Raw genomic sequence first — 228,593 nt, 5'->3', positions numbered from 1 at the left:
ACTTCATTTATTGTCATTTTTGGAAACGGGGGACAGTTGTCTTCAGTATCTTCTGAGGATTCAACACTTTCTGCAATGATTTCCTTCCCCCATTGTTTTAGTTGCTCGATAAGATTCTTCCCACAAGAGTAGGGTGTTAAATAATAGAAATGTAAAGCTGCAGGAAAAAAGAAAAAGAGAGAGCAATTCTTCTGTATGAGGAAGTGGAGTATTCCTCTGTCTGGCTATTTGAAAAAGAAAATCCACAGATAACAGTGGCTTAACTAACACAGATATATCTTTCCCAGCTACAATGTGTCTGGGGGAAGGCAGTCCATGTGTGGTCTATATAACTGCTCTATTATCCTCAAAATCACCTCACGGTTCAGAATGGCCTCAGGAGCTCCAGCCATCACATCCATACTCCAGGAAGGAAGATAGGGTGACCAGGGAGGACTTTTAAGGAAAATTTCCATAAAATCCCTCAGAACACTTTCACTTATATATATATCATAAATATATTATGGGCCAGAACTTAGTCATGTCACCACACCTACCTGTAATAGAGACTTGGAAATACAGTAAAGGCATTTAGCCCAGCAACAGTTTTGTTAGAAACTGATATTCTGTTGCTTGGGAGAGAAAGGAGAATGGATGTTGGGAAGAGTTTCTAGCAATTTCTGCCACAATCGCCAACCTCATTTTCTTTTTAAGTTTATGAAGGCTGTAAATCTCAGGAAAATAAATCAATACCTAATACCTTAGGGCCTCGAGATGCTGCATTTTCAAGTGTTCTCTAGTTTTTTTAAATTCAGATCAGAAACTACAATGGGGAATTAATTTAGATTTTGTCATCTTTGTTATTTTTGTGTATGTTACTTCAACAGTCCACCTGCTTTGGAACCAGTGGTAAGCAGCCAAATGAAAGAGATTTCTCTGTACTTGAACAGAACTTCGTGCTTTGTAGGACAAAATAATTTTTTTAACATGCATTTGAGAACTAAAGAGTTGATTGCAATGGTGTTAGTTTAAGTTCTAGGCTGTAAAGAAAGCATTTCCAAATGGACATTTTTTTTTCTGTTGAAAATAATCCTCCACAAAGCAAGCTTCTTTCTCTTGTTGACCCAAGCCAGAACATGATGTCTGCTCAGGAGGGGGTTTCTGATGAAAGAAGAAAAAAGGAGTGTATTTTCTTAGCTCTTGAGCAAGAGCATGCCTTCCTCTTGAAGATTCATTTCCTTTCTTTCTAACGATGAATGATTTTGTCTGCCAGCATAGCAGCACAAGAGAAACCTCATACTTCAGTTGGTGACTGTGGGCCAGCATGATGCCAGTTATCCTTTGTGCACGGCCACTGGACGATCAAACTGCTAATATGTTATTTGAGGGGTGTTTTATGATTAGAGAAACTTTCAGAAATGTGTTAACGCAAGGCTACATGTCATCTGTGAATTTCTCTGCTTTATTACAATTTATTTATCTCTGAGTTAGGGCTGACTTCTTAACATATTTCTTTCCTACTTTGTAATATAAAAGATTTCTTGTGTCTAATCCTGATTTCAGTGATGGAAATCCTTCAGACAGACTCAAAATACCATAAGACAAAACCATAAAAGGAAAGACTGTTGTATATCCCTGCTGTGGAAAAGTTTAATTGTTTAACATGAGCATGACTGGCATTCAATTCAGTCTAGGCGCCAACACATCTTACCTTTGGTGATAAATCAATTCATTCTAAAGAGATACTGCTAGAGCGATAGCCTATCAGTTTATGGACTTAAACTGTTTTCCTATCGCTTTTGGAAGCCTTTTCTTGATGACTCTGCATTATCTCTCTGGAATATTTCTATACCATCTCTGACATCCATCTTTTCTGAGTTTCAGCTATAGAATGGATAGTATGATCTTTTTTATGGCATGAATCCATGCTATAGTAGTAAAAGACAAATTCAGATACCCTCAAAAAACATTGCCTTTGGGTGGAATAGCTTTTGCGTGGATGATGGGATTCAAAATGGTAATACTTATTGCCTCGGAGTAAAGTTCTGGAAATAGCCTTTCTTTGACATTTGCTCTGCTATAGCGTCTGTTGGCTGGAGAGCCTCCATTTGTCCCTCTAGATCAGATTCACTCTCCCCTTGCTCTGTGCCCCCAGGACAGACTGACCTGCAAGGACTGCTGTCAATGGCTCCCTAGCCTTATGCTCACCAGTTTGGTTTGGCCATTGGGAGGCCCTGGCAGAGATTGGCAGGAGCAGAGAGGAATCATTTTGTTTATTCTGGCTAGTTCCCTGCTGGGCCTCACAATGGCTGTTGCTCTAGGAAGGCCACTCCTCCTGTCAAGTGGCCCTCCCTCCTACAACAACTGTTCTCTCTAGGATTTGGTCATGGCTCCCTATTATTGCCAGCTCAGGGCTGTTTCATCATCCTTGTTGGTTTTCTTCAAACCTGCCCACACCTTCGTAAAGAATTTCAACTTTCCTGGGACACTGAGGAATGTGGTTATTTTGCCTATGACTTGCTTTTAGAAAATATTGTTGTTATGAATAGGATTTAAAGCAACGCTCTGGACAATTCAAGTTTCCCTGCTCTTTGAAATTGTTTACATTGTCACAAGAGTATAAAAGGGGAAGGATGTCGTTCTGCAAGGTGTTTGTACAATTCAGCCAGTTCTCAGGGCAGGCTGCTGAGGTTGCTGCAGCTCCCAGATGTTGTAAAGTGGTGGTCTTAACCACGGTGCTTGCCCTAGGGTCAGAAGGACGTAGTAGTACTGAGTGGGCCATGGTTTATCAGCATCTTTCCCAGACCCACCTAGCCTGCAGGGGGCATGGATGCCAGCTAACTCCCTTACCAGCTTGCTTCCTTACCCCATTACCATCCTGCCTGCTGACCATAACATTTCAAGAGTACCCAGGCAGGGCTCCTGGAACAGTGTCCCAAAGCTGACACTCATCACCTGTCTGAAAAGAATGGGGGAGAAATTCACTCAGTTTGAGCACATTCTTTTTTCAAGTTTATCACTGACTGAGTTGGGCTTCAAGTTAGGTATTTATGCTATTTCTCAATTTCTCCACAGCTCGCGATGAGGCCAGTAAATTCTATTTGCAAACAAAATTCTATTTGCTTCTTGAAAAAACTGATCTTAAAAACACTGACATTTAGTGTTAATGCATACATTTTTTATAAAAGCATCTGTAAGGTACGCGTCTTCTGGGTCCCAGCGAAGTAAATGGAAAAGCTTGGGGGAAGGGTCACTGGGTTACAACTTTGAGGGCCTGTGTTCCAATTCCTAAAAAGAAAGTGCTTTAACTTCTCTGTCCCTTGGTTTTCCCTTCAGTTATTAGAGACAACACCTACCTGACAACCTGATAAAGCTACAATGAGATCATGGATGCTAAAGTGCTTTGAAAATTCAAATATCCTAAAAATACAAATTATTGTTGTTGCCTTGAAAATACAAAATATAGTTTACACCAGAGGTTTTTTAACCTTTTTTGGGTCATGAATGCCTTTAGGGAATTGGTGAAAGCTACAGACCCTCTCTCCAGAAAAGTGTAAGCCATCTAGAGGATTTTTGTATACAGTTTCAAGGCACTTGTGATTCTTTTGAAGCCCCCCAAGCTCTGGACAAATTTCATAACATACACCTTGTTTTCTTTTTAAAGATTGCTAAATGCAAAAGTTAATGTGTTACATATAATTTTTCCCCTCTTCTTCCGCTTCCCTCTCCCCCCCATTCCCACTCTGGTTCAAGCCTTTGTTTCTCAGTCTAGTTGTGTAGGACACAGCTCCCTGGTCCATGCTGGTGTTATGAGCCTTACGCTCCCCCCCCCCCCCCCCCGCTGAGGCAGTCGGTTGCCAGTCATCCAGCCTCTCAGGGCAGCACATGGTGGCCCAGGGTAGTCCATAGCCCAGGGTAGTCCACTTCAGCCAGCGCCGACCTCCGGCCATTCATGGCAGCCCAGCTCCAGGGAGAGCCATTGTTCACAATCTTAGCTGTAGAGGGCGCAGCTCACTGGCCCATGTGGGAATCCAACCAGCGACCTCGGTTTTAGGAGCGAAGTGCTCCAACCACCTGAGCCACCAGGCAGGCCGTAGATACAATTTTCGTATGCGTTCAAAATTCTACACATGGTATGTAAATTACAAACTGAAAGAGAATCAAGAAGAAATATCCAACTACTCTAAGTTCTTGAATGAAATTTCAATGTATCAGGTTATTGAACTAAAATAATAATGGTTGAAAATATCGAAGTATAAAATCAAAAAATGAAACTTAATGAATTCATTCAATAAACATTTCTTGAGCACCTGTATGTGCCAAGGACCATTCTAAGTGCTCGGGATACATCAGTGAATCAAACAGTCAAAGAATCTAAAATACAGGGATGGTGCTTTCTAGTCATTGCTAAAACTGTTAAAGCTTCAAGTAATGTATGAATACCAGCAGCCAATGAGTTCATTAGTTGTAATTCATACTTTATTCATTATGAGGAAAGATTGAATAATTTTGTATTGGCCATAAAACAATGTTTCTGTGAGGTCAGCCCCTTTTTAGCATTTAGCTTGTGTTTTTATTTATTTATTTATTTATTTATTTATTTATTTATTTATTTATTTAATTGGGGGATATTGGGGGACAGTGTGTTTCTCCAGGGCCCATCAGCTCCAAGTCATTGTCCTTCAATCTAGTTGTGGAGGGCTCAGCTCAGCTCCAAGTCCAGTTGCCGTTTTCAATCTTTGGTTGCAGGGGGTGCAGTCCACCATCCCATGTGGGAATCAAAGCAGCAACCTTGTTAAGAGCTCGTGTTCTAACCAACTGAGCCATCCGGCTGCCCCTCTGGAAGCTCAGTGGCAGCTTGTTGTCTTCAATCTAGTTGTGGAGAGTGCAGCTCACTGGCCCATGTGGGAATCGAACCGACAACCCTGTTGTTCAGAGCTCACGCTCTAACCAACTGAGCCATCTGGCTGCCCCCTTAGCTTGTGTTTTTAAATTTATAGCTGCTATAAATGAAAATGAAATCATTTGCAAGTCCCACTTATTAATTTAAGAAATACTTGAATGACATCATGAATACTTTCCAATGTTTTGAAATACTTTTTGACCATGTAGTCTCCAAAATGATTGGAAGGAATGAAAAAATATGTGGCATTCCTAACTATTTAGATAATTTATCATTTTAGTGTTTGGCAAAATGGCAGAATATTTTCAATTCCATGAGCATTGTATAATGAGACACATGTAATAATGCATTAGATTCCATCTAGATCAGTATGTTTTTTCTTGCATGTCAGAGAGTTTGTATGTGTATGTGTGTGTGTATGGTGTGTGTTGGGGTGGTGGCAGAAGTGTCACCTTGTCAGCACAGAAATGAGAAGAGGTTTGTTTATAAAAACAATAAACTGGGAAAATATCCTCTTTGCGGCTATTCACATGGGGTCAGACCTAAAGTGTATTTGAGTTTGCTGGTTATCAGCCCTGCTTTTCACCTTTTCAGGGCTTCCTAATTGAGACACATCTTATCCTTCACTGCATCACTCATCTTTCCCACTACTTCATGCCTCTGTTTCTTTTCTCTCCTTGCACAGCTAATCATATTTACTGGCAAAATACAGCTTTTGCTTCCCATTTCTACTTTCCACGGGCTTGCCTACTCTATGCCCTGTATTGGAACATTAGTGATCTGATGACTTTATATGAAGTTTGCCTTTCTGCCCTGAGAAATGAGTAAAATTCAACTTTTCGCTAACTAGACTAGGGTCTCTTAGCCTTTTTTTTTTTTTTCCCACTTGGAATCTTTTTTTTTTTTTTTAAGATTTTATTGGGGAAGGGGAACAGGACTTTATTGGGGAACAGTGTGTACTTCCAGAACTTTTTCCAAGTTGTTGTCCTTTCAATCTTAGTTGTGGAGGGTTCTGTTCAGCTTCAAGTTGTTGTTCTTTCAGTCTTAGTTGTGGAGGGCGCAGCTCAGCTCCAGGTCCAGTTGCTGTTGCTAGTTGCAGGGGGCACAGCCCACCATCCCTTGCGGAGGTCGAATTGGCAACCTTGTGGTTGAGAGGACGCGCTCCAACCAACTGAGCCATCCGGGAACTCAGCGGCAGCTCAGCTCAAGGTGCCGTGTTCAATCCTAGTTGCAGGGGGCGCTGCCCACCATCCCTTGTGGGACTCGAGGAATTGAACTGGCAACCTTGTGGTTGAGAGCCCACTGGCCCATGTGGGAATTGAATGGGCAGCCCTCAGCGCTAGGAGCACAGAGCTCCAACCACCTGAGCCACTGGCCTGGCCCCTGGAATTATTTTTTTTAAGTGCATAAAATTAAGATTACAAGGAAACTAATTAACTTGAAATGTGATTACCAAAATGTTAACAAATCTGTAATATTTTTTAAGTATACTTAAAAAATAACACATTAAATAGCAAGCCAGTGGCAGTTCTAACGACCACCATAATTTCGCAGTCCTGATGAGCATAAACCATATTTTGAGCTATCTACAACCGTATGTTCTAAGAAAGGAGAAAGGATCTGATGTCTACTCCATCACCTGTCTTTCCCATCAGAATCTGTCTGAGCTTTATTTTCCATGTCTTCCTTTGCTCTTATTTTTAATTTTTTATAAATTTTATTGGGGAACATTGGGGGACAGTGTGTTTCTCCAGGGCCCATCAGCTCCAAGTCATTGTCCTTCAATCTAATTGTGGAGGGTGCAGCTCAGCTCCAAGTCCAGTTGCCGTTTTCAATCTTTAGTTGCAGGGGGCGCAGCCCACCATCCCACGTAGGAATTGAACTGGCAACCTTGTTGTTGCGAGCGCTGCGCTCTAACCAACTGAGCCATCCGACTGCCCCTCTGGAAGCTCAGTGGCAGCTTGTTGTCTTCAATCTAGCTGTGGAGGGCACAGCTCACTGGCCCCTGTGGGAATCGAACCGGCAACCGTGTTGTTCAGAGCTTGTACTCTAACCAACTGAGCCATCCGGCCGCCCCTCTTCACTCTTATTTTGAGGAAGAAAGGGCCCTCATGCTTGCCAAGACAAATTCACTGTGTGCTGGGTGACCTCCCTTTTGGATTTCAATCTTTTTTCCCCCCTCTCCACTTTCTCTTCTGTTTACAAAAGTGTTCAGATATGCCCATTCTTAAAAAACAAACAAACAAAAAAACCATAAAAAATACCTTTCCCTCATTCTTGTCACCCCCTGTGTCTATTCTTGTATCTCCTGCCTCCTTTCCTTGCCGGATGTCTTGGACGGGTAGTCTGTAATCACTGCTTCCTTGCCCACACAGGCCTTCAGCTTTTGAAATCTGGCTTTTCTCCCCACCATCCTACTGAGAACTGTTCTCTAGAAGGTCACTAAGTCTCTTGTTTGTCAAACCCAGTGACCTTTTTTCTGTTCTAGTTTCTGAGGCTGTAGAATCTGACATTGTCTATTACCATGTTCTTTAGGCTCACCACTCCCTGGGCTTCCAGAACACCTTTTCATCTCCTCTCTTTTTGACAACTGTTTTCTCCTCCTTAGGCTAGCTTTTCTTTTTCTTTCCGGCTCCTGTGGCTTCAATGGTAAGTAACCTCTATGTAAAACTCCCTGAAGTTTAGCTCCAGTTCCAGACTATCAAATTTCAGACCAGCATTTCCCTTGCTTGCTGCACATTTCCTCCTGAACCCAGGATAGCCACATACCTGATCCAATCAATAGTCAGTATCTTCTCTTATCTAGTTCCTCGTTTGGTTTTCCCAGTGTTAATCACACCCACTATCATTCAGGGTTCTCTGACTTTTGAGTCTTTCTTCTGCCCCAGATTCAGACACTGACAAACTCCGAACATTCTACTGTCACCTTATTTCACTACTGTCCTCTCCTTTCCTTTCCCACAGCTAGTTTGGTTTTAGGTTTTGTCTCTTTTAATGGGTTTCTCTGTCCCTGTTTCTAATTCTATGCTAGTTTGTCTCACAGACATTCTAGGTTAAGGTATATCTCTTGCACTTTCCTGCTCAAAACCTAGTAATGTTTTTTTAGCTCTATTTGTAATGAATTAAGTACAGATCCACAATTTGGCATTCAAGACCTATGCAATAAGGCAGAAAAAAAAAATAAAATGGAATTATATCTTGTACAAGTAGCTTGGGAAACACTTGAAATAAAAGCCAAAACAAATTAATTGTCAACAAAATTATACTGTCCCTACAATTTAGTACAAGGGTTCTAAGAAAAAGAAATAAAAAAAACAAACAAACTTTTTTCCCAAGTGAAATATTTCTCAGAACTCAAATATTTCTCAGAAACATGTGTAAGGAGAATGACAATTTAATCTCTGTGCTAAATAGCACAAATCAGTTCCTTAACTGACAATGCTGTCTGCTGTACTTGTTGACATATTTTTAACTCAAATATGGTGCAATGGAAAAAAGATTTGGGAAATCCAGAGCTTTGTTTTCTAATTCCAAACCTAGATGATCTGGCTTTTGATAAGTCATTTAAAATCTCTAGGCATTAGTTTCCACATTTGTAAACTCGGGGGTGGGACTGTGTCAGTTCTTGGCTGCATATTAGTCACCTGGGGAATGTGTTTCAAACATCGCCAGCCCAGGATCCCTTGGGGATTGTTTCAGCTGGGCTGGGGTGGGGCCCAGATATGGGTATTTTGAAAAAGCTCCTCTGGTAATTCTAATGTGTGGCCATGGCCGAGAACCTCTGGACTGTATCAAGTGTCTTCAACTTTAACAGAGTCATTTTGGGGTTTGCCCTTCCTTTCAATTACAAGATAGTTTTCATTTGAATTAACTTAGCACATTCTACCTCATATTATAATTATGGTTATTTTTGTCTTGCCCTCCTTCCTAGGCTGCAGGTTCCTCAAACACAGAACATCTTACTCATCTGTGTGTGTTTCTTGTTCCTTGGCACATGGTACTTTAGGTTTGTTAAACTGAGTGAAGAGTTAATAAGCCTTATTCAAATAATATCCCTTCCCTTAACAAGATAAACTGCAACTCAAACTAAACAAAACCACCTAATTCTACAGTTCTTGTTAATTTGTAGGTGAGGTGCTTTGTAGCTGAGGTTTAGGCAGGGGAAGCTGAGGTACTCAGAAGCTCTGAAAATATTTTCAAAGTGAAATGTTGGTTGAACCATTGTTCTTACGTAATAACCGTGGTGTTTCATTTTATCTACAATTGTGTTAATTATATGTCTGAGAATGTGTATGAAGTTTTGTAGGCAAATGACTGTTGCAGTTTAAACTGTTGCAGTTTAAAATAAACAATTTATTGAGAAGCCCTTGAGCAAATAATAACATTGCTCTGGGAAGATGGGGATTATCGAAAATCTATCACAGGAATGGCTGCGAGGATGAAATATACTGGTGATTACGGAAGAGGTTGCTGGTAAGGGAAAGCAGTATAAGGTATTATTCTTCAGTGCCCATAGTGAAGCTCTACACTCTTGTGCCATATTTATGCAAAGAGACTCAGAATAGTACCATGAATAGTTTTACTTCAAGTCTCCATCCACGTTTTAAAAGTCCAGTTAAAGTGAGTAACACCCTCTTTCTATTTAAGTTGAGGTGTGCAGTACAACTAAATGCCCTCTGAGAGTACAATTCTTCAATAGATAACTTGTAAAGCGGATTAGAAGTTTTAAAGAGTTGCTGTTGTATGGTCTTTCAAATTCTTGAAATAAAATTTGAAGTATGGAAAATGCAAGGCAAAGCTCTCCGGCTGGAAAAATTGACACACTTCTGGGGTTTCAACAAATGGCTAAATGACTTAAGACTCTTTGACTGTATTTACAGAAATAAAGGAAATGCACAAAATACATCACCATATAACAGATTCTCTTTATAACTTGGGCTCTGGGAACTCGGCAGTATTTTTTCCATGGCTGTAATTTATTCTCTGCCTTAAATTTACATAAAAGGTAACCATCTCCCTTTACAGAAAAGACACCCATGAGAAAGTTGAGTTTACCGAAAATTAGAGCTAGGAAGTAGAAAAGAAAGAGCTTTTCTTTTTTAAAAAAATTATTTTGAGAGAATTGGCATATAATCCATGGCTTTTCATCATGCATATACGTACATATACATGTAATACATATTATAAATACACACACACACCGCCTCGAAGGTGAAAACCGGACATAAAAAACTATCACAATCAACTTAAACATTTATCTTCCCTGGTGCCTGATAAAGAGATTGAAACTGTAAGAAAAGCTGAAGCAGAATCTGTTACTACGTGGCCCCCTGGGAGACGCGACTCGGGGGTTGACCTATCAGTCGGGCGCGTCTGCTGCAGAGGAGGCAACGCGAGTGGGACCCGCGCGAGGACGCCCTCCGGGCCGCGGACGCAGAGCCGCCCTGTCGCCTCCCAGCGTCCCCCGCAGGCGGCCAAGGGTCCAGAGCCCAGGACCGCCCCCGCCTCACAATCAGGGCTGGGCGCCGGCGTGACGTCACCTTTCCGCGGCCCGCCCACTGCTCCGGGAAAGAAGCGGCCGCCCATTGGCTGCGCCCCTGGCGGCCTCCGGGCCAATGATAGGGCGGCGAGCGGTGAGGTCCGGCCTTGACGTTGTGCTGCTCGCTGTGGAGTTTATTTGGCTCCAGAGCCCCTCACCGCCGCCATTAGGATCCCGCAGCGCCCGAGGACGCCCCCTTCCTCTGCTCCCCCTCCCCCTCGGGGCCCCCTCGCCTCCGCGCCTGCTCTCTGCCCCTCGGCCCCGGTCTCCGGCAGTCGGGAGCCGTCCGCGGCCCACGGAGACCATGTCCTGACTGAGGGGGGAGGGCGGAGGCGGCACGGAGGGAGGCGGAGAGGGGCCCGGCTCGGCTCGTCGCCGCGGGCTGCTCGGGGAGTCGCCGCTGCCGCCGGACGCCGAGCATCGGACTGGGAGGAGGAGCAGGAGCTGGAGGAGGAGCCGCCGCCGCCGCCAGGTAATCAGGCCCGGGTGGGCGCCTCGCCGTAGGCCCCTGGCGGCCCCCATGGCGGCCTGCCGGGCCCCTAGCTCCCTGGTGGCGCCCGGGTGTCCTGGGCCGCCCGCCCGCGACCCCCGGGGCGCTGTCGTAGGCTAGAGGAGGCCAGGGACGGGAAGGGGCAGGATCTGCTACCGCCGTGCGTTCATCTTGGGCTTTCCCGGTGCGGGTGCGGGAACAGGCCCCGGGCTGTGGGAGGGTGGGTCCGCCCGGCTTGTTTACCGACCATCGATCTCCCGCGGCTGGACTCCCTGCCTGCCCTGCCACCTCTCTTCCGCCAGAGTCTCCCCCTCCCCCATCCTTTCCTGCCACCTACGGGGGAGGGGGTGTGAGTGGGCTTTCGCTCCCTCTCTGTAGCAGGCCCTAAAATACTTGGGTCCGTCGCCACAAGTTGGTGCTGGTCCCCAAACTTGTATTTCGGTCTCTTGGCCGAGTCCTCTCCTCCCCTCCCGTGGTAGCCCCAGTTGCTGCCATTTCTGTCTGAAGAAAATAAAGGTGTGTGGGGTGGGGGACGGGTGGGCTGGAGGGGCTGCAGCTAGTGCAGAGATTGACGGCCCGTCTCGCTCCCAGTCATGATTGTTCCGTTCAAGAACCTGTTATTTTCTCTTCTCTGCTGTGGCTTGGTGTGTGGGTCATTTCACAGACAAAAGGACTGTAATGAATACTTGCATTAAGCACAAGGGACAGGCAGTTGAGGCTCAGCCTGGAAGTTTGAACCGGCCCATGAGCTGCGAGATACACTGGTGTTTTGAAACTCTCTTGTTGAGAATTTTGAAATTTCAGTCAGTTGATTTCCCTTTTCCATAACTTGGTAGACTATCAGGTCAAACGCCGTCCCCTCTACCCAGTATTTTGCTCTGTCTGCTCAAAGTAAAATCGATGGTATCAGTAAGTTTAATGAACAAAACTATCGTTTTAGGAACACAATCAAAGAGAAATCTTTTGCTCTTGGATATGTTTATAATGAGTGGTTCTTCTGTGAGTGATCTCTCATTAGCTGACTTCTTTATCACTTGGGCGACCTTAAGGGTACCCCTGTTTGGCTCAAACATGGATGACTCAGTGTGCAAACTATAAGCCAGGGGGAACCATAAGGAATTTTATCTTGGCTTATGCCAAGGGCCTTGGGAAAGTCACCTGAACTGTGAAAAATAAAGCTGGATCTCTTCCTGATTATTATTATTGTTATTAATTATATGAGGTAATTGTAAAGAAATGTAGACCCCTGCTCCCCACTGATTTTTGGATCTTATGACAATATATGCAGTCACCTTGTACTAAAATTTCATAACATTGTTTTTATTGGGCTATTATGGAGACTAAGAGGATAGTAATGACACACTTTAATCTTTGGGGAGGATATTATTTGACTGTCAGGGATTTCTGTTTCTGTTGATGTTTCAACACCTTTTATCACTGGGAGCATTGGGACACCCATTTATTTACTCTCAAAATGGGCTTGGATTAGTATGACGTCATTCCTGGCGGTAGATTTTAAGCTTATGGCCTTGATCCAGCTCTGTACACTGATAAGGGTTATGGCGTACACATTTAAAAGTCTGAGGATTAATATAGGTTTGGAACTCACAATCTAGTTGTACAATATTTGAGGTAAACTGCCCCCCATGATTGATATAGTGAGAGCTGTTCAACATGCTTTACACTTACATTGCTTTTATAATAAATGGAAACTTTAAATAAATGGGAGTTGCAAAAGTAGACCACTGAAACTTTTTGTTTAACTTGGTTCACTGTTACTTTTTGAGGACGGCTGCTCATGTCCCTCGTCCCCCAATAATAAGTTCTTGTACCTGGGCTTTGAACATGTTTTCTCTCACTGATGTGGCGTTTCATTTGGAATATCTGTGCTCTGTTTGGGCTTCGGTAAATAAGATCTTGCACATTCAAACACTCTCACGTCCTCACATCACAACATAAAAACGTGCAGAACACTGCTTATTACATGCAAAGTTGAAGCTCCTTGGTGTGGTGTTCAAGTTTCTCTATAATGTGGCCCTGATGCAGTCTTCAGACTTAACTCTGACTTCTTCCCTTGGTGAATCCTTAGCTTTAGCCAAACTAACTTGTTTGTTGTTCCTGTGAAGTGCCTCTTTTTGGCCTTTTTTTACGCCATTCTTTCTGTTTGAAACCTCTTCCGCTTGTTTTCATGGATATTCTTTACTCTGGGCCCAGTTGATTCCTGTCTCTTCAGAAGCCTTTTTGACTTGAACCAACCCCAGTGGATCCATTCACTGCTCGCTCGTGTGGGACTATTTTGTCTTTTGTTGTTTTTGGTTTTTCCTTAGCATATGCTAGCCTGGATTTCAGTTTATCTCTTTATATCTTTATTCTGCTTCCCAATTCAGGTTTTGAGACCTCTGAGAAATGCTATGAACCCTAAATCCTGTATCTATGGAGTCTGACAAAGTATTTCTGGTTATAGAGGTTTTATAGGATGTGCAGTTTGTACTGTTCTAAGTAGTGGAGTTTCTGGGATTTTGTTTTATGAGAAAATATTTGAAATTAATGGCTCTCTAAAATTTTTTTTATTATCAGCACAGCTCTTCCTATAGAGGATGCGCAACATTTTGATAATGATCAAGTCTTATTATTCAAATAAAAACAAGTCTTATTATTCAAATAAAAACAAGTACTGCAGTTCCATAGTTTACTTCAGATTTGAGTCTGGGGCAGTTAACTTCCATTTGAGTTTGGCACTGGTGACACTGTGGGTGGTCATTCCATATTTGTAGTGTATAGGTCATGCTTAGCATTACAGGAAGGAGAAATATCTGTGGTCTCAGTTTGCATCCTTAACCTTAGATGTTGGCAGCATGTGTCATTGATCACGAGGCAGATGAAACTCAGGAGAATGTGTGATTCACTGCTACCTGTCAACGCTGTTGGAGGAGAACACACAGCAGCTGGGTCCATAGTGTGTTTGTGTACCATGGGTGACACATGTAATTATGCAGTCCGCGGGTGGATGCTGGTGTCGTTGGAAAACAGGTGTGTATGTTTGTGTTGTGTGTATGTCTGAGTAAAAGGCCTGGCATTTTATGGACACAAGTCTCTTAGCAGTAAACCGTCTCGAATGCATCTATGTGGAAACTTGTTCTCTTCAGTTCATCACAATATTTTTCCTTTGAAGTAGACTGATTTTTAGAAAGTAGTTTACATAAAACATTTTTTAAAGCTTCAGAAACCTTTGTAGCACAATTGAAGCTAAAATTAGCCTGTTAATAAGCTTTCCAGAAATACTAGGCATTTTTACAGAAGCCAGTTACATTTGTAAAAGGTACTTTCATAGAATTATACCAGTAATCTCAGCACTAGAGAAATCTGGATCCGTTAGCATTCTTTGCTTTCTGGGAGGGTGTTGGGTTAAGATGAAATTTTTGACAAGAGCCGTCGGTTTGAATTTTAAAATGGAGGTTGGTCTGGTAAATTGAATATAAAGTTGATAATTTTTCAGGTGCCTAGTGAAATTGAACTTTTTCAATTTCAATTAGAAAAGTAATTTTCTTTATTTTTATAGTTCAGATAGAGGGCAACTACCCTACTCCCTCCTCACCCAACACAGCACAATTGTGGTTTTCACCCTTTGACAAGTCAGATTTTTATGAGGATTGAATTCACATAAATAAAAAATGTTTGAATGGATAAGGCATTATTGGAAATCAGTTGTACATTGTGGAGAAGGGGAAAAATTCCTTTTTACCCCTCCCGGTTCTTTTGGCTGGCCGGATATAGGCAAATTGACAAGAGCAAATCAAATTTACTCTCCTACATATGGGAATCTCACATAAGTGAGAGTCAGAGCCCCCCAACTGCGCAAGAGGTTCAGAGATAGAAAAGGAATTAAAGCATATAAGACATCCTGAGCTAGGGATGAGGTAAGTGACTTGGCTTCAAAAGGTCATTGCAGGGTGATAAGAAGAGCAGACGTTTAGTAAATAGAAGTTTGCCCTGCCCTATCGATAGGTCAAAAGACGTTATCTCTGATAATCCCTTACGGGCAAGGCCTCTAATTCAGATTCTTCTAGGTAGTTAATAAGGCCAGGGGGTGTTGCTCTGGGGCCTGAAGCTAAAATTGCCTTTGGCTCAGAGTAAGCTGCGTACCACTGAGGCACATCTTGGGGTGGTGTGTTCTGGGCCCCCATAGTGTCTTTCTGTGTTTTTCTTAATTGTTTTATAACAACTTTATTGAGGTTTATTTCATATACCATAAAATTCACCCTTTTAAAGTCTACACTTCATTGGTTTTTAGCCTATTCACAGAGTTGTGTGACCAGCACCACGATCCCGAACATTTTCATCACCCCAGAAAGAGACCTTCTACCCATTAGCAGTCATTTCTTCCTTTGCCCCAGTTCTTGGCAACCACGAATCTACTTTCTGTCTCCATAGATTTGCCTATTCTGTACGTTTCATGCAAATCAAATCATACCATGTATGACCTCTTATGTCGGGCTTCAGTCATTTAACATGTTTTCCTGGATTATCCCTGTTGTAGCATGTATCAATACTGTATTCCTTTTTATGGCTGAATAATTAATATTCCATTTGTGTCTGTTAATTGATGGACATTTGGGTTGTTTCTACTTTTTGTCTTACTAAATATGTTGCTATGAACATTTGTGTACAAGTTTTTGGTGGACATAAGTTTTCATTTCTCTTGGGTATATACCTAGGAGTGGAATTACTGGGTCATATGGTAACTCTGTGTTTAACCTTTGAGGAACTTCAGACTGTTTTCCAAAGTGGTTGCACCATTTCACATTTCTACTAGCAGTGTATGAGGGGGTTCCAGTTCTCTATACCCCGCAACACTTGTTATTGTCTCTCTTTTTTGTTATAACCATTCTAGTGAAGTGGCATCTCCTAGTTTTTATTTGCATTTTCCTAATGACTAATGGTATTGAGCATCTTTTCATATTATTAGCCATGTGTATATCTTTTTTACAGAAATGTCTATCAGTTTGGTTGTCTTTTTACTGTTGAGTTGTTTAAGAGTTCTTTATATATTCTGAATAGCAGTCAGATAAATGATTTGCAAATAGTTTCTCCTGTTTTGTGGGTTTTCTTTTCACTTTCTTCATGGTGGCCTTTGAAGCGCAAAAGGTTTTAATTTTGATGTAGTTCAACTTATCTATGTTTCCTTTTGCCACTTATGCTTTTGGTGTCATGTTTAAGAAGCCATTATCTAATCCAGGGTCAAGAAGATGCATATCTGTGTTTTCTTCTAAGAATTTTATAGTTTTAGCTCTTATATTTAGGTCAATAATAATCTTAAGTTTTATATGTAGTATGATGTAGGGTCCAACGTAACTCTTTTGCAGGTGGCTGTCTGGTTGTCCTGGCACCATTTGCTGAAATTTACTTAGCTTTAATGGTATAATTCTCAGTGTAAATTGATTATTGCAAGATAGTATTTCCTGGATATATGAAGAAATTCTCCTTATTTTACAGATGGAGAAAAGGGTCTCTCAGTGTTGCACAGTAAGTTGCAGCAATAAACTCACACTTTGATTGGAATTCAGAAGGCGGGACATTTTTAAACAAGCCACTTCTAAATTCCTTTTTGCTTTTGTTGTTGGGATAGGTACTTTATTTTTTGATATTTAATGAAGCTAACGTTTGTTTTTAAACAAGAGAACTATAGCAGTTTGCAGAACTATTTTTGACTAATCTTGTTTTGGAATACTATCCTTTGATACCAGTAGAACATTGAGTTACTTTTTACTGACTAAGTGATTAGTGAGCAACTGTCACAAAGCAGACGCTGTTTATACAGACATAAAAATGAATTTCTCACAGCTGATTGTTAGAAATAAACCATAATCCACTAAACTAAGTACCATGAAGTGGTAAAGAAGTGACTAAATTAATTTAGCACAAGATTAGGGTATCAGGAAGGGTGTTACAGAGGCGGGGACATGTCCCTGAGCAGCTGGTCCCTGAAGGAGGGTGAGCGTGGCAGAGAGAGCATCCTGTGCAAACGCAGTCTTACCAGTGAAGGCATGGAGACCGTGCAAGTGCCGTGCGGTGTTTAAGGACCAGGAGAGGCCTCAGACAGCTGAAGTGCGCCGGTGAGGGTGGGAAGGGACTCCTAGCAGCTGGGTCTGGGCGCCTGATTCCCTCTCCAGGCCCTGATCCTCGTTTTCCCCCAGAGCTACTATTGTCAAGAAGCTGGAAATTAGAACCAAGGAGTGATCCTCTTCATTGAGGACCATCTTTACAGATGGGAAGAGGGAAGAGCTCTGTGTGTGTGTGTGTGTGGGGGGGGAGGGGCGGGTATGTTGGGGATACTTGTCGTATTACTGAAATCATTCAGCAAATTAAATTAATAATTATAGGGAACCTACTATGTGATCTGAGGTTGTTTAGGATTTTCAAAAAGTAGACTACAAAAATGCTGTTGCAAAGGCTACTATAGTTAAAACATTTAGTAACGACCTATTCAGTGTTAATCATTTGAAAAAGCAACTATACTAGATGTGGAGATATTCCTGTGAACAGGACAGAGTCTGTTACTTGTATTTACATTCTAGTGTGGAGAGACAGTCAAGTTGCAAATAAGAAAAAAAGTACCAGGTAGTGATAAGTGCTGTACAGATACTGAAAGTAGGGTCACGTGGTGGAGAATGACTTGAGTGGTCAGAGAAAATCTTCCTGAGGAGGTGACATTTAAACCTAGATCTCAGTGACAACAGCTGGCTGTGTGAAAATCTTGGGGAAAGAGCACTCTAGGCGGGGAGATTTCTAATACAAAACTCAGTAAGGTGAAATGAGCTTGCTGTATAAGGAAATCCTCTTTTATGTAAGATTTGCTCGTAAAGACTGAGGAATTTAAATTTTATTCCGAGTGAATTGGGAACCCATTACAGGATTTCAAATCCTTATGTTGTGACTTGGTTTACATTTCTAAAGGATCCATCTGGCTTCTATATAAGGATGTGGAAGTAATTTGTAAATTTTAAGGTTTGTTGTGTGATGTGTGTGTGTGTGTGTGTGTGTGTGTGTGTGTGTGTAAGTATAAATATATTTTTCTTCGGAACTGTTTGAAAGTAAGTTGAAGATTTGATACCACTTGATCCCTAAATATTTAGTGTGTATTTCTTAAAAACAAGGGCTTTCTCTTATATAACCACAGTACAATTACCAAAATCAGGAAATTAACATCATACAGTACTATTATGTAAGTCTTAAGAGTAAGATTCTGCAAATCTTATTCAGAAGTTGTCCATTAATGTTTTTTATAATGACAACAGAAAATCTCAGATCATGTGTTGCAGTCTGGTGTTATGTTTTTAATAAGCTCCTTTATTGTAACAGTAAAGTCTTTCTTTTTCATGATATTGCTGTTATTGAACAATATAGGACTAGTTGTTTTGTACCAGGTCTCTTAATATGATATGTCTGATGTTTTCTCGTGATTAGAGTTAGATTATGCACTTTGGGGCAAGAAGACCACAGCAGTGACGTTGTGCTCTGAGCACAAATGATGCGATTCCTGGAGTGGTTCATTTGGATTGCTTGGTTAAGGTGCTGTCCACCGGGCTGTGGAACATGCCAGTTACTGTTGAGGGAACATACTTGGAGACCATTTAAATATCCTGTCCTCTAGCTTTTGCCCATTAGTTTTAATATCCATTGATGACTGTTTTCTGAATCTGTTGTGAAGATCGCCAAATGGTGATTTTTCTAATTCAGTTATTCTTTTTGCATTTATTAGTTGGATTTCTATAGTAAAGAAGAGTTTTCTCTTTATGTGTGTTTATCTACACATTTGTAGACATAGGTTTTTATGGATTTTTGTTTTACTCCATGCTTTAAAATCCTTATTATTTTTGTGGATGCCTAGTCAATCCAGGTTTGGCCAGTGGGAGCAGCTTAGGTTCACAGCAAAATTGAGCAGAAGGTACAGAGTTCTCATATCTCCCTGCCCCCACATGCATACCCTCTCCCCGGTCAACATCCCGCAACAGAGTGGCACATTTGTTACAGTTGGTGAATCTGCCATGGCACGTCCTACCAACCAGAGTCCACAGTGATGTTAACTTTTACCCTTGGTGCTGTACATTGTATGGGTTTTGACAAATCTATGACAGGTACTCACCATTGTAATGTCATACAGAATAGTTCACTGCCCTAAAAATCCTCCATGCTCTACCTGTTCATTTTTCCCTCCCGTCAACCCTGGCACCCACCCATCTTTTTATTGTGTCTGTTGTTTTGCCTTTTCCAGAATGTCTATAGTTGGGATCATACAGTATGTAGCCTTTTCAGATTGGCTTCTTTCACTTAATCATGCGCATTTAAGGTTCCTCCTTGTCGTCATAGTTTATTTATTTAGCTATTGTTTTAGTTTATTTCTTTCTTAATGCCGAATAGTATTTCATTGTGTGAATGGACCACAAGTGATCCATTCACCTACTGAAGGACGTCTTGGTTGGTTGCTTTCAGTTTTGGCGATCGATCATGAATAAAGCTGCTGTAGACATCCGTGTGCAGGCTTGTGTTTGTACATAAGTTTTCAACTCCTTTGGGTAAATACTACGGTGCACAATTGCTGGATCTCATAGTAAGAACATGTTTAGTTGTGTAAGAAACGGCCAAGCTCTCGCTGTACCATTTGCATGCCCGCCAGAGTGAGTCAGAGTACCTGTTCCACATTCTCATCGGCATTGGTGGTATCAATGTTTTGGATTTTGGCCATTCTAGTAGGTGTGTACTGGTGTCTCATTGCCGTTTTAATTTGCAATTGCCTGCTTATATTGGATGTTGAGCATTTTTCTTATGCCTGTTTGCCATCTGTATAACTTCCTTGCTGAGGTGTCTATTCAGGTCTTTCGCCCATGATTTAATTGGGTTGTTTGTTTTCTTATTGTTGAGTTTTAAGAGTTCTTTGCATGTTTTGGATAACAGTCCTTTATCAAGATATGTCTTTTGCAAATATTTTCTCCTGTTTTTTTGGCTTATCTTGACATTTCCTAGACAGTGTCTTTTACAGAGCAGAAGTTTTTAATTTTAACAAATCCAGCTTATCAATTATTTTTTTGTGGATTGTGCCTTTGGTGTTTTATTTAACAAGACATTGCCATAGCCAAGATCATCTAGATTTCCTTTTATGTTATTTTCTAGGAATTTTATAGTTCTGCATTTTACATTTAGGCCTGAGATCAATTTTCAGTTTTTGTGAAGAGTGTAAGGTCTGTGTCTAGAGTCATTTTTTTGCATGTGACTGTCCAGTTCCAGCACCATTTTTTGAAAGACTGTCTTTTCTCGATTGTATTGCTTTTGCTCATTTCAAAGATCAAGTGATTCTATATCTGTAGGTTTATTGCTGCCCTCCCTGTTCTATGCTATTGACCTACTTGTCTGTTCTTTCACCAGTATCACACTGTCTTGATTACTGTAGCTTTATAGGAAGTCTTCAAGTCAGGGTAGCCATTCTTAGGTTTTTTCCTTCAGTACTGTGTTGGCTATTCTGAGTCTTATGCTTCTCCATATAAACTTTAGAATCAGTTTGTTAATATCCACAAAATAGCTTGCAGGGGTTTTGATTGCAGTTGCATTGAATCTCTTGATCAAGTTGGCAAGAACTGAGATTTTGACAATATTGTCTTCCTATCCATGAACATGGATGATATCTCTTCATTTATTTAGTTCTTTGATTTTTTTGTTTTAACTACTTTTGTCATTTTCCTTATAGCTCTTTTACATATTTAGTTAGGTTTATACCTAAGTATTTCAGTGTTGGAGGTGCTAATGTAAATGGTAATTGTTTTAAATTTCAAATTCCATTTGTTCATTGCTGGTATATGGAAATCAACTTTAAAACATTTTTTATTTTTTTCATTAGTTTCAGGGGGGAAGGTAATTAACTTTTGCATATTAACTTTGTATCCTGTAACCTTGTTGTAATCTCTTTTTAGCTCTAGGAGTGGTGTTGATTCTTACAGATTTTCAGATAGGCAATCATATCATCTGTCAATAAAGACAATTTTCTTTCTTCCCAATAGGTATACCTTTATTTCCTTTTTTGTTTTTTTAGCATTAGCTAAAATTTCCAGTTTGATGTTGAAAAGGAGTGGTGAGAGGGGCCCTTAGAAGGAAAGTTTCTACTTTCTCACCATTCAGTATGTTGTTAGGTGTAAGTGTTTTTGTATATGCTCTTTATCAAGTTGAGCAAGTGCCTTGGTACTCCTAGTTTCCTGAGAGTTGTTTTTTAAAATCATGAGTGGATTTTGCCTTTTCTGCATGTGTTCATGTGGTCGTTTTTTCTGTGGCCTGCTGATATGATGGATTACGTCAACTGATGTTTGAACATTGAACGAGCCTTATATATCTGGGATATAAACCCCACTTGGTTGTGGTGTATAATTTTTTTCTTACATCGTTGAATTTTATTTGCTGATGTTTCAATGAGGATTTTTGCATCTTTGTTCATGAGAGACATTGAAAAAACATCACTTTATGTCTTAGTTTTCATAAGTGTGATATTTGTCCGTGCAAGTTTAGGATAAAAGACACTTTGGTTCGTGTTTTGATATATTTCCTCTCTCTTATGAGCTGTACCTGTGAGTTATAGGAAGAAGCAAATTCCAGACATAACATTTCAGTATGTGTCTCTTAAGAGAAAAGGACTTTTATAAATATGGGTACAATACTGTTAATCACATCTTAAATTCCTAGTAACTTTTAAATATCAAAACAGTGTTCAAGTTAATGTTTAAAATGTACATGAGTTTAATATACACACACACACAGGAATTTGCTGATTGCATCTCCACGGGGTTAGATTGTGCCTCTATCCCCTGGAACCCTCTAAACTGGTAGTTAGAACTAGAAACTTTTTCCAATTCAGGCTTGATCACTTATTGTTATGTGGCACAAATAATTCGTAGGTGGTGTGGTATACAGATGTATGAGATGACAGCTTTACTTCAAAAACAGGTTGTTGTTACTGCTTACATCTATTAATGTTAGTATATGTTTTAGAATTTGGGCTTGACTATCAGAACTTGTCACAAATGGAAGTTAATTTTAACTAAAAATTGTTTTCATTATGTTCAGAAGTAGAGTATCTGCAAAATATTAATAAATTCAAACAAGATTTTAAAGTGAGTCTTTACATAGAAGAATGTGTGATTGCTAGTTAGAGTTTAGTATATGGGGTGGAGATTCTCAGGTCATCTTGTTTAACTCATTCGTTTCTTTTACGAATGAGAAAATTGAGGCTCTGAGAGATAAAGATGATTTGCTTACTATTTCAGTCATTCTTTGCTTTCCTTTAAAACAGGGCTGCATGTGGGTACTGTAATTCATACATATCTGTCATTTGGTGAGACTTTCCCTTTTTTTCAAGTCTCTGAATGAAAGTGGAAGGTGTTTCTTATTTTAATTGACATGCTGTAGTTTCTTTAGTAATCTGCACTGTGTTTGTTGAAGTCAGGCTGACTTTTATTAATACTGTTTTCTTCCTCAGTAGTTGCCTCCAAAATGAAAAATACTTAAGGTATTGTGTAGTCTAAAACCGTGGTGAATATTCCAAGTTGTCTTTTCATTCAAGTTTAGATTCTAGATTTAGTATATTTTGCTTTATAAATAACTTGAAGTTTTTAGACATTTTGCAGTAGTTCTTAATCTAGATATGTTTGGGGAAGATTCTGTGTAATCTTAAAAAGCTAAATTTTGAGCAAAATGTGTGTTAACAGTTTATTTTTATTTTTTAAGTTTTCCTCTTTAGATATTGTCTGTCAGAAGTCATCTAGGAAGGACTGCTTAGTGAAAAACTCAGTGCAGTTTAGTAATAGTCCAAATTCTGGATAATGGGTACAGGTGACTATGGGCTGCGGTATATTTATTACATAACATATATATTGCAGACTTTGGAGCCAGAATGCCTGGGTTCAAACCTTGCCTCTGCCACTTACTGTGTTTCCCCGAAAATAAGACCTAGCCAGATGATCAGCTCTACTGCGTCTGCTGGAGCAAAAATTAATATAAGACCTATTCTATTATATTATACCCGGTCTTAGACTAATTTTTGCTCCAAAGGGCGTATTAGAGCTGATAGTCCACTAGATCGCATTTTCAGGGAGACATGGTAGTAAGCTTTGTGACTTTAGGCAAGTCATTCAGCTTCTCTGTCTGTGTTTTCAGTCATTAAAATTGGAGATAATAGTACCTGTTTCATAGGATTCTGAAGATGAAATTAGTTAATGTATGTGTGTGTACACACAGACACACATGCACACACACAGTGCTTAGAACAATGGCTGACATACAGTAAATGCTTAAGTTTTAGCTGTTTTCTTAGTCAGATAAGGCTGGCTCTGGCAGAATTGTGCAGTAGACACTCATCCATCTCTAATGACTGGCTAGGCTGTGCCTTCAGCCTGCTGTTGTCTTTGGCGCTCCTTCCCAGGTTGCCTTTGCTAAACTTCTGCCTGCCTATTCTCCCTGTACTTGCAATGAAACCCCAAATCACAAAATCCCCATCCTATTTTCCTATCCACTATACTGAGAATCAAGAGAAAAGCTGATCTGATTGAATTACATTATTAATAAATGACATTTGTAAATAACTTATATTTATAAGATGAGTTTTTTGAAAATTCAAGTTATAGTGGATTGGAAATCAGGCAAAATAACAAAGAAAGTTGAACAAAGTTGAGGTATTATGAAAAAGATGTTTTTGGAGAAGATGGTAACTCAGTTGATTTTGCTTGAAATATTTCATCGGTTTGGTTCTGCCTGCTTTTCACATTTTTGTTTTGTCAAAACTCAATAATTATCTAAAAGTTCTAAGGTTTTACTACTTCTTCCTCTATCACACAGATAACATCCATAGTGTTTGGCAAAGAGATGACCTTGGGTAGGTATAGTAATGACTCTTGGCTCCTGTGGATACATTAGTTGGGATTAATCTGTTCAGTGTGAACACAATGGATGGGATAATGAAAGAAGTCAGATTCTCAAGGAGGTGGCATGTTCATAGTTCCTGGAAAAGTTGTTTTATTACTTTTTAAATGCTGGGTTGATATGCACTCTTGGAGATAATCACCCCACTTCCACATAAATTTAAGAAAACTGTAGTCATCTTTCATCTAATTAGATGACAGGTACTCTGAGCACAAAACAATGTTTTATCTAGTTACATCTCAACATCTCTGAGTGCACAGTAGACCTTCGGTAATAGGCTGTTAACATAAAATTAGTTTTGTTTGGGGTTATAATTTGGGGCATGTGACTGCCCTATGCTGTGTCCGAAACTGTGGACAGAAACCATGCTAAGATGGGTTTGGTAGTAGCTCAAGATACCTCTCTTTATATGTACAGTATTACTCCTCCTTCCTGTATTGTGACTGTCTAGGAACAGAAGATGTTGAAATGGAGGAAGTTGGGAAAATTACAGCTAAAGCCCTAGTATGTAAAGATAGAGGATTCGTCTTGAAATAACTAGAAGATAAATTAAAAGAAAGAGCATTACTGTTGTTTCCTGTGAGATTTGACACAGTTAAATTATTTCGTGTCTCTAAGTCTTCTGTTCTAATCAATGGATTGTTAATTGTCTAGTGATTTAAAACAAAAAGCATTAGAATTATAACTTTTATTGCAGTTTTTTAAAAATCACCATGTTGACATTAAAATGTAAACTTTGTATTCTTTGTTATATTTCAGTGATTTGGGATTGGGTGGCATGAAGCTAAATGCCCTAGTTGTGTGGGTAATTGCCTCAGTTAACTAAGGCATAGTGCCAGTAAGGCCAAGGTCACCGTGACAGCTGTTATTTAACTTGGTTGTTTTAACTACAATTACTTTGTCCCACTTGTCCACAAATTCCTGGGAAGGGTCCTTAGCCAGTATGTTTAGTTCAAATCTACTCATTAGCTAAGATGACATAGACAACAGTGACCTCTGTATAGGAGGAAAGTCAACACATTTTTGAGATCTGCTAATTCTTGATTATACATCATTTCACATAGGGTTCGTACCTTCAGAGAATGTTTAATGACCGCAGAAGTTTTTTTACTTGTTCCTTTATATCACAGGACTTGGAATAGTTCACCACATGATGAGCGCCTGTGGCTTGGCATCTGGTTGTTAGTGGCAGACACTTTGTACTGAGGTCTTGTCACAGGAGTGGATCCCATCCTCTAAAAATGCGCTTATTTGCCTGAGATTGCTCAAAAGCCCTACTGTCCTTTCTTTCTTTGGGTCACTCAATGTGGTATCATCAGTGGGTTTTGCTAAACTCGGGGCTGGGTCACATTTCATGCCACTAGAATCCCTGAGCCAAAGATTGTGAAAGCCTGCCTACCTGACAGAAAACTGAGGGGAGAGAATGATGTAGGGAAAACACACACAAATCAGTGTTCTAGAACCTCGCTAGCCCGAAGGAAATACGGTTTAAGTGCCAAATGTCAGTAGAAATGTGGTTGCTTGGTGTGAACTTGAAGTGATTTGACAAAATTTCATGAGATTTTAACTGAGCCTTAAAGGACGGGTAGGATTCCCCAGAGTGTGTCTGTTGTACTTGTGTTTCTCAGGCACAGCCTTCGTGTGTGCAGTGTTGATGGGTGGTGGTACTGCATGAGTCTGGGGGGTGTGCGACGGGACGGAGCTGAGCGTTTGTGCTGTTGGCTGAGAGCTTCAGAAAGAGCGCCTTGTTTGATACTCAGAGAATTATTCTGATAACCATGAGCTGGCTGGATTTAGAAAGGGAAGGCGCTTAGGAGGCTATTACAGGAGCTCTGACCCGAGAAGGGCTGATGGCAGTTGGAATGGGAAGACAGGAAGTGGTTGATAGAGACCACTAGAGAGAATTATGGGGAGAAGGCAGAATTCAAGATGATTTTGAGTTTCTGCTGGGTGCAGGGGTGTCCTTCATGGGAACTGCAGAAGTCAGGAGAGGAGTTTGTTGTGAGAGGAAGGTAAGAGGTTTAGTGCAGGATGTGATCATTGGTTGGAGCCCTGAAATGAGGTCAGATTTGTAGACAGAGGGTTCACCTATTGTCAAGCGTCAGGACCTTGCTCAAGACCAGTTAGTTATTTTTTTCTGTTGACTGTGTGAAGAAGACAGTGATGTAGAAAGGTGCTGAGGAGAAAAGAGGAAATGATTGTGCAGGATTTTTGGCTTAAGAGTTAATTAATTCAGAATTAATTACCTTGTAATATTTTAAAAGAACCTGCAAATTCAGTACGCTTGGAATATCCTTTGTTTTAGCTTGATCTGTATTCTCTGAAGATGCTTTTTGAGTATTTGTAAATCACAGATTTATGGTAATTAAAACTTATATCAATAATTATATTTATATTAAAAATAAATATTGCATTACTGTAGACTTATTAATAAAGCTCATACAAAACCTTAAGACTGCTGTTCATCCTTTCTTTGGATAACTTTTCATCATTTGAAACTGACAGCTGAGCTTCTCTCAGTTTATTCTTAAGGAGTTTGTACTTACGGATTATTTCACTCCTCCAGTTCTCTTTCATAGGGTTTTAGTAGGTGGTTGGGGGAATTCGTGGTGTAACTACATTTTTGAGGAATTGACTTCAATATATGTGTATGTCTTCTACAGTGTGTAGTAATGCTGTCCAAATACGATCTCGTTAATTCACTAGTAAGCATGACAATATAAAAAATATTCAGTTGCTAGCCTCTCCCTTAACCCCAGCCATTAATCTATGTACCCATAATACTTTGCTTTTATTATTGCTTGAACCGGGAAGTATGTAATCACAAGCAGTTAGGAATTTAGTACTGGAAAATGGTTGATATACCTGGGGACATTATTCAGTCTGTCTGCAGATAGAACTTGATGTACAAACGGCTCCATGGACTGGTCCACAGCATGGAACGGCTGGTATTGCATTTGAACCAAGGAATATTTGTTGTAAGAGTAGCACTTCCAGATTATGCAGATCTTGTTGTTGTACCAGTTAATTGAAGTGTGATTCATTGGATAGAATTGGAAATTTGTGCTACATGCAAAATTAGACTTGTAAATTAAATTTTCTTGGGCATATGAATATATGTTAAAAGATATTTAGTAACTTTTTCAGTGAGCAATACTAACAGCTGGTTACTATTAAAAATAATTTCATGCACTTTTATGACATTTGGAAGAAAAATTACAAAGTGTTAACTTCATCTCATAATGCAAAACCACGTAGTTGAGCTGTCGTCTTTTACTTCCTATTTGCTGATTACCACAGGGGTAAAAGGCTCTCTCAGATGGTCCTCGCCAATGAATTTTACCTCTCAGTCACCAGAAAACTGTTCCTACAGTCTCAATTCCCCACAGAATGGATACTGAATACATCATTATCTAATATAATGCACTTACTTTAAAACTTTTGAGCTTGGTTTTGGTATTGTTTGCTACCTGAATTTATGGAAGGGGTAGGCCATTCATTCAGCAGGCAAATATGACAGTGATTCTTTATTTTCTATGGCAAACTTTTTTGTTTTTTGCCACACATAGACGTTTAAATATGTTATGTTGGCACATTAGTTCCGTGAAGATTAGCTAAGATAATTAAGGTCACAAGGTGTTTAGTTAGCCTGCAAATTAAAAGTAAGACTTATCAAAGCATGCATGTATTTTTGAATGTAAATATTTTAAATGCAATACTGAAATTACTTATGGTAGCCCTGGGTATGTTCATTATGTCACTTGTTCTTGTCAGGATAAGTTTTCACTTGATCATTTTAATTTCCAATAGAATGGGCAAGTAACTCACTTTATGCCTGAGAAACTAAAGGAAGAAACTGCCTAATGAACATGAAAACTGCCATTAAATCTTGATTGTTCATTTTAGGGAAGCTTATATGATTATATTTCCCTGATCTTGTCACATTGTGAGTAATTAGTGTGCACAAACTAAATTCAAAAATCTAACAAGATAAATTAGCTGGGTTAGGAAAAAATACAGTTGTTGAAAGAGAAAATGACTTCAAAGCTAAATATAAGCACCATATATATATATACACACACACAAATATATATATAACTTTTTTTTAACTTACTTGGTTTATACCATCTTTTTCCCTTCAGTAATAACAAGCTATGCAGGTGGGAATTGACTTAGCACTACCAAGTTAATATTAATGTCCTTATTAGTGCACATACACACATTTAAGTTTTTATACAAAAATGTCTTTCCCATGTCTAATGTCACTGACCAGCCCAATCAGCTAATTTTATTGCCTTCTTCAGTTAAAATTCTAAATAAAGCAGTTCATTATTGAAAGAAATGAGTAGGATAAAATAGAGAATGGATTAAAATAAAGCCTTTTAAAAAAACTTTTGGATAAAGTAGCAGGCTTCAAGTGAAATTCAGTGTTGGTCTCCTTTACAGGAATAGCTATTCACAGTCAGACAGAACCACTTATCACGTTTTTTAATATCTTCTGAGGAAGTCAGAATCTGAGCCAGCATGAAGACTGAATCTTGTCTTTAGTTTGATTTATAAACCCTACTTTTTATTCTAGCCGTGTGCAAGGTCAAGGTTATAGCATGGGAACTAAAATCTTAGCAAGTGTGATTTTTATTTTAGCTGTTAAATAGTAGCCTTTCTTATAGTGAATTTGTCCTCGTAACAGTTCACACTACAAATGGGGTGAGGACTTGGCAAACCAGGGACATAATAATACAGCCATAAAGTGAAGGATTGAGCTTTCAGGTTGAGGAACAAATCCCTGAGAAATAGAGAGAAGAGCTTCAGTTACTCGACGTAGAATTTGTTTCCTTTTTCTGCTTAAAAATAAGTGGCAGGATGATATTAATTTAGTTGTCTAAATTCAAACCATTAAAGAGTATTAACTTTGCCTTGTAAGTTGCTTCATTTATAAGTTGTCATTAAATAATAAAGTCTTCATTATAGTGTAGTGTTCATAAGCCCAGTGTAGAATCCTAGGAAACTTTTAAATAGTGAATATATTTTTAATATTAATTGAATTTTGAGTATATTTTAAATATTGAATATTTTGAGTATGAATATTGACAATTGGAGTGATATGCTAGTAGTTAACTCGTTGAGACGATTTTATTGTCTCAAGTATAGGTGATTTGTAATTTTTATTTTATGTGTTTCAGAAAGAACTAGATTTTGAGGATATAGGCTATCAAGGACTTTTATCTGTTTCAGTGTTACTATCTTTTTTTTCTACCTGTGGTTGTTAAGAGCAGAGGGTAATTAGCATGTTGAAGCTGCCTTTCTCCTGTAGCCAGAATGATAGAATTGAATTTGATTTTTTGAATTCTTTAGTAAATGAAACATGGTACTATACCTAGACTGCGTACTAATCTATGTTCATAATGTGAGAATGGTTATGTGCTTAAGATATTTGGTTTGCATTCTTTTCCTTCCCTTTGAGTCTTTTAACTGTTGGTTCCTTTTCTATAAATTGATGGTAATGACCTGGCTGAAATGAAACATTGCTATTAGTGGCTTCCGGTTTTAACCTCCTTCCCTCTCACAGCAAACCTCCCTCTGTCTTCTGCCTATCCCTTCATTCAGAAAATACAATTCCATTAAATCCCGAGATCTAAGGTTTTCATTGGGAATTTATCACCCATGTTTATGGAAATCAAAAAAGAAGATAAGGATAGTTCTATATGAAACCTGATATGCATCTTTTGAAAAATTTATATTTAATAAGTTGAAGGGTACTTTTATTTGGGGGGCATATTTTCAGAGGTAGGATTATGTAGTTATTGTTTTAATAACCATGTCCTAATTATTTATAGCCTCCTGCCTGACATAACTCACTTCAAGAAGTGCACAATGTCAGAACGTGGAATTAAGTGGGCATGTGAATACTGTACGTATGAAAACTGGCCGTCTGCAATCAAGTGTACTATGTGTCGCGCCCAAAGGCCCAGTGGAACGATTATTACAGAAGACCCGTTTAAAAGCGGGTCTAGTGACGTTGGTAGAGACTGGGACCCTTCCAGCACCGAAGGAGGAAGTAGTCCTTTGATATGTCCCGACTCGAGCGCAAGACCCAGGGTCAAGTCTTCGTACAGCATGGAAAATGCAAACAAGTGGTCGTGCCACATGTGCACGTACTTGAACTGGCCAAGAGCAATCAGATGTACCCAGTGCTTATCCCAGCGTAGGACCAGGAGTCCCACCGAATCTCCCCAGTCCTCAGGGTCGGGCTCAAGACCAGTGGCTTTTTCTGTTGATCCTTGCGAGGAGTACAATGATAGAAATAAACTGAACATGAGGACCCAGCATTGGACTTGCTCTGTTTGCACGTATGAGAACTGGGCCAAGGCTAAAAAATGTGTGGTTTGCGATCATCCCAGACCTAATAATATTGAAGCAATAGAGTTGGCAGAAACTGAAGAGGCTTCTTCAATAATAAATGAGCAAGACAGAGCTCGATGGAGGGGAGGCTGCAGCAGTGGTAACAGCCAAAGAAGATCGCCTCCTACTACGAAACGAGACTCGGAAGTGAAAATGGATTTTCAGAGGATTGAATTGGCTGGTGCCGTTGGCAGCAAGGAGGAACTTGAAGTGGACTTTAAAAAAGTAAAGCAGATAAAAAACAGGATGAAGAAGACCGATTGGCTCTTCCTCAATGCTTGTGTGGGTAAGTGTCTGCACTTTTTGAATGGGATGGTGAAAGATATTAAAAATGACTGAAAGATACAAGCAGGGTCAGTATTACTCAGCATTTAGTTCATTCAGCTATACTCTCTCTCATTACGCCTGCGTAAAATCTGTGTTTGTGATCTTGTTACAACTTCGTCCATTTCATTGTGTACGTGTCTCTCCATCATTAGAGAGAAAATGTTTAAGTTAAAGCATAGCTTTTCAGTGGTAAAATATGTACCTGGAGTTGAAAACTGCTACTCTATTTACTGTAACAAGATGTGACTGAGGAACAGCAGCTGCTGCTTCAGGGTGTTTGTAAACAGTGGAAGCGTCTTGTGATGATAGAAGCTTTAGTCAGATGTTAAAAATATCACAAAAATGTGTGACTCCCAAGAAGTCGAACAAACATAGTATTGACCTTGAAAATACTGATGTTAATTTAACATGAACGTCACGTAGTAAATACTTGGAAACTTTATGAAACCGATTTCACAAGGCCAACTGATTTCTTAGGTCCAATTACAATTTGTGTGTTTTGCGGTTTTAGTGCCCTGAGGAAGTTCTGGGTATTGGTCCCAGTTACTGGCTCAGAGCTGTTAAAGGACAGAGAGAGGTTGTGAGAGCAGGGCTTCTTCAGTCATTGACCTTATGAGTTAGTTATTTGTGGTGTAAGTCACAGACGCAGTATTCTGACTCGTCCGTATTTTCTTCTTCCTTTGCTTTTTGAATAGGTTAGCTATTTGAATTTGGTGATTTAAATTATTTGGATGGGGTGCTGCTTACGTGGACATTTAGTTTTGTAAAGGAAATTTTGAGGGACTACTAAAGTTAAATGTCATGTGGAACAATAGCTAAGCCTTAAACATGGCTTAGCTGTAGCTATATTTTTCCCCATTTCTTTTGTTTATCCCCCTGAATACAGCCCCAAGAATATGGAAGACATAACTATATGAACTATATGAGCATCAAGTCTTAAGAAGAGATTTCAGGAAATCTGAGTTTTTTATTTTCGTTTTTGTCTTGGCAAAAAGACGGTCTCAGCACGTGAGCCCTCTGAGCAGCAAACTTGGTCGGCACTTGGTGTCTGTCCTGAGGCCGAGGGCTGAAAACACGCTGGGCCGTCTTCTGCCGTCTGGGTTGTCCCATTTCATCTCATTTGTTTTTCCTCCCCAAATTGGGGTGACACTTATGGTGTTGTTTGCCTTTTTTTCTTTTTATAAGGAGATAGAAAAGGGTTTTATTATTTTTTTAATTGAGGTCACATTCATGTAACAGAATTCACCATCTTGAAAGTGAACGATTCAGTGGCATTTACTGCATTCACAGTGTTGTGACCACCTCTATCTAGTTCTGAAATATTTTCATCACCCCAAAGGGAACCCTGTCCGCCTTAATCAGTTACCCCCCATCCCCTTCTCCTCCTCCTCGCTGGTAACCGACAGTCTGCTTTCTGCTTCTGTGGATTTACCTATTCTGGATATTCCATATAAATGGAATCTTACATTATGTGACCTTTTGTATTTAGGCGTGATTGTCTTTCAGTTAGCTATATGCCTTTTGGAACACTCTTAAAATCATTTCTGCAGGCAGCAGTGTACTATGCATACGTTTACTTCAGGGTGGTGGTATAGTACACGGAAGTTTCTAAATGGAAACGAACTACACTACACTGATTCTTAACCTCTTTTGGGGGGTCATAGCATCCTTTAGGAATCAGAGGTTCGTTGTTTCTTCAAGTTAGTGGATCTCAGGACAAGAACTCCTCTCCTCGGAACACAGGAGTTAGACCAGTCAATGTACTTTGTCTTGGTGGCGGCTCTTTCTTGCCTTTGACTGCTCTCTGCTCCGTGCTTGCCAACTTTCCTTTCTTCCCACCTATCCCTACTTCTTTTGAACAGCCGTCCTTGTACCTCTTCAAATTCTAATAGCTGTGGGTTCATTTTAAAAGTGGAACAAAAACTCCTACCAGCAGGACCAATGTTGGATTTGGTCATTTCACTTACAAAATAATTTCTTTGTCATTAAGTCCCGATTCCCACCCACTCCAGAGTTTCTAGGTTCTTAGGGCCAAAGGTGGATTGCATTTGGTCCTTGGTTTTGTGGATTCTGTCCTTCCCATCAACAAATATTTTTTACTGTTCACTACACAATATGGTTCTGAACAGTTGTGTGAGAGGTTATGGCCCTGTCTTTATTAAGTAGTAATCAGGTCTTCCTGTCTGAAATTTGTTAAAAACTTTTTTTTAACTTCTTTACATTGTGTTGGGTTAATTAACAGAAGCCCTCATGTACTGAAAATTAATCTTTCCTTTTCTTCCTGTCTTATGTTCTCCAGATTTCATTAGCTATGTTATGGCTTGCTGATTGATGTTAGGCGTTTAAAAAAATCATCCCAGCACTCTTTGGCAGCACATAAAAATCTCCAAAATATGTACACTAAGTATAAAATCTATACTGAGTGTAAAACGTAGGTACTAAGTATCAAATGTGAGACTTTCCCATTTGAAATTGGAAGGCAGCTCACCCTGAGGCCCGCCTTGTAGCTGGTACAGTAGGAGTGAGGGAGACTCTGGGGGAGAAGGCAGAAGTGAGCGGAGTCCCCAGTATTGAGCAGGGGTCTTGAACGTGACTCCTGGGTGTCAGTTTTCCCTGTCATATTATCTTAGGCGGCGAGAGGACGCTGGGGACAGCAGAGCCAAAACCTGCCTTCAGCAAAAGTGGGATCAGGGGGTGGGAGCCGGGACGGGAAGGGCAGAGGTGGAATGTAAATGTACAGTTGTCTCCGGAATGTCTGCAGTTTGCTGCCAGGTATTTTCTGGGCGGTCATGGCACTGCGGATGCCACCCGGATAGATAATAACATCCCGAGAGAGGAGGATAGCACTGCCTAGCTCACCATTTTCCTTCTGCTATTGTAGTGAGTCAGTTGCCCTTTAAGAGAATATATTTAAATTTGTGACCCAGGTTGATCCCTTGAAAAGACACAGGGTCAGATGAGAATCCCAGATTAAATCTGTGTGAAAACTGCTTGTATTTCTGAAGCTTCAACTCCTGTACCCAGCTGCCTACGCAGCATCAGCCCTTGAATATCTAATACAGATGCTCCTCAGCTTAATAATGGGGGTTCTGCCCCAACGAAACCCCAGTAAGTCGAAAGGCATTGAATACTCCTGACCTGCAGAAGCTCGCTGCCTAGCCTGCCTTCAGCAGGCTCAGAACACTTACCTGGGCCTGTGGCTGGGCAGGTGTCTTGTTCATCTCAGCAGTAATTGCCTTCCTCCTCTTCTCATTAGAAGCAGGAGACACAGGTGGGCATTTTTGTAGACATGCTGGGATGTGAAAAAACACAAAATCCCCCAAATGCTGGCGACCCAGTGCACAGACTGCTGTATGCACCGTGATCGCTCAGCTGACTGCACGTGCAGCTCCCTGCGCTGGCCAGCGTCATGCGAGAGCATCATCCCACATGTCGCCAGCTGGGAAAGCTCCAAGTTCAGAATCCCATGGAAGGTTTCTGCTGATGCGTATCACGTTCACACCATCGAACGTCAAAAAAGCGCCAGTCGACCCATCACGAGTCAGGGACTGTCTGTAACACACACTCACCTCAAACTCAGTGAGGCTACAACTGAACTGGTTTCTCCCCCAGATCTATTGATTCTCTCAATCTCCCCATCTCAGTTGACGGCAGGTTTGGTCCATTCGCTGTGCAAAGCCTAGGTTGTCCTTGCTTTTCCTCTTTTCTCTTATACCGCGTTCCTTTTTGTCAGAAAATATCATTGGCTCTGCCTTCCAGATAGATCCAGAATCTGACTGCTTTTCATCACTCTCTCTGGTGCAAACCATGACCTTCTCTTTGTCTTTGACTCCGCCTTGCTTTACAGTCTGTTCTCTCCATGGGGGCTGCTCTTTGCAAACTCTGCTCGGAAGCTTCCAGTGATTCCCTGTGTCCCTCAGAGTAAAAGGCTGGGGCCCTGTGTGCTCTCTGTCCTGCACCCCTTTCCTCATATACAATGTTTTCTTCTGACCTCGTCTATTGCTCAACCTACTCTCACTCCAGCCACTCTGGCCGCCTTTCTGTTGGGTGACTGTGCTTCAGGCCTTTGTACTTGTCGCTTCCTCTGCCTGGATAGCTCTTTGTCCAGGTGGGAGGGTTACGGAGCTAATTGAGTTCCTTTAGCTCTTTCCTCAAACGTTGCCTTCTTGGTGAGACCTCCCTGACTGCTGTTTCTAGAATTTCAGCATTGTCCCTTACCTCCTTCCCCCAGCTTTAATTTTCTTCACAGTACTTGTCACCTTCTAATAATACTTAGTCACATTGTTAAGCACATGAGGGCCAGGAATTTTTGTCTGTTTTGTTCACAGCTGTATCCTATTACATACAATAGTGCCTGATGAATGTCTATTCAAATATTTGTTAAATCAATCAGCAAATAAATCTTTGTGGAAATTGGGATCTGGTCATATAGACCTTTATTCTGCTCCTCTCCTGAATTTCTGGATGCCTGACTGTCTTCCTAGCTTTCCGTTGTCGTCTTCACCTTGCAGACTACCTGAGGCTCAACCCAGTGGGAGCCATCTCACCTTCTCCTTGTCAGGGGAAGACAGAGCAAATAGGTAAGACAGGGTCTTATGGGAAAGAGTAGAGAGGCCTCAGTTTTTCACCAGGCTGTCTACAAACATGACAAGTCTAAAGTCAGGTTTGTTTACCTTTAATTTCTCCATCTTCCTACCTTCACTGGTGAATCTTTGATAATTTGATGAATATTTAATAATATGATGTAAAGAAAAAAGTCATTCTGTGTGTTTACTATACCTAACGTCCTAGATCAAATAAAATTTTTACTTGAAAAGTTTTTATTCAGTTGTCATTGGACCTATTGCTTCCTATTTGGCCTTGTGTCTCATGTCTTAAACAACAGCTGCATGTTTCTTGCATTGGCTTGTCCAGTGACCCTGCTGAGGAAGACCGGAGGGGTTTGAGGGCAGGTGTGGGTGTAGAGGCTGTCGGGGAGGAAGAATCAGGCTTGTGTAACATGTGCACGTTGAACTGGAATTTAAAAACTTAGTTAGTTCATTTTGTGAATTTATTTTTCAGTTACAGCTGACAAGCAATATTATGTTAGTTTCAAGTATACAACACAGTGATGAGACATTTGTCTACCTTACGAAGTGATCACCCCGTGAAACCAGAATTTTTATGCTGAACTGTCAGTTGCCCCGTGACTGGGAACTTCAGAAAAATGTAACTGTCACCAGTTTCTAGAGGGCGTTAGAGTTGTCATTCTGTTATGAGAGAAATTGAGGCACAGAGAGGCTGAGTGACTCGCTTGATGTCACGTGGCCACGTTGTTGTCTTTTCCTGGACAAAGATGGTGGACGTGTGCGTAAGGATAGCCCCACTTCTGTGTGTCTCTTGTAGTCTTAGACTACACTCCCAGTGCTGCTGGACTCCAGATGTATGTGTGGGGGGTGGGGGGGGGGCTGGAAGGGGCAGTTTCCTAAACCAAGCAGTTCTCATTCTCCAGGCACCAGCTGGGTACCCTACAGTTGAACTCAATCGTGACACTCCCTGGAGAGCATCGGCTCCCACAGGTTAAGGGCTCGGTTCCATAGCACCGCCCTTGCCCCCACTTCAGGTGCCAATCGAAAGTCCGTGCTTCTCTGATCTACTAGCTGTAAATCGTAGGTTCCCATAACCCCCTCCTTGAGTTCAATTAATTTGCTAGAATGACTCACAGAACTCAGGAAAGCATTTTACCTACTAGATTACTGGTTTATTATGAAAGCGTCTAACTCAAGAACAGCCACAGGGCAAGGGAAGGGGCATGGATTTTTCTATGCCCTGTCTTGGCTGCCACTCTCCCAGCCCCTCCACATGTTCACCAGCCCGGAAGCTCTTGGAAGTTCTCCAAATCTTGTAGCTTACACATTTTTATGGAGGTTCAGTTACTCAGGTGTGATTAAGGCATTGGCCATTGGTGACTGATGTGATCTCTAGCCCCTCTCCCCTCCCAGGAGTTAGGGATGGAACTGAAAGTTTCCGCCCTCTAATCACAGGGTGGGTTCCCCTGGCAACCAGCCCCCATCTTTAGGGGCTTTCCACCTGTCACCTCGTTGACATAAATTCAGAAGTGGTTGAAAGGGCCCTGTTATATGAATAGCAAAAGACACCCATTTCACCTTTATTTGGAGCCATCTTAGGAACTGGGAACAAAAAACTGAATATTATAACAAAAGATGTCCTTATGGCTCTTGTAGGAAATTTAAGGAGATAACGTTTTAGGAGATACGTGCCAGAAACAGTGCATGAAGACCAAATATATATATTTATCATAAATCACACTATGCTCGATATGGTTGAAAGGAGTACTGTTACCAGAACTTTTATTAATGTTTATATTGTGAATATTAATATTTTCAATCCTGCCTTTTTTCCAAGTCAGCTAGGTAAATGTGCCTATATGAAGTTGATTGTTGTGTCCCAAAGTAATCTGTCACTTATAACTATGTCGCAGCATTCCATGGTTAGGCCACATTATTTGAACTTGATTTTTAATCTGGCATTTCTGTAGTATTTGGTCTGTAGTAATTGTCTAAGACCCAAGACCTTTCTCTCTGGGCTCTGTCTTCATTCATATGTAAAGCAACATATGAATTTGGTCTGTTTGCTCCTGTTGGTCTATTTTCAAGTTGGTACCACAGCTGTTGGACAATCAGTTTTCCATGTTTAGATTTTTTCCTGCCCTATGGAATTGCTTTGCAGTAATCGTCACTTCTGAGTTGGTGGTGCAGTAGCAGATGTGTTCTAATATTTAAATTTTGGACGTAATCTTTGGGTTTTAGGGAGGAAGCTAAAGAAATTGTTCACTGTCCTGACAGATTTAAGTTGTGGTTAATGTTTAAGCGCTGCATTTATTCCAGGAGGCTAACGGGCCATCTTGTTTGATTAAGAACTTGATTTTATATTGACACCAGACTGAGTGTTCTGATACGCTTCTGATTTCGTGCCCTTTTTTCCTTCATATGTTGCTTTACATATGGATGAAGGCAGAGCCCAGAGAAAAAGGAAATGGGTCTTAGACAATTAAAACCATGAGGTTTTTAAATAACATTTTAAAAACAAAAATGGTTGGAGTTAAAATATTCTATTAAAAGCTTTTAATAGAATCCAAAATCTTTGCAGACTCACGCACTAAGTCTTTGGCGCATTGCATCCTTAAAAGGAAAGCAGAGTGCTAGAATGCCGGCAATGCCTTTTGAATGTCCCGGGTAACTGTGGTCCTGTTTTGTGCGATGTGTGTGTGTGTGCAGCTACAAAAACGCTGGTGTCTTCGCACTCCATACACCTTCTTGCTTGTGGCTCTCCTTCCTGTCCAAGGTAGTTGATATTACAGGTAATAGAATTATTTTTAGCACCGTGAATGGACTATCCAGATAGTTTTTGGTTTCTAAGGATTTCTTCTTGTGATTTTGGAACTCGATATAAAGTAACGTTTTATGGGATGATTTTTAAATGAATTGTGATAATTCTCAGCAATATCAAAGACTCTAATGTAGGGAATGTACACACATTTTCTTTCCCCTAGTCAGTTCAGTCTGGCTTTTGAAAGTGCTTACTGACACCTGGGATAAAATAGAAGCTTCTAGGAAGGAATGTGTTGGCAAATGGATGGCAATGGCAGAAATGGAATCCTAGCAGTGTTCTTGTGGTTGCCTTTCGTCTGTCGGAGACGTCATGCCTGGCTTTTAGAAACAAGTGATAGGTCACACAGGCCTGCCAACTAATAATGTACCTCCTGATGCTGAGAAAGGGAATCTGCCTGGTGGTTCTGATGATACGATACTAACAGTTGAGTATGTATCATTGATTTAGTAAAGGCTTTCATTTTTTAAAAGCACTATATTAAATGAACACATTGAATTATGAAATCCAAATGTATGGTTTAAACATAAAAAGATGTTTAGATTCCAGAGAACTTTACTGTTTACCAGAAAATAATTGATTTTAAACATTTATTAAACTATGCACATGTCTCAAAAATCAAGCAGTGTAGATAGAAGAGTTCATAAAGAAAAGCAATATTTTTTTTCCTTTTCTCTACCTCCAGTTCTATGCAGAGACAACCACTTTTTTCTCCATCCTTTTATTCTGAGAAATTTCAAAGCCTGTAGAAAAGTTACAAGTACATTACGTCAAACACTACATGCCTTTGACCTGGATTTTACATTAATTGTTAGTACTTTGTCACGTGCTCGCTCCCTCTCTCCGGCTGTTTGTCTCTGTCTTTCTGTGTAAGTTTTTCCTGAACCATTTGAGAGTTAGCTGCAGATGTCATGACATTTTGCCTCGAAGTACTTCAGCAATGTATGTCCTAAAGGCAGACATTTTCTCTATGTAAGCATACAATATGATTATCCAGAAAAATTTAATATTTGAAGTCCATATTCATTTTCACCAATAGTTTCGCTAATACCGTGTTTCCCCCAAAACAAGACCTAGCCGGACTGTCCGCTCTAATGCATCTTTTGGAGCAAAAATTAATATAAGACACGGTCTTATTTTACTATAAGACTGAGTATAATCTAATATAATAAATAAAATATACCAGGTCTTCTATTAATTTTTGCTCCGAAAGGTGCATTAGAGCTGACAGTCTGGCTGGGTCTTGTTTTCGGGGAAACAGGGCAGCTATTGCCCAACCCCGTTCAGTCAGGATTATACGGTACCTGTTATGTAGCTGTTTTATCTCTTTAGTCTCCTCTGATCTAAACAGTGCCTCAGGTGGGTTTTTTGTTTTAAATTTACTCTTTGGTGACATTAACATTTTCAGAGTTCATGCCATCTGTTTTACAGAATGGTCCTTAATTTGGATACGATTACATAAAATGGAAACATTTATCTTTTTATGGGGAGAGGAATACTACATAGGTGATATTTGAACAGCATTTCTAATATTTCTGACTAATGTCCTTGTACCTTTTTTAAAAAATTTAATTGTGGTAAAGTATATGTAACAGAATTTGCCATCTTAACCATTTTTAAGTGCATAGAGCAGTGGTATTAAGTATATTCACATATTCACAGTGTCGTGCTACTGTCACCACCACTCATCTCCAGAACTTTTTCATCTGGCAAAACTGAAACTCTGTATCCATTGACACTAACTCCCCATTCCCCCTTCCCTAGCCTCTGGCAACCCCCGTTCTGTATGACTAGAGGTATCTCGTGTAAGTGGCATCATACAGTATTTGTCCTTTTGTGACATTTAGTGTCATGTCTTCCAGGTTCATCCCTATTGTAGTGTGTGTCAGAATTCCCTTTTGAAGACTGAATAACATTCCATTGTATGTGAGAGGGAGCAGAGTTTCCCATCTCAGAATATGCCTTTTTTAGGATATTGATTATTTTAAGCTGGTTATTTTTAATAAATAAAAGACTCAGGAAGAACCTTTGATCTTCCCCTAACTGCCTAAAAGAATCTAGATAGAGCCTCGCTCTAGGAAGGTTGCTGTCCTCATGTGACTCTAGTTTACTATGCACTAGGCTGGGGTAGAGAGGCAGGAGCCCAGCAAGGCCCTTTCATGAAGTCCTCTGTGCTGAATTTTAAAAGGTGTCCCAGCAAACATTTGGTTTTCCATCTCCATGTAAATTGCCCCCCTGCCCCCCCCCCCCCCCCCGCAGTCCCAAACCACAACCCCCTTTCTCCTTAGCTTCAGATGGCTGTGCTGCCTGCGTTGTCCTCCCCTCCCACATCCTTACGGAGCTGCTCCTGCACGTACACACGGAATTACGTTCCCTTATTTTCCCCTGTTAGTCTGCACCAGCCAGAAGAACGAAGAGGGAAGACAGGAAAATTTCCCCTCCCCTACATGTGTGTGTACCACATTTTGTTTATCCATTCATCTGTTGATGGACATAGCATTATTTCTTATTTAGTCAAATTTAAACATTATGTAACGACTTCCTGTAAGAATGTGAAAGTTTAGTTCATTTTTAAATAATAAAAGCGGAGCATACTCATTGTAAAATATTTCAGAGATAAGAAAAGCTAAGAAAAAATAAAACTAATTTATAGTATCATTGTCTAGAGGAAATGCCATCTTGGTGTATTTTCAGTTTTTTCATATTTATTTTTATGTAACTGAAATTGTACATTTTTTGTTGAACTTTACATTTTGAATTAAAATGTTTTCATCTTTTGAAAATGAATGTGTAGTATGACTTGAGTTGCTGTACGTTAACCTATCCCTTGTTAGCCTTTTGGATTACTTGAAAATGTTTCATTGTGATAGTGTATTGATGACCAAAATTGTCAGCATTTCTAACGATTTTCTTAGGTTTCCAGAAATGGGATTAAAAGGTTAAAGGATGTAAATGTGTTAAAGGTCCCTTATGCATATTGGTAAATTGTTGTCTGAAGGGTTGTACCAGCATCACTGTAAGAGAGCACTTGTGGCTGTGTCTCGCTGGTGTTTGTTTTCAAGGGAGGTGTCCTGCCTCATTTAATTAGTCATTTGTGTTTGTTTCTGTGAACTGTTGATTCATCTCCATTTCTGTGCGTGATTTTTATCAAGTTATGTGAAGTCTGTATAAACATAACTAATACCTGTATTAAAAATACGTACTAGTTATGCTTGTTGGGCATTTTCTTTCCCTTTTTGAAGAGAGCCGTACTAATATTTTATTTTTATTGTCTTACAGTTTTTTGGATTGTGCTAAGGATTAAATTATTTTTCTAAAAAATTTAATATGATTTATTAAACAAATTCTTTCCCCATTGATTTGGGTGGTTCTATTATATACAAAATGATTTTTCATCATTTGTTTTGAGGCTCTTTATTTTATTTATTTTTTTTAACATCAGTATCACACATTTAAAATATATCACTCAGCTTATTTGGATACTTGTGGGGTCAGGAGTTTACTGAAGCTGTGGGACCTTCTCTTACAGCAGCGAGTTACAGGGACTTTCTTGTTTTGTGCTTTAACAATTTACTTTATTAGATATTTGAAAAGCAAGGCATATGTCCCTTCTGCTCCACCCTCCCATTGCTTTCCAAAATTCTTAGCTTGTGCCTTTTCCTTGTTTGTTCGTTTGTCCATCCATTTATACTGTATTCAGCTATTCATTGATGGTGCTCCCAAGCACTGTGAAGAGGGGTTTCAGGAAAAAGTAACATCTAAGCCAAACCCTTAGAGAGGAGGGAAAAGTGTTTGTGTCTGAGGGAATTCTTGTGTTAAGATCCCAGACTGCAGAGAACACAGCCTGTCCAATGCACTGAAAGGAGTCAGCAGCGTTGGAGTGTAGAACGGGAGCTGACAGACAGCTGCAGGGGACCGCTAGACCTTCGCTGGCCTGTCACTATGGGTAGGGAGCCTGCCTTTCACCATGAGGGCGGTGGAAACCTTTGGAAGGAGACGGCCTCAGTCAGATTTGTGGTTTAGGACGATCACTCTGGAGACTGGTTTGGGAGGGGGCAGCAGTGAAAGCAAGCCGACCATCTGGGAGGAAAGTACAGCAATCCAGGTGAGATAGTCCAGTCTTGACCTGGGGAGGCGATGGAGATGGAGTGAGGGGGGTGGATATGAGGAGACTTCACAGGTAGGACCGACACAACTTGGAAGAATTGATGTTGGGGCTGGGGGGGGAGGCATTAAGGAGGAGAGCCAGGTTTGGGGGGCACTTGGGTTGGATAGCAGTATCGTTTTCCCATCATAGGTGCTGAAGGTCAGTTGTTAGACGTATGGGCCTGAAACTTTTTCGGGGAAAAGCTACCACTCAGCTTATTTGGATACTTGTGGGGCCCTGAGTTTACTGAAGCTGTGGGACTTCCTCTTACAATGGAAATTATAGGGACTTTCTTGTTTTGTGCTTATACCTGGGACCTCAAATCAAGATGGACTAAGTAACTTTAAAACATCTCTTTGGATTTGATGATTCTCCATCTTAATTCTGTCAGAGTATTTTGAGAGGTTTTCCTTTTATCCCCCAACTGCCCCCCACCACCCAGTTTTAAAAATGTTCATTTACCCTCTAGTTTTCTTACTTGGAAAAGAGACTGGGCTAGACTATTATTCCTCCAGGACTACTTCAAAATTATAATTCTAAACATCTAGTTTGGTTTCAAATTGAGCCAGGATAACTTGGAATTGCAGCAGAAGAAATTTTGATGAGGTCAGAAAAACTTTCGGGACTTGGTTTCAGGGGTGAATGTGGTTTTGGCATATGTGTGTATATATGTACATATATATTATACAACCAGAACCCCAGGTTTTTAAGAACCATAATATCCCCCTCAGTTGACTCTTGGTGATATTTTCAGTGACCTTTGTAACTTTGAACTCCATTTATCTCCTTTAACCCGTTATTAACACTGGTCCTCATCTCTGATCACCTTTCCAAAGACAACTTGTGACGTGCGCCTGTAAATCCTCGCATCTGCTTTCCCAGCAATTCTTCCTGCATGGGAAGATCTTTCTTATGAAGGTACCTGTCAACTCAGACATTCTTTTCATGACTTTGGAATTTGTATTTCCACAGCAGTTGGGTTGTTAAAAGTCTGATCAAAGATGAAAGGAGGTAAGATTTCCAAAGTATAAGCTCGATTTGGCAGTTTGTCATGAGCAATACTAGAAGGACTTAGAGACCATTTTGACTTCCCTGTCATTGGATCTTATTTTTCTGTAGAGGATGTTGTTCATAATGGAGTGAGTTTATTGAATGAATTGCATAGGGGCTCATCTTGGTACAGTATATATTAGATTACATTTAAGGATTTATTTCCAATTGGGATTTCCATCTTTCTTGGCTTTTTGAAAGGTTATTGCTCTATAGTACTCGTCTAGGAATAGAAATGGTAGATTTTTAACTTGTTGCCATTGGTTATTATGTGAAAAGTCCATCCAACAGTGATTTGTTTGGTCTGCCTGCTCAAACTATTTTTGAGATTGCCATGGAGCTTATGCCTACTTGAAGATACACTTAAAAATACTGAGTCATTTTATTTAAAAAGCAGCTCATGTTGAGTATTGAAAGAGATTGCTGTGACTATCTGAAGCAAGTTTGTGATTAAACTGTAGCCGGATGGCTAAGGAGTGTAAAGAAAAGGGATTCTTGGGTGGTAGAGTTGCCTTTTAATATGTAAGACCAGTTAAATGAATTAAACTCTGGGTAGAGGGAGAAACTGCCCAGATGTTGTAGCCAGCCACAGCTGCATCTTTCTGCTGACCACGGTAAACGGCATTCTGAACATTACCACTTAAAACTAACTTTTCTCTTTAAGGGCTCCTGAAATTGTGCCAGCTGCCTCCAAGTCCACCCTCACCCCACAGCATAAAGCATGCTGTGATGTCACAGCTACCATAGAACTCCAGGGTAGTGTTGAGCTGGCCCAGGTGGGCTCAGGTAAGTCCTGGCTTTTTTTTTACCATTTGGCATTCTTTTCAAAGTTAGTTACCATTATGATTTTATGTCATAAAAGAAAAATAAGGCAAAACTTTGAAAACTGTGCCATATATGGGGGAAAAAATAAGTCTGTTTTCTAAACATCTTTAAGCCAGCTCCATATTCTAACCAACGGAGTTCCATAGTAGCTGTGAAGGCCCCCGTGTGATGTGACCTGTGGCTTCCAAATATGTTAAATTCTACTTCTGGCCCAGCTTACGAAACAGTAGATATGTACTTTTCTTTTTTTTAATACGAGTTTGTAATTTGTAATATATAATACAGTAGCTTTCACTTATTCTTAGGTGTTCATGTTTTTAAAAGTATATTATTAACGCTTTTCTTTATCTGTAATGAATGCAGCACTACTTCGCTAGTTGTGTATTTCAGTCAGTCAGTTTTGAATGTGTGATGACACTTCAGGTTAGTTTTATAAAGTTCAACCATCGCAGTGCCTTCTGGTGTCCTCTCACTCGCCTCCATAGCATGAATGAGGGAGGAATGGATCGTGTAATAGACACTTGTTAAGAGAAAGATGCTTCTGGTACTCAGGCATTGGGAGAAGCCAGTAACCTGGAAAGCACGTGTACATCACCTCTTTCTTTTCTGCTGGAACTTTGCTGTTTTTTTCTGGTCTGTCATATTGAGATTTTGCCACTTGTATTTGTTGCCCACCAACTTTTCTACCTTCTTGTTACTTTCCTTTTATTGCCTAATCTTAAAAGGTGGTAAAAGTGCAATGTTATGTGAAGAACTCAAAGGTATTTTTTCAGTTGGTTTGCATATAATCTGATGCTTTTTCCCCCCCTAAGTAGAAAACGTGGTCACTAAAACTTGAAATTATCTGAGTATGGGCCAAATCCTTTTACACACCGTGTGTGCAACAGAAATCCTTCTATCAAGAAACTGTCTAAATGTTAATCAGTAGCTCTCCTTGAACAGTATGTAATAAGGATATGCCAAAAATGTGGACAGTTCAGTGATAATTCTCATAAAATTTGATTTGTAATAAATTCACTCATCTTTGTAGCTGAAAACGCACCAGTAACTGAAACTGTGAGCTCTTAATTATGGTTAATGAAAATAATGGAATGATATATTCCCCAAACATTAGATAGTAAAATACTTTTCTTTTAAATATTACTTTGTGCCTGTACTTAAATTTGTGTCTTTCATGTTCTGGAGAGTGTGGAGAATTTCATGCTGTAAAGACTAGAGAACAGTCTCTATACTGTTCACCTTCATTAGCTGCCCTCCTGTCTTTACTCCGTACTTGGAAGTGGGCAGCAGACCCTGACTGCAGTTCAGTGCAGGGCATGGGGTGGGGGTGTGTGTGGGGTCAATTCAGTGTCTTTGGTATTTAGGATCAGGCCAAACAGAAGTGGTGTGTGTCTGCGCATGTGTGGATCAGCTTTACTGAGTTATAATTCACTGTAATTCATGCAGTTCACCGTTTGAAGTTCTGTTTAAATTGTTTAAAAAGTCACTTTATTTGAAGGCAGACCAGGTGACATTGTACATCTTAATTCCAGAGCACAGGCTTGCTATATTGGTTGTGCTGTTTGATCTGTACCCCTCATTGTGCTAATTAGTTTCTGGTTACAGAAATCCCTAGAAACATTAGAGAGGAAATGAATTCTTACACAAGAATTTGTAAGATGAGGTTCTTTCAGACGTCAGCTACATGGAGAGTTAGCTAAAAATAATGAAGATGGTGATTTAGAAGATGTCCCCTTCCTCCATCCAGGAGAATGAAGTCAGTTAGTGTTTAGCTTCAGATGACCTCATCTTTGCTTTGGAAATAAAAATATCTCGTATGTGTGTGTAAATTGATCAGATCTTTTTGGTCCTTGGGTTGCTTTTGGAAGGGCTTAGAACATTTCTTATGACATACAAGGAAATTATATATACATATATATTTAGGTTAAAGCTAAAAACTGTAAAAAGGTGCAGTGATACTGCACACACTGGAAATAGAGCTTTGGTAGGACTGAAGGGAACAGTAGTTGCCTTGATGAGGAAACACTACATATTCAAAAGGAAGCAGAGCGGGGCATGTTCAGTTCTTAAAACAAAACAAAAACAACCTGCATTAAGTTATTCACAAAGTTAGGAGGCCTACCGGATTCTCATCTGTTCATTAAAACGGGTTAAGAAGGTATTTTAGAGTTCTTTTGTACTTGGCTCTTTAACCATAGATTTGTTTTGATTTCGACTAGTACTTTCTGGGTCTGTTCTTAAGGCTTGTCCTTTTGAGAAGATGCACCGGAGCCAAGTTATGGTTTAGCCATGATGACTTCTCCAGGAGACTCTGCCCCCTAAGGGTGTTTTGAGCCCTTCGTGTATTGGGGGTGGGGGTTCCAGCTGGACTTAGGCGTTTATATTGAGTGTATGAATCTACGTACACTGCTGTGAAAATAAAAATGCCTTTAAGAAGGCATTCTCATTTGATATCATGGATTCTTAACCTGAAAAATGTATGTGGTTGGGGCAGGGGTCACTGTTTGGGGAGAGAATCTAGATTTCTAGAAAGGATCTCTGATACCAGAGTTTGAAAACGTTTGAAGCTGGCCTTTTATGGTTCACAAATGTGCTGAAAACCTGTTTGAGTTTAGTCATCTCTTTACTGTCCTGTGTTTCTCCCATTGCCCGTTGTAGTGCTCTGCGGTCACGGGCGTTCCTTAACGTGGCAATTTGAATGATCATTTTAAAGCTGGTATTTTTAATAACTGGGGGAAATGTGGCTTTGTAGCCATCTCTTATACTCTAAGGAATAGCTCTGATTTATTTAATTCCTAATTCAAGATAACAATTAAAAATGCTTTTTAAAAAATAAGAATATTTTTAGTTAGTGTTAGCATTTTACCCAACACACTTTTCTTGATGTTAACATAGGAAACAATTATTTGGTCCTACTGTCTTGGTGTTTTTTGGTGTTTTTTTTAAACACTATTTGTACATTTGAAGTTAACACCTTCATTTTTTGCCAAGGCTAGTTATTATCCATAGAAGTAGTATACTGCTTAGTAAGTAGGATTATTGTCTTAATGTTAATTTGTGTTCAGATTTATAACATGGTTCAGTGGGAATGGAAACTTCTTTATGGATTTGGGAAAGGTGATACTTGTTTTATTATCTCTCTGCTGTCAACGGTTTGTACTGTTTTTGTAGCACATTTTTGTTCAGAAATCATCTGGTTCAAGTTTTACTGTATTAATCTTTTTTTTTTATTTTTTTTATTTGTTTTTTAATTAGTTTCAGGTGCACAAGACAGAGCAAAACTTAGACGTTTATCATTTACATCCCTCACACTGTGTGAACCCCCTTCCCCCCATTCACCATCCCCCCGTACGTTCCCAAAACCTCTCACTGTATTAATAATTCTTAATGGGTAAAGGAAGACTTGACTATGAGAAATTGTGAAGTTGAAACATTGCTTTTACTTACGATGAAAATGGTTTTAATTGCTCTAAATTGTTTCAAAGCTCTACGCAGTCTGGAAGGCTCAGAATTTGTTTTGATTCAGCTTCAGACACGGGTGTAAAGGGTTAAGGCGGCCCAGCGCTGACGGGAAACACCCCTGTCCCCTTGGTTTCTGCACAGTCAGGACCAGAGCAGGAGCTCAGTGTGTTCTGTGAAGTCTGGTTTGTCAGACTAGACGGCTGACGTCTGGTCTCATTAACATATTCCCATGGTTCCTCTGAACCCCCCAGAGTGTGGAGCCAGCACTGATGTGAAGGTAAGTAACCTAACTAGGCAGTTCTAGGTCTGGAAAGAAGTTCAAGGGAGGGGAATCCATACATTTTCCTTATATTCTTTAGGACATTTAAATGGTGTCCCAGGATCCAGGAAGCCCAGAGAAACACTTAAGAGTTTAGAATGAATGCTATAGGTTTATGCTTTTTGAAGAAAAACAGAATTAAACTCTTTCCTGTTCTGATGCTTGTTTTAGGGGTTGTAGAAGGTGATTTAGCTGCTATAGAAGCATACAAGTCATCAGGAGGGGATATTGCACGTCAGCTGACTGCAGATGAGGTGCGCTTGCTGAACCGTCCTTCTGCTTTTGATGTCGGCTATACTCTCGTCCACCTGGCCATACGCTTTCAGAGGCAGGACATGCTAGCAATACTGCTTACGGAGGTGAGTGCGGCCGGTGGTGAAACTTCTTTTACAAGAAGGAGAAATGTGTTCTGTACTTTTCGTTTTTGGTGGTGTAATGTTTCTCCAAACACTTCTTGAATGTTTTAGATTCTTTCCCCTTTTGAAAAGTATGTTCAACTAAGAGACATCAACAGTATATAATTCTTAAGGGTATATGCTTTTAAAACAGGACATTTTGCCACAGTATTTGAATCACGTTTGACTTAAAAAAACTGGCACGTATCATTCATTCATTCATTCATTCATTCCACTAATAAATATTTATTGAAAACCTACTGTGTGCCAGGCCTGTTCTAAAAAGGGGATATGATTGTGAAGACGTTGGCTCCTCCTTCAGTGATTCTCCAGAAAAGTAGAGAAATAAAGAGGCATTTCTGCACAGCCAGTGCTTTCTTAGATGGAAGTGGCAGGTGCTGGTGGGGGTACTTGGGAAAGTGTTTTGAGGTATCTACCTTCTGACCTAGAGCCGCTAACATTTCCGCTCAGATCTGAAGGAGGAGGGGGAGTTAGCCTCATGGACTGGGGGGGGGGGGGGAGAGGAAGCAGGTGCGGAACTTGTTCGTCCAGACGCCAGCCTGGTGGTATTTGTGCTGAGGGAGGGGGAGCATGAGAGAAGCAGGGGTGGGTATAAAGGATCTTCTGGACCAGGGATTTCGAAGGTTCTTCTGAGGGCAGTGAAAGGTTTTGAAGAGTGTCAGGTAGAGAACAGGAATGACAAGTCAGGTTGTGTTCTGGCTGCTGCGGGTTGGTTAGGAGGGTTACTGCGTGACGATGGCAGGCACTCGGGCGAACGGTAGTGGCAGTGGGAATGGAGAGAAGTGGCTGGCTGAGTCTGCAGGTCATGGAGTCAGGGTTAAGTGGGTAGGCTGGGTGGGGGAGTGATGCCGTAGGGATCCAGCCCCTCCTGAGGTTTCTGGCTTAGATAAGGACAGTGGCTGCACAGGAATGCTGCAGGGTGCAACTGTGTTATCCAGGTTATTTTTTTAATGACAAGAGAAATAGGGTAATACAGAGTCTCAGCTCATTTCTGGATTCAAATGTTGTCAGTATACATTTTCTGTGTGCTTCTGCATATTTGTTTATTCAAATGTGCCAATATTTGGGAACCATTATGTACAGAGTGTGTGGGGATTAAGAAATGTGAAGGTGAGAGGAAAGCGTGACGAAGGTGGCTAGTCATTGTGTTCAGCTTGTAAGATGCCAGTGAAGCCAGGGTACCTGGTAGAGGAAGGGGGGGCTTGAGTGACAGCCATGATGAAAACAGGGCAGGCGTGCTGAGTGAGTGTAAGGCAGAAGGGGACTGTCTGAGAAGCACCGGTGTGTCTCGCGGGACCTGACTTCTGGAACGGGATGGAACAGGTAGAGGTACTTTCTGTAGTGTCTGAGGTCTGGCTCCACATGTGCTGTGATGCCCAGTTGTGTTGATTGTTGGAAGGGCTGGCGTGTGGAGTTACAGTTGCTGGTAGTGGCAGGACACAGGATAGAGAAGGCCGCTGTGAGCGAAGGCTCCAATCTGTAGGGGACTCACAGGTTCCCCGGGGGCTGCCAGGGGACTGGAAAGGTCTTGGAAGGGCTGGCCTGCATCACCAGCCTAAGAGCAGTCTGGGGAGTGTGTATTATTTATTGCTGTGTAACAAAGCACCTCAAAACCCGGCCGCTTAAGACAACAAATACTTGTTAACCTCACACGGTTTCTGAGGGCAAGGAATCCGAGAGCACCCAGCTGAGTGGTTTTGGCTTAAGGTGTCAGGAGGTTGCAGTGGTCAGAAGACTGGACTGGGGCCGGAGGTCTGGTTCCGAGTGCACTCACGTGACTGCTGGCAGGAGGCTTCAAAGCCTTATCATGTGGGCCCTGCATAGGGCTGCTCGTGAAGTGGCAGCGGGTTTCACCTAGAGCAAGTGACCCCAGAGGAGGGTGCAAGTGAGTGACCCAAATGGAAGCGGCAGGTGTACGTAACCTAATTTAGGAAGTGACATGCCATCACTTGCCATATGCTGTGGGCTGCATAGGCCAACCCAGGTACAACATGGGAGAGGTGAAAGGGGGTGTCGTCCCAGGTAAAGAACAGGTGATGGAGTTTAGTCTCAACGAAGCTAGGGACTACTAAAGGACAGAATGAAGACGCCTCGGAGAGACTGGGAGGGGAGAGTGAGCCTGGACTAAGGGACGTGTCTGCAGAGAGAGACAGCCGAGTACTTTGGGGATGAGAACAACAGATTTGGGGGACGTGTATCTAGAGCAGGGGTTTTAATTGGGGTTTAGGTCATACACCCGGTTGGTAGTCTGATGGAACCTATGGACTCGACTGCTTTTCAAAATATTGTTTTTAAATGCGTAAAATGAAAATAAATAGGGTTGTAAAGGATGTCAGTTATAGTTCATCCTTGAGCACCATGGGGGTTAGGGGCACTGACACCCCCCAAACAGCTTTGACTCCCCCAAAACTTAACTACTAATAGCCTTTGCCGATAACAGTCGATTAACACATATTTTGTATGCTGTATGTATTGTGTACTGTATTTTTAAAGTAAGCTGGCGAAAATACAATGCTAAGAAAATAATAGGGAAGAGAGAATACATTTATAGTATTTATTGAAAAAATCCTCATATAAGTGGACCCACCCATGAGTTCAAACCCATGTTCAAGGGTCAACTGCGTATTGCGATATCGTTATCCAAATGCTAAATTTGTGATCTATAAGAGAATGGATTTTAAATATAGACAAGAGGCGAGTGAAAATGAAGGATACATTTAAATAAAATTGCTATTCAGGTTCATGGTCCCTTCCCAAGGTCCTGGGCCCTAAGTTAAGAACTACTAGCCTAAGGAGGTGGTTGAGAATCATAAGGTCGAATTGGCTGGATGGTGAGAGGCAGGCGCCAGGGACGTCTCGTGCTTAAGGTGGTGGCAGAAGGGGTTGTGCTGGGAGGCCACTCACCAGCTGGAAGGTCTCTGTTTGCAATATTCAGGCTTCAGTCCAAGTTGTTTTTGGAAAAAAGAGGGGTTGAGGGTTCACAGGTTGGAATGAGCTAATTTTGAATTTACTTTTGGGATCCATTTTAACACTGGTGAGAAATAGTTATATTCTGAAGAGATTTAATACTTGGTTTGCTATAATTTGAGTGTCGCTTGAAGATTGGCTACGTGGAGTTAACATGTAGTGAGAATTTCCCTGTTACTGGTAATCCTGTGCTTTCATGTGGGGGTTTTCAGCATAGCATGTCTGATGGTTGTGTTGGGTATGCACAGTTTTGGCAACTTACCATCATAGCCATTACAAATAAGTTGTCCACATATATTATGTAGGTGACATTATCCGTAAAACTTATTCTTTGAATGGCTTATTGGAAGATCTGCTGCTCCAAACCCCACTTAAGACTGTAAGCCTCTATTTGGGAAGGTTGCCTAGGATAATGGCTGCAACCCAGACTGAGCTCCCTGACTCCCTCAGGGTTCACACCAGATCCCTTTCCTTTCCTCTCCAGGAGATAATCATCTTTGATTTCAGAATTCCCTGAACGCACATTTCTTGAGCTCCCTGTAAATGTAAAATACTATCTTTGTATCAGTTGTTGCTATTTATCATTTAAAAAGGAGAGGAAACTTGTAGCCATCTCTTTACCTGGAGGTTCTCTGTGGTAGTCACCCTACGGCAGCACACCTGTTTCATTCCTAAGGGGCAGTGCTTTGAAGGTTTGTTGTCTGTTTACACTTGGAGAAGCCCAATGCTTTTTAAAAATTCAGAGTTATAAGAAATGGGGAGGGATTTGAGGTCAGTGGGAACTGACCCTCTAAAATGATCTTGTTTTCTTTATTCCAAGTCAAGGTACTTGAAATATTCTTAACAGAGCAAGAGAATAGTCTTTGTACTTTGGTCTTTCTCCATGAGCTGGAATTCCCTGTTTTTTAAGAATTTGTTTTTCTTGGGGGCGTGATGGTTGTTAGTCTTATTTAGGTTGTTTTCTTTCCTCCCTCCCCCTCCTGTGATGAACCTTTGTGAACAACACCATTTTATATAAATTTTTACCTGTATCTTTGTATATTTCCTTGGGATAAAGTCCTAAGAAGTAGAATTACCGAGTCAGAGGATAAAGCATTTTTATGGCTGTTTTCCTGGAAAGTTGTGCTGATACGTACTTCCACCGGTGAGGAAATACCCAATACCCCATATGTTTAAAGAAAAAAAAAATACCAGCTTGAGTACTGGGAGATTTGGGTAGTGTCTTTTCAATACTGCTGTTTCGTGCTTCCATTGATGATAAATGAGATGCAGAGGAGTTTCTTTTGTATTTAAGGTGTCTCAGCAAGCAGCAAAGTGTATTCCAGCCATGGTGTGTCCTGAGCTGACAGAGCAGATCCGGCGAGAGGTGGCGGCCTCTCTTCATCAGAGAAAGGGGGACTTTGCTTGCTATTTCCTAACTGACCTTGTGACATTCACATTGCCAGCAGGTAACTCCGAATTTCCACTTTGTCCTCGTTATTTTTTTATGTCTGAGTAAACGTGTCTGTTAGAAAGCAGATAACTTAGCTATTGCATAGTTAGTATTATCTTAAATTACTTGACTACCCCGTTTATACTGGAAGTGACCAGTGTAAGAGCTACTCGTAGACTCATGTTAGGTCTGGGAGGAGGACAGCAGCTGATAAAAACTAACTTCTTTATGGGCCTCAGGTATTTTAAAAAGTCTCTTTTACCCACTTATGTTTCTCCTTGGTTTTATTTAAAAATAGTATCAGTCTACTTTTTTTCCCCCTTTTTATGCCTATTATTTTGAAATTAGGTAGCTGTTGGTTACCTGGTATTAGGAGGTAGCATTAGAACATGGGTTTTTGACGGGTAGAATCAAGTTATTTGAATCAAAGATACTGGCATTCTTTTGAAAGTATCATTACTTTCTTTACTCATTACATTAATTTCTGTATTTGTGAAGTGATTTTTCACTTTTCAATCCAGTGATAATCGGAAGTGTGTCTTCCAGGATGGTTTTTGTCAGTTGGCATTGAATAAATGCTCCAAACACCGAAAGTTTCTAAAGTAAATCTTCCGTCTTGGTTCTGTGTGTTTTGAGCTTCCATATTCAGATGTAAACAGGAGCATTTACAAATAGTAGGAGACAATAACTAAGCCTTTTGAAATCATACAAATTTCATTTGAATTGCATTCTTCACATATTTAAACTTTATCGTAAGTGATGATTAGATTTTTATTTTGAATTGAAAATAGCTTAAAAACATTCAAAAAATAATTTTTTTAAAGAGTAATGGGTTTTACTCTGCTTAATTAGTAAACTGAATAGAGCATAGAGAATTTGAGGAAAATGACAGAGATCTGTGTGCCAAAATTAATGGTTCATTAACTTTTATAAGAAGATTCTAAAGTCTGAAAATAACAGACCTGAACAGAGGTTGAGAGTGTGGGGAGAAGAGAACAGACAAAAGTTTGCATGTAATTAGTATTATCATTTTAACTTGACTATCAGATAGCCTTGTTGGTTTTTTCCTTTTATCTTTATTGAAGTGACATAAAGTCATATATTTAAAGTGTACATCATGGTGAGTTGATATGAGATGTAAGAAGAGCTTTTAAGTCTCTTTCTTTGTAGATATTGAAGACTTGCCTCCAACAGTCCAAGAAAAATTATTTGATGAGGTGCTTGACAGAGATGTTCAAAAAGGTAAGCATGCAATTGAGTGTAAGTTACCTTTCATCGATCTCATGGTAGTTTGGCCCTTAAATTTTCTGCTTTGTTTTGTAAGGTTTGGAGTCCTTTAGTTTATGGTCAACTTGTTTTATTTTTATTCTAAATAAAAATGTAAAGTCCTTATGGAGAGTGTTGTATTGTGCTATTAGAAATGCTCATTCACAGCTCTTAACTGTGATAGAGTGCACGAATAAAGGTATAAAAGTTTTTAAACTGGTTTTCTACTTCCTATTCTAGATGGAGTATATTTTCACATTAAACATTTTTACAAAATAAGTTGTAAACGATTTAAAACTTGATTAGATTATTCTAGAGCCACAAGTTGTTTTCGATTATTCCAAAGATTTACATTTTGATTGACAAGTTTATTTAGGTGTTTATTAGTAAATTACACACGGACCTATTAATGTCTAGAGAACAGGTTCTCTCCTGCACTGGATGGTGCTTGATTGCATGGGTGTGACATGAACGTGCTGTTTAAATTCCTCATGTAGAGTTAGAAGAGGAATCTCCAATTATAAACTGGTCCTTGGAATTGGCTACACGCTTGGACAGTCGGCTGTATGCACTTTGGAACCGGACTGCCGGGGACTGCCTACTTGACTCCGTGCTGCAGGCTACCTGGGGCCTCTATGACAAGGACTCGGTGCTTCGGAAAGCCCTGCACGACAGCCTGCACGACTGCTCGCACTGGTGAGCTGGCCCTGCCCTGCACGCCAGGCGCACTGCGGAGTCCGCTCCTCAGAGCGGCGGACACTTCGTCGGGAGGGTTTCTGTGGAAGCGAGGGAAGAAAAAGCTTGGCTTTTGGACACTGAGATGCTTTGAGTATCTCAGTGGTTTCTGTACCTTTTAAAGCTAAGCTTTAGAGTAGAAACATTTGAAGTTGTAGGAGTGGCCTTAACTATTAATGAGGTCTTGGCTCATTTGTAAGTAGTTAACGATTCCATATTTTTATTCAACTTTAAAAAGATTATGTTAACATTGTATTACCAGTTTTTGTCTCCCTGAGGCAGGTGGTTTTAAGAGCATATGTTTTCATTTTGCAAATTTTCAAACCCACAGAAAAGTTAAACTGCAACAGACGCCCAGTATCTCCTTCATTTGATTGATCAATTGTTAACGTTTTGCCACACGCGCTCCATCTCTGCAGAAACACCCCCCTTGCCAATTGCTTTTAGACATCATGAGGCTTCATTCACCCTTCACTATTTCAGCATGTATCTTTCAAGAGCAAGGATATTTGTCTGCCCATCCACAGCCTCATCACCACATCTAAGAAAATCGACATTGACTCAGTTTTGCAACATACAGTCCATATTATATTTTCCAGTTGTTTCAAAAATGCATATATATACATACATATATACACACACATGTATGTATATGTATATATTCCAGCACCCAATCAAGTGTATGACTAGTCTTGAACTGTAAATGCACCACTGAAGTATCAGTCACTGGAAGCGATGACTGTGATTGCGAATCAGTACCGGTTCCCCGAAAATAAGACCTAGCCGGATCATGAGCTCTAATGCGTCTTTTGGAGCAAAAATTAATAAGACCCGGTCTTATATTATAGTAAAATATGACCCGGTCTTATGTTAATTTTTGCTCCAAAAGATGCATTAGAGCTGATGGTCCAGCTAGGTATTATTTTCGGGGAAACATGGTAGTTTGGCCCTTAAATTTGTTTGACTTAAGGTAGTATTTTCTTGGTGTCCCACATACATTGTCATTTCGTTATACTATAAATGAGACAGTTGAGGCTGAAAGAGGCTAAATTAAATTTCACCTTGTCAACGATAGTAAGTGGCAGAAGTCATTTAAACAGTCCCCGAATGTTTTGATCGCACCTCGTAAGTCTTTCAACTTTGTACTGCTTTTTCAGGGTTCTTTTTGACATTCTGAATCCTTTGCATTTCCATATAGATTTTAGGATCCAGCTTCTCGTACTGCAAAAAAGTGCCCTGAGATTGAATCTGTAGATTAATTTGAGGAGTATTACCCGGGTGACGATATTGAGCCTTATAATCCATGGACGTGGGATTGATCTTTTTTTTAAAGATTTTATTGGGGAAGGGGAACAGGACTTTATTGGGGAACAGTTTGTACTTCCAGGACTTTTCCAAGTCAAGTTGTTGTCCTTTCAGTCTTAGTTGTGGAGGGCACAGCTCAGCACCAGGTCCAGTTGCCGTTGCTAGTTGCAGGGGGCACAGCCCACCATCCCTTGTGGGAGTCAAGGAATTGAACTGGCAACGTTGTGGTTGAGAGGACGCGCTCCAACCGACTGAGCCATCCAGGAGCTCAGTGGCAGCTCAGTTCAGGGTGCCATGTTCAATCTTAGTTGCAGGAGGCGCTGCCCACCATCCTGTGCAGGACTCGAGGAATTGAACTGGCAACCTTGTGGCTAGAGCCCACTGGCCCATGTGGGAATCGAACCGGCAGCCTTTGGAGTTAGGAGCATGGAGCTCTAACCACCTGAGCCACCAGGCTGGTCAATGGAATTGATTTTTGATTGTTATACCAAACTTGTGTTGCTGTCCCACTTGGTCATGTGTTCCTGGATTTGGTTTGCTTGTCTGTTCTTAATGGACCAGGTAGCTTCACAATTTAGGTTTTTGTGGTGGGCGTGATTATTCATGCTTATTTTTAAAGTTCCCTGTATTGCAATCTTCTTGAGGAGTTTTTAGTGCAATCATTATTTAATTTCTGGCAAACTTAGCTGTCTCATCAGTAAAATGATTCTGGGCACTAACCAAGAAATGTCTTTTTACTGTGCACAGCTTTCAGTTTGTAACAACACTGTTGTGCGGTGTTTCTTCTTGAACTTTTCAAAACAATGCATTTCCTCATTGGTGCATTCAAACTTTTTTTTTGTTTCCTAGGTATTTTTAAAGAGAGGTACCAGCATTTTATTTTTAAAACACTTGGCATTAAAACTTACACTCCTGATAAAAAAAACAAAAAACATTATCTGGAATAAAAATCTTTTTTTCTAATCAGCCAAGAGTTAAACCTCTGTAATATTCTCCTTTAGTCCTTTTAGAAAGTTTAAAATGTATTAATTTACTTTTTATGGAGCCCTCTATTAAGTTACTGTAAAGAAGCTTGTAACACTACCACATTTATGCTGGAACTTTTCAACAATACCAACAGAATGTTTTCTTATCTTTTGCTTCTTTACCTAGAATTCAAATACATAAAAGTACCTGGGGTTTCTAGTTCTTTGTAAATGAGAGAAATAGAATGTTACAAATAGGTTAAATGTATGTCTTTACTTCAGAGGTCTTTGCAGGCTTGTTTTGTAAGAGTGAACCAAAATTCTGAGATAATTATATTTGGTTTTATTTAATTGTATACTTTTGTTTTTAGTAATTCAGTTTACCAGTTGCCAAGTTCAATTTTCAATCTTCATAATTAGGCTGAAGTATTTAGGAGGGGTATTAAATATAAAGAAAAATTGTTTTTATAGTTGCAGTGATTTTTTTTTTTTTGATTATGTGATAATCATGGAGAAATAATTATATTTAATGAAAAAATCTGAAGGAAGTGCCTTTGATATTCTCATGAACATAAGGGCTATTTCCGGTCTATTGTTTATACAGTGACCAAGTAGTGAATACTGTACGTTACTGGAGAAATATGTAGTGTCTTTTGTATCCAGCATGTCGGATGATTTTGAGTGAGTGGTTTTTTTTTCTAATTTTTTAACTAATATTAGACAATTGCAATGAACTGTCCCCATCCCTAGTGTTTGAAGTTTTGATAAAAATTTGGTGGATGGTGAATCAAATTATGTTGGAAGACACGTTAAAAGGTGTCTGCTTGCAGAACGGAGGCATTTTTATAGTTTGAAAAATATATTGCAAGCTAAGTACAGTTAATAAAGTTATTCATTTTTTCATGTGAATTGCCTAAAGAAAGATTATTTTAAATAACTGACAGGAACATTAAATGTTGTTTATGTAATGCTTACTTTTTACTGTCTTTTTTCTTAAGGTTTTATACCCGTTGGAAAGATTGGGAGTCATGGTATTCTCAGAGCTTTGGTTTACACTTTTCCTTGCGAGAAGAACAGTGGCAAGAAGACTGGGCGTTTATACTCTCTCTGGCTAGTCAGGTAAGAATGCTTCAAGGCATGTTGCTTCTGTGGCAAAAGTAAGCCACTCGGTCTGAGTCCCTTGATTTACACAAATAAAACATTTTGGGAGGCGGTGTGGTACAAAGGAGGCAGTGCTTGACTGGCCTCAGGAGACGTGGGTTCAAGTTGTGACTGCTGTGTATCAGCTCCGCGAGCATAGGCGTCTGCAGTGCAGACGGAGAGTGACTGTTTCTTAGATTAGGTGATAAAAACTGTCAGTAGTTAAGTTGCGATGGTTGTAAGCACTTATGTATTTCTTCAGATTGCTTTTCATTTATACGGTTGTCTCAGGAAGGTGGCTTTATGTCGTTTTACCTACCTGTATGTAGATAAGCTCCCCATTCTGTGTCGGAGGGGAGCTGACCAAGGTCACGAGCTAGTGGGGGCACTGCTGTGCTCAGCTGTCAGGCCCTGAGGATCGAGCTGTGATCTTCAGGCTCCCCAGGGCTGAGGCTCTGTCCATGTGAGACAGGCCCCGGAGAAGGTGCCATAGATAGGAGTGATTTCTAATTAACTTGGGAATGAATTGTTAGAAATGAATTGTGTAGGAGTGGCTGCTTTACATCTGCGAGTTGAACCTCCTAAAAGTGTGTTGTCAGCAGCATTGTAGGGGCCGGCAGACCTGTTTTGTATTCTTGAATTAGGTGATGCTGCCATTTCGTTTGTATGAAATGACAAAGCTCATCTTTTTACTTTGGGAGGACTGTGTCGGTAGTACTTCCACAGGTGACTTAACCAGAAAGCAATCCCATAAATCAGGCACCCGCCCCCACACCCCCCCTGTCTGAGCTCTGGTTCCTGAGACCAGTACTTGAGCAGACCTGTTTGGTTCTTGAATTTGGGTAGTAAAGGCGCTTGTCCATACGAGTAGACTTTGCAGCTTCCTTCTCGTTTTATGGGACTTTGACATTTGAGGCTTCAGATGCTTTTTCAGCTTGGCAATATTATTAAAAAGAAAAAAAAATCAATTGAGATAGTGTACTGAAGGAAGGTGGTGGTGGTGTTTTATACATTTTCCAGGGTGTGATAATGTTTTAAAGAGAAACTGCTTTCTTTTGTTTTGTTGTGTACAGCCTGGAGCAAGTTTGGAACAGACACACATTTTTGTACTTGCACATATACTTAGACGACCAATTATAGTTTATGGAGTAAAATATTATAAAAGTTTCCGAGGAGAAACTTTAGGATACACTCGGTTTCAAGGTAAGCCGTATTCCAGCGTGTGAGCCGTCTCCTGTTCACTCTGACAGCACAGCCCCCAGAATCACATTGAGTTTCTTCCCTTTCCAGGTGTGTATTTGCCTTTGTTGTGGGAACAGAGCTTTTGTTGGAAAAGTCCGATTGCTCTGGGCTATACGAGGGGCCACTTCTCTGCTTTGGTTGCCATGGAAAACGATGGCTATGGCAACCGAGGTGCTGGTGCTAACCTGAACACCGACGACGACGTCACCGTCACTTTTCTGCCTCTGGTCGACAGCGAGAGGAAGCTCCTCCACGTGCACTTTCTGTCCGCTCAGGAGGTGAGAAGTGTGTTTCTCCTGTTAACCACCAAAAGGAGCAGCACATTCCCAGAACCAGCTAGAGTGCCTTTCACTGTGATCTCGCTGTCTGCACTGCCACTTACAAATGCGAATTTGGTCATAGTAATTGTCACTTTCTGTAAGTGCTGGTCAGACAGACTTTGAAATGTGCCTTTTCAGAGCTGCCGTGTAGGATGTGTTGTGTGGGGATACAGCAGTACAGTGAAGACGAAAATCCCTGCCCTCAGGTAGTGGTGAGTGCTGAGGAGAAAAAGGAAAACGATGGGGTGGAGAGGAAAGGGGAGGCCTGGGGGATGGGGTTTGGGACTTCCATAAGGTGGCAAGGGAAGGCAGGCGTCACCGAGGAAGTGACTCGCGAGCTGAAAGAGAAGCGAGTCCTATAGAATCTGGAGGGAGAGTTCTTGGTGGAGGGAACTGCAAGGCCAGTGTGGTTTGTGGGCATTGGGCAAGGGGAAAAGGGGGGCAGGGGGGACTAAAGGGTGGGGCTCACTACCAGCCTTGTAAAGCTTTGGCTTTTACTGAGTAAGCTGGGGAGCCAGCGGCCAGTGCACCCAAAAGAGCAGCACTGGCTGCTCCTGAGAAGCCAGGTCAGTGGCTGTGTCTCCCACCTGCTGTTCCTGCTCCTGCCACTGACCTGGCGGGAGACACACATTGTAAGTCCAGGGGTTCTAGAAGGTGGTAGAAAGTGCAAAAGAACTCTCAGAAAACTTGTATTCTTGTAAAACTACTGGTCTTTTATTTAATACGCAAGTAATTACTATAAAACTTTTATGACATGAAGAATTCAGACCATAATTTTTGTAACTTCAGCCTGTACATAATTTACTGAGCAAACTTACCTTGTCATGTGTTTGAAGATGGGACTTTCTTTTTCTGGCCTTTTCTTTCCCAGGATCAGTCTATTAGACATTTGCTTTTCGCTGTTACATCAAACCAATGATTTCTAGGTTGTTCTTCCCTCTAGGTTTTTGTGCGAATTTCCCCATTGATGTCTTTTGGTATTTAACCATAGGAAGCTGGGTTTTAATCATAAAATTGGTGAGAGGTTGGAACCATGTTAAGTTTATTGCTTTGGCCTTTTCATTAGTAATAATACCAGCTATAGGTTTCTGTTAAATTTCTCTTGTTAAGTCTCTGATTTGTTGAAATTTTTTCCCCTTTTCTTCACATTCCTCTAAAAGCTAGGTAATGAGGAACAGCAAGAAAAACTGCTCAGGGAGTGGCTGGACTGCTGTGTGACCGAGGGGGGCGTCCTTGTGGCCATGCAGAAAAGCTCTCGGCGGCGAAATCACCCCCTGGTCACACAGATGGTAGAAAAATGGCTTGATCGCTACCGACAGATCCGGCCTTGTACATCCCTGTCTGATGGAGAGGAAGATGAAGATGATGAAGATGAATGAAAAGAAATCAAAGAGCAGAAGACCAAGGTACCGGCTGTGTGGTGACCCCAAAGTTAGTGTGGTGTTCCAGGCACTGTGCTTGGCGTGGAACGAACCAAAGCTGGCAGGACCTGCTCAGAAGGGTTTTTCTGATCCACACCCAATGGAGATGATGCATCTGCCAAGTGAGGACACAGAGAACGTTGTTTGGACTACAGTTTGTAAAAAAAAAACAAAAAACAAAAAAAACCTTAATTTTATTAAGACAGAACTTTTTTCCTTTCAAATCGTAAATCTGTCTATAAATGTAACGCATGTGGTTGTGTAAGAAGTTGTGTAATAGGAAAAGCTGTATGTACCAGCATCTTCATGTTTTTGAGGAGTTTTTTTTCAGCATGGGCCCCTCCAAAAGCACATGGCAGATGACTCTTTGTTCCTTTGAGATTTTTTTAAAGTAGAACCTGGCATTCTACTTCCATCTTAAAAGATCCATTTTACATTGTCTCATTAGAGCTTAGAGATTGGGAAACTTTTTGTACAAATTGTCCACAGCAAAACATAAAAATAAAAACCAGGCTTTTATTTTATTAATTATTTAGTTCTTGTTATGCCCAATAAAATCAAATCTTTAAGGAACAAACTGCAAGGAAAGTTAGAATTTTTTATTGAGTGAACTTCATATAGACATTGTTCTGTTCCCTTGTTTTGGTTTCTATTATTTCATCTTTTTAAAAAGTTTCTGATATGCCCCCTTTCAGTATTTAGGTATTTATTCGTTTGGAAGAGTGCCCTTCTAATGAGGGTTCTTGCCAGACTAGGCAGCAGTCTCTTCATGAGCAGTTCTTCTTCCCTGGATATCAATTTGGGAAGTGCTTAGGCAGCAGGCCCAGTCCCGACTGAATGAACTGTGGCATCTGCTCACTTGACTCCATTGACAGTGTTGTACTCCCAAATTGCCATGCAAAGGTCTTGGGAATCTTACTGTCTTTTATCAACTCTGCTTTAAGCAAATCGTACTACAGAGGCATGCCTTTGCTTGGGCTAATTGGGAATATCCGTTCAGTACAGAGTAAAGATTTCATAATGCAGTAAGGTGGTAAATGCATTGTATTCATGACTTTCTCAGTGAGCAGTCTGAGAAGTTTTGCATGTTGGTTAATTGTGGCCATCCTTATTTAAAGTTAAAACTATAATCTTAGGTAGAAAAACTTTTTATAAGAAGTATTATTTGACCACTTCAGGTATACATTCAATATGGGTAAAAATTTCAGACCTATCTCAGGAACACAAAGACTTAGTGTCCTGATAAGCACTTTGTAGACTATGGATGTGGCAAGGAAATTTGGGAAGACACACACATACACACACTCTTACTTTCCCTTTGATCACAAGGCTGTGAAAACCTTTCAATATTTGCTTCTTGTTTTCTTCTAAGTTCTGTTTAGATGGTATTGAAATGTGCATAACCTTAAATTTGATGCTGCAATACTAAAAATAGAAAAATACCCAGGAGATGTCATGTCTTAAGTTCTTTCTCTCCTCTCCAAACACTCATTGAAAGGTGTTCCCAGGATAAAAGGGTAACTTGCTGCATGCTAAGACTTGCAGGAAAAATGTTTGAAATTTGATTCCATGTAAACAAATTTTGATACATTATAATAATGGTAAATGTTACTGTTCCTAGTGGTTAATATTTTCTTACAAATTGACTTTGTGGTTTGCATTTTGGTCAGTAATGAATCACGTTTTTCAGCCGGCTGCCATTCTGACTACTTAGCATAGCATGTCTCTAAACTTCCCTCCACATACAGGCACAACCCTCTAGGGGGCAGAGACCCTGTTGTACGTAGTTGCTATTAAGCAAAAACTGCCCTCCCGATTGAAGAAGCCAAAGATGTTTGAGGGAAAAGTGTCTCGTCACTGTGGCCTGCACTGCAGTCCGCACTGGCCAGAGAATCACAGGCTCAGTCCTTAACCTCTGTGTTGTGGTGCCTCTATTTATTTATTTATGATCAGTGACTCTGACCATATCTAGTTGAACAGGTACAGCATTCTTCCCTGTGGGAAAGAATTCTAGGTGATGACACTTCCCAGGCTCCAGACACAGAAGGGGCTTTAAACGGTTTTCACAGCAGATTGGCTGGTAAAGGCCAAATTTTTTGGTGAATCAATGCTATGTTAAGCTCTTGAACAATTAAACAGCCATATTTGTCGTCTCAAGATAGAGTACGCAGTCCTTTCTCAAAGGTTCTATGTGGCTGGGTGACAGATGTGTATGTCTTTTGGTTGACAGGACAGTAAATACCGTAACTGTATGGATTTAACTCTATGGTTCTTTTTCTAGGGAGAATACAGTGTGGTGTTTTCTGTTCTAATTAAAACCCAGGTGCACCACGGATTTGGACCTGCCTTTTTGTTTTTTGACTCGTAGGCTCACGTGCCCAGACTTAGTCTGTTAAGGGAATAGTGCTGTTTCTAGGTAGCCGGGGTCTCCTTGCTGTGCACGTGGCGTCCTCATTCATGGCCTCTGGCAAATGGCTGTGAAGGTGTCGAACTGCCATTCTATTCTGCTCCTGGAACGATAGGTCAGTAACCATGTGTTCCATCTCTGTCCACGGGAGGTGGCGTGACTGTGCTGTTTTCATGGGAGAATCGGGATGGGAGCACGACCTTAACATGAGTGAGGAGGGTGATGATCATAACCTTTTTTTTTTTACTGGGAAAGGAAGGGCAAGGAAGGGGTCAAAAAGACTGTGGAACCTGGAATTGTTGGACTTAACTGACACTTGCAGATGCCACTAGGACAAAGTTCTTAATATCTGGAAATGGCTGATGTTATTTTGCAACATTTCTTTGTAAATATCATTTAAAAAAATACTTTCAAGATTCACCTCCCTTCCTGCACTAATGCTTGAGCCAAGTCATTTTGCGTTTGGGTAAATTAAAATCAAAACTCTAAAACTTGGCCAATTTTGTTTCTTGCATTTACTTAGTTCTCACCCACTGTTTCATCTTTAATGATGGACTTACGTGAGGTTTTGACTTTCCAATTAAACTCTTATCACATGAGGTAATTGTCAGCATTCTTGTGTCTGGTTATGGAATAGGCAGAAAAGTATTATTAATCTTTGAGCCCTGGAATAACAAGAGTTGAAAACTAACTAATTTAAAATGCAGTTGTCTTTACACATCTCAAGTAGAGAACTTTTACATTGGTGAGATGTACTTGAATTTCAGAACTTAACAGAAATTTTTATTACTTTTTATTGAAAACTGCACTGAACGCTAAATGTCCACCTTTACAATAAACAAATACAGTAACGGTAACTCACACTAAAACAAAACATATTTCTGATAGCCATTATTTTTCTGTTTGGGACAGTTTTAAAGATTTTTTTTTTTTTTTTGTCACAAAAACAGGAATGTACCTATACAAAGGCTCAAAATAGGCCATCTTTTAAACAAAAAGGCAATGATTCACAAAAGACTATGAATATAACATGTAACTAGTTGATACAAATCTAATAGGATTTGTTAAAATCAGTCACATCTAATAACACACCTGAAGTGTTCTTGTATAAAATATCACGTGAAGAAAAGAAGACTTTATCAATGTCTAAAAAAGTGGGTTTGTTCATAGACAATCTGACAAGTTACCATAAAAAGTGTTTCCTGAGACATAAGGAAATGCAACATTATTCTTCTTGAACCCTTTCAGTTCAAGACTTTCCACTCAATAAAATAGCTGAGGATCTGAACTGAGAAAATATATTTGAGTACAAACAGCTTGTGAAACTTAATACTTTTTTTTTTGCATCGTCAGAGGGTATCACTGAACTTACAACCAACTTGCCTGCTCAGTATGCAGTTCAGATGGGAGACTTCTCTGTACTGTCTTCAATCCTATGCTTGGAGTTGTCTAACAGGCAAACAGTTTTCTCCCCGTTTTGGAGTAATTTAATCTTCCTATTAGCCAAAGAGGTAACCAGCCCCCGTGGACTGAAGGGACTCGAGTCGCAGGAGGGGGATTTCCTCGTAATACTTTTTATTGGGATGTTTGGAACTCTTGATGCAACATTGTAGAGCAAGGTGTTGAGGACCTGTGTGCCCAAAGGACTGATAAAGGAAAAATCTATTTATTCTTTGTGATTTGATGCACAGATGAAAAACTTAACACACAATAACAGAAGTTGGTCGTTACTAAACCACGTCCTAGTCTTTCAGCGCTTCCGTAAGTAGACGGCGTCTTCAGTTTCCCCACGTCTCGGCGTCTAGCTCTTCTGTCATTTTACCACTGAAACGTCAGTGATGGATGTGTCCAGAACCAGTTTCAAAGACTGTCCAATTCCTCTCCTCTTAGTTCATCTATTTGTCACTGTCTCTTGGTCCCAGGTTTATCTGATGATGACCTGTCGTCACTCTCTGCTATTGCTCGTTGGGGTGCTCTCGATTGTCCCCGTGTTTTGTGGGCTGGTTGGGAGAGGGTGCCTGGGAAGGGTGCGCCACTGTGGGGAGGTTGTGAGTCACAGGGATGCCTCCGGGCATGATGCCCTCCATGGCTGCAGGAAGTCCTCCCGGGGCCACGCCCACGAGGCCGGGCGGGTATCTACAGAGCACAGAGAGAGGGGGGCCGGTAAGTCCGGGTAGGGGAGCGGCCATGCTCCTGGCTCTGCCTACTTCTGCTCTTTATTGTGTGGGATGCTTTGTCCTCCTACCCCCAAAGCAAGGAGAAATCTGTGTAAAAAAAATCTAAAATGCTGACCTCTAATCCATGAACAACAAAACCTATTTAGGCCAAAGTTGGACTAGCCCATACTAAGTGTGCATTTGGAAAACATTTTGTACAAAAGAGACTGCAAGTTTTCTGGTTGCTTTGTAAAGTATTCATTAGTTACACTGACGGATTTAAAGATTTCCCAGCATGAAGTAATAAGTACTCGTTGATACTAAATGTTGCTTCTTCCCAGGCTGGTTGGTTATATGCCCCTGTGGCCTGAGATGTGAACTGGTGATGGGCTGAGCACCCACCCTGCTGAGGAGAGCTGGAGGGCACCAGAATGTGGACGAACCTTTTACGGAGGCACACAAGTTGCTGTGCATGTGAAGAGCTAGCATCTATCTACCCTACAGCGAACCAGAGTATTTAAACATTCTTCTAAGGACAAACATACTTCTGAGGCAGGTGCTTTGGAATTCTTATTCTCAGCTATCAAACCCTTTACACTTAGGGTAATGGGGGCGGCATCTCTCCTTGTGGGAGGCTCCCCCATCCCACAGCTTGTCAGTGTTACACTGGGCAGAAATCTCAAGGGGCTCTCAGGAGACCTGATGGATAGGATTCCCTGTGAACCTTGGTCTGTCTAAAGGAGTAAGACATGGCCCTTAAAAGGCCTGCCACCAACAGTAATGAACAGGGACTCACTCGGGTGCTGTGATGGGCTTAGTAGTGACACCTGGAAAGGCTTAGCAGGGTCAAGAAACAGTAGGCCTGATAGAACACACAGAACCGAAATGGAAAGCCAGTCATGGGAGCTGGGGAGCAGTGAGGGGCAGCAGAGCTTCCTCAGGAGCCTTCAAACCCCATTTAACACCCACCCCACATTGTCTCAATGGTTTAGTTAGAGCAGTGGTTTGCAAGAGGGTATTAGGCAATGTCTGCAGACATTTTCCGTTGTCACAGCTGGGAGTGGGAGGGACTATGCACCCAGTGGGTGGAGGCCAGGGCTGCTTACTACACATCCTACACCCACAGGACAGGCCCCATGAGAAATCCAGTTGGAAGGTCAGAGCAAGCAGCAAACGCCCTCCGGAGATTCCAGGCTGCAGCACCTATCCTTTATTTGGGGTGAGCGGGGTGAGTCTATTGCCCAGGAGCCCAGCAGTGTTGGGGGTAGAGAACCATGGCAGAAGGCCACAGATGAAAACCCTGCTTCCTTCCAAGGGGGCCTGGCTAGTGTCCCTTCCATGGCCTCAGTCACTGTTTACCTGCACTCTGTCACCCCCCTGCCCCCAAACTCTTCACTTCACTGAGGAACCGTTCATGGGTCATCTCCCTGTGGAACGTTCTGGATTTTGGCCAGAATGCTTTCCTTGGACAGAAGATCCAAATTAGAAAAAACAAAAGCACTGACAGGCCCTTTCCTCTGCCCATCTGCTCCCCTGCAAACTGGCTTTGTGAAGTGGCTGCAGAATGAAGGGCTCAGACCATTGGGCAGTGCACTCCCCCTACCCCCTTTAAAACAGGAGCTCCAATTCCAGGCCGTGTCCCAAAAGTTAGGTTTGTTCATGGAAATGAGGCACTGGAAGGCCGGCCAGGATAGTCAGTACAGAATTCCCGCTGAGATGGAGTTTTCTTCAGTGCCCAGGTGGCTCAGCCGCCCAGGTCCAAGCCTGTCTCCTCACCTGTAGGTGGCACCATTGAGCTCCGGATGGATAGCCTGCTGCTCTATTACTGACCAGGGAGCTGTGGTGACAAAGAATTCCTTGTTCACACAGTTTCTTAAGCTTTCTGGGATGCGACCTGGAATAAGATGATTAAAATTAATCATGTGTTTTTTTTAAGGTGACAGTGAATTAAATAATACACTTAGTAGCTAGCTGCTACTTGGGGAAGCAACCTACGTTTGTACTGACAGAAATGTAATAATAAAGTCTCTTACTCTGTAATAAAAGGAGCTGGCCCTTTGATTTTCAGACTGGATTGTTCCAGGGCCCAAGCACTGAACTTCAGTCAAAACAGAAAGGCGCTCCCACCTGCTCCCTTTGGGGGGGTGGGGAGAGAAGGGGTGCCCTCCCAGGTCTGCTGTACTTACCCTGGCTGATACAAAAGGGAATTGGTTTCCTCTGAAATTTAATTTGGGCTGTGCATAGACAAGGCCCAACTCATTCAAAATCCAATCAACCTGAAAAATGATTTCTGCCCATAGCAAGCCCGGGTAATCCCTCTCGTCGTGCGTCTGTCACCAGGATTAGAGGTGGCTGTGCTGCCGGGCTGGGGGGCTCACCTGTGATTGCCCGGCGGATCTCCGTGGCAGCGGCCTCCCGCATCTCCAGTGACGCTTGTTCACTATACCAGGCTGTGTGGGGCGTACAAATGAGATTCGGTGCGTCTTTCAAGGGACCCTGAGCAAAGCTAGAGAAATGTACAAAACCCAGTGAATGCGAAGCTGAACGCATGCCACCCGCCAGCCTCCTCACCCAAGGGGTTCTGGCTCCACAGATGGGAAAGGGGCATTTGTGGAGTACTTCCTAAGGGTTGGGAATTGAAGACCATTCTCATTACAACTGTTCTGTAATTAGTGTCAGGAGTAATCAGGACAGAGAAAGAAGAACGATCCTGTGCAGGGCTGGCTTGCCTCCAGGCAGAGCACCACAGCTCAGGGCAGATGAAGCCTGCCCGGCTGCAGACCCAGCCCACCACACCATCACTTCCCTGCCTCTCCCTTTTCTGATTACCTGTGGGGCCTTCTGGCCCGTTTACAGATAGAAAGCACAGCCCTGAGAAGAACGGAGGCTGGATCTAGCTCCCTACCCAGGTGGCGTCAGGTGCAAAAGCGGTGCTGAATCGGCAGCCTGGGCTACGCGCAAACACCCAGCTGTCGGCTGGGACCCACCTGAAAGGCTCCGACTCGTGCACGTCGAGGGCCGCCCCTCGTATCCTGCCTTCCTTGAGCGCCTGGGCTAAGGCTTTCTCGTCCACCAGTCCTCCGCGGGCCGCGTTCACCAGAAACGCACCTTGCCTCATCTGTGGGAGGGAAAAGCCGGTTAGACGGATGCTGGCTGGCTGCCAGAGCGGAAGAGGCGGCGCGGGCGCCGAGACTTGGAGAAGAAAGCTGCAGGCCAGTTTTGTGGGTTTGGCTGTTGAATTGTGTGCAGCAGTTTGGGGGAAATGAGTGTGGGGTCTCGGTGACAGCTGGAGGCCAGGGGTCAGTTCTGCTGATCAGGAGTTGCAGCTGTGACCTGGGTGTCACTTCTTGGACCACACGCCCACGCTTGGTCCTGGACCAGCTCCTGTCCCCGTTTAAAAGGGCCCATCCCATGGAAGGGGCCTCACCTGGCTCCTCACTGATGTGTCTCAAGGGACTTGGTTCCCTGTTCACTGCTGCGTCCACGGACCATTTCCCATCCCCTCTTTTGATAGCAGTTTCCAGGGTCTGAGGGTGTGTATTTCAAATTACCTGCTTTATAGTAAAGTCATTGATGAGATGGTGGTTATGCTCGTTGAGATTACAGTGCAAGGAGACGCAGTCGCTCTGATACAGTAAGTCCTGCAGGGTGTACACCCTCTGCACGCCCAGGGACCGCTCGATCCCGTCCTGCAAGTAGGGGTCATAGAAGACGACGCTGAATCCAAAGGCCTTGGCTCGAACAGCGACGGCCTGCCCCGTGCGACCTGTGCAAAAGAGAGCATCCAGGTGAGCGGGCTCTGGCCGAGCTTCGGCTCCCGATGCCGGGCACTGTCACGTCCCCTAGGAGCCCCAGCCCGTCGTGCCAGCTCCATTATTGCTGGGACCTGGGGCTGGGCTTGCAGTCCCTACTGCAATGGGACCAGTCAGTCTGCTGGCGGAGGAGGGCCTGTGCGCCCAAAGCTCGGCGATGCCGAGACCAGCCCTTCTCAAGCTTCCTGGGTGAGGATACAGTTAGTGTCACCTGTTGGCCACCAGGTGTTTTTTTTTTTTTTTTTAAGTTCCTGTTATGTACATTTTCAAACATAAACTACAATTAGCGTGAATATGTCAGTGAATTCCATATGCCCCTCCCCACCTCCAATCTTCACCAATAGTCTTCCATTCACATTTCTCTCTCCCCATTTTGTTTACACAGCAGGCTTCTTAACCTGACCTTCATTCCTTTATTGCTCTCTAATGGCACATTCTCTGGCCTAATTGCCACTGGGTTTGTGCACAGAGGGAATAAAATGATCCAACTGACTCTGCAGCCTGGCCTGAGCACAAATCGGCATGGGAAATAGCCTGCGTTGAAGGGTGGGGACATGTAATTCTCTGACCCACTGGTGGAGCCACACTCCCCTCCTCAGCCTCCAGCCTGGGCCCCAGCAAGTTCGACACCAATGTCACCTAACAAGACACGAAAGTCTCCCTGATTCCCAAGTAGCCATGGTTTGCACAAACCCCCTGATCCCAAGAGCCGCGCCTCTTGCTTCCCAGAGCAGTTTTCAGCTCGAAAATAAAACGGTTTGAGTGAATGGGCTGACTGGGGAAGAGCACAGAATAAACTTGATCTAAAACCACTGCTCAAACATTCATGGATGGAGAAAAGCACAAGGGAAGATGCCTCCCCAACAAGAAGCCCATGGGAGAGTGGCGTGGTGGTGGGCGGTCCCACTCCTCACCCGCCATCTCATTTGGCACGACTGAGCCAAAGCCATGGTGGAGGCAATGGTCTCACAAGGTCATTCTCATCAAGAGGGACAGCTGCAGGGTCATCACATTTCCCTCCTGTCACCCCCTTTCAATGTCACCACTTGGAGGCAGCAAACCAGGAGCCGCAGCCACCCCCCCGCAGAGGAGCAGGTGTGTGAATGGTGGCAGCGTGGAGGGAATCGTGACTATGGCCTTAAACTTCGCCCTCTGATGTACGTGAAATACGGGCCTAGGGGTGCCATCACGTGGCTGCTGTGAGCTCATGCCCATCCAGGTAATGCCGTCCTCCCTGGCTTTTCGTGGGCCCTCCTTCCTTCCATGTTCTAACACATTTTAATGTCAGGTGGAGCTTCCTGGCAGCAGCTCCCAGGGCTTGAGCATCAGGCCCCGATTTCAACACAAAAATGCTGACTGCCTGGGCATTATTTCCCAAGGGCTTTGCTTTTCAAGAATCCACAAACCCTCATTTTCACCGACTTCTACTTTAGCCCCAAGGTTTCCTGACTGAATTTTACAAGACCTAATGACTTAATTCCGACTCAATGAAACCCTAGCCTTGGAAAGGAGAACCCAATTGTTTTGGTCTTTAAAAAAAAAAGCCACTGCTACCACTGGCTGGCTTTTCCTTCAAATTTCTGTGCGTGGTCCCAGGCGGAGGCTGCCCTGGAGCAGCATCCACCACCAGCCCAGGACCTCCCCGCCCAGGCCCCTGCACCACGGCAGGAGGCGGGCGTGCAGGGGCGCTTGCCCCACATGCTGGGCTCCGCAGCTGCTTCCCAGCCGAGCCTTAGGCAAGTGAATGCTTTCAGCCCCTAACAGGATGGCAGCAGCCGTGGTGAGGCTGCCTAGGACCCTGTCGTCCCCCCATCACAGTTCTGAAAGGATACGGAGACCTGAAAAGGTAGCAAGGAGACACCAGTCAGTCTGGATGGGGAACTGGGACTGGCAGTATTTACAGTCTTGAGCAAACAAATCTGAAACCACGGACTGGCCTCAGGGTACTGAAAAGGTCTTCAAGAAATGGAAGGCAAAGGGCCCAGCCAAAGAAAACACCCCATAAGAACTTGCTGTGATGGCTGGAGTGAGGAGCCACTGAAACAAGTGTTCTGCCAGCGAGGCTGCCACCACATGGTTGGGCCACTCACAACTCGAGGCTGTGGGTTCTGGCCAGAGCCCACCTGAGGCCCCTTAAGAATGCACAGGCCCAAAGAATCCTCTCTGAGAGCCCCTTCACGTTGCTCTAAGAGCAGTGGGAAACCTGGAGGGTACCAGCAGAGGGCCCTGCCGCCCTCACACCTCATCTTCATTCCTGTCACGTTGCAGTGTCCATTCCAGAAAAACGAAAGAAGACTCCTGAGTGCGATCGCTCCCAACACCTGGGTTCTGAAACTCAGACCCAGAGCTGGAAAGACGGGCGCTCCTGGAAGAAACCCAGCTCCTTTGACCTCGTTCAAACTGGCACCCAGGCCACCCCAGGGGTCCTGACCCTCACTGATCTGGAAACAGCTCCGGGCTGAGGCCGAGTGTGCTCGGGGAGCCTTCCGAGAGCCAGGCCCAGCACCTCACTACCCACCAATGCACTTCCCCCATCCTTGTCTGAGTCCTAAGGGACAGCTGCTGTGTATCACTCCATTCCCAGGTCAAGTAACCCCCTCAAGGTCACAGAGCCACTACAGGCTGTGGCTGAGGTTCATCAGTGACAAGCAAGACCCTACTGCAATGTGGGAACCCTACTTGGGCCCGTGCTGCCAACGGCCGTGCCATCAGGCTGCTTTCCATCACAGCTCGTCTTTCCTTGGACAACAGGTGACTTCAGGAACCTTCCCTGGCCCTTCTCTCATGTGAGCTTTCCAAGCTGATGCCCTGACCGCACCACCTTCTCACTCAATCTTTCTAGCCCCCACGCTGCCACCCAGCCTGGCACTGGAGGCCTCCGGGCTCCAGGCCTTGTCCACTGTCCGGGTCTCTGCTCAACCACCAGCCCCTGTTCGAGCCCTAAGCCTGCTGCGTGTTTCTCCATGAAGCACCACTGCCCAGGCCAGTGCGACACAGTCCCTTCCCGCTGCCAACACCTGAGTGCCCTCCTGCTGAGCCCTCTCTCCCGGGCCACATCAGACCCCTTCTTCCAGAAGCAGCCCAGACCTTACCTCTGGAGAAGTTCCCTGCTCAGTCTGACCCCTGACCTCCCACCCCATGTGGCTGTCACAGGGGTGGGGGTGGGGGGGTTCCTGATGACCCTTCCGGGGCTGACATCAAATTCCGGCCACAGGCACTGCTGCAGGGAACCCCACTCCCAGGGATGTGCTCCCCCTGGGCTCCTCCAGGAAGGGCCGGGCCTTCCTCTCCTGCGGGATCCCTGAGCCAGGTCTGGTTGGGGGGCGGGGGCGGGGACAGGGCAGAGCAGTGCATATACCAAAGCCAATGAGGCCCAGCGTCTCCCCGCGGATGCGGGCCGCTCCTGAGGCGACCTCCCGGATTTGCTCGACACTCTGCACCCGTGTGCCCTCCCGCAGGGCCTGGTACAGCCACGTGTTCCTCCGGTACAGGTTGAGGATGTGGCAGATGGTGGAATCAGCCGTCTCTTCCACTGCTGCTGATGGGATGTTGCACACGGCGATTCCTGCAAAAGGAGGCCTGTGATGAGAACTCTCCAAGCTGTGTGGGGAGCCCCGGGCCCCCGTCCACCAGCAGAGCCAGCCCACTCAGCCTTTCATGGGGCGTGTGGCCCCGGGGCAGGTCAGGGTCTCTGAGGTCCACTTGTCACCCAGGGGACACAGGCCCTCTGGCTCTGATGCTCAGGGGCCCTCCAGGCTCCCACATCCGTTGCTCCCCCCACTTCTGTCCAGGGCTTGGCTCACCCTGAAGTCCCCACTGACCCTGTCCTGACCACTCTGTGCTTTCAGACCCGTTTCCAGAAGTGAGCCGTGGGCAGTTGGAGGGCCAAGGAGCCAGCTCTGACCACCGTCCACATGCAGTGCCATGCAGCAGGACACTCGCCCTGGCCGGCCAGTGTGCAGTGCACCCTCTGGGACCCCTTCTGGGCAGGGCGGGGTAGGGATACTGTCTGTTTCCTGGTACTTTATGAGTCTAACGCAATGAACATGTTTTTAAAAGAAGACAGAAAAATCAGAACCCCTCCACCCCAACTCAGGCCCATGGGCCAGGCCGGGACCCCAAGGAGCAGAGCCCTGAGTCCAGCCATGTTTGCTCAGAGGCCCCTGACCACATCCTGCTCTGGCAGAAAGGAAACAGCAGGGTGCGGCCCTACTTTGTGCAAGAGCTTCAGGGGCTGAGCGCAGCTGGGGAGGCCAGGCCTCAGGCTCGGTGTGAGGAACGGACGAGAGCCAAGAGCCTCCCAATACGAGGGCCTGTGACCAGGGGCTTCTGGGAGAACATCCTCAAGTCTCAGGCAGGAAAGGTCTGGTCACTGACCTTCCTTGGGGGGAGGGTGTTTTGGGGAAGAATCTGAATGTTTGCCAGACATGGCAGGGGAGCAGGGGGCCGGGCTGGGAACAGCCCCTCCCAGCTGCCCAACAGGCTTCGATCCAGCCCTCCTGCCCCTGGCACAGGCTGGGATGCAGCAGAGAGCAGGGGCCTCACCAGGCAGGGGGCCCCATGGTGGGGGGTTCGGAGCCCAGGTGGGGGATGCCCGTCAAGCCACTTTCTGAGGAGGGGCACAGGTGTCCAAGGAAGCATGGTGGGCTAGCTCACACGGCTCCCTCTTAATGGCAGATGTGGGACCACAGGAGGGACACCCAGGGAGGCAGGGCCAGGCTGCTGGAAGGCAGCTCTGCATTCCTCTGTCTTCTCAAGCCAGGGGTGGGACAGAGCCAAGGCAACTGGTTGGACGGGCAGAGCACCTACTGTGCAGAGCGGCCCGTCCAGCAGCTGCCACGATGCCCCGAGGGCTTCCCTGAGGTGCAGGGTCAGGGCCACCAATCAGGGGACCAAGTGTCTCAAGGAGATTGCAGCTGACGGACCTGCCATGAGCCGGAAGTCGGCAGGCTGCCCACAGGGATCTGCTTCCTCAGAAATAACCAGGTACACAGTTCAGGCTGGACTAGAAGCCACAGAAGTGTTGCTGTTGGCACAGAGGGAGGCAGGTGCCAGAGGTTTAAGATCTTTCGGCAGGTGGGATGACTCTTATTCCTCCCAGGGGCTCGGTTTGTTCTGGCCAAAGCCAAGTGGACGGTCCAGCAGCGGAAGAGCCGAGCGTGGACACTGCCGCAGCTCAGCCAGCCAGTGGGCCCAGGAACTGGCTTGCGCCCCGGGAAACGAGCTGAGAATCAGCCTTCACACCAGAACTTGGGATTGAGCTCTGGTGGCCCAGGGCCTGTGCGAAGAGCCTGAGACCAGTGTGTGCGTGGGCCTGGGCTGCGTCTAGCCTGGATGCAATGCACTTTCCTTCAGAAACAGGTCTTGATCACCCTGTTGAGGCGGAACTTTCCGAACCGTTCTTCAGGTCAGTGGGCATGGTCTGCCTTCAGTGCGCTTCTCCAAACGCCACAGGACAAGCTTCTGGCGCCCACAGAGCAGGACTGCGCCCAACACAGCTCAGCAGGTTTTTCTGTCAATGCTTTCTCCCCTTCTGAACTAGACCAGACTGGAAACGAGATAACTGAGCTTGCTAGGAAGGCACCCGAGTGAGAGCACGTGGGGGGCTTGGAGCCCCCTATCCCCCGCCCTGGGCCCTGGCTCCTCGAGGCCTCCAGCCACCTCCCCGCCTTCTTCCTGGTCCTCGGGGAGACACTGCAGAATCTCTACCTGCCGCAGGTACCATCCTCACCTGCAACAGGTCAAACACTGGTTTCCTGAGCCGTGCTCATCATGTCTGGGCTGAGGCAGAGGTGCCCTGGGCCCCCGAAGGCTTCATGAAAGGGCTTCTGTGTGCGCTGGAAAGGGAGCTGCCCCCGCCCCCCACGAAACAGGACACAACTGCCCCTTCAGCGCTTTCAGGAGGGGCACACCTGCAGCCACCTGCTGTTCTGCCCTCATTACAGAAGGTCTGCGGGTCGCATGTGCTGTGAAGCGCCACTGGAGACAAAGGACGGCTGGGGGTGGTTTCCTCCTCCAGTGCCACATTGGAAAACGGCCCAGCAGATGTCCCCAAGCGGCTTCCTTATCAGATCGGACCAGGATCAATGAAAATGCCACCGCTGAAGTCCCTTCTACATTTTTCAAAATTGTGGGCCCTGGCAGTCTTCTGTGGCTACAGGACTCTGGGGACAGAGCCCCCCACCCCTCGCTGCATACAGGTGTGTGGTGAGCTGCTTCTGCACTGGGAGAAACAGGCCGAGGCCCTCCCACCCCTCCCTGGAAGGAAGCGGCTGGTTCCCTCAAGGAAACTTGACCTTAATGCCGCCCTCGACATGTTGCCAGGAGCTGTTTTGTGAGGCGCAGGCGTGCTGTGGAAACGAGGTGTGTGAAGGGAAACGCATCTGAGAACACCTCTCCTAGCGTGTTAAACCATGTTCTCGGTCGCTGTTCGAACTTGGGATTTCAGCTCTCCTGAGAGCACAAAGAACATTTGTTTTCGAACAAAAATATTCTTGGTGGTGCCACAGAAAAATGGCAAGTTTTAGTTTATACTAGATTTGCCTCTGAAGACTCACGTCCTCCCAAGTTTCTCTGTTGCAACAAAGAGGGGCTCAGAGTGCCGCCGAGGCTGGAAGCAGATGCTTAGGGCAGAGGCGGGAGCCATCACTTCCCCAGGCCCTGTAATGAGTCTACAGGCTGGTACAACCTCTTCAACTCTTGTGCACGGCCAAATTGCCCCCGAGGGGGGCTGAGATGATGGAGCCTGGCCAGCGGGGAACCACAAAAACCAGGTTCCATCTTCTGAGCCATGTGCCACACAGCTCCCCACGTCCAGGACAGGGGAGAGGAAGAACGGCACTTGGAGGATGACAGCCTCTGGCCTTCTGCTTTGGGGTTCCACAGTGTGGCAACCCCAACCTGCCACAGCCACACTGCCAGACCACGTAGGACTGCAGGGCACCGAGCAGCACCATCATGAAGCGTCAGACCTGCCTGGAGGTGCCCACCTGCGGCCTGTGCTTGGCTTTGGACAGACCAATGGCAAGGGCTGGGCAGGAGCTGCCCGCTGGAGGTCCACCTGCCAAGAAGGCCTGGAGGAGCCCTGAGCGGAGTGCCCAGCACCGCTGTATCGGGGTGGTGAGTCCTGGCCGGACAACATGGAGGTATGGTCACTGCCCGTGCCCTCTGCACCTCTGGCCCCGTCCTTCCCACCAGCCCGTCCCGGCCGCGCTCACCGAGCTCCCCGGCTGCCTTGATGTCCACGTTGTCGTAGCCGCTGCCGATCCGCACGATGACCCTCAGGGCCTTGAACTTCTCCAGGTCCTCCCGGGTGAGCGTGATGGTGTGGTACATCATGGCGCCCACGGCTTCGTTCAAAACCTGTGACGGGCGAGCAGAGCACAGCTGGAGGCTCCTCCGCCACCCGGGCCCTCAGCAGAGGGTCTGGTTGGAACATGACCCACTGAGGACAAGGTCTTGGGATGACAGCCCCCACCCCTGGGGGTGGCCTGTGGCTGTGCTTTTCAGGGGCCCATCAGTGACTCTGGGGGACACAATGGGGGGGACAGGGAGGCCTGAGAGCTGACAGTTGGGGGAAAGGTGAGAATGACCATCCAGGGAAGGCCTGAGGGTGGGATCAGGAGGGAAGTATCAGCGTGAGGAACAGCTGCTCCCTGAGGGCCAGCGGCGGCCACTGGACCTGCGGGCGGGGGCCCACCTTCTCGTGGATCTCCTGAGTGGACTGCGCGTCACAGAAGGCCACAGTGGCCAGGTCCTTCAGGATGGGCATCTCCACAGTGCAGTCTCTGCCGTCCAGCAGCGCCACCAGGGGGCGGGGGTGCAGGGGGCCGTTCATGATCTGGGGACGGATACCTGCGGGGGGAGGGGGCGGACTCAGTGGCCTGTCCCACACCGTGGGACGATGCACTGAGGGTCCAGGTCTCTTCCACGTGCTGTGGTTCCCAGTGAGGAGCCCCGGCCCACCCCATCCACATACCTGTCAGGTCTGCAGGACTCCCCCAGGCTCATGGTGAGCCCACAGAGTAGTGAGGGGTGCACCCTCCCACACTGGCTCCCCTGGGCTCAAAGAGCACAGGTCACTTTGGAGCCGTCGGGGGAGATTCTGGGACAAACCAAGGAGACCCAGTGGGGACATCTGTGCAGCTCACTTGACTGCGGAAGGTAACATGCTGTGTTGGCTGCTGGGCCTGTAGGGGGTGGGCCCCAGGAGGGGACCTGGGCCTCGATGAACGACTCACACGTACATGGCTGACAGACGCTGGAGCTAACCCCATCTCCACAGGGAATCTGCTCAAGCCACAACTGCTGCCGCCACAAGAGCCAGCGCAGGAGCCACCCCACCCAGTCCCAAGCCACGACCAAGGCCCAGAGTCCTTTGGGTACGAGACGGGAGCAGACTCCCAACTCACCTGAGGCTGGAGCACCTGGGCTGTGCCTCCCTGTACCTGTGCCTCCCTCCCGGCACCACTGTCCTTCCAAACACACATGAGGGGAGAAAATGCAATGGGAGGGAGGGCCACGTGAAGGTGCCTGAAACCCGCAGGAGCTTCCTGAAGAAACCTCGAGTGGAAACTGGAGCCCTGGGCATGGCTTCCCGCCCCTCCCCTGGGCTGGTCCACCTCGGTGGAGAAGGTGTGCGTGAGGGCACGCTGGGGACTCGAGACAGAACATGGAATTTCTCACCACAGAGCGAGTCACGCTCATCAGGTACAGCGACCAGTCAGCAACATACGACCTGCTGCTGCCCAACAGAGGCCAAGGGCACCTGTCCCCACAGCGGGGGGCCCAGGGCGGCGGCAATGCCTCCAACCCAAGTGACAGAGGAGTGTGTGCCCTCTGCCACGAGGTGCCTACCAGCCCGGGCACTTCCTCCTCTGCACTGAAAAGCAGCATTTTCTCTAACCAACCATTCCTTTCAAATTCACACACTGGCAGGTCTTGGATTTTGCTCCCCCCACCCCCACACCTTCACCTCCACGTCATAGCACCACGACCCACCCCTGGCCGAGTGAGAACCAACCACGGGCTTCAGGAGCAACCTCAGCTCCGAGGTGGCCAGGATGGGGCAACTCCGTTCCTCACATCCAGTCGGAAATGTTTCATGTCATAGGTTACAAGTGACAAGACAGCTTTCCGTGCATCTTACTTAAGCTTTTAGATGTGCAGGTAAAGTCTGGTTGTAGCTCGGCCATTTGGTTTCCTTCCTCCAGCATAGAACCTACTTGTCCTGTTCTATAGCGGCTACCTGGGCCACCAGGCCTGACGGGGTCCTGTGGCACCTGCGGCTCCAGCAGCCACTGGCCCAGGCTGCGCCCGTCTGCATGGCCTCTGCCTCGTAGCCTGGATCCACCTGAAGGGCTCCTGTCCTGGCAGCTCTGAAATGGCCACTGGGTGGGGCCCACTGGGCCCGACGTGGGAGGGCCCTACTTGACAACCAGCGTTCATTACCAAGCTACTTGAGTAAGAAGCGGAGCGAGGTCCCCCATCTGGAGCTGTGGCCACATTCCCACCCCGGTGCACACGCCGAGGGTACCCACATGACTGCTGCACGGTGGCCTCTGCCCTGGACAGCTCCCAACCACAGCTGTAGCACCTGGGGACGACCATCTCTGAACAGGGAACAGAGAAAAGCGTTTCATCTTAGCCGGGGTGGCGAGGGCCACCTCTGGGCGGCTCTGTCCATTGTGGGCTGGGTCACAAGCAATCACGGTCCCTCCAAGCCTGTGAGTGGCAGCTGAGCGCCACCTGCCTCCCAAGACCCCGATGCCCAAAGCAGGCATCCACGTGAAGCTGACCCCAACATCGTCTGTACTGGGCAGGGACGGGCCCCTACCTACCACCTGTCTTCACTGGCCCTTGATGACCATGGCAGGTCCATCCCACAAGAGGCAGAGGGAGATGTGTGCCAACGGGAGAGGTTCCCCCCAAAGACCCAGGGTGTCTTCAGACAGGGCCCAGAGCTCCCCTACTCCTGACCTTGCAGAGAGGGAAGGGAGCAGTAATTGCACATGGAATCCACTCTCTCATTTCATCTTCACACCTCCATTCCTGTTAACAGACGAGGCAACTGAGACATGGGGTGGAAAGCATCTCGCTGGATGGAAGCAGCTGAAAGGAGGGGCAGCTGGTGCCATCCCAGGGTCCACGCACTAAAGCTCCTACTTCTGCCAAGACAATGGTGAGATGGCCCGTGCCCTACTGCAGATTCTTCCTCCCCTCACACCCAGAAGGAAGCCCAGGGTCGGACTCCTGTGGGACTGGCAGTACTGGACTGCGTGGGCAGATAGGCTCGCTTGCTCCAGGCTGTCCCTCTCACAGCGTGAGTGAGGAGCACCGACCTGACTCGCGGGGATGCTGCTGGCAGGAGGGTTAATCGGACAATGTTTGCAGAGCTCACAATCATGGTAAGAAACCCAAGTTGTTAATTAAAAAGCAACCACACAGGAAAACGACGGCAGGACCTAGAGGCATCCAAGAATTCTGGAGGCTTCGGGGCTGTCACCACAAGAAGTCCATCCACAGCCAGTGCATGCATCCCGTTACCTGGGAAACACATTCCAGGTTGCCTAGTGATCGCCTCCCTCCCTAACTTGGGTTGCTTTTCTCTTTGGCGAAACCCAGCCTTTGCCCTCATCTAGGCTGGGCCAGAAGAACGCAGCTGGGGCTGCTCCCTGAGACCCACAGGTGCCGTATGCTCAGAGGGGCGCGGCCCAGGGAAGGACGCTGGGCGGGTGGTGGCAGTGGACGGGAATCACGTGTCCTGTGTGAGGTACAAGGAGCCCCGTGTATGGATGCTGAGAACCAGGCTCTTAGGGGGCCACAGGGGAGCCCCAGCACTGAGGATAAGAGAAAGCGTAGCTGGGCCACGGCCAAGGTTTGCTTCTGTAAAGAAAGGGACAAGCTACACATGCTCCCTCAGGCCAGAAGGCACTCGGTACCAGCACACTGGGGAACCCAGTTAAATTCAAGCCACCCTGCTCAGCACCCGCCCCCCCTACAGTCTTGCTGGAGTCGGAGGCAGAGGCTCCCAGAAGCCCAGGAGGTGCCAGGGAACTGAAGCTGCAAAGGGACGTTGCCTCCCATCCCACAATGACCAACACATCCTTCAGTGCTTCTGACAATTTGAACAGTTTTCAGTAAATCACATATTATAGGTTAGGATCTACTATACACATTAATATGGCAAATGACCCTCTAAGGGACTATGGGAAATGGGGTACCAACTCAGGGGCTGGCCCCCAGGCTTGAAGGGAGTGTCCTGTATCCCCTATAGTCAGCGGAATTTGGGGGAGAAGACCAAGGCACAATGTTTAACAAAAGTCACTAAAAACTGAGGTTTGTGATCAAAAGTTAGGCTACCAATGACCAGACACTGCTCAAGCCCCAACACCGAAAACAACCCCAGCGTCGCCCGTACTCCCACGTTACAGGGAGGGAGACAGAACCACGGGCACATTAAGGAGCAGCAGAGGAGTAATGACAGCCATCCCGCACGGTCCAGGGACCCAGCAGATGGAGGAGACACCTGCTGCTGAGGAGCAGACGGTCCTGGTGGCCCTCCAGTCAAACGACCACTTCCTTTCTGCAGCTCCCTTCCCCGCGATGGACTCGCCCCACCCATTTCAGAATGCGTCCAGCTGCAACCGGACATCACGGAAAGTGTATCAGTGCTTTCTTTACTCTCGGCACCTTGTCCAGTATTAACTTTGCAGAAAGCTTGGTGACTCCCCTGGTGTCAGTTACTAGCTGGTTTCAGGCTGGTCTCTGCCCAAGCAGGGACATGCTCATTGCAGGGGACGCAATCCGCGAGCTCGAGGCCAGCTCTGATGTGCCTCCCCGGGCCTGGTACTGCCCAGAGCTGTAGCTGCATATAAACAGTTGCATTTAGTGCAAACAGTGACACCAGGCCAAGTCGCTGGAGTTCTGAGTTGCCAGTTGCCCAGTGAACACCACGTCCAAAGGCCTCATGGATTCCGAGGGGGAAAGAGGAGGTCTCCAGGGAGGCCTGGCTGGCTTTCTGGCCATCCAGCCATCACACCACCATATCCGGACACCACCACCCATTTCCCCTCGGGAGTTGCTTCTTCCTCAGGCGACACAGGCTGACAGGGCTGCAGGCGGTAGAATGGGCTGTGCTTCCCTGAGCAGAGTGACCGAGGGGGAGAAGGTTGGTCCTGGCACACAAAGCCGCCCTGCGGTGTCTCTGACCCCTCCTGGCCTTCCTGGACACAGTGAGTCCGGCTGATAGCCTTCCTGCCGGAGGACGAGCTGTCTAGAGGTGTGACGTGCTTTCTGCTGCCGGCAACTCAACAACCAAACTGACCCAGACCCATGATCCTGCCGCTTCTGGCATTTTAGGAATTGAGCTGTTTTACCCCAAAGCAAAGTGGCTACAACAACCGTGGGTGACCCAGCAGGCAGAGGCCTCGTCTTACAAAAGACCAGATTTCACCGAAGCCTTCTGACATGGCAGCAGCCTCGGAACCTGGCGGGCTGGCCGGGATCGGTGGATGACAGTCACACGTGTGGACCGCTCGGCCACCTCCCTGCTCACCTGACAGCTGGCCGAGTACGCTGGGGCTGCCCTGAGGCCGCTGTAGCCACACACATGGGCTGGGACCACCGTGGGGAAGCATCTGCCAAAGTAGCCCAACTGTGCACAAGTCTTCACAGCTGCAGGAGTCAGAGGAGCCAGGGGAACGTCTGGAGCCCGAAGGCAGTTGTTGAAGTTCCCTGGGATGGCATCAGCTCTCCTGACAGCCGACACCAGAACAGGCCCTGGGAAGACCCAGATACGGAGACGTGCACGCCTTAGATCTGACACAAAATTTAGAGCCAGCACGTTTAGCAAGAGGCGCTGGGACAGTCACTCACATGGGTCACCAGCTCCCTCGACCTGCAAGGTGGGAGAAGGCAGCACACATGCTCCCACCCTCACAACGCCCAGACGTCCGGAGCGGGCGGAAGGGACCCTTAGACCCCCCCCACCCACAGCCTCTCCAGCCTGGACCCCTTCACAGAGGTCTGGTCATGTCTCACACCACCGCAGCAACAGCTTCCCCTAAATGCAGCTGCTCCCCAATTAAAAGGCCATTTCCTGTGGCACGGCACGGCCCATCCCTCAGTGGCTGAGCTCCCAAGTGCCGATTTCTCGAAGCCCAGACACAGAATCAGATAGACAGGCTGATAAGGGGCATATTTCACAGGCTTGCATTTCCACAATCTAGAGCTGAAACTCATGACTGGGGTGAGCCAGGGGCCAGATGCAGACGTTGGGGCAGAAATGAGCCCCTGTGTGACATGCAGCATTAAACTGGCAAATACGGCTTTGTTGGGGGGTCCACTCGGCAGAGCCTGCCTGGGGAAGGCAGCCGCGGAGGCTCGTGTCGAGGTGAGAGACGCCATCGTTAGTACGTTTGTTACCCATGTTACAAAACCTGTTCTAGGCCGTCAGACCCCGATCTCAGCAACAGCCCGTGTTCTGCAGGTGGCTAGAGTTTGTTCGGAAAGCAGGGCTGGAAAGCCGGCAATGGCCCGGGGACCATGGTGTCCCCGTCTCCAGAGACCCCGGGAAGGTGCCCACACCCATGGCAACTGTGGAGAGGGCCAGGGTCCATAGGTGGCTCCCCTCGCCTTCTGTGAGAAAGATCCCAGGAGCAGGCTGTCCGGAGGGCAGCTTCAAGGCATTGATTCGTAACAAGACGTGTGTTGCTAAGTGTGGCACTATTTTAAAGTGAAAATGAAAATTGCAGTCACCATTGGAAGTCTCATCTTTGTTCCTGTGTCGCTGTGTGCCCCTTGAAACAGCGTCCTCTCCTCTGTCTTTCCCAGAGGAAGCCCTGCTCTCCGACCTCCCCCTTAGCCTCAGGTCACTCGGAGCCTCTTGCCAGAGACTTCTCTCCCTCTGGAGGGAGCTTTCAGAGGTTTGCATTCCACAGGTGGGGCACCGAGGCCCGGACAGGCGGCTGGGTCCACAGGAGGCCTGGTGGCTGAGCGGTGGGTCTGCGGGCAGAGCACGGCCGGCTAATCTGAGCTCTGCAGTGTCCCCACAGCAAGCCGTCTAGGACCTCGCCCAGCACGTAATTATTTAACTCAACCCTGACTGAGGGCTAGCCCCAGACCAGGCACTGGAAAAACAGTGGGAATAAAGAACAAGGTGGAATTAGAATGACCTGGCTTCAACTGGCACTAGGGAAGAAAATGGAGTGAAGAGTGAAGTACCTTCTAAAAATAAGGCAGACGTGATGGCTGCACCCTCACTGGGTGTACCCTCAGCACCGCAAGCAGTGCCCACGTTTCCTCCAGTGACGGGTGGTACGACCAGGCAGGAAGAAAGCCAGCGCAGGGAGGGCACACGTAGCCTGCCCTCTTGTCACACTAGGAGCGCCAGCAGCTTGAATGCAGCTTGAATGCAGCTTGCCCTCCCAGGACCCATTCTTCTGCTGGGCTGTGAGTACTAACCACTGCACTGCACGCGCTGAGAGGTGAACGGCCCAGAGCCAGCAGGAAAAGCACAAGTGTGGAGAAACCTGGCCTCGGCAGGCCCTCTGAACAACCAGGGGCTGGTCTCCGGGGGCACCTACACCAAGGGGGCCCCCCAGAAGGCCGGTGTGCCCCATGGGAGAGCCTGGTTGTAAGCCACTCCTCAGCTCTGATTTTTGTGTTTTCTGCAAAGTTAGCTGGAGGCTCTGTTAAGAGATGGCCGCAGGAAGGCCCTGATAAGTAGATGAGCTTAAATAAAACATGGATCTTAATGTGTCATGGCCCTGCAAGCGAGATGCTCTCAGGCCACCTCCCCTGTAGCTCAGCTAACAGCTGGACAGAGAGCAGGCCATACAGGAAGCAGACGTCTAGACTGCTGGGAACCACACCGCCTAGTTCAACAAAATGCAGAACTTCTGTACCTCCGGAAAGTCAAGCATCTGTTGTCACTAACTGGCCCCTTACAGCACCCCAGGGAAACTGCCCCAGCAGCCTGAATTGTGCAGCGTCCACACCACACTGGGGACCTTCAACAGAGAAGAGGGGCAGACACTTTCCCTTTTTCCAGCAGAGCTTAAAAACAAAACCAAGAACCAACTTATCACTGCTTCAAATCGTTCTGACACTCACACCCTGGCCCCCTCAGGCTGTCTGGACGTCCAGGCACCCCCTGCCTGCCCGATGGACGCACCCTTTCCGGGCGGCTCCTGGTTTTGAGCATTTGGCCACCGTCACCCTCACCAGTCCCCAGGGAGCCTCCTGTGTTCCTGACGCATCCTCTGGTCCCGAAGAAGCACCCAGTGTTCCGGAAAGCGGGTACTTTCCACCAGGGGCAGGTTGACCAGCACCCACTCAGACCAAGTGAGAGAAGACCCTCCCAACTGAACGGCCCGAAAGAACCAAGAAGGACATCGCTGAAAAGCAAGCCCATTCCACAGCAAAGCAGCCAAGGCCGTGAGGCTCTGCTTCTGTTTTTGGTAAAACATGACACATGTTGGTATTTTCCCAAAGGCCCAGCCTCAGGTGGGAGGTCCTGGGAGCAAGGGCTCCAGACTCTGAGTCCGGGGAACAGCTGACCCCTCGGTGTGGGCTCCCACTGGCTTCCCACCCAGGTGAGGTTCCACAACTCACCTTCCCGCTTCCCAAGGTGGGGACAGTCCCCTGAAACAAAGCCCGTCCTATTGGTTCGTGCCTATTTAGAAGGGTTGCTGCGCCTGGCACTTCTCCACTTTGTCATTTAAACCCTGGGGCCACGCCTTGTGCGAGCCAGCGCCCTGTTTTAGCAACGAGGAAGTGGACACCGAGAGGTGAGACAAACACCCAAGGTCACAGAGTGAACAGTGCTGGGGCCAGGACTCAAATCCAGGTCTGTCTCCCACCAGAGGCCAAGCCTTCATCCCCACGGCTCCCCACAGGGTCACTAGGGATAGCCACTCTGTCCCTTCGCTGCTCCTACACGACTGGCTCAGCTGAATACGTGGGCCCTGGACTGAGCCGCAAACATCAGACCAGCAACGACCGTGTTTCCCCGAAAATGAGACCTCGCAGGACAACCAGCTCTAATGCGTCACATGGAACAAAAATTAATATAAGGCTGTATTATATTGTATTGTAGTTTGTATTGTATTGTATTTGTATTGCACTGTATTGTATTATTCCTGGTCTTCTATTATAGTAAAATAATACCAGGTCTTATACTCATTTTTGCTCCAAAAGACACATTAGAGCTGATTGTCCGGCTAGGTCTTATTTTCGGGGAAACAGGGTAGGTGATGTCACCTTCCTGGGCTAAGGTAGGCCTGCAAGGTCCCCTCTCTGATGACAGCACCAGGTGTCTATTAATTACAGAGACTCAGCTTGAAACTCACAAAATGAAGACCCATCACCGGGGCTTTCTCACAGTAGGGAGGTACATTTCCCTTTGGGGTCCCTCAGGATTTTGCAGCCCGCAGGACAAATCACCTGGGTGGTAAGTGTCCCTCACTGTGACCTGGCAGGCCCCCCGGGAAGAGGCAAACACAGCCTTCCACCCTTGGTAGTGAGACAGGCCCAGGGCCCACTCTGCGTCCTGCGGTCCTGCTGGTTGGCCCCTGGGGCCCTCAGGACCACAGAGACCGGGAGGCCACAACCCAGGCACGTCAGAGAACCCCACAGGATGGTGAGACCAGGAGCGCACAGTCCCCACTTCCAAGCCACTCTCAGGGACATGTGGCCACCTCCCAACGTGCCCTAAGACCCAACATGCACCCATGGCCCTGGCCGATAAGACACCTGGTCCAGGAAATGTCAGCCTGGCCGTTGATCTGTGCCCCGAAGAGGATTAACCCAGGACTCCACTGAAAAAGCCTTTCTAGGACCTTCCTTACAGGAAGCACCCCGGTGGTGGCCTCTGGCCAGGCAGGATTGCTGAGGCACTGGCCAGGCTCAGGCCTGGAAGCAGGAAGTGGGCCCCCCACTCCCACCAGGGGTGGCTTAAGAAGACTGAGCTGTGAGTAGCTCAGGGCGACGGGTGCAAGAAAACCAGGGCCCCCGTCACCAGCAGCATGGATGGGGGAGGAGGGGTGGCGGACAGGAACGGCAGACGACGACATGGACATCCCTTCTACACAGTCACTGGAGCGATGGCCAACTGTGAGGCCTCGTGGGAGGACGGCTGAGAAAAGCGAGTCCCTGTTGATCAGACCTCCCATACCAGGCGCCTTCCCAGAAGATACCTGGAGTGTGTGGGGTGTTTACCAGTCACCACATGTCCGTTTCCTTGGCTTTCAGAGACTGGAGGGTGGAGGTGTGTGCTACATCCTTCCGCAGAAGCTCTGGGCGATTTGGCCCAGCCTGGGACAGCTTTGCAGAGCAGCCTGAGAAAACCTGCCCCCGCCGCCTTCCTTCATTGCCGAGAAACACTTGTCATCTGGCTCATTAACGGGGCTGGATGAAATGCCAGCCAGGTGGGACACCATCCTCACAGGTGTGTGACCATCCCGGCACTGACAAACTCAGTTTTCTCTTAAAATTACGCTTTGCCACAAAACCCAGCAGAAACACCTAGGGCCACAAGCAAGGAACAAGAAGTGTGTCCTCCAAATCGAGCCTTTTCTGAGCAGCTGGCCGGCGTTCAGAGGGCCGCACCGCATGGTCTAGTCCCGCGCAGGCACAGGAATCTTAGTGTTGTGGCCCCGCCCCCGGTGGTGGTCACCCTCCACCAAAGCTGGGGGGGGAGATGGGCTATCAGGGCCCTGGAGCCTCAGGTACTTCCAGGAAGATGCCACCTGCCCACGGTGTGGGGATCGCCAGCGGAGGCTGTTGGGGTATTTCGTTTGAATGTTTCTCAAGTTCTACAAATGTGCCCATGGCAACAACAGAAGGAGATGTTTGAGAAAAATAAAATGAAATAAAGATGAGAAAAGAAAGAACGGATGCCAGCGGAACCTGGCAGAGGCAGGCACTGCACGCCCACTCGCCCGCCGCAGGCTGCTGGCGCTGTGTTCCCGGCCCCTGCGGGGCTGACGGGACTTCACAGGAACCCCAGGAACCGCAGTCAACCCACTCACAGCGTGGACTCGCCCACCCCGACTGCCCTCCACGTGAACCTTTAGAGGGTCCTCGCACCCTGCAGGGCCTTCGGCACAATCTGTGGGTGCAGAGCAGGGTTAACTGTTGGGGTCCTGCAGGGCCAGGCAGCAGCAGACAGCAGGGCGGGTGGCTGGCTGTCCATGACCCCAGAGCAGCTGGGGAACAAACCTGCCCTTGCAGGCTTGCCTCACCAAGGTCTGCTGGGGCCAAGGACGTGCCACCCGGAGAGCAGGCCTGCCCACGTATGCCTGGCACCCTCCTGGGCTGCTGCCTCACCCCTTGGAATCAGACGGACTGACGCCATTGGCACCCGAGGAACGGACAGCAAGCGCCCCTCCAGAAAGGTCCCTGAAGAGCCTGGCAGACCCACCAGCCTTATTTTTCTGTGTTTTCTGGGCCGAGGGCCCATAAACACAAAATACTGCCCTGCTTCTGGCTCCAGCAGCCACCGCGGCCCACACGGAGACGGAAGAAGCCCAAGGCTTTCAGCTAACTCGGTTTTGCTTGTGGCCCTAAAACAAATAAGGAAAGTGACTCTTAAGGACCCTTTAACAGGCCCGCTGTCTGGTGGGCTGGTGGCCAAGCGTGCTGCCCTCGGGCCCCAGAGGAGCCAGGAAGCTGATTTTCCCAAGCGCAACAGCTGGTCGGACGTCCCCTCCCTGCTCTTTTCCTCTATAACTTTTTCTTAAAATCTAATGACTTCTGAAGTGTTCCAGGCTCAAAGCCCAGTTCACAGGAAAACACTAGAACCCATCACAAAGATGTATTCATTCCTTCAAATAAAAAAGCATCTAACAAAGTACCCAGTGGGGAAGCTGGTTAGGTGGAGAGTTCAGCTTTAAGTACTGTTGAAGGAGGGAGAACCGACTGGCACACGCTGGGCTGCTGGTGACAGCATTCACCTCTAGGCACAGCCCCCGTCGACTGAGCAGAATCGCCACTTTCCCTTGGACTTGGCGATCCCTCCCAAAGGGCTGGCCTAAGAGGCAGGCACCCGACAGGAAGTCACTGCCAGCTGCAGAAGCAGCCCAGCCCACCCAAACCTGACACGGAAGCTTAGCAACTTCGACTGGATGAAGCCCTGGTGAAAATTTGAACACAAATCAGAAGACAACAAGCTGGAAGCTGTCACCAGGCAGCTAAGCCTGTGAACAGGAAGGCACAGGTTGAGGCATGGGGTGGGGAGTAAGATAAGAAAGCAAACTGCAAACCCAGAATTGATGCTGCTGCTGTTTTGGACAGGTGGCAAGGACAGGAGAACTCCACCTCCCCACTGCCCAGAAAAAGCTTCTTCTGAACAGTGGGCTTGTCGGGCCCCTCTTGTGCACCACGTGAATTATTTAAGTGAGCTTGTTTCCCTTTTTACTTTGGTTGCTGGGAAGCTCCAAGTGAAATTTCCACCTGTCCTCGTGCACAGCACTGCAGGGAATGCTGTGTTCTGGCCTTAGCACCCAGCTCCATCTTTTCCTGCCCTTATTTCTCTGTCCACTCAATTTTACCCTTGTGAGTGTGTTAGAGCCATTCCTAATAGCTATGCTTAAATCCTCTTGGGACCAAAGAACATTTACATCCCATTTAATCATGCAGAAGAATTAATTTCCTTGACTTTCCCAGAAGGCAGCACAAGAGAGGAAAGGGGCTCGGCTCGGCAGCAGAGCAGCGTGGGTCCAAGTGCAGCACCGGCTGGGGACAGGAAAGCACCCACAAGTGCACAGCCACATGCAAAGCCTGGGCCAGCTTGGGGTGTGATGTGGTCCCCGGAGCCCCCTGGGAGGCCCATCGCGCCAACATCACGCTTAGGGAAGTGAGCCTCAGATTTTTCAGCTTAAAAAGGGGAAATGCTCAGGTTTTTCCCAGGAATTCAGATGGGATAAACCTTGTCAAATTCTCCAGAATGGTGACAATCACTATTATTTATTGGGCTGCACAGTGGTCACAACAAGCATTCTGCCTCACCTCACTGCTGATGGCAGAGAGTGAGCCCTGCATTCTCTCGCGGTCAGCTGGCTCCCTCAACCCCAGTCCTGGGGGAGGGGCAAGAGGTGCCCCAGGGACAAGCTGTAGCCAGCTGCTGCCCCCAGTCCCACAGAGGCGACTGTTTCCATATGAAGTCAGTATTGATTCCCCACCGGCCCCACCAGCACTCCAGCCCTGGTGACGACTGGAATCCACGAGTCGGGGACAGTTTCTGCTGTCTTCCTTTCTGCTGGGGCCCAGCCCAAGGCCCTCACATATTGGTACAAACTCAGCACCAGGCTCTCCCTCACCCAGCATCCCTGTGTTCACGCAAGGAGTTAGTTGTTCCATTTGTGAACCCTTCCTGGGATCCGTTCTCAATGGCTCTCAGGAGAGCGTGTCCCTAGAATCGTCTGCCCTCTCTGTGGGGACGGCCATTTACAGGTGGATTTTATGCTCCCCTATCCATCTGGCAGAAGCTGTTTTCACTCATACGCTGCACACTGCTGTTTGACTAAATTTAAGTGCCGTGCACTGTCTTTTTTCTTTTTTCCTTTACACGAAAAACAACTATTACTAGAAAGTCCTTTGTGCCAGCCAGCTTCAGAGGGGGTAACAGCAGCACATTCATTTAATTACCCTTAGGCTCTATCTTACTAACGTGGGCTAATCAGATATGGATGAAAAATTTTGATTCTCTTCCATAAACTTTAAAAAAAAATCCCCCGTGTACCAGCGAGCGACCAGTGAGACAGGTTTAGACTTCTTGCCTCGTATGCTCTTGAGGGCAAGAAGTCGGTTCTAACACCTGAACGTCTTCCCTGTGTTGGTTTTCCCTTAAAAAAATTGTCTGTTAGAAGGCGAGTTATCAAATGTAACATCTGCAGTGAGGCTCTGCCATTGGGCTGCCTCCTCCCCATCCAGCTCAGCCCCTTGAAAACAGAAGCAAGTGAGCTGGGACAGCTACACATCCACGTGCAGTGGGAAGCAGCTGGATCCCTCCCTACCTCAGACCCATATGAAGTCTGATAATTAAGCTCGCGAACTCATCCTAGAAAAAGTGCTCCATGCCTCATCGCTGAATATCACTATGGTCATATTCCAACTCCTCCCCTTGGGAAGCTGTGCACCGACGCCAGCGCCTAGTCCACTCTTCAAAGCAATTTTGGAGCTGTTTTTCTGGAAAGGCCATCAGAGCTGTCATCATATTACCCTTGATGTCCTGAATGTCATCAAAATGTCTTCCTTTCAATATTTCCTTTATCTTCGGGTAAAGAAAGAAGTCATTGGGGGCCAGATCAGGTGAGTAGGGAGGGTGTTCCAATACAGTGATTTGTTTACTGGCTATAAACTCCCTCACAGACAGTGCTGTGTGAGCTGGTGCATTGTTGTGATGCAAGAGCCATGAATTGTTGGCGAAAAGTTCAGGTTGTCTAACTTTTTCACGCAGCCTTTTGCACTTCCAAATAGTAAACTTGGTTAACAAATTCATAATGAATAATCCCTCTAATATAAAAAAAGGTGAGCAACATCAGTGCAACAAGTTCGCAAACTTAATTGTCAGATCTTTGTATACAAAAATTGAACTCAAAATGGTTCAGAGACCTAAATGTAAGAGCTAACACCATAAAAACTCTTCGGAAGAAACAAGCATCAATCTTCATGACCCTGGATTATGTATGATGCAAAAAGCACAGTCAACCAAAGGAGGAAATAAATTGGACTCCATCAAAGCGAAAACTCTTGCGGTTCAAGGACATTATCAAGAACATGAAAAGACAACCAAGGATCGGGAGGAAATATTTGCATAAATCAGGTGTCTGATACCAAAAAGCCAGTAAGGACTTCCAGTCTTCCTTCCGAGGCTCAAGCCCACGGAAGACTCAGGTCACGCACCCTGGGCCATGAAGCTGAATGGGACTTGGAGAGCCCCAGTGTGGACACTGGTCACTCGAGAGCAAGGGTCATGTGAACAAGTAACGTGACGCTGGGGCCTGTCGGCGTCTCCTTTTTCTTGGGCAGACAAACCCACCAATTCTCACCCCGTCTGTGGGTTCGGCTTGGGCCTTTGTACTCCTCTGTGAACCTTCCAGAAAAATCTGACCTGCCCCGCTGAATGGGGCTGTTACCTCTTTTAAAGATTCTGGAGAGGCCACCATCTCTGGGGTTCGGGATGGGAAGACGTACTAACACACAACACTGAAGTCGTGTGTGATGGGCCACTTCCTGAAGGCAGGGACCGGAGAGGCCCGCAGGACAAGGCCCCCCTCTATGGGAACACCTTCCTAACCCAGAAGATGAAACACCCATCTAGAGGCAAGACGGCAGGGCCGACCTGAGCTGGACAGGGTCAGGCCCATCAGGCCACATGAAAAGGCGCTGGTGACAGGAACTGGGACAGAGCCACGTCAGCTCCATCTCCTCCAGGGAGAACACAGATCAATTCCTTTAAACTAAGTTGCAGGAAAGCACAGCAAAGACTAACCTCATTAACCAGCTTCTCCATGCCCCCACCTTTAGGCAGAAAACCCGCGATGAGCTCGCAGCCCTCCAAGGGGCCAGGCACCTCCTGCAGCTGTAAGGAGCGGGGACTTCCCAGCCAGTCCAGCAGAGGACTGGGATTCAAACCCAAGTTCCCATGTGACTCCCCAGACCACATCCCTTGTTCGATCATGACACCGCTGCAGGGGGTGAGGGGTCTGAGCCGTGGGCAGCGTGCTGTACAAGAGCTGAGTTTACAGAAACTCCCAGATACCCCGTTTTGTGAAAGGCCCATTAAGCTTTACTGGGGCTCAGGTAGGCCTGGCAGAACAGCCCTCTGTCCCAACACAGACGGCAATACCACGTCCACACCCAAAAGGTCAGAGCAAGCTGCTTCCAGAGACGCAGAGCTGAGCCCCTGGAGTGCCCCACAGCCAAGGGTACTGCCTCCTGGCCTGAAAAGTGGCCAAGATACAATGAGGATGATAAAAGCACCATTTCAAAGGCTCTGGCCAAGGCCAAGCAGGGTTCATGACTTCAGTGCTCCACTTTTCTTCTTCTTGTGCTCACTGCATCCCCACAGTCCAGGAGGCAGGTTCAATTCCTACCCTACTTCGACAGACACGGAAACAGAAACAGAGAACTCAATACACTTGCCCAAAGACACACAGCACACTGTATACTTCTGAGTCATGCATTAAACTATCTTATGTTCCTGGGCTGAAATCATATTCCTGGCTGCATGGTTTTTCTAGGAGCCCAAGAAGGGAACCGAGAAACTCAAGGTCAGCCCAGTAAAACCAGCCACAGAACAGAACGTGACGCCAGGATCAGGCTATGAGTTTAGTCTGATAAGGAGGACATGACCAAAGTCCAAATTCTCCCGGGCACTGATGGATGAGAGACGGCCATTCCCACTCGGGGAAAACAGCAGAAGTCAACAGTGAGGGCTCGGAACAATGAAATCAATCCAGTGAGTGCCCAAAGCAGGCAGGCATCACGGGGGCCCTGACGGGGTGGGGCGCGGCCACAGCTGGGCTTTGCGTGCAGAGGACAGGAGCCGGTGGCTGCCCAGGACACACCCTGAATTCAGAGAACAACAAACCAAAGAGCGATGTCTGACTCCAAACGGCTCAGTGGCCAGCCCGGAAGACCAAGCACAAAAGCAAAACAAAGGCCTGTCGATTTTACTGACGTCGGATGGATGTGTTTCAGGTGTTTTCCTTGGAAAGGCAGAGCTGTCAGCACCTTGGCAACGCACAGCCCTTCCCCAGAGCTCCATCTGGAAGGCAGGCTCTGCCGAGAGAAGGAGTCCTGCTGGGGGCCCCCAGGGAAGTCCCCATCCTGTTCCATGAGGCTGGAACTCCGTGACCAAGGAAGTGTATGTCAGCAAGAAAAGCCGTGGAGATGCCCCAGGGCGCCAGGACCTTGCCAGCCCTGTAGGCCACGGCTTCTGCTCAGAGGTCTCCGTCCCCCGTGCTGGCTGGGGCAGTTGCTCTCGCCTTGCCCGGCCACAAGGCCTACAGTTGGGATGGTTGTTGTGGAGTCGATGCTCTGCCCCCAGCCTTCCCCGCCAGCTCACTCTCTCTCCTGAGAGTTGTTCTCCCAAGCGTGCCAGGCTCCCAAAGGGCCCCACGTGTGTCCCTAACCCAGCTGATACTTCATGTCTCAGTGAATTCCCCTCCCCCACCCCCATCCCAGGCTGCAGAGCCTCAAGACCAGGCTGGGGTCTCTCCACTTGTGACAAACATCTGGTTGCGGGCCCAGCACACGGCAGGGGCTTGGGCCGCAAGCACCCGCCCTCCCTACGCAGCTGGCAGTCGGTGTTCAGGAGCCGTGCCCTGGCTGGCAGCCCTGGAGAGCTTTCTTTACTTTGTGCACACATCTCCTTAGTCAGACTGCACAATCGTGACAAAGTAGGGCTCTTCAACAGAAAGGGTGGTGCTGTCACCGACTGCTCCACGAGGCCGACTCAGGGTCACGGTGCCCAGAACCCACCCTTCTTGGCTGGCTCTGCTCTGGGGCCGGAGGGCATCTTCCCCGGCCTCTCTCCAGCCTGCTGGTTTGGGGGGGGGTCAGCCTCCTGAAGAAGCAGCACACGCAGCACAGAGCCTCACACAAAGCCCAGGACACGGGCAGGGCCCCCAGGTGTGTGTGGGCCCAAGAGGGACAGTCCTCTATTCTGATTCTGATGGGACTGAGTTGTCTCCTATTGCAGGAACCAGGCGTACACACAGCCACGTCCTTGGACACCAGTGACAATTTCAGCATATCAGTGCCATGCAGGTGACCAGTTCTGGGGACAGACAACACTGTGACAACCCCAGCCTCCCCCACAGCGCCAACATAAACGAACCATAGACACGTCCTGCCCTGCCCTGCAGTGTCCCCCAGTGACCAGATGGGGGTCAAAATTGCACTAATGAATCCAATTGCATTCAGGAAAAATGGCTGAAAGGAAAGGGAAAACCCCCCAGTCGCAAGTGGGCTGGGGCCGCATTTCTCACATTTGAAACTTTCAGCACTGGGGCTGCTCCAGGGCGAAGCACTTAGCAGCCTGTGCTCGGCTGTGTTTTGGGACAAAAATATGAAAATGGCTGCAGCACTGCTGCTTACATGACGCGCCTGCTCCATGTGTCACAGGGAGGATTCGGTGGCAGCAAATCCTTGGCTGTGGCCGACACCACGTGACATGGGGGAGGGGGCCTCGCCAGCTACAGCCAGTGCCGGAAGGTTCTGCAGCTTGTGCCACAGTCAACCAGGTCAGTGTGTGAGCGACAGCAGGTACTGTCACTGGCGTGGGTCTGACGTGTGGCCCCACTAATCCCGCTCTCACAGGGCTGGCGGGCTGTACCGGGTCCCTCCTCGCCAGGTCGCCCTGAACTGCCTGGTCAACAGACTAGCAAACAGGAGCCATTATTTATACCAAGAAAGCCAGTCAGGATGAAGCCGTTAGTTCATGAACCGAGACAAACAAACGGATGTTAAAATATCCAAAGTGGATAAAAGGAAAACCAGGCACTTACAACCAACCCATCCACGGTCAACACAGAAGTGGCCTCTCCGAAGGGAGAAAGGAGCGTCCACTTCCTCGGCACTCCCTGCCCCTCCAGGTGAGGGGGAAGGAAATGTGAGTTAGGCAAGACCTAAATGAAGATGCACTCATGCTGGTCGTGCCGCGAATGACCGAGGCAGAACTAGATTTAAAGATTGCCAGCTCCCATTTCAGCTTTGCTCAGCAGCCCAGGACAGGTGGGGCTGCTGGCTGAGGTTCGGGTTTCTAAACTGAAGGTCTGTGATGCTTTTCCTTAAATGTAAATACTACCCTTTCGGGGACAAAGGGGCAAAGGGACTCTCCAGGAGCATGAGAGTAGGTCCCAACAGATCCAAATCTGGCCGTGGATTCTATGAAGCCTGCCTCGTAAAACGCCACCAGCACAGGCTGAAAGTTGCCAGGAAGCTCAGCTCTGACCCCCTGGTCCCTGGCACACCGCTTTCAGGCAGGGTTATGACACACGGAAGGTACGAGAAGGAAAAGAGGAGGACAGCAGCCGCCGCGGGACAGATCATTTGACAGAGAAATTTATCTGCTGGCTGACTACCAACTGCAGACCTCCGTGGCCCTGCCTGGCTTGCTGCCACGCAAAGGGAACAAGTCAATATCCTTGGGTCCGCAAACCGTGTGCTAACCATCACTCACCGAACGTCCCCCCCCCCACATCCAAATAACAGCGAATGTTTTTGTTAGCAGGCAGCGCAAAATTAACAGAAAAAGAAGGAAGTGAGGCAATTTACCAGGTCTTCCTTCAGCAAAACCTTTCCAGGACTTCAACGAGGAGATAATCTTTCTGTGATTATGACCAAACTCTCCTGTTGCTTAGCAACACATAATTAAGGAATATGTTTTCAGATCTGCTCTGCAAGCCCGGCCATTATCAGATGAAATTACTGGAACAACAAATGTCATCGCCATGCAAATTAGTGGGTTGCAAAGAAAGAATGTTTGACGGTGAGGGAGAAGACACAAACCCTCAGAAAAATGAGACGACTTTTCTCCTGCCACACATTGATTAAAAAAATTTTTTAAAAAAATCAAGTAAACTATATGACCAGACTTAAAAAAAGAAACCCATACAAGAGACAAAACCAGAACTTGTAGTGAGAGACACCAAGAAAAATCCAACCAGTCACTCAGTCTCCCTTTTGGAAATAAGAAAGTGTCTGGAGGTCAACTTGCAAAGCAAGAATCGCCGTTTCAGAATATTAGTAGTCAAATGATCACAGGCCCCACCAATATGCAGAGAAACCAAATGCAGTATCTCAGGGTTGCAACAGCAGGTTCTCAGGACCCACCCCAGATGTGTAAGGGGCATTTTCAAAAAGATACATTGTATTTCCACCATGATTTTCACGGCACTACCTCCACCCCATAATACTAGCTGTTCAGAAACAAAAGTCACTTAAAAAGGATTCAGTTTTTTAAATGTTGGGGAGGCAAGAGGGAAGAAAATGGATTTATAGCTTAAACTGTCAGTAAAGATTCCCGAGTTAGAATTTTTATTTTAACTGGTGCCCAGAGCACGTCCGCAGGACGTTTATCCACAACGCCCAAGGAAACACATGTAATAAATTATACTTGTCTCATGTTTTGATGGGAACCACCTAGGATCCTTCTCTATTTCCCCAACTTGGAAATATAATTCCCAACTATATTTTCCAATATGCCAGACTAAGTCTGTTTTTGAAACAGGAGGGTCTAAGGGATTTCAACATCTTGCTTTGTTTAACACAAGCCGTTTTTAGCTCCACAATGGTTAAGCCTGCCTCTGGTACCCTTTGGAGATGTGTTTCCACACTACAGCACAATTCTAATAGCAAGTGAATGAGGCACTATTTATGGGAGGCACTGGATAAATACCCCTGCATTCTCCAAGGCCACCCCTCGTGAGCTGATGGTTTCAGCGTGTTCTGGATGATTTCTGAGTTTCTCCCAGAAACAGAGTTGTGTTTCATCATTATAAAGGGAAATCCACAGAGCAACTTGACTCAACTAGAGAATCAGAGAAGGCCATGCCGTCCCAGTGGGTCAGTCTGATCTGAAAATCTGTTTCACCCAAGAGAACCCGTGTCAATTGGCTGGGCTGGGAGCTGGCCATGGTGTCTCGTTTGGCGGGCGGTGGTGCATGTGTGTGTGTCAGGGTGTGGGGCTGGTTGCTCCAGGCTCGGCCAGAGAGTAACAGGAATGGGAGGACCCACTGTCCTGTGCTCAAACCTCTGCCCCCACCGTCCCCCCAACATCCCAAGTGAGGAAGGAGGGAGGGGTGCATTACTTGGTTCCGGAGCAAGCATGGTAGACATGATGATGGGGGCCCCTGTCCGCCGGGCCACCTTCTGGTAGGGCGAGTGAGACACGTGGAGGTTCTGGCTGGCGGGCGGCAGGGCGGATGGCTCCACAGGGACACCGGGCTTCCGCAGGAGCTGGGGGCCGCCGTAGGGGCTGGGCAGGGGGGATGTGGCCATGCTCCGTTCCCGCTTCAGCAGTTCCATGGGTACCGTGTATGCTGTGGAGTAGGCTGTTCTGGGGCCTGGGTGCAGGGGCGTCCCAGGGCCTGGGTTAGTCAGGGCCATTCCAGCATGTGGGGGGTATGTGGGGCCCAGCCGTGCTGTCATGGCGCACGGGGTGGGAGAGCTGTACCCAGAGTTGGAGGGGAAGTGGGGGGCTTGGGCGCCCCCTGCAGGAGCAGAGTAGGTAGCCGCTGTCTCTAGGAGGTGCTGTGATGGTGCGCTGGAGGGGCGGCGAGCCAGGTCTCCAACGCGGGGTGACGCTGTCTGCAGGGGACCCACAGGCTGGGGCTGCAGAGAAGACAAGTTGCCGTGGAGCTCGCTTTGGTGGCTGAAGCTGCTGGAGCGTGTCCGGGGCAGGGGCCCCACCCGGCCCTGCCTCCGAAGCTGCATCTCAGTCCTGCAGCTGCTGGCCAGGCGGCTCAGGACGCGGGCCTGGCCCAGGTTGGGTGCGACGCACCTGATGTCCGCATCCTCCATGGTGGCCAGGACGGCCGGGGAGTCGAAGCCCTGCTGGAGCAGGGCCACCAGTGTGGCCTCCGCCACACCCTCAGCCCGAAGGAGGGCCAGGAATTCAGGCAGCACACTCCTCTTGCCAGCAGGTCCCTGGAAGGTGGACAGGTCAGCCTCACAATTCTCATAAGACACCTTGGAGGGGGCATGTTCCTGCCCATAGCCTTGATTCAGAGTGCCTGGGGCCACCCCTGGGCCGCCCTCGGAGGCTGCAGTCCCGTTGGGGTCCACAACCAGGCAGGTAGGGGCCGCCTGCCTGGCGGGGGCGGGATCCACAGGCCTCTCGCCTACATTGTTGTAGACCTGGCTGGAGGGGTAGGTGGGCACGTCGACCCCGTATCTGCCATCCGCCAGCTCCCCGGCATAGCGCACGGGTGACGGGGCCCTGCTCTGTGTCCGCTGCCCCGGAGCGATCATTTTACCTCCAGGATCCCGGTATAGGTGACCTGTGTCCTGCAGGGCAGGGGTCCGACCTTGCACTTGCTCCCATGTCATTCTGCTGCCAAGCACTCCATAGCCGGGCAGCGACCGGCTGACTCCAGGGTCCCGGTGGTGACGCAGCTCTCTGGGCACCCGAGAGGCTCCAGATGGGTCGCCGTAGTAATCCCGCGGCAGCAGGGCACCCCGGGCAGACAACACGGCCTGTCTGCTGTCGTAAAAGGTGAAGTCGGGGACGGAGTTCTTTCTTCCGGCCACCGAACTGTAGAAGGCCTCGCGGCAGAGATCGGGCGTGGGCTCATACCAGGGTCCCTCTCTGCCTCCATCTGTCAGGGAGCTGCTCCGGCCTGGAGCCTCCGCCATCTCCCAGGGGCCCTCGTACCACCCGGCAGCATCCCAGCTCTGAGAACGACCAATACTGACATGCCTGCTGGGCACCGGCATGGGAAGAAAACGACAGTGGCCCAGGCAGAGGCGGAGGCCTTTCTTTACAAATCTTCAGTTTCATACATCAAAAACGGACCGGCTGTATCCTAACCCTTCTGAGACGGCAGGAACAACCGACTGCGGGTTTCCTATTTCAAAGGACGGCCTAAATTATTAATCCTCGAAACCTTAGTAGACACAGCACAACACTCACGGTAACCTTGCATCGCTCCCCTATGGCAGCGGACAGGTCTTTCCCTTTCAGTCCCAGAAAGGAGGCTGCACCGAGCCTGCGGTCCCCGCCCCTGGTGCTCACATGGCCCTCAGCTGTCTCAGCCGTGCGAGGGGATTAGGAGCTAAATAAAACCCTGAAAGCTTTTGTTCCATGTGACATCTCTAGACGGATGAAGCCGCCGCGGCCCCATCCAGGCCTCCCGACCTGCGAGTGGGAATTATTTCACATGGAAGCTCTGACTTTTCACCCTGGTCCTCACCAGGCTGGCTTTCTGGGCAAGCACTGCCTCCCCCTCCCGAAGGGGCCTCACCCCATCCCCGCCTCCCACTGCCTAGAAGTGACAGAAGGGAATCAGAAGAAGACTGCTTTCATGTCAGTTCAATCTTAATCCACCCTGATGAAATGTTAATCCATTGCACACGGCTAAGAACACATTCAATGTGAACAGGCAGGCAGGATAAAAGGACAAACTCTCACACACTGTTCTAGAACATGAAGAGCCCCGAGAAGTGGGCCGGGTCTGCAGCCGATGCTTCGCCAACAATGAAATCTGGCGCTCAGATGACTCTTTGGTGAAGAATCAAATGAGTTACACTGCTCACGTCCAAATGGAACCTTGACCTTATTATCATAAAACACAGATTCCTTCGTACAGCCAGGGGGATTCATGCAGCCTCCACCTGTGCGTGGGATCCAGCATTCATCATTTTAAGGCTGAAACAGAGGTCAAGGACTAAATTTGAACATTATGAAGCAAAACAGGGAAGTGTCTGCATCTGAAGTGCGTCTTCCTTTAAATCTGCCGGAAAGGAGAATGTAATCCCAGCAGCCTCGGCGTGGCTCACATCTTGCAGACGGTTTTCCATATTCCCACGGATTAAGGTCTTACATAGCCCACTAGGGACGTAGGTCCAATAATGCAAGGAACAGCACTTATTTACATGAAGGACCACCCAAAGAGAAGCGTTGAGACAGTCCCTTAAACACACAGAGGGTCCCAGAGGAGCGACACCGCAGACGAACACAGCAGGCCCTGCCCCTCCAACGCAGGTTCCCGTGACTAAGGTTTCACCACACACACAAAAGCTGGTGACCGGGAAGCACAAAGGCTCTGTGCTGTCAGAACATTTCGAAATGAGATCATATGCGTATTTGATGCCATGAAACCTGGAAGTGTTTTGCCCCTCCCCCCCACGTCGCTCTCAATCTAAGATTCAACTGGAACCTTCAACTTAAACAGAAATATCAAAGAATAACTATGAGGGAAGAAAGTGAGTACAAATGCATTTCCAGGAACTGGAGGTACATGGCAATGAACGGGCAGTGTCCCACGCCATCTCCCCATGTCCTGACCAATCAAGACTTATCACACTGTGGGACAAACTCTTTAAACCAACACTATTCTCCAAAGAGTGCTTGGTCCCCCAAAACCAGAGGTCTGTAACCACCATTTGACTGCCCAGCCACCCCAGCCCATTATTTGAACTCTGTGGTCCCAGTTTCTCCCCCCAAATGTCAACAAGGCCTCAAGTTATCAGGGAGGCGGCAAAGAGACTCAAATCCTCTCCCAATCCCCCCACCTCCTAGGCTGCATGCAAAGAAAGAAAGAAAAAAGAAAAAAAGAACAAAAAAAAAGGAACAAGCCACACTAACAAACGTTGGGTTTCCATGTATAAAAGAAGCCTGCTGGCGCCAATTTCTGTAATTCCTCTGCTGGCACATTCACAATCACGGGCTGAAAGGCCCGGGCAGGGGAGACGAGGAAACAGGCCTGGCCACACACAAGACAATATTTACACGTCTCACCAACACAGCCCCAGGACGTGTTCACTTAGAAGATACATCAAAAAAGACAGGCAAACGTAACAGAACCCAAACTAAATGGAAACAGCACTATCTGGTTACAGCAGATTGTTTCCCGGCACCGCTGGGCTGCCAGGAGTGGCCGGGGAGCTGGCGGGTGGGCAGGCCCAGCTTCCGCGGGCCCTTGTTTTCTGGGCACAGTTCAGAAAGCGGGCAGAGCTTCCTCCCCTCAGGGAGGAGAGAGGGCTGGGACAGATAGGCAGTGTCACTCCTAAGAATGCGCATGAGAGATAGGCTTATGTGGACACAGCTTCGCCCGAGGAAAGACACTGACCTGGTAACTTTGGGCAGCTCCCAGCCCACACCTGCCTTGTTACCTCCCCTCTTCCAATCTTGGGTTTGTTGGTCAACAGGGACCCTGTATGCCTCCCAGTGGGGATTCCGCCCCGTCACTGCCGGCCCTGCCATGTCTCCTTCCACCACTGGCCAGAGGATCTGGTCGGCCGGGCAGGAGGGACAGCAGCAGTGCCGACCCTTCAGAGGTGACCAGCAACGGACCACTTCTGACATCACGTTTTTCTTACACGGTGTTTAATACAGGGCTACAACATATGTTGAATGTCTATGTACCAAGCCCTGTTCGAGGAGCCCTGCCCATGAACGACTCAAGAGGCAAGTATGATTAGGTCACATCCCAGACGCTGAACAGGGAGAGTTTGGGGGCCTTGCCCAGGGCCACAGGGCACAGGACCTAGGTTAGATGCTAAAGCCAACCTCTTTAATAAAGTAATTCTGTTATTTTAAGATTTCCAAAACCTCAAAATATGAAATACTTCACTTATAAAATTAACTCCTTGAGTATCAAAAAGTAACTCCCTAAACAGACGACTGCTCCAACCCCTTCGAATGGGGTACAACTGGGCCCGTCAGAGCCAGGGCCCCCAGGCTTTAGCCCATGGAGGGCGACTGCCTGTGCTCAGTCCTACGCCATCATGCCATGTCCTTTACCTTCCTTAAAACAACAACAAAAGCTGAACAACATGTGGCATTAACGCTAAGAGACACCACTCGCGGTGCACACACGTCCCTTCAGAGGCGTGGGGACGAACAGTGAGAGCTGTCCCTGCAAAATCTTTTCGTAGTGGGGAAGCTTGTGGTGACTCACCCCGCTTCCGGATTTCTAGTTTTCAGTTCAAGTTCTCCAACAGAGGACTGTTTGGAAGGGCGTGCACCCAAGGGCTCTGAAGTAAAGCAGTAATGGGTTTCTGAGAAGCCACCGGAGGTGTGTGCCAGGGGCAGGGCAGATAAGCTTCAGGGCGGCGTCCCCGGGAGAACCAGGAGGCCCGGCTTCGCCTTCCATCCCCTTCCAACCCTTTCTGCTTGGAGACCGCCCAAACTCACGCAGCCTTGGCTCTGCAACCCGCCAAATATTATGACAGATGTTTTCCTGCGTTCGGTAGAAACACCTGTAACTGGACTCACACTGTTCTCAACAGCCCGACCAGTTTTTGTTTTTTTAAAAGCACATTGCTGTTTTTTAGAAAAGGCTGCTTTTCTGAAAACCTCATGCGGACTAAATAAAGAGGGGACCAATTTCTGAAAGAGTAATGAGCCTCACAGACGTAGTTTTTTAATCCTGCGAAGAGCCTCACTACAGAAAATTATACAAAGTAAAACGCCATCTTCTGAAAAGTGAGACACAGTCCAAATTCTCTTGCAGAGAAAATAAACCTAAGATAAAGCTGACTATGTCAAGTCACCCGAACGGTGGCCGCAGCGTTATTATAAGTGACTTCCACCCACAGCCAATTCTTCAATTCCCTGTGCAACACAGAGAGCCGATTCACAATGCGGACACTTGAAAACGCTGAGCGACGGATCTAGACAGTTCCGGAAAAGCAGGGAACATCGAGGAGGGGATGACCACTGACCCCTCCAGGGAGCAGCCCTCGGGCTCCCATCAATACAAGGACCTGGAAAAACACCTGAAATGAATGAACTAGGAGTGCTGTTCGGGGGTCAAATGCTCACATTTTTGGAAGGAAGGAAGGAAAGAAGGAAAAGGAAAAAGAAAAGGAAAGATCGGGCATACGCAGTGGAACTGGCGAAGCTAAGGTCTGGACTCACATGAACGCCACTGGGTCTCACTGCTTGTCCCCTGACCGCTGTGTAGTTTCCCGCCCTCCTGGTGGCAATAAAGGCTTGCTCATTCTCAGGAGGAAGCCATGCCCAACTTTGGGACGTTGCTTGGCCAGCTTTCCCCGGTCCTCCTCCGGTCCTCGGGGCCATGAGACCAAGGCAGCTCTGAAAGTGCGGACGGAAATAAGAACCACCCCCCCCCCCCGAGATGCCTCCCTGTGCCAGCTGAACCCAGGATGAAGCCACTGCCGTGCCCCCCTCCTCTGCCTCCTACAAGCGGCTTCTCCCACGGGGACATTGCTGAGGTTAGTGGGTTACACATTGTTTTCCGGCGGAGACGGCCAAAAATAGGCCTGAGTCCCACTTCCTACTTTTAAATGTGTACAGGCTGTGTTGGTTTATTGCTTGCTTCTGTCAAGTATTTTAGAATTTATGTTTAAAAACAGCTTTCTGCTTTTAAAATTTCTTTCCTTCTGTCCCTTCAGTATCCCCTCCACCAAAGTAACTCACTTGGATAATCTAAACCAGAGTTGGGACAAAACCCCATGTCCACTGGTGCAAGAGCAAACATGTGGCAGGTGGCAGGGTTTTAAGGCAGGCTTTGTGTAAATGACATGAGCACAAAGGGAAAATTAGCAGAACTGTCCACACATCAATTTGCTCATCAAACGCCCCAGGTTGCATGTTGCGTGCTCCCAATTTCTGCGCCTGGAGCATGGAGGCAACCCTCCAAAGGAGACCCAAGCCCTGAGGTGGAGCTTTGCGACCGACCCACCGACAGACTGACTAACCCTTTTAAGATCAGCGGCGCTAAAACAGGCCCAGCAATCTCGTAACTCAAGATTTAGCCATTTTATGGGAGAACAAGGCTTGCACGTGGCTCCTGACTCGACTTCTAGACTAGATTCTAAAATGAAAGCCATGTTATGAAAATTAGGTTTGATTCCCACTGCTTATGGGGTAAAAAGTCCACTCTTTTACGGCATGTTTTAAATGTGCCACTGAAGCAGAAAGTGTTAGCTGGGACCCCAGTGTGGACTCAGGGCCCGTGCAAGTCACGGAACATCTGCCGTGAGGGGCTGAGCGAGTCCTTCCCAGCACCTGACACAGGTGCTCCCTTCCCGCCCCATGAAAACCTCCAACAGCGGCTCTTCCTGTAAAGTCTCAGCTTCTCAGAGACCCGCCTACTCACCCCAACGTGCCACCCCCACATCCCATCACACTCATGTCTGATGTCTGTTCATCTGTCCTGAGTTCAGAATATTCCAGAATTCCTTCTTCTCACCTTTGTTTGGGATGCTCCCATCATTTCCATCTACCAGTGTGTCCGGCTCAAATAACAAACCTCCAGGAAGCTTCCTCAACTCAGTGTCACCCTGTCCCTGGTCCCAAGAAATCTGTCACCTATCAAGGTGGGAACACCATCGAAATAATCCAGGGAACGCAACAGTCTGCAGAGACAGCCCGTGGTTTTCTCACTCCAGGCAACGGAGCCCTGTCCCTGCTGACCTGTTCTTCTTCCACCCACTGCCTGCTCCTTTGTTTGACACTGGGTTTTAAAGTGACCTGCCAAATACGACCCTGTGTGGGGCTTCATGGCGACAGCTGGTCTTTGCGCTTGAGGAGTGTGGAGTGCGACGGAGAAAAATGAGGGAGTGGTGTGTACGGTCCCCAGGAAGTCCCACCCATGACCAGGCCTCTGAACCCACGCCCAGCGAAGCACAAGCACCTCACACGTGCAAGGGCCAGTGGCACAGGGACAGTAAGGTAAGAACAGGGGCACGCACAGCCCCTCCAATGCTGCTTTGGCCCGTGATGGCACAGGAAGAAGATGGGCTGCACGACACGGGACCCATTACCCACTGGCTTGCCAGAGTCTGTTTCCCCCAGTGCAGGGCACGAGTGGGCAGGGAAGGACCCTCCTGGCACTCCCAACCAGGGGCTGGGAAACCAGCACGACGGATGGTCCAGCTCCTCCCATGACTGGTAAAACAGCAAGAGGGACAGGAAGTGTGGAGACCGCCGCAGCCAGGAGCACGTCAGTACACAGACCTCGTTGCCCTCCCAGCTGGTAGTGCTGAGCCAAGGTCTTGCCTGGACCTGGAAGGGGAGCTCGAGTCTCTGAGAGCCACCCGAGTCCTCTCTGCAGACAAAGAGAGCACAGCAGGGAGCCGAGCGTTATTGGCAAGACCGTCCATCAACGTCCCGGCCACTCATCAGAGAGCGGTTTGATGCACGAAGTACAAATCAATCAGAATCGGCAGCATTATTTCATAGTGCGTCACTCACAGGAGAAGAGAGAGGGCAAGAAGCCAGCGGCTTCACAGTCACCCCAATACTTGTAGTTAGGCTGGACAGTGTGGGGGGTGCCCAGGCCCAGGGACCCCCGACGTTGTGTGGGGCACTGTCCGCAGGCCTACGACTCCCCAAAGCCAGACGGCTGTGCTGCCCGTGGACGGACTCCGACGAAGGAGCCTGGGCCTGGAGGCATCGGAAGCCCGGCTCCTGTGAAGCCTCACAGGCCTGAAGGCAGACGCCCTTTCCTCAAAGGTGCAGGGGCCAAGACGCAACGCAGCAAGAGCACCGCAGGCTGGGGAGCTCCGATCTCCAAACACGGACAGAGACGGGGTGCTGCCAACCTGGGGGAGAGGGTGAGCCACTGTGGTGGGGGGGGCTGGGGGGACAGCAAGGGCAACAGCCACAGCACGAAACCAAGACAGGACCCCCACCCCCACTCCGGCCCTGACTACACACCTCACCCCCAGCCCCATAATGGAAATGGAGCGATGCTGACACACTGCTCTCAGAACCATGGTGAGTTTATAGAAATCTGCCAAGTGCAGCTAGAGCCCATCAGCGAATCGACAAGTGCAAAGAGAAGCTTAAGTCTGCATTTTAAGGATGATTAACAACAGAGAATTAATAAACCATTCAATCTGACTGTCATCTGCAGAAAGGGAGGGTCTGCAGTTCCAAATTTATTCTAAAACCATGGCCAAGGAAAGCGAAACGTGGAATTTTATCCCTTGCAAGTAACTTCTACAAAGCTTTGACGTGACCATTCTCCCTTCCTTTACTGCTATTCTACATTTTCCCAGTATATTCATTTACACTATGGAAGTCTTGTCTAGTTGACTATTGTGTATTTACATAACTAATGTAATTATCACTAATCACATAATTACTGGAAATGTGGATAATTGCCTGATCCAAACATATAATTATAATGTATAGCAACATTATGAATCCCATTTTAAAAATCCACGTTTTGGGGCTATTCAGAGATATTACAAATGACTGCAGACTACTTATAGATGGCAGGCTTCAACATGGTTTCTTTATATAGTGTTCTAAAAAACAAAATAAGGAGGGATTTTATATTGCTTTTTTTTTTTTTTTTAAAGAGAGATAAAGCCAAATAGCATAATAAATAGCAGACTCTGGCCCAGTATGCAGACGACGCTCTTCCTATGGGAAATACAGGTCAACCCGTCCGCGCTGTGGGCTCCGATGGGTATGAGCTGGGCGCAGCCACCTCGGAGACCTAGAAGCTCTCAGACGTCTTTGCTTCTGGAACTTTCTGGAAAGGGCCACGAAGGAACTTTCTTGGTGGAACATTCCACTGAGACATACTGTCACCACGACAAGCTCAACACCACCAGAGAAAAAGTCTGCTTCTACCTCATCCCTGTAGTAGGTTCTCTGACATGTCTTGTGCTCGGTGGGAAAGTGGACGTACAACAAGATTCCCCGAGTTTATACTGTCTGTGCACAAAACACACCAACTGGTGTCCACTTCCCCCGCGTGCATCCAACCCGCCCATCATTCTCGGTCTCAGGAGAACATCCCAGTGTAAAGAATGTTGAACAGGACGTTTATTTAACAAGAGCTTCATATCATATTTCTTTATTTTCTTTTTCCTCCTGCAGAGGACAGGCAAGGTCCTCTCCTGCGTTATGTTATGAAGGGGGCTTATCACAGCTCTGCTGATATAATCCTTGGGACCATTTTTCCACGTACGTAAGACATTCGAACAAAATGAAGTAAAATGAAATCTCTACTTTTTTCCACATTATATTCTCAACAGCCACAGGAAAGGATGATGTTTAGTGATTTATTCCACCATAACCCACAATAAGATGCTCTAACAAAAAGTCATCAGCAAAGCCATTGTGGTATATTACAGCTCTACAAACCCAGGGCTTTTCTGAGTTACTTTTCCAACGCTGAGCGATATAGCAAGTCCTCTTCTCTGACCAACAAATATTTGGGGCAAGTCAAACCAGCTCTGCCACGATGTAGCAACGTGTTAAAATTCTGATTGGTGCAATTCACAAATGCAATGTCAATTATGCCAACAAACAAACTAAGCAGAGGGGAAAACCAAGACCTAAGATTATACATCAAAAAGGGGAGCCTGCACTCTGGCTCTGACTGGTCTTATTAGCAGACCCTGCTCCAAAATAATTCTCACACAACAGCACTCTAGGATGGTTTGGTATTAGGCATCAAGAAAGAGCCAAGGACAAATTACACACATGAAAATAGAAGGGTTGCTTTAAAAAAAAAAATTAAAATCTGGCTTTTAAGTCAGCTTGTGAGACCATTATTCCAACTGATTTGGATGGCATCCCAAAGCCTTTGGCTGGTGAGAAAAGCAAAGCTACACTCTGTACTGTGTTTAACTCTCGAGCAGAAAAGTCCCCGGGGGTTGAAGGCGTCGCCCGAGTCCGATTCTGAGCAGACAAAGAGGACCGGAGCTCCACCCCATCTTCCCTGGGCTCCGAGGTGCAAGAGGAGCAAGAGGACGTTGGGACCCTGTGGGCTGGTGTGGAAGGTCTCAGGGAGGAAGGGGCTGGGCCTCGGAAGGCAGGTAGGGATTCTGGAAGCAGTTCCTGTGCAAAGATGATGCTCAGATTCCAGGCTGGCTGGGCTGGAGCAAAAGGGTCCATTCAAGAGAAGGAGGGGAAGAGAGTGGGACCATGGAGTGTGTCAGAAGGCTTGCCTGGCATGGGACCCCACAGCCAGGGCTTCGCAGGGGCTGTGCAGCAGGCGGGAGGGAAGAATAGGAAAGAGTTTGTGTTCCTAGAGACCAAGAACAGGAAGACAGGGGTCCTACACGCCCAGCGCATCTCCAGGGCCATGCAGCTCCACGCTTGTAATCATCAAATCAGGAACAATGATACAGGGAGTCCTACAGATGGGGCGTGGGCCACTGGTGGGAAGGGGAGAGTTGTCGGTGGACTTCCACAGAGAAAATTCAAGTGCAGCTAGTTCACAGCCAGGCATGCAGATAGCTGAGCCCTTCAGGAAGAAATAACCAAATAAAGAACAGGAGATTGCCTGGGGTCCTGGGCACACCTGGCAAATGGGCACCACCTGTCCCGACCTACAGAAGGTGCTAAATCAGCGTGTAAATGCAAGAAGCGCCGTACTCATTATGGCAGTTATGCTTATTAAACAAATGTTTGTGATCAGGAGTTTTAAGTTACACCTGAGTAACTAATTCCGGGTGTCTGTATGAAAAATACATTTACTGCTACCGTCTCAGGAACACTATTCCTGCGTAAAGGTGATACTCAAAGTTCTGTTATAAAAAATGGGTGGGCGTGAACCATGCTTGGGAGAGTGGGTCTGAAACACTGTGCAGCCCTGGCAATACAGAGGAAAAGTCACTTCCTTCAATTCCATTCTCTCTTCCAAAGTGGTTCCTCTCGATAAATATTGGGGTGGAGTCAGCCCCCGATACTAAGCTTGGAATGTTGATCCACTAGGGTTTTTTGGAACAGGGGAATCCATAACCCAAAATGAAGCCCTTTCAGTTACCCTTTCCACTGCAGAGTAAAAGTAAGTTTGAAAACTTCCCCACACAAGCTGAACCCAGATGATGGGACGTTGTACAAACCAACCGGCCTGGGTGCTTTCACGATGTCAATGCTTTCCAAAGTCAGAAAGGCCAGGGAATTATTTGGGATTAAGGTGACAAACTAAATGCAATGTGTATCCGTCGGAGGTTTCTGCATTAGGCAAAAAAAGAAAAAAAACCCTGCTAAAAATGGGTACACAGGGGAAATGGGAATATGCAGTCTGTATTAATAATATTGATCGTAACGAGGTGCAGCTCCCTCGGGGGTAATTATGGTGTTATGTTTATGTGGGAAAGGACCTTAAAGGGGTCACATGCCACAGGTACTTCCGAGGAGATCGCTGCACCTACAACCTTCTTTCAGGGGGTTCTGGAAAAGCCCATCCATCCATCCATCCATCCCTCCCTCCCTCCACCCACACATCTCTCTCTATGTAGCTACAGAAAGCAAGCAAGTGTGTGTCCATTGTACTATTCTTTCTGTATGTTTGAAAAAATTTTTAAATGTTTCCTTAAATCCTGAAGTGCTAACCCCCTTCCCCTGCAGCACAGCCCAGGACCGTGGGGGGCAGCCAGGGTCTCTCCTTCTTGCAGCTCGAAGCTCTCGCAGGCTGTGCCGTCACACAGGAGAGCACGGCTTTGATTATCCACCCCACGTGGCATGAGCCACATCTACTTAAACAACAAACAACTCCATATGGGCAGCTTGTGGGACACACATTCCTGTCCCCAAATTAGCGGGCCAACCAGTGTGCTAGCACATGCAGGGGCCTCGAGGAGGCTCCCTCCGTCACCTCTGTGACAAATCCTGCCGTGAAGCCACCAGGCCACGCTGAGCCACACGAGCCCAGCCCGGCAGCACCGGGGCCCGCAGGCGCTCAAAGCCCAGGTCCCCTCGCTCTGGATTTCTTACCACTCCCTAATTAGGAGAGGATGGTGCTTAATCAACATTTTAGAGTGTTGTCCCCAGGTTTCCATTAGATTTTAATTATGTTTATTTTCCCTTTCATGAATAAAACACTTCCAGACATTTTCAAAGATACCAGGAATGTGAACACAACACAAGGGGCAACACTGGGCTCCTCAGGAATGGTCCTGGAATTCACCCTTGTAAATACCGTAATTCGAAACAGAGCAAGCCCGGAAACTTCAGGAAGTAAAAACAAGATGGTCCTAATATACAGCGTCTTTCATATGCAAAATGATCTTAGGTAAGTGGAAAAAATGGGCCTTGGTTGGGGCCTACTCCCCTCCCCAGCTTTCCTCCTAGCCCCACCCCTACCCCGGAAGCCAGGCCTCGTCCTCCGTGAAGGTCAGGCCTATGGACCATGAGGCCAGGGCACTGGCAGAGGTGCCTGACAGTGAGGCCTTGGCTGGCGGGTGCAGGTGTGGTACAGTCTGAAAAGGGAACCAGTTCCCGCCAGGCGAGCGGGTCACGGACTCCAGGGCGAGGCTCCGCGTCTGGTTAAAAACCGCCCATCACGCTGGCTCTTACCTTCACAAATTCTGTCCAATCGCTGTCGCTTGACTTTGTGCTTATCCACAAGGGCCATTCTTTATCGAACTTTGCAACTCTCTGATTCAAAAGGCAAAGCGGTCCTCTAAGAACTTAGGGGAACTCGCAGGAGTCTGCGGGCATTACGCCACTATGAACCCTGAAACAAGGAGAAAAGAATCCTTACTCTCTGGACACCCTGGGGGCACAGGACACAGGTCATTCAGGGCTTTGCTGCCACTTTCTACAAGGGGACCTGCCATCTGGCCACTTGCTGAACTCCCTCAAACACTGGGAGATGGAGTTGCTCCAAGTCCATTGTCCCAATCGCCTGCCTGTCTTGTAACAGGAGGCAAGTGAGCACGACCAAGACGGTTGTCATTTGTTTCTGCAAGCGCTAAATGGCAGCATCTGGATCTCTTGCTTTTAACTTCAGGGCTGTAAACACCAATTACCAACCAACCTGAATCGTAACAATTTGTACTCCACTGCCAGAGACCAAGCCACGAGGGCCAGCGGGGCCAGCGGGGAGCGGGTCTCAGGTGCACCTGGAGAAGGACACAGACACGCAGCGGGGGCTACAGGAGAGCTCGCTCGGGTCTTCCACCAGGTGGCTTACGGAACTTTCCAAACTGGCCCTCGGGGGTCAGGAGTCAGAGCCACTGCACAGCACAACACAAACCCCGGCCCCACGGCGGGAGAGCGGGGGCAGGAAGCCAGCCACACACCACCTAACCAACGTGTGCCCAGTGCCGCCTTCCTGAGCCTTCCTTGCATGTAGAGGGAGCCACAGATGGCATCGGCAAGGGCGGTGTCCAGGCCACTGTCCCACACCCATGGTGCTTCAGGCAAATAGCGGAGGCAGAAGAGGAAGAGAGGGAGGGGCTCCCTTTGGGTTGGGGTATATGGGACTCTCCAGAGGGAAACCCAAATGCCACCTGAGGATGGGGCGTGGCTATTCGCTGGTTTGTGGAGACAGTCCAGGGCTGTGTGTTGTGGGACCTGCCCCCATTTCCTGCTCATCCGATGTACCAGCCGAGGCCACAAAGCATTACCTGCAACCCCCAATGTCCTAGCTTTTGACTCATTGCTGCAGTCTTATTGTAACACACACACACACACACACACACACACACACACACGTCCTCAGTTATCCAGCAAAAGGGGGGGAGTGGGAGACAACAGTGAGGCTCCAGGGTTAATAATGTGGCCTGTTGTGTCGAGTCATCAATTATGCAAAACGATGGGAGTTGCGCCATCACAGGTCAGAATGCAGGTCTGACTATGGAAAGGGGGGTGATTTCCTGGTAGTTAATGGCTCATTTCCCAGCAATGAGGCTGAAAAAGGACCCCAAAGATTTATGGCCAATAATTACGTGACTTTCTTTAAATGTGGTAGGCAAAAGCACAATTTCTAATCACATCAATAATTAATGCAACATTCAAGAGATACCAAACCCTTTCCAAACCTGGGAAGTCCCCGCACCTGGAATGCCCATTCTGGATGAGTGAAAGGAAGGTCATCCTAAAGCCAGCTGGGTCACCACCTGGAAGATCTGGGCGGACGGAGGTGTCGCGGGCATAGTTTTTAAATTCTGGTTTTGCTTTTGCTGGACTTTATGACAGGCAACCATGCAAAGGGCCGCGTGACAGGCCGGGGGTTCCTATGTCCGGCCAACTTGAGCAGAGAGTAACAGAGAGAGGGGCAGGGCCTCTGGACCCGGGCATTTGTGCCTGAGACCAAGGAGATGGGTCCAGAGCTTGGCTGGCAGTTTCCATTTGCTCAGGTCCTGAGCTCTGATAACCAAACTGCAGCGTGGCCCCCTCTGGACTGCAGTGAAGCCAGACCCCCACCTCAGCTGCCTCATCAGAGGGGTGAGAGAATTAATTAGTTAATATTTGTGAAGTGCCTTAGAGATGAAAAATGACAGCATTATCATCGAAGGCAAGATGGGTTTCACACCCTCCTCCAATTCCCGGGTGAGGCGTAATCATTCTTTTTGCTTTCCTTTGAATTTTAATTTGTATAATTAGATGGCTTCCTGAAAAATTGATAACTAGAATCTCAATTTCGCAATCAAAGGAAATCAAGCATCAGCTTACACAAATTGTCTGTGTCCTATTATTTAAAAAGACTTTTTTAAAAAAAGCAACTGACTTCGGTGTCTGGCGTTTTGGGAGGTCGGGGGGGGGATACTCTCTGTGGCGGGCCCTTCTGTAGGGCCCCCTCCAGCGGTGGCACCCACCCGTGTCTCAGACTGCCATGTGGACAGTGAATTCAAAGTCACAAGACCACCAGGCTGAGTCTGGTCTGGACTCGATGGCAGTGATCACCGATTCATGGATTTTAATCCCCCCACTGCCCCCACACACAATATCTCTTTTGAAGTAAGAATGTATAAAATGTGACATTTGCATCCTCCGAAGGAGCAAGCTCTTTACAAGGACGTAATCAACATAACGCTCTTCCAGATGACAGGGACAGGCCCTCCTCAGAGCCGGGCTGCAAGCAGCGGGTCTCGGGCTGCCGTCCACGCGGGGAATGCCAACACCTCACACCCACACCCACCTGGGCTCCCCCGGCAGTGCCTGCTACGAAAGCCAACCCCTGCCTGAGACTCCACTCAGAAACCATGAACTTTGCTTGCACTGAATTTATCACCTCCATCACCAACTGACACCATCTAGTCAATGTTTAACCACAAATAAAGACAAACATGGGGAGAAAAAAGGGGGAATGTGTTACATTCTCCCACTTTTGTTGAAATTGTAATCCGTCAAACCACGGTAGTGGGTGGTGGGAAGACAGTTCGAGAACCTACTTGCGAATGACTGTGGATAAGCAAGTGCCATGCCTGTAGGATAGGGGTCATGCTACTTGGGTCCCAACACGGTGGTGAGGACCACATGGGAACGTGCATATGAAAGGGAGCAGAAGACACCACCTCACAATGTGTCACTTTGGCCTGTGGATTATTTTGAGCTGAAGGCAAGCAAGACCCAGCAGGTTCAGGAAAAACTCCTACCTCTCCCTTCATTACGGATCAAATTTAGATAGAGGGCCTGGCCCAGAAAGAGCTATTACCAGAGATAACCTTTTATACGGAAGACCTATCTGTACGGCGGGGCAAACATCTGCTCTTCTTAGCATCCTGAGAATCACCCTCCTGCCCTCGGAAGCCCCAGGCCCCTGTCCCTTCCTTAGCTGAGGGTGGCACATAAGCCTCCACTGCCCGACTGGCCCTTGTGTCTTTGGGGCTCCCATCTGTATGAAATTTGTTTGTTTCCTCCCATTAACCTGTCTTATGTCAATTTAATCATTAGACCAGTGAAAAGAACCTAGAAAAAGGGAAATTTTTCCTCCCCAACACGTGATCACGTTTGATGCGGAACAGCAGGCTTCGAGAATCTCCCTTTGGTGAGCCCCCCAACCCCCCCACCCCGGGCACAAACCCCACCATAGACTGTCCTTCCCTCTGGCTTAGGCTTGGAGGTAACCTCAGCGAAACTCAGGAAAGGTCAAAGACAAGTCAGGTCTTTCCATAAATAGGAACAGTACACCAACGCCAAACCTTACAAAACAAAACAAAACAAAACAAAACAAAACACAACAAAACAAACACACCGTGTTCTCTCTGAAGAGAAATCACAGGACCAACCACAGACAGGTCTGTGTTTTATTAGCTTGAGATGAGTTTGGTATCCGAGAATAATTCAACGTGTCTCAGAAGAGGAAAAATGCCTGGACAGAAAGCCACTTGGAGATTCTTGTTGTTCTATTAGAACCAAGCTACAGGCATGGCAGGTTTGCCCCATGTGGGTTTCAAAGGGAAACATGAGATTTAAGAAAAGAGGGAACAAAAAGGAAGAAAAACACTTCCCTTTTGCAACCACTTGCTTGGATTACCAAACACAAACAGAAACACTCAAAGGTGAGGGCAAGAGAAATGGGGTTTCCCCTCTTCCAACAAGGTCCAAAACCCGGGCACATTAGTTTTTACTCAACAGGACCATTAGCAGCTTTGCCTGCAGGGATCAAACCGTCAGAGCACACCTCGACCTCACCACTGCACCTTCTTAAAAATCTCAAATAGGTTTTTAAGATTCCCCCCGTTTCTTTATTCTAGTTCCTAGACTTCATAAAGATTGGGCAGATGAAGAAATTTACAGCAAGTAATTGATGTCTTTCAAAAGCAAAAAAAAAAAAATTCATCTAAAATGAATTAAACGTGATGACTCAAGCCTTCAATTCTTTCAAGGAAATCCACTTAAACATTATGTTAACAGAGAGAGACCAAGGTTCATGACGTACTAACGAATTAATTCTTCTCTCAGTTAAGCAAGCACTGCCAGTTCTCCAGGGAAGCCCTGGAGTCCTCAGAATGCACGTCATTGTTAAACCTGCAAGGGGGTAGGTGTGAAGTTTGGGGGGTTCAGATGCAACACAGAAGGCTCCTGGCCGGCCTGGCTGCACCAGGCACAGGGTCTTCCCCCGGGACCCCTACATGGTCGACACCACTCCCGAGGTCTCCTGCACCACAGACTGTAAGGCTCCCCGATGTGTCAACAGGCTCGTTCACCAACCTGTGAGTGACAAAGCAGGGTGGCACCCTGTCCAGGCTAAGGGGACACAGCGAGTAGCTGCTGGCACAGGCAGGGCTCTGCGGGTGGGGTGCCATGCAGCATATCTCCAAGGTCAGGGGGTTTTCAGTGCCTGGCGAATGCTGGCCTGCCGATGACCACTACCCAGAAAATCCCCTCTGACTCTCGTCCCAAATAAAGCCACAGGCCTTTGGGCTACTTCAAAAGAACCTGTTCCAGAATCTTCAGAAGCCAAACAGGAACAACAAATTCCTTTCTTAGAAGATAGCTGCGAGGGATCCTCTGAACAGGTGATCTGGGTTTTGTTTTGTAAATTGTACCTACAGAATCAAATTAAAATCTAGATACAACAAAATACATATTCTACAAGCATCAGGGGTCAGTGGGGAGAACGCTGGCCTATGCTTTGGCCAAAGAGTCAATATAACACCATCATCATAATAAAATCGTCAGAACTGTACTTTAAGGAAGAAAATGAAACTTCGGGGGAATGCAGCTTTTGTGGGAAATGAGCTAACGGAAGTCAATTTTGTAAAAGCCCCAAAGCTCCTACTGCTCCTTATTTCCTCAGTAGCTTTGGGCACGTTTGGTCTTTTGGGCAAGGTGAGACACATTCTTCAGACGTCAAGTAGCACAAAAAGCTGTACAGGGAAGTCTCCCACCCCCCACCCCCAATAACTGGCAGGACCCTTCAATACACACTGAAGCCTCACTCTGGTTCCTGGAGCCCGTCCTGTCCATCATTCGGCAAGTCCTGGGAGCAGAACTGCTTGTTTCCCCAGGGATGTCCAGGAGCCCAACCCTAGGGTGGCAAGGTCACACCCTCGTCACATGCCCTCAATCTGTTCCACGGACCCCACCCTCGGAGCTTCCTGGGCTGATGCAACACGGTGTCCCAGACAGACACACACAGATAGTTCAAGTGTGGTTAGCACAGGTCCACTGCGCTTTTCCAACACCCGGAGGCCAGGCGTGAATCCTTGTGCGTTCGGGTTGTTAGCACACAAAGTATGTCTCCTGGTGTTAAATGCCAAACTGAGAATTCTAAATACTTCCTCTGCTAAAAGCGATCATCAAGCACAGGGGACCTGAGCACAAACGACTCATGGTTTTCCTAAATGACTGTTTTATTTGTGTCGTAACGAAAATTCAGTGTTGGGTCTTCTGATGCCGAAGAAAACGAGACACTGCTGTGTTGAGAATCTTCACACATTTTTTAAGCACTTGACTTACAAATACGCTTTAGAAATAAATGACATAGTTTTAATAAAGTTTCCTTTAAAAATAAAAACAAAAACGATAAAGGCAAACAAACTTTCATTCAAATTAAGAGGTGTAAACAACAGCTTTCATTCCCAGTGGGTTGCGACTGACGCATCATAGAAAAATGGGTTAATGTCTCTTTTCCCAATTTTCTGATCCTTTCGTCTCCTTTGGCAAAATAATTCTGATCTGCACGGGGCGATGGGGAGTAGCCACGTCAAGTCCTAGGCGGACAGAGGAAGTTCCACCCTGACCCCACACTCCTCTGTTGTCACAGACCGAACGCAAGTAATCTTTGTAGGATGTTTACATCTGAGCGAGTAGAAGGGAACACGATTCAGAGAAGTATCTAGAACATCGGAAAGTTCTCATAAAATGACTGCAGGAAGACTTCCACCATGGTGAGGTCCCTCCAGGGCCCCAAAGATGACCGAGGGTGATGTCTGCAGCTGCGGTAGAGCTGTGCAGCCACACGCACTTGCTGTGGTCCCGAGCGGGGTAAACGCATGGGTAACTGGTGGTCACGAAGGGCTTAGACCTGGGGACTCAGGCAAGGCAGGAGCCACCAGCCGACAGCTACCTGGAGGTTATATGACAAACTTGTGCTAAACTTGAAAATACGTAGCCTATGGAATGGGGTGTGTGTGTGTGTGGGGGGGGGGGACAGCGAAGATTTAGCATTTTTAAGGCAACTTTGGGTTAATTTGGCTTATTCCAATATCTATGAATCGAGCTGTATTTAAATGTCTAATAAAGACAATTAAAAGAATTAGCTGGTTATCAAATAGCAACGATAGGATCTTAAATTTTAAAAAAAAAATCTTAATGTTGGCTTTTGAGGACGTCTGCCTCTTGATTCCCCGCCACTGGGAGGTCCTGAATCACCACCTTCCTCAGGGGACACAGCTGCTCTGCTGCCCTTGTGAGATCCCAGCCCGTTTGTTTCCTGACATGGTTCAGCCTGAAATCCCCGTGCCAGAGCACACTGGCAAAGCTAGTGTGAAGCTGACCTCCTGTTGCAGCCCTTCTGGGGAGCAGGCCCACCCAGAGGCCTGGTGCCCAGCGATGGCGCCCTTCGGCCAGCAGAGGGCACTGCACACCCTGCTCGGCCTTCACCAGGCTGCAAAGACAGCTGCTTTGCCAGGACCGGGCTTGTTCATTTCCATCCCAATTTGGACTCTGCAAGAAGCTGGAGCAAGAGAGACCAGAGGCCCAGAGGAAAGGTCTGAGAGGGTTGCAGGATGACACACTGCATTTCCCCTCAACCTCAGGATGCAAAAGGGACAGATACCTCCAATTACGGATAAGTTTGGGCTTTAGGAACATGACCTGTCAGGGGAAAGGGGGTGCAGCGGTGGCCCTGCCCATTGTATGCATTTCCTGGTGGCAGCTGAGCTTTGCCCTCTCGGGGCTGAGTGAGCTGAAATTCAGGCCATGGAGAGGTGGGTCTTGCAGCAGGGAGGTTCCCTGCCCTGCGTTGGGGTCCCTGACCCAGGAAGGGCCATGGGCCACCTTGCAGGGTGATTTTCCATTAGGCTTGTGCTTCTTGTTTAAAAATACATCAACGCAGAACGAGCCACAGCGATGAAAAATGAGAACAACTTGGCAGAGATGTAATTTATAAGGGAAGAACTGAGGTGGGACTGGGCAAAGGCCGGCAGGCTTTCCATCACAAACCACAGCTTCTGGGGCACCACACCCCCGATAAACTGGCGGCGGCTCCATTCTCCTTACCCTCCGGGATGTGTGCTGGGAAACTGGGGTGACCTCAGAATAGATAACTGTTTTCAGGAGACACTCATTTGGAAAGCGAGGTGGGAAAAAGTGGATTTTTCCCAATCTCCCCAGGGACTGGTTCTGGCCAGCAGTGCCAGCCTGGAGGCAGGGCCTTCCCTCTGGGCCCCTTATCCTGGACCTTGCACCTTTGTGGCTGCTGCCCTCCGACTGCCAGGCTGACCACAGCAGACGGGCAGCTGACCGCTCTGGTATTTTCTGATCACCGAGTCCTAAAAAGCCGACACGCTGACTCACACACACACACACATGTGCACACACATGAACACTCACACACGCGCACGCACATACTCTCACACACACACTCACACACACATGGTACATCAGCTCCCTCCCCACACCTCAGGGCTCCCCAGCAGTTCAGGCTGGAAAAGGAAAGGAGGGGCTGGTTTAGTCCACTGGTGCTGAAGTCCCCCCCCATTGGCAGGGACACAGGTCCTGCCAATCCCTACAGCTCACACCCGTACCACCATTTCAAAGCCAAGTTTGCCATAAAAGATGCCACTGGGCCACACGGCTTACTTGTGGCCCGACTCGGCAGGCGATGCCTTTGGAAGGACCCCCACACAGAGATGCCAGGCCGTCCACCTTCCCCAGGAAGCCTCAGGGATGAGTCTCTCTCTGCCCTTCTTGCTTGGCTTCTGACATCACAAGCCCCTCTCCACCTGGTTCCAAAACCACTTTAGGTGGGACTCACTCTCATGTCTTGGAGGAGGGTCCTCTGTACAGCCCACTTCAGTGTGGACAACCCAGCAAGACACGTGGGCTACCTGGTGGCCAAGGAGAGGCTGAGAGAGACCAGCAAGCACAGCCCAGGTAGAGGCTGACGACAAGGGACCTTCAAGCTGGTCTGACAAGTTATCACTGCGAATGATGGATGCCGGCGGCTCTTTGTCCCTTTTTAGAAAGCCAGTGTCGGGAAAAATTATCTCAAACGGTAAGAAGAGCTCACCCCAAACCCACGCACCTGCCTGAAGGAGTAGGGACCCAGCTCCCAAGTTAAGTGCCAGACGGACCACAGGTAGCCAGCTGAGGACCAAACCAGATTCCTGAGCAAACCTGGTCACACCCTGCAGCCCAGCCGATGTGGCAGGAGAGCCAGCTGACCACGTGCACAGCTCAATGCATCAGTTTCTGCGTCCGAGGGGCCAACACTTAGGGCTTGTCATGGACAGGAGTGTCCACGTGCCTGGGCTGGCCCATCCTTTATTTCAAATGAGGTGCTGCTTGCACAAAGGCAGACACTCAGGAACACCAACTCAGGCCTCACCAACGGAGCACTCAGTTTGTTTTACGCTGACAGACTTTCCTCATCTGGGTCTTTACAAATACCTAAATTCCATCGTCCTGTTTCTCTACAAGGAAAGCCCCTGGGCTGGAGCTGCGGAGACACCGGTGAGCCCACACAGTGCCTCATGCAGGAGTTTTACAGAAACGGCAAGCAGGAGTCGGACACCCCTAACTCTGGAAGTCTTCTGATGGAAGAGCAGTTCTTCCCAGACCTTATCTTTCCAACCTGAGTCATCAAAAGGGAAATCTGAATGTTATATGTAGCTATTTAACAACATGAAATAAAACAGCTTGCAGCGAATTCATTTCACTTAACACAGTTTTAAGGTGGAGGATGGTGAGTGTCATGCAAACCCCAGGGGAGGTGGGCTTTGTTTGTATCTATGACTAACCACAGGGAGGGTGGCCGCACTGTCACAGGGAGGGTAGCTGCACTGTCAGATGGGGGCCGAGAAGTGAGTGACACTCCTGTGACACATAAATCCATCTCCGCTGAGCACACGTGAGAAGAGAAGAAGGGAGTGGCTGAAGAGCTCCTTGTGTTTTCATGTTTTAGGGAATTCCTGGGGTTTTCTTGAATTATTTGACATATTTTACAGTGGCCTCCAGGTCTTCGGGGGACAAGCGATGCCATTTTTATATTCATTGCAGGCCAGAATGTTCTGAGTTATGGCTAAAACACCCCTTGGTGCCGAGAGGTAGCTGGGATGGGGGGAGAGGAGGCAGAAACGCTTCCCATGAGAATTTTCCAGAGGTGGGAATCCTTGTCATGACGAACCGGGTCCTTCAGGAGCAGGGCAAACGTTGGGAGGTTAGGATGGATGGGGTGCAGGTAACCCCATCACCTGTTAGCTATTACAGCTCACCATGTGCTAATGCCCAAGGATCCGAATTTTACATGAAATCCTATTAAAGAACCCTTGACAAGGTGATGGCCGTTAAAAATCTGCTCTGAGCTTATTTATAGGGATGCTGCACCCAGGGGAGCCCCCGCCAGACGAAGAACAGACGGGAAGGAGCCTCCGCTCCGAGCAGGCAGGATTATCTGGACACGACGTTGATGTCTCTGGACCAGACACCACGTGAGGATGGCAGGAGACGACGTTCCAGGGAAAGGCGGGCTCTCGAGCGCCCCTCCTTGCAGGGCTGTGTCCTGCCTTAGCCAGACCCCACTGCACAGAGATGCGCTCACGGTTAACATAAGGAACACCCCAAAGGCGTAACACACTTTCAACTAAAAGCCCACTGTCACCCCGGGTATAACTGCCTTCTAGCGATTAAGGTATGCCTCCCCCCCAAATTCTGTGGCAGTCCTAAGCCCCAGCACCCCAGTGACCTTTCTGGAGACAGGATCCTTATAGAGGTAATCCAGTTAAACTGGGGTCACTAGGGTGCGCCCTAATCCACGATGACAATATGAAAAGGGAAAATTTGGACACAGTTATGGACAAAGACCATGTGAAGCCACAGGGAGAAGAGCGCCATCTGCTAAAGAGAGGCTGGGATAGGCCCTCCCCTCGCAGCCCTGGGAGGAAACAAAGCCCGACACCCCGACCTTAGACTTCCGGCCTCCAGAAAGGGGTGACAGGAAGTGTCTGCTGTTTAAACCACTCAAGTTGGTGGTACTTTGTGATGGCAGCCTGGCAAACGCATCCGTGCCTACACATGACACTGGGGATGACTGTCCCCAAGAAACTGCTCTGGGACCTCGCACCAATGATGCTTAGGGAAGCTCAGAACCACCTGGTGGGAAGCCTGGCTGTGGGGAAGGGGTGGCCCTTACAGGGCGTGATCCTGGATGTATCAGAGAGCCAAGTCAGCCCCAGGCCCAGGCAGGAAAACTCAACCAACACAGACGTGTGTGCCCCAGGGCTATGCCAGGCAATCAGAAAGGGCCCGCTGGTGAGCCAAGATCCTACGTGAGGACCTTCCTCTGTGTTTTCAAGGCAGATACGCAAAAAGACAGAAGTCTAAACGCACTCTCCTTTACACTGTGTCCTGCTCCCCAAATCTGGGAATTCGTTGTTTTGAACACACAGCCACTGTGTCGTCTGTGTTAACACCGGGTAGATTTCTCCACCCGACTCCAAGGGGTAGGGAGAAGGGTGGCCCCACACACCAGCCCCCTTTCCTCAGTCAGGCGGCATTAGCTGCAAGCTGCTTTGTTATCTGACAGCAAACAGATGAGGAGGCTGTGCCTGAACGGCCTGAGTGACAACTGTCTGTGTGGGCCAGACTCCGTTACGGGTCTGGGTTCCACACAGTGAGGAGATGCGTTTCTGCTCCAAGGCAGGGATCCTGGACGCAAGCTGGACACTGCGACTCCAGTCACCTCCATTACTTTGGCCTTGGGGTAGCCTGTCCTTGGGAAATTCTGAGAAGGAAGCCATTTCTGACAGTAAAAGCATTCTCCCTGGCCTACCCTCAGTTATTCTCTTGGAACCAAAGTGTGACTACACACATCACAGCATGCAATCGCTGACCCCAAATATTTCTTCAAAATCAAGAACTTCCGAATAAATTCAAGCACAATGAATGATACCGTTTCCCCAAAAATAAGACTTAGGCAGACCATCAGCTCTAACGTGTCCTTTGGAGCAAAAATTAATGTAAGACCCGGTCTTATATTAATTTTTGCTCCAAAGGACACGTTAGAGCTGATGGTCTGGCTAGGTCTTATTTTCGGAGAAACACAGTACCACTGCAACCATCACTGACTCTCAGAGGATGTGGGGGGGTGACTCCAGGTTTCTGGGGTCCAGCTGTGACTTAGCGTCTCAAGGGCTGGGGCTCCCTCACCTCCACGCACTGGATCCCCTGTGCTGTTGGCACTCAGACGTGGCCAGCAAACAGAGTAGATTCAAGATAACCCTCTTCCATCCTTTGAATTGCAACCGCCCCTCCCATCGTCAAACAGATATCAAGAGGACATTGGCAATGGGCTCAGGATACGTGCGGTCCTCTGCACACATGGTGGCCTCAGCCCTCCTGGGCATCACCCAACAGGACAGAAGAAGGGGCATGTCTGTGTGTGTGTGTGTCCATTGAGAACAAAGAAGGCCTCTGCCTCTCGAGGTGACTTCCTCAGGCTCACCCAGGACTGGGACCACAGCCCGCCCCTCCCAGGTCTATCGACGCTGCAACCAGCTCCAGATCCTGAGGCCTTTGGAGAAGCAAAGGATTCATCTCATAAGGGGAGACCGGGGCAAAGGAATGAGGCTGGCGTGCATTGGTTTTTTGCCAAGTCTGAGGTCAGACGCCTCTGGGCTCAGAGACAGCACTTCAGGTGAGGGCTGGGTGAGCATCTCACATTTCTGGGGAAGGGGAGCTCTCATGCCACCCACCTTCCAGGGCCTCTACTTGCCCTAGGCCTAGACTGGGGTTAGCCTAGGGGCCAGAGGGGGAAGGAGGGTCTGCACATTTGGGAGGCGAGGACTTTACACAGAGAAGAGACACTCTTCCCAACTCACACTAACAGGGAGCCAAAAGGCTGCCCTGTCTGTGGGGTGGGGGCACCGGCCAGCAACACGAGGGACCAGGTCTCCATGACCTGTCCAGCTTCCCAGGGAGCGTCCAGACCCAGCATCCCAGTGACGTGTCAGCTCCCTACTGCAGCCCGCTGGTGGCAGTGGGGTGCCCACGGTACATGCCTATGGAACATGGGGGAGGGGTTGTGAATTGTCAGGGGTCCAAGGAGGATTTGCAGAACCATGGCCCTTCCCGTAAGAGACCTATAATCTTCCCTCCTCTGCTTGATGCGGATTTCCTCCTGGCCGAGGAAGCCAGAACAAGAATCAGGACCTCAGGGCCCCCAGTGATCCCACGCCTGGTATTCAAGCTGTGTAATCTCTGCTTTTCACAAACAAGACAGGTGTTGGGGTGTCACCACTGAGATTACACTGTGTTGGGAATCCTCTCTCACTCACTTTCTCAGGGCAAGCCAGCTGCAGGGTTGTGAGATGCAGTATGGAGAGGTCCACCTGGCAAGGAACTGAGGGTGGCCTCTGATCAACAGCCATTGAGGAACCGAATTGAATCGCAAGAGGCCCTGGAAAAGGACAGTGCCCCAGGCAAGCCTTCAGATGAGTCAGCAACCCCTGCTGACAGCTTGACTGAAACATGAGAAACCCTAGTCAGCCAGGGCCCCCAGCTATGCAGCTGTGGACTGTGGGCTCCTGACCTGAGGAAGCCCTGAGATAAGGTTCCATTATTCTGAGGCTCTAAATTTTGATGTAATTTGTCACACAGGCAACGAATGCAGGGAATGCAGATTCCCCCGCTATCTGAAAGCAGACTGTTCCTATGAAGTCTTTCATAAGCTGAAATAGTGTAAAGAGAAGAAACAATTACCAACAGTTTATACAGAAAAATATTTGAGCATTCCCAGACCCCAAAAGTAACCTACCGAATCACACCAAACGACACATAAAACCTAAAATAACACTAACATATAGGAAAAGCAGTGCCACTCTGTCTGCTTGGGCGTTAGCCGTCTCTGTAACGTAGGCTGCAAAACAAACACTGACCGTTATTTTCACTCTTTGCCTTTTTTGGTAAAAGTGAAAATCCTCTTCAGATTTCTTTAGATTTTTGAAAGCAGGTACGAATGTAGGTCTTTTCGCAAAAGCGAAGTAAGTAGCATAATATGAACTTTTGAAAAGCGGGGGCCATCTGCACAACCCTTTACTCAATCTATCAAATTTACTATGGTCACTGAAATGGTACAGTTCAACAGGAAAGATAAAAACAAGAATACATTTGTACTCCAACGGCACCAAGTTTATATTACCTATAGGACAGAGAATGCTAACAGAAAGCCACCCAAGTGCTATAAATCCTCAGCTGCCCACACTGACACGAGGCCTGGGGTATATCCAGTTCTGTAAACTCCTGGGGAAACGCTACCCTCCACACATCAGCAGGCCCACAGGCCCAGAGGATGGAAAGTCGGCTGGGATTTTCACTTACCCCAGACGCTTAAAATAAATTCCTGGGCTATGCTCAACACACACAGACTTAACTAAGGCACCCCGGGGTCTTCACTCTGACTCACACACGCCCATAAATCTGGGGACATTAAAAAAATCTATTGGAGACCAGGCCCCACATTAAGAATGCTGCCTTCTGGGCCCCCCTCGCACGGTAATTCACTGGATAAACAGCCCTCTCGCTTTCTTCTGCTTAGAAGTGGTTCTTGAACTGCAGCTACTATTAAAGCTGAGCTCTCGGCATCAGAGAAGAAAGGATGCAGGTGACATGAAAGGCAGTCGGCTAAGAGTTCAGAGCGTAGGTGCAGCCCATTCCTGTGGCGTGAAACGGCAGACGGGGGCTCTGACATGCCAGCAATCCCCACCCTGAACCCCAGGGCACAAGTGGCCCGGAGTGTAGCTGCGCGCGAGCGCACACGCACACACACACACACGCACACACACATGTGCACACACATACACATGCACACACATACGCACACACACGCATACATACGCACACACAGATGCACACACACATACACGCACACACATATGCACACATCCTTTTGCAACCTGACGGTTTCTTGGAACCACGGCATTTGTGGAACATTCTGAGTCTTGAGAAGTCAGGAAATCCAAACTGCTGCCCTCACAGCACCTGAGACTCTGCACCTCCAGGCCACTCCCAGCAGCTGCACGGAGGCTTCACTGGTGCAAAAATCTGGAAGCCCCGGAGCCAGCTTCAGCCACACCAGCCAGGCTGAAGATGTGACAGCTACATCTCATTCAGCCCCAGTCCCTGAGCCACAACTAACATCCCCAAAGGCGGAGCTTGTCAGACCTCAGGGAGGGGACACCCGCCAGACCTGAGAGGGGACACCAGCATACGTGGGCCAAGACACAGACCAGCAAAACAGAGAGAGGAAAACTGGCCTGGAAACTCATCGAGAAAATAAAGTCCAGGTAGAACCATCTCCAGCCATTGCAGGGGCTCCCTCTGAGGGGCGGGACGAGGGGGAGTTCTCAACACACCGCTGGCTCCTCATTGGCTGGCATGCTTTCTACCCACATGTATGACTTTATCAACAGGCAGCACTTGCAGCGTGACCGCATGTGGCAGGCACTGTTGTTGTACCTCACCCAACACATACACAAGCAACCCGCAAACATTCTGCCGAATCCAATACATGAGGCGTCTACACTGCGGAGAACACCACCAGCACAATCGCCCAGCTGTTATCACACCTGTGCAGGTGAGGCTTTGGGCGAGTCCCCAGCATGCCAGGTGCTCACAGGACAACCCTCACCCCACACACTTTTCAGAAGAGTGCACCCCGAGGATGTCCAAATCCTTTAAGGTAAGGTCACAACCCAGAGCTCTGAGGGGTCAGGGACGATGGCTCAAACCTCACTCCCCCCAGTAATCTGCTAGCCCCCCAGCGATACGTCATACTCTGTGTGTTAGTGTCACATAAAGGCTCAAATACCAACACCATCTTCCTGCCTCCAGAATAGATACAGCACCTGGTCAGGTGGCAGTCTGCTCTCTTAGATAAGGGATGTCAGCTATAGAAACTTCTGTATGCTTAGGATCTTCACCTCAGTCACTCCCATGCCATCGACTTGTGCAGGTCACACCCATGACCCCCAATGCTTGACGAACTATGATCATGGCACATATCCACATGCAATGCTTACGGATTCTGGAAGGTTCTCTCACGGCGACTGCTGTGAGTCTCCATTACACCTTCTGTGGAAACCACAGCTTTGTTCCTGGGGCGCAGCTTTGAGTTGTGGGTCTACCTGGCTCTGGGGTGGGCTTACCTCCCCCTACCAGGTCCAGGGGGCAAAAGAGAGTTGGGCAGAAACAGGAGGCAGTTCTCAGAGGGGAACTCAGGAAGGGTTAAACGGGTTTCGAGAAACAAAACTTATGAAAATGGCCTCAATACAATTTGATGAGGTCAGCGAGTAGAGAGAGGCCTAATGACACTTGTAAGAAAAAACATCTGTCGGTGTCGAAAGGTCGGCAGGAAGTGAGTGGGATTTATGCGGCTCTGATTGGCCAGGCCAATACTCCTAGAAAGAGACACACATGGCTTAACTTAGCCCAGAGGAACAACAAAAAACCCCTTTCAATTGTCCTCCGAGCAGCCCCCGCCTCCCTCTAAGCAAGAGGCCACGCTCTGAGCTGTGAAATCCGTCTGGGACCCTGCCTGGCAATTAGCGCTTTGTTCATTCACTGATCAGCCACCAAAGCTAAAACACTCCTGAATGAGCAGCCTTTGGGGAATCTCGCTGCGTGCGCTCGGCTCTCTGGGCTACGAAATCTCCAGTTTGACTTTTTGGTTGGAAAACAACTCGGGTCACTTGAAATGGCAATAAATCCATCACCACAAAAACCAAAACAAGAGGTTTCTTTGGAAAAACAGGAAGTCCTGGTACATAACATGGCTTAAAAATAGGGCCAAGTTCATTTGTTGACAAAACCCCAGCCTCCAAAGCCCGTTGGCCCAATTAGTCCGAGATCCAACTTACCTTTTAATCCTCCGTCAGGAACCCATCCGGTTCCCTCGGGCCACAGGCTGGCCTGGTCTTTGTCAGAGCTGACACAGGTCACAGGGCCGGAGCCTGGCCAGGCTTGGACTGCTTCCTGTCCACACGCCCCAAGCAGAGTCTCCAGAGAAGCCAGCCCCCAGCACTGCTGCTGCAGGAATCAGGCCTGGTGCTTTGCATAAACTGGGGGCCATTGCAGGCTTCTCATCGGAATCCCGGAAAACCTGGAGGCCTTCTGGAATTAGTGTTCGTTCTTCATTGACGGCTCCAGAGTTCTTTACTGAAGCGCCGAATGTTGGGTTGAACTCCGACTGTTACTTGAACTTACTAACCCCTGTACAGCGGGCAGAGCAGGGCGCGGCTTCACCCTCTTCTGAAAGAATGAGTCCCTTTCTTCCTCTAGACCAGGCGGGAAAGCAGCCAGGAATTTACTGCTTCCATTCTCAGACCCAAAGGTTCCCACTTTAAAGAACACAGGCACACAAAAAAAAACGCCCCAAGAAATGTGACAGAAAGTTCTTCGGCCGACAGATAAAGCTATCCCTGTGCACGAAGCAAAGCCTGCATGTGTACCCACAGCACTGTCGCATAAGGGGTACACCACCCCTCATGCCGACCCTTCCCCACTCATTTCTACCACTTCCTTACTAACCACCAGGCACCAGGAGGGCGGTGTTACCACAGCATAGCATGAGTGTGCCTCATAATTATTCCCTTGTTAACACGTGAAACCACACGATGCATCTAGACCAGGGGTGTCCAAACTGCGGCCCGCAGTCCATTGTTAATTGGCCTGCAGCAAATTCCAAAAATATATTTAGTTTACTTAAATAAACCAGGTGAGGCAATACGTACTTCACCTCGAGTGAGTGGCCCGGCTGTTTGTGTATTTTACCACATATGGCCCTTGGTGAAAAATGTTGAAAAAACTTTGGACAACCCTGATCTAGAGAGACATCAGAGACTCGGAGTCAGCCAAATTCTTAGAGACACCACCACCACCAAACTCCACGTCCCATGTCCGTAGGGCCACTGTCACAATGCAAAGCATTTCTTCCCTGCCTCCTGGGAAGGCAGGAGGTTTCTGCCCGTCACAGCCTGTGTAGTGAGCTAAGTAACTCTCCCATGCAGCTGCTAACCCAAAGGGGAATTGAACAAAAAGTCCAGGCTTAAGGAGAAAATGCGAGTTGTTTCAGGATGCTGGTGTGTTGTGTTGGTTCCGAGAGGGGGAATCAGCTGCTGCTGCTGCTGCTACACGAAGACTAAGAGGCAATTTCATGTCCGAAAAGAAAATGAAAATTCAGGTGTGTGGACAACTATGACAACGTGAGGAAACAGAGAATACGTAACTTTGACAAATATCACATTTTAGATAAAATTTAGCTTGGGCTCAGACCTGCCACCACTGATCCACCCCGACTCACAGCTGTCCCGGACAAGGCCAGCTGCTCCAGGAAACTGTCCACAGTGCGCACGTCACGTGGTCGTGCTGCCCTCAGGAGCAACCTTCCAAGGACACCAACACTGGAGCGAACCCCGAGCAGCCGGCCTGCCCCGTCTGCAGGGCAGAGGCTTCCAGGGCCTGGAGAGGGGCCTCCAGCCTATGTCTGGGCTCATCGGGCACTGGGCAGCTGGAGAGCCAGGAAGGGTGCGTTTGGGAGTCTGTGGGGACCTAGGTTTGTTGCTGTTCTGGGGGAGACATGTGGGATGAACTGGGGTTCAGGACTGACCTGGAGGCCATGGCCCCTCTGAACACGCTCCCCTGGCCCACACCTACCGGGGGCCAAAGGCAAAGAGGCCCCTGCACGTCACGGAGGGGCTGTCGTATGGTGGCCGCTGCCAACCGCTTACTGAAGTCATTCTATCGAACAGTGAATATAAAGAATCTGGACGTATGTGAGTGTGTGGCTGGCGGACGCACACACACGCCACACAGCCATTTATTTTCAGGCACTGTGCACTGTTTTTACAGCCCACCGAAACTCTGCCAAGGGGATCCACAAAGGGGAACAAGAGGGCGGCAGCCGCTCTGGCCACCGCGGCTTCACACCTTCGCGACAGATGTGATTGCGGCTTAACTGTTTGCCGCCATGCCTCAGAGACAGAGATCATCAAATAAGTCATCTGAACTTATTTCAGTTCAAGTCCTTTTTCCTTTATTTTTATTAAAGAAAAGGTCTCGAGTGACTTTTAAATAGAAATGAAATTTTCTTACTCACCACGACTGGTTGTGATATTCCACACCCCTCTGCTGAGTGTGTGTGTGTGTGTGTGTGTGTGTGTGTGTGTGTTTGTGAGAGAGAGAGAGAGAGAGAGAGAGAGAGAGAGAGAGAGAGAGAGATAAAGCGCTCACCTACAACACTGGTTCTGAACAAGTGACCAGCTTGAAACTGTTGTAGAAGGAAGTGGTGAAGTTCAGGCTCCAGAAGTGAAAGTTCTGGAGCCTTGATCCGCCTGCAGTGACATGCAGGGCAGTCTCACAGAGGGGGACCGAGTGCATCCTGTGTGGGCAGAACCACAGCCGAGGAGGGCGACGACGCACAGGGGGTCTCAGATGGACAAAGAAGTTTCTCACAGTCAAGGAAAGGCTCCCCCACGCCCCCCTGGAGAGACGCCCACCCTCATCCTAGAGGCCGTGGGGTCTAGTCCAGGACTGTGGCCTGGTCAGAGGCCCCGACCAAAGAGGCAGGGGCACTGAGTCATAGGGGGTCGGGGAGGGAATGCAGTCTCACACCTGTAAATGTGTTTTCCCTGTTCTAGAGTCTTCCAGCCTGGCCCAGAGGTGTGCCCAAGGGCACCCTGCAGCCAGCCCCTATTAAATCCAGGTTCCCTGTGGCCCTTGTAACCCTGAGCTCTCACGGGACGGATTCCTGCAGAGGCAAAACAGCCCTGGTATGTACCATTTTATTTTCACTCAAAACATCCTTACTGGGGCCATCCCAACAAGCTGAGCATACGATTTTCAGCTAAGGCCTTGGCATTGTCTCGGGATGTTTTCAGGACTAAGCAAATTGCTAAAGCAAACATCTTATTTTCGTCCGCTAGGACAGCCAAGCGCTGTAAAAATATTTCCTGATAGGACTTCCAGGGGAAGTGCCCCCTCTGGTGGCACCGTGTGCACCCGACACTGTTCAGGGGGAAAGCTCTCTCTGGGCCCAGAGGGTGTGAGGCACCCACAGTCCTTGGAGGTGGTTTCTGCTTCAGGAGCCACCCTCAGAAGCCAGAGAAGAAAGAAGAGGTGGGTGTGGGGTCACCCCCCCCCCCCCCCGCTCCCAGCGCCAAAGCACAGCCACTGTTTGAATCCTGGGAGTCGCAGGCGGCTGTCGCAATAATAACATCCCCAAGTTTAAGAGTCCTGGGCACAGCTCGCAGCACTGCATGTATCCACTCCTTCCCAACAGTCTTAGCAAATAGGTGTGTTATTAGCATCACTTAAAACGACAGAGCTGAGGCCTAGAGCAGAAAACTGCTTGCAGAGGGAGGGACCTTGAACTGAGGCAGCGCTTTCTGCTCTGGTCACACTCACGAGCCTCTGTGCCAGGCGCCTAAAGTCATGGGCATTGCGGTCAGAATCCTCACAGGGCAGGACCTGCAGGGCAGAACCGCAGGAACGTGCAGCTGCATCCTCAGAGGAAAATGGGGGTCCCTCACAGGAGCGGCTCGTAAAGGTCAGAAACTGTTAACTGCTCTTCAGGCGTGACACAATAATGCTATTTTTGCTGTATCTTTAAAAGAAGGAGTCCTTCTCTTTTAGGAAAATAAAGTGAAATATTTACTGATGCAATGGAATGACAGCTAGGATTTGCTTTAAAATAGCCTGGTGGGATGTGTGCAGGATGCACATGAACCGAGACAGGCCGTCGGTGGCTCAGTGCCCAAGCAGGCTGCCGGGGACGTGGGTGTTCAGTGTACAATTTTCTCTGCTTCCGTGTATCTCAATTTTTCTGTAGCTTTCTTTCTTTTTTATAAGCTCTCCATCTGTAAAATGGGGACAGTGTCACCCACTTTGCAGAGCTGCTGTGGGGATCACGGACACGGAAGCAAGCTCGCGGTGCACGGCGGAACGTGATAAACGCAGCCCTACACTATGGTTCTGGGTAACGGGGAACGCTGAGCACCCTGCTTTGTCCTGTGGCCCTAAGGGCAGCACAGTCAACACCTGTGCGTAGATGATGGTTCTGGGGTTCCAGAAAGCAGACCAGGCCCCTGCAGGAAGGCAGTCTGCCCAAGGAATGCCTCTGGCAGCGACAGTGAGGACACCACACCGGCACCAGCCTCCACCCAGACTCACGACCAAGAGCTGTAGAAACATCCCACTTGATAAGAAATTCAGATCATTTCTTAATCTGTAAGCTACTGTGCCTGTGTGTCACACACATGTCACGAGGCCCAGCACACCCCAACGAGGAGTGAACGTTTGCTCACAGCCTGGCTTTGGCCACACAAGGAACACACGAGAGACAGCGAGGGCACTGTGTGACAGTGCCCGAACACGTCGACTCACCTGGCAGGCCTTAAACTGAATCCTTTCTCACTGTGAAGTTCCTCTCAACATGCACAAAACCGGGGTAACACTCTAGGCCTCTTGGCGCCCCGCCAGTAGCAAAAATTAATTGCCACATAAAATTGCTGATTCCTACCAAAGGAAGCTCTACGATTTATCAGCCCACGGACAGCGCAAGCTCAATAGTGGTTTAACTACATCACCTGAGTTATTGCTGTGTTTTGTGTCAGTGACAGCTTTACTGGGAATGAAAGTTGTGCAAATTCACTCACATAGGACAAACTTCCAAAGTAAACAAAGGCATTAGGCAGCCACAACTCCCCTGTGGGGAGCTGTGTCACACAGATTCCCAAAGCCAGAGGGTGTCTGCAAGGACAGTTGCCCAAGCACAGGGTGGGGTGGGGACCCAGGGTATTCAACCTGCAAGAGTCATCACCGCCCTCCCAGGCCACCCAGGAGTGCTGCCTTCTGACACCCTGAAACGTTGGCACCCTAACCGTAGCCCACTGTAATTTAATTACGCAACCCCACCTTCCTGTAGGAACCCAGTTATTTAAAATGCATTAAAAAATAAATGACTGCCGATTGCTTTTTTATTTTCATCCAGGGCAATGAATTTATAATTAGCTTCTATGGTGCAGCTGACAATTGGACTGAGAGCAACTCTGCGAAAGCCAAATGACAGCGACAGAGGAAACGCCATGCTTTTCAAGGGCGGAAGACACCTTCATTCTATTAGATTATTAGTAATTGCGGTTTAAAAGGTTAAAAGTAATTGCAAAAACTGCAATTACTTTTGCACCAACCTAATACCATGTTTCCCCAGAAATCAGACCTAGCCAGACCATCAGCTCTAATAAGTCTTTTGGAGCAAAAATTAACACAAAAACAGGTCTTATAGTAAAATAAGACCCAGTATAATATAATATAATATAATCCCGTGTCTTATATTACTTTTTGCTCCAAAAGACATATTAGAATAGCTGGTCTGGCTAGGTTTTATTTCCAGGGAAATACGGTAGCCGGAGGCACTTCCCTGGGAGTCCAGGCAGCCCCACTGTTCTCTGGGCTATTATGATTTTCCTCACCCTAATCCCACGCCTGGTGAGCAGCAACGGGCTGGTCTTTTTCTCACTGGAATTGGGCTGGGCACAAACAGGACAGTTCCCTCCCAGGGTCCACAATCAGTAGAACCCGCAAAGTTCTCCTTCCAAACTCCCCAAACTCAGGCCTCTGGAGAGTGGGGCATGCTTGGGGGCAGGGCGTTCTCAGAAACAACACTGCAAGGGTCAGGGATCCCTCTTCAAAGGGGAATCAGCTCTACCTATCAAGGAGAAGCACCCCAACCTATTAATAAATTCAAGAATTTCAGTTACATTAAAAACATCAGGTCACGGGGGCGGCTGGATGGCTCAGTGGGTTAGAGCGCAGTGCTCTTAGCAACAAAGTCACTGGTTCAAGTCCCACATGGGCCACTGTGAGCTGTGCCCTCCACAACTAGATTGAAACAACTACTTGACTTGGAGCTGATGGGTCCTGGAAAAACACACGTAAATAAATAAAAGTTTGAAAAAACAAAACAAAAGAAAAACATCAGGTCACAATCCACGTCTGTTTGCTTCATTTTCCACCAGTTTAGTATTCAGAGTGGATGCTCTGAATCCATTTAAATATCTTATTCTTAAGGAGAATTGCAAACAAAAGTCAGGTTAGTTTCCCGACACTCAGAGGTTATCAGTACCCAGCCTGGTGATTATGGCCCCTCCTCGCCCAAGTAGTGAGGAAGTGGGGATGCAGCCCGAGGTTTGTGGTCAAGGTCACAGGAAGTCGGAAAAGAATGAAACCTTTCTGGTTTGGTTACTTAGCTCAAAGCTGGTTTTGTTCTTTTCTTTTTTCTTGGCCAAGTTTTGCATATTTAGGGTTTTAGTTTCACCAGTTTCCCTACCTCACTGGTTTTACTACTTAATGAGCAGAGAATATTGTCTAATGATTATCTTAAACACCCCCACAGGTAACCACAACTGTTTCATGTACAACATGAAATGCTCTAGAACACGAAAGCAGCTCTGAGTTAATGATCGAATGTTCACCAGAAGAAATACTGGGGCCCTGCCCATTGGGGCCCTACCCATTGCCACAGGCGGTGAAGCCACTCTCGACAGAAACTGGGGATCAACCAGGAGGCTGCTTCAGAGAACACCCAGAGGTCTCACCAATTCAGCGGCTGGGAGGAAAACTCAGTAACACTAACAAAATTCACAGGGAAAGATACTCTCTTCCCAGCCCTGAGATACCCTCTGGACTGTCCTTTCCCTCTAGGATTTGATTCTTCCAAGAAGGCCAAGCCACCAGCTGAACCTAAGGAAGTCCTGCGACCGTGGGCTCTGCTTGTTCCCAGAACCCAACAAGGGCCTGTGGACGTGAGGCTGCTCTGTGCTGTACAGCCAGGATGTACCGAGGGCCTTCCGTGGGTTCCACCAACTGTGGATCAAAAATAAAGTATTTTTGAAAGTGTTACATTGTTGCTGACGTGTACTAGGTAGTTGGGCCTGATGGCTGCCTCTGTACTGAATGTCTGCCGACTTTTTTTGGTCATTATTCCCTAAACAATACAGTATAACTGTTTATGTTGTACTTACATTGTATTAGGTTTGTAAGTAACCTAGAGATGACTGCAAGTATTCAGGAGGGTGTGGTAGTTCGTATACAAATAGGTCATTTTACGTAAGAGACTTGAGCACCTGTGGATTTTGGTATCTGCGGGGGTCCTGGACCCCCCCTCCCCACGGATACTGAGGGATGACTGTATACATGGCTTTGTGAGTGTAATAACAGCACGGATCCAGATAAAGGATGCTAGGATCAGAAAACACCAAATGCACCCCCCCCACCCCCCCGTGTAACAGTTTCCTGGTTTTGTTCCTGTGGGTCTCTGAGCTGTGAACTAAGTGGGGATCCCAGGAAAGGGGCCAGAAAGTCAGAGGAGCAGCCCAAAGCAGGACAGGAAACGCTACCAAGGCTTCAGACACTGATATTCATTCATCCTCCATTTGAGGAAGTTGAAGTTAATTTCCTCTTCCAGATACTGGGTCCAGCCTGGCTTGCCACCTAATGCTGTCAAAAAAAGGGCTCATCATCCACCTGACCATGAAATCTCTTTCACATCAAGGCCGATGTCCGGCTGACGCAAGACCAAAGGCTGTTGGCAGAGGGACGTCAGAATTGTTGAGCCCCCATCGCAGCTTGCATTAAAATGGGCACAGCTTGCACCCCTCTACCAACCAATGGGCCAAAACCCTGAGCCCCCAGAGCGAGCCAGTGCCGTGGTGGTGAGCAGAGCTATTAATATCAACAAGACCAGCAGAGCGGCACACAACACCTCAAGTCTGTACGTTCTCTGTCTTCTCAACTGCTAGGTGCACACACGGTGCTGGGTGGTGCCAAACAGTCATCGACGGTGAGGGAAGTTGGGCTCCCTGCCCTGGGGGAGCAGCTTAACGGGGGAGGCAGGCATGTGGAGGCACCCTAGAAAGTGCTGCCATGTTGCTATGTGTGGGGGGAGCTCAGGGATGGCCACGAAACGAGGACAACATCTGGGTGGCACCTTTTTGTCCCAGGACTCAAAGCCTGAATGCTGGAGGAGAATGACGCTTGAACATAGCGAGGACAGAACGCTAATGTTAAATTCTAGCTCTGCCACTTACTGGTGAGCTGTGTGCCTCTGTCACCTGAACCCTGCACACTTTGGTTCCTTATTCCTAAGAGGAAATTCCTCTCCAGGATTTCAAAAATGTAAGGAGAAAGGATCTAGCGTGTGGTGGCCCTCCGAAACACCTCACTTACGCCTCAGGTGACCTAAGAAGATTCCAGAAGTTTCCAGAGGAGACCACCATTATTCCTGTGAACAATGTCTATGGTTGATAAGCAGTGACTTGTGTCTACTTCCCTCGACAGCCTTTCCGGCTCCCATGGGAAAGTGTGGGGACAACAAAGACAAGGCCATTACATTCCTGAAGTCCCCAGGCCCCGGGCCGTGCCAAGTCCACACTGAGGTCCGAGGGACAGCACCTCATGCCCTGTGCACACCCGCTAATGGGCAGCTCGTTACTGCCGGCAAAGCTTTACCTTTAAAGCATTCTTCACTAAAACACCACATAAAAACGGGCTCCCACACAGCCCACAACCTAGTCTCACCACGAGAAAACCAACAGGAGGAGTGAGTCTACAAAATACACGACCGTACGCCTCAAAACTGTCAAAAATAAGCGAAGTCTGACAAACTGGAGACATGATGACTAAACGTAACATGGGGTCCTGGGGCGGGGAGGAGGGGGCATCCCGGGACAGAAAAAGACGTTAGGCAATCGGAACCAAGGATGAACTTTGGGTAGTAACAGCAACACTGACTGGTTCCCGAACTGCAACAAAGGGGCCACACTTATGTGAACTGTTACTAAGAGGGAAACTAACTGTGGTCGAGGTGAACTCTACGCCGTCTTCTCAACTTTTCTGTAAATCTAAGTGTTCTAAAAAATGATGTCTATTTAACATGGGAAAAAAATTGCTTTGATATGTGCCATTTCTCAAACTCTACCATTCAGCCTCAGCCTGTTTTAGAAACCAAAATACGGTGTATATGTCCTAAACAGGCTGAGCCTCGGGCGGGCCACTGGCTGGCCTTCCCTGTCCCAGGTCAGCTCGGCCCCATCGAGCCACCGAGCTGCAGGCCCCAGGCTCATCCAACAGGTCTCTGGTCAAGCCCTCCCAATGCCTGGCCTCCCCCTGCCCACTTCTCGGGACCCATCACCTCAGCAATGTCGGAGGACACCTGTGCCGTGAGGTGTCTCACCTCACTTGGGACGTGGAATGCTTCCTGGCAGAGCCCGGGTCCCGCCCCAGTAACCTTCTTGGTGTGAGGGATGCATCTGTCCTAGCCACAAGAGTTCACTGAGTCCCTGCTGGGCACAGGGCAAGCTCCACAGGGTGACTGTCCCCAAATTCGGGATTCTGAAATTTCATAAGCATTTAAAAGAACCCAAGCTATGCACAGAGGGACTAACAGAAACCAAAGGAAAAAGTTTATTTGCACGTGTCCAAGCCCATCCCCTTTCTCTCAAATTAGTTAAGTCGTAAAAATCTAGGATGCAAAGAAAATATTATTTATTTTTCGTGGTGACTAAGGTTTAGTAATTGATGAAAATGAGAATTTCTCCTAAAAGAAGGGCCACACATTTCAACGGGGAACAAAGCACAGGAAGCAAATGTCAGAGGGGTCAGGCAGTCACTCTAGGCAGCTGAAGACACCCAGTGGCCTGGAACGGGGCGGGGGGGGATGGAGGGTGGGCTCCGAGGGCTTCAGGGCCCCGATGTGACACTCCTGGGGGTTCCCCAGATCGGTTGCTTGTGCAGAGCGCCCCACACAGAGGGGTTTCTGAGCCACTGCTCTCGGGCCCTGTGTGCCAGGCCCCAGAGAGGACGTTTGGGACTGTCAAGGGTTTGGGGAGATGTTCACTGCATCACTGACCCCCTTGCAGCTGGGAGGCCAGGCCCGCTTCACACAGCAAGCAAGGCCCAGGGCCTGTGCTTCTCTAATGGGGCTGCTTTGCCTGTCTCTTTGACCCCAGTTCCCTTTCAGCAAACACACCAGACCCGTCTCCCTCCTCCAGACACCACTGCTTGACTTTGGGTGACTCATTTTATCTCCGGATCAAGAAGGTAAGACGCGAGAAAGAAACAGAGTGATGCCCATGGTGGGCCTGGGCAGAGCAGGTGCCCGCCACCCGCCCAGCAAATGGCCTCAAGGGTGGTCATTTCCAGCCTGAATGTCCATGACCAAGGCTCCCAGGTCCCCTGCTTTGTCCTTGCGTGATGGCCATCCCCTGCCAGCTCCTAATCGTCAGGGCCCTCTGGCTGACAAACCTTTTTCTCCATTCAGCTTCAGCACTGCAGACGCACTGCATTTTGATTTGGTAGGGTTTTAAATTCCAAAATCAGAATCAGGACTAAGTCCAATCTATAAAACGTCCACAACAGTGAGTTTCATCCAGCGTGGACTTGCTCAAAGTTTCCACTCAGAAAATTCTATTTTCCAGTATGAAAATTCCTAAGCTAGGACACGGTCACTTCTGTTTGTTTTGCTACTTAATCAGAAAATGGAGCCTTCTGCTGACTAAACCCCCCTTTTAATGGAGATTCTCATAGAGAAAATTGTGTTGTTTACCTGCTCCCGACACCCCCTCTCCAGAAGTTACATAGAAACGAAAGATGTGAAATTATTTTCTTCACTGCACCACATACACACGGAAAACCCTTAAGGAACTGAATAAGAAAAAAAGACAATAAGTTACCCTCTCTAAGTTAACTGTGGATGTTAGTCAATAATAATGTATCAATATTGCTTCATTAATTGTAACAGATGTGTCACGCTCGCCGATGTCAATGAAAGGGAAAACCAGGTGCTCGGCATATGGGAATCTTTGTATTATCCTCTCAATTTTTGTGCATATCTAAAACTGCTCTAAACTACAAATGTAAAATATATCGAAAATTTTAAATCAAAGAAAAAAAAGTTACCCACTCTCCCAACACTGCATTCCTGTGAAGAATAAATCCCCTGTTGGCGGCGATTACCTGCCCCCACCCCTTCTGAGCAGCCTTGCTGTGTGTTTAAGGCAATAATATTGCATCAGCATCCAGATGCTTCTGTGGGCGGTGCCGGGCAGCACCCTCCTCTGCTGAGGGGGATTGAGGCAGTGCTGGGACAGCAGCAGCCAGGCTCCCAGGGCCCAGGTGATAGGGGACGGGGCATGGCTGTGGGGAGGCTCCATGAACCCGGGAGCTTGCTGAAGGCTGACAGTCCTTGGCACTGGACTACAGGGGCCAACCAGGGATTCAGGGAAATGAATGGAAAAAATGGGAAAGAAATGCCGAATATCACCGACGGAGGAAGTGGTAAAGCCTGCTAACAAATCAGTCATTTGTGTAGTAAGCTCCAGCCGATGTGGAACAGGAAATTAATCCAACATGCTGAAGACTTGCATTCTTGGAACAAGGCGGGAACCCACCCCAAAAGTGAACTAAGACCACAAAGATGGCAGTAAAAACTTGCAAGACTCAAATTAAAACAGAGGTAACAGGGATGACAGCAGGCCAAGGAGCCCGAGAACGGACCAGCTGGCCAGGCTTTACAGGGCCCTTTGGAGAAGCAGGGCTGACTCCAGTGATGAGAAAAAGAACGGCAAAATAAAATCCTTAACAGATTAGACAATAAATCTCTGAAACCAGCTCTAACAATCTGACGTTTTCCAAATAATGTTTCTTTCCCTAACAAACCCGATGAGTAAAAATCAACTTCCTAGATATCCCGAAATGGATACCACACTGCCAAACGCTTCCAAAACAGACAGACACCACACCTGTGCAAAGATGTCTACCAAATGCTGGTTCTACAGAAACAGTGGCGGCAGGAAACGGAACCCAGCAACATTTAACGAGGAGGATGAGCCGAAACAGCCGGCTGCATGCAGATGCAGACGTCAGAGAACTGGGTGGAAGACGAGGGCCAGGGAAGGCACCTCCCCTCCAAGCTCTGAGGGTGCAGGCCCGGGGCTGGGGCATCTACATGACACACAGCGTCCTCGGGGCCTGGGCACAGGTTTCTGTGGCCACACACGGAGCCCCCAAACATAACCCATGTCCAGCCCCTCCTTGCCCCACAAGACTAGGCAAGTGGCAGAAAGACGGCAAGAAGACATGGAATAGATGCCACCTCTTGGGCTTGGCACACCAGCCTTCCGCTCCTCATGGTAAGTGGGGAGGGCGGCCCCCCAATACCAGCCACGACCAGCTGCCAAATGGAGCTGCTGATGCCCCACGTGGTTGACTGGAAATCTCTCGAGGGACACCCAGAGCAGACACGGGGTGACAGGTCTCTGAGATTTGGTCTCTTCCCCTCAAGCTGTGCTTCAGGACTAATTATGTTACAAGCAAGGGCCCAAACCATTAACAAAAACGTCGACGACAGTTTTGGCAATCATTATTTAAGCTGTTACTTAAACCGTTGGATGCAATAAATAGAGACATGACAGAAAGGCAAGCAGCTGTGTCAGGAACACTGTGTCAAATAAAAAACAAGCCACGGTGTCTCCACACTCAAACCCTGCCTGGCAGAGCCTCTTGTTGCCTCCTTCCTGGTGGTGTCCTCACAGGGGCCACTGCTACGTTTCTAATGTGATTTCTACAGAGGCTTCCACGTCTTTTTCAAATTGGCTTTTTGCATAAAATGAACGTATCAATGGAATTAGAAACCAATTTTTATCTGGCAAGTCAACTGCCTTGATTCACACAGGGTTACCTAACATGATGGCTACGACAAATTTTTCCCAATAGAATTACATTTCTTTAGACTATAGGTTCATTAGGATTTGACAGTCAGTGCTTGGGCTGCCGTGGTGTATGGGTCCACACTTGATGACACACGTGTGACCCGAGACAGACCACCCACCCACCACAGCCAGCACGGGCACTGGGCTGGAGGCTGTGAAACGCCATCTCACCCCGCCCCCACGATGGGGTTCTGTCCTCACCCCTGCAGTCTGTATGTGGAAACAGCGTCAGAGAGGCTTCAGGGACCTACCAGGGGACGGGGATTCCAGCCCGAGTCCCCAGGACCCTAATCCTTGAACGTGTCCAACACCACAGGATGCCGAGTACCGCGTGGCCACTTCAGGCCTTCTCAGCCTTGGCATGGGGGACATTTGGCTGGGGAATTCTTTATTGGGGGGCTGCTCCGTGTGTCGTAGTGTGTTTAGCAGCTTTCCTGGGCTCCACCCACTAGATGCCAGGAGCACCCCCCAACCCCCCCCCCCCCAGGCATTGCACAAGTCCCTTGAGGGGCAAAGTCACCCTGGGTTAAGAACCACTGGGTGACCTTGGCACTGGTCCTTCTCACCAGGGCATATGACAGTCGTCAGCAGGCAACACCCTGTGCAAGTTCACCTGTAGCGCTCAGTGTGGCCAGGAGGACAATACTCTCCCACCAGGAGAAGCTGGTCCAATCCTTCCAGCCATGACCCGTCAAGACAAGGGGGACAAGCCCCCCGAGGTTCTCAGAGCCCCTCAGCTCTGTGGCTCTGCAGGGCTCCCACCACCACCGGGCCCTTGGCACAGGCTGGGTGATGATGCTGGGCCAGGAGGGCGTCTAGCTGGAAATGGGGGCAATTATCCTAATTATCACTGTTTTTAAAACTAAAGAAAACTTTGGCCCAACTTGATGACCACTTGTCCTTAAAAAGCATAAAACCCCACGTGTGTGTTTTTAATGTCCCGGGTGTGGTGGTATCTTCTCCATGAAACTGCTTGGCAAGATGATGAACTGTCTTTCCAACAGGATTTCCTTTTAAAACAAATTCAACTCTGTTCACAGGACTGAGGGTACCATTGAAGGAACTCTGCCTTGGCCCCAGGCTGAGAAAAAGGACGTCCTCTCCTGAGGACGCCAGGTGACTGATGCATCACGGGAGATGGGCCTGTGTCACTTGCTCCCGCGGTGACCGTGGGGCAGGTGTCTGGGGAGTGGTCTTGAGGACCTGTTCACTCTCTGGGAGAACTGGCCTCTCATTCACACTGGTTGGTCTCAACACTCGCCCTTCCACTCCTTGCTCCCCCGAGAGGGAACCTGAACAGTAACTCTTCTCCCATTTTCCCTCCCGATGATTCTCAAAAATTCTTTTTCTTTCTTCCCCAAAAATTCTTAATAAAAGGGGTCACCTAGCAAACAGTGTCAAGCCACATAACTCAAAAGTTCAGATGCTTTTCTATCCCTGGGATCTACATTTTGGGCTTATTTTCCCACCTGGAAAACAAGGAGCACGACCCAGTGGCTTCCAGAAGCTTCCTTCCAACCCCCCATGTTGTGACTCTCGAAAGATTGCATTGCCACTTCGTAATTCTGCATTAGAATCATGAACAAGAGCTAAACGCACAAGACAATTTCTTGGGGCCATATTCTAGGTAATTCTGACCCTCCTCAAGAGTTTCCGGCTGTAATCATTATAAACCGAAGCAACTGACAGCACCGTCACAGACCAGTGGAGCCGGGAGCTTTTATTAAGAATGTAGTGAATATAATGAGAAATACAACGGAATAACTCAGGGTGACAAGGGGTTCCACAAAAACAATGGCCACAGGGACTATCTGGGGTCTGCTAGCAGTGACCCGTTAGGTGTGCCCGAGACCACGGGGAGAGCTGCCCTTTGGACACTGACATAAACATAACCTGTTCATTCTCCAGTACCTCCCGCCGCCCTGGTCCTTTGCAAACATAAGCAGCTCGGGCCCACCCTCCTCATCAGTTACAGGTCCATCACAGCAGGGAGGCCCACTAGGTGTGACAAGCCACGCCACACACCACAATCGGTGTTGTGTTGCCCAAACCCCAGAGGCTTCTCGCCCTGGGGCCAGCCCAGGGCTACTAGGTCCCAAATGTCCGTCAACAATATGATTTGAGTATATAAACCCAAGGGGAGGACCATCTCACAAAACACAGACAAACCTCACAGACACACTGCAAAAAAAACACAAAGAGCACAAACCTTGTGATTCAATTTTAAGTTAAGAACAACCGGAGTTAATCTAAGGTTAAGTCTGAAGAGTACCTTGGGGAGAGGGAGATATGGCGGGCGGGTCTTCAAAGGAGACTTCTGAGGGCTGGTAACATGCTAGATAGAATGTGTCCTCGGTGGGGGTTCAACAGGTGTATTTGCTGTGTAAATTCATTAAGCTGTGCACTTAAGATCTGTGCACTGCTCTGTTTGTACAGTCTATTTTCATTAAAATTAAAAAGATGTAAAAACCGGCTTCAGTCTCACCACTCATTCGGGAGCCTCTCTCCCCGCCGCCCACAGCCGCCTTCTTCCTTCCTTCTTTCCCAAGCTCCAGATCCCCATTACCTAGACTCCATTCCCCAACACCACAGGTGGCACCCACCTCTGGGCCACGTCCCACCTCCACCCCCCAGAAGATGACCCTGAGCAAGTGTGTCCAACCACGCTGTGTCCACTCAGGTGGACCGGGGTGCTGTGTTGTGCCCCGAGAGGATGGTACAGGTTAAGGACTCTTGGGTTCCAGCCCTACCTCCATGGTTCCCTCGCTGTGTGTCCCCAGCACAGCCATCCCACCCTGGTCAGCTCATGCACCTTGAGCGGCTTAACCCAGAGGGAAAATCCACATCTCTTCCAGGTCTGTAAGCATCAGCTCTGCCCAGGCTGGCCATTGTCTGCTCCCTTCCCAAGAACTCTACCATGCCACCCCTCTTCCTTTGCTCACCCACATTCCTTCCAGCTCGTTCAACTCCTCACCAAAAGAAACAGGTACAGGATTTGAGAGGCAGAGCCTCTCTATAAAGCTCAACCTCACTTTTACGAGCCCTCCTGCCAACGCCTGGACGCCAAAGACACATCCGGCACAAATGAACCTCAGAAAACCAATGCCCGCCAGGTCAGCACTGCTTTGAAACGGCAGAGAGAAAGAAAGACACTGAGCTGTGGCGAGGGTTAAGAGTTTTACATCCACGCTGGCCAGAGGCAGCTCATTCCTCAGGGACCGTCCACGGATTTCCAGATTTCTTCCCAGGAGAATTTGAACATCCAGAAAGGTTTCTTCTTTCCCAGACCCTCGTTTCATCCTTCTCCCTTTAAACTGTCATTTCTGCCAAGAATCATCTGTCTCGCTACTTCCTGCGGCTCCATTAATTACAATAACAAGAAATGACCCTGTGGTGATGTCATCCAAACTTTTGCTTCCTGTAGAGAAGGAACAGGTCAGCCCAACTAGTCCGAGGCCACGCCTCCATCTCGGAAAGGAAAGTCATGCCTCCTGCGCTCCATAGCAGCTTTTATGTTTATAGAGGCACTCACCCCAAAGCTTTTATAAGTTAAATAAAAATAAAATGTGTGTCAGTCACCACTACCACCAAAAAGTAGTTATTGTGAGGGGAGAACAAGCCATCGATTGTGCAAAGCTGTGAATGCAGGTTTATACAGGTAAAGAAAAGCCACATTTTCAAGACGCATGTAATGAGACGGAGGGTAAAAAGTACATTCAGTGTTCCCAGCATGTGTGAGCTAAGAGGTGGGGTTTTTAGTTTCTGACATCTGTTGGGACTCTGAGGCATCTGTGGGCGACATGGTCACGTGTGGGAGAGCAAAGGCTTCCCTTATCTGTGTTTTGAGAGTGACAGGAGACAGGAAGGGAAGAACCACCTATACCAGGCTGGCAGCCAACATGACGGCATTTTCCATTTTCTGAAGGGATCAAAGGATAAAGCTGTGTCTGATGGCATACAGTAGAAAGTGCAGTGCTTGGGGTTTCCCACAGGGGCACATGGAAGAACGGACACCCAGGTTAGCTGCAGAAATCACCCGTGAAAACACTGGGCGGGGGAGAATGTGGCCGGTGCCCCATCCAACCGCGTCCCACAGCCGTCCCATCCTTTTGCGCCCAGCATTCAACCTCAGGTCACCTCTACAGCACGTAGTCTAAATGGGGCCACCATCTGGAGTCTCTTCTGTCATTTCAACACTTGGTGTCAATGCTTTCTTGGGTTTCGGCCTAAAGGGCCGCATCTGAACCCAGACACAGGTGACATCCTCGGGTGTGTTGTCAGGGGGAGGGGTGGCCACTCTGATGCCGTTTACTCCTTAGTCCCCGTGGGAGAGTGTGCTCTGACCTCATCATCACGAGCCCTGCAAGAACCGATGCAGAACCCTTCCCCCTTCCCGTGGGAGTTCATGGGCTGGGGGGTTAACATCAACAATCCAGGGAGCTTCTAGCACTTTCTTCCTATTGTCGCAAGGACAGGCCCAGATACTGCCCGAGGAGATGCTTTTGTCCCTGGCCTGTCTGAAGCAAGGTCTTAAGATCAATTATTAACACGACTTTGGTGACAGCCGAACCTCTTGTGCTCACAAGGATACTCCATCACCCAGACCAGATTTCTGTCTAGAAAAACAGAGATTTTTCTATTTCTGCAGCTGTTTTAATGCCAACAGGTCCTGACAAGTTCTACAGGGTCAATTCCAAATCGCCGGGGGAAAGTCCTGCAGACATGGGGACCCAGGGAGGCCAGCTCTGGAACCACAGCCGGCACTGGCTCATGTGGTAGAGGCTGAACCCACGAGCGTTCCCGAGATGCCTCGAGGAGCCGGCCTCTCCCCCACAACTTAATTTGACCCCTACCAGTGAGGATGTTCTTTTGGGGTCATGCCCAGCATATTCCTTTCAGGCCAATCAAAAAATTGGGGGAAAAGTATCCCAAGCGCCAACATTTGGTGGGTTGTTTCTCCACCCTCCACAGGGAGTTTGAAGGCTGCGAGTGGGGTTCCTGGTTTGTGGGGTCACCCGGTCCCTAGTAAGTGGAGGACCTAGAAATGCAGCACCTCCCACAGTGGCTCTAGAGTTGGACGTCAGCCGTCACCCTCCAGCAGTGCAGGCCCTTCCTCCCAGGTAAGCACGGAAGGGGGTGGGGTGGCGGTGGGGGCTACAGAATATTCTTTTTTTTTTTTTTTTTTAATTTATTGGGGTGACAATTGTTAGTAAAGTTACATAGATTTCAGGTGTACAATTCTGTAATACATCATCTATAAATCCCACTCTGTGTTCACCACCCAGAGTCAGTTCAGAATATTCTTAATTGATGAATTCCTCTGCCCGTGAGACCTCCTTCCAAAATTCGGATGCAGCCCTTTAGTCTGGCGGACGCCACACCCTTCAGGTCCTCCTCCCACTGGGTGGGAGAAACAAAACAGCGGGGCGGTTTCAATAAGATATGGAGAAACAAACGCAAAGGACCATTTGCACGCAGCCCATTCTATACAGAAAGTTAAATCAAGCCCCAGTAAAGGGCAGACATGCACCAGCACAGGATTAATTATTAATTGTCCCGTAGGGTCCCGATAGGAACTATATGGCCTATTCCCAGAGGGAGTCTTACTCTCACTGATGAAAGACCAACATACCTAGAACAGTTGCTGATTGGAACAGAATCAGCACTAAGATGAGGGTAAGTGACTGTGTCGACAGTGAGTTTACATACAAGGCATTTTCTCAGATGAAATTAGGGAGACTGGGTTAGGAACTGCAAGCCTTTCTCCTGTGAGGAAAACCACTCACAGTGTTGAGCACGCACGGAGAAGTACTTACACTCTTTCCCTTTGATTCTGAACGTTTTAGGCAGAAGTTAAAAATTCCAGTAACTGTGCTAAATGGTTCCGATACTTCGTACCTGAGCATTTGAGTGATCTTGTCAAATAAAATGTTCTTCCAAGGGAACTCTGCTGTATATTTATGCATTTAATATCACAGCTTACTGCAAAGTGCATAAGTCATTTTAACAGAGTATAAATTTAACTACCATGAAGGTATTTTATACTCTGCTTAACTTCTCTAAGGGGCCCATATTTTCTGGAGCAGATAAATCAAGCTTCCATATAATTTTACTTCAAGGGAACAACAGCCAAAACTTCTAAAGAAAAACACATTCACCCAGAGTCCTTGGCTTAGGAGGTAAACAAACACATCCATACTCTCGACCAAGAAGTCTACCTGTCACCTGCCTGCCTCCCTTTTCTGCCCTGGGCCAGGGCAGGTGACGGTCAGTGACGAGCTGGCTTATCAAAGTGCACACTGTTGCCTCTGGTCACTGCCCCCCGACCATCCTACAAGGACAGGACTGACCACGGCGGCTAACTTGAGGACTCCCCTAACATCTTAAGGGCTGACATCTGTGCCATCTTAACTGTCATCATTAGAAACACGATCTCCTATGGATCTTTTCTAAAATGAACTCCATGCTCCAGTGTCGAAAAGGTCTCCAGATGCACACATTAAAAAAAAAAGTGGAGAAAAAGAAGAAATTCATGCCCGCAGCAGCTGAAGCCATACATTATTTACTGAACTGAGGGAATCTTAGCCCTGGCCCATCTGGAAGGGCCAGACTTGGGTCTCAAGCTGTGACCCAAAGGTCACCCTGGAGAGGCCCTGCTGGCCCGAGGAGCTTGAGGCAGTGACTTCTGAATTCACAGTGCAGGAGCACACAAGTGGCACATTTGTGTCCCACCCACACACTAGTAACAGTCAACACTGCCCCCACCCCAATCCCATTCCCACACCCAGTGTGTCGGAGAAAGAAATGCAAAGTTGTGTACAGAATGATGCCTGGGTGGGGTGGGGAGGTGAGGGGGAATTAAACCAGAAAGGAAGGAAATGCTCAAAGAAAGATGGAAGCAGGTCAAAACGGCACACGATTCAGTAGCCAGCCTGAAGAGGCACCGCATCCACTGGCCAAATCTGAAGCAATTTGAGCATGAAAATGAATAATGGTAACAACAGGATATAGCCCACAAAACGAAATAAGAACCCAGGACTCTTTCTCTAAAAGCCTGGGTTCTCATTATATGGAAGGGAAAAAGGGAAGCTTCTTGTTAACAGTAGAAACCAAATGAAAAAAATACGTGTAGAAGAAATGATGGACCTGGAAAATTATCACCTAGCAACCACCATAATCATTGTTGCAGATGAGAATTATCAATGGATGTTGAGACCCACGGGTGAACAAGTTTGAAGATCAGCAGCCGGTTTACACTGTCTCAAAGCATCTCCCTATAACATAGGGATTCATTACCAAGGGGAAGAGAATAGCTTTACAGTGGAGAAAACAGACGTCATTGTAATCAAGGGGTGGAAGTTAGCCCACCAGAAACGGGATAAACTGACATCACATGCCCTCTGACACGTGCGCCGAGAATGTCGCTTTTGAAGTAGTATTCCTGCCAAAAGTGCTTAACTTGAATCTAACCAGGAGGAAACCCATGACAAACCCCAACAGAGGGACAGCCAGCCTACAAAATGCCTAGTCTGTCCTCAAAAAACAATGCAACACATCAATGTCACGGAACAGAAGCAGATAAGGGAGTGCTCAGATTAAAGATGACGAAGGTCCAAGGCAACTAAACTTTCTTCTGCCATAAGGGTTTCACGGGGACAGCTGGTAAAATCTACGTAAGGACTAACAATTAGATAATAGTCATCACTGTTAATTTCCCGACTTTGATACTTGTGCTGTGTGTAAGAAAATGTGCTGATATTTAGGAAAAATTAACTCCTTTATCTGTAAATACTTCTGTGATACGTATTTGCAAACAATTCTCAGAGGGTTCAGAAAAAGAAAAAACACAGTGCTTCTAAGTTTGTATGAGAGAAGAACTGAGCAAATCTGGTCAAACAGCACTTGGGGGTGCCTAGGTGAAGGTAAGTAGAAATTCTTTGTCCCACTCTTACAACCCTTCTGTATGCCTGATACTACAGCAAATACAAAGTTTAGATTGATTGATATTCCCCCATAAGACCACACTTATTGTATGTCAGGGGCTCTGGGTAGACAGACAGGTGGGGTCAGAGAGAACACGAACCCCAGGATCACGTTCTCCATTCCACCCCGGAGCAGACCCCAGTTTGCAGGAGACGGCTTCCCATTCTGCCATTTACAGTCTGGGGCTCAGTGGCCTCAAACTACAGGGCTGAGAAAGGCCTGAAGAGATCAACCAGAAAAGACTAGCCGTGTCCTCACTGGCTTCCTTCTGTTTGAGCTGGGGGCTGCTTCGGTGAATTGGGTACTGAGTACCACCTCCACCCAGACTGCGAAATAGCCAAACCCCAGGCCAGCACAGCCCCCTCAGGCAGTTTCTGGACTGGTGTCAGCTGGAGGTGGCATTTGAGACCCAAGTCCTTCAGGACGCCCAAGTGAGGGCCTGGGATAGCACATGCCGAGGCTGCAATGCTCAAGAACCCACTGACCCTCTGCATGGACCCGAGGCTGCACTGCTCAAGAACCCACTGACCCTCTGCATGGACCCAAGGCTGCACTGCTCAAGAACCCACTGACCCTCTGCATGGACCCGAGGCTGCACTGCTCAAGAACCCACTGACCCTCTACTCAAAGGACGATTCCACACGGCCACAAGGAAAGCCAGAACCAGCCCAATGGCAAGTCTGAGGCCTGCAGTCCCAAAGCTTAGTATGTCTTCCCTGGTGGCCCAGGAGCAAGGTCTGGCCAGGCTCGAGGTATGGCTGGGTGGGCTGGCCACCCTCCTCCCTGGGGCAGCAGCTCACAGGCCCCAGGCAGTGCTGTGTTTTAAAAAATATCAAACTCTTCCCCATTTAAATACAACCCAACCGGCGGTCGTCACTCTCCTGAGAAGACGGGAGCTCCCACAAATTTGTTTTTCTGTAGCTAACCTCGACTTTCCATTCTTCAATTGATCCTTATAAAAAACATAATGTACCTCTTGCCCCTGGTGATATTTTCAGCGAATTTGCCGCTCCCCCTGTGACCAACCGAACTGAGGTGGCTGGACAAGGCATGCAGCGGCGTTCTCCATACAGTAGCCCCCCCTTATCCGCGGTTTTGCTTCCCACGGTCAACCGTGGTCCGAAAATACTAAAACATGGAAAATTCCAAAAACAAACAAGTCATGTTTTAAACTGTGAGCCGTTATGAGCAGTGTGACCTCTTGCTGTCCTGCTGTCCCACCTGGGACGGGGACAAACCCTGTGTCCAGCGTCTCCACGCTGCAGACGCTCCCTGCCCGTTCGTCACTCAGCAGCCGTCTTGTTCATTGGATCCAGGGACGAGGTATCGCAGGCCTTGTGTTCAAGTCACCCTTATTTGACTTAATAATGGCCCAAAGTGCACAAGCAGTGATGCTGGCGATTCGGGTTTGCCGAAGAGAAGCGGACAGTGCTTCCTTTACGTGGAAAGGTGAGTACAGTGCAATACGGTATTTTGAGAGAGAGAAACCACATTCGCAGAACTTTTATTCCAGTATAGTGTTGTAACTGTGCTATTTTATTAGTGATATTAATCTCTTACTGTGCCTAGTTTATCAATTAAACTTTCTCACAGATACAAACGTATAGGAGAAAACACAGCATATATAGGGTTCAGTCCGATCCTCCCTTTCGGGCACCCACTGGGGTCTTAGAAAGTAGGCCCCATGGAGAAGGGGGGTGACCGCTCCGTCTATGATAATTCTTTCTCAGACACTTTTCAAACAGCAAGTCCAGTTGGCTTCAGCGTGGAACACGGGAGTGGTACCATCCCTCTGCTGGTGGCTGTCCCACCAGCCCATGAGACGTGCCGGAGGGCGGGGCTAGTCCTGTCATCTCTGCATCCCAGGGGTTAGTGCTGAAGATCGTTTGATGAAGGTCTGCGGAAGCCGGCACTGATAAAGCTACACTAATATTTCACCTTAAACTTGAGGGTCTCCACGTGACACTAAATGCGTGTCTCTAGTACCCCTGGAGCCAGCACATGCTCCCAAAGTACTCTTCCGAACTCGAAGGGAACACAGCCAAGCCGCTCAGAAAAAGCTCTCGATTCAACTTCTGGATCAAAGCGAGTCTCCCCAACGAGCCGGAGGGGAGAGGCTCCTGGGGAGAACGTGAGGCCCCTCGTAGGCTCCGCACCAGGGACGCGGACCCGGTGCTCACTGGGCACTGGTTCTAGGCCAGGGCGAGGATGCAAGGCCTCGCAGCCAAGAAAAGCACAAGCGCCTCTCCTTGAGTAAGGACACACCCTCTGAGACTCAGTTTCCTCATCTGCAGAAAAGGAGGAACACAAGCCACACTGCAGAGACCACCCTAACCAAACTGCCACTCGGATGGGAGAGCACAGTGCATTCAAAGCCCCCCGTCCTGCATCCTGCACCGAGCAGAGCCAACGAGGTTCTCAGAAGCGCCTACAACCCTCTCTCTCCCATCCCGTTCCCTGGCAGAGGGTGGGCCTTGTGGCCCCAGGGCAGGTCCTGACCCCACTAGAGAAACAAGGCCCTCATGCCCCTTGCCTGTTCCTCCTTCACCCCCCGCTGACTGACCAGGGCTCTTTCCCACCAAGGCGCCTGCTAATCCCCCAAAACATTACCCCACAGCTGCCCCGAGGCTGCCCCCGGAGGTGCCGAGTTCTCCACCTGTTACAGCTGGGCCTGACACACAAGCCCAGAGGGCTCTGCTGCCACGTCAGCAAATCTTGGCCAAAGCGCACTTGCCCTTGAACATTCCCAGGGCTCTGTGCAAACAAAGCCCTCTCCTTAGCAACGGCTCCCTGGGCAAAACCCAAGGACGACCGACCTAGGGCTGCCCCAGGAACCTGGGTCGGCTCATGACACCAGGACCACGACAGACATCACCTCAATCCCATCCCCACCCAGAGCCCAACTGCAACACCAATCCATCAGGAGGAAACAGGCAGATTGCAAACAGCTGTCGAGCTGCAAGATCAAATTTTATTTTAGTGGCTAAGGGGAAAGTGGAGAAAAGGCGCCAACACTTTTACTAACAGCAAAACTGTATCACAGAAAAGGCTCTGCCCTCAGATGCGCACGCTGCACTGACAGCAATGTAAGCAGCTGAGAAAAGATGGTGAAGACAAAGTCATTACAGCAGGATCCCATCTCTTTTCCATCAGCACATCTGACTCTCTTTAATGACAAGGAAAGAAAGCTACAAGGACATATGGCGAGGAGAGCTACCCCGCGTGCACCAGCAGTTACAGAAAGTAAGTGGAGGATTTAGTCGTTTGAAAGATCCTATTAACCAGAGACAATTTCCACGTCAGACTCCACCTAGAGCTGGTGGCTTTACTTCGGAAATCAGGACGAAGAACCTCAAAAGTATTCTGGGGGCACAGCATCCTTGAGTAGGAAGCCCGAGGGAAGTCTGCTTCTGCCAGTTTCAAACTAGCCACTTGTGAGGTAACAGAACTCACTTCTCGGCTAGAATATGAGTGACCTTAATATACGGCTCCACTGCCGCATGGGTCCACCTGACTGGTCTCCTTGTTTCCACTGCCACCCCTCCAAAGCCATCTTCCAGAGACACTGACGGGTCTTTCTTCCGGAGGCGGGATGAGTGAGTAGGGGGGATCATTTTTCCAAACTTAAATCTGGTTCTATCGCACCGTCATTGAACCTCTCCAAATGGCTCCCACCTCCGTGATGGTCAAGATCAGGAGTCTCTATGGCCGCCAACCCCAGCTGCTCGTGAGCTCCTGCTGCCCCCTCTGCCACAGCCACAGCCACACTGCTTGCTGTCCTGGGGGCTTTGCAGTAGCTGCTCCCTCTGCCTAGAGGCCCTTTCCCAGGTCTTCACACGGCTGGCACCTCCAGCCACTGCAATCTCAACTCCTCTTCAGAGACCTGCTCTCAACACTCACACCAAAGTGGCTACGCAGTCCAAGACATATTACCTTCTCACCTTGACACGTACACATCTTGCAAGACAACAATCCATCAGGGCTGTCTCACCCCAGAACACAGGCTCAGTGACAACCTGTCCACTGTACACACAGAGCCTAGAGCTTAGAACAGTTACCAGGACATGTGCGCACACACACACACACACACACACACACACACACAGTCTGTAGAGAGCGAGAACTGGCCAGCCACAACCTCAACCCTGAAAAGATGGGCTTGGGCAATTCCTTGCCAAGGGCAGAAGCCATCTGGGAGGGTCAGTGGGCCCGTCCTACAAAGGTTGGAAGACAGAAGAAACCCTGGGGGTGGAATGTCCATTCACGCTAGGGGACAGTCTGCCCCCTAAAGGGTGAGGTCTGTCTGCTGAAGGATCCCAAGCCTTCTAGTTCTGTAATTCTACTGACCTGTCTCCCCACATACCGCGCACCCCTGTCTTTGTTTTCCTGTCTTTCTGTTTGACAAGTCAGACACCACATCTAGGAGTGTGCAGACAACTCAATGTGTTTGAATCCAGGAGCTCTCTGGGGTGGTTCAACATAGACTCCCACGACACAGAGTGCTGACCCTTTAAACACACAGGTGGTTCAATGCATGGTTGGACAACTTGTATTATTTTTCAAATTCTTTAGGTTTGAAAGAACCATGCTCCTGTCTCCCGCCCAGTTCTGCCCTCTGCAACGAGTGCCCTCCCTTCTTTCACAAGACAGTACTCCAAGGACAGGTGTTTGCTTCCTACCCCCGCATCCCCATCTCAATTTCCTTTTGTGAGCTCTTCTGGGGTCGGGGTGCAGATGACACCTGGCCCTGGAATGGGACCCCAGTGTTCCAGGCTATACAGAGTCTATTGAGAATGTGCCCCATGTTCTCCTGCCTAGTAGCACCCATCAAAACAATTAGCACCTACTGTGTGTCAAAGATGCAGCAAAGTCTCCCATGGAGCTCCTCGAAGGGCACGACAGTCAGTTGGTAGGAGGGACGAAAAAAATCAAGGTAAAATGAATAGGAGGTTGGCAAGGAATACAGGGTCGCTTAGTTTTAAAAAAGGAACAGGGATGGGGGAGGGGACGACTTGTACAGGTATACAGAGGCAGATTATAAACCATGACCCGAAAGGAAGAGTTAAAACACGCAAACAACATCTCTTTACCACGCAACCAATGACTGGCAGCATCAATGCAGCCACTTCCGGAAGCTTCTATGCCATTTAAGGTTCTACTTTGATAGCTAGTGCTTGTTGCTCAATCCTGGCTAAATAACTCAACCGGTGGTGGAGCCCTGTTTACCAGGCAACACAGTGGAGGAGCTGAAATCACTCTGACAACCTCAGGACTTACCTCTGCTGCCCCTTACCTTCTGAACTGTTCGGAATGAGTCAGGAGCATTGGAAAAATGTCTCTCTCCTGGAAATTACTTACTGCTTCCAACAGTTAAAAAAAAAAAAAAAAAATCAACAGTAAAAATATCAAAAGTCCTACCTAAGGCCGAACAATGTTAAGGTTCCTTAAAATACACTCAAAAAGAGGGAGCAGATAACACCCCTCTAACTGCCACTTCTCACCACTGTGTGAACCCACCTACCTTGAAGTGTCCCAGATAAGGAGACCCAATTGGAAGGGAGATACACGTCAGTCTCAGCTCTCCCCACCTTCCTCCAGAGTTCAGTGATCAATTGTACCAAGCAAAATGATCAAGACAAGATAAAATATCACAGGGAACCACCTTCGCTCTGTAGCCTGACAGATGCATCTGTTACGCTAGCCAGCATGCGTAGACTTGGTTGCCGAGATATAAAATCAGTACCTGAGATCTGAAGGTTGTGTTCTAATTTCTTCCCCCAAATATGCAATAGAATAGTTCACAAAACTGTATTTATTGTGTTTCCCTCAAAAGCAGCTGCGACCTACACAGAATACTTCTGAGCCTGATAATATGCTATAAAACAGGTGTGTGTTTTTTTCCACTTTAATATATTTGTTCCAAGTTTTGCCTTTTCACAAGAGTATTGAAAAGGAAAACAAACATTACCAAGGGGATTTTGTTTTGAAAAATCCTGAGATTTTGACGCATCTGAGATTGGTACAAAAATTTTAAATGAAGGTAGTAACAAAAATGCCTGATAGTCAATGTAATTCTCCTGTGTAAAGCTGACCAAATCTGATGATGGATGACCTGGCGAAGTAGTGGCCTACCCCAGGGAGAGCACAGATCTAGACAGAAGAGTCAACTGGGGCAATAAGATTACAATTTTGTCAACCTAGAGCCCCGTCACCCACCAGACCACCTGAGGACTGGTCCCACCGCTTCTGCTGCTCCCTCTCCTAACTCTGCACTAGGTGCGCAGATCAGGCAAAGCTCAGCCTGGGCCCCCCGTGCCCAGAGGGAGCAGACGGAGAACTGTAAAGCCTCCAGGTGAGAGGAGCAGGCGGCCCGACTGACCTGCACATTCATTTCCCGCAGGGTCTTAGCTTCGACCCTGATATACAGCAGGCACTTAACAAACACCTTCTCAATAACAGAAACCACTACTTGCCATCTGGCTGCTCAGGGGAGCCCCACCACGGGTGGGGTCAAGTTGTGGGGGGATTATCATCTTGGCCTCTGCTGGCTCGTTTCCACAAGCCCCGTCACGCAGCACTCATTTGGTCCTCGGGTACTTCCAGCTGGGCTCCACCTCTGCGTTTGCTCGGCTGGTGGGTCACCTGGGGCCAGGCAGCCTCATTAATGAGCTGGTCCCGGGGGCAGCTCCAATGCAGCAGCCCTTGACGATCACAACCCAAACCATGCTTGCTAGAGACACGTGACATCTGCTCGTGTGGGCAGGGGCAGGGGCAGGGAGAAGAGAAAGCAAAGCGGGATTTTCCTTTAAAAACAGAATTTGTGAAAAGCACTGAACAGAGGGACAGGATTTGGCTGCTGTGTTAGGGCAGACAGAATATGTATCATGAACCGAACGATACGCTTAAAGCATTATACGTGTGTGTGTACCCGTGATCACAGACACGGAGAAAATGTGGATGCCAGTGGTTGTCAACAAGACTGGGAGGAGAGAACATCACCACCACCAAAGAGGGCCAACTGGGAACGTGACCAGTAGGTCCAGGCGTGGGCCTACCCAGGTTACAAGCACCGAGCACTGAGTCCCTACAAGCCAACAGAATAGGTACTACTGCCCCTATTTTTAAGGAGGAAACTGAGGCACAAAGAGGCTCAGCCACTTCCCCAAGGTCGTACAGCTACCAGATGGCAGCTGGACACTCGTACACTCTTCTGCCAAAAAAAGGCCAAAACAAAGGCTCTAACTTACAAAACCCTAAAATATAGCAAGTACATAGACCCCAGTGAGTGACATAAAATGCTTGCACATGTGCCTTAAGACAATCAAAGGGAAATGCTGGACGGGCCTCCTAACTGGTAGTGATATCTACGCCATCTGTTGTATAACGTGGGGGTGCAAGGAGGGCAGGATTCTTTTGTGGTCAACCACCACTGACACCCTAAAATGTTCATACACTTATATATTCTAGGAAAAGCATGGAGGAAGAACACTGACGGAGTCTTGAGAGTTAGGGAGGTAAGACAATTAGCTTTGCCTTTATAAATCTTGCATTGATTTGCCCTCTCTTCAGTAAGCACACGATCCTTCTGGAAACATCAAGATGACCAGCAATATTTTCCCTATTAGCAACAAAAACCAACCCATATTCATTACAGAGCATTGGTGTAGGGGAATGGGAAGAAAACAAAAAACCACCTAAATTTGACCAACTAAAGATAACCACTATAAAATATTCCTCATCAGATTTTCCCCACGAGCCTTTGTAATTTATAAATGTACATTCAATGTTGAATCTTTCCACTTTTAAGATAAGCCTTCTACTTATTTCACACTGTGAAGGCATCATTTTAAAAAGAATTAGCTACTTTCGCACTATTGGATATTTGAGGTATTTGTCTTTTTGCCATCAAATAACACCATGAGGAAACATCTTTGATGTTTTTTTTTTTTTTGGGGGGGGGATTTCTAGATCAAAGGGCATGCATGCTCTTTTGGGAGGCCGACACTGGTGTCCATGTCTGAAGATTCTGAGTACTTCACTGTCACAATCTCTGACAGTATCTTCTTAACCTTCTTCCTAGACACCCATGCGCAGGGACATACACGTATACACACACATACACACACACACGACAAACTCTTGTCCCCCTGGGTTTAGTTCTAAACTTAGAGTAGAGCAGAGGTGGTGACAACCCCAGAGGCAGGTGTCCGGCTGCCGGATAAGTCCACACTGAACAGACCAGTTTCTTCCAGTAACACCAAGCGTCAAGTGTGGGCGCCAGCCTGTGCTGAGGAGCCAGGATGGTCAAAATGCTCACCTGGACACACTGGAGTGACAGTGAGATGGGCAGCAGGGCGCACCGGGCACACAGCCCACCTTCTGGAGAGGCGCAGCTGGCAGGGGGCCAGCACATGCTCCGAGTTTAAAGCAGCCACAGCCCAGACCAGACCACCAGGCGAGACGTGAATGGCACCCAGGGAACCATGCACTGCCCGTACCTGACACCCAAGGACACCTGGGCCCCAGCTGGTGGAGCTCACTCCCGCCTCAGTGTCCCTCCTGCCTTTTCCTCAGCTCCCTCGTCTGCAGCTGGAAAAGCCTACTCAAGTCGGAGCCATCACCCCACCACCCTTCTCAGCCAGCACCTGCGCACCTGATTGGGTGCAAAACACCCTAACATTTTGGGAAAACCAGCTTCACAGTGTCCTACGATCTGAGGGAGGGAATTGTCCGCAGGAACCCTGGGGCCCACAAGGAAAAGAGAAGACAGGCTCCATCACTCAAGTCCCCACCAAAAGGATGCCAGCCCTCTGCCTGTCCCTCACCTCTGGCTGCTCCGCAGAGCACTGTCCCACCACCCTGTGTCTCTGGGACAACCAGAGCAGCAGGCCCTACTTTAGGCAGATTTACCCACATAGAAAGCTAATTGGTTAAAATGATTGTGCGCTACACCTCCCACTCCTGACAGTTCAACGCAAAGGCAAGGCTGGAGGCGGAGAGCAGACCTGAGTACGTTCAGGCTCCCAGGCGGCCGCCCCCGCCCTTCTTCCAGACGCAGCTGGGTAGGAATGCACTGACCTAATATTACTGGACAGATAATTCCTCGCCTTGGGGAAAGGCTGGCAAAGCCCATAGCATCTGCCATTTCCAATCTGTGTTTTGAACGGCAAACGGGGGGCTGTGCCAGGCAGCTCGGGGGGCAGCAGGGAACGCGCTCCACACTCGGAGGGAAACTTTCAAATCCACCTACCACCTCAGTGCAGTCACCGCTCTGCAGTGGAAAACCCGGCGTCTGTTTCAAACTAAATCATCTCAAAGCCCTAACTGCAGAAAATAATTGAATTAAAGAGTTGCCATAACTCGTTCAAGTGAGATAACAGCCATCCAGTGAAAAGCAAAGACAGTGCCGTTAGAATCAGCCATTTTCTTGAGATAGCGAGGGGGAAAAGCAATAGAATGTGGTTCAAAGGACAGATGGGACTTTCCTAATTGTCCCCAGATTCCTAGCAGCAGGGGTGGTAACTAAATGGTTTCAATTAAAAGTTAAAGAAACAGGGAAAAGCAGGCGGTGAGTTATGCCTGGTGCCAATAAGGCTCCTTCGGTGGAGTCTGAGGGATGCTCTGTCACCGTTTCAGAAAGCCCAGTGTCCATGACACACGAGCAGTGAGCTACCCCAACATGTCGCCGTGACAAGGGGACAACTGTGTGCCTCTAATGGAGCCGAGGCCGAGGCCCTTGTCTGTGGGCCCGCCTCTGCCCACGGGCAACAGGGAGTGAGCACAGGCAAACACAGGTGGGGGTCACCCATCTCCGAGAAGGGCACACAACCCATCTGAGGCTTAGCACCAACATGACCAGGGTTGGTCAACGTGGTTCGAGTACAGTGACAACAGGCCCGGAGTAAACACAGGCCCCTTAAACCGGTGGATCTCAACGAGGGACACTTTACGCCTAAGGCACGTTTGGTGACGTCTGGAAACATTTCTGGCTGCCACACTGGGGCGGGGAGGGAGAGTCCCCTGTGGGAAGAGTCCCAGGGTGCTGGGGAACACCCTACGAGGCACAGGACAGCCCGGCAACAAGGAACTCTCTGGTCCAAACGGTCAATGGTGCTGAAGTTGACAAACTCCCTGAAAGGAATCGTAAACTGAAGGCTCTGAAGTTTCAAAGGAACGGGAATGCTAAGAAATAGCTGGGGTGGCTTAGGTGCAAGCTAACTGTTCACCGATATGGGACATACGTGGCATCACTGGTGTGGAGGCAGCTGATGAAAGGGACTGGAGACAAAAGAATGGAATCAACTAAGGGCCTCCCGTGTGCACAGCAGACCAAGACAAGCGTGAGCTCCCTGCCACACGAGAAGGGGCAGGTCACCAAGGTGTGTGGGGCCAGGTGACGTCATCCTGAGAGCTGATTCAAAGGAGATAATCTGACCCAGTGCCCAACCCACAGCCCAGTGCGGTGAAGCAGAAGCTAAGAACTCAGAGGCGTTTGGTGACTGGAGGATAAGAGCAGCCTAGATTCACGGTGGGTCTTTCAACAAACTCCAAATTCACGTTACATTTCCCATCTGTGCCACCGACTGCACCAACTGAGCAAAAGCTGGACACATACCTACAAACATATCTCAGAAAAAAATATCAAATCCCTAGATGTTAGATGGTTCCTAATTGACCAGGTAAAGAGAGGGATGGAGGGCCCCAGAAAGCCAAGTTCAACAAACAAGATCCTAAAAACCAATAACCAGCATCTTCCAGTCCACTCTCAGGACAGTCTCTTCGGAGCCCAATGATCACTAACTGGGGGAGGTGGGGCGCAGGGGTCCTTGCATCCCCTTGCAAATTAAAAGTCAGTCTTGCCAGGTCTTCACCTCCTCAGCCCTAACGGAGTCTTTCCTAGGAAGCCCCTTGAAGAGCAAACAAGGAGAATAAAGCACACAGTTGGGGGTCATTTCTTCTTCCCTCTATTAAAATATTGAGAGATTCCTTTTTTTTGTCCCCAATGTAAAATTAATCATTCAAACAATCCCCACAAAGTAAAATGTTTTCATATTTATCATAATAAAAAATAAAATAAAAAATTGGGAAGAAATAAGAAAATTTGAATATTCTTTAACTACACAGAACCACTGTTAACTTTTTGTTACTAAAGTTAATATTTCCTTATCTTTTTTCTGAGAGCAGGTTAAAGAGAAAGACTGAACTCAATTTTGAATCTGTTCTATTGGGGGGAGGGGGTGGGGAGCCCAACGCTATGAAAAGGGGAAAAGGAAAGAAAAACACAAAATAAAAATAATACGTGATGATGAAATTCCGGCATGATTTGAGACCAAAGCCTGACTAATCGACACTTATTTCCCAGCTCAAAAACAGGGACAACAGATCTACACAACCAAACACACAGCCAAATAAAAGCAAAGAAAAAAAGTTACTCGTCACTAGCACACAGGTTAAGTCATGTGATTGTTTATAAAGACACAGCTCTGAGGCCTGACAAATTTTCATATTAGATGCCTCACATACATTAAGGTATTAAAAAAAAGAAAATCACCTCTAACTCAGGTAAGAATTACAAAAGTCTACATAGCATGCAACATCTCCGAGAGACTTGTTTAGGGGAAATTAACAACTGGTTTAATAGGGGGTAAAGCCTGATATACAAAGAGTGCCCCAATTTCTTCAGAGAAATTAACATTTCAATCCTGTTTTTATCTAGAAGTCATTAAACTGTGCAGCATGAATTATTGGAACTGTAGGAGCAAATTAACTCTATTCATCAACTAAGTCCAAACACTTTAGAGTGCATCTGTAATGAAAAAATAGCTCTGCATTTCTCTCTCTTCTCATTAAAGTAAACCGGTTTTCCCTCTCAGTATATAAAACTGTCCTCTCTTCATATAATTTATATTACCGTAAGCCAGCTCACATTCTAAACTATTACATGCCTCCAATTAATTTTTGCAGCTTTTGCCTGAAAATTTAATGAGATAGTAGTGTATGAACCTGCCGACTCTAGATTATGTGTATGCCCCCAAGATCAATGTCGGCACAATAAAACAAGCTGATCCATACTTGATGAGAGTACGTGGTAAAGGGAATATGTAAGCCAGGTCCAGTCGTTTTCCTCTTTTAAATCCAATTATAAAATTTACTAGTCTGAAATTAAACTGCCCCTACTCATCAACCTGGGAAAGAAGGGGAAAGAAGCAGCACAGTCTGGTAATTATCCCCCAACTCCACTTCCACAAACATTTCAGCCAACAGTGACAAGAGATGACAGTCTAAGACCTCAGTTCTCTCCTGTGGGAGCTAAGAAAGCGGCGGCACCCAGTTGCGGAGGATGGGAGCCCAAGAATCCCTCACCCAGGCCAGATGCAGGCACCACAGGCACATGTGCCACAAGCGGGGTCCCTGCCCCATGTACATGAGTGCACCTGTGTGCAGCCTCCATGTGCGTGTGTAGGAGTGCTGTGTGTGTGTGTGAGCCTGCACTTGTGTATTAGAGTGCACGTGTGCGTGCATCTAAGCGTGCCTGGGTGAGCAGGTCCCATCAGACATACAATCAGGGGTGCTGGTAACTCACTGACAGGCCCTCTGCAGTGACTATCTTTGCCAAAGGGTCCAGGTGCAAACAAAAGGGAAGAGGCCACAATAACGCCAACGGCAGCAGCAGCCAATAACCACACGCACACACGAGGCACCCACCGAGACTGTCTCAGCCGTCAGTCGCTGGACGGCGTGAAGCCGGATGGGCAGCCGTGGGAACAGGCTGCAGGGCCTTGAGCAGATTACTCCAGAAGGCGTGGCCTATTCCTTACCTGGGCTGGTAATTCTGACACCTACACACACCATCACTGGTGACTGAGAACTAGTGATAACAGGAGAACACGCAGCCCTGAACAGAACGTCCAGCACATGGCTGGTCCTAGGGTTTCCGGGCGGGAATTCCCACCTGTTCTCAGAAAAATTTTTTTCACTTTCCTGTTCCCGAATCCCGAGAAAAGTTGGTTGGGAAATCGGGAAAATCGGCTCCTTGAACCCAGGTGGTTGGTAGTATCGGCCGTCACTTTGTGGAAACGATTCATCGTGAAGAACAGAAAACAGTTTGTATCTTGGGATTCGGGAACAAAAAAGCAAAAAAAATTCCTGAGAACAGGCGGGAATTCCCACCCGGAAACCCTAGCTGGCCCTTAACACATTACTTAGTTGGCGTCGTTGTGTTTCACAGCCTATAGAGGGCCATGCCCTGGAGAAAGAGAGGGCCAGCCTTCCAAAGATGGGAGGCAAGAACTCTCCCCCTCCTTCCTCTCCTGACTGGGCCCCCACCCCAGCCCCCACCCTCACGGTGCCAGTGAGCCAGCAGGGCAGCTGCGTCTGCTGAACAGAGAGACACAGATGGACACGCTGGGGTCTGAGCTGCCCTCCAGGTGTTGGTCCAGCCTGGGGGCCACCCTCACCCCCGCTGGGTCTGTGAGGAATGAGGCTCCAAACCCCACACAGGAAACTCAACCAGCTCACCTGTGAGCATTTACCCTGTCAGGAAGCCCGCTGCCTGTAAACAAACTTGGGATTCTCTAGTGAGAGACTAAGGAACATCCATCAAATCAACAGCTGATCAAGTACATTCACTATCAAACCTTTTAACACCCAACACCTAGACTGTTTGGGGAGCCGGTTATGGAGAAGAACACGCTGGGTGTGAATCAAACACAGACCCAGGTGCAAAACACAGACCCACCTCTGCTTTTGCCAAGTGCCAGGAAAAGGCAGTTAACCTTCATTATCCGTTAAAGTAACATGAATACATAAGGATACCCCACCCCCTACCTTGCAGGACCACATCACACACAGGGGACGGAATGGGACTGTGTGCCTAAGAGTGACCAGCACACCCACCTCAAGAGGTTTCCTTTTCAGGGCAAGTGCCATGTCGCTTTCCTTTCTGACTGCGATACAAGGGAAAGCCAGCTTGCAACACAAGCCCTCGGCTCACGGAAGGACCCTCCCCTCCCCCATCTCCATTTGCAGCATCTCTCACCAACTGCTGGGGAGACTCCCTGTCCAGGAGGCAGCATTTAAAGGGTACCACACCTTGTGCTCAATAGGAAGAGACAATGCCTTCTCGGGCTGAATGAACTACCGACAGGTTTGTATGAAAGGTAAGCTCTTAAAGTTGCCAAAACCACTGCCTATGGGAAGGCACAAAACTGCCCAGCTACCAGGATATGTGGCATCGACAAGAATGGCAGAAGGGTTCTGGGCAGCTCGGACCCAAGGTCACTTGCTCTGAACCCATCACTCCAGCCAGCCTGGTCTTAGGTGTGGGGCCCAGGACTAGGGCTGGCCATCCGGGGTCCCTCCCAGAACCAACACGACCCCAGCACTCTCTGGCCAGGGGCTCCCTCACAGGATTCTGCACGGCCTCAGGCCCAGTCCCTCGGCACCAGAAAAAGGCCCCCAAATTCTACACTGCCAAGCCCCGGGGAGGACACAGTATGTCTCAGCAAGGTCACATACAGACCGTGAAAGCCTTCTCATCTGTTGAAGAACGGAAGCCATTAGCTGTGTTACTGGCAAGCACAGATGTTGTCTATATCTAAAAATTCCCAAATAGATCAATTAGCATATTATAAGGAATTTACTTCCATTTTCCCTTGACAGATCATAAAAGCCAAAACACAAAGCTCAGTTTGAAACTGACAAGTGCATATAGCAGGAGATGCTCTATTAAATGGAGGCAACAGCAAAAGAAAATGGTATTTATAATGATTAGCCACCTAATTAATTCTAAGAACAGAATGTCAAAAGCTATAAATCCATTTCTTTGGTAACTGAAGCTCGACGTCAAACAAATCACTTACTTGTGTGCCGAGAAGGGAAGCCCTAACATGTCCCTGACGTTTGTACCCAGCGATATGGCTGTTCCATTTGTTTTCCACGTAAGGCACTGGGAATGTAGGTGGAAAAGCCACAGGAGGCTGGAACTCGGGAAATAAACAGACACACAGACACGCACGCGCACACACACACCCCAAATTAGTGGCAATAAATCCTAAAATTAAAATAGTTTAAATACCACAAATGTGTGTAAATATTGACAGAGATCTAGGATATGCGTTAATTCCCTCTTGTGGCCATCAACTCAGTTTAAAGGGAGAAATTCTCAACTTCTGCCTCTGGAGAAATCGGGATCCTTTCCTTTGTTTCTTCAACTTGCCTGTGGGAAGGGGGGGGCGGGAGGTTGGCGCCTGGGAAAAAATTCTGAGACAAAGGAACACCAGTATTATCCTCTGAAAGTTTGTGCGCTGTCCTTACTTGGATGTTTAGAAATGACCCCTTCGGGGACGAGGACGGACAGAATAAGAGCAAGAGTAACAGAAACCAAAGCTGATGTAAGAGACGCAGAGCTGTCCTTCCCACACTTCCTGAACTCTCTTCTTGGGCTGCAAATCAAAATCTGCATTTAAATAGAATGTGTTTAATGCAGAAAAGAGGAAGCCCTGGGGTCCAGAGGTATTGCCGTCACTATCTATGGGCACAACACTGCATTTTTAAATGATCCAGTATTTTGAAATTTACTGCATATATTACATACTCCAAATTGTCTTGTTATTACTACTGTTTTTACTGAATTCTCCTCTCCTAATAGGTGTGTTTCTTTTATGGCCAGGACTGTTAATAAAAGTAATGTGATATTACATCAGGCCATCAATCGAATCTTGAGGAAAGATTATACCAATCTAAGGCTCTCATAAGCCCCAGGCTCTGATAATTCCAGCCGTTATTCAGTGTGAAATGCAAACAATCTGAATTCATTAACATGAGTTCTTACAAATCTGCATTTTTAGATTTTGCCGTAAAATGCAGGAGTCCAAACCTGGTGACCTGAATCTAACAGCCTTTCATGTGAAGTGGCCGAGCTAACGGGCCTCGCTCAGTGAAACTCTCAGGAGAAAGCCTGTGTGCTGGGCCTCTCCACAGCTGACCCGGTCACTGCCGGCCTCACTCCCCTGGTCACATTTAATGTCTGGGCAAACTGCAGAGACTCTGAGCCACCGACAGGAGAGTGGGGACTCGCTCCCACAGAAGGACTCACGTTATTCAACAGGTGTCCAGGTAGCCAGCCAGTCACACCTGGGGGCAGTCCCCTGACCCCAGGACCTGGCCCCTGCTGTAGCTCGAATCACCTTGCTCTCACCAAACCAGATGTACGACACGTGGGAAAGGCTTCAGGGAACCCCAAGCCCTCATCCCTCGATGAAGAAACATTACCAGGTTGGTGGGAAAGGGGGATACGTCCCACTTCCAAAGTCCCAGGAGGAAAACCGGATGGCACTGTCTGTCATGAGCAAGGTAAGTCATCTTTCATCTGAATGTCCCTATAACCCAGACGCCAGGTACCTCCTTAGAAACACATTCTGTACTCCTCCAGCCGTGGAGAGGTCACCGGGACCACCCCTACCTGCAGCTAAACGCATGGCTATCTCATTTACTGCTGCTGCTCACACTGATGCTGACAGAAGCCGCTAAGTAAGGTCCTCAGTACGTCCGTACAGTGGACAGGGTACTTGCTCAGCCCTCCTCATGACGGCTCCATGGAACCCGCACAACTCTTGACATTAAGCACTGCTGTCCACCCCCATTTGACAGAGGGAACCTGAGGCACTCAGTGCACAGGGGTTTAGTCTGCCCAAGGTCAATGCCATCAGAGGTGGCCAAAGTCATTCTGCAAGCATTTCTGGCCCTGCCACAGGACCCCTCTCTCCTACCCATCACCAAGGCCACGGCCAAGTTTTTACCTCTGCACCTGGGATCTTTACCATCCTCGTGCAAACACGAGGAAAATGTGCCAAAGCCATCGGGCTGCTGGAGGGAGCGACTGTTACGATGTGATTCCTGACCACGGAGATGGGCTGCTTCCCGGCCAAGGCTCACACCGCATAATCTGCTGTTTAAACACGCACGCTCAAGGCTTTCCGGCTTTAAACAGGCCTCAGCGGTGCTGCCATTAAAGCCCATGGGAGATCAGAGTACAAATCAATATGAATCCGCCTTTCCTAGAGGAAGTTATAGCCCTGCTTCGCGGTTTAGAGGTCATCTTCTGCTGTAATTAGGAAGCGGCAGTGAGTTTCAATTGAATTATGAAAAGCCAGGAGTACTGTATGCTCAAAGTTAAGGTTTTTAACAAATGTGGGACTGGGGCCATCGGTTGATTACACATACAGGAAATACCAGCTTCCAAATCTCCAAAGGCAGGCGAGGAGGTGGCCACCATGCTGGGCCCACGAAGGAATCTGATACACAGGCCACCTGCCCTGCAGTCCCAAGGGACCCTCGGAGCCCACCTGCCTTCCTCATAATCCCAGCTCAGGTACAATCAAGGCAGCTGAACCATAGCACCCCCACCCACAAGGCTGCCCCAAGCCCGGGACCCTCAGTGCACAGGAGTGTACAGCTGGGTCTCCAAGCAACAGAGAATTCAAACCCCCCACCCTGCCTGCAGGTAGGGTACACGGGGGCTTGCCTTTGCTTTCGTGTGGTGGAAAGCTCAGGAACACGCTTTATTATCTCAGAACACGTACACCTCCCCCAACAGGTAGTGCAACATGCTGGCTTGCCTTTGTCTGCAGCGAAGGCACAGCCATACCCACCAGACAGACGGTGGGACGACCGGACCCAGCTGTCCCAAACCGCCCTGGTCCCACTGCAGCCCGGAATTCATTCATTCCAAAAGAGTCCTGTGGCTTCTGTAATGTACAGACCATGTACAGAAAATCAAGGCGACAAAGTGGACAACAGACAGGGCCTCTGTCTCAGGGAACGTATGGAAATCAGTCTAGAAGGTTCTATGTTAATAGAGCACTGCTCCTTAACCCAAGTCTGCCTACAACAAACACCTTTATCTAATTTCACCAGATAGAGTCAGAAGGCAAACATCCTGGGTTTCCGGGCTATTAATGACCATGGGCTCACGCCAGCCCCTGGGCCACCCTCCTGACTCCAGGAACACGTGCAAGGACTCACACGTGTGACAGGGGTGATGGGCTCCCAGCAAGGCCAATCCCAGTCGATTATCGATATTGAGAGATGCAGAGACCAAGGGCACCTTGAGTCTAGATTCCCAGGACACAGAACCTGCCCTTCCATGGTGCTTCCCGCATTACTTTCCAGTCCCCAAGGTCCTGAATTGCGGAAGCAGGTACCTATCTTCAGTCTGCAGGAGGGGTGGGATGACAGCCGCAGTGACCGGCTGAACCGAGGGGCATTCCAGTAGACCTGCCTGGCCCAGAGGAGCCCCACACTCCCCCTGGAAAGGGGCAAGGCCTGTTCTGGGGCTCTGGTAACCTCCAGCTGACAGCCTCCCGCTGCGACCAGAGAGACCAGGGAAACCAATCACCCCGTCCTGCTTCAGCAGAATTTCTCAAGGAGATGCAGGACTCACCCTGCCAGGCCATCCAAGGGTTCCTTTGAGTTAAACAATGTATAGCTGAACAGAAGAGGGAGGCAACCACAGTAAAGGTGTCAAGTTACAGGGCACAGAAACCAGGTATTTTTACATGTTTTCTGCAAATCTCCTATATTAAACGGCAGCGCAATACTGTCTGATGAATCAAGGCCCACTCCAAAGGGATCCGACAGGAGGAAAGCTCATGGGACACCTGATCTCATCAGCCTGGAGAAAGATGGGAATGGGGTCCGTCCTCTTTAGGAGCCATTGTTGTCAGTTTGTACACATTTATGCAGAAATGGAAATTAAACACCGTAATCGGATGCTCAGAAGAGCTGTTCTATAGTTTGGGTTTTTTATCCCCGCACATTAACTTTTTTCCCCCCCAATATTCTATCTTTTGGCCATATATAATTAACTGTAACAGCTTCTGCAACCCACCCCACAGGTTGTTGCTGTTTCTTTTAAATAGTATACTGCTGAGAAATTGATTTGTTTGCTCCCTGCCTAAAGAAACCACATTATGAAATATGTATAAATGTCACTGTTCGGGCTGCTTCTTAGGATAAGTACAGAAAAATGTTCCACTTTACCTCCTTGCACTGGAGTCCACTCATGGCAGACATTCTCATGCATTACCCGTGGGCCCACACACAAAGACCGATGAATTACGCAGCATTTTCTTTTAAAACCTATTTATCCTTAACCGGTACAAGTCTCGGGGAATCATCTTAATTGCTACCTGGAAAGAATGAATTGCTAATGCATTCAGTTAACCAAGAAGACTATTTTTAACAGTACGGGGCCAGGTGGGAGTTGCCAAGTTTGCCAAAAATAAACGGGTCAATCAATCAATAAATAAAGCAAATGTATTCAGTGGCTGTTGGACGCCAGGGAAGGAGGAAGCCACCGTTAACAGGCCTGGGGGACAGAGTTCCACCAGGGACAACTGAATTCTCAGCCATTTCCTAAAAGCCTTACTTTAGAAACGCCATTAAGTCAGGATCCAGAAATTAGAGATGAAAAACTCTGAACGTACCCAAGTTTTCAGTGTCACGTGGGCTATTTCTTAAGCTGTGAAGTATTTCTAGAACATCTGTAGCTGAGGAAGTTGCTGCTAAATTGAAAGTAATGCCAGATGACCCCTGAACCTGGGGAGGTAGTGGTGTGCCCCTCCATACAAAACCAGATGGAAGTACAACAGAAACTGTCTAAAACTAAGACCATGTTAAAAAGAAATGTTACTGGTCTGATGTATTTGAGGAGTAGTATTAACAGGGAGGGTGGTAACACATAACTATGAAACAAAACTATTTACACACACACACAAATAACCTTTCCTCTCTTGTCAATCACATCCAGAACACCTGATTTGACACCCGACACTTTCATACGACCAAGTTCACTCCCCTCCCCACTCACATCCACACATCCATCCTCACTCTGAAACTTACAGCAAACCTAAAACAGCCTTTCCTTCGGTGAGTGTGGCCATCGCCTCCATCCACTCTTCCCCACTCTTCCTCCCTTTAAAACACACGTGCGCCAAGTCTCAGGGAAAAGATAATGATCAGTCCATTGACATCTGCCTCTGGTTGTCCCCGTTACCTGGGCTGCCATTCCTTTGTCTGCTGGGGACAGCAGGGGCGGGGCAGGAATGCCTGTGTCTGGGGCTTGTTCAGGTTCCCACCATGGCTGGCCTTAGAGGGGCTTTGTCTGCTACCTGTGGGTCCTGAACACAGGCCACACCCCTGGGGGGCAGCAGCCTGCACTTTGCACAGACCAAGTGCTTGGGGCGGGGACGGACTGGTCATACACGTGAGAACGTGAACTTCCAGGGAACCGTGGAACCCAGGACTCATCACCGACTCCAAAAGGATCCTGCAACACTGGCAAAGCAAGTGGCACCACTGCAGTGTTTCAGCAGGGGACAAAGGGCAGCCAGAGTCTGGCGTACACGGTCAGTGTCTGGGCCCCAGGTCTACCTGCAAGCCCCAGGTGCTGGCAAATGGATCCGAGCGTCAAGTACTTCACTAATAAAATGGAGACCTCAGCCAAAGGTCATTAAGGATCTCGGAAGAAAGGTGGCCCTCGCACCTGTGCCAGCATCACACCTCGATGGAGTGCTCAGTAACGACACACCTCCCACCTCACCAGGGAAAGAGGCCCCCGGACCACAGTTCTTCCCAAGAAGGGGCCTCCAGCAGAGCACAACTCAGCAGAGAGCCACCTGGCCAGGAGTCAGAGGAAGTTCAGGCGGGCTCGCTTACTCCAGACACACGGAGGACAGAGCGAAAATGAAGAGCCCCTGTTTCGCTCTGCGCCTCCCTGGCTGGTAAATCGACTCTGATTAGAACCAGCAGTTGTGAGGGGCTGGGGGCTCCACCCGTGTGACCAGGACAGTCGATTTCCCTGGTCCCAGCCAGGACTGAGATTCTCAGGAGGAGAGGACAAGCGCTGAATCAACACCTCCCAGAGAACGGCTACCACGTTGAGTTGGGAGCTGCGGCTCAGGAATAAGATGCAAATAAGAACCAAGAACCCAGAGCTCCAGCTGGGCCCCTCCTCCCTGCTGCACAGAGAACTGGCTGAAGCTCCAGCAGCATCCTCCCACCTCCGCCTCCTGGCTGTTTCTCATCTAGAGAGCTCCCCCGGAGATGAAAGGCCCCGCGGATGTGCCTCGGGTTTGTGGTTTTCAACGTTGGCAGTCAAGCCACTGGCCTAAGAACTGGAGCAGGATCACACATCCCTTGTGTAGACCAGATGGAGAGCTGGACGGCGACGACCGGTGAAGGCCGTGAGCTCAGGAGGACCCTCGGAGGCCACAGGTAGGACCAGCGTGACCACACCCACCGAGCCCACTGAGACTCAAGTCAGCCGCCCATGGTGTGGCTGTTTGTTTCTGAAGCACCATCTTCTCTCTTTTGTTCTTCGGGAAAGACATCTGTCCTGGCAGAAGCAGAGCAGCGGCCCTCCTGACAAGGCAGAAGCCCTCACGGGACCCTGGGGCCCGCGAAAGCCCCACTTCAGATGGCCCACAGCCTGGTCCCCCGTGGCAGACAGCGGCAAAGCCCTCCCCACCACCAAGCGCCCCATCAGCACCTTCGGGACCTCAGAGCGCCTCTGCCTGGGCCTTGTGAGGCGGGTCATGCTTCTACATCATTATGGTGACCTGTCAAAACAGCGCAGTGCAAGAGCTTCTCTGGGTACAGGCGGCCGGCTACACTGTCAGGTCTGTGCCAAACCACAGCCACCACTAACCCAACATCATCTTACAGAATAAAAGCGAAGGGCTCTGGTTTCCACTTCCACTTACTTGTAGGCATTTAACAAAAAGCACTTATTTTTCCCTGACACTTTTGTTAAAATTACAAGGTAACTGGGTGCTGTCATACATGTTAATGCTTATTAACGAAACGGTACAAGACAGACAATGAGCCACCTGAAGCCACGGAGAACTAACTCTGGTTTCAGAAGTCAGCACCGCGGGGCGCATATTGGGCTTTCATTTGATAACAAGTAACACACAGAATGGACAGTCAAAGCAGAACAAAATGCAGCGGACCTCAGTGTGGCGGGTCATTATTCATTAGTAATGACAAAGTGAGCCTCTTTGGGGAGAGAGCGCTGAAATGCTTGAAGTTATTTAAAAAAAAAAAAAAGCCACGATCCAAACTATCAAGTCTAGAATAATAGGTGTACAATGCTATTAAATGAGGACATACTCAAAATTCCTAAGAGAACAGAAATGAAACATAAATGGTTCTAGCACTTCCCAGGGTTGCCATTCTGAGGCGGAGACTTTTCACAAGTTTCGTGTTTTTCATCCACTTCCTTCTCCTCTGCCCACACGAACAGAGACTGACCTGTCTAGACTGGAGACCTCAGTGGGTCGAAGTCCACGCGGGATCCTTCCTCGGGCTGCGAGCCAAGATGCCCCTCTTGCACGGCTATGTATCAACTGCAGATGGGGCTGAGAGGGCAGCCGCACAAAAAAGGGGGTACAACGTACTGGGCAGAGTGACGAGCCATGGCGAAGAGGTCCAAGACTTCCGACGTGCTTTCTGGGGGCATGTGACTGTCTGCAGCAGTGATCAGGGGTGAAAGTTAACCCACTGTCAGGGTGCTGGGGGGCAGCCAGGCCAACAGGGCCACAGTCAACATGGGTAGGGACCCCAGGAGCACCCCGGGCACAGTGGCCACGCGCCAATTAGCGCCAACCCCCAGTGCCGTCCTGATCCTCTGCCAGAGTGCTATCAAAACCACGACCCCAAAGTCTGCCAAGAACACAGACGTGCCGGGAACCACCACACAAGGCCAGATTTATCAGGAGCTGTGCTGCCATTTCATTCTGCGGCCGGATGCATCTACGCAATGTTAGCGTTCCTTCTTCCAAGGTCGAGACCACGGTGAAACAGGACCGCGCAGGGGTCCGGCTATGAGGGTAAGTCAAATGAACAGCACTGCTCCGCAACCACTGCTGATATGGAGAAAGTCCATTTCACGCCTAGTGTAGGAATTTCTATATTCTCATCTTCTCTAACCCGTGGTGTCTATAAAGGATACCAGGCGCCGCTCTCATTTTGGCGCTCCAGGCGGATGCCCAGCACGTGAACCTCCAGCACCTTTCTGTGAAGGACTCAGGCATCGGGCACGGCCAGTGCTCGGACACGGAACTGGACGTCTGTGGGCCCACGGGTGTGCAGTGGGATTTCTATCACGACTGAAAACTTCAGCCCCCGCACCCAAAACTGGAACTAACACCCCACCAACCACAGACGCCCGATGACTCTGTACAACAGTGTCTCTGCCTGAGAACTTCTACATCAAGTTCCACCCGAAACGCAGGGATTTCTGACACCATCCCAGGCTGATGACTCCATTCACAAATGAGGCCTCAACATGGCTACAAGAGGAGATGGCTAGTGCCCGGGTGGCTACATTGGCGTCCCCAGCTGACTCGACTGACTCCATGGGAAAGTGGAGGGAGACACACAGTGAGACCGCTACCTGGAGCCACGACCCACTCGGCTGGTTGGCTTCAGGCTGAGGTTCGGCTGGGCCGCCCACTGGTGCTTCAGCCTCTGAACACACCCGACCTAAGGCCACAGTGGTGAACTTGACCTTTCCTCAAACCAGAGGCTCGGGTCTAGTCAACCCTTCAGGAAACGAGTGCAGGGGTTTGACAGAAAACACGCTGAGAAAATTTGCTCCCGTGCTCTTTTTTCTTGCTTTAAAATGATGTTGTTAGCTCAAGGAGAAAACATTTTTTTTTTTTTTTTTTAAAGCAGGATAAAAATCAATCACTTCTAAAAAGTTGCCACTTGGAGACGTTGAGTAAGATCCAGGTTCTGTGAAAAATAGCTACAGGCATGTTGAAACTAAACTCGGGACCCCCAAGCCTTGCTCCGGTGGAGGGCTGAACCGTACCGATCGATCTTTTCTCAACCACACTTCAAATGAGTGTAGACAGAACCGAATGCTCTCCTCAGCACACACCACACTCCCAATCAACTCCACCAGAAAAAATCATTACATGTTCAAGACATCCTAGAGGTTGGTAACTCTAAAAATCTAAGCTCATTAAAGACGAGCCATCATCAGCAAGCCGCTCTCTTTCTGAAGGCATCCATCACCCACGCTGGTCAAGCGACTTGGGGGCAACATGAGACTATTTCCCTAACTCATTTTTATTCTTTGTAATTAATATGTCGAGAGTCCCACCATGACTTCCAGTCTGACTTGAGTTCCTAGCAGTATAATTTCCGCTGACTTATCTTTATAGCAGCAGCAACAATCACGTTACACTGAACTATATTGCTTCAGAGTTAATTACATGTATTTTGCTTTTGATAAATGAAAATACCAGATGCAGTTAATTGAAAGACAATCAATATGATCCTGCTATTAGACGTCCCAGTGAAACATCCCGAGGCTGCCGGCGAGCCACAGTCATTAACTAATTGAAAACACATTCCAAACGGGATTTTAGAAAACCTGAACTTTTACCTGGCGATATTTTACAGTAACTCACCAATATAAATCTGTCCACAAACTCTATAGGTCACACGATGGGTTGTCCGTCTTTTGAAGGGAATTCAGCTTCATTGGTTCAAAACCATTTACGGCGATGAAACCCTGAAAGCAAAATGAATTGGGTCAGTGAGGCTACTAAAGCAGTGATTTTGCTGTTGTTGTTGTTGTTTATATCTAGCCATCCTTTAATTGCATTTTTCCAATGCCTTCGACTCTAAGCTACCAGAGGTTATTAAATGGTTTCATTAAAAATACTATTTGTCTTGCTTTAGTCACACACCAGATCAAATTAAACAGCAGAGCCGCAGAACAAATGAACCCTTTCCATCTATTTTGACACAAAGCCAAGTGTGCAAAACCAGAAGGTGCTATCGTGTCATCACCGTGAAAATGTCCTTTAGCTTTCTTTACATCTTCAAGTAGCCAGCCAGGGCTCAAAACAATCAATACCTCCAAGCAAAAAGTATCACCAACTCTCTGAGAAACATGGAATTATAAAGTGCAATCCATAAGTCCATGGTTTATAAGTGCTATTAGCATAAATGCTGACAACTGTTAATCCACTGTAACTCTGATTAACGGTTGCAGTTGTCCATTAATAGAAGGCATTTTAACTTACTACTGAAATTGATTACTCAGTTAAGAATTCAATCCTAATGTTCAATAAAATTGCACTTTCTTAGCAAATGCGATATGAAAAGAGGTGATGCATTAAACGGCACTCACATTTATTTTCCTATACATGGAGTGAAAAGCAAATACATGGTGTCATCCGCGTTATCTGAGCCACTTCCTGCACACGCGGCCCTGTAAGGGGACAGAGGAGGAAGTGACTCCGCCTGTGGCTGACACAGCAGGCCAACACCTGGGCAGCAGGCACGTCCAAGGGTCTTTTCTGTGGCTTTCCCATAAGAACAGATGGAATTTCAACAATGGAGTTGCCATGCAACTGCAGTGTCGTGTTTGGAGGTAGCCTTTCTCCAGTCCCGTGAGAAAGGAGAGGTACGGTTCATGGAAATGAACGGATGCAGCCAACACTGACTATTTCCAAGCCTGCCTTACAACCAATCAGGGTTCAAACGGTTGATTATTATTCTTTAAATGTATGAGATTACTGTAACCAGCTTCTCAGCTACACTCTACTTTTCATACCATGCAAATCTTAGGAAGCTAGTTTCTTAACAGTTTCTCCTCTTTTAGAACAGTGTAATCTCTTGGGCTCCAACCCTGTGACATATCCTGCGGGATTATGTACCGAGTCCGAAAGGAAGCACTGAACCTCCCACTCCCCACCCACCTGTGCTCTTCTCTATGGAACAAGGAAGCGGAGTGTCCAGCGCTGACACCAAGGCTCCCACTTCACAACTAGACTCGTCAGTGGCAGGGATGGCTCTGAGGACCATTCAGGAGAAGGGTGTCCGTCCTCTAGAGTCCGTGCTCATGCACCCACAGCCGAGAAGTAATTCGCTTCCAACTGTGCTGTGTCGTGCCCCACAACACTTTACATCCCCAATTTCCCAATTCGAGGAAGGGGTGGGGGCAGAGAAGTCCCCCCTCCTGATGAAATTGTATTCATCTCAGGGTTTCTCCACGTCCGGAACATAGTAGGACATCAAATATTTAACTAACTGCATCATGGAATTTATATTCCTGGACTCTAGTGCTTGTCCTAGCCTTTCCCTTCTATTTCAAATGCTTCGCAGAGTAATCAAATGTTTATGGATATATGTAAACAATGAATTTCCAAATATATAAAGAAAGTGACACATACCTTACGTATTTGGAATATTTACTTCATATATACTGGGGGTGCCAAAAAAATGTTATGTAAGTGGACACTTTGGTCAACGCTGCTCAAGCAGCAGTGTCTGGACGCCAATGGGAACCACTTTGAGCACCTCTTGTAATTGCAGAAGTCAAACGTGACTTGTGTTCATCTTTTGTTATTGGTATATATTGAGTATTACAATTTTAATACAGTTTTCCTTTCTTCAAATGAGCATGCGTATTTTTGACACCCTCTGTATAGATGAAGTAAGACTTTATAACGTCTGTAACATTCCTTATGTTTAAACAAAGGTAACATATTAACAACTACCTAATCTTAGCGGTGGGTACAGATTCTTTGAGATGCTTCACAGTAAAATCCACTAAAGAGGGAATAGACAACGGACTCTCCCTGTGTCGAAGACGTCACAAAGGAGGTGACATTCCATGGAATTTCAAGACGGAAGTTCGAGCGCCTGCAGACAGACGGCCCACGTGAACACTGACAGTTCATCTAGTCAAAAAGACTGGAGGTAAAGGCAACGTGATGGCAGCACAGTGTGGAGCAGTGCCCTCCCCGCACGTTCGCCAGGGGAAATTCTCTTGGCAGGATTTCTCTAAGAACTTCCAAGAGTACATATGCAACAAGACACAGAAATGACGTAGCTGATTAAAATCACCACTGCTCCTCAACCAGCAACCGCAGGAGCCCCAACGGGCTGTCCCGCTGAGTGTTTCGGCCATGGAGAGAGATGCCAGTCAGCTCGCAGCTGACTCAGCTGCTTCTGGCCAGAAGGGCTCCTGTTTTGGGTCGGTACCATCTACCTGGGTGAATGCAGTAAACACCACCTGGTAAATGATGTGTTCCGTCCATAGATGATGACAGCGAGGGGTACGTACCCCTCCTCCCCACCCAGAGCACAGCAGCACCCAATGCCTGAGGAGTCTGAGCCAGGCCACGGTCCTGGGGCTTTCTACATACAGGAAACAATTCAGGACACATTGCCTGGAAGGGTCCACTCCACCGAGATTTTTAGTTTCTTAATATACTAAGTTGGTTACGAAAATCACATTTTAGGTATGTAGTTAATAACTCTGCTTTTCTGAAACTGAACGGGATGAGCCCCCTGGAAAATCTGTCAAAAGCCTGAGATGAACTCTTAGAAGGTCTGAAGGGAGGCTGAAGGGCTCTGCCCTGGCTCATTCCAGGAGAACCAGTCCTGCCTGCACTTGAACTTCAGCTGTCTCCCCGAACTGCTCCTGTGCGCTTCATGGCACTGAGGCCCTCCACCACCCAAACTGGAAAGTGAGGAGAAGGCACACAGGCAGGCCAGCCTGGGCTCCCCAGCTCCACCATCCCCCCTGCCGTTGGCGCATTTCTGTGACAAAGTGCCCACTTCCTGGCACTTACTCTGCATGAATTATTTCTAATGGCTTGTTACCACTCGGGGCCTGCCTGAACTCCACCTGGATTCTTTGCTCTCACGGACTCACATGTGGGTCATCTAGGCTTTAAAACGCCATCTACTGTACTGCTATCCTTTCCTCCAGGCTGGGTGGGCATTTACTAGGAGAAAGGGCCTCAGGTGGCAAACGTGGGCAGAGGCAGCCCCGGATCCAGGGAGAGCGCCAGTCTCGTCTGGAACCTGCTGGCGGCTTCCTCGGGTCTTGCCCTCCTTCAGCTGTGTTCCCCTCAGATCCAGGGGGCCTCTTTCACATTTACTATTTAAATAGAAAACCGGAAAGTAATCTGCAAAGTCACCCCTTAGGCAATCACCAATTTACTGCCATCAAGGACTCCTGGGAAAAGACAGGGAGACGGCACGGAGTTATCAGGAACCACATAGAACCCCAGGCTCCACGGGCCAAGATGAGCAAGTCCCTGGGACTCGGTCCTGTCTGGGCTGGAGGAGACAACACTCACAGGAGAGAATCCTTTCAAAGAGATAATGAAGTTTAGCCCGGGACCTGCATACAGCAAGTGCTCAATAAATGCTAGTTATCATCAGACTTAGCACACGACTCCAGGACAAGGCTGCCCATCAGCATCGTCTAAGAACAAAACCCATCTCTACCCAAATCCTGAGACACATGGTGCAATATTCCTCAGCAGGTCACTGAGCAGAGCGATGTGCTGGCCCCACCATGGAAGGGAGGCCCTGCCCCCCCCTCGGTGAGAGCCCTGTGCTGGCCGTGCTCGGGAAAAGCACAGGGCCTGGGGAAGAACCACCCAGAACCCAGCCTCCTCCTTATAAATGTTCTCTTGGCACAGATGCCACTGGCATCCTTCAAGAGGCACCGTTGCTATCCAATTTACAACGGAGCCATGCTGACGACGCTCCAGCACTCCAGGAAATGCCCATCCTTCCCAGTGGCAAGGCCCCCCCACGGGGCATCCTGCTGCCCGTCCGACTCAGGCCAGGGCGGCCCAGCCCTCAGCAGTGACTTGCTCATGGGGCTGCTGCAAGAAGTGCCCAGAGAACGCAAAACCACAGCTCCAGAGAAGGCTCACCCCACCCTGCTCAGCGCCTCAGTGGAGCTCCCAGGGAGCCCAGCTGTGACCTGCAGGCCCCTGCATCCGGCCCCATGTAAAGCCTGTTTCCATCTGTTCACCCCCACAGCAGTTTTGGGGTGTCAGTCTGTGTGAGAGGTGAGTGACCCTGAGTGATGGGACCATGATAGAGATGTGACAGCATGGGAAGTGGGTGCCAGGGGCTTTCCCATGTATCCATAGGTTCCCACAATTATCTCAAGCGCAATGGGTGGGAAAAAGCCCCTCAAACAGATGAGGAACCCAGAAGTTCACAGAGAAACCAAATGCCCGCCCCCTAAAACAGACCAGCCAGTGTTAGCAAGAAGCTCCTCCTGCGGGATTGACAGATGCGTGGGCAGCACAGCAGGAGCGCAGCTCACTCACCACAACAGCAGGAGAGCATTTCACGGGACGCGAGAACAGCCTGCACCCCTGCTCCAGACAAGGGAAGGGCCCTCACGTCCTGTGTGTTCCCACCCCCACCGCTTACCCACCCTCATGGCGGTCACACACCCCCTGGCCATCCCTGGTAGTTCACTCCCTGGGAGGGAGCCCTTCCAGGCCCTGAACCCCACTCCTACCTCTCATCGGTCCTCACTCTTAGGGTCACTGGGATGATGTGTGATGTAAAACGACACACGACAGAAATGGGATGGCACTGGGAATGCCACCAGCAGACTGGCAAGGGAAAAGGGGTCTGCTTGCTTGGGGGGGGGGGGCTGCTGGGGGCATCTCTGGGTGGGAGGGGCTGGCAGCTGCTGGGACGGGGCCTCTCCCCACCAGCCCCAGAGCTCTCAGCACAGTGGGCCGCACGTGGGATCTGCCCTCCAGCCAGGACATCAGGCTGACAGTGTGACAGCACAAGCCCAAGTTGCCTGGAATGGTACCCCCACTCCCTCCCACACCATTTATGCGCCCGCCCAGCCTGTAATTATTAACTCGCCCCCAGAAAGGTCTAGTCCATCAGGCATAAAGCAGGGTGGAGTTCTGGTTTGGTTGTCACATGGGAAAAACCAAGGAAACAACATCTGCTGAAGAGCAAAACGTCCCCTGCTCGTTGGCTAGGACAGAATTAATACGGTGTGATCTGAGATGCCTTCACCTTGCTGTGGCCAGGTTATTCCTGCCCAGGATTCAATTCCACTTACTATTGCCTAATAATAAATAAACCATATTAATTAGCATGGAAACAATTATCCTTTATTCAGGGGGGAAAAAAGAACAACCCTGAAAGCTAATTCTTTCCATGTCCCATACAGCCCACGTTGGCATTGAGACACTTAAGGTCAAATCAACACTTCATTATAACCCCCTGATGTCCAAGAATTTCGACATCAGTAAGAAAAATGCCCTCCGGGCAGAAACTGTACATACAGTCTTTGTAGAGAGAATGTTTATGGAAATTTTGTAATATTAATTATGTTCAGCTGGTTTTAAGTTTTAAGAATGTGAAAAGAGCCAACAGCCAAGATTTTAGACGTCTTGTCTTTCAATATAAGGACAGCCAGTGGAAAACCGTAAGGAAAGTCTTGGAATTCTGCCACTTTTTTAAGGAAAACAAAATAGAATATTTTCTGTGTTGTCTCAGATGCAGTCAATTAATTTGTCCGTTCCTCTACTCCGTCCTTCAGCTTTTTACTTTTGTGCCCTACAGAGCCAACGGGTCTGAGACAGGATAGGTGAGCAGAGTAGCTTAGCGTGGTAGCATTCGCTGGCTCCAGCGATGGAGAAATGAACAAAGGCATGAGGAGGCCAGACTCGGGGTGGGGGGAGGGAGAGGGCTTGCAAACAACTGGAAAAACACGGAAAGCCCATCAATACACGGGTGCTGCTCATCAGGCCTGACACAGGCCAAGTTCTGAAAAAAAAAGAGGTTCCATGAGCAGCAAGCCCCACACACAACGACATCATTTTGTGAATTCAAGCTGTGTTCCCACACCCCAAACTGCCCAGCTGGCAGTGGAAGTGAAGGCAGCTGGTCTGAGCCGTCTGACCCTCGGCTCACAGAAGCCTGGCTGTGTCCCCACGTGTCCGTAGGAAAGTCAGACAAGCCACGAAACTGCCTTAACTCTGAAAAGACCAAAGGGGTGGGGGGAGTCCTGCCAGGGGCCAGGACCCCCTTAAAATCAGCCCAGCTCAAAGGGAAGCCTGGCCACTGGGCATCAGCTCTGTGTACAGGCCTCAAACAGAAGAAAGGAACAGGTGTAAACCCACATCACAAATCAGACACTTGTAGGTGTCTCACCAATGGCCACTCCTGGTTCCAAGTAGCAAGTGAACAAGAAAACTACCAGCTGGGGTGCACACACGTCTGCAAGGTGGCCCAGAACCTGCCAGAAGAGGTGGAAGGAAAGATGGAGAACAGAGCCCGGCTAATGGTGACCACTAACCAATAGGGCATCTGGAAACAGTTCTTTGGCCTGGGTATCCTCCCTGGCAGAGAGCAGGCAGAGCATGGAAGAGGAAGAGGCGTTCTCTAAGAGCCTTTCTGCCAGGCACCCCATCAACACCTCATTCGACAAGGGGCCCGGGTCACATGGGAAGCAGATGGTTCATCAGTGACATACGAGGTCTGACAATTAAGTTCGGGAACTTGTTGCAACGACGTTGCTCACCTTTTTTGATATCAGGGAGATTATTCATTCTGAATTTGTACCAACGGGACAGTTAACCAAGTTTACTATTTGGAAATGCTGAAAAGGCTGCGTGAAAAAGATGAAAACGACCTGAACTTTTCGCCAACAATTCATGGCTCTTGCATCACAATAATGCACCAGCTCACACGACACTGTCTGTGAGGGGGTTTTTAGCCAGTAAACAAATAACTGTACGGAACACCCTCCCTACTCACCTGATCTGGCCCCTAATGACTTCTTTCTTTACCGGAAGATAAAGGAAATACTGAAAGGAAGACATTTTGATGACATTCAGGACATCAAGGGTCATACGATGACAGCCCTGCTGGCCATCCCAGAAAAAGAGTTCCAAAATTGCTTTGAAGGGTGGACTGGGCACTGGCATCAGTGAATAGCTTCCCAAGGGGAGTACTTTGAAGGTGACTGTAGTGATATTCAGCAATGAGGTATGGAGCACTTTTTCTAGGATGAGTTCGCGAACTTAATGGTCAGACCCCGTAAAACCTATATATGCTGCCAATCTTTAAAATAAACGCCACTGATGACAGAGCAGAATGTTGAAGAATCAGCAAGACAAACGCCCCCTCCCACTGTGGGGGGAGCATGAGGGGAACTTTTCCAGAAGATTCCACCCCCACCCCATCTACCGCTAGTGAGAAACAAGAGTGGTCAGTATTTATATAAAAACTAAGAACCATCTAAGATGCCAAATAAAAAGAGAATGGCTGGACGCCTACTTCCCTGGACGTACCACGGAGATGCCCAGCTATCACGCTGTACCCATATCACATATTATGATACTTGCACCAACAGATTATTTTTAAAAATTCAAAAACACTTAATGACACAGGAAAAATACTTATAGGTTAACTGAGAAAAATACAAAACAGAATAATCCAAATTTCATATAAATTTAAAAATAGTCGTTAAACAGTGAATTTCATTTTTTAGTATATACGTACGTACATGAGAGACAGAAAGATCTCCAAAGTCTTAGAACAAGTGCTTTCTCCATGCTAAAAGTAAAGGTGATTTTTGAAATATTAAGACTTTCAGATCACAGAAATCATTATCTAATATTCTTCATCCTTTCCAATATTTCAGCATTTTCCGCACAGATTTCCAACAATCTGGAAAATGCACAGTAAAAACACCGGGGGTTCCTATGTCAGCAGAGAGGGAGCTGAAGCTGGCAATGCAGAAATCGCGATGGCTCCACATTGCCTCTGCCTGGGTTCCCAGCCACAAAGAGCAACACTGCAAAACAGCTCCACCTAGGATGTCAGCCAGCCCCCAAGTCGTAGCTGCACTCCCAAGGTGGGTTTTGAAGGAAGTAAGGTATCCCCCTCCATCCTCATCCAAGTTCACCCTACCAAAGGGTGTCCCCCTTGGGGAGATTCCATCATGTAAGTCTGAATTCCAGTGGCCAGTCCACCTGCAGAATGAGGCTGGTACCAATGCAGTGGGGAGCTCAGAATGCACACACACACCCCCCCCCCCAGGGCCCAGCCAACTTCTTGGCCACAGACTAGACTGCAGAATGAGCAGGGAGGAGCATTAAAAAAAAAAAGAAAAAGGCAGTATGACTTCAGGATCAAATGGCAAGTCCACCAGCTCTGAAAGATTACGCATAAGTACTCATCAGAAGAGTGACTGGCTTGAGGTATCAACAGTGCTGATCAGTGTGCTACATGCAGAATATTGAGCGGGGTGTGGGGGGGGGGGGCAGTGGAGCTGAGTAACATCCATGCAGCCAGACAGCCCCTGGACTCCTGCTCTCCCACACTGTGTCCTCACCCTCAACCCTTTGTACATCGGACAAGGCACTGACTGCTTTGCCTGTGTGTAATTGGTTTAGGGAGCAGCTGTGTGAGCAGGGCAGGATCTGATTTTGACCTTGGAGAACTTGGAGACCGACTAATGGTTAAGATCACTAGAATGAGGTGTGAGTGGCCCTAGAAAAGTTCCCTGGCCCTCAGTTCCTCTTCCTCCCCGATGAGCCCAGGACGTGACCTTCGGTGAGGCCGCAGTGGGAGTTACATGCCATGCCGCCTGGCGCACCAGATGCACTCAAATCGCTCTTATCATTTCACAAACGCATTACTAACATGACGAGGTGAATTCAAGAACCGAAGGCCTGGGGAATAAAAAGCCCTGAAGGAAACTAGGTTCCGTTTTATTTCAAACTAAATTAAGAACCCAAATCTCAAGGTTTGGGAGAGATTTATGTTTAAAACGCAGTACATCACTGCCATCAAATGGAACGATGGCTGTACCTGCAACATAGAAACGACGTTAGTTCTTAAAAATCCACGTCCAGAGCTGGGTACGTTACAGAGAATGGCACACAAAGAAACTCTGCACATACAAACGTGAGTGACATCCATGGTCTCACTGTAGGTCAGTTCATGGGTCCAACACATACAATGGGTGCACACACATTGTGAGAAAGGAAAAAGCTGTATTAACATTGTAACACTCAATATACACCGGTAACAAAAGATGAACAAGTCATGCGTATACATTTTTTTGGCATATGCATTTTTTGTCTAGGGGCAACAAACATTAAGAATAAATCCCAGAGCCAGATGAGACCTTAGAGCATCTCATCCGGGAACAGAAATCAAGGCGCAGGTCACCCAGCCCATCAGAGACAAAGGTAACCTGTGTCCTGACTCGGTCCTTTCCACTCCCCACCCCAACACGCTGTCAGAAACACTCCATAGTGGTGTGAACACCCCAATAGCCCAAGACCCACAGCAGGACAAACCCTTCTCATCTGACCAGAGTTTAGACCACCCAGTTATAATGGTCCCGGACACAAACGCTGCACCCTCCCTCGCAGAGGAATCCAGGACACGGAGAGAAAAGCCAAATGCCAGCTCAGCCGGTGGCCCACCCAGCTGTGGGAACCACCCATGCACCGGGGGTCCATTTTCAGTCCAGGTGCCTCCCAGGTCCCAGAAGACCAGCAGCGAGGCTGGCTCAACAGTGTGGATCCAGGAAGAAGAGCCCAGGGCCCCTCCAGAGAATGCAAAGACTGTCTGTTGATTCACAGGCACCAGTAACACTGGAATCCTGAACCAACTTCCACACACACTGAGTACTCAGCGGCATTTCGTTAATTTTCAAAGTATAGACAAGCGTTCAGCACTAATGTCCATGGGGCACTAATAACTCCTCAATGCTGCCCTCACTCTTATGACAAATGGGTAAATACACACGTATGTATGTTCAAAACACAGCGCACATGTGCTTCCTGAAGGAAAAACAGCTCCAAGCTTTCATCGGAAATTCAGTTCTTGAGACTTGAAATTTTATAGTTCTCACGAAAGCAGGCCAAAGCCACCTAAGTGGCCAGGGCTTCCTCTGAAAGAAGTCATGCTGACACAGCCTTTATTCCTTTGTGAATCAGACCAGCACCCCATGTGTTATTATCATAGCATGACTGCTAATAAACGTCGACATTCAATAACCCTTTCTCTCAAGCTCTGTCTCATCACATATTTCAGTCCATGTGCACTGTGCAAAAACACACAACTCAGGGGAACAAAACTCACAAGGTGAAGGGGGCTCTTTTGCTGATTTCCCAAACCAGTCAAGCCAACGTGGCACCAGATACTCTAAACATGGCTCCACGGACGCTGCTGAGAAATGGGGCAAGCTAAGTGGAGGCCAGAGATGCCCAGTTCCTTTTGACATCAAGCAAGGAAGGGTCGTTTTGCAACTCTCAGGTCTCCAGGATGGCTTCCTCTTATCCAATGTTCTGGTCTAAAACTGGGTCCACAATCTTTAGAATGGAGTTATTTGTTACCAATAAAAAGGAACAAACTAGTGATACATGCAATAACTTGAATGAATCCCAAAGGGAACTGTGCTGAGTGAAAAAATTCAATCCCAAAAGGGTCTATACTATCTGACTCCATTTATGTAACAGTCTTAATTATAGCAATGGGGAAAAGTTAGCGGTTGTCAGGGATAAGAACTGAAAAGGGGGCAGGACACGCCAATACTGGAACTTTCTCTGAGCAAGCTGGGTCTTGGAAGCCCGCCATCCCCATGTACAGCCATATATGCTGGCTTTGAACCGTCTTGGCCACCTGAAGTGGCTATGGCTACAAACAGACACTAGTGGGGGGTCCTTGGGGTGATAGAACTGACCTTGATGGTGCATAAATACCAGAACCTACACAGGATACACTTGCACAGAAGTAAATACACACCCAAATGAATACATGTTAACACTGGGGAAATCTGAGTATCTGTGGATTGTATCAACGTCAACTTCCTGGTTGCCTTATGTTACCGTCATTTTACAAAATGTTACCATTGGGGAGACTAGGTAAAGGGTATTTATTACTTCCCTTACATGTGATTCTACGATTGCTTCAAAATAACAAATTTAATTACAAAAATAACAGGTAGGTTTGCCTTTTTGGGGGGTGGGGGGTGCGGGGTTGTTTAGTTTGGCTAGTGTTGACCAATAAATACGACAATTCCTTTCTTTATTGGATAATTGGATTGGTGTTTACAAGGAGGGGTCATGAGGAGCCAACCCTGCTGATGATTCACGCACTGAACTGGGATCCGCTTCCTCTGGCTGCCCAAGGCCCAGGAGCCCATCCCATCTGTCAAGAGCCAGAGAGTTCACAGCTCCTGAACCGACCTTCTGCACTGGACTTGGCAAAGATGCTTGCTACGTAAGTTCTTTCCTGGGAACGGGCACAACTGACTGGTTTCTCTCTCCCAGCTGCTGGCGGACACCTAAGTCTCCCCAGGGTCACATCTGACAGAGGGCGCCTTCCCTCCCTCACAGAGCAACCTGGAGAAGACAGAGAAAACCAGCCCCTGGCGCTGGTCCGTGCAGGGCAAATGGGCACACTGGCAGGGGACTCCAGGACTCCCTGACCCAGCCTGGCTAAATCAAAACTACAGGCAGCAGGCTGGAGTAGGCCAAGTCTGTCCCGGGCTGACACGCACAGTTGTACGCTAGGCTGGCCACCTTCCAACACCCAGCTCCCTCAGAGAAAGTTCTGGAGCTGGAGTGTCCTGGCAGATCAGCAGGCAGGCAAGCTTCCTGCCTGAGCTAACCCACAGCAGCCTGGGGACCTTACCGCTGCCCTGGAACTCCACATCAGCCTTTTGTGACAAAACTTAATCACACTGTATCAACCTAAAGGTTTTCTGTGGCATTCTGTATCTGTCCTCCGAGACCCCCTGTTGCCTCCCTTTTAAGGCAAGTCAGCACGCTAGCTCATTCCCAGCTCTCCTGGTAACTCCCTGCTGATTTAAAGAATCCACAAGAAAATTACAGAAGCATCTTTGCTGTTCCTGCCTTTATTGTCTTCAGGGTTACACTTTTTTCAATTCGTTCAACAGGAGTTTATCCTTAATGTCTCACAGTGACAATAATGAAAGTACCTCCCTCTCCCCAAAAGGTGCCATTAGGTACAAGTGTACAGATGAAAACATATTTCCCTAATAATACTATTTTTTCAGATTCTATAAATCCTTAAATAGCTGTTTACTCAAAAAGCTGAACCGCTTTAAAATCACCAACATTGCCCAGCTTCAAGGCTGCTTAAGAAATAACCAGTGACTCTTCCATGGGAATAAAAATTACGTTCTACATAAATTAAATATATAATTTGATTAAACATGTTTATGTCTTTGCAATGACATTTAAAATAGAAGTAATCATTTTCTTTCTTAAGAGAAAAACTCTTTCAAATATAATTCGAAGCTGTCAAACCTAGCTCCTGCGACAGATCTTTTAAATGTCACATACCTTCAAAAGGGGAGGGATGGCAGTTTTCTTTTAAATATGCAATTCCAAACAGCGTGTTCTGAAGCAGGCACGGATTGAAATCCACCGCTGGCATTGATGCTGATTAAGTGCAGCCCTCTTCCCTTCCTCTGGTGGATGTGCTCAGGAGCACAGCGCCCAGCCCTGTCTCTCTCCATACACCCCGAGTGGTTAGTGCCCGGGGCTGGCTGCAAACCACAGGCCCAACACCAAGTCACACCTCCAGTGCCTTAAGGGGGCAAAGGCATCCTCTCAGGATTCCTAGTTTCCCTCCCAGATATCCTGCTGAACTCTGTGTAACCCAATTTTGGCCCAGCATCAACGGCCCAATCGTAAGCTGGTGTTAATCAGATGCAAGGAAAACTCCGAGCTCCTTCCCCTAAGTCAGTGACCTACATATTCAATTGCTTATTCTCCAACTCAGTAGCAAACACCGTGCTATATTTAAACACTGCGCACAGATATATCTTTCTTCTGAAATGCTTAGAGATACAGATAAGCCTTATACGCCAGCCTTCCTCTTCTTTTCAACTTAAGGAATGCAACCCTGTCAACATCAACTGTTTGGGGAACTCTGAAGAGTACAGTATGGTCCCTGTTGACATTACTTTAACAAGAAGGTACCAAGTGTCAGTTTTATAAAAAGCAAACATGAGCAGCATCCCCACTGGCCTTCCTCCCCAGCTCTGGGCAGACAGCACGTGCCCGGCAAGAAAGCAGCCCAGTTAAGCGTGGGTAACAAGCACGCCGCACACCCAGGGTCCAAAGGGGAGGCAAACGCTCCCTAACTGCTGACCCGTGGTGCTGGGGACCAACACCCAAATAATCTTGGAGCCAGCAGAGATGACAGCAAAAGGAGCAAAGAGCTCCCAGAGTTTGTCATAAGCCCCGGGGGGCGTGCGCCCGTGTGTGGTGGGGGTGGTGGCGGCTTTCACTGCCAATCTCTTGGTATTTTGCCCAAATTTTATAGAGTGTGGGCAAGCCAACCCCCCCCCCCACACACACACACACACACAATGTTGGAGGAGGCTCCTAAGGCCATCTGAAGAAGCATCACAGCAGAGGGTTTGAGACCAAACAGAAGACGCATCCCAGCCCAACACTGCAAGAGGAACCTTCTTCCTGGAGAAGGGAGGGAGCTGCCTTTGGGGATGAGGGAGCAGGTAAGGGAGGGGCCAGGACTGTGCCCGCCCAACTCCAGGGAACCTTGTAGACAGACTGCAGCGGGCAGGCAGCCTGGCAGAGGGCCAGGGTGGGTGGGATGTACTTCACAACCAGAGCCCAGAGCCGGCCAGAGTTCACGAACCTCAGCAGCACACACCTGCCCGCCGAATCCAACAGTGAAACCTGAAGAAAGTCACTTTGCCTCTCGGAACCAACTTCATTCAGGTACGGGAGAGGAGTGCCACCCCAAGACACCCTAATTTTCTAACTCAAGTTCTAATGCCATTTAAAATAGGCAGTTGTGAAACTTAACAAAGCCAATGCTCAAAAGTCACTAGAGCTTGAAAGAAATCAAGAATGTGGAAAAGAAGAGATAGATATAAAGGGGACTCCTTTGCTTTGAGTTAGGTAAATCCCCTTCCTTGGGTGGCAGACCGCCCTCCCAGCACGTGGATGGGCAGGGCCAGTAAACACCACCCGTGAAGCCAGACCCCTCACACTGACCTGCTACAGCATCACAAGCCAACCATGAAGCCAGAAAGCGCGGACGAATCACAGTGCAGAGCAGGACCCTGCGCATCAATCAGTGAGACGTGCTGGCTCCTTCTGGGCCACACGGGCCCTTCCGCCCGCTCCCTGCACACGCCCCCCAAGACGGGAGCCTCGGGCCAGGGAGCCTTGTAGGGGCGCACTGGTGACTGGCCAGGTTTCCCACGATCAGCTGTCTGGGGCTCCAATGTTGCTTTGCAGCTCGCTATCAAGCTTTCAGTCTCTCTCCACCCCTCCTCATGTATACACACCCATATACACACGTATTTCCATACATATCCATCCACACATCCAAGAGCCCATGGGGACTCCTAACAGTCAAGGCCAACGGCCTATTCTCAGCTGCCATCTATCTTCCCAGCTGGGCAGACACACTTGTGCACAATCGCGTGCACACACACACATGCAAGCAGACCACTGTGCCGAATCCATTCAGATGCTGCCCCGAGAGCCAGGTCGTATCAGGAGAGGCAGATCTAAAGATAAACGAGAGGTAACCTTATCTTCAAGAGGTCCCAACAAGGCACAGAGCAGAACGCCACATGCTCGAGAAGCAGACGTGGAAGGAGATACTGCAGCTCTGCCTGAACGCCCATTCCGATGTCCCCACAGCGGCTCAGGACAAACCTCACCCCTTGCCGTCCAGACACTTCCTCTCTGCCGGCAGGTTCCAACTCCCCCCTCAAACTCAGCTCACCCACAACCACCGGCATCACCGCCTTACCCCTTGGAGTGCCTGCCTCCAACCAAAACAAACCAGACGCTGCCCTGACTTTAAGTTCCTGTTACTGAGACCAACCAGGCCTGTCCCTGCTTTGTCCAGCAGCACACCTGAGAGGTCGGCAAGCAATCCTGACACTACCCCTGGCATGTCACTTCTTGGGGAGGAAGTAAAACTCCAACCATCGTCTCTAAACACCCATCAAAACCTTGGCTGAGATAAATAATTATTTTTGGAAGAGAGAATGAGCCTGTTCAGTTCAATTGGTCAGTATCAATTGCCCCAATTGATACTAACAATAATATAATAATAATAATAATATATAATATAATTATATTATACATATTATATGTATTTATATATTAATATGTATTAATATAATTATATAATATAATAAATAATAATATAATAAAATAATAAAATAGTCCCCGGAGTATTTTAAATCCATCCCAAATCAAATGATACACCTAAGCAGGACTGTCACAGAACAGATTACCCTACATTGTCCCTCAACATTGTGCTTCTGACTTTTCCCAGCGGACGTGGGCACAAGCCGCAGCCGTGGGAACCCAGGCCTGACGTGTTACTGGCCCTCACTTGGTGGCAGAAGTCTCTCTCCATCCCAGGACACGGCTCCTTAATGAAGCCTTTCTCTTTATTATCATCCCAAGGATACACACTGTCTCCCTAAACTGAGGGGGGTGGGGAGAGAGACGCCAACATAAGGGGTCCCTGTTCACAGCCACTGTCCTGAACTTTGTGGGTGCATTTTTTTTTATCACCTCTGGACTTCCCCAATCTCTTCCCCTCTTACAACATCCCCTTTTTCTGAGTCCTCAAAGTACCTTCTTGAAAGATGTAGGATAGAAATAAGTAAAATGGAATCCACTCAAGGACACATCAGTAGCCCTACAAACCATGTCTCCAAAAGCACTGCCCTGAAGAGACCTGGAGTAGCCGCCAGCAGCCTTCCAAGGCCTGCGAGACAAGTATACCCGGATCGCTGGGTTCCAGGACGGCCCAGACCCAGGGTTGCTGATATGCACAGAGCCACCTGGAACACACGTTTAGCCAGCGTCCTCACACTGCGACAAACTAGAAAGGTCTGTGCTACTCCGTGGTTACCAGTGGACTCCAAAACTCACCTTCTGTCAGTCGTGAATGCAAAAAGGTGGGCACAGATGTTCAAAAGAACCAGGAACCAAAGGCCCTGACTACTGGAGAACATAGTATTTGGGGAGGGAGGCAGCAGGGGAAGGGTGAGGCATGGCCCAGGAAAAATCAGTAATTGTTGTGAACATCCAGGGAAAGCCAAGAGAAGCAGGCAAGCCCTGTCTAAATAAAATGGCACGGCTACTTTTTTCCAGAGCGGGTGAACCCCACAGCCCACCCTAGCCTGGCAAGGCAAATGGTCCAGACTCTGCATCTCCTTGCTGGTGGAGGGACCAAAGGAGAGGGGGTTCCCCACACCCGTGCCCTCCCACCCCACTGTGTCACCAAGGCCAGCATTCTGTTAAATGGTTTAAAACTACTAGCTCCATCTTCCATATGTGATTGGTAGCCGTGTAAAATTTTATAGCTGCTTTATAAAGCTAAACATACACCTAATTCTATGACTCAGCAATTCCATGTCTAGGAATTTATCCAAGAGAAATGAAAACATATGCCCATAAAAAGACATGTACAAGAATGGTCCACAGTAGCTTTATTCAGAATAGCCAACAGCTAGAAACAGCCCAAGTTTCCATCAACAGGTGAGTGGATAAACACAGCATGGTACCCCGTTCCCACAATGAAATACTACACACGGAGCAAAAAAGGAACAAGCAATCAAGCCAGGCTGAAACATTCAAAAATCACAAAAACATGAGGAATAAAAAAAGCTTTTGCAAAAAAAAGGCACAGAGGGTATAATACACACCTACGTAATACTGTACATACATATACACGTATATTTAACCTACGGGTATATAGGTGCCAAAAAATGTATACACATGACTTGTATGTATCTTTTGTTATCAGTATATATTATTACAATTTTAGTACAGTTTTTCCTTTCCTAAAATGTGTATACTTTTTTTGGCACCCTCTGTATATTACATAGTATTATATTAAATTCCAGAACACACAAAATTAATCACATTGGGTTGGGGGAGAAAGGTGAGCAGGGAGATAGGAGTTGGTACTCCCTGTAAAGGGCCATGAGGGGACTTTCTGGAACTTTCTGGAGCTATAGTATATCCTGTATCTCGATAGGGGTTTTGGGTCCACCGTTGTGTGTGTATTTGCTAAAACACATCGATTGGCACACTTAGGGTCTATGCATTTATTTTACCTCATGACCCCACTCCCACTCCCCAAACACCTACCCTAAGTTTTAGCTCAAAGGAAAACAAAGCAAAAGGAACCACAAACAAGTCACCTTCAGGCAATGAGATGCATGCGGAAGGACTCGGGGACTCAGGGCTGGAGCTGAGCGAGGCCTGAAATGCAGACAAGTGACAGATGGGGCAGCAGGGGGCGGGGAGATGGACAGAGCACAGCGTGAACTGTGAACTGTCCAACCTGGGGGTGGCGTTTGTGTGTTTACTGTAGAATCATGTCCACTTGGGGAACCCTCTACTCAAGTCAATCCATAGAAGTTCCGTCTCTGGAATGAGGACCACAGAAACACCTGGGAGGTAGGTGCCATTTCCCCAAGGGCTGAAATCCCACAGGCCAGGCAGAATAACCACTGCAAAGCCAAGTGTGGGCACAGCATGCATCCAAGTCAGGCCCCCTGTCTCCCTGCAGAGATTCATGAGTTCCAGGAGCCCAGGCCTTGTTGCGGTCTGTGTTACTGCAGGCTGACAACACAGGAAGTCCCCGCACAGGAAGAGGGCCAGTGTCGGAACAAAATCCCAAGGCAGTTCCATCTGCATCGTGCAGGTTCCAGGGCTTGGAGGCAGCTGAAGGGAACCCCGGAGCAGCCCACAGGGATCCCGAGGACCCTCCCTCTTCAAGGAGCGTCAGGGGCAGGGCAGCCACAAACAGCTCCAAAAGAGCAAACCGATTACCACAGGCACCTTGGAAATACACTGCCTGATGCCACGTGACCTGAACACAGCCAGCGTGTTCAAAGCTGTGTCCTATAAAAGTCAGGCTTCTCCACATGAAGCTGCATTCCCAGAGCAGGTCGCACGTGGGCCGCACTTACCAGGACTCTCGTATCACCCAAGAGGCTTTTAAAAAAGTATTAAGTACAGAAAATACATGCAACTTCTCAGTGAAAACACAGAGCGTGCACGCTTGCTCAGAAAGGTCACCACCGCTTCCACTCCTGATGCTTCGCCCAGACGGACAGGAGTTCCGGTACAAGCACTTAAGACTCGCTGTATGTAAGGCACGAGCAACAGAACCACAGCCCCGACACAACCACAGCCCTGGCATTTTAGAGGCAGGCAGATCGCAACCTGGGACAGGAAATACAGCTTGCTGCCCAAACTGGAGGAAATTCCTGGGCACCGTCCCTCTGACCTACTTTATTTTAAATTCAATGTGTGTGCATTTGGGTGTTCCAAAAAGGATGCCAAGACAACATTAGCTGTGCAAGAGACTTCTTGGGGAACATGAAGAGGGAGCCCGGGGGGAGATGCGGGTCTGACTTCTGCACAGGAGACAGGGAAGGAGGGGGGCCGGGCAGGAGAAATCTTCGCCAGCTGTGCAGTGCAGTTCAAGGCCGGAGGGGGGATCCTTGGGCCAAGCCAGCAGGCTGTGACAAGTCCCAAATCTCCCAGGAACAGACCAGCACCTCTGCCAGACACAGGCCCTGGCGGGGTGCAGGCCGGGGGAGCGCAGGTTCTGTGACTGGTGCTGGATTCCAGATGCGGAATGCGGCAGTTGGGGCCACCTGTCCATTACATTCCCAGAAGCAGGAGATCAGGCAGGCACACTTCACGGCTGCCACACCATGCCAGGTCACGGCCACAGGTTTACCACCCGAGTCTTGCCTCTGAACATCTCCAAAGATTGACAATCAGACTTTCAGGGCCACCTAGCTGTACCCCAAGCGTGTAGGTGGATGTCCGTTGGCAGGTGTGAGGCAGGGAGGTCTTTCTTGAAGGGATATCCACCCTCAGGGAGCTCACAGCCTGGCAGGAGCAAGGCAAGCCCCTCACACCCCCACTCCAAAAAAAAGCAAGAGGGGGGAGGGAGACGGGATCTCCAGGGCTCGGTGAATAAAGGGGCACGTGTGGGTGGAGAAGCAAAAGCCACGAGGCCGGGGCTGGCGGTGGGAGAAGGGGCCGCCTTCTCACTGAAGAGGAGGCAGGGGGTTGGTTTAGTCACCATCACGTTGATTAACTACCCAAACCCCTGTATTAGTTAACAGACAGACCCCCAGTTGAGTATCAGCTGAACACAATACAAGCTCATTTCTGGATCACAAGGAGGGGAGTGTTCCTGACGGGTGGGCACACTCTTCACAGGGTGATTCAGGTGCTGGGCAGCCTCGGCATCCGCTACTGGACTTTCTGCATCCAGGTGACAGTCCAGGGAAGGCACACTGAGAGAAGTACATTACTTCTGCCAGGCAGTGACACCTATTCCCACCGGGGTTCCACCAGGAAGAACTCCCGGGGCCTCTGGTAGAAGCCGGGGGGTGGCTGGGCAGCCCTCCAGCCGTAAGTCCCCTCCAGTGAAGGACCGTCTGCACCCACTCACCTCTGACTCCAACACAGGAGAGGCTTCTTTTGGAAGCCACAGGCGTCAGGGTCTCTCTGAACACAAGAATCCAAGGTTACCTGACCACTGACCCGTGTCGGATACCAACGATGCTCGACGTGCAGCTGCGGCATCAGAGCCACAGTCTGGCCATAACTGGACTTGTCGCCTCTGATCTACTTAAAAAGTTGAGCAACTGCCCTTTTACTTGGGATGCCCGACTCTGTAACTTTAAAGTTTGCAAAACGCTCTCATGTCCATCAGGTAAGTTTAAGATGCCATCAAATTTTAGGCCCAGCATTATTTTATAAGCCACGAAGAAACAAAAGAAAAAAAATACTGTCGATTTGACTATAACATGTGATCAATTTTATGACACAACTCAATCCCGGAGATGTTAAAATGTTTAAAACCAATGAAATAATGGTGCTTTTGTTGAAGTCTTCCAATAACCTTGTAAGAAACACAAGAAATGCCATTTCACAGATGGGGGGCCACAGCCCAGGGTTGGGTGACTTGCCAGAGGCTGGCCAGCTGGTGAGGGGCTGAATTGGAAGAGGGGGGTTTCCAACCAGCTTGACTCAGCACCTGGATCCCAGCCCGTCCGAAAATTCTGAAAGCCCAAGCCACACTCCATCCAGATTCTGCTTCAAATGGCAAATCAAGTACCTTGACTATAACATTCTTATAAACTCATTTGAATTAAAAAAAAAAAACTTCACTGAAATACGGGTTTTCATCTGCATAACAAATTCCACACCGTTCAAGTGAGAACAGATGATACACAAAAATATCAGAAACAAGAATCCGATTTGGTAAACAGTTGAGCGCTGTTTTCACATCACCCTCATGGATTTAGTTTCAATAAACACAAATCAGCAAACAACACTCTGAAAATTTTAATGGTGTGGTGCAAAATCATGCTCTGAATGACAGCCCCAGAAAACAAACTCTTCAGCAAGTGACAGATACCACAAGAGAAAAATCAGCATGGATGACTCAGTTCAAAGGGTCCACCAGGGCCCATGGATCTGAACGTGGCCCTGAGCTTGCTTCCCATATCAAGCTTCTTGGACTGTGCGTGAAGCAGCAAGCAGAGCTCTGGACCCCTGGATCCTGCCAGGTACACTGACACCAGCTGTCTGGTGTGGGAAAAATAGGTGTACAGGCAGGTCGGTGCTCAAAAGATGACACACAGGTCTGTGGGGCCACGTCCTGCCCAGGGCAGCCTCTCTTCATCCCTCTCAGGATGGCCCTCAGCATCAAGTGCAGCTTCTGGGAAGTCAGCACCTGGGGAGGAGACACCGGCCACGGCAGCCCAGGCGCCTCCAGAGCCTGCTCACCTGCCCACCAGCTGGGGCCCCAAGATGCAAAGGCTTTCCTTTTTTTTCCACAGGCAACAAAGTTTGGTTCCAGAAAGAGACATGTAAAGGCATTCAGGACTTCACAGGTAAGATGATGAGCAAGAAACAAGAAACAAGAGAGCACGTCAGATATTTAGCGTGCACGCTCAGAAGGCACAAATGCCAGCATTCTAAAGCCCCTACCTGGAGCTCCAGTCATTTTCTACTCGCTGTGCGTGCAGAGACTGAGGCCGCCCCGATGACCAAACTTCTAAAACCATCACCTATTTTCATTCCAACAGCCACTGTCGGGGACGTGTTGTTACTCCCAACTCATGGGTGGGGAGACTGAGGCTGAGTGTTGTGCCCGAGTCCACAGCAACGAAAGCAGAGATTCAAACCAAGTCAAGTGCACCCACATGTGACCTACTCAGCAGAGGCCACGGGACAGGAGGGATTTGGCAGAAGTGGATTGGGCTTCAAGATGGACGCTGTGCAGAATTCAAGACCCCATTTCCTGCCACCCCATTCACCCAGGGGGGCAGAGGGGGTGGCACAGCATGACTCTAGTTCTGAGCTCAGGGTCGGTCCAGGTATCCCCAGGCAGGGGCTGGGGAATCCCACCGGTCCCATCCCTGCTGGAGACTCCTCAATGAAAGGGGCCCAGGAAAGCTCGCACAGGAGAAGAAAGATCCAAAAGGACTTGGCTGGGAACGATGCCACCTGCCACAGCCGCACAGCTCCACAGAGAGGAGAACCCGGCAGATGAATGAAGGCAAAGCACCTAGCACCCCCATGTGCCACCTTTGCAGGTGCCCAAGGAAGGGGGTCAGCCAACAGGACAGAGTGGGAATTCCTCCAGTGGAAGCCTGCGTACATTCCTACATTCCCTTCCCCAACCTGGACTCCAAGCCAGGCACAGCCCCCTTCCCCCACCATCACCAGCTGAGGCATCTCAGCCCAGCCTGCCAGTCAGCTACCCCTGCCCCCTGTGGCATTAACCCCCAAAGGGCTCATCCCATCCCAGTATCTTCTTTATGGTTTTTAGGATCTCAAACCCTTTCGTAATTAAGAGGCAGCAGCTAGATAGCATTCTGCACAGACGGCCATGGGGCACCCATCCACCTGGCCTGGCTAAAGGAGAGGCTTTCCTGGGTCCAGGTGTCACACTGTTACTGTTACCATGTGTTCACTTCCACCTACCTAGGGGCAACAGCACCCCTGACCTCCCCTCCCCCCAGGGCCTTCCACAAAAGCCCAATGACGCTTCCACAAGATGATTCCTGGAAACTCCTCCAGGATTTCTTCTATTAGCCCGTAAGCACCCACCTGTACCCCTAACACCCCTAGTTCCCTCTCTCCCTCCTGTCCCGGCCAATCCACAGAACACATCCCCCTACCCTCACCCCAGCCTCTGCAGGTCAAGGGACCCCACGCAGAATACTGAGCAATGCCAAGTCCCAGAAGCCTATAAAAAGGCACATATGACCCTCCCCACTCCACCCCCCTTGACTCGGACCAGTTTCTGGGGTTCACACCCCCACCCAGGCATGGAACCCAAGAGGGCCACAGGCCTGAGTCAGGCCCTCAAACCATGTTTCCTAGGCAACAGCCACTCTCTCCTTCCAGCTGCACACTGACCTGGGCAGGAAGATTCTGTTGCTCCTGGAGCTCCTTCTCAAGGGGCGGACAGACCAGCTTCCGGGATTTATGGGCAGGAGGGGCCTGAGGTGGGCGGGGCCCCGGCAGCCAGCTCTCGCTCACCTCCAATCTGCCCACTCTCACCTGCTCACAGGCACCTGCCCTGCAAGCTGGTTCCACTTACTGGTGTTCCAGGAGAGCCTCTCAGAGGAAATGACCCAGCCCCAGAGACCCTCCTGTTGACAGGAAACGTGGCCACGTTGGAGTCCTGCCAATGACACTCCTTGGTGAGCAGCTCCGGGTCGCCTGGCATCCGGCCCTGCAGGAGAGGCGTACCTGTCACGTCAGGCACATGTTTGGGGAGCCAGGCCTCCCAGCAAGCCGCTCGCTGCCCTTGCCCCCAGGCTGTGGGGCAGGGCAGCTAGGACCTGCCTGACTCTCAGGGCCTGTGTCTTCAGAGTCGTGGGCACTAAAAGGGCAAGTGGCCTCAGCTGAGGGCTGCTGGGCTGGGTAGGCAGTGGTTCCCTACCTGGTTGCCCATTAGAATCATCTGGGAGTTTTTAAAACTACATAAGGCAGGTCCCACCCAAGACCACTGACTCAGAACTCTAGAGGGTGGGGCTGGGTTTAGAGCTTTTTCCAAAGCTTCCAGGTGATCTCAGGTCCCGACAGGGATGAGAAGGATGAAGCTGGAGGGACGAGGCAGAGGGCAGGGCAGCCTCCAAGCGAGGACAAGCCCACAGCCCACCTCCTTCAAGAGGCCTTCCCTGCCGTCAGTGTGTATGGGTGGGTCCCCAGTGCCCAGTCTGGGACCACCATGCCCCTCCCAGCCTAGCCCCCCTGGTTGCCCACTGCCCTCTGGTTGTGTGGCCCACTCATTGCAGGCAGAACCTCGTCAGGCTTGTTCAGGCCACCATCCCAGGGCCCGTACAGCGCTGGCCACACTGCTGATACCCCCTCCGTGGCTTGAGATGACCAAAGGTCCACTCCTTAGTACCCATCAGGAGGGAGTGGCACTAGGGAAAAAGCTGGCAAGAAGGCAAATAAACCCTACAGAGCCCATTCTTGCAGGAATTCGCCCCCGGCACTTTCCCGGCCTCCCTACTTAGGGCCCATTCACTCCTGAAAGGACTCCCCCTGCAGGACTCATTCGCGGAAGCCACAGCGTGCAGCCACCACATGCCAGGGGCCGATGACGCTGGACCCCACTGTCTGTCATAAGCCACCACCCACAACACTGACGACCAGGCCCCCCGAAGTAGCTTCATGGCCATAGACATCTAGGGACAGAGACCTAAAACACACTGACCCCAAATGGTAACAGGATGTCTTCCCGGTGGAGCCACCCGTGGCCTTCAAATGGGCTCTGGGCGCAGGAAGGGGGAACTGCAGCTAGCAGGGGGCAGGTCACCCAGCTTTCCCCGCCCAAACCTTTAGCACTGACGCCACTACCAGCAAACACGATGTTTATTTGTTATAAGGTATCATGTTCTGGTGGTTATTCTTTACCCAAAAGTCTAAATTTCATCACCAAAATCACAATTCTCCAAGACACGGAAAGCACCCACAGTTTCCGAGAAGGTGTTTAAACAGGAAAAGGGGCGGAGAAATCAAGGTACTAGGAAGAAGGGTCTGGGGCTCTGCCCTGGGCCTATGGAGACAGCATCCCTTCCGGGCACAGCAGCTGGGACCAAACCCAGAGCAGGGTCTTGGGAACCATCAGCCTGGTTTCCCAAGGGCCTGTGACCTTGGTGGGCTGGTATTCAAGGTCCAGCCCTGTCCCTGCCATCTCCTTGCCCCCACCTCCACCCCCACCCCCACCCCCAGCAGCTGGTTCTCCTCCAGGATGGTGAACAGCCCACATTATCAAGGGTCAAACTTTATCTTTTAAAAGCACAATGTGCTTGAGCCAAAAACAAAACACAAAGCCTTTCCAAGATGCTTTCCAAATTCCAGAAACACACTGGGCTGGAAAAATGGAGCCCTGTTTCCTCTTATTTTTAATCTTACACTGGGTAGGGTTATAATAAAAGAGAATACCCTATTTATTTGCTTACCTTACTTGGAAAGACAATAAATTGGAAAGGCTTCATAAATCTCACAGGGAATTCCTTTAAACAAGGACTGTCAGCAAAAATCCGTAAATAACCTTCTGCCAGTCTAGCAATCACCTCCACCACATTCTTTTTCCTTCCTGCTTTTGTACTAATCTTCTAGCAAACAAATCGAATCCAGCACCAAAACGCTTTTATTCTTATCGAGGTAAGGCTCAGAAGAAAACATCCGGGAGTCCACAGCGACTGGTGACTTTGGGGCCTCCGAGGGGAATCAGATGCTGAGAGGGCCCCAGGGAGCTGGACGAGGGACACCCTGCACCCCCAAAACCAGCCACACTGCTTTCACTCATGTACAAAACCAAGGCTGGTGACCAGCTTCACGAATAGAGCCTGGGCCTCAGCATTAACTCGAGGTGAAGCAGACCTTAGGAAACAAGGGCCGGACCAGGTTGGTAACAGGCTCCCACGCTGTCTCCCACCTGGGCTCGGCTGGGGTCACCGCCTCACCACCTCATAATCGCTGCGTGGATGGAGCTCCCAGATTCAGGCGGCTGGTGGTCAAGTTCATTCATCCCTGTGCTGCCCGAGTCAGAGGAAGAAAGCTCAGGGCATGGAGACGTCCAGACCAAGCCCAGGCCCGTCCAGCGGGCCCTGTTCCTACCACGCTAACACGACTTGCAAGACAACCGTTGGGCGGGCTGATTAAGACGACCTTTGGCAGTTCGGAAACAGCCGAAGATGGACAGTCTCACACTGAGGCTTCAAGGACTGAGCTAAAAATAAGTTGAAAGAAGAGGCAGGAGGAGGCTCGAGGATAATCAAACGTGCAAGACTTGGAAGAGCTGCTGTAATCAATTTACATATCAGGAAAGGATAATTGCCATCACCAAACGGAAAATTTCTCCAAGCCAAAAGGTTTTAAAAAAAAAAAAAATCAGACCAGCCAACCACGACTCAAATGTAAACAAAAATGTATGTTTTCAGAAAGGACCAGCCTCTTGCAGTGCCGGAGTCAGCTGACAGGGGCACATCAGCTGTCACTATAATGGACGTACAAAACGCACTTACGTGTATCCTGTCCCGTCCAGCACATTCCTGGTGCTCAATGAAAAGCATTATTATCATCATTATCATTGTTATTACTATTCCACCAAACTACCGTGTTTCTCACATTCTCGAAGGAAGGCAAAGGCCTCACTTAACTAGTCCGCCTTGAAGCAGTCATGTGACAACGTGCACACCAAGAATGTCTCCCTAGCCCAGGCCAGCAAGCTCTCACCCCACCACATAGCAGAGTGGCTGCCCGCTCACTTCCTTCCAAGTCCACCCACGGGATTTTAAGGAATTTTAGGATCCACTCAAAGGACCCTGCAGAGAAGCGGCTTCTCACCTAGAAGTGACCCTGTGGAGACAGGCGTGGAACCCATGAAGGGCGCTAGCAGCAGCCCGGGGCTGTGCTCAGAATGGGGCTCTGCTGCGACCACCACGGTGGCTCTTATTGTTGTGGACGGCACTACTGAATACGCTTACGGATGCTCTTCAGGACATAAAACACACTTGTCCCTTGTGTTGAAATAAAATCCAGCATTCAACATTTCCCATAATAAACTCCAGCCTTTGGACAATTCTTTTCCCCGGCGAGGACCACAGAGAGAACTGCTGTCTCAGGGCTGTGCAGCACCGAGCCCGGATTCTCACTGCGGCCAGGTCCTGCAGGCTGTCTGGGCTGGGAGGACACGGGTCTTCCCATGGCTGAGGCGGTATCCCCAAAGTAGGAAGTGCGGGAGAGCACACTGGTGGACACACACACACACGCACACTCTTGTTCAGGGTCCAGGACACTGGTTCAAACAGTGCACTGGCTCTTCAAGCCTTCGGGACAGGCTGGCTGCCAACCTTTCAGCTCCTCTTGCCTGGCTCCAATCTCCTTGTACCTAGAAGACCCCAGATCTCATAAGCTGTGTCCATATCACCACTGCACTGGCCAGATGGCAGTTCACAGACGACCACCCCGTAGAGGCCAGGGATGCTGAGACATGAGTTTCAGGCCGGGAACCAAGGTCACATTTACTCTGAGCTCACAGGCGTCAAAGCATTTCCTAACACAGCAAATGCACACACAAGATGCATCGTGAGCCACTGAGCGTGAGGAACGCTGTCACCGGCCCTCAGCACTGCAGCCATATGGGGGGGAGAGGTGTGTGTGACAAATAACCAGCACTGAAAAGACATTTTCAGCAACAACCAGAAGATGAATAAATGCAGCGATCTCCAACTAATTTTTTAAATTCCTATACTCATTTCATAAAATTCCTCCCACTGAACGGAAATAAGATAATGTTAAAAACCATGAAGCAAGCGAGTCGAATGCGGCTTCCTTCGCAGACTGCAGCACGGGACACTTGTGGAGCACATGGTCTGGGCTTAGAGCATCCGGCACCTTCTCATGAAATAGCTCCTCCCCTCAGAGAAGCTATGAGACTATCTGACACATGGAAGCTGGTAGGGGTAGGCGTGAGCCCAGGACTCTGGCTCCAGGGTGGGACCCAGGTGCCCCACTGCTGGCACCCACTGACCTTCCCATGGGAAAGTTCTCTAGTCCCTCCAGGCTTTCCACAAACCACCCTTGTTGCCCACAAGAAGGTGGCTGGCCTCTACCTGCAGGAAAACCTATGGGGACCCGAGGAATGAACCCACAGCCCTGTGCCCTCGGGGGTCACAGGAACACAGAACAGCACACAGGAATGAAGTGGTCACAGCACACAGTAGGTACACCACCTGGCTCTCTCCAAAGCCACTTCCCCAATGGAGAAAGGAGACAAGCAGCCTGTGGCCTGGCGGTCACTCGCAGTCTCTCTGGACCAGAGGAGACACCTGTCCCCGGGCACCTCCCAAGAGGGGCTGGCGGACATTGTGTGGAAGAGGTGGTGAGCAGCTGTTGTGTACATGTCCCCAGGAGGCCCAGGAGAATGACCTGAGATGCACGGAGGCCCAGAAAGTGCGGACTCAGAACTGCCCACTGCTGGGGGGAGACGGAATGGGGCCGACAATATCTCAACTACGGTGACTGGCCTTGGAGCCAACCTGCCCGGCCTGGGCCAACTTCCTTAATTCTCAGGCATCCCTGGGATGGCCCAGGTGCTGCCACTCAGGCAAGTCCCCCTGCTGTGACTGGAGCGTCCTCCTGAGCCATGTGAAATCCTGTGACACTACAGACGTCCCAAAAAATCCCGGCACCTGACGACCATCTGCCTACCTCGCCAAACGTCTAGGTGGGCCTTTCTCCTCCAAAAGGAGCGATCGGATGAGTGGTGGAGGGCAGCATAACCACACGGGGAAGGGCCTTTCCTTGGTGGCGACTATTCTGCTACGTGCTAGTCACACATGCTTTGTCAAAACCTGTAGGACTGCACAGCGAAAGGGTTAATTATACTGTATGTAAATTACATTTATACAAAAAAATAAAGGACCAAAACAAATAACAAATGACTTCCCTTTTACGCAGTAAATTGTACGATCCCACGGCAGCCAGAGGGGCCCTTCCAGTTCCAACTAATGGGGAGTGACACCTGCACACGCCTAGTCCACCCCACCAGCTCTTGCCAGGAAGTGCCTCTGTCCCAATTACCAACACCCACAAGTGTCAACGCCTGTTACATACAGGCTCGCTGTCCCCCTGAAATCCAGCTGCACTTCAAACAACTGTGTCAAAGATCCTCAGTGCCTGTAGCAGTCAGTGGCCAGGAAATGAACAATGAGGTTCTCCTCAAGCGCGGCTCCGTAACTGCTCTTACCTCGGGGTCCATCCATCACATTTAGCTTCATCACAGTTCCTTTAGCCTAACTCCAAACCCATGTCAGCAAGCGAGGACAGCATGGGCTCCCGAGGGCCCTTCCCCACCCACCGCCAGAAGGTCCCGGTGGGGCTGGCTCTACCCTGGCTGGCGGCTGCCATCGTCATCCTGGGCAAGTCTGGCACTCGGGCGCAGAAGCCAAGCCAGCAGCCCTTGTGAGCGCCGCCCCAGAGGCCACACCCACCCAAACAGGTCCTTGTCTGGTGACACTGAGAGCCCAAGCACGCCTCCATCCAGAGAATCCAGGTACCAGTGCTGAAGGGGGACAGAGGTTTGGGGTCCGAGTTCACCCAGGGTCACAGAGCTGTCCCTTTGCTGATCCCTTCTGTAAGAGCGGACTGCCACCACCCCCGCCCCCCGCAGACGACCTACACGGAGGCAGAGAGAAAAGCGACCCTGACAAAATAGCCTGGGCCCTATCCTGACACCTGGGCCAGAAGGACAGTGCAGGGTCGTGCCCGGGAGCTCCAGCTTCAGCAACAAAACACTGGGTCGAAATGGTGACTGCCCCACCATGTCCCCCAAGCACTCGAGCGACCCTGACTGTCTCCCTCACTGCCCCACAGCCAGTCCAGCCCCTGGACTCGTCAGCCTGAGCCCCAAACGCTCCTGACAGCTCCTCTCCCCTCATGTCACCTATCCAGGTCAAGTCCACGGCTGGTCAGTCTCCCAGGAACCACAGCGTGGCTGTAAAATGCCATGTCTGAGGGCAGAACATCTGAACGCGGCCATCCCACGACCATCTGGCCCCCGTTGTATCTGCAGACGCAGCCCGTCGCCCTGCCCCACACCTTTCTCTTTACTCCAACATCTGAGAATTGACTCCAGGCCAGTCAAGGGCACTAACTCATTTAACCCTCACAGAGGACCTCAGGTGGGAGCAGCAACACCCAGCACCTCACTGTGAGGACAGAGGTCAAGGAGCTGGGTCACCTGCCCAAGGCCTCCGGCTGGTCAGGACGGGGGCGGGGAGAAGCGCACGCCGGGAGGCGATGCTCACACATGCCACGCAGCACTGGTTCAATCACACGAGATCACCACCAACTCCTTTCAACTCTTCCAGCAGGACACCCTCCGCGACCCCTCAGCCCGGGGACCCACCCGGCACCCACCCAGCCCTTGCACATTCCCTGCTTCTTTGCTGAATTTCTGGGGAAATTTCCTGGATCTTGCCTGTAGTTCTGGTGTCCGGCTGTGTCCGGCACAGCAGCAGCAGCAGCTGCTCTGTTTGCTGGAGAAGCACATAGTCCCTCAACAGACGATTTTCAGAAGAAGCAAATTCATCTCAATATCACTGCATACATTCCCACAAATCAATCCAACCTGAGTTACCTTATCGTGTAAAAATTTAAAACCCTATGCATAAAATATTCTACGTCTATTTTATTTGATCTACTAAATTATAAAGCTTTACCAAATCTCTTAAAGGGAGTTTTTCCAGTAGTGTAGAGCTGCCTAATTGGGAAGTGTACAAACCATAATTACACTGCCTACCACTACAATACTGCTCATGGGAATGTCTCTGTTCATGCACCCTGCTTTACTCTGTGTTTAATCTCTATTAAGGTGTCTGTACGGAAACAGATAGGTATGCTAGTCTGCATAAACAACATAAATCATAAAGGCATTTCTTTGCTAACCCGAGTCCAAAAACAGCCCCCAAACCTCCTGCTTCTCAAATTAGAGCAAAGTTGGAGGACTAACACGTGACCCCCACACACCTAGCCCCGCGCCACTTTGCCAGGTGACAGGTAGGTAAAGTGATGGCTGTAATTTCTGTCACAGTAAACGGCTCTGCATGCAACTCAAAGAGTATCCCCAAACTTCCCCAGAAAGCAGTTACCCAAACCAGAAAGGGCAAATCCTTTCTGCCCAAGACTGTGGGTACCAACCCCGTATCAAGGAGCAGATGGAAGCCCCTTAATCGTCCCTCGTCTGAGGACACCATGCACGTCCTTTCAAGTTCACCCTCAACCAGCCCGAGGAACCTCTGCCAGGGGCTGCAGACTCGTAAGTGGATGGACTTCTCTGTCCACCCCCTGCCTTCAAATGTGTACACACTTCACCCCTGGAGTTGGGGTACCTGGATACACGGCGTGGTATTGGAGGAGAACCAGTTCCGATCCTGCTCCACCATCTATTAACTGGGCCGGGGGCGATCGAGACTGGTCCACTGACTCCACAAGCGAGAAGTAACCACACTGCCTCCCTGTCTCCTATCAGGGCTGCTACTAAAAACAAAACGAGCATATGTGGCACAGAGGGTTTCTACAAACAGAATAAAAAGTAAGCTGTCACCTACATGGAAACGTAAGCTCTGAGCCTTGCTGCAGCCTACTGATTAATAAAGTCACCAATCAAGAAATAAATAAAATCAAGTCACCAAACAAGATCAAAAGGATTTGCAACAACACGTGTTTCCTTTCCTTTCTGAGATGGAAGGTGTCGTCCCCAAAGCTGAGTATGGCATCCCGATGAAATAATGCCACGAGGCACCAGTGAGCTCCGGCGCGACCTCCTTCACCTGCATTACGGGGTGAACGTGCCTCCCGCTGATCCCAACTTCACGCTCACACGGGCCACTGGGAAAATGATAGCAACGCTATCACACCCACCTTGGACTTGTGTGCACAGATATTCAGAGTGTGCTTCATGGAGTGAATAAAATAGAATTTATAAAAACAGTTTCTCCCCCTGGCAGGACGCTGTGACACGCAGCCCGGCTCCCCTCAACGAACACTGCCGACTGGTCAAGAGAGAAAGTTAAATGCCAAGTGCATCTGAATATGGACCCTGCTCCAATTTTAATGAGCACACGTGAAATGGCCCTCGCTCACTGCGTCCCTAGGAATGCCTGCTGCTGTCAGAGGGGGTGGAGAATCCCTCTTAAACCAAACAAATGAGACTGGGTCGGGCAGAAATCCCTATTTCCACTTTCAAATCTATTCATTCAGATTTGGGAGATGGAGGGGGGTGGTATTCAAGTTATATAAAAATCTTTCAATCATTTGTTGTGCCAAATGTTCAAACACTAGACTCAAGTGCGTGGGTGTGTTGGGGGAGTGGTTTGTTTTGAAAAGAAAGACAGTCTGTGTGCTGTTGGCAGGTTCAGAGCTGGCTGCTTTAAGAAACCCTGGCGGCTTTAAGAAACTCCCAGAGGAGTTTGCTAAAAATACAGATGTTCTGGGCTCCACCCACAGCTTCTCCAACAGGACATTGGGTGGCGCCCTAGGAGACTGACTCCAGGCCAGGGGTGCCCTGGGGAACCCCCTGCTCAGAGGCCACCCCCTCAAACTACCTGGGCAGCTCCCCGGGGACTGCGTGAGTCATTCGTGCGAAAACCACCAAGCCCACAGCCAGTCTCTTACCACTAAATGTACTAAAACTCATGTGGCCGACTCCGGGGGCAGGGTGGGCTCCCGACACAACATGGCACAGAAAACCCCTCCACGTCCCTGGGAAGACCCTGATCCCAATTTTCTGTCCTAAAGGATTGAAGTGAAACACATTGCGCAGAGCTTGAACAAGGCAGAGGCGGGAAGGGAACTTACTCTCATTTCCACCACCGTCAGTAATACTGGTACTAACGGTAACAAACAGCTAACATTCGGGCACTCCCACGTGCATTCACATCTTACTTACTGTGTACTCTCCCTAGGACTTGCACACATGAAGCTATGACATCCTGACCCCTGGCCCCCAAGATGCCCTTGCATTCCAGCACCAGAGGCCTGCCAAGGGCATGTTCAAGGAGCATATCTAGCTTTCCAAGTGAAATCTTTTTTAAAGGCATGAACTGAGCCCAAAGAAACTGCTGGTCCATGAAATGACCAACCTGCCCCAAAGGTGACAAACGGTCTCGTCCAGTCCCTGGAAGGACGTCTTCCCAAACACATCCTCAGAGCCCCCACCTCGCCGTTTCACACTCACAAGAGCCGTCTACTGGCATCTGGAGCCCAACACGAAGTTGGAGCAGCGACACTGCCCAGCAGCCCATATGCTGACCCTTGTGGGCACCCAGTCACTCCCTGCAACCGAATGAACGCCCTGGAGGAAGTGATTAAGCAGCATCCATCTCCAGGGCTGGGTCAACAACACCCACAGCCAGTCAGCCACCCAGCGGGACCAGGGCCAGTCACCAGCCCTGCTGCTGCCCAAGTGCCCACCACTTGCCAGGAAGACAAAGCCAACAAGCCAGGCCACTGCCCGCAGTTCTCCAGAGGCACTGACCCTCCTACTGCCCACTTGGACACGAGAGGGGAAGGGCCAGATACAGGGCCTCTTCCTATACAAACCCCCCTCACTGTGCTCTATCTGGTCTGCAAGAGGGTGCTGAGCAGTCAGTGGAGGCCAATTGAAAACTGAGCCGCCCTCCCCACCTGTAAGGGCCGCAGGGCCCCCCACCCTGGCTGAGCTCAGGCAAAGGCAGGGGGCACCCGGCGACTCACTTTTTCTTCCTTCTCTGAGAAGGGAAAGTAGGTCTTAAATAGAAAGTAAATATTTTACTAGGCATTTCTCAGCAATCTAGCCCAGAGTAACATTCCACAGCCTAAAAACAGCCTCCTGAACGGTTTCCGTTCATCATTTTGGCCCCAGGAATCCAGAAGAGGGGCTGCTCCCTCACTAAGCCAGACCCACCCCTTCCCTGCCCCCAGCACTGTGGATTCTGCTAATTTGTCATTGCACTAGGGTTCCCATCTCCCACCCAAAGCCTTCTCACTATGCCCCAACCCTTCGCCTGGCTCCATAAAACTCACTCACTGTTATGTGCAAAGGATGAAACCGCCCCTCATGAGTCCATTCCCTGCCTTCTCCCACAGCCTGTATCCAGAACCTCCGCTACACCCAGGCTGGGTAAGGGGACACACAGCACCTCTGACAAGAGTAGCTGAATTATTCGTTGATTTCCTTTGTATTTAAACAATTTTAACCAAGACCTACGCTGTGTCAGGCCTATTCTAAGCGCTTTATAGATATTACCTCGTTGAACCATACAGCAGCACACTCTATTCCTACCCTCATCTTAGATTCAGAAACGGAAGCCCTTTCCAAACGCTCAGTAAATCCTAAATGCAGCCAGGCGTTTCTTTCCACCCCTCCTTTGTCACACTTTCTAGAATAGTCTGTCCCATCTGATGCCACTTCCTGCTGGTGACAATGTATTTTGTCGCCTGTAGTAAACAATAATGAACGTCAACTACAATTTAATATATATGTGTGTGTGTATATATATAGTCACAGGATGTGGATACAGCGTAAGGAATAGTCAGTGGAATTGTAACAGCTGCATACGATGTCAGAAGGGTAGTAGATTAGGGGAGGGGGGTTATCAGTTTGTGAGGGGATATAAATGTCTAACTATTACATTGTTTTGCACACCTGAAACTAATAAAAAAATTAAAAAGTAAGTTTTATACAAAAAAAAAACCACCCACAACAACCCACACACTTTGAGGGCAGGGCCATCTCTCCCTGGACCCGGCCTCAGCTGCTAGGAGGACAGACATCTCAGTGGAACCTCTCCCTCACCATCTAAGTGATCACACAGCAAACACTGAGGACAGCCCAGGGTTCTGCAAGGGCTGCAGGGGCGACCCCAGCAAAGCTTCTGGCTCTGAGCCTGCAGCCTGCACGGCAAGTAATCACCAGGCTGCAAAACCCCCAGCTACAGAAGTGCCCACAAAGTGGTCCCTGCACTGACCACGCCCCCTCCCCACAAATGACAGAGAACCCAGATGGGGCTCCCCTAGTCACTTTCCTTAAGACCCCACTTGCCCAATGCTGCTCTAGAAGATGACAGGAATCGGGGGGGGGGGGGGATCCCTTTTAATCTCTCTTGTGGAGAAACATTTCAAAGAACCAGTGTTATACTTGCACTGTATGTCGTAAGTGGTTTTGCTGAGCTCCGAGGGGCTTCTAAGCTCTCAGGACTGGCAGAGACAGTAAAAGTACAACCCAAACTGTTAGTCACAACCCCACTCCCTTCACACGCCGGGACCCGAGGGACTCAAATAAGGCAAGCTCGCAATTACCGCAAAGAAAACTCAAGTCATTTTGAGCAGCTTCCTTTGTCCACTATTCTTGGAGCACATCTTGGCCAGATTAGGGAGGGAAAAAATTACCCTCCGTTCAAAGTCCTCTTTAAACACACAGGAAGACATCATTACAGACAGAATTCCAACTTTAATTCTGAAATCTCCTGGCTTTTGTCAGCTGAAGCCACATTCTTAATCCCAGGCTTAGTTGAGAAACGAGAAGAAAGGATGTGTGTGTGTGAAAAAACCCTCAGCCCTGAGTGAAAAGCCCCAGCACCGCGGAGGAGCAGCGAGAATGACAGAACTCTGCACAAAGGCCAGGGCAAGAAAAATGGGGCCTTGGGAAACGAGGGTGCTCACTGTGGCATCAGCATGGGCATGCAGGGCAGGGCACCTGTCAGACACCACCATGTACCACTGGAGGGGCTAAGGTACCAAGCTCAGGGGCTCTCTGCAGAGGCGGGGAATCCCTGAACCCAGAACAGGACCACCAGACCCACCTCCCGCACCACAGACCCAGACGGGTCCTGAGACCACCCACAAATCCTGCATGCGGTGGCCAGCCAGCAAAGGCTGACAAAAGCTACAAGGAACCTCAGGGCATTCCTTGCTTGGATGCCTTCAGACCCAGCCACATCCACTTTCCAGATGGCCCAGCCGGGCCGGGCCGAGGACGCAGCTCCTCCTTTCTCCTGTCCTACGGAAACACAACTGAGAGGCCCGAGGAGAGAGGGGAGCCGGCCTCGCTGGGGCCCACCATGCACCACCCTTCTCCCTGTAGAGTGAAGGGGAATGGAGACCTCTTTGCAAACTGCAGGGGGTACTTAAAATAGACAGAATAGCATCATCACCTAAGCTGGAGCTGAGCAAGCCCACCGGGGCTCACACACAACTGATTGGTCAACAGATACCCCAGAGCTCCCCTCAGCCCTCCACGAAGACCAGGCAGAAGCCAAAGGCCACAGCATCACCACCCCCAGTCCCCCAGGGGCCTCAGGATATCACCAAACGCTTCAGGGATTTTTCAAGCACCCATGTTTGCAAGCACACACGTGTTGGTGAAAGGAAGAGAGAAGCACTGCAGGACAGGAAGGTAATCTCATAATTAAAGGAAAGCCTGTTTTTCAGGAAAATCTCCACCTTGTGGGGACCTTACCTTAAAAGAAGCCAAGGTCAACAGGAGAACTCCTGCATCACCTGCTCTGGGTGCCTTTCAGGTGAGTTAATCACCCAAGCAGGGCCCTACTCCAGATTTCAGGACACACCCAACTTCGTGCCATTCCCTTTCAATTCTGATAGCCTCTTTGAAAAGAAGGCTTGTTGCTTTTGTTCGGGAGTATTCATTCAAATTCCTTTCTAAGGCCAAGGCAAACGCAGGGCAGAAACCCAAAGGAGGTTTACCCCGCAGAATCAAGTTTCTGGCTGGTTTTTCCAAGAGTGGTGCAAACAGACTCTTCCAATTAGGTGAAATCCTCACCATCTTCCCTGTTTCTTTCCCCAAGCCTCCCTTGTGCTGAACACAGTAACCAATTCCTAATGTAAGATGTGCATAAGGAATCCAGGTGGGAGGGAGGGAGGAGGGAGCATCCAATCCACCTGTGGCCCCTCCCCCAAGTGAGGGGCTCACACAAGGAGTGGCCGTTTGGACAAGACTCCCACGAAAAGCACTAACCCAAACTTGGAAATCCCAGCCATACCCACTGATAACACGACACCTGGGAACTAAATCCAGTTTTACTGCAAAAGACCCTAAGCACTGTTTCTGAAAGCTATCCACGGAATCCCAGGGAGTATGTGTGGGTGTGTGTTCTTGGGGGTGGGGGTTGCATCAGAGACACCCAGATGGAGGGCAAGGGAGGAAATGAGACCAGGACAGAAGGGGTCTTAAATTGCCTCGTGTGGCAAAGTCATCCCCAAACGTACCCAAGTGCCAGTCAAAAGCCAAAGCACCTCTCAATCAATTACAGAGAGCCAGATGGAGTTACAACTAGTGAAACTTCAGGCCCCCTTACTTACTTAACCTCCCTGACCCTGTTTCTTCATGGGTAAAACAGGGACTCATTTCTACCCCCGAGAGGTGAGGATAAATGGAAGCAATAGCAGTGTGCCTGGCCCTGGAGGTCCTACAGGGTGTCCAGTCTGCCTGCAAAGTCTGTGATGCGCAGGGGCAGAATTCTCCCCCTGCATTCACCATGAGCGCGTGGCGGGGGAGGGAGGGAGGTGTCTACTGAGCCAGCAGCCCCTCAGGCTTCTAATCAGGAGCCATGCTGTTCATTAACCCAAAAAGCGTAGTGAATTTAAAACAGGCCCAGTCCAGGAAACTATATAGAAATACCCCATTGGCATTAGATTGTGAGATCTTAACAAAGGATCACTAATCAAAGAAGGAAATGAAAACAAGCCAGACTTCTCATACCCCATGTAATCTGGAAAGCGACTCTGGGCCTGAGAAAGATAATTGTTTCTGAGAGGCCCATCTGAATGAATCCAGGGAGAACACGCCAGACTCTGGGACCACCTGGAACTCTTGTCTCCCCTCTGTTCTCAGGGTGGCAAGGAGGGAGGCTCTCAGGGCGGGCGTTCCTCTTCCACCAGGAAATTCTGCTGGCACCTCACTGCCAACAGCTCAGTTCCAATCCCAGCTCTGCCACTTTGGGGGGGTGGGGCTGTCATGGGCAAGTCACCCAAGTGCCTCCTGCACCCGACGTCACCCCCCCTTGTGGTGAAAATCCAATGCCACACACACACACACACACACACACGGACAGAGCAACAGATACTTAGTAAATAAATGCTCAGTAAATGGTGGTTACATTGTTACCTAACAAAAATAAGAAAACTACTTAAATGACCTGGGGGATGTCCTGAGCATCCAATTAACTTTGCAAGGATACAAAGAGCCAAACCCACAGGAATTCCTCTGCCAAGGAGAAGAAGGCGCCACGAGGACACGCCCCAGATCTTGCTGGCTCGACCACTCACTGGCCGGCAACCTCTAGTCACATGGTTCTCAGGCTCCAAGTGGGAGGAGCAGAGAAAGCAGTCAAGTCCCTTGTCCTGGATGAAGATTGGGAGGAAGGCCTGAGTAGCCCTCAGGGTCCCACAGCAACTGCTACCGCTTTTGTAATGCAGTTCAAACATCCAGATTCGAAGGCTGCCGCAGAAACCGCGGCCTCAACTCCCCAAGGGGATGCTACGCAGGCCAGTTGCTGAGATGCGGCCCTTGCATCACCATCATGCAGTCAATCAGTGAACCTCCCTGTTCACTGGGAAAGAGAGGGGAGGGAGAGGATATGACAGAGATGTGACCCCAGTTTTGGGATCCCCGGAGCTCATGATCACTGGGGGTGGCTCTGGCACGGTCCAGCCAGGTACCTGGTTTTGCTCTGAGCCTTGGCCGGGGGTTAGGGGTCCATCTTGGGGGCTGCATTGTCTTGTGGCTCCTTCCCCTATCCAGGCTCCCAGGGCCAAGAGGGGTGCAGGCAACCCAGAGGGTGTGGAGGGTGTACCGCGGAGTCCTCCTGGACCCCCTCTGCCCACACAATGGCCAGAGGGAGGGAGGAGGAAATGGACACTGAGAGGCAGGAGCCATTTCTAACACCCTCCATGACTTCCCAGCGGCAGGAAGCAGCTAGAAATTTACAAGTGAAAAGGCAAGGAACTTCCGGGGGAGTCAGGTACAGGTGTGTGTGTGGGGGGTAGGTACAAGAGCCTGCGGAGGGGGAGACGGGCTGTCAGGTCAGCGAGTCCCAGGGGTGGGGGATGGGGGGGGTGGAGGGTGGCCTCACCTGCAGGCCTAGGAGGTCCTAGAACCCCAGAACCCCAGCTGTCCTTCCCGCAAGACCGAGCACGCAGGCTGTCCAGGAGCCCTCCGGGAAGGCAGCCAGACCCCGCCCCTCCAGGTAGAGCGTGGCCAGGTGCGCGGGCTGGCCTTCACCCAGGCCCAGCTTTGCCCTCCCAGCATGAGAAGGTCGTGCAGGAGACCGGAAGTAGCCCTGGATTCAACCTGGACTAAATAGAGCAGTTCCGTGCCCAGGGCTCCCAAACCCACGGGGCCCCCAAACCCACGTGCTACTCTTACAGCGGAGAACTGCCTCTTTATGACTTGGGGGCAGCAAGTCAATATTTCTCCCTGGCATAAAATAGGAATTGCTCTATTTACCTAGCCCGCAGGAGCATCGTGAAGATTAATGACTGTGAAATGTTTTTAAGATCAAAAACAGTCTGAGATTTTACTTTAGGCACTTATATGTGCATATTGATATCTGTACAGAAAAATATACTCTTTATTGACTGCCCCCCTGGAGTGACTTCTAGCCCACAGCCAGGAAGCGCTGAGAAAAAGGTCCATGTCTGTGTACCCTGGGATACGAAGGAACATGGGCAGAAAACGTCATTCCCCCTTGGCTTCCACACTGGGCCTCCTGTTCCATCCAGCTCTGAAGGGCAGATGGTGCATCCACCAGCAGCACAGACTTCTGGATAAAGGACCAGAAAATTTTAAAAAATATTTGTCACACCCGCACTGAGAAGAAATCACAGCATTACCCCCCCACCACCAAGTTCAGTAGGCAAGTGCCCCCAAGTGCAGGGCACCCTGGGGGTCTCTGGATTTGGAAAACTTTACCCCACCCCCAGACCCAGAGGTCAGCCAAGCTCAGCCAGTGCTGTGAGCCAACGCTGCACATCTGGCCTGGCAGCTCCAATGCAAGACCTCCCTGGTGTCACCAGCATGCTGTCCCTCCCAGCAAAGCCATGTGACCAGGCAAGGCCACTCCACTCGAAGCTGAATGTTCTCAGTCCCCTCAACCATTCCTGGACAGGGTTGTAAGAGCTCTGGAGGGCCCTCCCCGCCCGCTGGCTGCTGGCTCTGGCTGCAGTCCAGGTGGGCAGGCCCAGGAGCGGCAACATCCTGTGGGTTCTCCCCGACCTAAAGGGGCACGGGGGCCCTGCAGCCACCCCTTCCCTAGGCCCACCTGGGCCTCAATAAGCAGAGGATAAACTGTTACTTTGTTTGACCGCTACAGACATCAGCAAAAGAATAAAGTCCCAGCTAGAGTCCATTCAACAGGAAAGGTGCACAAACCCCTTCCGGTCCTCTCACCCCCTACAGCAAAAGAACTTCACCTGAAGTTCCTCCACACCCTCCCTTTGCCCTCTCCGGCACACCTGGGGCAGGTACAATACGAACACTTCCAGGTTTGATTCAGGCCATTTACATCTAGCAATTAACTCTCAGCTAGTCTCGACATTAGGCACGCTTTTTAAATTGCCATATTGGGGGGCAGGGGGGAATCCCATCAGGCCGGAAGAGTTCACTTGTATGACCTTGGTCCACGGTTTCTGCCAAAGAAACTTCCTGGGATTCCGTGATTCCATGTTTCATCCTGGGGAGGGAAAGGTTACCAAAAGCCAGATTTCAGGCAGGGCTGGAGGGCGGCAGAGTTTACAAACCCGTGGCTAGCTGCAGAAAGACCCACACAGCATCTCTGTCACACATCCTTTAAAAAAGCCCTTCCAAGTTTCTGCCACAACCAAGACCGGGACGCGACACACAAATATTGCCATTATTTCTGATCAATCTTCTTTTAAGTATCTTTCAAGTCACAATTGAGGATCTAAGGCAAAAGGCACAGTGCTGATCAGAGGATCACTGCTGAAGGGAGTGAAAGCAACATAAAGGTGTATTTTTTTGCATTTGACTAGTGGGAAAGATTTTTCAGAACCACTGGATGAAAAGCACTCTCCCTGCCCCACCCCCATTCCAAACTGTTTTGGACTCCTAGAAAACAACAGCCAAAGGTGAACCTGCCTGCCAGGTTCAGACAACAAGAGCTATCTGGGACCAACATGCTCTAAACAGCATCCCGCCTCGGAGAAAAATGAAGGCTTCTGTTATTATCTAGAAAAGAAGTCACAATTCACTATAAAACAAATAGGATTGCTTGCACTACGAGTAAGAACCCAACCTGTTCTATCAAAATTTTTGCGACTATGAAACCAACTCTAGGCAACCATCTGTTGAATTTAGTGACAGAAACAGTTAAACCAGGTCATTTCTAAAACATTCACTCAGGGGGGTCTGGGCTAGACACAGATGGAAAGGTCAGCTGGCCCCCAAAATTCAACCAAGTGGACCTGGCTGAAATCAGAACTGGCATCAGCCCCCCAAGTGTTCAATGTCTACACTGATGCCACTTAGGGCAGGGGTTAGAGAGAGAGAGAGCAGGACCGGTCACTTGTACTAGAGTTGGTTCCACTCTGGAAGCTCAGGTCCCACATGACAACAGGACGGCACTGTGAATGGAGGAGGAAGCAGCAATACAGGTGAGTGTTTTCAGAAATGGCAGCAGCTGTAACAAAACCCGAAAATCCTCATTTTAGCTGCACTTTCCCTAATGCTACAAAACAGACTAAAAACGACTTTAACAGGAGGAGCAATAAAAATAAACACAACTGCTTCCTGCGACTTAAGATGCCTCCAAGTTCTGGGAAGTGTTGAATATGACTTCGTAAAATTGCATTTCAAGTGGAAAAGCTTGTGTTTTTTTTACACTTTCTTTGAAGGACCCTACTATCTGCTTTGAGAATCTTTCCTCAAAAAAAAAAAAAAAAAAAAAAGCAGATTACTGGGAAGAAAACACACACCCAGTTTCCTAGCAGTCCAGAAAAGACCACCTTCTAAGAAAAGCTCTGGAAAGGGAGCAAGCCCACGGGCCCCCACTTCCATGACAGGCAAAGACAGCTGACTGTGACTCTGGTTCCCATCCAGTCTGCAGCTCCCGAAGTTTCTGTGTTCTTCAGCAGTTAGAAGAATGAAGGCGAAACTGCCCCTTGGCTCCCATTGTCAACATCCCCCACAAACAATGGCCTAGCTCTCTCCCCATTGTACATTCTGTATTCATTTGTGAATCCTTTTTTTTTTGTACAATGTGCAAAGCCCTTCTTTTCACTGGTGAAGTCCTGAATACCCAAGTGCAGCCATCATTTAGGCTTTAAACATTCATAATGATAGCTAAAAGCAAACTACAGATTACGCCCCTACATTAATTTGTGAATATCATTAAGTCACATTGATGGCTTTTGGATACTATCCATTAAATTAGGATCAAAAGAAACATGGAACACCTTAAAAATGGTTCTGAAGTTTTTAGCAATTATTAAATATAATTTTCCAAACCCAGAGATAGGGTTTTTTTTTAAAAGAAACCCTTTCATAAGTCTTTGATACATATTCCATCAAACACGGACTTGAATAAAAATTAACTTCAAAAGAGTAGGTTGGGAGAGCAGCCTTGCATTTTTCCTTCTTTCCCAGAGTTGTAACTGTAGTGGTGTAAATTAGGTCATGCTTACCAGCTGTAAGGCAGAAAACTGATACCTGCCCAGGCACTACAGTCTCTGAGAGCATATCTATTCCAGCATTTTCATGTGCCTACTAAAAGTTTTCAGTAAAGGAAGTCCACACAAGCATTCCTTAGCGAGCGATTCACAGGAAGATTTGGGGGAAATTAGGCACCCTGATATTTCATTATGTGGGCTCACTTCTGTTAGGTACAAGTACTTCTTTGGAAAGGGTCAGGCAACCTGCACTCCCATTCTTTAATGACTACAAAAATGTGTTCCACCCTCTGTAATGGAACTATCAGCCAGACCGTGGAAATAATTACCTGAGCTGTGCCCTAACAGATAAATTTTCTTTCCCAATCATGTACTGTATGAATAGATATTTGTGGCCTGTATCAGGGACATGGGACACTTGGGCTGCTGCTCTTCACTGATAGAAACATTATTAAGAGGGACCCAGGCTGCACCCACATACATTATGATGACAGCCCTTCTATATTGAAACGACAGTGGTTAAAAAAATATATATATATGACAACTGGGGTGGCCATTCTACCGTTGCTGTAAACTCTTTAAATTTTTTCCGTTTAGGGAAAGCGTTAAGTGCAAAGGGTATAACTCGGCCTTCAAAGATGATTCCCGATGTAAGGACTGCTGGCCAATGGCAGGCACTCCGGGGCTCCATCTTGGTGGGGTCATTCCTGGTGAGATGTCTGCCCTTTTTTTGTTTTCAGCCTGCGAATCAAGGATTTCAAATGGTGTGAGCCATCCTTGAGCTCCCTTTGCTTTAGGATTTTGGTAGTTCCCAGCAAAATAGCCTCTCCGAATCCAGCAAGATGCTTCCTCAGTTCCTACTTTCCGTCCTCATTACCTTGTGCTTAGGTACTCAGACACTGAAAAGGTGGCACGTTGATTTTGTAGTTTTGTTTGTTGTTGTGGCTGTTTGTTTCATCTCCTTTAAAATGTTTTTCAGACTTATGAATAGGATTTCTATTCCGAGTTTTAAAAGTCAAGAGTAAAGTCATCGATTATTCCCTGAAAGGGTAACTGACAGGCTAGTTAATAATTAGTCAGATAGCAAGTTTTCCTGTTTCATCCTGTGTACATGACCAAGATTAACAATGCCAGGGAAAGCAAACTCAACTCCTCCAAGACCGGGACAGGTGTGCCCTGAGTCTGAAAAGGCCAAAATATCTCACAAAGTATGTCACTGGTGTATTTTTACAATGCTAGTAGTGTTTGTTTTTAAGTAGCCAAACTTTTTTACTTTAACTTGAGAGAGACATACTTTGCAAATATTTCTTCACTGAGTTAATGACTAAGTCCTAAGACATAAGTTGTAACTCGCACCTAGCAAAAAAATATATTTTAGAGACAAAGAAATTAAAAAAAAAAAAAAAATCAGTTAAGCAAAGGTAATTCACCCTGCCCCTCCTCCAGGAGAACACCCATTCAAGGGCCAGTTTCAAAGATCCCAAGTGAAGTCGTAAACACAGGGCCCTGGGCACAATCTGTAGGGCAACCCCACCCACACTCGGCCTCATTAAGGTACAATTAGAAAGGAGGGTGACCACATACCCCTTAGCCCGCATCTTCCCCAACAGGGAAGATTTAAACCAAAAAGCACCGTATGAGGTTCAAAACAAGCTCCAAACTCAAGACTTTAAAATTCCCTCTAAGAACTCCTTTTTACAGGGACAAACTGGGGTCCCCTCCCCCCAGGGCATAGAAAACCAATCACAGCCATAAATCCCCTTTGCCTTCAAGCCTCACTCCTTCGTACTGGGGACAGAGTGGGGAGAGGGGGTGACCTGACATCAACACTTACACTAAACCCTCAGTGCTCTACAGAAATATGCTGGCTTTTTTCCTTTGTTTGGTCCTGTTATACTCCATCAAGTGTGAACGATTAAACTGGTTTCATTAAAAGCAAGTGCATTCGCGGCTAACGTCCAACTTCAATGGCAACTGCAAGCATATTTTGCAAGAAGGAAGGGCCTACTTTTTTGCTTGAAACCTACCATCTCATTAACTTTTCTTTGGGGGGCAATAAAAAGGGCACTGGGGGGTTTTACAGGAGAGTGTCAGAGCAGTTCAGAGATCTGATTTCAGACAAAAGGACATTTAGTGTTTCCACTCTCGGATACAGTCCCTGTTACTTAAAGTAAAAAAATCCTATTTCAATATTAAAGCTGCTCTGACTTAAAGTGTTTAATTAGCATTTTGAATATCACTCTATAATTGCTGTAAGAAGTACTCTTTGAAATCAAATGATTATAAAAACAAGATCCTTTAAAGTCCCATTACTTCAAAATGTAAAAGATTTTAAAAATTCAAAACGGTGGAATTCTCCTAAGTACACGAAAACTAGTTCTACTTTGAAAAACCCTACAGGCAGAATTGCAGCCTTGGGTACTGAACACGGGGTAATTCTTAAACTGCCTTTGAACCCAAGTACCTAGCAGGGAAGATATTCTTTGAAAGACTTGTAGGAGAGTTTGATATATTTCGCCAAAGTAAGAAGACAGAATCACTTTGTAATCCAACAGAAATACACGTCCCCTCCAAATTATCCATGTCAGATAAAAATATACCAGTCTCCAGAATGTCCAACAGAATTGCAAATAAGGCACTTAGCATTCGAAATTCCCAATGCATATTTATAGAATTCTCTTGTCTACCCTTCCAGCCACTCACATCTGACTCTCTAAGAACTTAACCCGATCGCCAATCTTTAAAGAAAAAAAAAGGGGGGATCCAGAAAGATCTGTTTACCACGGAAAGGGCAAGTGAGCCAGGCATGACGACGTAGGCCCCTGGCAGCAGCCTCCCCCGCACGGACGCAGCGCAAGCGGGATTTCTACGAAAAATTCCTCCTTTTCCCTGTTAATTACTAAATACGGGGACCCCTGGAGCCAACTGCTGCCTGGGCTGCCTCCGGAGAAAGTACTCGGGGACAGCGCGGGATCACCACACATCTGCACACGCACGTTCGGTGCTGCCCGTGACCATCCGTGGCGGCGAAAAGCGAGGCACGGGAGTGTGTGTGTACGCGTGTGTGTGTCGCCGCGGCCGGCGGTGACCGCGCCGAGCTCCCAGGCCCGCGGCCTCCCGCACCAAGGCGCTGCGTGGGCAGCGGGCGACCAGCCACGCCGCGGGGCCTCCCGCTGGATAAGGCCCTGGCGCGCCCCGGCTCTCGCGCGCCTCAGCCCAACTTGCCCCGGGGCGCTGGGAAGAGCACGAGGGAGAGAAAGAAAGGCGCTTCCCCTCGGCCGCGGAGCACGAGGAGGAAGAGGCGACCGCAGCGGCCGGGCTATAGCTGCGCCGCGCCGGGTCCCCGCTGCCCTGGGCGCGCCCTCGCCAGCCCCTCCTGCTAAACTTTTTCTTTTTGGTTCGCCCCACCCGAAAAGTGCGGCCCCGGCGGGGGAGGCGGGCGGGCCAGGTTCCCGACTAGGCTGGCGAGGAGGAAGTGGTGCCCGCGGGAGCGCGGCCGGGCAGAGGAAATGCCCGGCCCGCCCGGCCCCCGCCCCGGGCCCCCGCCCCGCTGTGACTTCGGCGAGCCGAGCCCGGCGCGGCAGTGGCGGCGGCGGCAGATGTGGCCCGGCTGCCCGGAGGAGCCAACAATGCGGGGCCGGCAAAACAAAAGGGCTCCACTTCGCCTCCTTTTCCGTCTTTCGCTTGCGCTCCCTGGGCGCCGCGCGGGATCCCCGACCAGCAGGGGCCGCTCCCCTGGGGGCCCCAGGCCGCGCGCTCCCCGATTCCCCCGCGGACCCCCGCTCTCCCCCGCCCCCGCCCCGCAGGCGCAAGGCCCCGAGCGCTCGGACTCCTGGTCTCGGGGGAATCCGGCCGTATTGTCCCCGCGGCGTGCCTCGCTCTCGACCTGGGTCGCGGACGGCCCCCGCGCGGGCACCCACCGGCCTCGGGGGGCAGGAGCCGGGGGCGCCTAGGAAACCGTCGCCGAGACGCCGCCGCCGCCACTGCCCTCCGGACGCCGCCGCACTCGGGGTTTCTTTTTTTTTTTTTTTTTTTTTTTGCCAATCCTGATGGGAAGGAAGGTGACCGCCTACTTCGCATTCATCAACTCTCATCACAACAACAAAAATCCTGGCAGAAACGGCGGTCAGCCGGCGCTATCCGCGGCGGGGAGCGGCAGGCAGGGATCCCCAGGCCGGCGCCCACCCCCGGGCGCCGAGCGGGGACACCGGGCCCGGGGCGCAGACCAAATATGTCCTCGGATGCCGGCTCCGTGTCCTTCGCCTTCCTCCCCCTCCCCGAGTGGCGCAGTGAGGCGGGCGCGGCGGCCCCAGCCCTCCCCCGGGGCCCCTCTTACCTCGTCCCAGGCCGCCGGCGTCCACGGCGAAGGGCGCCCACCCGGGAGGCGGCGGCAGCTCCCGCCCCTCCCACCCCACCCGGCAGCGGCGGCAGTGCGGCCCCCTCAGCGCGGCATGGCTCCCGGCTCAGTCCCTTGCTCCGCGGGCCGCTGCCGGCTCCTCTGGGCCGCTCCCGGGGCACCTTAAAATGACACACGCACACAGGGACACACACACAAAAACTTAATCTCTCCAGCTCCCCGCCCCTCCCCCTCCCTCGCAGTCCTCCCCTCCCCTCCTCCCCTCCCCACCCCTCCCCTTCCCTTCCTCCTCCTCCCCTCGCCGCCGAGCCTCTTCCTACTTCCCCACCCACCCCACCCCCTTCCTCCGCCCACCCGGCTCCCAATCCTCCCCACCCAGGTCCCGGCCCCTCGTCCGCCCGCCCAGAAGGGGCTGCGCTGGGGGTCCCCAGTCCGCGCACGCCCCGCGCCACGCTCACCCCCAAGAGGATGCTAATTCCAACTTGGATCGGGGGAGGGAGCGTCCTGGATGCCGAGCGCCTCCCGGCTATTTGCTCTTCTTTATTTGTTTTCTCCAGAGAAGGAGGAGGAAAACGGAGAGAAAAGGAAAGGGAAAGACGCCGCGCCGGCCGCGTCCCCCGCCGCCCGCCGGCTGCGCAGGAGCTAGGCGGGAGGCGAGGTGAGGGTCGCCGCCCGCTCACTCCGCGTTTTTTTTTTTTTTTTTTTGGCAAAGGCGGGGTCTCTTTGCAAACCAATGACACAACCCCACATGGGCCGGCCTCGCCCCCTTACAGCTACTCCTCACTACAAATCGGCTCTCTCCGGGGATTAGTAGCTCCGAGAAAGTGCACACAGGCGTGGCGGGCGGGCGAGGGGGAGCGGCGCAGCGGGCACTCCCCGGCCGGGCCCCGCCCGGGAGGCCCTCGAGAAGCGCGGGGGCCTGGGCGGCAGGGGCGGGGGTCCTGCCGCAGCGGGGCGGACTCCGGCCCTCCCTCGCCCTCCTTCCTCCTCCGCCCATTCCACGTGGGGCACCGTGCGGCCGGCCACGTGGGGGGACGCGAGCCCGGGCGGGCCTGGGCTCAGCGCCCTGGGGTGGCTCTGGCCTCTTCGGGCCCCCTCCAGGCCCGCGGCGCGGGCCTGCCCCCTACCCCGCCCGGCGACTCCAACTTCCTTCTGGGCCCCCGCGCCGGCCGTTTCTGCCTTCCAGGCCGGCGGGGTCAGGCGCGGGCCGGCCACAGGGGGCACTTGCGGTCCCCAAATTCGGATCTGGGAGACCATGCCCGCGCTTTGGCCGAGAGGCGGCGATGGCTGTGGGTGCGCGGGGAAGGGGCCCAGTGTGCTGGAACTTGCAGCGGTTGTGTTCCCTACGAGAAGCGAAACATTTTTTACACATTAAAAAAAGAAATGTTCCTTCCTGTTGCCTGGATCTCGCCGGGGCTATTTTTAAAGCCTTGTCTCGGGTGGGAGCGCCCGGCCTCGCGGGACAGAGGCGCGCTACGGCCTGGGGGGCCTGAGAGTGCGAATCCTGGGCTCGCGCGGCGCCCTTCCGCTGCCGAGAGTCCGCGCCGTCCCGACGCTCCGAGTCTGGACACCAAACCTGGGGATCCAGGCCGAGCGCCGACCGCACCTGGACTGAATTCCATGCCCGTGACTCGTGGTGTTGGAGCCGGATTTGCGGCTGTGGGTCGGAGGGCTCTTTTCCTGCGCCCCAGAGCTCCCCAAACTCTCATCTCACTTCCCTAACGTCGGCAGCGCGTTCTCCAAGCGCCTGGGTGTGGGCTGAACTGAGCCTTTAGTCTCGATCTGTTTCAAAACCGTATTGAGATGTTACGAACTGGATTGAGACGTAGAGCAGGAAAGACATGGGGTGGGGTGTGAGGTGCGGTCTCCGCCATTCCTAGAGCCGAGTGGCTCGGTTTGGCCTTCAGCGTACCCGGAGTGCACCACACCCGATTGAGCCAAGGAAACAGGCTAGTGCCTGGGGGCCACAGCGAGGGCCCTCGAGCTGCTAAACCCCTTTCTGCATCCCAAAGAGCGCGGTTCCAGGCCTCTCAGTCTATTAATATTTTAAGAACTCGTGCTCCGGCCCGCAGCAGGGAGTAGGTGCTCGCTGCTCGTTTGCTAAAGTGCACTCAGATGTGGCCTGCGCCACCGGCTATGTGGGGGCCGTGACTCCTGATGGTTGTTTCATCCTCAAACAATAAGGTTTTAAAACTCGATTGAAGACCTCCCAGGTGTGATGCCAGCGCAGGACCCGGCATCTCCTACCCGCTAGCTCATGTAATGGGGTTACTAAGACGTCTAAGGCACATTTTCTACGAGGCCCTCATAGGCCCAGGTCAGGCCAACTACCTGCCTGTCCAGTTTGCCAGTTCAGCACTTCCAGTTCTCTCGAGCTTCTGGGTCTCCCTATCCCCACAAACATTTTCAGGGCTCCCCTCGCCCAAGCAGTTTTGCCTGAAGGTCATGGTGCTTAAGCTAGTTCTTGGCATAAAGTATAACCGTAATCATAAAGATGTTCTGCTTCGTTATTTCACAGATGGTCTTTGGTTCTGAGTGGCCCTCTACTCTCACCCAGAAACCACAAAAAGCTGATTTTTTCATATCACTTGTACATATTTAATGTCTACTATGGATTCGACCTAACTTAGAAAATATTCTGTTCTTTGTTTTAAGAATGTTTAAAAAAAGGCATCTTCAGAGCCAAAAATTAATTTCTCTCTCACACTTGACACGCTGTATTTTAAAACATTGAGCCCATTTGCCCCCAACGTGAATTATTTCAAACTTCAATTGTTTTTAAAAAAAAGATGTACCAAACAACAAAAAACAGCCCAGTTCAAAAGTGAACAAAGATTTAAGTAGACATTTCTCAAAGGAAGACTTACAAATGACCAACAAGCACAAGAAAAGATGCTCAGCATCACTAATCTTCAGGCAAATGTAAATCAAAACCACAAGGAGATACCACTTCATGTCCTTTGGAATGGCTATTAAAAAAAATAAGAAGTGTTGGTAAGGATGTGGAGAAATCAGAAAACTGTGAATTGCTGGTGGGAATGTAGTTGGTATAGCCACCGTGGAAAAGAGTTTGGTAGTACCTCAAAAAGTAACAAAGAATTTCTATATGATCCAGCAATTCCAATTCTAGGTATATATGCACAAGAATGGAAAGCAAGGTCTCAAATATTTGTATGTTCATAGCATTATTCACAATAGCCAAAAGGTGGAAATAATTCAAATGTCCATCAAAGGATGAATTCATAAGCAAATGTGGCAAAAACACAATGGAATATTATTTAGCCTTAAAGAGGAGGAAAATGCTGACACATGCTGCAACATGGATGAACCTTGAGGACATTACGTTAAGTGAAATAAACCAGACACAAAAGGACAAATACTGTTGGATTCCACTTACATGGCAAATTCAGAGACAGAAAGTAGAGTTGAGATTACCAAACACTGTGGGAAGGGGAGAAGGGGGTTAGTGTTTAAGGAGCACAGAGTTTCTGTTTGGAGTGATGAAAAAGAAATGGTTGGTAGTGATGAATTGCACAACATTGTGAATGCTTAATCCTACAGAACTTTATACTTAAAAATGAATAAAATGGTAAACTTTCTGTTATTTATATTTTATCATAGTAGTCTAAAATGTTGCAGAGTAGCTTTTATCTTACAAACTTCTTAGTGTGTATTTATTACTATATATAAAGGTAATTTTCAACAAGAAAAATATTAAAGAGAAAATATTGTTTTAAAATACATTTCAGTTAATTTACAGAATAAGTAAGTGCCTTTTACTAATTTTTATCTCTGTGTGTTAACTTTATAGACTATAGTACTGAAATGCTCATTTTCAGTACTCTCCACGATCTCCTCCCATCTAATCCTATTTAACTGGTGAGGTTCAGTTTCTGGTATCTCAACATGTATTAAAAAAGAAGAGTCATAAAAATAACAATAGCAATAGATGATTGCCCCAACTCATGAGATGCTGGTTCTGGGGTAAGCCCTTCACATGCATCTTTAATCCTCATAGCAGCCCCTGAAGAGAGAGATACTAGTATTATCCCCATTTTACAGATGAGGGAAACTGAGGTGACTTACTGTGATTTCCCCAAGGTCATACTGCTGGCGAGTGAGGAGCTCGGTTGGACCCCTTTCTGTCTGATTCTGACACACCCCACCCCAATCAAGAAGGGCCTCTGTTTATATATATGTCTTCATTATTAGTATGGATCCAGAAAAGGCAAAGTTAGTTACTTTTGAAACATTTTTTTAGCATCTTCTTATTTGAATGTTTTTTCTTTGTTTCATAATAAGACTTCAATCTAATCTTTAAAGGGAAGAAAGAAAGCCCAAGAATTAAACATATTTTCAGACACCAGTTAAACAATGAAAAGTCAAAGTTGGGTACGGCATGGTGGCGTTTAAGGCTCCCAAAGATCAATTTCAGAACAATAACAACAAAAAGCTGTGATAATGAAAAAGCAGAAAATAAACTATTGGTTACTGAGAATAAGGGTTCCACATATTACTTTCATACTGAGGAAGAAGAAGTAATTTAAAGAGTTCAAAAAGGTCGCATCTAACACTCCTTGTAAAAGATCCATAATCACTTTTTCCTGACGGTCTGAGTTAAATAGAAAAATCCAATCACCTGGAATGCTTCATTTGTTCAGGTCATCTCCTGACTCAAACTTCCCAGTGGGAGGAGTCTGAAAGGGACACACTGCCCTGGGATGTAGAGAAGAGCCTTTTTCTTTATTCTGAGGAACTCAACTCATTTGCCCAGAAGAGTCCATTCCCACTGGATGTTGCCATTGAAAGTAACTTTATGTTTTCTGATTTGACTCTGTTTCCTCTGGGTTAACCAGTGTCTGTGGGTTAAGGGGTCTCTTATGGCACATCAAGTTCAAAATCCTTATCAAAGTCATTTCTCTCCTTTGTCAAGGAGTCTCCTCTTTTCCAGGTACTAGAATTTGGGATTCAGATAGGGGGTGTTTTGTAGCCTCCAGGCTCTGGGGGAAGTGTCCTAGCTCTCCAGTTGAGGGGTCTGGTCCAGGGAGCCCCAGTACTTCAGTGTGGGGGCAGGTGTAACTATCAGCACAGAGAAGCCAGGGGCATTATTCCTGGGGGCCCAGCCATTCCTCTGCTGACCTGGCACAGCTGATCTTCCAAAGCCCCCACCCAAACCCTACCACAGGGCCATCTCCCCCATGTCTGGACAGTGTCTCTTAACTTTCAGGTGCTTTCTCTGTCCTCCAAAAAGCCATGGGTTCATCGAGGACACAACATGGAGAGCAGTCCTACCATAGGCCATCAGTCCAGTCACATTCTTTGGCCACCCTCCAACACACACACACACACACACACACACACACACACACACGGTGGGCTGGTGGGGTGGGGGCAGCAAGTGCTGGTCCAAATGCTCCCTCAACACATGGGAGTTTCTGTCATCTCTTCAGAAGAAAATACAGGGCATCTCTTGAAGAACTAATGGTTTGCTTTCAACGGATCGTTAAAACTGTGTAAACAATCTGATCCCTTGTTGCCTTGGCTCATAGGAAGCTCAAAGTCACACATAATGCTCAAGAATGCCAACCAGCCTATTGTCACATTCAAGGAAGCAATACCTTCCTCCATGAAAAGTGATTGTGAGAGGAGTGGTTTGTGTTGTTTGAAAAGGCATATTAAATCGTTTCATATAATTTTACATCTGGAAAACAAGACACCAACTGTTCTGATAATATAAATCATGGAAAATAAAGCTCAATAAAATCTTCTTGTTTGGTGATGACACACAGATGACACAAGGATCAGTTCTTGGACTTGAAAAAACTGGACTGAGAAACTGTTGGAAGGAGTTTCTGATTTCCATTTTCACTTTTTTTTTTTTTTTAATGAACTGTAGGGTTGTGTATATGTTTTTACTATAGCCACCTAAAATATTTTTTTGAAAGTTGGTCAAAATATTAATAAATACATAAAAACCCAACCACATCAACATTTCTGACTTAGAGCAGGGACTTTTTTGGGGGGACAAATGGTACAGAGGGGGCACGGATTGCCCTCAATGGCAGTTACCACATTTTGTAACCATAAAATTATGTGATGGTTTGATCTGTTTTGTAGGGCCTGGACAGTAAAAGGTGCTTGATTACGTATTTCTTGGATGGATGGATGGATGGATGGATGGATGGGTCAGTGAATATGATTAAAGAGATCCGAGCTGTTAAATTGTCATATTTGCAAACTGACAAAGAGAATAAAGTAATTTTAATTGAACATATTAGTATTAGGGAGGTAGGATTTAGGGTTATCTTTAAAGGTTTTTTAATCTTTATTTTGTTATATTATTTTTATGATTTATAAAAGTAAAGGAGCAAAGGGAAACGATGTATGCAACAAACAATTCAAAAAAATATGTATATAAAGCAAATGTGGCAAAATGTTAAAAACTGGTGAATTGGGGTGATAGATATAGGGAATCCTAACAACTTATCTGTAAATTTAAAAATTATTTCAAAATAAGATATTGTTAAAAAGCAGTGAGAAAAATGAAATCCATAGTTCCAGGCTGAAGTGCTGAGTTTGAAAGGCACTTACTTTCTCCCGTTTAGTAGCCTTTAAACAGGAAGGCATAATTCTTTTCCCCCGTGGTGCCTCTCTGGGAGCAGACTTGATGTCTCGGAACCGCAAGTGGGGGCCTGTCAAAGCCCCACGGGCCAGGCCCCCTGCTGGAGCACAGCGAGCCTTCCCTCTACCTGAGGTCCTCATTTCTCCGTTCCCTGTCTCTCTCCTGTTTCATTTCCAGGAACCAATGGCTGTAGGAAAAAAGATAGTGGCCCTAGATATTAGTGGGTCCTTTTATTGTAACTGTATTGTGCAATAAAATGGACTAGTTGTGCGCACTTGAGGATTTCAAGGGTCTGTGCAGCTAGAGTTGGACATCGCTGTATTTTCACTCATCTATCTCGGTCCTTCAGGGTTTCTCTCACTTCAGTACCACAATTATCCGAAGCTCCCAGTGGCTGTCATGAACAGAGGTGGGAATTTCATCACACAATTTTGTAGAATAGCTGTGCTCGTTGTGGCTATAACATAATCCCAATGAGATTCATAAGTCATTCGAATCGGCGAGGACATGTGGCCTTTACAGGTGCTGTGGCCCTTTTTGACTCTGTGTGGAAGCCTCAGTGCTCAAACCCTCTGTGGCGAGGGGTCCAGGTCCGAGGGGTGGAAGCTCTGTTTCAGAACTTCATTGGCACTTGTCTTTTAGGGAAACACAAACACACTCATCCTAAATCCTTTGAAAAACAGTGACTCCAGCCCTAGGAAAAACAAAATAAGCATGTGGATCCACAGAAACGAGTGAAGCTGTAGTGGAACATACGGAGGAAATAAACAAACATATTGAGCCACGACTCTTCAACAAACATGGAAGGAGCGCCTGCTCCATGCCGGGCCAGGCAGGACCCTCCGTACAGAGACCTGAGCTGGTTGCTCCCTCCAAGGAGGGAGGGTGGCAGGGAAATTGCATTGGCCCAAGTATTACCTCATTTAATCCTCACCGTAATTCAAGGGAGGGATTAAACCCCAGTGGTCTGTGAGGGTTGAAGCTCTGGGAGGATTAGGTACAGGGCCAAGTCCACGGTCAGTCGTGCAGTGCAGTCGGACAGCCCTGTGCTCAGAAAAGCCCACACTCGGTTTACTGCTCTGCTGTCGCCGTCTTGAAATTCTGAATAATTCTGAGCAAGTTGCCTTGCATCTTCATTTTGCACTAGGCCCCACAAATTAGGTAGCCAGTCCTGATTAAGCATCTTGCCTAAGGTCCCTCAGCCAGCGAGTGGCAGACTTCCAAGTTCAAGGTACTTCAACCACCTTGGAAAACTAATTTAAATACTGGATAAAACATGCTTAATCCTTGCACAGTGAAACACAGAGTAGAAAGCCCAGAATTCTCTATGCGTGACCCCTGGAGTCAAACCGAAGCCAACATGAGTCTAAAAAGTCCCTTGGTCTCTTGTGAGGCCACCTCCTCACATGTCCAGCCTTTGGCCCCACCCTTGGAATGTTAATTTTCTTAGAGCAGGGAAGGCCCGTGACATGCAGACCTTCAGACATGTGAGCAATCGTGACTAACATAGGAGTCATACAGAGCATTGATGTGAGTCAGCCCACAACCAGACTCATGGTGGAGAGAGATGGAAACTGGAAATGGCCAGATACTTGGAATTGCGGCACATAGCGGGGGTGGGGGGGGTGGGGAGGGGAGTCGGGGAGGGGAGAGGGGAGGAGGGGGAAGTCCCATCGTCAGATGAAGTTATTCAGCCCCAACTAGAATTGGTTTTAGAGTCTAAAGGTCTTGATGTAGCCTGCAGTTCAATCACCCGCAAAAATGCCGTAACGATGGAGCTGACTTCAGTGAGTCTGTGCTTTCTGGGGAATTTTATACCTAAAAAAAAGTCATTTGTCCATTCTTTTCCCCGAAAATCTGCAAATAAGGCCCATGTTCATCAGGTCAGTCGGCCAGGGGAGCCCATGCTTGCCAATACCCACCATGCACGGTGCATTTACTTGTCCCAAGAAAGCGTCATCATTTCACAATACCCGGGCAGGCCTGGCATTTCAGATGAGGATGCTGAGGCTGCAAGGTTTGGTCCCTTGCCAAGGCCTCCCAGCAGACAAGCCCAGCTGGAACTTGCAGGTCTGGGGCCCCCCAGACTCTCCCTGGCTCTGCTGTCTGGCCTGCCTAGTTCTTACTGGGATATGGACAGGTGAATGTACCTGGCCCCCTGGTCCGAGCACCTCTGGAGACTTGGCCTCACATTTAATTTGTGCCAGGAAGAAATGAAGCTGTGGTCTGCTAGCTTTTCTTCCCTTTCCAACTTTTCATTTCAAGATTGTTCAAATCTATAGAAAAGTGGATTTAATAGTACAGTGAATACGCATAGGCCTGCCACCTGTTGGAACCATTTGTTCACAATTCATCCCATTGGCTTTGGCCCTTTCTTTTCTCTCTATTCATAAATAATTTTTTTTTTCTGGAACCATTTAAAAGTAAGTTGCAGACATCCGGATGTTTCACCCCTAATTAATCCTGATGTTTCACCCCTAATTACTTCAACACGTACTAAGAAGAAAGATCTTCTACTGCAAAACCCTAATATCTTATCACACTTATGAAAATCAACAGTACCTCTTAACACAAGGACCGTCACTTCAAGGCTATTCAATGTGTGGTCAGCTTACCTGCAGACTATTTGTTACAGGTCTGCAACACACTAAATACTGAAATTGAGAGCTAGCTTTGGAAGCTTTCATAGCAATTTGACAGAGTAATTTTAGACTTGTGAAGTTTAATAATAATAATTCTGGGTTCACATTTTATACATTTTTAAAGAATTCACTTTTACTGTATTTTACAAAAGCATCAGTCTGAGACACTGAAAAACAAAAACTGGTCCTTCACCTCAGATAGTTTGAAAAGTGCTAATTCCCAGACCATTTTCCAAATTTCCCAACTGTCTCAAAACATCTTTTGTGAAAAATTTTTTTTTTTTTTGACTCAGGATTCAATTGCGATTCACACACTCATTTGGTTGTCACAAGGTCTGCTGGCCTTTCTGAGTAGGCACTGGATCATCTTCCTGCTTGTCTTTGAACTTGAGGTTGTATGCCCAGCTGAGAGCCGGGAGCCTCCTTCAGAATCTGGGGGGGTGAGGGGGCCTGGATTAGGGAGGGCCTGTAGAAATTATTGTTCTTAAAGTTATAAAAATGTAAGCCCCATAACTCACTTTTAAATTTCATATGAATGGTTTCTTGATGACAGGAAAAAATTATAACATATCTGTGGTATTTTGGCAGTTACATTGGGTAAGGCAGACCGACCTGTATTCATGTTAAATATCCACCAAACAAGAGATTTGTGATGTTC

The 228,593-nt window shown here is 48.3% G+C and overlaps 2 protein-coding genes and 1 long non-coding RNA gene across 12 annotated transcripts; 1 reads left to right on the top strand and 2 right to left on the bottom strand.

Moving 5' to 3' along the window:
• Positions 1-10,496: 10,496 nt before the first annotated feature.
• Positions 10,497-64,001, top strand: ZRANB1 (zinc finger RANBP2-type containing 1). 3 transcript variants are annotated; one of them, XM_074338826.1, is made up of 11 exons: positions 10,497-10,893; positions 29,703-30,553; positions 43,845-43,966; positions 47,958-48,145; positions 52,464-52,617; positions 53,772-53,843; positions 54,365-54,563; positions 57,871-57,991; positions 59,086-59,215; positions 59,303-59,532; positions 60,735-64,001. In XM_074338826.1, the coding sequence occupies exons 4-11, from the start codon at positions 48,122-48,124 to the stop codon at positions 60,951-60,953; spliced, it is 1,149 nt and encodes a 382-aa protein (XP_074194927.1). In that variant the 5' UTR covers positions 10,497-10,893; positions 29,703-30,553; positions 43,845-43,966; positions 47,958-48,121; the 3' UTR covers positions 60,954-64,001. The 3 variants fall into 3 exon arrangements, with proteins under 3 accessions (XP_074194927.1, XP_019597730.2, XP_074194928.1); XM_019742171.2 differs by lacking the exon at positions 43,845-43,966 and having other exon boundaries at positions 10,502-10,893; XM_074338827.1 differs by lacking the exons at positions 29,703-30,553; positions 43,845-43,966 and having other exon boundaries at positions 10,504-10,893.
• On the bottom strand, positions 31,542-33,976 carry LOC109452894 (uncharacterized). Its single transcript, XR_002138204.2, has 2 exons — positions 33,783-33,976; positions 31,542-31,768 (listed from the first exon to the last, which is right to left on the bottom strand). It is a non-coding gene; the product is annotated as an uncharacterized LOC109452894 (long non-coding RNA).
• A 177-nt stretch (positions 64,002-64,178) lies between the features above and the next one.
• On the bottom strand, positions 64,179-219,355 carry CTBP2 (C-terminal binding protein 2). 8 transcript variants are annotated; one of them, XM_074338824.1, is made up of 13 exons: positions 219,130-219,355; positions 218,651-218,832; positions 195,212-195,346; positions 172,165-172,268; positions 110,340-110,499; positions 77,070-77,224; positions 76,588-76,732; positions 72,729-72,935; positions 69,110-69,324; positions 68,546-68,676; positions 67,937-68,064; positions 67,335-67,452; positions 64,179-65,538 (listed from the first exon to the last, which is right to left on the bottom strand). In XM_074338824.1, exons 5-13 carry the CDS (start codon positions 110,395-110,397, stop codon positions 65,358-65,360), a joined length of 1,338 nt encoding a protein of 445 aa, XP_074194925.1. In that variant the 5' UTR covers positions 110,398-110,499; positions 172,165-172,268; positions 195,212-195,346; positions 218,651-218,832; positions 219,130-219,355; the 3' UTR covers positions 64,179-65,357. The 8 variants fall into 8 exon arrangements, with proteins under 8 accessions (XP_074194925.1, XP_019597735.1, XP_019597733.1 ...); XM_019742176.2 differs by lacking the exon at positions 195,212-195,346 and adding an exon at positions 172,893-172,973; XM_019742174.2 differs by lacking the exon at positions 195,212-195,346.
• Positions 219,356-228,593: the final 9,238 nt, after the last annotated feature.

This window comes from Rhinolophus sinicus, linkage group LG07 (assembly GCF_036562045.2).
Source record: "Rhinolophus sinicus isolate RSC01 linkage group LG07, ASM3656204v1, whole genome shotgun sequence".
Taxonomy (NCBI): domain Eukaryota; kingdom Metazoa; phylum Chordata; class Mammalia; order Chiroptera; family Rhinolophidae; genus Rhinolophus; species Rhinolophus sinicus.
Note: the sequence above shows the minus strand (reverse complement) of the source record. Positions and strands in the feature narration are given on the sequence as shown.

What these genes read in the sequence shown, in the direction of transcription:
- CTBP2 (XM_019742181.2), bottom strand. Translation starts at nt 98,818, where the DNA reads ATGCCGGTGCCCAGCAGGCATGTCAGTATTGGTCGTTCTCAGAGCTGG. An exon ending in CTCAGGAGATCCACGAGAAG is followed by an intron (nt 76,733 to 77,069) that starts GTGGGCCCCCGC and finishes CGCCCGTCACAG; the next exon opens with GTTTTGAACGAAGCCGTGGG. An exon ending in CAAGGCAGCCGGGGAGCTCG is followed by an intron (nt 72,936 to 76,587) that starts GTGAGCGCGGCC and finishes CTCCTTTTGCAG; the next exon opens with GAATCGCCGTGTGCAACATC.
- ZRANB1 (XM_019742171.2), top strand. Translation starts at nt 29,740, where the DNA reads ATGTCAGAACGTGGAATTAAGTGGGCATGTGAATACTGTACGTATGAA. An exon ending in AGGATACACTCGGTTTCAAG is followed by an intron (nt 59,216 to 59,302) that starts GTAAGCCGTATT and finishes TTCCCTTTCCAG; the next exon opens with GTGTGTATTTGCCTTTGTTG. An exon ending in ACTTTCTGTCCGCTCAGGAG is followed by an intron (nt 59,533 to 60,734) that starts GTGAGAAGTGTG and finishes TTCCTCTAAAAG; the next exon opens with CTAGGTAATGAGGAACAGCA.